General features: G+C 44.0%; 2 protein-coding genes across 7 annotated transcripts; one reads left to right on the top strand and one right to left on the bottom strand.

The window, feature by feature from the left end:
• The first annotated feature begins 39243 nt into the window (after positions 1-39243).
• Positions 39244-166281, top strand: RECK (reversion inducing cysteine rich protein with kazal motifs). Of its 3 annotated transcripts, XM_045003569.1 has the most exons (21): positions 39244-39366; positions 53362-53420; positions 58502-58576; positions 66595-66631; positions 80730-80815; positions 90263-90310; positions 106263-106296; positions 108036-108233; positions 108554-108821; positions 111514-111693; positions 112800-113012; positions 116660-116796; positions 118282-118422; positions 122286-122474; positions 124940-125062; positions 125660-125831; positions 127444-127636; positions 132470-132680; positions 145393-145466; positions 156152-156307; positions 164870-166281. In XM_045003569.1, the coding sequence occupies exons 1-21, from the start codon at positions 39282-39284 to the stop codon at positions 165083-165085; spliced, it is 2895 nt and encodes a 964-aa protein (XP_044859504.1). In that variant the 5' UTR covers positions 39244-39281; the 3' UTR covers positions 165086-166281. The 3 variants fall into 3 exon arrangements, with proteins under 3 accessions (XP_044859504.1, XP_044859505.1, XP_044859506.1); XM_045003570.1 differs by lacking the exons at positions 39244-39366; positions 53362-53420; positions 58502-58576; positions 66595-66631 and adding an exon at positions 93251-93284 and having other exon boundaries at positions 80760-80815; XM_045003571.1 differs by lacking the exons at positions 39244-39366; positions 53362-53420; positions 58502-58576; ... (1 more) ...; positions 80730-80815; positions 90263-90310 and adding an exon at positions 93777-93821.
• On the bottom strand, positions 146550-206992 carry LOC123362969 (zona pellucida-binding protein 1-like). 4 transcript variants are annotated; one of them, XM_045003576.1, is made up of 9 exons: positions 206621-206992; positions 206103-206228; positions 197609-197752; positions 192682-192900; positions 185910-185986; positions 183675-183840; positions 177545-177706; positions 151435-151513; positions 146550-146941 (listed from the first exon to the last, which is right to left on the bottom strand). In XM_045003576.1, the coding sequence occupies exons 1-9, from the start codon at positions 206919-206921 to the stop codon at positions 146902-146904; spliced, it is 1314 nt and encodes a 437-aa protein (XP_044859511.1). In that variant the 5' UTR covers positions 206922-206992; the 3' UTR covers positions 146550-146901. The 4 variants fall into 4 exon arrangements, with proteins under 4 accessions (XP_044859511.1, XP_044859509.1, XP_044859508.1 ...); XM_045003574.1 differs by lacking the exons at positions 146550-146941; positions 151435-151513 and adding exons at positions 169733-170896; positions 176814-176886 and having other exon boundaries at positions 192682-192849; positions 206621-206984; XM_045003573.1 differs by lacking the exons at positions 146550-146941; positions 151435-151513 and adding exons at positions 169733-170896; positions 176814-176886 and having other exon boundaries at positions 206621-206983.
• Between the last annotated feature and the right edge of the window lie 25147 nt (positions 206993-232139).

The raw sequence follows: 232139 nt of genomic DNA, 5'->3' as shown, positions 1-232139 counted from the left end.
GCAGATGAATGGCTGAGTGGAAGGCTGCCACTCTCAACTATGTCCAAGAAATAGTTAGGAAATTGGCCGGGCTGTTAGCTCACTGTAGTAGAAGGTCTACCACACTCAGAAGCAAAATTGACTGTTCCTTCCAATGAATCTGAATTATTTTTCTCCCACCTATCAACTAATTCTCTAGAGGTAGGTGCCATGAACAAACTGGGTAAGCAACGCTATCCAAGTCTACCCCATATGTTCATGACCCAGAAGTGCTCCGACTTCTTTGGACAGAAATCCTGCTCACCCACAACCCTGCAATTCCAGATGGCAAACTATCTTTCAAGCAATCAGAATTACAAACTGTCCAGAGATCTCATCCAGTTCAATTCTATAGTTTTCCTGTATCTCAACTACTGGCTGATCAAGAGACCATGGTACAAAGCAGTACTGTCATCTACTTAGATGGACTTTTTCCCTTTTCCTGCAATTGGATCTTCAGCTCAATGTAAGAAAATCCACATTAACCCTTCTACAGAAAATAGACTTTGTAGGGGCATCCTTGGATTCATTGACAGCCAGGGTCTACCTCCTTGTTCATAACCTTATTAAATCTGGTCAGTACCATTCTATGGAGTTCTCATACCTCAGAAAGGAACTGACTACAGCTCCTGGGTCCTATAGCAGTTTGGCCTTTTATCTAGATAGAACCAAGCAATTTCAGAAGTCACCTAGACTGGTCGTTTCCCTCGCAGATAGATCCAAAAGATCCACAGTCTCCACTCAGAGACTGTTGAGGTGGCTCTCAGGTTGTATTGTTGCTTGTTATGAAGCTGGTCCTCAAACCTTCCCTCCCTCCTTCCCCCGCAGGATGATAGCACATACTACCAGGTCGCAAGCAATGTTCATGGTATTATTCAAAAACATTCCAGTATCTGAGCTATGTAAGGCTGCTACATAGTTTTCAATACATGCATTTTCTAAGCACTATGCCTTGATTCATGCCACTAGATCCAAAGTAGCACTGGGTAACGCAGTTCTGTCTTGAGTTCTAAACTCAGTTCTGATGCTCCCTCCTCCCTGTGGGGATACTGCTTAGGAGTCACCTGAAGTGGAGCATGCACAAAGTCACTACTGGAATAAGAAGAAAATATTACTAATCCAGTGCACTAACTTGGATTTTTCAAGATTTGCCTTCCCCCGGCATGGGTGCTCCACTACCCACTCTTCCCTTCTGTGTCAGGCTGTTTTCTATGGGAAGTTTGGATAGACAAGGAACTGAAGGCGATTCTCCCACACAGCCCTATATAGCTTTGGTGTGTGGACTGAACAGACATGGCTGACAAAAAAAAAAAAAAAAATCTCCAATCCAGAGGTTTGAGAGGCGCATGCGCACCTGAAGTGGAGCAGTTTTTGAATAAATGTTTTCTTCTTGGCCTCAACTTCCTGTGGGAATGTGTTCCACAGCTTAATCACACATTGTGTGAAAAAGTATTTCCTTTGACATTCCCACCTTTTAATTGAATGCCCTTATCTTTTAATAGAAGAAATATGTTCCCCATCTGCTTTCCCTTGACTTTTATATACTTCTATCATGTCCCTATTTGTCTCCTTTCTAAGGTAAATGACTTCAGTCTTCCTTCATGAGTTTTTCCAGGCACTTGATCATTCTCATCACTCTTCTCTGAACCCCATCCCCTCCCATTCTGAAGTATCCTTTTTGACTGAGGGTAACCAATATATCACACAGTATTCTAGACAGGCTACACCATTGGTGGTTGTATGGCATAATATTACAGTATAAAGATTGCCCAACACTTCCCATTGTAAGTTTTAATAACTTTGGTAAACTCCAACCATTTGGGTTGAAGCTTTCTATGCTGGATGTGGCTGCCTCAGGCTTTATTTTTATATTTTAATTTCAGCCAAAATGGTTCAGCAATTGCTGAAAACGAAGCGAGGGGAAAGATCTGGTGCCCTTTACATTGAAGTTCTAGCATCCCCTATTTTGAAGTTTGCACATGGTCAGAGATTTACTAACATTTAACTTAATTTTCTTCAGATTTGGTCCATGCTGGGCATGCTCCTGCCTAGGTCTTGAGGGTGCTGAGCAGGGTGTTCTTCTAGTGACTGCATGTGTCCATTCCACTTCAGGTGTGCACGTGTCCATGGCACCAATGTTGGAGATTTTTCCCTTAGTGATACCCATCAGGGCAGTGCATGTGCCTTCTACTGCCTTGTGCTGCTGCACAATGATATAAAGGATGGAGCTGCCCGCAACCCCCTCGCTTCCTTCTTACCCACTGTCAGTAGTCAGAGCATGTTGGCTTGCTTCTACAAGTGTTTTTCTCCCATTTCAAAGAAATTGTTCATCTTTATATAGTTGGCATTCGGTTTTGTAGTTTTATAGTGTAGTTTAGTGGATCTATTGGTTCCCACTTGTTCTGGGTACTGACACCCTCTCCTGAAGTATGCCTCAGTCTCCAAACTTCAAACCTCCACCCATGCTGGTGAGTGACCCTTATTTTCAGTGTTTAAAGTGCCTCAGTAAAGGTCATGTCTGGGACAGGTGCTAGATCTGCTGGGGTTTGAAGCCCTGAACCAGAAAAGACAGAGACGAGACTTCATCACCATCTCATGGAGGCTGCCCTGTACCTGCCTCTGGAACCTGTCTGCTTGGAGCGGGTACCAAGCATGTCTACATCTGTAAGGAATGCCCGTCCAGACATCGCCAAGTCTTGGCGCTGCTCTCTTCTCCAGTACCAATAAAGAAACACCAGCACGGTGCTTTGAAGGACTCGTACTACAAAAGAGAGAGGTCCCTGGCACCATTGATGAGCAAGCATGCTGGGAAACAAGGTAGTGTCCTCAGAGAGGAGGTACTCTGTGGTGCTGATAGCTGATGCTGTTGAGACTGACTGTTCTGGAGTACAGTCCACAGTACTGACCCCCTTTGATGCAGCAGCAGCAGACACTCTTGGTACCGACAATACTGGAGGCATACACTGCAGTGCAAGATCTATTGTGCCTTTTGGCACCAGATTCTCTGGCAGCACAGGAGTCTACTTGTCCAATACCAGTGGATAAGCAGCTTGTGAGAGTTGTTCATCCCTGGTTACCTGGGTCTACTCCAGTCCATCCAGTATCTTCTTGCCCGGTACCATCAAGAGGCAAGCCCAGCATGCTCTCCCCTGTGCCTACATCTCCAGAAGCACACCACTAGACCTCAGCACCAAGTGGTTTGGCACCTCCCTGGTCAGGAGACACAGGCTGTCCTTCGGAGCCAGAAGTAAGCTCTTCTGCCCCTCACTCTTGGGACTGGAGGCATAGTTCACCTTCAGTAAGAGGACTGCATTTCTGGTACACAACAGAGGGTCCACACTGGTCCAGAGACTCAAATCTCTGGTAGAGGTTGGGGTTCCATCCCCTACCCATGGTCTTACTGAAACCCATAGGGATTTCCTCCTACGTCTAGATCCTCCTCCCTCCAGATCCTCGGCAAGAAACTTGGGACATTGTTCCTGATACCAACATTGGTATCACGCAAGACCAAACTCGCTTGACAGAGCCTCCTGTGGAGAAGGTTCAAGAAGCTATGTCTCAGCCACCTGTGTAAGCCTCCTCAACATCACCAGATGAGGTGGTGGTGTCTGGGGGTGTCTTCTCTGTAGGATGACTACAGGGCATACCAGGACCTGCTAAATAGGGTTGCTTCCTCTTTGGACACACAAGTAAAGGAGGTGCAAGAGTCCTCCCATAGACTGGGTCAGCAGACCTTTCTGTGTGGTTCTGCCTATAAACAAAGTGATACTGGAGCCCACAAAAATAGTGTGGCAGACGCCAACATCTCTGCTGCCAACAGCCAAGAAGACTAAATCGAGATACCATGTTCTTTCTCATAGTCATGAGCATTTTTATCCTCCCCCAGCTCACTGGCTGTCTGAACAATGAAGGAGAGGGAATGCCAGGGTCAACTCTTGTGTACCCTTAAGGTAGACAAGGCAAAAGGATTTGATCTTTTTAGTAGAAAGGTTTATTCTACTGCTGGCCTGCAGTTTCATATCTCGAGCCAGCAAACTTTGTAAAAACCAGTTAGGAGCAACACGTTTACAACATAAATTAGGGCATAACCCCAGATTATGTCCAATTTGCTTCTGAATTGTCTCCCTTCACTTTACTCTCATTTTCCCAAGCCTTGGTTGGCTCTTGTTAAGTCTGTTTTCAGGAAACAGATTTTTGAGCCTACTTACATTTCAGCACATTTCTATATAAACATCATTAAGCATCATCTCTAGGCTACACACAGCAGTAATGTTTTACATGAACAGATGGGAGGGCCAGATCAGGTTTTAGTCCCATTAAACTTTTTGAGTTTGATTTCCACCTTGGATGTGGTAATTTATACCTCCATATCCTCATTGCCATTAACCACTAAAAATCTTCCTTAGCTGCTTTAAAACCTGAGTCAAAGTATTTGTTTAGGTGTTGGGCCATGCCTAGATAATCTTTAATCTCCCTGATGAATGTTTTTCTGACACTTAATAGCTTGTATATTTTCGCTGTAACGATTATTCAGAGGCTCAGCCAAATGGGCCAGCTACCGCTCCCATGTGGTGCCTCACTTTCCCCCTCTCGAAAGTGGGGAGAATCCTGACCCACATTCAGAAAGTGTTTGATCCTCTACTCTTGCTTCCCAAGTCCCTGCCCAGCCCTGGCCTCTGCCCAATTCCCCAAACTTCCATGCCCATGTTAGTACCTGTCTCACCCCACAACTGCCAGATCTCATACACAGTCTCTTGGCAGCAAGCTGAAGATGCCCCTGGGTCTGGAGCTGGAATCGCATGGCCTGAGAGCTTCCTTTTGAATGGTGTATTCACCATGGGTATGAGAAAGGACAATACCCATATGCAGGTAAAACATCAACCTTCTCCTCTGTTAACTCACTTCCCCATTATGAAATCTACCCTAGAGAAGAAGGACATAAGCCCCGACAATCACCTTCACCTGTGGGTGTCTGGCCCAGGGACCCTAAACCAATTGGACTATCTGCCCCATCACCTCAGCTGCCCAGTCTTTCCCTCCTAGGGCCTTGTCCTAAGTGCTCGGCCTGGCCCCTTCCCAGCTTGTCCCTGACCTTTAAAGGACAATCCAAGCCCCTCCCAGGTCTGCTCCCCTTGGGGTCCCTCTCCTGGCTGAGCAGAGGCTGCCCTTATATCTCTCAGCAGACCTGGGTCCCAGTCACATGCTGCTACTTGTCACGTGATCCCTGCACTTATTTCCTTCACCCTAGGGAGCTGCATAACCTGGGCTAGGCGCAGTTGAGCTCCAACCCCTTTCCTGGCCATCTCACCCTGGGACAGGTTGAAACTGGAAACCTGTGGGCTAACTAACTGTTTGCTCTCAAAGGTGCTGAAGACACAACAGAGGAGAAAATCCTTTGGCCTGGATTTAAATTATTCCAAATGAAAGTGAATGAGAGAAAATAGATTGAGAGTTATCTTCCTAGCAGCAGAAAATGGGGAGATTGATAGATGTTAAGGTCAGAAAGGACCATTATGTGCATCTAGTCGCACCTCCTGTATGATTCAGGCCCTAGAATGTCACCGAGTGGCTCCCTCAGCCAACCCTAACATGTGACTGAGCCAGAGCATGTCTTTTGGAACGACATCCACACGCATTAGAGCCAGTTGGCTGACAGAAAATCTTTCTTCTGCAGTGACATGGGGTTAAGGGACATGGAGGAAAAGACATGGAGGCTGTGACTAAAGTTAGAACAGCGAGGCCAGGATAACCAGGGCTAGGTCCCAGGCCTGGCTATCAGAAGACCTGCCGTTTTCTATTCCCGGCTTTGGAACCATGAGCGAGTCTCTTCACCGCTGGGTGCCTCGGTTTCCCCAACTATCAAATAGAGCTAATCAAGGTTTTGTTTGTTCTCCCCATTTTACAGGGTGGGAAACTGAGACACGGATGGGACCTGTCTACACTTCAGGTCTGTAATGCATGTGGAAGCTGCTGACCCCCACATGTTCATATCCTATGGATAACACAGCTCCTAAAGATGTGTTTGTTCTGTGCTTATCCCCTATGTACCAGCAGGGCTGGACAGCCTTTTCTCACTGTGCTGTGGGGAGCAGATCCTGGGTACTAAGGGTCTGAAGAAGCTCTCAAGGACTAATTTTTTAAAATATTTTTTATCAATGAATTGGGAGAAAACATACAATCACTGCTGATAACACTGGTGGGTGACAAAATACTGGCGGAGTAATTACTGACAGGGAGAGGGCAGTGATACAGAGCGATCTGGCTCATTCGGCAAGCTGCCCCATTCAAAGAAAACAAGTTTGACCAAAGCCAAATGCAGGGTCCTATACCTAGCAGCAAGGCATGCCAGCCACACCTACAGAATGGGGAAGTGTATCCAGGAATGCAGTGACTCTGAAGGGGATTTAGGTGCCATACTGAGCAAGACGCTCAACATGAGCTCCCAGTGTGAGGCTGCGATGAACAGGGCTAAAGCCATCATTAGACGTACGAGCAGAGCCGTGAGTAAGATAGGGAGGTAACACAGCATCAGTGAGACTGATATTGGAATACGGCATCCAGTTTTGGTGTCCACCTTTGAAAAAGATGTTGAGAAATAGGAGCTGTGGCAGCAAAGAGCCACTAAATGTTCTGAGGGCTGGAGAAAAATGCCTTCTAGTGAGCTATTAACAGAGCTCAACCTGTTTAGCTTATCAAAAGAAGATTGAAAGGTGACTTCGTTGAAGTACCTTAATGGAGAGAAAATATCAGGTATTAAAGGGCTCTTCAATCTAGCAGAGAAAGGCATAACAAGACCCAATGGCTGGAAGATGAAAAGAGACAAATTCATATTACAAATAAGGCACAACTATTCAACAGCGAGGATGATTCACCACAGGAACAATCTGCCAAGGAAAGTGGTGGATTCTCCATCTCTTGATGTCATTTAATGAAGACTAGATGCCTTTCTGGAATGTGTTTGCCCAAAAAATAGCTATTGTGGTATACAGGAGGCCTGTGATACGCAGGGGTTGAGATTAGATGCTCTAATAATCTCTTCTGGCCATAAAGTCTACTAATTTCTGAAAAACTGAGTGTAGCATTGGGAGCAGCATCTGATGTTTCACTGTCTAGCCAGCTTGCTTCCTAGAATGAACACTCATTGAGTGGGGTGATCCACAGGGAGTAGCTCAAAGTGTCTGGTCAGTGGCAGGAGATCAGCACTGCAGGGGAGGGGTGTGGCTGTGACATCACAAAGGCCTTTTGCAGGACCTCAGCCTATTGGTCAAAGGTGGTGGGGAGGTGGTGACCTCACAGAGAGATGCTGACATCAGCCAGGCAGGACAGGGGCCCGGGGCCAGGGAAACCTTGGAGACCTCTGTGGCTTTGCTTCAGCAAGTCTCCTTCTCGAGGTCTCTCCTTGAGGACTGAGAGAGTATTAAGGTTCATGTACATGAGCATGAGGAGGAACCTTTTTCGAGTTTTCTCCTTTCCTTTTACTAGAAAACAGATGTCCCTGTTTAGAAGGTAAGAGCCTCCGAGAGGTTTGGAACCTGTTCAGTCTGATCCATCTGGTGCCAGCTGAATTCTAGGTGTGGAAAACACTATCTTAAGGTGGCCAAATTTTATTCCCCATTTAGGATTTTGTTCCTTAGGATCGCTGGGGACATTATGGTTTGTCCTTTTGCTTTGACCTTTTCCTTCATCTCTCCCTCATTTCTCTTCTTTTGTCCTTTCCCCTGTTCCCCTCTCAAAACCAGGAAGTAGTCATGTGTGTGGGTAGGTGGGTGGGTGGGAGTGTTGTGGGGGTGCTCTGCAGCTCCCATTGTGGGAGGTCTACCCAAAAATGTGGGGCTGAAAAAGTGCTCAGAACATGATCCCCAATGGTGACCTGGGCCATCCTTTGGGCTCTCTGGTGAGAACCCTCAGCCTCCCACCCCTGAGTTTCTACCCTGATTGGCTGAGCTGGGGGTTATTGACAGGGAGGAGACTCAGATCCTTGTTGTTCTCTTTTAAGACCAAGTAAATAAGTCAAAACCAGTCATATGTTTGACAAATTTTGCTGCTTCTCTGCATTAATTGTCTCTGAGCAGTTCATGATTCTCGCCAACATTCCAGTTCTCCTAAAATACTTGCTGAATAATTACTATGCACTGTGTTGGTCTGGAGTGCATTTGAGAGCACTTTATTCAGGTCATTCAATGTATGAAATTCAAGATCCAATGGTTAGTTTGAAAATCAGAGCTCTTGGGTCCTATTCCCAACTCTGCCACTGACTGGCTGTGTGAGCTAAGACAAGTCCATTCTCCTTTCTCAGCCTTAGCTTCTCCCTCTTTCAAGTGGGGATAACAATCCGCTCCTACCTCCCTCCCGGTGGGTGGAGGATGGGATCCATTGGAGAGTGTCACTAGAAGCAGTGCATAATCCGAGGTGTCCTATCACGTTTACTCACATCAGATTATGACATAATAGAATAGCCGAAATATTCTATTTTATTTGTATTTTATTATTTTGAAGTTGTTAAGAGCAGCAAGTACTTAGCTCAGACAGAAGCATCTTATCTCATTTTTGAGATCTAAGTGTCTCCTCTAAATTGTGCGATGAGACAATTTAACACACTGACAAACAGGAGATGCTTTTGTTTTGCAAAAAAATATTTTTGCAAAGAATTTTCATCCCACTTGTTATGATTTTAAGAACCAAACAGGTTTAGTCTGAATGGGATTTTCTGACAGAAACGGTTTCAATAAAATTTACCCACCATCTTGATTCCTGGGCTCTATCCCTGCCTCTGGGGGGGTTTGTTGTCTGTTAGAACAGGAGTCAGGACTGGTCGCTTCTCCTTCTGGCTCTGCCACTGCCTTGCTGTGTAGGACCTTGGGTAGGTCACTTCCCTTCTCTGTACCTCAGGCTCCCCAGCTGTCCAATGGGAAGAGGGACAATTCTCCAACTCTGGGCAGTCGTGAGCCTGGGTGAGATAAGGGGTGTAAAAGCCCTTTGTGAAGGAGGAAGGGGAGTTTCACGGTGTTTAGCACGAAGGAATTCCAAGCTTTGCTAAAATGTCTAGTCTGCAGAAACAAGAAATGGTTGGGGCCGAATTTTAACCATTGTCTTTTTTAAAGCCCATTCAGGGGTGTGAGTCCCATTCTTGTAGGTACCTGGGGTTCTTTGCCAACAGGAGAGAAGAGGTTCCTGCCTCCACTTTTGTGGCCTTAACAAACCAGGTGCTGTGGCCCAGTTCTCGTCTGAGATCCCCCAAAAGGAACATCTTCCCATCCATTAACAAGACAGGACCTATCTTTAGAAGGGGAACAAAGAGAACCCTGGGACTTACAGACTAGCTAGCCTCACTTCCATACCTGGAAAGATACTGGAACACATTATTAAACCATCAGTTTGTCAGCACCTACAGGATAATTTGGTTCTTAGGACTAGTGAGCATGGATTTGTCAAGAACAAATCATTCCAAACCAATCCTATTTCCTACTTTGACAGGGTTACAGGCCCAGTGGAGGTGGGTAAACAGTAGACGTGATCTATCTTGGTATTAATAAGGCTTTTTTGACACAGTCCTATAGGACATTCTCACAAGCAAACTAGGGAAATGTGGCCTTGATGCAATTAGTATAATGTGGGTACACAGCTGGTTGAAAGCCCGTACTCCAAGAGTCCTTCCTCATGTCTGGCTGTCCAACGGAGAGGGTGTACCTAGTGGGTCCAGCAGGGATCAGTCCGGGGTCTGGTACTATTCAATATTTTCATTAATGATTTGGAAAATGGAGTGGAGAGTATGTTTCTAAAATTTGCAGATGACACCAAGCACTTTGGAGCACAGGCCTGGAATTCAAAACGCCCTTAACAAATTGGAGAATTGGTCTTCTTGAGCCAAACTCCATGGCTGGGCCCCTCTCTATAGACTGGACTGAAGTGAAACCCCAGAGCCAAACACTTCTCCTCCTGGAGAGTGCGCTTGGACCTTTAATGGTCAGATGCTGCTTAGTTCTGTCAGAGCAGCTTTTGCTGGGGGATTCTCCCAGCACTTTCCAATAGTGGGAAAGTATTAAATCCCCATTTGACTGCTGGGGACAGAGCCATAGAGAGGGGGAGCAACTTGCCCAAAGTCCCACAGGAAAAGGAAAACCAGCAATGGAACCAATAGGAAAACCAGCAATGGAACCCAGGAGTCCTGCCTCCCAATGCCCTGGTCCAGTCACTACAGCAGAGCACAGTCCCTCTCAAAGGCCGGGGGACTGGCCATGAGGACCTGGTTGTAATTGCAGCTGTGGGAGGGAGTGTGCAGCAGTGGTTAGTGAAGGGGCCTGGAAATAAGGACTGCTGGGCCCCATCCATGCCTCTGACACTTGGTGTGACCCTGAGCCAGTAGCTTTCCCTCTCCAAGCCCATTTCCCATCAGTAGGGTTGGGGTCCTGTCCCTACAACCCAGGGGGGTTGGGAGGCTCCAGGAAGGTGTGTAAAGTGCCAGGATATCAGGAGCTGAGAAGCGCTGTCACCCCCGCACTAGGGCAATGTTCTGCACCCCCTGTTGCTGGCTGAGTTTCTCTGTCCTTCGGCAATAAGACAGATTATTTTTTTCACAGCCAGTTGATCACCCATTGCCATCACCCTGCCTTCTGGCTAGGCAGGGTAACTCCTCAGGTCACCACCCTCTCCAGCCTGCCTTGGGCTTGGAGAGTGAGGAGGAGGGCGAGGGACAGATGGTGACCCTGAACATCCGCCATCCATCGCTCCATCACCTACAGTAAGTGAGTGGCATTAGGGTTCCTTGGTGGCTTCCCCGACTCTCTGGGGAGAGGCAGAAATGGGGGGAGAGAAGCTCTCCCATAGGAGACTGGATTTGCAAACACCCCCCCAGGAGTCCCCCCGCTCTCAGACCGGGGAGGGGCTTCTCCAGGGCTGTCTCCAGTATGTTTGGAAAGGTCCCAGCAATGGGGCTCCCAGCCCTTTCCTTGTGGGAGACTGTTCCCCAGGCCGAGAGTCTCTGAGCTGGGCTAGACCCTGTGAGCTGCTGAGAATGGGAAAGGAGGGGGCCCTGGGCTTGCTATGCCTAGGGACTTTGACGTGGGGAATAGTTTCCCAGGAGAAGTCTGGACTCCTGGGTTCTGTTCCTTCTCTAGTCTGGGAGGGGGCAGTGTGGCCTGGGATGGCAGGAGGGAGCTGCTTGTCCAAAGTGACTGATGGTCTTTGTGACTGACCCCAGTGCTCGAAAAAAGACGGTTACTCACCTTTGTAACTGTTGTTCTTCGAGATGTGCTGCTCATATCCATTCCAATTAGGTGTGTGTGCGCTGCATGCACGTTCGTCGGAAGATTTTTACCATAGCAACACTCGGTGGGTCGGCTGGGTCGCCCCCTGGAGTGGCGCCGCTATAGCGCCGAATATATATACCCCTGCCGACCAAACGGCCCTTCAGTTCCTTCTTGCCGGCTACTCCGACAGTGGGGAAGGAGGGTGGGTTTGGAATGGATATGAGCAACACATCTCGAAGAACAACAGTTACAAAGGTGAGTAACCGTCTTTTCTTCTTCGAGTGCTTGCTCATATCGATTCCAATTAGGTGATTCCCAAGCCTTACCTAGGCAGTGGGGTCGGAGTGAGATGTTGCAGAATGCAAAACTGCTGAGCCAAAGGCTGCATCATCTCTGGACTGTTGGACCAGTGCATAATGTGAGGCAAAGGTGTGGACCGAGGACCAGGTAGCTGCGCGACATATCTCCTGGATGGGTACGTGAGCCAGGAAGGCAGCAGAAGAAGCCTGAGCCCTGGTGGAATGTGCAGTGAGGTGGCTCGATGGAACATGGGCCAAGTCATAGCAGGTGCGGATGCACGACGTCACCCAAGAAGAAATCCTCTGGGAGGAGACAGGTAGGCCCTTTGTTCAGTCTGCCAGTACGACGAAGAGTTGGGGCATTTTACGAAAGGGCTTTGTCCACTCGATATAAAATGCGAGCGCCCTACGGGCGTCTAGGGAGTGCAATTGTTGCTCCCTTCGCGATGAGTGTGGCTTAGGAAAGAAGACTGGAAGGAAGATATCCTTGTTGATATGAAAGGCCAACACCACCTTAGGGAGGAAGGCCGGATGTGGTCACAGCTGCACCTTGTCCTTGTGAAACACAGTATACGGTGGATCCACCATGAGAGCCCGAAGCTCGGAGACTCGTCTGGCCGATGCAATGGCTACAAGGAAAACTGTCTTCCAGGACAGGTATAGCAGCGAGCAGGTTGCCAGCGGCTCGAATGGGGCAGTCATAAGTATGGTTAGAACCAGGTTGAGGACCCAGGTTTGGGCGGGGTGGGGAAACTTGGGGGTATAAACGCTCCAAGCCCTTGAGGAACCTGGAAACCATAGGGTGCGAGAAAACGGAGCGGCCACTCTCCCCTGGGTGGAAGGTAGAGATGGCGGCCAAGTGCACCCTCAATGATGACACCACCAGGCTCTGCTGTTTGAGAGACCAGAGGTAGTCCAAGATGGAATGGATCGGGACCTCGGGGGAGTAACATTGTGCGTTTTGCACCAGCAGGAGAAACGCTTCCACTTGGCCAGATATGTTAACCGAGTGGAAGGTTTCCTACTACCCAGGAGAACCTGTTGTACCGTGGCAGAGCAACGTAACTCGGATCGGTTTAGCCACGCAGCAGCCATGCGGTGAGGTGCAGGGATTGCAGGTCTGGGTGGTGAAGTCTGCCGTGATCCTGCGTTATGAGGTCTGGGCGAAGAGGCAGGGGAATCGGGTTGGCTATCGACAGGTCTAGCAACATGGTGTACCAGTGCTGCCTGGGCCACGCTGGAGCGATCATGATCAGGTGCGCTCTGTCCCTGCGGAGTTTTAGCAGGACCCTGTGAACCAGTGGGAACGGTGGAAAAGCGTACAGCAGATGTCTCATCCACGGCATCAGAAAAGCATCCAAGATCGAGCTCGGGGAGAGTCCTTGGAATGAGCAGAACGTCTGGCACTTCCTGTTCTTGCAAGAAGCGAAGAGGTCTATGCGGGGAAAGCCCCACTTCCGGAAAACGGAATGGATAACGTCCGGACGAATCGACCACTCGTGAGACAGGAAGGATCTGCTGAGGCGATCTGCCAGAGTGTTCCGGACCCCTGGGAGAAAGGACGCTACCAGGTCTATCAATTGGGCTATGCAGAAGTCCCAGAGTTGGATGGCTTCCAGGCAAAGAGGGGAGGACCGTGCTCCTCCTTGCTTGTTTATGTAATACATGGCCGTTTTGTTGTCTGTGAACACTGAGACACAACGGCCTTGTAGGTGCTGCTGAAACGCCTGGCACACAATGCGGACTACTCTCAGCTCTCTGACATTGATGTGCAAGGCCAGCTCTTGAGCTGACCAAAGGCCCTGAGTGCGAAACTGACCAAGGTGAGCACCCCAGCCGAGAGACGAGGCGTCCGTCGTCAGGGACACCGAGGGGTGAGGTGGATGGAACGGCATCCCTGCACACACCAGGGAGGGCGTCGACCACCGGTCAAGGGAGCCTAGGATGCTCGGGGGGATCATGACGATCATGCCTATGCTGTCTCTGCTCGGGTGGTACACCGAGGTGAGCCATGATTGGAGTGGACGGAGGCGAAGCCTGGCATGTTTGGTTATGAACGTGCAGGCCACCATGTGACCCAGGAGACCTAGGCAAGTGCGAGCAGAAGTTGTCGGGAAGTTCCGTAGACCTTGTATAATTGTTGCCATCGCCTGAAACTGAGGCTAAGGTAAGCAGGCTCTGGCGAGATTGGAGTCCAGGATGGCCCCAATGAATTCTATTGTCTGTGTGGGAATCAGAGTGGATTTCTCTATATTGATCATCATGCCTAGACGCAGGAATAGGTCCTTGACGATGCCCACATGACGGGTAACTTGGGCCTCGGAGGTCCCTCGAATGAGCCAATTGTCTAGATACGGAAAAACGTGTATCCGCCGGCGGCGGAGGGAAGCGGCGACTACAGCCATGCACTTTGTGAATACTCTTGGGGCTGTAGAGAGGCCAAACGGAAGGACCATAAACTGGAAATGTTGATGGTTGGCCACAAACCAGAGGTACCTTCTGTGTGGAGGATAAATGGCGACGTGAAAATACGCGTCCTTCATATCGAGGGCAGCATACCAGTCTCCGGGATCCAAGGATGGGATAATGGTCCCCAGGGATACCATGCAGAACTTCAGCTTTATCATGAACTTGTTGAGTTCCCGCAGGTCTAGGATAGGTCTGAGACCTCCCTTCGCCTTGGGGATTAGGAAATAGCGGGAGTAGAACCCCTTTCCTCTTTCGTCCTTTGGTACCTCCTCTATAGCTCCGAGGGTGAGGAGCGTCTGCACCTCTTGCAAGAAGAATTGCTCGTGAGAGGGGTCCCTAAAGAGGGACAGGGTGGGAGGTGGGGGGCGAAATAAACTGGAGGCGGTACCCAAGTTCCACCGTGCGTAGGACCCAATGATCTGAGGTTAGATGGGACCACGCAGGGAGGAAAAAGGAGAGGCGGTTGTAAAAGAGAGGGAACGGATCCTGTGTAATAACTGGTACGCCGTCCTTGGGTGTGCCTTCAAAAGTTTGGCTTTGACCCTGCTGGTGGTTTAGAGGGACCCTGATTTTGGCCCCCTTGGGGCCCTGACTGACACCTACGACCGCCTCGGCCACGCCTGCTGGCAAAGTCCTGTCTTTGTCTAGGCGCAGGGTAAGGGCGGTGGGGCTGGCGACGGAAAGGCCGGCGCTGAGTCACCGGCGTGTGCATGCCAAGAGAGCGCATAGTGACCCTGCTGTCCTTTAGGCTTTGTAGCCTAGGGTCAGTTTTTTCAGAGAACAGGCCTTTGCCATCGAAGGGCAAGTCCTGTATAGTATGCTGCAGCTCCGGGGGAAGGCCCGACACCTGGAGCCATGAAATGCGCCTCATGGCAACACCCAAGGCCAGAGTCCTGGCAACGGAGTCAGCTGCATCCAACGAGGCCTGGAGGGAAGTTCTCGCCACTTTCTTCCCTTCTTCCAAGAGGGCAGCAAACTCTTGACGGGAGTCCTGAGGAACCAACTCAGTAAATTTGCCCACCGCCACCCAGGTGTTGTAATTGTAGCGGCTAAGCAGGGCTTGCTGGTTTGCTACGCGGAGTTGCAGGGCCTCTGCCGAGTACACTTTATGGCCCAGTAAGTCCATTCGTCTAGCCTCCTTCGATTTAGGGGCTGGTGCCTGCTGGCCACGGCGTTCCCTCTCATTTATGGACTGGACGACAAGGGAGCAAGGGGGAGGATGTACATATAGGTACTCGTACCCCCTGGAGGGTACCATATACTTGCGTTCGACTCCCCTGGCCGCAGGCAGGATAGAGGCTGGAGACTGCCAGATGGTATCCTCATTGGCTTGGATCGTCCGAATGAACGGTAGGGCCACTCTAGTGGGGGCGTCAGCCGACAGAATGTCTACGACCGGATCCTCTATCTCTGAGACTTCCTCCACTTGGATGTTCATATTGAGTGCCACCCGTCTCAGGAGGTCCTGATGGGCCCTCAAGTCGATTGGAGGAGGGCCCGAGGAGGACATTCCTGCCACCGCCTCATCTGGGGAGGAGGAAGAAGAAAGGCCGGGGACAAGCGGGTCCTGCGTGGGCTCGTGCTCCTGGATGACCTCCTGTTCCAGTGGGATCTGGGAGTCCGGTGGCTGAACCGGGGCTTCCTCCGTACCGGTCGGAGGGGGACGGCTAACTGTTGCCTCTGGCACCCGATGCTCTGACGGAACAGAGCGAGATGGGATCACAGGTACGCCTTGGGCCTGGTGGTATGCCCAAGGTGTCCAGAATGACCACTGATGGGGGCCAGGGTCCTGGGCCTGGGGCTCCTGGAAGACTCTGGTGGGCACATCCGAATCACGGTCCTGTGCGTATGAACTGCCCGCATGGGACGACACTGATGCATGTCTGGATGGCCATGGAGGAGCTGAAAAGCCCTAGGCAGAGTCTCCCTCTCTAGCTGGTGTTGCTCTACGCGGCACCGGGGATCGGTACCAGGAGGCATACCGGTACCGGGAGTGAGATCGGGACCTGCGACCGGAGCGGTGCCGGGAGGTCGACCGAGATCTCGAGGCTCGACAACGGGAGTGGCTACGAGAGTCACGGTGCCTGGAGCGGTGCCGGGAGCTGGAGCGGTGCCAAGTGTACCGGGCCAGTGAATGGGACGCTGACCGGTGCCGCGAGTACGACCGGTACCAAAATGGAGAACGGTGCCGGGACTGCGAGCAGCGTCAGGACCTGGATTGGCGACGGGACCGAGAGCATCTGCGGGACCACGATCGTGAACGGTGCCGCGCTGTGGTGCCGACGGAGGATGGTCTGATCAAGACAGGCTTGCCTATCGACTGTATAACCTGCACCGGCGGTGCTGGGGGTTGAGGCAGCGCAGACTCTGTCATTGCAATCAACTCCCTCGCCGTGGAAAATGTCTCCGGCATGGAGGGAATAGTGAGCTCAACCACGGCTTGCACCGGGGAGCTTTCAAGCACCGGACTCAACGGCTCTTGCGTGGCCGGAATCGATGGTGCCGATGTTGTCGGTGCCACGGCAGGTATCAGTGCCGGGCGGTCTGACTTAGTAAAGCGCTCTGGCTGCTGAGCAGGTGGCGCGGACGCAGCAGGAGTTTTGTGCCTCTTCGCCCTCGGGGAGAGGGATCGGTGCCGAGCAGACGTCGGTGCCGGCAACGGCCGGTGCCGAGAGGCCTTGGCGGTAACGGCACGATCCAGTGCCGAGGGAGCGCTTCTTGAAGACTGTCCAGCGCTCGGTGCCAAGGGCGGAGGAGTAAGAGCTGCCTCCATCAGGAGCTGCTTGAGACGAAAGTCCCACTCCTTTTTTGTTCTCGGCTTAAAGGCCTTACAAATGCAGCACTTATCTGTTAGGTGAGATTCCCCGAGGCACTTAAGACAGGAGTCGTGGGGATCTCCTGTTGGCATCGGCTTGTGGCAGGCCGAGCATGGTTTGAAACCTGGTGAACCGGGCATAGGCCCCAGCACCGGGTGCGGGGAAGGGGATAATCCCCGAACCCCTCTGAACTATATACACTAACTATTCTATAAACGAATAAAGTTAACTACAACTATATAAATCTGAACTATATATACAAGTATTAACGAGAGAACTACGAGTAGCTAGGGAAGTGGAGGTCAGCTAAGCCGTGCTCCACTGTTCCAACGACCGACACGGGCGGTAAGAAGGAACTGAAGGGCCATTGGGTCGGCAGGGGTATATATTCGGCACTATAGTGGCGTCACTCCAGGGGGCGACCCAGCTGACCCACCGAGTGTTGCTAGGGTAAAAATCTTCCGACGAACGTGCACGCGGCGCGCACACACCTAATTGGAATCAATATGAGCAAGCACTCGAAGAAGAAAGATGAGACTCCCGGTTATTGCAGCACCAGGTATTACAAGGGGGAATGTTGGGAGCAGATCATGCAATAAACTCTGCCCGTGTGTGTAGCTTGCACTTCCTTCACCCTGTGAAGGGAGGAGGAGCTGCTCTGACTGCAGCAGGGATGGGGAGGGACCGAAAAGGCCCGTTAGTGAGAGGCTGCCGTGACCCCAGACTCACGCCTGCTCCCCGCTCGGTTCCAGGATATCCAGGCTCCTGAGGATGTTCAGGAAGAAGGCTCTGCAGCTGGTCCCAGAGCCTGAGGGAAGCAGCTGCCACCTTCCCCAGGAGCAGAGCAGCCCCTCCGTCCCCGCTGGCGGGGAAGGAGCTCCCGGCCAGGCCAGGAGATGGAAGTGCCCAGCCTTCTGGCAGAGGAAACCCGCTCCCGGTGCAGGCGCCAAGGTGGGAGAGGCACCAGCCAGGCCAAAATAGAGCTGGCTCAGGATGCAACTGGGCAGGTAGTACCCAGCCCAGGAGGGGAGCTGGACAGAGTGGCTCTGGGGCTTGTTGTGTGCATAGCTCTGGTCCCAGGAGCCCAGACCTGATTCCAGCAGGAGGCATCGCCCTGCCCGGTCACTGAGGACCTTCCAGCCTCCCCAGGGCAGGAGGTGGAGGATCCGTATCCCAGCACCAGCAGCTCGGCCCACTCCCCATGGGAGAGCAGCAGTGCCTGGGACTCAGGCAGCAGCGAGGCCGATGGGCGCCGCTACTTTGCTCCAGGTGAGGGGACAGACTGGGCTCAGGGAGGAGTGAGGAGGGGGCTGTGGACACCCTGGCCCAGGCACTCGACCAGTGCTATGGGGGCGGGTCCCCAGCCCAGGTGTCTGGCCTGAGCCTCACTGACCCCCAGGGATCCTCTGAGTCCTGTCACTGCACCAGCAGCAGTCACACAGCTGCCCCTGCAGCAAGGGAAACGGGAGAGTGGGGGCACTTTGGTCTCTGATGCTCCGGGGTAGGGGGCAGACACCTCCTAGGGAGTCCAGGATAGTGCCCTCTGCTATGGGCTCCTGAAGGCACATTGCTGAGAGGAGGGAGTGTGGGGCCCGATGTGCCCTGGGTCCCTGAGCTGGGAAGTGGGGACATTAACCCTGCTCTCCTCACCATGACCCTGTCCTTCCCCTGAGTGGAAGTAGGAATCACCCTGTCCTCTTCTGTCCCTGGTGCAGTGACCCCCAGGGACTCAGAGGACGAGCAGGAGGAGGAATGGGTGGATGTAGCCACAGGGGAGGCTGCTCTCAAGAACATCTGAGAGCAGCTCCAGGGCCGAGAAAAGGTACAAACGTTCCCCAGCTGTGCTGGAACCGAGATTGTCCTGCCCCTTCCCAGCACTCCAACCCCCTGCAGAGGGTCTTGTCCCTAATGATCCACCATCCCTAATGGGGACCTTTCTCCTCCATGATCTGGGACCCCCACACACCAGCCAGGGTCTCTTCCCCCCACAGGCACTGTCCCAGTTCCTGACTCTGCTTGTGTAGGAGTCGTGGGTGATTTGGAGAATGGATGGGTCCCCATTATCCCGCATTGGGGCCTGAGTCCTGCAGCTGATGTGGCTGGAGCAGGGAGGTCCCTGGCTAAATGGCTCTCTCTCCCCTAACCCTACTCCTGGTGGATGCAGGATGAGGCCCAGCAGCTCATGTTCCTGCACGCCATCCACCCCGCGTGTCTCACTGCACAGCAGAGAGGGCAGGACACACTGGAGCCGCACTGCTGCAAGGCGGCTGTGGTGGAGAGGATTGTGGTGAGTGAGACACGGCTCCTGGCAGCTGGAGGGAGGACAGAGACATGGAGGGGCAGGGGTCTCCCCAGGCCAATGGATGGGTCCTGGGTGGAGCTGGAGGGGGCAGCTGAGGGCAGGGATTGCTGGGGCTGAGGACTGGGGAGAAGAGATGGGAGAAATTCTGAGATTTGTCACTAGTCGGCAGTGGGGGAATCGTGGAGCTGGAGGGGCAGCTGAGGCTGGGGGACAAGGAATCAGATGGTCCCAGCTTGGTAGTTGGGATGGTGTTGGATGGGGGAAGTTTTGACAAGCAGAACGGAAGAAGGGGAATGGGACTAAGCTGAGCAGGAATCCTGGGAGCGGGACATGTTTGATGGACAGGAAAATATGGGAGGAGCGGGAGGCAGGTGGGGGGATCCTGCTGTCCATGTGGGGTGCTGGCTGGGTAATCTCCTCACTTGGAAGTGTCAGTGGGGCCTGACTCTCACACGCTCCTTTGTCTCCTTTGGGTCTCACAGGAGCTCACTGAGGAGCTTCCTGATAACTCTCCACCTGGCACTGTCCTAGCCAACTCCCTGATCTCTGTGAGCAACCTCAGGTACCAAGACCACCCGACCCGGCTCCCCTAACCTGCTCAGGCCCAAGGCTGGGAGTCACTGCCCCTCCCAGTCACAGGTCACCTCCCAAGAGTGGCACCTCTGGCAGAGGTGGCAGGAGGGTTCATTCTCTCCTGGCTGGGCTGTTCTTTTCATGCCAGTAACATTACAGAGGCCTTGGGGAGAGTCTTACTTCCGGGATCAGATACAGGAGGGGCAGCAGGGTCCAGGGAACAGGCGCTATTCCTGTCCTGCCACTGTCTGTCTGTGAGGCCTTGGCCTTGTCATTCCCTGGCTCGGTTTCCATTCTCGCCAGCCTCTGCCTAGCTCCCTGCAGTTTCACGTCCGCGTTGGTGCCAGTCCCCATCCCTGCACTTCACAGTCTAATGCCGGCTCCTCTCTCTTGCCAGCACCATGACACCTGTCCTGGAGCCAGAACTGGAGACCCACCTCCTGTGAGCTGCCCTGCATGCCATCTTCACCCTGGGCACGGAGAAGGACACCACCTAAGTCTAGGTAGATCATGCTAAACTCATGGATTGAAGAACCAGCTGTCATCCTGCTATGAATCCTGGCTAATTGCCTGCAGTGGGATGTGAATGAGAGAGGCCAGAATACGTGTCTGGGGGTCTCACCAGTGCTTCCCAGAGGCCCCTCTTCCCATCCTGTGGCAGGTATAGCCCCAGATTCCCTAACTCTGACCCATGGCTCTCCCTTGCTTTGCAGGATCTGAATAGGGTCTTGCCAGACCTCCTGGATGCCATTCTGGGGAACCTGCTGGCAGAGTCCCCAGACACCGACAGGCTCCACTACATCTTGGAGGTGAGCCCCATGAGAGAGGTGGGGGCAATTTAACCTTAACTCTTAGATCCATTTTCCAGTCTGTCCTCCTAGCTGGGTCCCCAGTGGCCCGTCCTGGGTCAGGGCAGTCGGTGCAATGCAGTGTCAGCCCCTTCCTCCTTGAAGGACAGAGGAAGGAGCTGGGACTTCAAGCCAGAGCTCTGCCTGGTTCTGTTGAGCACTAACTACAGGGCCCCTGGCTGGCTTGCGGAGTGAGAGTCTGAACCCCTCCCGTGAGCTCCAAGAGATGGTTCTCACAGACGAGGCACAGGCTCCTTCCTAGAGAAATAGGAGGACCCAAGGAAATCAGCCCTTCTCTCCAACAGGCCCTGAGATTCCTGGGGGGAGTGCTCACAGTCACTACCTTCATCCAGCCAAGGACTTGAGAGCCAGGGAGGGGTCAGAGGTCTGTCTTCTTCCTGGTGAGCTGTTCAGGAATCAGGAGTTCAGGGAGGATGGGACCAGCCCCGACACTGAGCATTGTCCCAATCTAGAGAGACAATGACAAGTTGTGACCTGCAGAATACAGGCATTGTCCTGGGGGCAACAATCCCCTTCTAAAGCTCTGCGATCAATGAATCAGATATTCCACCCCGCTCAGAATGTCTCAGCATCCTGGGGTTGGGGAGGGGTGTATGTCATTTGCACAACACGTGCACCTGCCCATTGATCCTGACCTGCCTCTTTCCCCTACAGCACGTCAACTTCTGGATCGTGTCCAGGGTGTCGCAGGAGAGAGCCAGGGCCATTAGGAGCAGCATGGGCCTGCTCAGATCCACCATCACCCTCCCTGAATTTGACGTAAGTGACCTCTGACCCCAGCTTCCTGACTGCAGGCCTAGGCGGGCTGGCTCCAACTGGCTGTAGGATCTGCTGCTACAGGGGCTGTGGGTTAGGAGTGTTCCTCTTGTGGAGGCAGAGTCAGAGCAGAGAATGAGCTTGGCTTGAGTCAAGTTCTTCTTGTCCTGGTTCAGTGGTGACTCTGGGCTTTTAAGGGGACCATGCTCCAGGTTCATGCCTTCCTGTCATCCTGGAGCAGCTGGGGAAGCAAATCCTCATGGAGGGCCCTGCCCACATCCCTGTGCTCCAGGCTCCCTTGCGGGCCGAGAAAATTAAGGGTTTGGCTCTAGCTCCTCTTCCCCAGCATCTCCTGCAGAGGGGCTGAGGGGAAGGAGACTCCTGGCCCAGGGGGGAACTAGGAGCTGACTGGAAAATGCTGATGGAGTCTTCTCTCCCTCTCCCTTCCATTAGAACTCAGCAGAGTTCCCCAGGCTGGGTCACCATGTGGCACAGCTGGCTTTGTTCATCAGTGACCCAGCCAAGGACCTCAGCCGGCAGGCCAGGGAGGGGGGTTACCGGCTCTACCAGCTGCTGCTGCACCAGAGGGGTAAGGAACCCAGCTGGGAAATGGCAGCCGATAGAAGAGTGAGACTGGGACCCCAGCCAATTTCTCTCAGGCTGACCCCGGCTGGAGGTTGAGTCTCTGTCTGTCTCTTTCTCTGTTCTACACCCTTCCCCTGCAATTCTGTTGGGCCAGGCACGCAGCGAGGACTCTGCCCACTGTGCAGCCACCAATGGGATCGGAAGGACACACGCACTGCAACCAGAATGACAAATGTGTGTGTCTCTTTCCCAGGGCTGACCATCCATGAGGCCAAAGATCTGCGGTGCTGGGACTGGCACCAGGACAGCAGGCTCCTGGGCTACAGGAACACGGCCAGGGTGGGGGAGGTAAGGACATTCTGCCAGGATATGAGACAGCTCAGGGAGTGTGGGTGGCTGGGTCCCCTGCAGTGGCTGCCTCTTGGGGCCACTAGAGGGTGATGCCCTTCTAGACCCAGGATTTGGAGCCTGGCTCTGGGGAATCTGCTAAAGCCTCATGTCCTGTTGGTTTTAGGTCTTCGGCAAGTTCTTCTCGGAGGGGCAGAGAAGATTCTTCCTCTGGACAGCAGTGCTGGCCATCCACGACTCCCTGCTGCGTGTCAGCCAAGCTGGGCTGCTCCTCGCCTGCTCCCTCCTGGGGGAAGCCCAGCAGCTGATGGGGGACAAGGTAAACAGCTGCATTAGACTCAGGAGATTGGGGAGGGGCCCAGGACCTCATTCCCATCCTATGGCCATTCGCTGGCCTGGCAGCAAGAAGCCTGGTGGAGAATGTGAGTCAGAGCAGGTGCTACTGGGAAGAGAGATGAATTCACTTCCATGAGGCAGGAGGGAGACAGTTTGTCCCCTGAGCAGCTCCAACCCAGCTCTTTAGCAAGGCTAATTATAAGTGTTACTTCCTCATGGACTTAGGACATGGTGCTATCGCTCCTGGGACGGGCAGGAGAGTCCCCTAAGTGCCTCTGTGAGCCTTTCTTGCCTGCCCCACAGGGCCGCACCCAGTTCCCAGTGGCCTAGTGGCCATGTCACCCAAATTACCATCCAGAGTTGCTCCCATCACTGGCAGCCTGGGAGGTCAAGGATTGACTGGTGATGGCGACTGACCAGGCAGGAGCTGAGGCACGTGGGCAGGGGAAGCTTGTCCTGCTGCAGGACTGAAGGACGGTCACCTGGCTGAAGGGCTGAGTTCCCAGCCAACAAACTGCCAGAGCGACTATGGGCGGGGGTGCTAGCCCAGCAAGAAAGCTGTGACACCAGGCCTTGACAGGACCTAGCGGTGAGTGAATTCTGGTACAAGCCTGCTTCCATTATGGAAATAGCCTGGTATTGGAGAGTGGTGAGGAGAATAGGGAGATGGGAGGGGTCTGCTGAGGCTGGGGTGGAGAGGAAGCTGTGGGGCTGGGAGGAGATTAGAGAAGGGACCCAGCTTGTGGGTGGAATCCTGCTGGCTGTGGCTGGAGCAATGTGTAGCCTCTTCTATGGGAAGTGCCCATGGGTCAGTGGGGCCTGAATCTCTCATGCTCCTGTGTTTTTTTCCTTTGGGCATCACAGGAGTTGTCTGAGGAGCTGCCCTTGGACTCTGTGCCCAGCGCCAGTGTCTATAGCTCATGATGCCCACGTGCACCCTCAGGTTCCAGAACCCTCCCGCATGGATCCCCTAACCCCAGTGCTGCTCAGGCCCAGAGGCAGGAGTCACTGTCCCTCCCATTCCCAGGTCTCCTCCCACCAGTGGCTGTACCCCTCCTTTGGCAGAGCGGGTGGGAACAGTCCCTCTCTCCTGGCTAGGGGCTTGATTTGACTCCAGCAGTGTCAGGATAGCTATGGTAGAGGAGGGTCATACAGCAGGGTCCAGTGATGAGAACAAGGAATGGGTTGTACTGCAGCCCTGCTGCTGAGTGGTAGCGTGATCTTGGCCAGGTCACTCTCCCAGTTGGTGTCTCACTTTCTCCATCTCTGAAGTGGGGATAATCCTGATGCACATTTAGAAAGTGTTTGATCCTCTGCTCTTGCTTCCCAAATCCCTTCCCTCCTTGCCCCATATTCTTCAAACCTCCATGCCCCGCAACTGAAAGGTCTCACATATAGTCTCCTGCCAGCAAACTGAAGCCACCCCTAGATCCGGAACAGGAATTGCAGTTCCTGTGCGCTCTCCTGCATGGAGTATAGACCATGGGCATGGGGAAGGCCAACACTCACATCTGGGTAGATCATCAACCTACTCCTCTGGTCAGGAGCAGGAGCCTCTGGTCCTTGCTTTCTTCGGTAGCTGGAGCTGCTGACGTGGGGGGTGGGGTGGGCAGAGATGGGAACAGGCCATAGGATTAATAAAGTTTCAGGAGGAGTGTGACAGGGCAGAGCGGCCCCGCACTGGTACAGCAGGGGTTAACCCTTCCTTCCTAGCAGAGGAAGCCATGCCCCAGAAGCTCTGCTGGGCATGCTCCAACTGGAGAACAGATATAAAAGCCTGCAGATCAGCTCAGTCTGGGCTGACTGCTGGAGGAGAAGGATGCACTCTGCTAGCTCCTCCAGAGGGAGGGCCTGTGAGCCAGGATCTGGGAGTCAGCCAAGCTGAGGCACTACCTGAAACCTCGCCTGTGAAGGGGGATCGTATGGACTCTGGCCGCTAGGCTGTGCTTCCCTGCCTGTGAAGGGGGATCGTATGGACTCCGGCCACTAGGCTGTGCTTCCCCGCCTGTGAAGGGGGATTGTATGGACTCCGGCCGCTAGGCCGCGCTACCCCACCAGACAGCGGTGGTAGTGGGGAAGAAGGCCAAGGGGCCACAACCAATCGCCCTTAGAGAGGTGAACGCAAGGACTGGAGAGTGGTGAGGTGCCGACACCCCATACTACCCCTGCCACAAAGAGGCGCTGTGGTGCCAGGCCCACCACAGGGAGACTCCCCCTTTGTGAAAGAGGATGTTACCCCTCTGTGGGGAATCCCTTCCTTGCAGATGCTGTGCTTTGGTTCCTGGACTCTGCCAGGAAGCCCAGCTCCCATCCCTAGCAGCTGTTCCATACCCTGCCTTCTCTCAGGGAATCAGCCTTCTCTCCTGTTACACCCATGACTGGAGGAGTGGGGTTGTATTTAGCCACTTTTTGTCCATTAGGTCCTACACTAAAACCTGGGGAAGAGCTGACAATTTAACTGGGTCCCAGTATAATTCCTTCCCCCTAGGGCTTAGCTTCTCTTTATTCTCCCCTTTCCACTTGTGTCATCTTCTGTGAGGTCCCTGGATGTAAAATGAACAGAAGCTTCCTCCCCATCTGTCTTCCAGGTTCCAGAACCTATCCCAGCCTCACATCCAGATGCAGTCCACAGCCAGTCCAGCTTGGGACCTCATCCTGTCAAACCAGGGAGTGTTGGCTCTTCAGTAGGGCTTAATGGAAGATAACACCTCCCTCATGGAGGCATGAGCCCCAAGTGCCCATAGCAAATGGTTCTAAGGAGAGAGATGGCATCCCTCATCCATAGGCTGGATGAGAGCATTCCCTATTCCTGGATCCCAACAAGCCCTGACATAAAGACATCTCAACATACCCCCAGTCCTGGATCTTCCCCAAGAACTGTATGTACTGTACTGGCCAGCCCTCTCCTAGGCAGTATAAATGTATTGAGTGTTGTTCCTTTAAGGGAACAGTATGCACACAATTTGTTACCCCAAATGATGTTACCCAGACACTTAAGGTTTTTTTATGGTTTTGTTTAATCCAGTGTGTTAAAGTTGATTAGTTACAAAGAGATTTTGAGTACAAGTAATGAAGCATAAAAGTCAGAAATGGTTACAAGAAAAATAGAGATAAAATGCTTACAGATGCCTAACACAAAACTCTATTAGATTCAGAACAAAGTTCTTACCCCATTCTTTCAGCAGTCTTACTGACCAAACTAAGTCAGGACCCCTTCCCCAGAGTTCAATGGGTGCTTTCTTTGTCTACTCAGATGCAGCGAATGTGATGGACAGGAAGAGAGAAAGGGGTGCCTTGGGATGTTTGTCCCTCATTATCATTTCAGTCTCCCTATTGAAAAATCATTTCCAGCAGAGACCCAGGAGCTAGAGTGAGTCTATGTGGAAGGATATTACCTGCCAGTATTCTTCACGTGTTTAAACTGTGTTTTCCTTCTCTGATGACTGTTTACTGCTTAAATACAAATTAAGTCAAGCACCCATTCCTTGGTTTAGGACAGCCCTATTTGCCAGCTTCAGCCTCACCAAGGCTGTGTGGGGTTTGGAAAATGTGTGTTATACAGGGGAAGCTTATAACTTCACGTACAATGTTGCCACACACATTTTATCAGGATAAAATTGTCTAGCAAATTATGAATGTTTAATGCTTCTGTGACATTCTGTACCTTGGGGGAGCATCCTGTAACCCCCATATTCCTCATTTATATATAATTTGATATTGCATATAAAGCAGGCTGCGTGAGGTATCAGGGAAAAGGTTATGATCTGCTGAAAGTCACTGTTCTATCTAAATATGTACAAAATTAATGCATATGAAGTTATGAGAATTGTGTTATATGGTTGTCACTAAAATATACTATGGGTTTGGAAAGCACCCAGATACTAGCTCTCCAGAGACAATAAGGAAAGTAACCAATGCCTGGGCAGGTGTCAAACCACCATCAACAGCCATTGTCCAGCAAGGGAGCTACAATTCAATGATTTACCTGCATAAGGTCACACCAGGGGAATTGTTCAGCCTTGCCTGGGGACTCACATGGGACTGAGGGTATAAAACATAACACAGTAGCCACATGCTTGGCCTTTCTCTTGTCCCCACATATGCTGCAAGCAACAAAATACACTCAGAAGACTCCAACAGAGGAGACTGCCCAGGTTTAAGGAACAAACCTGTATATTAAGAACTACAATATCCAACAGGGTGAGAAAAGCTTATGAGTTTACCCTGTATAGATAGAGAGATGCACAGCTGTTTGCCTCCCCAGGTATTAATACATACTCTGGGTTAAATACTAAGTAAACAGAGATTTTATTAAATACAGAAAGTAGGATTTAAGTGGTTCCAAGTAGTAACAGACAGAACAAAGTGAATTACCCAGCAAAATAAAATATGCAAGTCTATGCCTAATACAGTGAGAAAACTGAATACAGATAAAACCTCACCCTCAGAGGTGTTCCAGTAAGCTTCCTTTTATAGACTAGTCTTCTTCTAGTCTGGGTCCAGTAATCATTCACACCTTCTGTAGTTACTGGTCTTTGTTCCGGTTTCTTTCAGGTATCCTTGTGGGTGGAGAGGCTCTCTCTTGAGCCAGCTGAAGACAAAATGGAGGGATCTCCCACAGGCTTAAATAGACTTTCTCTTGTGAGTGGAGATCCCCTCCTCTCTCCTATGCAAAGTCCAGCTCCAAGATGGAGTTTTGGAGCCACATGGACAAGTTACATGTCCATGCATGACTCAGTTTTTACAGGCAGCAGCCATTGCCCATGTTATCTTGAATGTCTCCAGGAAGACTTCTTATGTGGATTGGAGCCTTCCAGGATCCATTGTTCGTTAAGTGTTTCTTGATTGGGTACTTAATTTGCACATTTCTTTCTCAAGAAACTGAACAAATGCTTTGCTACGGCTACTTAAAAATCAAGCAAGTACACAGCCAATATTCATAACTTCAAATACAAAAATGATACATGCATAGAAATAGGATGAATAGATTCAGTAGATCATAACCTTTACAGAGATGTTACATGGCATATGTAGCATAAAACATATTTCAGTTATGTCAAATATACATTCATAAGCATATTTCCATAAAGCCTTAGGGGGTGCGCCGTCACAGGTACCCTGAGGGAAGAGAGACATTTTAGGGGTCTGGCACATTGAAGGGATTCCTCCAAGAGACTGTTCCAAAGATGGGGTGTAGCACTGATCCTGTGGTTCTGTAACATTAATCTCCACCTGCCAATGTCTTTAATACAAATTTCTCCAATTCCCATTTCTCTTCTCCAGCTCTGCTCCCTCCAGCATGGCAGAAACTTGATTTCCTACCTTTGAAGGGCTGAAGGGTAGTGCTTGCATTGCCGCCACCACCAGCTTTTTTAAAGCAGGAGAGAAATCTTCTGCTCTTTTAGAACCAGCCTCCTCAGTAATTCCACCCACAGTGGTCCCATCTGTGCTGCTTTGTTTACCTAGGATTGGGAGCCTCTTCTGAAGCTTTGAAGAAGATTTGACCAAAGACTAATTTAAAAAATGATACTCCACTTTTTTTGTTCCATTCAGTAACTTAGAATGAGTAGTCCAGTATACTGTACAATAGTCTTATTTTGGAAGACATCCAAGGAAGTTAAGCCAACCTAATTTTTTCCCTTGAGAAGTATTTTATATTTAAGTTGACTTTAGTCTCTCATAAGGTTATATCTTGTGGATACTCAAATTAAGTAACAAATGCATTTTAATCCACTTATGTACAGTTAGACATCGAGGCTATTGTTATGGCATGTTTGCTCATCAATATCAAAGATACACAACTAGTAGTTTCTCTACAGGGTCTTTACTTCATTGTGATCTAGGAAAATTCACAATTCTATTTCATGTATCCCTATAGATTTTCATTCTGTTAATAATTTTGCTGCCTCTTATCAAAGTAAAGATTACCCCAACATACCTTATCAAACAGACTACAGGATATTTTATTAAACATTTTATTATGAGCTAGTGAAATTCCTCTGGAGCCAATGACAAACCCAACACTGCAAGAGTTTTTAAAAAGATCTACAATATAGAACTAGTGTCCTGGGAAAGAAGAACATATTTTTAGATTAAGGGTTAGGATTTGGAAGCTGGAGGCCAGGGTTTTATTCCTTGCCTTACCACAGACTCTCTTAGCAATTGGAATAAATTAATTACTCTTAAGGTAAGAGGAGGGGAAAGGTTCTCCCTTAAAGAAACTTCCTGGAAAAATAATTGTAAAAAAAATAGTATTGGGTGCTCCAAGTATATTGGCTTTCAATGATTTCTACATAGAAGATGACATTTTACAGATGAAATTAGCCCATTACTGCGAGCCTGGCAAACTCCCCTTGGGATCTGAAAATTCAAGGTAGTGTCCTACTTTCTTGGGCACCATGTCTAGTAAATCAGTCCAAATTATTCCTTCTATTACTTTTGTGCAAATCTACTATTCTTATTATTTTGTATTTTTCATGACGAGGTGTCACTGATCAGGACTTTAGTTACAAAGATGGTTTTTCAGACAGAGAAATTAAAAACAATACTTTTCTATTCAGCAAAACTGGGGGTCATTGGTGAGAGCAAACTCTTATTACAGTTGTAAACCTACCCCTTAAAATATATGAAAGCAAGCTGGAAAATCATCAAGACCTGGACTCTGACAAAGAAACCAATCGTTGAGAGTTACACTCTGCATTGTTGTTCTTCTGTATTATTCTTACTTTGATACTTTCAGACTCACATTGCTATTTTAGTGACTATGCTGAAGTTCTATTATGAACTCTCTTATTGAATCCTTTGTGGTTTGCAATTTGAGTCATTTGTGGTATGCTTTGGAGCTATTATTTTGTAACTGGAGTGATTCTGAACAAAGAAGTGGGCTGATGACCCACATTGTAATTAGATGGGCGAGTACGTTAAATAGACCAGATGAAATTTTATCCTGTTCCTATGGAGCATGTGTTGTAGGCCTTGAGAAAAAAGGATTCTCTTCACCCTGTTTTCGGTAGGAAAGTGAATGATAGAGTGCATTATGAACCCTCACACCCCTCCTCCCCCATCACAGCTGAGAGACGCCAGAAAATCCACAAATCACCGCACCATTGATTCTTTCTTTTAAGGCCATCAGGCACAGATATCCTCTTCAAAGATTTACACCAAGACAACAATTTATTCTGATGACCATGATAGTGTATTACAAAATTGGACTCAAGTTGTGGGGCCAAACAGTTCTTGATGCTGTTGCATACAAACAAATCCATAAACAAAGAAAAGCTTTAGAAAAAGAAACGCTATAGATAGAAAAGCTATTCCTGCTTAACTTACCATTGGCAGACAGCAACATCTCTGTAGGATGATACAGGTACTTCAATGGATACTAGGGCTGAATAGGTCCATCAGCAAATGGTGGTGTTGGGTAGAGTAGGAGCAGCTTTAATCCAGTGTCACTTCTTGGGCTGCTGAAGTTGTAAACTACAAATCTTCCTCAAGCTGTTTTCTAAAAGCTGTCAAACTGTCCTCAGAAAGCAGCTCTGCTACTTTGGGTATGGCTGCTAGTTTTCTAATTAAGGAGGTTTGTTGACTTGGATGAGACAAACCAAAGTCTGACAGTGACATTTCTCTCTAAAAGCTAGTTTTCTAGTTAATTTCAATGGCTATTTATAACCATACCCACTGCTGCTTACTGTAAATATTTTTTTCTGAGACCAAATATCATGTTACATGTTAACTTTTGCAGCCCACTATTGTGGTAAATTTCTAAGGAGCTTAGCCTTTTCCACACTTTTTTTTCCCCTGTAAGGTTGGTGTACTGCTCAGTATTAATGAAGCTATGTGCATTCACAAGATTGAATAATGAGGAAATCTCTTCCTACGACTGCCATGTTCTGCTCTCTTGCAAGAAGGGAACATCCCAGATCATGACCCTTTGTGGCACAGCATACTTCTGCAGGCATCACACCCTCAGGGTTCCAAAATAAACTACTTGCATCCAGAGACTTTAAACAATATTCCCTTTCTGGTAAGGTCTAATATAATTTAATCAGCTAAGAGCTCCCTCTGAGGTTCATAAATCTTCCCAGACCTCCTCCTTGGGCCTGAAGAGATTTCAGGCCTGGCCTCTAGATTCTCCCTCAGATTAAGGGGAATTTTCCAGACCTCCTTCTTGGTGCTGGGTTATAATTCAAAGTCTCACTCTCCTTGAACCCGGAGTTCACAACCCCCTCCCATCATTGGTTATTATGCAAATAAACTCATTTTTCAGATAAGGAGGAGCTCTTCATATGGACCCAAGTTATGTTTCAGAACCAGCCTTACCCCTCAATCAGCTTCTCTTCCCCCCAAAGATCGCCCCTTTTTACTCAGTCCTTTTAGCTGTCAGCTTCGAGAGTTTAACAGGCTCTAGCGCATCTTCTCCTGCAGCAGCAAAGAGCTCCTGTCTCCAGGAGCAAGTGCTTGCAATTGAGCCCTGAGGGCCTTTTATCAGGGCCAGGTGCCTGATAGTCAATTAACTGCCTATATGAGCTCTTTCCCTTCAAATTAACTCCTCATGTGTAGCCTGGGCCCAGACTCCCCTTAAAGGGACAAGCAACCCCATGAAACCTCTGCGTTGACATTCATTATTCTACATGGCACAGGGAGTTATTTATCTAGGTTCTTCAGTTGGTGCCCCTCACCATAGTATCTGAGTGCCAAGTATCTGTCATTTTTCCTGTTGGGAGGCAAACTCTCTTCACTGTTGGCAAGAGCCTCACTTTTTTTTCAGTTTAGTTAGTTGTTCTGCTTGAGCTCTATAGTATAGTTAAAGCAGTACAATCCCCCTAGTAGCGACACAATTACATCACTATAAAAGTACATGCCAGTGCAGGGAGGGGAATAGGCTATATTGGTGTAAGGCACTTTTATAAAAATATACTAGTTGTCCTGGTACAACTCCTATTTAGGTAAAAAATAATTAATACACCCCTAACCAAAATAGTTATATAGGTACAAAAAGACTGTGTGTAGAGCAGCTCTTTAAAAAGGAAATGCCAGAATTAAAGTTGCTTTTACAACCTTAGTGCACCTCCATGTGCATATGTATTATGATACAGACTCACAAGTGTGGCCTTGGGGCCAATTCACTTCCCCTTACTGCATCAATCTCCTTCTCCAGAAAACCTACCCCGCGGAAGGAGAACACAAGTCCCCACAATCCTCAGTGGGTATCTGGCCCTGACAGCTTAAACCAATTGGGTTATTTGCCCAGAGCCGGCCCACAACATTTTGGCACCTAAGGCGGGGAGCTCAAATGATGCCCCCATTTCCCCTTGCTTGGGCCAAAACTTTGAAAGGTCTCAATACTCCCTTCTCCCTGTTCTACTCCTCTCATTGTACTGCTTTGCTACCTACCCCAATAAAGGAGAACTAACAACTTAAAATGCCCTTTTCAGAAATTTTAAGTAACACTTAACTTTCAAACACCTGAACAGCAAATGTAACTTTTCTTGTCTGCATAGTAAACACTGGCATTTTTATCTGTTTGAATAATCAAAGAGCTGCTTTCCATACCTTCTTGGTTGCAAAGATTTGAACTGCTTCCTGAAGGTCCACAGTCTGCCCAGCTCATGCTCTATTGAGATGGTTGCAAGGCCAACCAGCCTCTCCTGTGTCATTGTGGAGCGTAGATGTGTTTTTATTAACTTCAGCTTGGAGAAGCTGCGTTCTCCACTGGCAACTGTTACAGGAAGCGTTAGAAGTATGCGCAGAGGAACAAAAGCATTTGGAAAGAGGGTGGTCATCTTATTTGTGCACATATATTCCAGAACAGTCTTTGGAGTTGATTCTGCTGAAATGTATCTTGAAAGGACTTTCAGTTCATCACCTAAATCACTCGCATCAATATTATGCATGTCATCATGTGTCAACACTGTCTCTAGTGCCCTGCATTGCTGGTGTAGGTCTTCTTCAGGTATAGTGAGGAGTTCTGGAATATTATACAATATCCCAAATATACTGCTGTGTTCTTTGAGCAGCATGAAACGTTCTTCAGCTGACTGTATTGCACAATCTAGCACCTGGTTAAAGAATTCAACTTTGAATTTTTCTTTGGGGTCTCTAACGGGATTATCCCGTGCCTCGTAATCAAAATGTTTTCTTCTTCAGTGACTCTTGTATCCTTGAATGGGTGGGAAAATAGCTTCAGTGTGAAGTTCCTTTGCCAACTTCTGTGCACTCTTCAGAATGTTTTGAAATCCCTCATCTGACCGGTAAGACTGTAGGTATGACTTTGCTTTGTCCAGTTGTTCCATTGCTCCAGATATATCAAGGTCAACACCTTGGAGTCTCTTGCTTACAACATTTATTTCAAACAGTATATCATGCCACAACACTAAGCCACACAGAAATTTGAAGTTATGTATGTTCCTGGTGATTTCATTTCCCTCTGCCACTGTTCTCTCATGAACAGTTCCTGTCATAGCATTATCCTCCATAATGGCAACTATGGCATCATCTATTTTCCCAATTTGGTTTTTGATAGGCTTTATCGCTGCCACTCAACTTTCTCATCATGTGGCACTCAGTGGTTTCAGTGTCAGAGAGGATGTTCTCAGATGTTGCTTCAAAATTGGCCATCAATTACTTGATGCAGAGAAAAATACATAGATGCTTTGAATTGCATTAAAAAATTCAGCAGCCTCACTAGAAGCTGATGCTGCATCACTGACCACCAAGTTCAATGAATGAGAACAGCATGGGACAAAAAAAAACTTCAGGGTTTAACTCTCGGACCTGTGTCTGCACTCCTCTGTTCTTTCCTCTCATGTTGGCACCATTATCGTAGCCCTGACCTCTCATGTCAGCTATTGCAATTCCCATATCTTCCAGCTTTTTAAGAAGCACATTTGTCATACCAGCTCCTGTTGTATCATCAATGTCAATACATTCTAGAAATTGCTTTCTGACAGTCACCATTGCAGGGATATTTTCACTCGGCTCTGTTGTTACAAAATGCACCATTAAAGTCATTTGTTCCGTATGGCTGATGTCAGGTGTGCAGTCCAGAAGAACTGAGTAAGATCTTGCTGACTTCAGATCTGCAACAATCTTCTGTTTGACTTTTGTTGCCAGTTTGTTGCTCATTTTGAATTGTTTTTCCAAGGTAGTGGTGTGTGTATGTTTCTTGGGTGGTGACTCTTCTTAGATGCTCCTGGAGTATAGCATCATACTCAGCCATCAGCTCCACAATTTTAAGGAAGTTTCCATTGTTTGGCACATACAGCTGATCTGAAGTGCCACACAGTGCTAAGTTTTGGGTAGCAAGCATTCTCACAATGGCAATGAGCCTTTTCAGAATATTTTGCCAGTAAAGAGACTCTGATGCAATCTTCTCTTGATGCTGATAATCTATGGTGGCCTTTAACTTTAGTCTCATCTCAAGCTCTTCCCACCTATGGAATGCTCTCTGGTGATTTGCTGCCTTCTCATGACATGCCAGATTTCTAGCCAGATTTTTCCAGTCCTTTGTTCCTGTAGAACCCAATGTGGCTGGAACATTAGACTGGAAGAGTTTGCAACAAAAACAGTATGCAACATTCTGGGTTTCTGAGTACATAAGCCATGGCCACTCCACTTTGTCACCATTGGGGATTTTACACCAGTAATGTGTTGGATGGAAACTTCTATTTTCATTGTCTTTGGGGAACATGAAGTTTTTCACTTGCTGTGGCCCATGAAGTACAAGGAAGTGCCTCAAGCTACTGCTTAAGTGGGTCCACAGTCCTGGATCATCTAGACTTAAGGAACTAAACTCAGCAGCAGCTGTTTCTTGCACCTCCACCACACTCTTCTCTGATCTACACTTTTCGTCAGGACTGTGCCTGGTTACATCCATTTGAGATGGAGATATGGATGCTGCAGTAGCTGCCAGGTCACCTGCACTCTGACTAACTGGAAGATCAGGCATCTCTTCACCACTCACATCCTCACTGGGACCGAAAGGGTCACCATGAATATTTTTGTCTATGTATCTCAGGAGAGCTCCTTCCTGCTTAGATAGAAAAGCTTTCTTTGCTTTCTTTCTTTTTCTGAATGCTGCCCCAGAGGGACATTTTCTTTTTTCACTCATGACTGCTCTTCTGTGCCAGCTATAGTGGCTCTCAACACTCAATTGAAGTGGACAAATAAGCAGGCTGGTAGCAGGGCCTGAGTGAGGGAAGATATCAGCGTCTTAAGGGCCTAACTGGCTCCTACAACTTCAGTCGACTGCCTGTTCTCCTCAAGTCGGTTCAGGGAAGCAGCAGGAAACAGGAAGCTCCCTGAGAAGCTGGTGTTAATCAGTCCAGACTCCTGGGGGTGCTAGAGAGGTACATAAGAGGCTCCTCCTCCTCCTCTCTCCCTGCAGCTCCTGCTGCTTTCTGTTATTCCCTCTCACCTTTTCTCCTGCCTGCTTGTTATGTCTCTTGTGCCCTCCTTCCTCCACAACACTCCCCCATCTCTGTGTATCTAGAGCAGAGAGAATACATATGCACCAGCAGCAGCTGCCAGCAGACACAATTTTCTACACTCTGGGTCCTAGTGGCACTCCCCCACAGTCTGGTACCTGAGGCGGCTGCCTCAGTTCGCCTCATGGTAAGGCCAGCCCTGGTCCCTCATGTGACTCTGCTATGCTGCTTAATGATGGGCACTCTCCCTTGATGTGCCTTGGGGAAGGATGCATTCTGGAATGTTGTTCCATGTGTCACGCCTTTGCAAAGCACACCAGAAAGTGAGGGAGGTGAGGCTGCAGCTTTTTTCTGATGGAGAAGTCAATGCAGGTCTCTCAGAATCTGGGATACCTTTGGAGAAGTTTCAGTCCACGGGTTAGTTTGTATCCCTCAGCCCCCCTGTGAGCCATAACTCCACTTGGAGCTTGCAGGCCGCTTCCTGTCAAAGACTCCACTTGTCTACCACTGCATTATGATCAAGATCTGATAGAGGCAGGAAGGAGCACTTCTCTAGATGTTAACCCAGATGCCAGTTGCCTTCTCTGGCAACCTAGCTCTCCCTGGACTCTAATAGTGAAGTGTCATCAATCAGAGAAGACCCTTGCTGGTACCTCAGTACCGAAATGTAAATCAGCATTGATGGTTTCTTCTAAATCCAAGGACCACATCACCTCTGGTATTGGCCCTTTGGCACCAGGTATCTCAATGCCCAGTGCTTCCACACTGACCATACCATCTGGTGGCCATCACTTTATTACTAATCACTATCTTGGTACCCAAGATGTCAGTACTAACCTTTTCAGCAATGAAGCAATTGCCAACTGATCTGTCAATGGGCCTGGAACCAGTGTCAACATTACTAGAAAGGGGAATAAGGCAACGCTTCAAAGGAAAACTTTAGAAATGGTAGGGGAGAAATAGGAAAGGAAAGCCCCTTTTCTCAGATGATACAAACTTGACTCCCTCCTGTATCTATCACCAGTGGATTTAGCCTCCCTCCTTGTGTGGTGTAAATAAAATAAAGAGGAGACACGGTGGTTTGGCACAAACAAAGGTAAGTGTATTCAGGGTAAAGGTACAGAAAACTGGGAGGAATAGGGGAAAAGACAAACTTAATTAATACAATGAAACAGTGACTGGCTTTGGGAGCTTAAAGTTCAGGCCCATAAACCCTCCCTTGGAAACTGGAAAACAATAAATGATGTCCTAATACAGAAACCTTTTTCCTACTGTTCAGGTGCAGTGGATACCACGTACAGGGGTGATGCCCAGGACCTTCCACTCTCTGGATGATTTAGAGCCTTTGAGGAGGAGCACTGGGGAGTCCAGACGACTATTGGATTTCGTCGCTGGCAAGGAGGCCCTCTGGGATGATGGACACCAGGAATGCAGGATGGCAGGAGTGGTGGTGACAGGCCTCCTTTTCCTCAATCTCACTGCGGGACCTATGGTATTTTTCACTCTTCAGCTCTGGAGCACTGTGAAGACCCGACCATGTATGTACTGTCGCTGGGGTGGACAGCCCTGCACAGGCACTGAACAAGTCCTTATATCACTTTTGTGGCGGGAAAAGTTCTGAGGAGATGGAATACTGAGGGCTGGTTTTGGCGGGAAAAACTGGTTTTGACTGGTTTGAGCCTGTGTCTTGATGATAAATAAGTCCACTCTCAGAGATGGAGTCCAAGGGTCAATAGTTCATATACTCCATATTGGATCTTATTTTAAAGCCAGTGATTTACTTCATAAACACCTTATTAAATAACTAATTGAACATATTAAACAGTTTACTTCTTACACCTAACAGGCTCAGGGAGGTCATTACAAAATTCTTATTGAAGAGCCTCCACACCTGGTCAGAGAAATGTTCCCTATGCCAAACGTCCCTGGCAGGGCACTGTTGACAGGTCTTTTCCCTCCTTTGTAGGAGGTATATTTCTTCTCTTCTTGCTCCCCTGAACACAGCAGGGAATCATCCCTTCTTCTGCTCTCTCTCTCCAGCTGTGTCCCTCCCCCCAAACTAGCTCAATGGGATTCAGGAAGGAATCCAGAGATCACTCAGTTAGGATAGCTAGGAAAACCTCAGGTCACTGTAGGGAGCTCTCCTTCTAATATCCCCCTATATGCTTTCTACTGCCTGACCATGCTGGACCCCTTGAAGTGTTCAGCCCTGCCAGAAAGCCGGTGTCTCAACAGTTTCCAGAGCCAAGTCACCTTCTCTGAAGAGGCAAATTCAGGCTCCTCAGATAACTCAGCTCCATCCATATGTGCTGAAAGGCCAAGAAGAAGAAAGAGGATAAGAAAAGCATTCTCCTGAGCAGGAGCAGCAATGCCAGCTCCAATATTCTCTTCTTCCCCAATGAAGTGGTCAACTTACCTTCATGGGCCTTGGCATGAATTCAAAATCTTCCAGGATTTGATTAAATGGATAACTGATACTCTGGATATCCCCCTTGAGATAATACAGGAGAAGCAACATAAACTCCTGGACATTCTCCACTCTACAGCTCCAGGGAGATTAGCCACGCCAATCAGGGATGGGCTGCTGAAAACCAACAAATCAATCTGGCACACACCAGCTTCTGTCTCCGATACCTCCAGGAAAGTGGACAGAAGACAGTAGGTCTCCACAAAGGGAGGTGAATATTTTTACCAGCATCCTACTCCTCACATTGATATTCAATAAGAAAACATCAAAGAGTGCTATCAAGAAAGTGCAAAGGCAGCTCTAATAACAAAATCTAAAAGGGAAGAATGGATTAGCGAAGCTATTTGGGCATCAATGGAAAAGAGAAGTGTAAAGCAGTGATACTCAGACCTCAGAAACCAAATTAGCAATCAACATTACTCAAAAGAGCCACAGTAGTGTGAATTCAGTCTTTCATTTACTATATATATATTATTCTCACAGCAAAATGAATGACCAAGTATTCTATAATTGGTTAGTAACATAGTAAAAGCATCCTGATTGATTAATAACTTAGATTGGTTAATAATTAAATCACAATGTTTTAATATCATGTATTGCAAAGAGCCACAGGAGACACATTAAAGAGCAATTAATGGCTCTCAAGTCTGTCTGAGTTTCACTGGAGTAAAGAAAAAACTCATGAATGCTAATACATATGAGTAGACAAGCAAGTCACAAGAAAAATACAGAGCTTTAGACAGAGAGGTAAAAAAGAGCGGTGGAAAAGACAAAAGGGCATATATTGATAGAAAATGTGAAGAGCCTAAAGCTGCTAGTCAGAGCGGTGACCTGATAGTCTTGTATAAGACAATCAAACTACTAGAACAGAAAACTTGAGCCGTATTAGAGGCCCTATTAAAACACAAATGGAAGCCCCTAAAGTAGACGTGGCAGAATTCAATTTTTATTTTTTTAAATAATTTCATCAGATAATATTACTGTTTATTTTAAAGCATTTAAACAGATTTTTTTTATCAATTTACTTTTTCATAGTGGTGGGACATTATGTGGGGCACTATTAAATGACAATCGACATTGAAGTTCAGAAGTTAACGCTTTTATAAGCCGTTAAAACACAAATCTCAACACCGTAGACAGTGGCATTGGAACAACTTGTGCAGCCGGGGTGCTGAGAGCCATTGAACCAAACTGTAAACCAGTAAATGGAGATGACCACTTCAAGCACCCCTAATTGTAGATGATTTCACTTTCCTTAATACCTCTCGTTCTCTGTCCCAAAAGAGGGAGTCAGTTTCAGCACGACTTATAACTTATTTCTTTTTAAGCGCGCTGGAACAATTTGTGTGTGTGGGGGGGGGGGGGGGGCTGAGAGACACTGAACCAAAGTGTAAACCCCTCTATATGATGGCAACCAGTCCATGCCAGGGGTAGAGCAGCAGCACCGATGTTTCTTTTGCTGGGTACACGTGTAGCTGCTAACTGGGCCAGGTTAAGGTGAGATGAAGGGACGGCTCCATTGAGCGCCTGCTGTTAGCCGGGAGCAGCACTGACAGCGACCAGGTGGGCAGCGGCCCCAGGGCGGAATAACGGCGCCTGCCCTGAGCTGTCTCGGGGCGACTGGTTCTTTCTTTAAAGGGAAGGGGGCGGGACTGACGGGGCCGCCGCAGCCAATGGGGGAGAAGCGGCGGCAGGGGCGGAGGGGCTCGGGTCTCTCTGTGTTGCGGCGGGGGGGGGCGCGAGGCTCAATCTCGGCGCGAGCGGGCGGCGCCATGGAGCTAACGGCCCCTCCGCAGCCCTGGGCCTTCCTCGCGCTGGCGGCCGCGACGCTGCTGCCGCTGCTGCCGGGGGCGGCGGGTGAGTAACGGGCCGGGGAGGCGGCTCCGCGGGTCCCCGTCGGCTCCTTTCAACAACATGGCGCAGGGGCCGGCCGGCCGGGCGGGGCTGGGTCCCAGCGGGGTGACTCCCCGACCCCCCCGCGCCGATGCCGCCGAGGCGGGCGGTGGCGGCTCTGCGACATCCCGAGCCCAGCGGGCCCCAGAGCGGGGAGCGGCCAGTCGGGTCCGGCCCGGCCCGGCCCCCGCGCTGACAGCCCCTGGCGTGAGCAAAACACGTCTCCGGCGCTCTTGGCTGGAGCTGGGTCCGTGTCCTCCCTGCGCAGCCACGGGCCCCTTCGCTGAACTCCGCGCTCCCCCGCCCCGGGCTGCGCTGGTGCGGTGGGAGACGGTAGTAATAGAAACGCTTTATTGGTGGTGGTGATCCATGAGAATGGGGGGAAAACCCAGCTTGACACTCGGATCCCAGCGTGGATTTGTTTGGGTCTTTCAGGGTACGTCTACACTGCAGTAAAAGACCCGGTGGCAGCGTGCAGAGCCCAGGTCAACTGACTGAGGCCCTTGGGTTCATACTGTAGGGCTAGAAATAGCAGTGGGCTGGACCCCAGGCTCTGAGACTCTACTGCCGTCCCAGAGCCTGAACATCTACACTGTTGTTTTTAGCCCGGCAAGCCAGAATCAGTTGAACCAGGCTCAGAGACTTGCTCTGTTCATGCATCCTTTGTTTTGTTTTGTTTTGTTCATGTTTTTCTCTAGAGTTTTCTTGCACTGTGCTAAGCCAGGTCTCAGCAGAACGTTGAGACTGAAGGGAGAGTAACGATCTAAGGACCTATCCTCCGGGCTTTAGTATTGAGCCACTATTATACTTTGACATTTTGAAAATGCAAAATATACAAATGGGTGACAAGATGCTTCATTTTATTGACTTCATTTATACACATTTTTAATAATTGCTAGTCAAAAATCTTTTATTCCCTTCTTTGCATTTCAGAAGACTATTTTTATTTCTACCTACAATTATGAAGTCACATAACTTGGCAACTTGAAATAACTTGTCAATCAGCTTCTTTGAAGACCTAGTTTTCTTAATGAGACAGTAACGCTACAGATGCTAAAGCAGCACAGCTGTAGTGTAGAAGCTTCCTTCATCCACAGAAGGGGTTTTTCTGTTGATGTAGTTAATCCACCTCTCTGAGAGGTGGTAGTTGGGTTGATGGAAGAACTCTTCTGTCAACCTAGCTGCATCTATACTAGTGGTTAGGTTGACCTAACTATGGTGCTCAAGGAGTGAAATTTATCCTAGTCCTCAGTGATGTAGCTAGGTTGACTTAAGGTTTAGGTCTAGGCTAGACTTGATAGTTCTCTAAACTATTCCAATCCTTTCATTTTCTTGAGACCTTGCTAATCATTTGTCTAGTGCTCAAGGTCTTTGCTAGCTCATTAAGCCAGGGTTTGAAAAATTTACCAGACAACTTTTAGTCAAAGCACTACATCCAGTAGCTATATTGGTCAATACTAAATGTTGGGAGGTGGGAGGTGTGCAAGTGATCTTCATGAGCAGGAAATGCTCTGGCTAGAAGTCCAGGTCCTCAGCTATCCCTAGCTTCTGGCAATGGGGAGGGTGCAATAAGTTTTTCAAGAGTACTGACTCTCAATGAATCTAGGTAGGGGTCAGATTTTGGGGGAAAAAAGAAAGTGATGTATTTTTTTACAAGCTTCACTCAATAAGCTCTGTCCTTTGAGACACCACTCACAGTAGATTGTATAATGGTCAAAATATGGTCATGCATGTTCTCTGTTTCAGTAGAGTCTGAATGGGCTTGACTTGGCATTGGTGAAGCTCATATGCCCTGCTTGGCTTTCCTTTGGGGGGAGGGGTGTTAAAATCCCCACTGGGCTTTGCTAGGCAGTTTGGGTTTGGCTCCTTCATGACTGGAGGCAGAAAAAAAGTGGTGGTGTTTGTTACAGTCCCTGGACAAACTGCGCTTCTGACTTCTCTTGGTCTCTCTGAGGCCAGCCCCTTATATCTCAGGCCTCTGGCCATCACTTCTCTCTTAGGATAGAATCACATTCTTCTGCTCTCAGACTGGGTGCTCATAGATTGTAGGGCTGGAAGGGACCTCGAGAGGTCATTGAGTCCAGTCCCCTGCCCTCATGGCAGGACCAAATACTGTCTAGAGCATCCCTGATAGACATTTATCTAACCTACTCTTAAATATCTCCAGAGATGGAGATTCTGCAACCTCCCTAGGCAATTTATTCCAGTGTTTAATCACCCTGACAGTTAGGAACTTTTTCCTAATGTCCAACCTAAACCTCCCTTGCTGCAGTTTAAGCCCATTGCTTCTTGTTCTATCCTTAGAGGCTAAGATGAACAAGTTTTCTCCCTTCTCCTTATGACACCCTTTTAGGTACCTGAAAACTGCTATCATGTCCCCTCTCAGTCTTCTCTTTTCCAAACTAAACAAACCCAATTCTTTCAGCCTTCCTTCATAGGTCATGTTCTCAAGACCTTTAATCGTTCTTGTTGCTCTTCTCTGGACCCTCTCCAATTTCTCCACATCTTTCTTGAAATGCGGTGCCCAGAACCGGACACAGTATTCCAGTTGGGGCCTAACCAGTGCAGAGTAGAGCGGAAGAACGACTTCTTGTGTCTTGCTCACAACACACCTGTTAATGCATCCCAGAATCATGTTTGCTTTTTTTGCAACAGCATCACACTGTTGACTCATATTTAGCTTGTGGTCCACTATAACCCCTAGATCCCTTTCTGCTGTACTCCTTCCTAGGCAGTTTCTTCCCATTCTGTATGTGTGAAATTGATTGTTTCTTCCTAATTGGAGCACTTTGCATTTGTCTTTATTGAGTTTTACTCCCCTGAGTATCAACCTTAAGGTTTGAGTTAAGCTCAGATTTCGACATTCTGTTACCCTCTGGGGCAATGACAGTGGTACAGTGGCCAAACAGTTTCCTTAAAGCAAAATTTTATTTATTTAGAACAAATGTTTTCTCTGTAGTGTGTATCTTAAAATCTATAAGGCAGCGTGTAGTTTATCAGGCATTTAACCATTTTCCACACAGGGACCCTGGTTGGTCTAATTTCCTGAAGACTATTCTGAGACCTCTAGGGTCTGGAGGGCATACTCAGTTCCCTAAACTGCCAAACCATATCTCATCCAGACTCAGGGAGAGACTCCTTGTAAAGTTGTGTATAGTCCTTCTGATCACACTCCTTCTCAAAGGCAATGGCATTCTGCAGAAGGAGAAGGCAGCATGAAGGAGGTGCTGGTACCAGCTGAATCTAAGACCTTCTTTAGTGGGCTAAATCTTTTGTATTTCCCCCAGATCTTTTGTGGGGCATAATCCCTATCTTTGTTATTACTTGACAAAGCAGCAATGTGGAATTTAGGTTATTCTGATAAGTTTCACATTGCCTGTAGAGTTCTAAATAGATGAGTGAAACTGACCAGAATCTTGCTAATTTCAAGCTGCTTGGGAAAATCATGAAGAACAGCAGAGGAGTGGTAACCTGATTTGTAGACTCAAGAAGACAACATTCAATTGACTTTTATTTGGCTTATATTGGGAGCTATCTTTGAAGTCTTAAGGACTAATTTTTTTTTAGAGAGAGAAATTTTTGTAGAAATTGATTCCCTGAGCTTCCTGTTTGAGTGGAATTTTCCTGCTGTTAAGAAAAAATGCAGAGTTTAGCTCCAAATCTAATTTGAGTGCACAGTTAATTTGATAACATCATGTGCTACCAAAAGACAATTTGTCCACCATTGATTTTTGGTAGTCCATATATGTTCAGAGATTAATTTGATTTTCATGTGAGCCACCAATTTTTTTTATTTTTATTTTTATTTATACTGATGTCAAAATACGTAGTCTGCAGACATTAGATCCTTAGTGTTTGATTTGTTATGTCATTTTTGTCTTCTGCGGTCATAGGAATGCCATTGTGTGTTAAACTTGAACTGACATCATTAAATTAATACTTTGACATTATTTCAAAGTCTTTTATTTATCTGAAAGCTATTATTTTTACTGTCTCTTTTTAAATAAGTTCTAAAAACTGATCAATCTAGAGGTTACTATTTGTCTGAAAAGCTACAATGTAAATAAATGAGTGTCCAGCTGAGGGCATTTAGCTGCAGAATAAGACAGTATGTCCAAACAAATGGAATTTGTTCTGAGTGGGAGTTAAGGTGCTAACTGGTGAACTGAGGGATGGCACAGAGACTTCTTTTTTTAATGTTAACCTAGCAGTAATCAGGAGAATGCTAATAGGTGAGTTAAGGTGGTGACAAATCCAACAAGAGGCCAGTTATCTTGAAATGAAAATCAAAACATGATACAAAAAAGGGCTCCTGGAAGATCCCAGGAATTTCATGTGGAATGTGTGTTACCTATTTACACATTATCATGAGAGCTACATGTGTATGAAGTGTCAACGTTTTTCCATTAGGGAGAAAAATATGCAAGAGCTTCAATTGCAGTTAGGAAAAGTATAAACCAGTATGGCAATTCTATCAGTGATTCATCTAATCCAGAAATTGCACCTTTAATAGTAGCCATACCAGCTGCTAGAGAGGAAGGTGAAAGTAACCCTGCATTAGGCAGTTCTGCCAAAGAGAATGCCTTATACTGAGGCTAGCAATATCCAGTCCACCGTCAAGAAAGCAAGCACTTGAATGGGAATCATCAGGAAGAGTGAGAGTGACATATAGTTGTAATGTATGCCATAGATTCGGTTTTTTAGAATTGGCTATTTCTAGACCAGCAGATCTTGGAAACTACTGCCCAATATGATGTTTTCCATTAATTACTCAAGAATCAAGCAAAGAACCATTTGCAAACACAGTTACTCCCTGCCAGTTTCCCAGTCCCCCTCACAAGTGGGATTCAGGGCTGATCACTGTGATTCTGGCCTTCAAGATCTCCAAGTGGGATTATTGCAACTCTTCAAGTATGAACACTCTAGCATGGTGCTCTTCACTATTTTTGAAGTAGGGGCCACTTTGGTAAAAAATCTTAAATGCGAGAGCCACATAGGGTGGGGCCGAGGGGTTCGGAGTGTGAGAGGTGGCCCAGGGTAGGGCGGAGGGTGGGGTGCAGGGGTGAGGGCTCTACAGTAGAGCTGGGGATAAGGGGTTTGCAGTGTGGGAGGGGGCTCAGGGCTGAGGCAGAGGGTTGGGATGCGGGAGTGAGGGCTGTGGGGTGGGTTCAGGGTGCAGGAGGGGGCTCAGGGCTGGAGCAGAGGGTTGGGATGCAGGGTGGGGTGAGGGCTCTGGCTGGGGCGTGGGCTCTGGAGGGAGACTGGGGATAAGGAGTTTGGGATGCAGGAGGGCTGCCCCAGGGCTGGGGCCAGAGGACTCCTCCCAGCCCTCTCCCTGCCGGCAGAGATAGCTCCAGGGGAAGGGGCCCTCTCTCCCCCCTGGCGGCAGCAGGGAGCTCCAGGGCTGTGGGAGAGGCCCACAGTAGTCCTGCAAGCCCCAACTTGCTGCCCTCCCCAGTTCCCACCCACCTCCTACCTCTCGTCTCCAGGTCCCTGCTGCGTGGCCCTTTAGAGCTGCTGCGCAGCTATTTATAGCCTGCCATGCAGCTCAGAGGGAACTTAGGGAGCCACACTCTAGGGTCGATAGGAGCCGCCACTGGCTCGCGGGCCTTGCAATGAAGAACGTTTAGCACAGGGGTCGGCAACCTGCAGCACGCATGCCAAAGGTGGCACATGAGCTGATTTTTAGTGGCACTTTGCTGCCAGCTGGGGTCCTGGCTGCTGGCCTGCTCAGCCTGCTGCCTGCCTGAACGGAACCTGAGGCCGGCAGCAGGCTGAGCAGGGCTGGCGGTTGGGAGCCCACCTGGCAGTGATGGCGAACCAAACCCCAGACCGGCAGCGGGCTGAGCAGCTGCCAGTCTGGGGTTCCATCTGCTGCGCATGCTGCCAGTCTGGGGTTCTGTCCGCCGGCCCCTGCCAGCCGGGGTCCCAGCTGCCAGCCCACTCAGTCTGCTGCCGGCCTGAATCGACGGAACCCTGGGCCAGCAGTGGGCTGAGTGGGGCTGGTGGCTGGGATCCTGCTTGGCAGGGGCTGGCGGATGGAACCTCAGACCAGCAACGGGGTGAGCAGCTCAGCCCACTGCCGGTCTGGGTTTCCATCTGCCGCCTGCACTGCCGGTCGGGGGTTCTGTCTGCCGGCTCCTGTAAATGTAAAATATTTTACTGGCACGCAAAACCTTAAATTAATGAAGACTTGGCACACCACTTCTCAAAGGTTGCTGAGCCCCGGACTAGCATTTTAAAAATTTCAGTTAGTCCACAGTGCAGCAGACCATGTCCATGGTGTTAACTCTTTTCTTTGTTTCTACTTGCTAAATTGCACTGAAAGCCAAAAGTACACTATATACAGTTCTTTCCTAATAACTGATGTAGTTTCTCTAAAATATTATCTGTTTAGGAATTGGTGTGGAATGAGCCATAAGATGATCTCTCTTTTCGGATGTGGGCCACAATTTTTAAGGAGTTTGAGAACCCCTGATTTTAGTTGATATAAACTTAACATGGAAGGATGATTTTCATAATCTGAATATCTGTATAGATAGTCCTTATCAAAGATGTCGGAGAATGAGACAATAAATGGTGTAATGATGAAATTGTGTGAATAGGGTCCAAAGAATTAGAGAGATTGGAAATGATAGTGGGCATCTACCACAGATCTCCTAGACTGAAGAACTACAAAATCATTCTAGCCCAATTATTGAGCTCTTTGAAATGGGATATAGTTTTCATGGGGAATTTTAACTATCCAGATATCAGCTGGACATAATGCTCAAAATTGTTAATAAGTTACATAAGACAATCTTATGATCTGAAGTTGACATCGTGAACCCGTTTCTTACACCTAGAGGAGACCTGATCGAGAGTAAAGTGAAATATTGGTACCTGTGACTGTGGGCTATCTGAATTCATGATTCTAAAGAATTGTTCACAGGATACCCTAGTATTGTGTACTAGAATTGAGTATGGTAAAGTTTAGGAAATTAGGAAATCTATGAGGTATAATTGAAAAGTCTGCATGACGTCTATTGAAGGACCTTTTAGAGTCAGAGGTTAAATGTTTGTAGTGATTATCCCTAAAATTAATCACCCAATTTCAAAAAAACCAAACCAGCCTTAAAAAGTACTAATACTAACTCAAGACTAATAAAACAAACTTTGAGATTCCTTGACATAACTCTTTTTGAAATTGTTAGAATTTCAAGCTAATATTTTTGGTAAATTTTATTATTTTAATGATTGATTATTTTATTATTTTTATTAGCAAATGCACAAGTGGTACAGTAAAGATGTTCAAAATATGAAGTAAGGAGATAAAACAGAGATGTATAAGTGGGGGGGGGAGAAAAATGTCAAAAGGGCTTAGGTTGGCATCACATGTTGTAGCCATTCAGTAGCCTTGGAGTCAGCAGTGTAGATTCTGGAAAGTCATCCTGGTAGACCCGCACGAGATGAGCAGCCATTTAGTAGGTGTGCAACATCCTCCACACTGCTGCTGCACTGAGGGATGTTTCAGTCTCCCAGGTGTGGTCATTTGGCTCATACCTCACCCACTCTTATCTGAAGTGGTTGAGCTTGCAACAGAAATAGCATGGCAGCTCGAAGGGAGGCAGTTGCTTATCAGCTGAGTTATGAGGAGGGAGTTTCTTAAGAGGAAGTAGCTCATTCCCATTCTGCTTGTCACAGAGTGGCAGTGTCTGCTGTAGAGATGGTTGGGAACATAGTAAATGGATAGGTCTTCTGCTGATGAGTCAGTGGTGAGGGGCTTCCCATATATCTTTGAAAAGTGGTAGTTGTGGTACCTTCTGAATTTTGTCAAGTAGGTTCTTTTCTATAATATAAGGCTTGATGTTAGGAGACAGGATATTAAAGAGGACTGGTATCACTTGGTGTGTGTTCGTCTCTCTTGTTGTTATGCTCATTGTGTGATTCAGTTGTACAACAACTAGCTTTGTGTGGGAAGAGTTTAGCCGTACAAGAGCACTGTATTCTCCAGCTGAGTAACAGAGAATTAGTGCCAGGCTGTGCCATGTTCACTCATTAGATCCCCAAGTTGAGCCCACAAGCTTATTTAGGAGACCATTTCTGCTTTTTATCTTCTGAGCTTCCTTGATTAGGTGGTCTTTGTTAGGTAAGTGTGTGAGTTAGAATTACTCTGAGATGTACTGACTTAGTCATGTGCCAGTCATTCTCCATACAAGAAGATGTTGAGTTCATTAGTGTGGTTGAGAAGGAAGCTTGATGATACTGTCATTGACACACTGGGCTTAAATCTCCACTTCTTGCAATAGCCAATGATGGCTTCCATGTCTTAATTTAGGTTGTCCTCAGTTTTCTTGAAGTGTATATCTCTTGAAACAAGGCAGGTGTCCTCTGCATACTTAAGATATTGGAAGCAAGTCCTTTGTAAATATATTGGGGAAAAAAGTTGGAGCAAGAACAGATCCCTGAAATTGGAAGAGGAGGAGGGGGGCCAGAAGAAAAGACAACATGCGGTGGCTTGTCAAAGAGGAGTCTAGGAAGAAGATGTGTGCACCTGTGGGGAAAGTTGGTGTGTGGGGGGGGGGTCTAGAACAGGCCTACTGGTTGTCTTCCCCCTACTGCACATTGGGTTTGGAACTGGGACCATACCAATGTGCTTCATAAAGTAGCGGGCTTCTGTCCTAATGGCTCCACAAATCCATCAATCCATCTTTTCCCCCACTCCTTGATATATATGAGGTTGTAATATGAGTCCAGAGTTCCTGGGAAGAATGGAGCTGCTTGCAAGTATTTAGTGTCTCTTAAGAGAGCCACTGGCAGAGCAGCAGTCCAAGCACTTAAAGGGTCAGTTTCTACTTGCATGCCCAATTTACCCACTTACCTAGGGAAAGTAATTGGAGATTTACAAGGCTATACTAATATGAGTTCAAATAATTTTGCTGTAGATCTTTATACCCTAAAAGGATTTCCTTGTGCATTCTCCTCCTCCACACTCACTTTTTAGCAGAGGATTTCTCTTCATATGCTGCTTCACGCATGGATGGGGTCTCTCTGCCAGATGATTGCAGCTATAGCATTATATTAAACTGTAACATTCATATTCCCTTATTAGTGTTGAAGGTTTACAATCCTGACTTAGTTTCATGTGAAGTTGTGAATGTAATGTCAAATTGGAAGTGTAACTTCAGTCCTTAGTAATATAATGGATAGCATTGAGAGAGAACCTCTTCAGATATTTATAGCATAATTGACCCATGAACAGAAAACAGATTAGACTTATAAAGAACAAATTGTGGTAGACAAACCTGTTGATGGTATTCTTTTTATAGAATTACCAAATTAATGGATAGAGGGAGTATAGTAGGTACATTTTTAGAATTTAATAAAACATTTGATGGACTATCTCTTGGTTTTGAAACGTTCAAAATGGCTTGGAGCACATTCACGGAGATTGAAAAATGTCTGACAGGACTGTAAACACAGAGAAATGATTTAATACACTGCTGGGTGTATAAATAGAGTGAAATATTACAGAGGAGGCAACATTCCTTTAGACCTGTCTGTCTGTTTACTTGATATACAGTCCAGGGGGGTAAGCCTTATTTCCTTTTCCTACTTCAAGGAGTAATTTCCTACCTATCAAACTCTCCCATTATATGAGGCTCATACAGACTGGCCTTGTTTTGGAAAAGGACACTTTCCTTGGTAAATGGCTGTTGCTGAATATTTGTATTACTGTTGTATCTAGGGGCCCTAGTCATAGACCAAGACCCCTCTGCGATAGGTGCTATACAAACATAGAATAAAAGCCGTAGGAGAGACCAAAATGAAATGACTTTCCAGTTTGATTTATATGTTGGATGCCAACAGGGCCAAATAGAAACTTTTTAGGAAATTAAATGCTGATGACTCATATGTATTAAATCTCAGTTGTTATGGAGTATAGTTTATTATGAGAATTCTGTTTGTATTTTGGACTGTATGAAGTTGTTTGTGAATTCTTGAATATTCTAGATGTGGCAATATCCCTTACTGGCTGTGTTTATAATGGAATATTTTATGGTACTTTTGGTTTTTATTTTTTTTAAAGTAGATAATCTATCCAGTAGCCATTAGTGGTTCTACCTATGTTTTTTTGGCAGCTGACCTGTTAGATAATTTTTCCATTACAAAATCTTAAAAAAATCAAAGCCAGTGAACACTTTTGAAATTCTATTGCTTAGCAGCAGAATCTGTTTGTTTCTCTATAAAACATTTTTAAAAAAACAAATATATTTTGCTTAAGGCTAAATTACTGTTTTTTGCCAAATTTCAAACTGAAGTTTAATTTATTTTATAGTTGCAAACTCCTAAAACTGCCTTATAATAGAAATGCTAAAAGACTGTTTAAAGGAAAACTGCTGTTAATTATACCTTAGCTCAATAAAATATTTACTAAACTAAGAACATCATGCAACTTGTTTATGATGAAGCTAGTCTCACTCAAAGCTGCAAAGATTCCTCTTCCTTTGAGACTTCTGTCACTGCAAGGAATTAACAGAAGTGTCAGCAAGGACTTTTTTCCTTTTACACAATGAGAACAAGTATAAATGTGGCATTTGACTAATATCTCATCTGTAGGTTACCCGTGGTATTCCTGGGGTAATTCTGTGCCACTGTGCAATGCAGAATTTTGCAGAAATTTCTTTCCCCCACAGAAATGGGATACAGTGCTGCTAGCTGCCACTAGGGACTGCTGAACCCAGCAGAACCGAGCTCACACATAGAAGACACTGCTGCGGGGAGGGAGCTAGAGGATTCCTGGCAACTGTAGTTCCCAGCATGCCCTGAAGGAAGGAGAGGGCGGTGCACAGGAAACTCCGTGCAAGCCTGGGGCTGAGCATTAGGCTATTTCACCCTCTGGATCCCTGGGCTCTGGTGGGGAGAGAGCAGGTGTCTGGGCAAGGGGAGGGCACGGTTGGGCTCTGGGGGGAGGGAGTGCAGGTATCTGGGCCAGGGGGGCCCCCTGGCTGGTCTCTGGGGGAGTGGAGATGTCATGGATGTATGGCCCTCTGACTGGACTCTGGCAGGGGGGAGGAAGGGAAGGGATCTGAGAAACAGGAACTGGGTTGTCATAGCGGTTTCTTTAACTCTCTACTCCTGGATGAATTTTGTGGTGTCTGTATTGTTACAGACATACTTGCTGACAGGTATTTTGAAATAAATTACCAAAATAATAGAAACTGGTGTGATTATGTAGTGTTATTTTGGCAAATAACATTAGCAGAATTTTGCAGAATTTTTAATTTTTTGGTGCATAATTTTTAATTTTTGGTGCAGAATGCCCCCAGGAGTAACATGCATTTTATTAGTCCAGTGAAATCCATTTAGACCAGTTCACAAGGAATTTAATGCATTGGTATGCATACATGTGCATGGTTTTGTTATACAATAATGGTTTAAAAAAAAAAAAGAGAATCTTGCATGATTATGTTGGCACCTCACGTAGATGCATGTGTAGTTGAGTTGAAATTTCCCTTCATTAAATAATACTCTCTTAATGTTCTGTTGGCACTGTACAAGCATGCTCTATGCAGTGGTCCCCAAACTTTTCAGGGTCGTGCCCCCCTTATCCCTGTCCATGTCCCCCTGCCCTTATCCCGGAGCCAGGGCCAGGAGTGGGGCTGCGGCTGGTATGGTGGGGGACACAGGCAGGGATAAGGGGGCTGAGGCTGGGACAGCAGTTGAGGATGGGGCCAGGGCTGGGGCCAGAGCCAAGGCTGGGGCTGGGGCTGGGGCTGGGGCTGGGGCAGAGCCAAGCCCATGGCCAGGTGTTCTCTGCTCCCGCCCCCATCCTATGCTGGGAATGGAGCAGTGGCTGAGGCTGGGGGCGGGGGCAGGAGTGGAGCCGTGCCGAGGTTGGGAGTGGGCCAGATGCAGGGCTGGGAGCCAGGGATGCAGCTGGGGGCGGGACTGGACAGAGCTGCGGGTAGGGAGGGGTTGAGTGGCACTCCCTCCCTGCCCCTTTGCGGGGGCTGTCCCGGCCTCTGCCGTTCCCTCCCCTCCCCCCCCCCGAACATTCCTCTGCACACTGTCGTTTGGGGACCTCTGCTCTAGAGTGTGTGTGTGTGTGTGTGTGTGTGTGTGTGTGTAGAATTAGGCAGATCACTGAAGGAATGCTGTTTCATTCTTTATAATCTATTAATATGTGCATGAGTTAAGGTTCCACTCATTGAGCAGTGAGGATGAAAATAAATATTGAACAGCTGCTCCATTAATTGCACTGCCCAAACTGTATTCTGCATGAGGGAGAAATTATGCTATAAAAAAGAGCACAGCAAACTGGCAGTTAAAGTTGCAACCTTAACTTTAGCATTTCCTGACTTTTGAGTGCTTCAGCTTGCAACCTCTAAGTTGCTTAGACATATACTTCCATGCACACACTTACTCACTTGTGTATATATATATATATCAGTGGTGGGCAACCTGTGGCCCATAGGCCGCACACAGCCCATCAGGGTAATCCGCTGGCGGGCTGCGAGACTGTTTACATCGACCATCTGCAGGCACAGCCGCCCGCAGCTCCCAGTGGCTGCTCTATCTACCTTGCTAGGCTGACAAGCCTACATAGAATCATCAGATCAGGTTCTCTCTTCCTAGCTAAAAAAGTCTGTTTACAGAATGAGTCTGCTAGCTCTCCCCCTGAGACTACTTCAGAGGCCTGGTCTACACTAAGAATGGGGGTCGAACTAGGGTACGCAAATTCAGCTACGTGAATAGCGTAGCTGAATTCGAACTACCCTAGTTCGAACTACGTACCCGTCCAGACGCCGCGGAACCGAACTCCGCGGCTCCAAGGTCGACTCTGCTAACTCCAGCTGCCGAGGTGGAGTACCGGAGTTCGAACTAGCGCTTCCGGAGTTCGAACTATCGCGTCTAGATCAGACGCGATAGTTCGAACTCCGGAAAGTCGAACTCACCGCGTCGACCCGCGCGGTAAGTGTAGACTAGCCCAGAGAGTATACTCCATTCTTTCTTTGCCTCCTGATATGGATAGTGCTCTGTCCTCAATTCCCTTCCTTCCCACTGCTTCTAGTCATATGTTGGCTCTTGACTGTAGCCCCCAATCTGACCTCTGGTGTTCCTTAGGATTCTATTCTGTTCTGCACTCATCAACATAGTATCTGAGCAACTTGGAGTAGCACATTAAGCAACATGACTAACATCTGTCATGTGTGTTCTCTCATCTCTTTCCAGGGGGAGAAGCGTGTGCAGTGGAGTGTTTTTGTTTTGGAATTCTTAAAATATAATATATATATATATACACACTCTCTGCTAGTTCTGCAGACTCCCATTGACTTCAGTGAGTTTTGGATCAGGACCTTATTATATTTGATAGTATGATCTAAAGTAGGAAGCTAAACCTAGCAGAATAAAATTATAAAGCCAATCAAAGAACTCATATTTGTAAACAGATCCTCTGGCTTTTCGATTTATAGGAGCCATCCTGTATGTATATTAAAATATATCAAATCTGATACATAATGGATGTTAGCATTTATTTTTATGCTAGTTTAATAATAAGCCAAATGGATTTAAGACACAAAATTGTCTACTCAGATGTGATTTTTGCAGTTTTGTAAATTTTTAAAGTATATATCTTAGTGAATTTAGTGCTAGCGAAAGCTGTTGGGTTATCAGCCCTGGGGTCTAAATCCTGTATGTGTACAACAAGCTCTTCAGGAACAGCTTTCCTAAACTGCTTTGGTAGTAGTCTTCAATCCTGTCTTGGATGGACCACCTCAGGCATTGTTCACATTCTGTGCCTGTTCAATATGTCTCTTTAGTTCTGAATTTTAAACATTAAAGAACATGGATGAACTGCAGTATGGAAAAGCATAAATAGTTACTTTTCAAAGGAACATTTAAAAGGTATTTACATTCACTGTATATATTTAAACTATTTTACTGATGCTAAGGAATTCTTCATTTTTCCTGTAGGTATGTCATGTTGTAATCTTGCAAAGGATAACTTAATGTGCCGCGATGTTTGTGAACAGGTAAGCTTGTTTTAAACTTGGGCAGTAGCAAGAAAATTGATTCACTTCTGAATTCGTATATTCAAGATTATAACAGTTACTTGAAAAGTGGACTTGAAATTGATGAGTGTTTTTCACTCCCGTAGGGAGTAGTTATATTCAGTGCATGTAGAGACTGAATGTCACAAGAGACCTTGATAGTCTATGTAATAGTTCTGTTGTTTTAATGAACAGATTTTAACTTTTAAAACCATATTCTTACCTCTGATATATGCATAAACTCACATTGAAGTCAGTGGGAGATGCATGTGCATATTTGAGGTCAGAATTTGGCCAAGAAGTATTAAACTTACAAAGGTGATTGACACTGATTTTTTAGTTTACCCTTTACCTTCTTCTGGATCTTATGTAGTACAGTTTTCCTGTGAATGGTTGTGAATGTAAAATCAGGAGCAATGTTGGATACCATACTTTATTCTTCCTACTTTGTGTCCACCCCTGTGGCCCACAGCCTCTAATCCCCTATGTGTGCAATCTTGGCCCTACCGGGCCCCTTGTGGGAAGCAACAGGCACAGAAACCTACTTTTCCTGCCCCTCTCCCAGAGTTAGATATCCCTCCCCTCGTAAAGTGACTTGAGTCACAGCTGGCACAGACTCAGACTGTACACGAGGAAGAACAGGAAAGTGAGGAAGAGCACTTGAAATGAAGGAACACTTGAAACCAGCAGCAGTCTTCCTCATCTGGTGAAGAAGAAGAATAGTTTTGTCTACTTCCACTCAGTTTGATGATTTCAAAATTGTTCATGGCAGATACGTTAGAAGTCCTGGAGCTAATGTAGGAAATATCACATAAGCTTTTGAACATTCTGCATTCCTTCATACCTAGAAGGCTGGCCATGCCAATTAACATGGGGCTATTGGACGCTTAATTTTTTCCTTAGTGACTTAGGGATGCGAATCACGGGAAATTAATGCTGCTGGCAAGAAGAAAACAGAAGCATTTAGGATGTGGCGCTGCCAAAGACTCATGCATATCTCCTGGATGGAAAAGAAGATTGGAGAGAAGCAGACCATGTTGTCAGAAATTGGTAGGCATGAACTTAGGTCACATCAGGCATACAGATGGAAATACCCTAGAGCAAGTTATCATAGAAGGAATGGTGGTGGGTCATTGTAGTAGGGGATGAGGAGAGAAAGAGAGATGGTATGTGGCAGATCACTGGGATGTCAGCTGCTAAGTGCACAAAGCTAGTGGTAGGTTGATAAGGCTTCTTTCTGCTATGATGTCACCAATATTCAGACATGAATACATTGATTTTACTTAGTCATAGAGTTTAAGTCCAGAAAGGACCACCAGATCATCTAGTCTGAGTCCTGTGGCCATCAACACCACTCAGCACCTTCACACTAAACACAGCAACTGAAATTAGACCAGAGTTTTACAGCTCACTTACTTATTACTGTGGGAATCAGTCCCCCTCCCTCCAAAATAAAATTGTAAAACTCTGGCATCTGGTACATCTACCTCTGAAAATATAGATCAAGTACTTTCAAGTGGGTTTTAATATCTTTACATGCACCCAGTTCCTAGATCTCTGATATCCGTGGCAATGTATCAAAGGTCCAGATAACGGACCCCCAAAATTTACACCAAAAGACAAGGATATAAAAAATTAGATTTATTATTCAGGAAAAATTACTTTTTGTCAAGCCTACAGATGAGCACTACAAATTACCAGGCACTTCTGTGAAAATATGATTATCTTAATTAGGACAGTGTATCACAGTTTGAGAAACTCCCTCAATAACATTAGGAGGAACTGAAGTCTGCTGTAGCTGAGGGACAATTGGTAGTTCAAATATCACTGCAGCATGATCAGTGGCCACCTCCATTGATGTCCTGGGTTTCTTGGTTACAATCTTCAGGAATACCAGAAGAGGTCAAGACAACATTTGAAGACCTCCCATTTGAAGGTTGTGAACTCTTGTATACAAGAACTGATGAAGTCCTCCAGTCTCTGAAAGATTTGAGAGACATTCCCCATCCCTTGAAAGTCTACCCTCTAGCCCATAGGAGAAAGCAAGCCAGGTCACAAAGCTCCTCTAGATAAAGGCCCTCCACCTATTACTGTAACCGATAAATATAATTGGAGCTGCTGAGGAAGAACCACAGAGGATAAATAACCATTCTTTCTTCAAATGATTGTACACATGTATTCTGGTGACTACCAAGCAGTGATCCCAATCAGGAGGTAGGTGCGAGAAGTCCTATTTAAATTATGTTTTCAGGACAGCCTATGCCAAAGCAGGCATCAGATCTTGAGGCCTCAGCTAAGAAACAGCGCTGGGGAAAAGTGTGTACTGATCCCAACTTAGCTGCACTGCAAATTTCTGAAATTGGTATGCTTCTGAGAGAAGCTGCATGAGACTTGGTGGAGTGGGCTCTAAGCCACATGGGTGGATCTAATCTAGCCAACTCCTTGCGTGATATAATACAATTAGATACTCTGTTAAATAGTCTTTGGGTGAATATTGCCTGACCTTTCACTCATTACAAATTCAACAAACAGCCTGGGGTCGTCTTTTCTCAAGGTAATATAGAAAAGCCCTAATCACATCAAGGGTATGGAATTTGGCTTTCCCCTGGTTGGAGTGGGGTTTGTGAAATAAATATTTAAATGAAAATCTGGGAATGAGGTTTAAGGGTCCCTTTTGTCTTTAGGAACACCATATAAGGTGGACCAGTCATGAGGGCCTGAATCTCCACTATCCTTCATGCTGATTTATAGCTACTGAAAAAGTAATTTTCATAGATATAGAGCAGTGGTGGGCAACCTGTGTCCTGCAGGTATAGAGGAAAACATTGCATTAATCACGCTAAAATGATATTTAGGTCCGAGGAAAGAGGGGGGCTCCTAGACTGGGGGAAATGCATATATAAGGCCTGTGAGGAACCTGGCAACTGTAGAGTGGATGTAAGGATGATGAGATGATGTTGCTGCTGAATGGGAGACACAGGGTTTGAGGGTAGGAAGGAAATGAAGCTGAATGTGGTGCCCCACGTTAATAATCTCCAAGACTGAGTGGCCTGAGATAATTTGCTTCCAAGCCTTCCAAAAATAAAAAGGTGATTGCCAAAAGGGATGGCAGGGGAGTGGGAAGGAAGGGTATTCTCCAAGGGCTCAGCGTTCAGTTTTCAACAAGGACAAACTGCTGCCATGAGGTGGATGTGGGGTGTGTAGTAGCGGAGAGCCTTCTATGTTGGAACTTCTGCTTCTTTGATATGTTGTCCACATGGATTCCATAATCCACCTTCCTTCCCTACAATTATGGAGTTCTGTATTACCAGGATTCTGTACTGGCAAAGGAACTGAGACAGTTGAGCCAGCTGCACACTTTATGCCTTAGGGTGAGGAGGCATGAGGGCATCCAGGGTATAGGAATGGCCGTAATGCACACTGCTTGCCAAAAGAATCCAATCACTGGACACGTGCATACAGAGTGGGATCCATGTGGACAACATGTCTTGAAGAACCACAGTCACTGTAAGATAAGTAACTTGTCTGAAGATATCATTTGCCTTGATTCCTTCTCACCTTGCAATTGTCATGGCTGGGGTAAATGGGAGTAATATTTTTAGTGACACCTTCCCTCCTCCCCCAGATGAAACTGTCATATTTTTTGGGCATCGGTTACATATATAATTTCAGGAGCTGTCCACTTTCTGCTCAATAAATTGGGGAGCTCTCTACTTTCCAGTCATCAAGGAACTGAAATTGGTTGTTCTAAAGGGCACTGGCAGTTGGTTTCAGAATGAAACTGGCTTGACTTATGCTGCACAGGGCCAAAAAATCTTTGAAAGCTACGTGAATTTCAGGCACTCCTTACCAAAGGGTAGGAATCCAGTCAAATGATACATTTAGAGAAGTGGAACTGCAGTAAAGTAATTCCTTACTTTCAGTCACAAGTTAGCAGGAGTGTTGTTATAAAATGTATCATGTAGCTAGAGCGCGTGAAACTAGGTCCTAGCAGCTCTGTTTCTCTGAATCCCCAAAGATCTCCATATAATAACTTTTGCTATGGTCTAACTCGGGGGTGGGCAAACTACGGCCTGGGGGCTGCATTCAGTCCTTCAGACATTTTAATGTGGCTCTTGAGCTCCTGCCAGGGAGCAGAGTCCGGGGCCTGCCCCGCTCCACCCGGCTCCTGGAAGCAGGGGCATGTGTGTTCTCCGGCTCCTAAGCGTAGGGACAGCCAGGGGGCTCTGCAAGCTGCCCCCCACCCCAAGTGCTGCCCCCATAGCTCCTATTGGCTGGGTACCATGGCCCCTGGGAGCTGCGGAGGCAGCACCTATGGACAGAACAGCGTGCTGAGCCGCCTGGCTGCGCCTCGGGGGGCGGGGGGGGACATGCCGCTGCTTCCAAGAGCTGCTTGAAGTAAGCGCCACTCGGAGCCTGCACCCCTGACCCCCTTACACGCCCCAAGCCCCTGCCACAGCCCTAATCCCCCTGTTGCCCTCCACACCCCTCGGTCCCAGCCCAGAGCACCCTCCTACAACTCCAACACCTCATCCCCAGCCCCACCCCAGAGCCAACACCCCCAGCCAGAGCCCTCACCCCTCACGCATCCCAACCCCCCATTTTGTGAGCATTTATGGTCCGCCATACAATTTCCATACCCAGATGTGGCCCTCCAGCAAAAAAGTTTGCCCACTCCTGGTCTAACTTGTGCTTTTTACTATCAATCTTGTGCTGTTGAATGGACCAAGAGTTTCTGAGTAAGAGAATATATATTCCATTTTTAGAAACAAGAAGAAAATTTATTTCCCTCTCCAAAAACAAGTGCTGTATGTCTGGAAGATTGTCCAGTAAACTCAAATTACAAGTAAACTTTCTTTATATATGAATGTTATGTACATTTGTCCACGAATTTACTGCTAGTAAAAGTTATCACAAAAACGTACTAATTAAATAAAACCAAACTGTGAATTTAGGAAAGCAAAATTTAAAAAGAAGTCAAACTAGCTCGAATGTATGCTTTTTTTCCTAATTGGTTTTGATATTTTAAAAATGTGTTCTCTTCTGATCTTTTTTTGTAACAGATTTTATCCTCTAAAAGTGATTCCCATTCGAAACATTTGCTGCAGCGGGCACCAGAATATTGCCCAGAGTCAATGGTAAGCCTTGACTGTTTTTGGTAAAACTGCTGAATCAGCATCGACAAACCTACGCATTCAAAAGCCACGAGTGAGGTCTCAAAAATCATGAGATTTGGCTTAAAAAAATTGAAATTTAAATATAATAAATTTTGGGTTCATTTTATTTGGCTTTTGGTTTTGATCCTGTGGGGTTTGTTTTCAAGCTTTTCCTCCTGAAGCGTGAGGACTAGAAAACTTTTTAAATGAAAGCTGAGATTCTCATTTAATCACTTGACTCTAGGAGCTAGGTTTTTAAGAAAAGACCAAATATTGCAAGACTTATGACGCAATCAGAGAGTTGACAATCTTGCTAAATGTCCTGGGTTCATGGAAGTTACAAGAGATAGTGTAGGTTAAGATCTGCCTTATGTTGAGAGTAAATTTGTGTATAGTGGGCCAGATTGCCTGGTGCAATGTGGCTGCTATTACTCTCCTTGGAATTGTTGGCAGCCGGCATCATTAGAGCAGCCTTCAGGTTATTTCAATTTTCACCAGGGGACAAGCCTGGTACGTATCCTGTCCAGCACTGGGGTAGTGCAAAAGAAAACTCTGTAGCCGTTATAACTACTCCTAGGTCATAGCTGAAAAGCTGGAACAATCTTTTTATTGGTTAAGTAAAATTATGTATATCTGAATGAGCTATCTAAAAGTTCTCCAGTTAATTACTAGAAAATTATAGAGTGGATTGTATCTTACTGCTTGTTCAGTTACATTACTATAGAAATAATAAGTAATATTCAGCTAGATTAATCCAAAAGCCTTCTGCCTTGGAAAAACAGCAACAATTTTGCTTGAAAATTCTAATACAAAATTCTAGTTTTCTTACTTTACTGATCAGTTTTTATTACTTTATATAGTGTTAGCAGTTGCTAGGTTCTTGATAGACTAGTAAAGACCAAGTCCTTGCCCAGAAGAGTTTACTGTCTAAATGTACAGTGTATATGCCTAGTTATTGTTTAGTTCTAATGCTCCATGAACCACTTCATTACAGTGCTCCCCCTCATGGACTGCCTCCACTCCCAATCCACAAAGGCATGATTTTAAATGTTTTGTTTCTGTGGATCATCAGTTTAAGTCTTTCGGATCAGTAGTGGTCCACAACCACTGTTTGAAAACTGATGGTGTAAGTCAGAGGTGGGCAGCCTGCGGGCCAAACCCGGCCCATCAGGGTAATCCATTGGCGAGCTAAGAGACAGTTTTACGTTGACCGTCCATAGGCACGGCCGCCCGGAGCTCCCAGAAGCTGCGGTTCGCCGTTACCAGCCAGATTGCAAGTTGGCGATAGCATTTGTGTTGATACTTTGCTTTTTATTTTAAATTTTGTTATGTTACAGAGTTAATGCTTCTCAGAGTTGGCAACTAGGGTTTATTGATGTCATGGAAGAAAATGTTTTCAAGGGTGATATAGAGTCCAGGATGGCGAGTTTCTATGTGTAGGGGAGAACTTAATGAAAAAAGGGATGGTCTAGCAATTTTTGGGGGTGAATGTGGGGGGAAGTACTGAATGGAATATACTTTTATGAACTAGTAATAGTTTAAAAGTGTGATTGCGCTCCCCAATCATGTATTTCATATCTTAATAGTGCTTTGATAAAGAGAAAGCAATCTAGGTATCTTTCTGTTTAAAAAGTCTAACAGTTTTAGTTTAACTCTATGCTTATTATTTTCAGACATTGCCTCCCCCCCACCCCTTTTTTATTTGCTGTCAAATTTGCATGGGTACTCTGTTAATAACATTAGACAAAAAACATACAAAATGTGTTCCAGTATAGCCTTCTGCTTGCTGGAACATGAATATATGAAATTTACTCTCCAAATTTCTCAGAGGGTGGGGTAGAGGAGGCATTCTGGCAACTCATTAGAGATATGGAATGCAGACACTGGCAGACTGGGAGGCCACTTGGAATAACTTAGAGAATTGGGTTCAATGCAGTAGTCACAAAGTGCAGTAATCACAATTAACTCAGTTAACTTTTAGGCAGGGGTGAAAGTAACTTAAAGGACTTGCTGGTACTCCAGAGTCCTGCGGAGGGGGAGGAGCCTCATCTGGAAGAGCCGTGGCCTCTATTGGAAGAGGTGGGGCCTTTAAATCCCAGGGCTTTTAAATCAGAATTTAAAGGGCTCGGGGATTCAGCTGAAGCTAGGGGCTGGGCCCTTTAAATCACCCTCAGAGCTACCAGCTGCAGAGGCAGCTGGGAGCCCTGGGGTTTGAGCAGGGGTAAAAGTAATTTACATTTTTTACCCATATGGTCCAATCGCAAGCAACTCACCTCTCCTACGTACTTCCTGGATCCCTCCCATTGCATGACATAGATAGAGAAAATAAAGCTACTATTACTACTACCAGTACTGTCTGTAATAAAACTTTCTAGAAGTGAAAACTCACTGTCACATTTTTCTCCATGTCTTCCCTCCTCCTCCAGCCAGGCTGTGGACACTAGGCTCCGTGCTTTCTCCCTGCCTGGCACTGAGCAGCTACCCTCTAGCTTGCAGCAGGGAGCGGGGAGACTGGCTGAGGGAGGGAGAAGCCTGCTTCCTGCATAAGAACAGTTTAAACTCAGCTGTTCCCTGCGCGGTTCAGTAACATTTCAAAGAGGATCTGCAAGCAGTTTGGACATCACAACCATGATCCTCTGCTGGGGAGGGAATGGGATAGATTTGAACTTGGAAATGGTTCCTGATTTTTATTGTGTTTTTTGTTTATAGGAGATCCCCTCATCCCGGGGGCAGAAAAGAACTGCCCTTGCCATGGTCACACACACCCTCCCCCCACCCCAACAACAACTGGGAGTAAAATTAACAAGGATGCCAGAAACAGCTTCTAACCCTGGGGGCTGAACTGCGCAGGGAACAGCTGAGTTAAACTGTTCTTATGCAGGCAGCAGCAGCAGGCATCTCAGCCAGTGTCCCTACTGCAAGCTAGAGCCTAGAGGAGAACCCCTGCTGAGGGAGGTGAGGGGGGTGGGAAGGAATGCAGAGCCTTGTCTGCAGCCTGGTTGGAGGAGGGGGAGGGAGGAGACGAGAAACCAATGTGACAGTGAGTTTTCCCCTTCCACCTGCTTTTATTAGCTCTGGATTTAAGATGTGCAGCCAAATGCTTGTATTTGTTTTATATATTAGTATTGGAGACAAGATCTCCTCATCCCGGGGGCAGACAAGGACTGCCCCTGCCATGGTCAAACACACCCTCCCCCCAGCTACTGTGAGTGAAATTAACAAGGATGCCAGAAACCACTCCTAACCAGGAGGGCTGAACCACTCAAGGAACAGCTGAGTTTAAACTATTCTTATGCAGGGGGCAGGCTTCTCCCCCGCCTCAACCAGTCTCCTTTTCTTACCGGTTCTCCATACCGGCTTACTTTCACCTCTGCTTTTAGGGAAAGAAAGGGAAGTACCTTTCATCAGTCCTCTGGTGACTAGTAGCAGTGCCAGAAGCCAGCTTTTTCCTCTAATGGCAGCAGTATCTCCTTTTAATGGCTTCTAGTTTGCTTTGATTTAGAGAGGCAGGCTGATGGAGGAGGAGGGCCAGTAGAGGGAATTGATATTGACTGTTAGCAAGATGATAAGTGTGTTTTATATACCTATGTAAGTATTGTATTAAAAAAGAAATATCACAAGGAGTTTGTTCCTGCCAGGACTGGCTATGTTTCACTGCTGATGAGTAGTACTTTTACATCTCTTTTGAGAGGCACATGTTCAGCATTCCTTCACTTGTAGGCACTTATATTTTTTATCTCTTCATTGTTTATCCCAGCACCCTGACCTGCTAGCATATACACCTCTGCTTCTATGGAATCTTCCTTTGGTGCCATAATACTCAGTTGATATGATATATTATAGAAATGGTCAATTTTTTTTTCTAGTGCCTGCTTAAAAAGCACTAAATGCAGTGACTTTGTGCTAATGCTAATGAAATAATTTAAGGGTAACCAGCTCTTCCTCTGAATGCGATCCAAGCCCAGATCAGACAGTGAAATAACTGGGGATATCACTGAGGTAGATAAAGTTCCCATACCTACCCGCTAGTGGATCTTGAGACAAGAGACCTTTAAAATCTCACATATCCAAGACTGAATATTGCTCATCTTGCATTTTGGACCTCAGCACAGTTTCACTAAGATGGTTATGGCTGCCTGTGGTCGGAGAGAAAACTAAGCTAAAACTTAACCACAATACTTCAGTCTCCACTTTAAGCTGCATAGTATTTCAGAAAGTCAAAAAATTGAAAGCTATGGGAATTTCCACATACTATGTACTACAAGCTCAAGGGCTCAGATTTGGAGTCTTCTGAACAGGGTTTCTTTAAACAAAACATGGTTATATTACAGTTCACTAAATGGGACAATTAAGTACATAATGGATCCAACTGTTTATTTGGACCCTTAACCTCAGTGCCATTCTTTTGGATAAATACATGTATCCCCTAACTATGACTGTACTGGACTAGACAAATTGACAGGAGTGGCAAGTGCCTCCCTGGGTGCTCTGTCCATACCAGTCAACTCCAAGGTTTCCGATTCAGACTCCTTCGAGAGCTACAATCTTGGTTCCACATTAAAGCAGGGATGTTTCCACAGATCCAAGGCATTCAGATCCTTTGCCAATTAATCCAGTACTAAGAGTTAGTCCCTATACTGATCCACGGCATCTTTATATGCCAAGGCAGATAATGCATCTTCACAAATCCATATTTTGGATTTCAGGGCCAGGAACCTACAGGCAACTCCTCTCTAGATGAAAATGGTGGTGTAGCCTCAGCTCCCTCACCATCTGAGGATACTATTCAATTCAGAGAGTTAGCAGAAGGTTTCTACTTCAAAATTACCTTCTGTTTCACTGGAGGAAACTCATCCTCTTTCTGACATCCTGGGGAATACCTCTACAAAGTTTCTCTGCTTCTTCTGAAGGGTTTCTCCCAACCAAATGCTAAAAAAAGCAGGTAAGGTATCAGATCCTGTATGAAGGGTTTTCTTGTTTCCATGTACATCTTTCCCCTGATTCTCTGTTGGTGGCTGCAGTGATGTAGCGATCAGGAATGGAATATTTATATTCGCCTCCCAATGACAGAGATGGGGGGAGGGAAATAGATTGATTCAGGGGGGAAAATAGTCTCTTCATCTTCTTTAAACCAGAGGGTCGCTAACTACCTAGCTGTCATGGCGAGCAGTTTCACCTGTGGGACAAGATTTCAATCTTTACCAAGAATCTTCCTGATGAGTGCTGCAGACTGACTTATGCCCTTATTAAGGAAGGCCAGAATGTTGCTACACATGTGCTGTGTGTCTCCTTTGTCTCTGGTGCATATTCAAGATCAATAGCTGCAGTGATATGCTGCTCCTCTCTTCCTCATGAAACAAAGCTGAAGATTGAAGACCTTCTATTTGAAGTTGATGGACTTTTTAATTGTAAAATGGATCAAGTATTAGAGAAAATGAGACAAGATTAACTGATGCATCTCTGGGTCTATTGCACCTTTCAAGAGAATAATTCCCATGCCTGCCTTTGATCTCTAAAGACAATATTATCCAAATTATGTTAACAGAGGCAGGCAATGCTATCAGCAGCAATAACAATCCTTTGCTTCTCAGCAGCAATATAAAAGATGTCCCTGTAAATCCAAGAAGAGAGAAAAGAATTCATCCTCCACTACTACTTTACCTTCAGTTAATCCTCTTGTGATCAGTGTTGGTTTGCCCACCGAGCTGCTACGGGGCGGTGGGGAGCTACTGCCTCACTGGCTGTCCTGCCACTGGGTCCTGCCACTGGGTCAGCGGGGATCCTTCCGCAACACGCTGACCAAATAGACTTACCGCACTGTGCAGTTCTGTCCCTGGGCTCCTTCCTACCCGGTCCCTTGAGCGAGTCCCTCTGGTCCTTCTAGCTCGTCTGGGTATTCAGCTGCTGGCAGCTCCAGCTCCCCCTCTGCCTCCGGTTTCTCCGGGTACTCGGTGGCAGGCAGCCCCTGTCCTTCCTCCAGGTCAGGTTTCTCCTGGTCCAGGGCCTCCCCTGGCCCTGCAGCAGGGTCTGAGGGGAGCAGCCAGCGGTCTGCGTCTGTCTCCCTCCCTGGTGCTGCCCTGACTGGGCCAAGGGCCCTGCCCTTTGTACTTCCTGTTCATCCCTCCAGTTCCAGGGGGTGGAGTAAGCTTGGTCTGGCGTCGCACCCTTAGGCTGAGAGAGTGGCTCTTTACCCTCAGGTTCGGAGGGAAGCCACCCTGGCCCCCTACACCTCAGGTGTGATATGAAGTTTGAGAGCAGCAAACCATCCTTGAATTCTGTTCCCCTAATATTTGGAGACTGTTTATACCATTTTTTCCTCTCCATGGATCACCACCTTGTAGTGGTGGAGAGGCTTGCATGTTTCAGTGACCCCAAGAGTGATGCTGCCTGGAGTCATGTACTCCCTTAGGGCTACCCATGGCAGAACAGTCCAAGGTGAGGTTCCAGACAAAGTGTGATCCAAGAAGTCCCTAACAGCAGAGCAGATGGAGGATAACTGCACAGTGGAGGTGAAACTGTTGTGTAATGTTACAACGTCTGTGAAGGTGGATGAAGGCTGCAGCAAATAGATGATCTCCAATCGTCATGGTGCCCATGCCATTGGTTTCAAGTTCTCTATCTGCCAAGGATAGTGTGGTGACTGTTGTGCACCAGTCTCCCCACTTTAAAAGAAGTCCCACACAGGCATCTTCCAGTTTTGGGGAAAAATAACATTGTACAAGTCAAAAGTCTGGTGGTGATCGGTGAGTCGTGACGGGAACAGGATAGTGAAATCTGGAAGTTCCTAGTTACAGACTGACACACAGGCAGTGGGTGTGTGATACAGTCGTCTTGCTCGAGGATTGAGGTGGGTCGAGCATCTCGGCAACTGCACTCACGACTGAAACATCTGTCCTCATTACAATAGAACTTGTGGTTCAAGGATTATTAGCCACCTGAGGACCCATAACTCCCATGGAAGATGATCATACTCGGTAACGAGTGATCGCCCATCATCATCATACCATTTTTACAGCAAGTGGCAAAAGATCACCTTGAAGAGATGGGTTTTGGATGGTATAAAAGACAAATATACTTATCCAGTACAAAATAGATTCTTGTAACATACATGGAAAGGATTAAGGGTGAGAGCTTAAAGGATAAAGTAATAGGAATTTTTGGGAAAAGTTTAGAAACCATCTTGAGTTGAGGATATATGTTAGGTTTCAGTCTGGACTTTTAATGCTAGAATCCTTCTCTCTTCCTCACTCACCAAAAAACCCCCAAACAAACCAAAAACAGGCTGGGCAGCCAGGTCTAACAATTCCTAACTTTCAACTACTTGACTTTGCAGCTTAAATATCTTCCTTTTAATGTTACTCTTGACGTAATTCCTTTAGGTGGGGTGTGTGTGTGGGTGTGTTTGTTTTAAAAAAAAAAGGAAAGAAGTAAAACAAATAACTTTATGTACAACTATAACCCCTATGATACATCATCTTGGTTTGAATTCTGAACCTTTTAGCACTATGACCCTTTCAGCCCACTTTTTCCAAGTGGTAGTACTGTTTGCTGTATTTCCACAGCTGGAAATATGCAGAGGGTAACTTGAAGAAGAAAGGGAAGTTACTTACAGTAACTGTTTGACAGAGTTGTCTACTACATGCACACATTTACATCTTCCAGGATATAGAAACACCCATAGCTTTCAGTTTTTGCCATTTTCTAAAGTATGTTCTGCACCTGCAAAAAACAAACAAACCCCAACCCCCCACTTTTAATTAAAATACACTAGAGAAAGGAGTCCTTTTAGGTCACATCATCCTTTTCTTGACAGTAAACACCAGATGACATTTGTCTCTGATTTTTTGTGTTTTTTGAGAAGGAGGCAGAGTTCTTCCATGAGATCAATTATCTTACAGAGGTATTAACACTATTTTGTATTGGTGCTAAATCTATTATATTTAAAAGCTTTTAATCTATCATAAATAAAGACTTCTGTTTAATTGCATTTTATTTTTCAGGGAGAAGTTTGGGGTTGTATAAATTCTTCTTTGCCAGGTAAGAACTATTAGAATATTCTAATTTATATTTTTCCTTTGCTGATAAAAGGCTTAATTCAACAACAAATTGTCTAGTTTCCATATTGTACATGTTTCAAAATAATTTTGCTTTGATAAGGCTTCCACGTAAGCCAGAAATGTTTTTGTTTGCTTGTTTCATTTACCCCAAATCGTGGTGCTTTGACTCTTTATCAAAATTGGAAAGCAAATACATTTTTTTCCTTATCATATTTTCTCATGTAGAAAATACATTAAATGTATAATTTGTATTACATTGATGTTTACTCAAATATCTCTTATCCATTTCTTGCCTACGTGGGAGAAAAAGATCAAGGGTTGGGGATTCGTCCTTAAAAGTATTGAATGCCGTGAGTCAGCACTCCTTTGCCTTTTTAAAAGATTCTAGATGTCCTGTGATTGCCTATTTTCCCCCAAAATACTGTCCCCTTCTAGACCTTAACTTCTAATTTTTTAATTAAAAATGTATACCACTCTTATTCAGTCTAGAATATGGGGGTGGGATTCATGATGTCGTACTGAGATTCAGTAGTAGCTGTTTCATTAAAGATAGTTTGGTGCTGTAAGTCCCATCTTGTCTCTCCTAAATTATCTAATTTTGCTCTGCCTTGTCACAGAATAGTCACAGTAACCCTTTCCTCTTGCTTTTGGACAGAGAAAGTTGGAGTAAAATTAGCATACCGTAGCTGAAAAGGTGGAAAAACAGGAAAAAAGAGACAGTTAATTGTTCTTCTTACAGGCTGCTCAACTTGCCATCAGTGAGCCTACCTGCTTTTCTTGTTCTCAGGAGTCAAACTATCAATTCCAGTAGTTTCATAGGGTCTGAGGAATCTTGTAGGTTCTAGTCCTTGTTCTTCCACTAATTTATTATGTAATCTTGCTTACGCTACTTTGGCCCACATTTTTAATGGTGTTTAAACTTAATGTTGCTCAGCATTGCAATGCCTGTTTCATTTTCAAAAGCGATTTAGGCACTTAGCCTAATTAGTGCCTCTACCACTTTTGAAAATGAGACTTAAGCTCTTAAATCAATTAGGTGTGGCAATGCTCAGTGCTGCAATGCCTAAATCCCTTTAATAATCTGGATGTTCATCTGTGTCAATTTTCTAGTTTGTAAAATGGAGATCTTGTGAGACTATTTTGTAACTAATGCTTGGGAGGCAGTGTTGTCTAGTGGTTAGAACATGAGTAGCTGTCAGGTGATCTGGTTTTAGGCCCAGTACAGCCACTGGCACATTGTAACCCTGTATAAGTAACTTAACTTCTCTGTGCTTCAGTTCATTCCATCTTTGACATGAGGATAACAACACTCACTTTTGCAAAGTGCCTTGAAATCTTTGAATGAAATAGGAATATTTCGTATTTTCTCCAGAGACTGTGGCTAATGTTTCAACTGGGGATAATATCAAATCTCTTTCTAGAAAACCAACTTGTGCAGGGTGGACTGCAGATATTAGTCTCCCTGCTTAAGAGGGCTTGTTTGAATGCATACTGTTAGAACACAGGTTTGTAAAGAAAGTGCTGCTGCTTTTTGGAGACTCTTAGGATGGAAACTGGTGCTGAGCAGCTGCTCTTCAATTGTTTGCCTTGATTTTCTGAAGTAATGTGAGGCCTCTGGGGTGTTTCTGGGGTAGAATTCTAGTCTCCTCTTCTCCTAGGAGCAGAGAAATCTTTCTTTTGAGGCTGAACATATCATAGATGGTCTGTGTCACAGTATAATCTTATCAGGGGAGTGAAGTCTTCTTTCTGTAGTATCCAAAACCTGGTGTCTAGATGGAGGACATCCTGCCACATTAGACAGTTTGGTACTGTTCTCATATGACAGACTTTTTGCAGTTGCTTTTAAGGATGTGCAGGTGACCCAGTTACCGTAGAGAGTCCATGATGCGATGGTTCAACCCCCTCCTCCCCCCAGTTTTCCCTCTCCATAACAAGGTGATGGACAAAATAAATACCATAGTAGTTTCTTCCTGTGGTCTGAGAGGGAGGGCCTAGGTTACAGATGTGATATGCAGTCTATGGTTACTTTCATTTTCCCCACATATCCTTTCCCAATAAGGGTAGGTGGAGAATGTCTTTCAGTCTTATCTTAAAATGCTGGCATTGACAGCATAATAAGAGTTAACCTTGTAAGTTTCTCCTTCTGGGAGTGGCGTGGGGCTGGGGCAGGCAGGGAGCCTGAGCACCCAACCGGGAGCCTCCCGAGGTAAGTGCTGCTCAGCGGGAGCCTGCATCCCAGCCCTGAGCCCCCTCCCGGAGCCAGTGCCCCATGCCCTCTCCTAAACCCTAACACTTTGTCCCAGCCTGGAGCCCCCTCCTGCACCCAAACTCCCTCCCAGAGCTTACACCTTTCATCCCCTCCTGCATCCCACCCCCCTGGCCTAGGCTGAGCTCAGAGCCAGTCCCCTCCCACACTCCAAACCCCTCGTCTCTAGCCCAGAGCCCTCACCCCCTCCCAAACCCCTACCTCCTGCCCCAGCCCGGTGAAAGTGAGTGAGAGTGGGGGAGAGTGAGTGACGGAGAGAGGGGAGGATGGAGTGAGGGGGTGGGGCTTTGAGGAAGGGGCAGGGTAGATCTTGGGTCGCACTTAAATTCAGAAAGTGATCTTGTGCGTAAAAAGGTTGGAGACCACTGCTGTTCAGGCTCCTCTTTTACCAAAAGGTTCCTCAGTTCCTAATAAACCAAAGTCTGTTTTCCCAACACCATTGTTTCATCCATTCATTAAGACCCTGCACCCCTGCTTGTCTAAATGGCCCTGCACATGGAACTGGAAGCATTTCAAAGAATGCTACGATGGAGGTCCTGGACTTCAATCTCTTACCTATCAGCTCTATTTTGGCCTCCAGGACCTGTCTCCTACCTCTCTCTATGTAATTGGTTCCTACATCTACCATGACCACCTGCCCCTCCCCAGCACTGTACAAAAGTCTGTCTATATGTCTTCTGAGGCTCCCAACCTTCCCACCCAGAAAGCAATTCACCATGTGGTTCTCTCAGTCATCACTAACCCAACTATCTATATTTCTAATAATCAAATCCCCCATTACTATTACCTGTCTCTTTCTAGTAACTGGGGTCCCCGCCCCTGGAGGGGTAGCATCAGTGTGAGATGATACCATGACATCATCTGGAAGGATCATTTCCCTCTGCTCCGGCTTTATGTTCTCTTTCCCTGAGACTTTCATTCTCACCAACAGCACAAAGGTTGTCGGACTGGGAGCAGGACTGCTCTACTGTGTCCCTGGAAGTCTTGTCTCTCTTAGCTCCCCCAGTTCAGTCTCAAGAGCCCGTATTCAGTCTCTGAGGGCCATGAGATGTTTGCACCGAATGAACACACATGCCACCTGCCTGCAAGGCAAGTAATCATACATACTGCCTTCAGTGCAATAAACTGGATAGCCCCCAGTTTGCTGCTGGAATGCTGCCTGCATTATTTTTACTCTTCTGGTTTTTTTGGGGGGGGGGGGAGGAAGGGGGTGATTTGTTTGTTAGCTGTATCTCCCTCTCACACACCCTTTCTAAACACCTCTGTTTGCTGCTCCTGTTCGCTAGCTCTTCCGATACTCAAACTCTCATATATATTTTCAAAAGCACCTAAGTCCCATTGACTCTCATCTATATGCTCAATGTTCCTGAGAGCATTCTACATGATCAATGTTCATGAAATCCCTAGGGAAGCCCCTTGAGATAAAATCCTGGATCTATTACTTCAAGTAACAGGGATTCAAGTGGCAGTGAAGTAACTATCTTCATTATCAATGTTTTATCTATCAGAGTAGCCTTTTTAATCGCCATCACTTGTCCAGATGGATTGTCTGAAGTAGTTTCATTGTATGTGTAATCATAATACAGTAATTCCTCTCACTGATAAAAATGGTCCTTTGGTCTTTAGGAAAGTAACTAAAAAGTACAAATGCAAAACAAGATAAAATCAGGTATTTAAATTGCTTTGACTTAAATCAATCCACTCTGCTTGTTAACTGCCTTTTAACGTGTTATAGCAGCAAGAAACAAGAAAGAGAGCGCCCGCACTATCTAACTGGTCAGCTATCTGTGGACCACTGGTCCAGAGACCATAGTTTAGGAACCATTTATGTAATGTGTGTTCTTTTATACTACACCAGGCCTGCACATGTCAGCTCGGGGGAGGGACTGGGCCGACCCCCCCCCCCCTTAAGTCCCCCCTTTGGTTGGGGGCGGGGCGGCTACTGTGCTGGTTGGTCCCAGGGTGGCCTCCGTAGTGATCGGGGCAGGGGTGGGGATTGAACTGTTTGTGGGCAGCCAGGAAATCCACAGAGGAGACGTGTGTGTGTGTATGTGTGTGTGTGTGTGTTGCACCTGCTGTGCCCCGACTGCTGCCCCTTCCCTGGTCCAGGGAACCTCCTTGGCCCCTATCACACTGCCCCCACCCCGGGCTCCCTGCAGCCCCTGTGTTTATGTGTTGGATAGTCACATCCAATCCCTTCACACTGTCCCCCTTTCCCCTCCCCTTAGTTCATAGCCCCAGAAAATCCCTTCAAACTGTTCCCCTTTTCCCCTCCCCTTATTTCATGGGGGGGATGATGAGCCGGGTGGGCAGTAGCGGCGAGGCTTTATACTTGGGGGAGGAGGGGTGAGAGGTGAGCAGCGAGTCGGTGGCTGGAGGGGGGCATCCATTTTCAGTATTTTAATTTTTGGTACTGCTGTGTGCAGTAATATAGTGACCCCTGGGGGGTTGAAGAGGGGTGTGATGGGGCTGAGCGGGGAGGGGGTGGGTCCTATTTTACTGCTGTGATCTGGTCACCCTATGTGCGCCATTTCTTTCCCCCTCTACAGGCTTCCACACACCATCAGTGCCTTGCTAGTGTGCCATGCGCCGTGAGATAGCTCTTCTCTTTGTGTGTGACACTGAGTGTCTCCCTTGTGTGTGAATTTATTCAACAAAATCTTGAGCTTCGTAATGGATACCATGAGTGAAAAGAAAAAGAGAAAAATAGAGCACAGAGTTTTCAACACTGAATGGACGAATAAATACTTGCGTACTGTTTCCAAAAACAAAATACTGTGCCTCGAGTGTCACGAAACGTTAGCCATTCCGAAAGAATACAACCTTCGGCAGCACTTTGAAACTAAACATCCCAATCTCACCAAATTGAACCCAAATGAACAAATAATTAAAGCAGCCAGTTTAGTGAAAAACCTTAGTGGAGAACAGCACATTTTCAAGAAAGTGAGCACTGAGAATGATAGTTACTCAAGTAAGCTTTCAAATTTCTAAGGAAATTGCTGCTGCTGGGAAATTCTTCACAGAAGGTGAGTTTTTAAAAAAGTATATGTTGATTGCTGTATCTGAGTTATGTCCAGAAAAGAGGGGAATATTTGAGAATGTCAGTCTATCACGCATGACTGTACAGAGAAGAACAGCTGACATTTCTACCAATCTAAGTGATCAGTTAAAGCAGAGAGTCAGTGAATTCTGCTTTTACTCCCTAGCTGTGGATGAAAGCACCAATTTTAAAAGACACCACCCAACTTCTTATTTTTATTAGAGGTATTGATAAAAACTTTGAAATTACTGAAGAACTTGTTGGCATGTGCTCCATGACGGGTCGCACAACTGGAAAAGAAATCTCCGGTGAAGTGACAAAGTGCATGAATGATAAGTTGGATAAGATTTCACAAACTTGGTGGCCATTTGTACTGATGGTGCTCCAGCTATGTGTGGAAAAAATGTTGGAGCAGTTACTCTTCTTGAAGAATTTATTAGGAGACAAATAAACAAACATCACTGCATCAGCAGGTTTTGTGTAGCAAAACATTAAAATTTGAGCATGTAATGTCAGTGGTAGTTTCCATTTTAAACTACATCTGTTCTAGAAGACTAAAACATAGGACATTTCGAGCCTTTCTTGAAGGGGTAGATGCTGAATGCAGTGACTTAATCTACCATACGGAAGTGAGGTGGTTGAGTCGAGGAAGAGAGCTCCAGTGTTTCATTGCTTTGAAAGAGGAGGTAGCAAAATTCCTAGAAAATGGGCCAATAAAATTCCCAGAGCTTGAAAATGAGTCCTGGAATCAATATCTTTTTCTTTTGTGATATTACAGCACACCTGAATGATCTCAACATTCAACTTCAGGGAAAAAATCAACATATTTCAAATGTGTGCAGCAGTGAAAGCTTTCAAAATGAAATTGAAACTTTTCAGAAGTCAGATATCAAAAGGTGAAATGTGTCACTTTCCCACTTGTGCACAGCGTATTCCCTCTGCACAAATATACCGAGTTAGGAGAAAAATATGCCAAGCACATCAATCTTTTGATTGAAGAATTTGACAGAAGACTTCCTTTGTCTAAAGAAGATGTCCAGTTGAAGCTGATTGAAGATCCCTTTTCTGTAGATCCAGAGGAAGTGCTACTAAATTTGCAGTTGGAGGTTATTGAACTTCAGTGTTCGGCAGTTTACCGAAATAAGCACAGAGAAAGCAGCCTGCGGGATTTCTATAAAAGTCTGGACGATGAAAAATACAAGAATTGTATCGAAGTTGCACTGAAAACGTTCAGCATTTTTGGAAGCACTTACATATGTGAACAAACATTTTCCATCGTGAACATGAATAAAAACAAGCAACGTTCTTCTCTGACTGACCATTTGGAAGACATTTTGAAAATATCCACTTCAAATATGACCCCCGAGTACGACAAGCTTGTTGCCGAAAAGAGATGTAATATCTCTCATTAAATTTGTAAGGTAATTATGAAAAGTACAAACGTTTTCTTTCAACGGAATAGGTTTTTCATTTTTCCATGATTCATAAAAAATTTAAAAAATTGTTTGCTTTAATTGAAAAATTCTTAAAGTATCACCCCTCCCCCCCAAAACCTTCCTTTTCGGCTCTCAGCTGTTTCGGCGGCTCGGCACTGGGGAAGGAGAGGTTGTTTCCGCAGGGCAGGCGGTGCGGGGGAGGGGTTGTTTCTGTGGGGCCGGGTGGTGCTGGGGCGGGGGATGTGTTTCAGGGGGGCTGGGTGGCGCTGGGGAGGGGCGGTTTGGCAGGGCCGGCGGGTTTCGGCCCTCAGCTGCTTTCTTTGGAGTAATATGGCCCTCGCCGCTTTTATGAGTTGTTCAGGCCTGTAGTACGCTAATCTCTACTACTTGAGCACCTCACAAAAAATATTAGAAGTACATGCTCCAGACTGCTGTGAACAGAAGTTACAACTCCATTAATGTATGTTCAGATTGCCTTAGTCACAAAATCAGTTTGTGTGCTATTGTTAGCATAACTCAGCATAACTTTATTTAGATGTGGCAGCAGATGTTATACACAAGATCACCTGATGGTTTTGCAATACCCCTGAGAGAGGAACACATGCAATAAAACTTACACCATAGCAAGGCTCTTGTGGCATCTTCAACTTGGCATGTATCTGTAGCTGCTTTGTGTGTTCTACCTTGAACTTTAATATAGGATTACTTCATTGTTTCACAATAATGTGATCTACATGGAACTACACCTGAAACACTCAAACTCCTTCTACTGCAAAATATAGTTGCCTAATTACTCAGTTTTTCATGCCAGTAGTATACCGCAGTGGTTGTAAAAGTGGATTGATCTTAGTGTTGTCTGTGTTGCATAGCCAGTTCATTGCAACAGAGATTTCAGTCCTCTGGAAGTTTTGGTCTGATTGATCAGTAGTAAGGCTACATTTTAATCACGGGTATTTTTAGTAAAAGTCATGGACAGGTCACGGGCATGACCTGTCCATGACTTTTACTATATACTCCTGACTGAAACTTGGGGGGCCGGCCTGGGGGATACCATGAGTGCTGGGGGTGGTTGCCCAGGGGATGCTGCGGGTGCTCGGAAGGGGGGGGCGGCCTGAGGGGGCACCATGGGGGGGTGGGAGATGTGGCCTGGGAGGTGCTATGGGTGCTGGGGGGAGTGGGAGGGGTGGCAGGTCTGGAGCAGGCTCCCTACCTGGCTCCTGGGAAGTGGTGACCTCCAGCTCCTAGCTCTATGTTCTGTCTCCACTCCACCCCAAGCCCCAGTTCTGTAGCCCCCATTGGCTGGGAACCACAGTGTCCCACACCCCAGCCCTGAGACCTCCCACACCAAACTCCTGCTGCTGAGAGGTGGCGGGGTGAGACTGCCCCAGCAGTGGCCAGTGTGCTTGGCTTGGGGGCTACCTGAGCTGCTCAGATGGCCCTGGGCCAGGTGTACTGGCTGCTGCAGAAGTCACGGAGGTCACAAAGTCACAGAATCCATGACCTCTGTGACAAACATGGAGCCTTAGCCAGTAGCCATGCATTTTGTCTTACTGTTTAAATCAGGGGTCTCAAACATGCGGCCCACGGGCCGCATGCGGCCCTCGGAGCTCTTCCCTGCGGCCCGCGGAGCTCCCCCAGTTACTTCCTGTCGCCGCCAAACTCCCCCCGCCCCCCTCCCCGAGTTATTTTCTGTGCCTAAGCTCCCCGCGCGCTGCTCCCCAATGTTTGGGGCCGGGTCTCTCCCCTGGCCCCACCTGCCGCCCCCACGCGCCTCCCCCCAGTGTCTCCCGGCCCCCACTTGCTGCCCCCTCACCGCCCGGTAGCCTGCCCGGGAGCTCACGCTGACTCCACTCCTCCTCCGCTATGCCGGCTTCCGGCATCACCTGCTGCCGCAGGGTCCTAGCGCCCCCCTGCACTAGGGCCAGGGCAGGCTGCCCTTCCCCTAGTCCTGAGACTCTCCAATGCCCCGAGCCTCTCCAATGCCTCAAACCCCTCACCCTCAGCCCCACAGCCCTCACCCCTGCACCCCCTCCTATCCCCAAACTCCGTCCCAAAGCCTGCACCCCCACCCCCTGCCGCAGCCTGGAGCCTGCACCGAGCACAGAGCCTGCACTCCAGACCCCCTCCCCCACCCAAACTCCCTCCCAGAGCCTTAGGCAGTAAATCTAAGTGCGTGTTTTGTCCTTTGAGTGAGGTGCATTACTGAGTGTATATATTTATTAAAACTGCTTGGAAATGACTTCGTCAAAAAAAAACAACACTCATGGAAGAAAAGAGAGTTTTCCAAGACAAATGGGAGAATTTATATTTTTTCACAGAGGTAAAAGATAAAATTCAATGCCTTATTTGTCAGCAAACGATTGCTGTTCCCAAGGAGTATAACGTGCGTCGGCACTATGACACGATGCACCGTGAAAAATATGATGCATTCACCGGAAAAATCCGAGAGGAAAAAGTTCAGCAACTTAAAGCAGCATTTGCCAAGCAAAGACATTTATCTTCAGGGATTAACAAGTCTAGCGAAGATTCAGTAAGAGCAAGTTTTGTGATAAGCGAAATGATAGCTAAATCATCGCGACCTTTTACAGAAGGCTTATTCATAAAAGAATGTCTTATGAAGGCCAGTGAAATTTTATGTCCTGATAGGAAGAAAGTTTTTGAAGGCATAAGCTTGTCTGCAAATACAGTTGCCTGCAGGATAACGGATTTAGCTGATAATGTGCAAAAACAATTGATTCAAATGGCAAAAGACTTTGAAGTATTTTCAATTGCTCTTGATGAGAGTACAGATGTATCAGATACCGCACAGTGTGCAGTGTTCATTAGAGGTGTGGACTGCAATTTGAATATAACTGAAGAATTGCTAGACTTAATGCCACTGAAGGGTATCACAACGGGACGTGACATATTTCAAGGATTGGAAGAGTGCATTGAAAAAGCTGTTGGTGGCGCTTAGCACTTTCCAGGAGGGAGGGGGGAGGAGCGGGGAGCCGCGCGCTTAGGGGAGGAGGTGGAGAAGAGACAGGGCAGGGGCGGGGCCTCATGGAAGGGGTGGATTGGGGGTGGGGCCAGGGGCAGCAAGGGGGCGTGTCAGTGATGCGGCCCTCGGGCCAATGCACTAGTCCTCATGCGGCCTTCGGGGTCATTTGAGTTTGAGACCCCTGGTTTAAATCTTACAGATTTCTTTTCTCTAGATCACTTTTTTCAATTGATATTTTTAATGACTTTTTCAGTGAAACTGTCAGTATCATGGATTTAATCTTAAGATGACTCTTTCCATAGCTCCACATTCCTGAAGATTGTTCATGCAAAAGTTCCACAGAAACAACTGCTATATAATTATTAAATACTAAAATAGCATGTAGCAGGCAGCTAACCCTGTGATTAACTGTGGATGGGTGTTTACCCCGTGTGACTTTCCTGTGAACTGGTTGTCTGTCTAAGTGAGAATCCATTTTATTTACTCTTACAATTTTGAATTATGTCACACAATGTATGTCATATTTCCTTGATAAAATAATTGGTATATATTGGTGAAATGTCATTTTAATAGCTCTAGACATTCAGTACAGACTATTCAAGTGTGGCAGGGGCTTCCATGCAGATGGATCTTAAACAACATCCCTACACATCAGGAGTCGGCAGCCTTTCAGAAGTGATGTGCCAAGTCTTCATTTATTCACTCTAATTTAAGGTTTCATATGCCAGGAATATATTTAACATTTTTAGAAGGTCTCTCTCTCTCTCTCTCTCTCTGTGTCATTATTATATAACTAAACTATTGTTGTATGTAAAGCAAATAAGGTTTTTAAAATGTTTAAGAAGCTTCATTTAAAATTAAATTAAAATACAGATCTTAACAGTTTAATGTGATCCTTGCCCTTGCTTTTCCTTGCTGAGTTTTCCAATGTCTGGCACATATTTGGATACTTTAAGCTGCACACAGGCTTCTGAGTGATCAGTTGTTAACTGGCTCTGAGAGGGACAGAGAATAGATTTCATGTGTGAAAATACCTGTACACACAGGTATGTGGATCCAAATGCTGAAAGCATCGCAAATGCAATTTTATTCAAACAGTTAAATTTCACTGACAGGGACATCCAGCAGTTCAGAATAGAGACCCTATGATCTCTCTTGGTAGCTTCAAGTGCACTCCACAGATCTACGAACTTTGATGCCCACAATTCTGAGCTTTTTAACTGAATGAGTTGCATTTCAAAATCTTCAACTCCCATTCACTGAAATACAGACAAATCCAAGTTGCTTTTGTTGAACTTTTCAGGTTTGTTTAGAAAAGAAAGCATTGGGCCAAATCACTGGAAATCTTGAAATCTGTTAGAAAATTCTGATTTCAGTTCTTGCATGTACATTCCAATCTCATCAACACTGACAGTGCAACGTGTCAATAGCTCTTTTATGTGTTGGAAGTAGCGGAAAGTCGAAGTTTGAATACCCCAAGAAAAAACTGCTAGTTTTACAACAAATACCTTCCAGACTTCATAAAGATCCAGAACCATTTGCCCTGCACTCTGAAGACACAGGTTGAGTTCGTTTAGGTGAGTGGTGATGTTGGTTAGAAACATGAGCTTACACAGCCATTTGTCATCATTCAGTTTGGGGTAGTTTTGTCCTTTCTCTGATTAAAAATGTCTTGATTGCATCAAAACAGTTTACAAAGGCACCGAAACCTTGCCACGACTTAGCCACCGAATGTTGCTGTGAAGTTGAATGTCATTATATGCACTGTCCATCTCTTCTAGCAGTGCTTGAAACTGTCTGTGAGTCAAAGCAGATCGAGCAACAAGGAAATTCACAATTTGTACCACTGTATTCACCACATTATTAAGCTCTGAATTAGAAATTTTAGCACACAGATTTTCTTGATGGATCATGCAGTCAAATTTGACTGGCAGGCGGCCAATTTGATCTTCAAGTAACTTTACAGTTCCCTTCTGTTGTCTCACAAAATATTTTTCTGATGTCAACTCCTTGTTCTTCAAAATGGCTTACAAAACTTTCCACTATATCTTCCCCCTTTGTTGTGCCATGCAGGGGTTTTAGGCAACAAAGTTCCTCTTGGATTTCATTGGAAGCACAATATCTTGCAACAACTGCCAAACGTGGAACATCGTTTATATCCACGCTATCATCAACTGCAACGCTAAACAGTGCTGTGTCTTTTAATGCAGTTGTCTGCTTTTTGTTAATGTTTTCTGCCATTTCGCTTACATGTCTCTCAACTGTTTTGGGAGAGACAGGCAGTTCTTTTATTCTAGATATGATCACATTTTTATTTGGCAAATCATTGAACGAAACCTCTGAACTGCTGAGAAACTTTTTATATATTTCCCCACCTGTAAACAGCTTTCCGTTTTTTGCAATGCACTGTGCAATCTTGTAACTTCCTTCTGTAGCTTGATTTTTTACTTGCACTTAAGCATTTAAAAACACTGCTTTGCTTCTCATATCCCGTTACTGCCTTTTTGATCGATTCCGTCTTGTCTGCTTCATCAAGAAAGGTTTTCTCATGCTTTGTTTGAAAATGTCGTTGAACACTTGATGTGTGACAAACTTCCACAACAGAAAGCACTAACAGCACGGTCCTTCTTTTGATAAATCCATGTGTGTCCAAGAAGGCTGAAATGAATGGATATCTAACTTTGCTTTCTTAGGAGCTGACATTTTGTCAACTCACAGTGGAAAAAAGAAATCGCGACAGACGGCATGCACAACGTCAAACGCAGTGCGCTGTTCCATGTGGTATGATAATGATGTAAGCAGCAAAACAGGACTTAAAAATATTCCAGTGGTGCTGGAACAATTTTTAAGGTGGTGATGCTGAGCTACGTCCCCTCTTGCCCCTGTATGTACCTCTCACTGCCCCAGGCTGGGGCCAGTGGGCCACAGCTGGGGGTGGCTGCAGAGTGCCGGGCTGAGGCCAGGGGCAGAGCCCTGGGCTGGCAGCTGGGACCCCAGGCCAGCAGCGGAGCCACCCGAACTGGTGGCTGGGACTGGGGACAGCAGCGGGCTGAGTGGGGCCCGTGGACAGAACCCCGGCTGGCAGGGGGCTGGTGGATGGTACCCCAGGCTGGCAGCGGAGCCTCCAGGGCTGGCGGCTGGTCCCCCGGCTGACAGGGGACTGGCGAATGGAACCCCAGGCTGGCAGCAGAGCCCCTAGGCTGGTGGACAGGACCTGGGCAGTGTGAGTGCCACTGAAAATCAGCTTGTGTGCCATAGGTTGCTGACCCCTACTATACATGTTGTGTGAAAGGGCAAGTGAGGGAACTAAGAGAGGGAGAAAATGAAAAGGCAGCTGAGGGAATGGAGAGGGAAAAGCAACACTTTTTAAAAACTGTTAATCTCTCCCCAAAATGCCAAACTGCCTTTTCTGTCATAGTTTGTGGACATCCAGCCATTTTTAACTCTGTTGTCAATTGAAATGGCAGCCGAGACCATAGCAATGGAAGAAGGTTTCCAAGGAATCTTCTAAAAGATATACATGTGCATATTAGGGCTTTTGATTAGTCTATTTGTTTTCTCTTCTACCTCTACTAACAACTTGTTTCCTAGAGGAAGGCTATAATGCATGAATATCCTGAAACTTGTTTTAATTTTTTTCTAAGAAATTAACAGTAGCACATTTTAGGACCCTGCATCAGGATCCTGGGCTCATATGATCTGTACTGTTACAGGTCCACCATCTCCCCTCCACCCAAAAAGCTGCTGCAGCTGAGGCAGTCCTTTTTTATGATGATTAGCTTTGTTGGACAAAACCATGAATGATAAACTGCATGCAGAGAGACAGGGGAAGAGATAAATTGTGTAAATTAGAAAAGAGAATTGTTGTATTAAGGTATTTTGTGGGGAAAAGTGAGAGAAGAAAGAAACAGGAAAAAGTGGGGTTGGGGAGAAATATAAAGAATATGGTGTGGGAAAAGCAGTTATATAAGGGGTCTGTGGTGGGGCAAAAGAAAAATGAGACTGTTATTGAAAATAATTCAGGAAAAGATGCATCAAAATCTATTGTAGAAAAGGAGAAAAAGAAGAGTGAAGCCAGGAAGGGACTGAAGGTTTAAAAAAGGCAAGAGAAATGTAATAGGTTACATTCCTTTTAATTTAAATAATTGATTGAAAATATACTATTAAATAAAGTCTACAATAAACTGCACATATCTGGTTTCCATAACACGTAGGAGACATGGCACTAAAAGAAAAGAGGAATGTCTATTTTTTAGTTATTTTCCCTCTTAGCTACTTTGGCTGAGTCGTAGAGTTAGGTATTTTTGTTGTAGCCACCTGTATTACTATAATATTTGCTGTCATTTTATTTTAAAGGTGTTTTGAAAAAGTCTGATGGTTGGGTTGGCTTAGGTTGCTGTGAACTAGCTATTGTTGTGGAATGTCGACAAGCATGTAAACAGGTGAGGTTTTCTAATTTTCTTCCATGATCAGTATTAAACATAACAGAACACTGCAGTTTGTGAACAGTAATATGGCAAGTTAAATTCATTTATTACATCTACACCTTTATACTGAATTTAATTTTGGGGGAAATATTCTGCAATTACTTTTAGAACTATGAAATAGGTCAAGAAATCATTTTCTCTGTACACCTATAATGCATACCATCATGTTCTTGGTTAACTTTTTTTTTTTTTTAAAGCCTAAATTGAACCTCACCAAATCTTTTGTGGTATTTTTTGGGGAGGGGGAGGACCTAAACCAGTTTTAGTTCTCTTCTTGGAAATTAACAGGCCAAAATTTAGATTTATAGCTCTTCGATCTAAAAGTGTTTAGGATAACAATAGGGTGACCGTTGGAGGAAAAAGGGAATGCAGGAAGAAAATATTAGTAAAATATTTTTATTTTCTATTTTATAAAATATAAAAATATTTTATGAACCCTAAATATTAGTAAAATAAGTAAAATAAATTAGGAAAGAAAACATTTATATGATCTTGTATCTTTCTAAGTATCTATCTTTTCCTTTTAATTATGTTGGAAAAGTTGTACTGGAGTTGTGGCTGAGGACTTTCAGAGCTGGAATGGGGACTATTAGCAGACTCTGGGGAGAGCATTTGACAGAGAGGTAGTTACCTTGCAGGAGTATGGGTAGTGAGGCATGACTAGGGATCACGGTTGTGGAGGCAGAGAATGGAGTCTGGTAGTGAACATGCAGGAAGTTTATCAGCTAAGGCAATGGTAAATTGTAGCTTATATCTTTTGTTCTGATGCTCTTCAGGAACCCTGAAGCCACTGGAGCTAAATTGGCTTAAAATGGTGCAAATGTGGTTGCAGAGCAAAATTTAGATGGGTAAAGCCATAACTAGTGTGGATGCATGGTATAATTTGTTCTTAAAGCGATTCAGTATAACTGAGTGAAGCACAGATGATTATAGTGTAAACAAGTTCTTTATGATACTGAGAGAGCCTTCTCAGCTTACGATGCTTAATTAGTATGATGTTTATATTACATGATTCTGGAAGCTTCATGGTCACTTTCCCCACATCCTCCCTAAATAATGTGTTATCTCTATGGGGAGCTGAAACCAGCTTAAACAGCAAAAGTCTGTGTGACTGCTGGAAACTCTGTATGACAAAGGAATGCAGCATTTTACTTGAGGTCACCAAGCCTCTCAAATCTTTGTGCTTCTGCTCAAGTTCATCCACAATAGCTTTGGATGAAATGACAGTCACATTTGAGATTTCTGGTCAAAAGTCAAATGTGCAGTCAGTTTGAGACAATTCTTCTATCTTGTGAACTTTGAGCAAGACCATAACTATACAAGTATTTGACACATTGGAGAACAAACCAGCTTGTGTAATGCTTCAGAGCAGTAAATATGGTATGTGTCTATTCTAGGGACTGAAAATAGTAAGAATGAGTTGTAAGAATTTATTAACATACTACGGAATATAAAACCAGGGACTAGATAACTCTTGTTCAGATGTAGTTCAAAGCAAGCACAGATTCGGGCTTTAGAATAAATGGTCTTTTGAGGTCCATTGTCATATAGAAAGGGCAGTCAATGAATATAGGTGGTCCAATGCTCCTGATTGACTGTCCTTTCTATTTCAGGTCTGGTCTCCTACCCTGACACTTTTTCCTTGGATAACCCCCCTTTATGGTTGCTGGGGTTTTGGTAACTCAGTAAGAGACTCTACTTTGAGTTAGTAACAAACTATATTACTCTGAATGATGCTTAGAGAGATCTATAAATCCTCTTTTGGGTGCGTCTCAGAACTAACTCCCTGACTAGGTGCAGTCATGGACGATCCAATTACACTTTTAAAAAAGAATTGCAGTAAACTGGTGCCGTTAACAAAATTTCAACTGAGGTAATTTATTTCTGCCTCCTCTAAGTAAATTAACTGTACAGAAAGTTTACATTGATTGATTTAACCATTTTCTACCCAAAATATCCAATTTTCTTTTTCAGGTAGTGTCCCTATGGGCGTTTCAGTTCAGGTGTGCATGCACCTCTGAAATACTTCATAGGCGATTTCTAGCTAGGAGTGCTCATTAGGCCCACGCATGCATCCTATGCCTCCTTGTGGCAGACACCAAGGCTATATGTATGGGCAAACTGCCTCCATGCCTTCTCTACTGCCTTGGCCCGGGGAAACTACATGATCCAACCTAGAGCATACTCTGCCTTCCTCTTCACTTTTTCTCTGTTAAAGTTAGTTAGTTTAGAAGAATTGTTAGTGTTTGTACAGTTAATTAGTTTTAGGTGAGAGGATTTTTTTTTTTTTTACCATCACTCCCCTCCCCTCCGGGAGACTTGTCTTCTCTTGGTGGGATATGCCTGATTTGCCAGACTTCAAATATTCCCTCTCCTGCTGGGAGGCTGTACTGGTGAGCGACAGACACTGGAAGTGTGTCTGTTGCCTGGGGAGTCCCATATCTCCCAGAGTGCTCCTTTTGTTTAGCCCTTGAGTCCAGAGCTAGGAAGAACAGGGACATAAAGCTCAGGCTGTTGGCGATGGTGTGACAGATTTTTGTTACCTATCTGCCTGATATGTCAGGTGACCAGGCTGAGGCCACAGGACCGTTAGAGGAGGAGATGATGGAGCACACTAAGTAACTGGGTTTTAAAGCTGTATTGATAAAATAATAAAATAACAGCGGAGAGCGCTGGGGGTTCCCCATGTCACTCAAAGGAAGGAAGAAAGCATTAGTGCCCCAAGCCCTAACCCACTTTCATACTCACACCCGCACTACCCGAGGCTGGCCAAGCCTGGGCGTAACGCAAGAATTGGGGGAAAGGTGGACGGGAGTTCTTGTCCTGTGCACGGGTCATCCAGGGTCCGCTGTTGATCCCTGATTTGCCTCAGCTCCTGGGAGGGTTTTTAAGTCCTGGGGTCTCTTGGGGGTGTCTCCTTCAGGGACCTTTGTTCCCCATGCTCTGTGTGCCAGTTCAAACTGGCCTTCCGTGGCTTCTTCAGCTTTTCCAAAACACACCAGCTTCAGGGCTGTGAGACGGTTATTTTTCCCTGGTTGACCTTGTCTCACTCCTTTTCACGGCCCCTGCAATTTTGTTCAGCAACTCTCCTTTCTCATGGCTGGTTGGGGTGGGGTGGACTCCCCCCGATTCTTTCTTGGCAGGTAGCAGAGTGTGTGCAATGTCCTTGGGCTGGAGTTAGCTCCTTATCTTCGGGTTTAGCTGGAATATCAAGTTAACCCGTTTTTTCCTCCTTTCCTCCCCCTCCGGCCTTTCGCGCCTGTAAAGAAACCTTTTGTTCTGCATTCATAACTTTAACCCTTTCCCAAATGCCTTGCAATGCTTGCAACAGCATTAGCAACATACAATGCTAATCTGCCTCCCCATGGAACCCCCTGAGGGAGGGGGCCATTGGGTTGTGACAATGGAACATTCCCTGCAACCTCTCAACCAGGTCAGGAGACCCCTCCTCGCTCCTTTGTACATTTGTCCCCAGACAGATACAGTGTCCTGTCAAGTATGTCCCAAGGTTCTCCTAAGAAAGGGAAGACTTTAGAACACTCTGGGAATAATCCCAAAAAGAGGAGCATAGACTCCATATCTAAGGAACCAGCTCCAAAAAAGACCAGTCCCCATTGAAGTCCTCAGAGGGTACTGTGGAGGCCAAGGACTCTTTCTCCAGTACTGGCAGGCCTGCAAAGCCCCGAAGCTCCAAGTAGAGGAAACACTGCTCAGAGAGGGCTCCTGTACCCTCCACCAGTAAGAAGAAACACACGGTACTATCAAGCTCAGCTCTGCCATTGGCACTGAAGCACTCAGCTCAGACATAGTTGCAGTTGTCGGCCTTAACCCAGTCATCGGTACTGATGCAAGGAACTCAGTGCGGGGTGACTGTACAAGCAATACCCTTGATATCAAACAAGTATCTGCATCTGACAGAGCTTGTGGTATGCTCATTGTTACTGGTACTGTCGGCTCCAACCATGGTGACCTTGACTACAATGTTGGTACTGGTGTCCTTTCTGGTACCACAGGAGTTACAATACTTGAGTGATCTATCGGTGCTGAATGAGCCAGCATCCCTGTTGCTGTCAGGTACTAGCTCAGGTACCAGCTCAGGCCACTCTGTGGCACAGGACTCTCCTCCATTCTCATTGGCTACCCCCCACCCCCACTGGAGGACAGGAAGGAAGAGGAGGACTCCCAGTTGGCCTCTTTGATTTCTGTTAGGGGTTCTCCTATGTACCACTTTGAGAATCTGCTCTCATGCAAGGAGGACTTTGCGGCACATCAATCACGGTGGAACCAACCCTATCTGCCACCCTCCCAATGGCCATATTGGGCCCTATGGGCTGCCTCTCGACAACAATTCAGTAAATCACCAGTACCATCTCTTAGGGAAATTGGGGATCCAAATACTTCCTCTACCCTTCCAAAGCAGGAGGAGACCTTTCAGGGGTGAATTCCTCGTCTGCCCTAGCCTCCTACTCCTCAAAGTGCCATTGACATTGTCATCACTGAATGAGGTGCTCATGCCTCTCTCTCCTTCCATTGCCAATTACTTCAGACAATTCCGGGACCTCATTAGAATGATATTGGACACTCTGCACATCCCTCTGGCAGAGGTCAAAGACCAGCTGCACAGGCTGCTTGATATTTTGCAGTCAGCAGCACCTTTCAGAGTGGCGCTACCTATTAATGAGGCTCTCCTGGATCTGGCTAAGACTGTATGGCAGATGTCAACCACTATTCCAGCAATTTTCGAAAGGACAGACATGAAGTATTATGTACCATTTTAAGGACTTTGACTTTTGTTTTCCCATTCCCCACCTAACTCCCTCAGGATGGATGCTGTGAATAAATGGAGTAGTCAGCATTTTTGGAGGGCTACTCCCTATAATAAGGATCAGAAGTGATTGGACCTCTTTGGGCAAAAGTCTTAGTCCTTTGCAACCTTGCATTTGAAGCTTGTGAACTATCAAGTAATCATTGCCAAATATAACTTTACTAATTACAACATGCTCACAGCCTTTATTGAACATGTGCCGCATGACTGCAAGGAACAATTCCAGTCTGTTGTTGCAAAGGGTCAGCTGTTAGCCAGAACTGCTCTCCAAGTGTCCTTAGATGCCGTGGATACTGCTGCCATGTCTGTCTCTATGGCGATGGTTATGCACAGGGTGTCCTGGCTCCAGCTTTAGGGGGTTTCAAGAGAGGTACAAAACATGGTAGAGGACTTTCCCTTTGATGGTAACAAAACTCTTCTCAGAGACCATGAATGACTCTCTGCATATGCTTAAGGACTCCAGGGCTACCCTACATTCCTTGGGAATTTATACACCTATGAGCAAGAAGTGTTTTAGTATCTCACAGAATGCCCAGAGATCATGCCCTGCTCAGTTCTAGGGGTACCAAAGACCTGCAGAACCCCCCAGAAAGAGAGACGAGTTTCAGAGGAAGAGGGCCACCCATCTGCAACCACTTACGCATCATTTAAACAGCACTTTTGATGTGTTGATTGAAGGTTGGAATCCTCCCATTCCTCTGATTTTACAGTTGCACCCTATAGCTCACTTCCCTCCTTTTGGGGACCTCTTTGTCCATTTCCACCAGGCTTGGGAGTGGATCACCACAGACCAATGGGCCTGGGAGGTCAGAATATCAGGACACACCTTACAGTCATTCTCTTGCTTCCACCCGCTTTCCCCATCCTTCTTCAAGGAACTTTCTCATAGGCTTCTACTAAGGCAAGAAGTGGACTCTCTCCTCTGGATAGGAGCAATAGAGCTGGCCCTTACAAGGGCAGGGATTTCTACTCAAAATACTTGCTAGTACTGAAACAGGATGGGGATTGGAGGCTGATCTTAGATCTAAGACAGCTGAACAAGTTAGACATGCAGTTTACCAAATGAAGGAAGGAAAAACCCCAGGAAAAGATGGACTGACAACTGAAATAAGAGCTGGAGGCCAAGACCTCTGGGAAACCCTTGCTCAGAGGCTTGGCCATTATTTGGAAATGCAGAAGATGCCATTTAGCTGGAAGGAGTCCAACACCATTTTGCTGTACAAGAAGGGCGATCATGAAGATCTAAAGAACTATCATCTAATAGGCCTGCTCTCACATGTCTACAAGCTGTTCACCAAAATAACAACAAACCGACTCTGAGTCTGGGTTAGGAGCAGGCAGGTTTTTGAAGGAATTTCAGCACAATGGACCATATTTTCACTATACACTAGCTATTGGAATGCTCAAGGGAATACAAATTCTCTTTATGCATTGCCGCCTTCGACTATGAAAAAGCATTCTGCAATGTCAAGATCAATGCAGTGTTGAAAGCTCTTGCAGAGAAGGGCGTCAACACAAACTACATCAAACTACTAAAGGAAGCAAATTCTGACTGCACTACACACACAACTCTGTTTGACACTCCCCTTCGCATCCCAGTTAAAAAAGAAGACATGGTTTCACCAAAACTCTTCACAGCTTGCCTCAAAATGGTAATGAGGCGGATGAATGGGAAGTGTGGAATCAACATAAATGGAGAGCAGTTAAGCCGCCTTAGATTCGTGGACGATACTGTGTTAATTGCTGAAAATACTATCAAACTACAGAAAATGCTGCAAGAATTCAACACAAAAAGCAGCCAAGTCACACTGAAAATGAACCCCTCCAAGATGAAATTTTGATTTGATGCCTTGCCAAAAACTCAAATAACAGTCTGGGGAGAACAAATAGAAGAAGTTGAGCAATACGTCTATTTGGGCCAAGAAATTAACATGTGCCATGATCTTTCCCAAAGAAAGAAAGCAGGTTGGCACGCATTCAGTTCTATCAAGGATGTCCTCCAAGTTAAAATCAACAAGGCAACATGCGCCAACCTCTTCAACTCAACAGTACTGCCGGCAACGTTGTACAGCAGCGAAACATGGGCACTGATGAAGATAGAGGGGCAACAACTGTCCGTCACAGGGACGGCAATGAAAAGAAGAATTCTGAGGATTTCAATTTGCAACCGAGTCCCCAGTGAAGTGATCAGACAACAGGGTGGAGTGCAGGACGTCATTGTTGGCAGCAGGTACAGTAAAATGCGATGGGCTGGGCATATAGCGAGACTCACTGACAATCGATGGATTGCAGCTGTCACTGTGTGGTATCCATGGGAACTGAAACAACCACTCGGTTGATCTCCAAAGAGATAGGAAGATTTCATCATGAAAAGACATGGCAGCACATGGAGAAGGAAGGCCAAGATAGGAGAAGAATGGAAGATGTGTTGTGATCTGCGCAATCTGTATGAGGGCTGAATAACCGATCGACCAAGATGATAGACATTTCAACTGGTAGGAACATCAGGGTAGGGGCATTCTCCATTGGCTCTACTAGGCTCTTTGGGCTTGGCTTCTTTTTGACTGGATCGGGGTGGAAAGAAATGTTGGACTCTCCCAAAGGCCACTAACTTGTGTTGCAACCTAAGTGGCTCACAATAAATTGTGTAGATATGTGATGTCTCCCCCCCCCATTTCTTACATGAAGAATTAAGTAACTTAAATGTCACAGTTAGCTATCATTGTTGTGCAGCTTAGTTAATATCTTAATAAAATGAGTTCATAGGTCTAAGAGCTATAGTTCCAGGCTCACTTCAGACTCAGGTAGACATCTGTGTTTGATTACTTGCTTTTTATTTTTTTAATGAATGCTATGATTCTGGAGAGCAATGTAGTAGCTTCAGAGAGGTGTAGGTACAGCGTATTGGCACAAATTGGCTATTTCTGAGTCCTGCTATGGACAGTTAGAATCCTAAAGATGCTGGCATCCCACTGACCTATTGAACTTTTCTTTGGATCCCTTCCAAGATATTGATGAGCCTTTGATCTGAAGTTACCACATCTAAATGTGCCAATGATAACCCTAGAAGCAATAAGTGGAATTAGTCACAGAATGTTTTTCAGCTTTTTAATAGAAAAAAGGCACTAAAATGTATATAAACATCTACAAAGTCCAGAGTACATAGCCATTGGTCATCTTCTGTGAAAGGCGTGATTTTTCCCAGACACTTTTTTTTATTATTATTTTTTTAAATAAAACACAGAACCACCATTTTATGTGACATTCTATTTTTGGTCAGTCACATTTTTTTTTATGTTTCCTTCACTTCTGAAAATAGACGGAAACATCTCTCTAAGTAGAAAGCAGTGACGAGCTCAAGAGGGATCGTGGCTTATGCTTCATTTTCAAAGACTTTGGGATTTTTAGAGGCTCTGGCTGCTGTTTTGCTTCTTTGATCACTGCTTTTTTTCTCTGTTTAGTGAACGATATTGCTTACTATCTGCAGCATCATAGTGTCTTTTATCTATATTCTTTTCCATAACCATAACCACTTTTCCATTTATTTGTTTGAGAGATGCATTTTCCAGAATATGCATTGAATTTGTAGTGCTCATATTTTATCTAACTACCAAGTATTCTGAGAAAATATTTGGCTTTGACTCCAGTACTGCTCGCTTTTAAATTCAGATTTTAAGAGCTGAGATTTTGTTGCCAGCATTCAAAAGAAAATTCTGTGAGGAGGCATAAGACCAACCTCAGCGTTGATACAAGAGAGCACAGCTTCTGTTGACTCCTACAGCATTTTCTGTTGCCTAAGTAAAAGGTCAGGCCAGTAGTAGTACAAAGACTGTAATCACAAGGGCTAATAGCAAAATAAGTGTATTCTTGAATCGTGCAACATAGACTCTCATTTCACAGTCCTTTCCATACTGTATTTCAAAGAGCATTATCACAAGTGCAGAAGTCCTTCCTTTGCTTTAAATTACTGGGGAAAGCAACTGAAGCAAAGATTGTTGAGATTACAAGATTGATATTTGAAATGTTCATCGTTACTGATACAGCAAGAATAGGTATGTGAGATGCTTTGCAGAACAAGTGAAATACAAGGGCACTATCTTCAAGAGAGTAGTTTATCAGTGATATCAATAGTCTTTTGTAGAAAAGGGGTGTAGTGGTGTGATTGGTGGGGAAAGAGGAAAGTGGTGTTCAGAATTTTGTTTTTAGTGCACACATGTTGGTCTGTAGGGGCGTTTCCCTTTGCTAAAAATTGTGGTTCATCTTTTTTAGAAGAAATGGGGAAAAAAACACTTTTGTGATAAATGCAAATTCTGATGCTTTTCATGGTTCGAAAAACAGATACCAATTTGGTGGATAAATACATGGTTTAATTTGAATAAAATGTTAAAGTTGGCCATCACGTTGTCCCAGAACCATAAAACCTTTAATAATAATTTTTTTCTAGAAGAAACTATGCAAGTGAGTGAAGTTCCCAGTTTATCTAAATATACTTTTACTATATTTTGTTCTTTGCTGTATGATTTCATTATTGATTAGTTTGTGCTATACATTAATGAAGAAATCTAATTATCTTTCAGGCTTCTTCAAAAAATGACATTTTGAAAGTTTGCAGAAAAGAATATGAGGTATACATATTTTAAATTACAAAATTAAAGTGTTCTATCTGATTATACTTTGTAGAATGTATACAGCATTTGTGTTCTACAATAACTTGTCTTCACTTTTATTCCAAAATATACTATTTGCCACTTAAAATAAAATCTCTGTTGTATTTATATTTTTACAAACACCACAGAGTTATTGCTCAAGTTTGTAAAAATACATAACTAATTTTTATGGCTCCAAAGAAAACACTTTTCTTAGCAAAAATGAAGGTTCTAAAATAATTCTATAATTCTAATTGCATATGAGGTGTGCTTTTTATTCAGAGTAAGTGAGCATTTCTTTCATAAGAAATATTTTAACTTCAAAAAATAGGCTTTTATTTAAAAAAGGAGATTATAGCAAAATATACCTTTTAGAGGTGTTTATATATAATATGAAGTTTTTCAGTGATTTAAGTAACTGCAATGTTACTGTAGACATCAGCAATCATCTTAGCCTTTTTAATGTTAAAAGTTCTGTCCTTAAGGTAAGAAATGATGATACTTTCAGAATTTCTCTTTAGTATTCATGCCTTTCAAGACCTGAAAATTTGAGAGAGCTATTATTTACCTCTCCTGTTTGGAAGAAAAGTGATCATGCTAGGATTATCTTTCTTTAGCTCTCGTTTCCAAATTAAAATCCAAGTCCAAACACCTCCCCCCTCCAGTTATACAGTTTACATAAATTAGGTTCATATAGTAACCTTTCGTAATCAACAGTGCATAATCTTGTACAATTCTCTTTTCTTTGTTTCTTTTCTAATTAGGGAATAAATGTAATGCTTTGCCCAATCTGCAGAAGAATTTATTAAATTAAACACACTTTGCTTAATTTCTTTTGTCAAAGAAATGTTAGGAAAAAAATCTTTCTCCAGTTCTTTATTACTGGGATTATCATAGCTTGAATTCTCTTGAACAAAAACCTTTATTTTAAGTATCTCGTTCTCCTCTACTGCTGTTTTATACTATGCTCTCCACATCTGCAACCTTTTCCTCTGTTATGCTGGTGTGTTTCCTTCTCTTTTCTGGATTTCTGCATTGCTGTAGGAGGTTGGCCAATATGTGTTGATGGAGAACGGGAGAGGAAATGTAAAAGGTAAGAGAGGCTTAAAAATGACAAAATGGTGACAGAACACCCTCCTTATTACTGAGACTGTTTACTTTGCCCATTTCTTCTTCTTTGCACTGTTTTGGGCTGGAATTGTACAAAGTGGTTTCTCCATTTTATCCTAGATTGATCTCTCTTCAGTTGGACAGAAAATATTCTTTTTGACTATTTGCACAACTTCCAACTGAACAACTTGTAAATAAAGAGGAGAGAAAGGACAAATTCTTAAATGTTGAAAGCGGGGAGATCAATTGGACAGGATGGAAAAAGAGCAAATATGCCTAAGTTAAATAATAGGTGGCAAAAATAATGGGCTAGTGATAATATATTGTGGATTGAAATGAAGAATCTGGCATGATGGATCTTTGGGAATTATTGATTTTGTCACCTTTTGTTGAACAACCTGTAATTATTGATTTATCTCTAAATTCAGACCTACTGGTACTAATAGGTTAGATTTTATTTATTTTATTTTATTTTATTTCTATATTGTGAAAATTGCTTCCTTAGTTGTACCAAATACAGGGGAGCTTTGCAAAAGGTAAGGGCGAGATGTTCCACAAGCTTTTTGATCTTCTGAAAGTAGGTGCACTGTCTCCTATAGTTTTGGAGGCATTTCCCCTTGTATTGGTTTTGGATATGAAATCAGATGGAAGAGCAACAGAATAGTTGATAAGAGTAGCTGGTCAAAACTCAAATCATTGTGTGATCTGGAACAGAATCCATATGGCACATGAGTGTGTGAGACTTGGCATGTATCAGTACATCTCTGAGTCTGTTTTATACATGTGATATGTTGATGGTATTTCTTTAATTCAAAGACAAATTCGAATTAATTTTCTAGCATTGATTTTTTTCATCTCTCCTGCTCTCAGCTTCCTTTCTTGTGGTGTGTTATATATAACACTCTCTCTCTCTCTCTCATATGCGCGCGCACATGCGCGCACACACACGCTATGTACTTAAGTACAAATCATATAAAAGCTAGGTAACTTAAATAAAAGAGCCTGAAATGCAGTTAATTCCTTCTTTTCAAATTTTCGTCGCTTGTTATTACATAATACTGGTATATACGGATCTGCCCAAGAACTTTCATAAGATGCCTCTTAGATACAGTCAGATGAGCTGCACTAGTGTTTTTTAGCAATCGGCAGAGGCTTGAGGCTAAGGGAACAACTGCATCTGAGTTTCCTTTCAGCCTCCCACCAGCCCAATAAGTGTGAAAAGTGAGGTAAGACCACAAAGATGGAGCATAATGTGTAGGGAAGAAATAGGACGGGGGCACATGAAATGAGGTTGCCAAAGAGGCCATTTTCTACAAGTTGGTGTCATAATAGATTCACTTGTCACCACAGTAACAATTTTCTCAGAGCTTAATGGAGAGACTTTTCCCTCAGTAAATGTTGCTGGATTATCGTCACTTTAATTGTGTGTGAATCATATGTAAGTCTTGGTTGGTATATTTGCATCCCAGTTGTGAATTTTGTAATTGGGGGTTTATAAACAATTTTTGTTGACTGCTTTGAAAATGTAAAGCACCTATACTTTAGCTACTAAATATTTATTATTGTGTTCAAGTAGCATTATATCAATACATTTTTAAAAGTTTAACAATGCTATCCAAATATTTATAAAATGCAGCTGAAGTACACGTTCTTTCACTGGGGGGGTTTTCAACTCTATTTTTTTTCTTTTTTTTTCTTTTTTTTGGTCCTTTTTTTCTCTGCTCCTTTTCAGCTGCTGCTGCTTGTTTTCCTTTCATCCTCTTTCTACCAATGCATATCTCTTTTTTTTTCCTTCTTCACTTCTTCCAGCTCTCTACTATCCTGTTCATCTCCTTCCAAAAAGGTAGGTAAAAGACAAGCAAGGGGTGGAGGGCTGGGGAGGGGAACTGCATGTGAGTTTTTATTATTAAGATGTGTGTAGAGTTGAGGTTTACTATGTTGAGAATATGACAAAGTAAGATATAATGCCTGAAATAATAGACTGGGAGGGTGTAATTGCCTACTTGAGGTCACTTTTGGTGTTGAAGGGGCAGTACTGTAACTTTCCTTTATACACTACAAATGTCAGTCCTACACACTGCAGACTATGCTTTTCCCTACATATTAAGAACGCCAGTTTGTTGGTTTTTTCCCCCCTGCTAAATGCAGTGCACTTTTCGTAAGTCTTGGCTGAAGTTTCTCTTAATTTAGTTCACTGTGTCTTGTAGACATCTACCAATAATAATATAACTCTGGTAGCAATAGCAGCAGCCATCTTTGATAAATGTAAGTGGAAATGTTCCTTAGTTTTTAGTTTCTGTTCCTCAATTCACTGTAAAAATTATTTTTTAAACAGAACAATATTGGGCACTCCTCCTGGTGCTCCTGGGACAGTTAAAAGGTATTTTTATTTCCTTTAATTTTTGCAACATTTTATTTCTTTTTGTGTAGCTTTTTCATGTTTTCTACATTAATTAAAACCTTTTAAAAAGCAGCGCAAGAGCATGTGCTTCAAATGCTGTGCTCTGTATGGGGAAAAATATTATGTCTCAAACACACCTTTTTGCACTCAGTGAATAGCAGCTTCAAAGTTACTGAACTGGTACTTTTTGTTCTAGATCATAGGATAATGGAATCCTGCTCTAGTCAATGGCAGAGAAATCCATGAATATTGCTGATAACTTCCTGTAAAGAATGCAGCCTGAAACTTTTGGTTCTCATCTGATCTTCTCTGTATGCTCTTGCTCTTGAGATGTTCATGTCCTCCCTACTGTGAGCATGGAATCATCTAAAAGCGGCAATCATTGGATCTATGCACATGCATTCTCCTGTATCTAAATGTTCAATGTAAGGGCACATATGTCACTATGTCCCCAAATGTCCTCAGTTCCTCTGTCACCACCATAGACTTCGTAAATATCATGATTCTCAACAGAACATTGGCTCAAATTTTCTTGTTTTCACTGCTAGTTTACTTGTCAGAGTAGTGTATTTATTAGATCTAGGATTGTTGAGCAAAAAAAAAGTGTTCGTTAGAATTATTAACAGCTTGTACCATTGCAAGGTGCCATTTGGTACTGGTATCCTCCTCAGCTCCCTACTGGGTCTGAGTTACCAGGACATTAATGGTTAGTTTCTGCCAGTTTTGCTCCTTTGGCCAAATGTAAAAAGGAGTGTTGGCTTAGGCTTTTTCTCATGGAGGTGATGCTAAAGCATGGCTGGTATAGTGAATCCATCTTTTGGATTCAAATCTTGGTCAGTTTGATGTGCCCCAAGAAATCTGCCTGATCTCATGGTTCTTTTAACCCAAGGTGTTCTGTGTCCTAGGGCTTGGTCTGCACATTTACTTTTTGATACGGGAGCATTAGGAACAGGGTCAGAAGTTTTATAAATAGAGATATTCGCCAAACCATTTATCTTGAACACCTCACTTGGACTTCCATCTATGAATCCCATAGGTCCAGGGACAGTATATCATTGGATCTGAGGGTGACTCCCTAATCCTGTGCTAGAGGATCAAACAGTTGCTGTTCTGTTGGCCTTCCTAGTTCTCACTAGACCCCAGTATTGGCAGAGTTGTTTCTTTGGTTTGAGGAGCAACCTTCGCTACCACTTCTTAAAAGATAGTGATGCATCTCTTCTGACTCCAGGTAATCTGGTTTCCCTTATCATTTCACTTCATTCTTCTTCTATAGGGAGAATGTTACCCCCATTTCAGAGGGTTTGGATTTGAGAGCTTTCCTGAGTTGTCTTCTGCTTCATCTGGAATGGAGTCTGATCAGAGAATCCCCAGAGTGAAGATCATGGAGAGATGTTGGATCTCTTTTCTTTTGTTGGTTCCAGATCTTGGTTCCATTCTGAAGTTTCTTGATGAATTCCTCTGTGGCCTTTGCTTATACCCTAAGCCCAGGTGGCTTTTGGCCAAATGGGTAAAGTGACCAGTATGCCAATGGTTTCCTTGCTTTCCTCTGCCCCAAAAAGGCCCTCAGAGAAATTTGAACCCCTTTACTCTCAGCAGGGAAATACAGAATTTGTCCCTGCCTCACCAGCAAAGAGTCGCCACCACCTCTAGCTGGTGTGTTTAGCATATACTGTTAAAGACTGCTATTAATGGTAATGAAGAGCAGGTGTATGATGAGCCTTCAGAGTTTCCTGAAGCTATCCAAACAATTTCTGCATTTACTGATGGTAGTATCCTTGTTGCTTCAGTATCATGCTCAGATTAGCAACAATTCAAAGAGCTTTTGGGTCCTCTATATCTAGAACTTTCATTAGTAGAGGAAAAGGCTCATAAATTGTTTGACATACCCCTAAAACACACGACTGTTCTTGGCCTTTGAATGTTCATACAAACCAGATTGAACATAAATATATTGAAGCTAAGTGGTCAGTATGCTTATCTCTGAGATCCTTTGTTTCTAGAAGTGGGTGAATGATGTTTTAATTCACTGGCTATTGAAGCAGGGACTTGAAGGTGAATCTTCTAACCACCAGGCTATAGAATTATTCTCTTGGTCTCAGGCCCAATAACTGTATTAAATACTTGAATAAAGTGGAACTGCCTCAACAGGAGAGATTGAGATAGACCTTCTCCCAGAATATCCCATAGCACAATGATTGGGGCACTCTTCTGTGAAGTGGGAGACAGCCCTGTTTAAATCCCTTCTCCACATCAGGCAGAGTGGAGAATTGAATCTGGGTCTCCCACATCCCATAGGAGTACCCTAATCCATGGGATGTGGGAGACCCAGGTTCAGTTCCCCACTCTGCCTGATGTGAAAAAGGAACAAGGTAGAGGAAAAGGAGCTTGCATCCAACTGTGATGATGGAAGACTATATGAATCTGAGTGTGAAGGATAAAACATATTTTTCCAGCTGCCATTCATCTTATGGAGAATCATGATTTATTTGCAAATGACTTGAGACATGGTAAGAAGATCAGTAAAGGAAGGAATCTGTAGCCAAAACTCCCACCCCCCCAATGGTGATACCATAATTTCCACAAAGACAGTTCTGTTCTCCGTCCCATTCAAGAGTGGAAAATCATCCACTCAGTGACAGATACTTTTCTGTTAGATTAGAGTTAGCACTTCCTTCAGGCTATTCATTCTCTGTGTTGTCTTCATAATGTAATCAAGAAGATGAGACACATGGTATATGTAAATCTTATATTTCTGAGGCAAGCTACCAATTTTCATGTTCTGCTTTTCTAGCCGTGTCAATGGAACCACAGTTCATTCTGCCTATTTTATTTGGCTCTTATTTCAGATTAAGGATCAGATCCTTAATTAAAATCCCATCCACTGATCCCACTCCTCCTGCCAAAAGCAGCGTGGTTAATTTAAACAATAAATGCTTACCAGAAGTGGAAAAAGTACTATTCAAATTTCAGTAAAAGCTCTACAAAAGACCTGTTTCTTGAAATTGAGACAATCTTTGGTGCAAGCTTAAGACAATTAAAGCCTTCTGTCTACCTTACAGCTTAATATTTTGATATGAAAGGTGACCTAGTTGTTTTAGTAAGCCTGGGCAGGCTTCGGCCACTATCCTGACACATCTACTAGTTTGTGTTGTCATCATTTAACTTTCCAGGGCTCTTTGTCTTCATTCTTTCTTCCATTAAAAGACAGGTGTTGTAAAGAACCTGTGGGGTTGGAAACAAGCCTCCCTTTTATCCTGTCAAAATTGAAGTTCAGATTGTTTGGGTTTCCTATACAGTCTATTTCTGAAAATATTTTTATTATTTTATATCATCTAGGAAAGTGAATAAGCTTTAGTGTCTTACACCCACATCTGAAATTCTTGGTGATGAGTCACTAAATCCTACTAAACCCAGTACTCTTACCTCCTGGCTTTCTTCTTCAACCTCAGAATTTACCAACTAATTTAGAGATTGAGAAGGCTTTGGTTAGTAATTTGATAGAATGAAACCCTACTACAAGTTTTCTAGAGTATTTGTAGTTGTGTATATGCCTAAATGGAAATTATTTAAATTGGTTAGTCTCTACATTCAAACTGGTTATGACCTAACTGGTGTTGCACAGGAAGAGCTCATTTCATCAGCTAACTATGTCCACATATGGTAAACAATACAGATGCCATGATGGTCAATGGGGGATCGAATGCAGGACTGTAAGCACCAAACACCACATGCACTTCCCATTTGCACTGTAAGAATAATTCCATTAGCTGTCATTCTTCATTCAAGATGCAGGTTACTCAACAATTTAAAAAAAAATTGTATTCAGCACTGCAAATGCAGAAGCTTCTCTTCTGTTACTGAAGGTTCCTTATGTAGACCGTGTGTTTGACACCCTAATTAGGCCGTTGCCTGCAGCTGATGAGCTCCAAAAAGAGCAAAACCAGTAGGTCCTGCAGTACTGGACAAAAGAACTTCAAAGATCTTCTGATACCATAGAGAAATCTGAAAAATATCTTTGCAGAATAAGCTCTTTGTCTTTTCCATTATTTGTTTAACTAGCTGCTATTAATTGAGACTTTTTTTTGTTACTAATTTAGCCTAGCTAGCGTAAAGCACATGTATGACAAATGTTATTCCTCCCTGGAAGTCATTATGCTATAGTGGTGATATCATAATTGTTTGTGGAAAATACTGTATTACAAATTGAGGATTGCAACTTCACATACAGAAGAAGCGGCTAGAATAGATTCCTTTAAAACAGAGATCAGACTTCTCTGATGATGTTTTGCAATCTTTGATCATTTTTAATGTAAAATGAGTATTTTGAAAATGGAGCACCATATGTGCTTTTCTTTTTCCTTTCTCTATAAAATTGTTTTTTAGCTTCACTTTCCTATCTGACAGGTGATTTTGCTCTTCATATTCTTTTTTCTGCTCACTTTTTTTGTCTTCTTCTTTCCCTTCCTCCCCCAATATCTCTGTTTTGTCCTTTCCTTTACCTTCTCTTTGCCTTCTTATCAGCTTTCTTCTCTCACAGTGCACTGTTACAAACTTATTATGGTAGGTGTAGATTCAGAAAGATGGTTGTGACAGCAGCTTTTTGATCACTTGATAACTTACTTGTGACTAGTTAAGGTGACTATGCCTCTAGTTATAAAATCATGGTTAATAGCCCCTTTAAGACAAACTACAATTAAAGACATGGTCAGCTTAATTTACAAATAACACAGTTCAATTTATTACCATATAGCAGTTTTTAGAATCATAGCAATGTTAGGGCTTGAAGAGACCTAATGATGTAATCTAGTCAAATCCACAGCACTGAGACAGGATTAAGACTACCTAGACCATCTCTGATTGGTGGTTGTCTAACCTGTTATTAAAAACCTCCAGTAACGCAGATTCCACAACCTCCCTAGGTAACCTGTTCCAGTGCTTAATTATCGTTATAGCTACACACTTTTTCCTACTATCTAACCTAAATCTCCCTAGCTGCAAACTAATTTGATTACCTCTTATCCTACCCTGGATGTACATTGAGAACAGTTGATCACTGTCCTCTTTACATATTTGAAGATTGGTATCATGTTCTCCCCTCAGCCTAGTTTTCTCTAGAATGCCATCCTAATCATGCTTGTATAGCTGCATCCTACCATGTTGCCTAACTGTATCAGTGCGTTCTGGGAAACTGGCTAACCCTCAGTAGCACAGAGCTGCACCATGTGGTTAATGCACTCTGAGATGCTCTACTATCCAGAAAGTGTAAAGGTAGGAGGACTGGCCCATTTGGTACACAGACACGGTTAAGGGGTCCTGTCCGTCTTGCAAAATGGGGCGGGGGGGGAAGGTATGTTGAACCAATTTCATGAAGATAACCATATCCCAGTGCAGGCCTCTTGCTGAGGAGAAACTCTGGTAGTTGTCATGGTTACTCAGAAAAAATTTGGTCGCCTTCTGTGTGATCAGAAGGCACAGTCTGAGCAAACCATTCCATTAACTGAGTACAAATGGTTAAATGTTACAGTGTGGACCAGGCCTAAAAGTTGTAAAGGTCCTGTTCTCACTACAATTTTTAAATGAGTTTGCAACTAAACATGGTTTGTGTCCTCACTCAACATGGTCAATATTCAGTTAGTAACTATGGCTGCTAATAATGTTGCATCCTTGCCAGCAGCCTACTTTGTCGCATGGTTGTCTTACTGTAATCCACTTGTAACACTGTTGCTTTATTATATGGACAGAATCTGCTAACCGTGCCTAAGTGACTGGTTTGTTGATCCTTCTGCCCTCCAGCTCCCTGTACAACCAGACATCACAGAGTTTACTACCTTTGTGTATATTTTCTCGGCACGCTCCCCTTTGGGTACTATTGAATAGCTGCCCAGGTTTTCCCAGTATACATTGATACAAACATGATCAGGCAGCTTATTTGGTGTAGATGCAAAAATGTAGCTGACAGATGGTTGTGTTGTAGGAAAAAGGCTGATGTATGGATAGATTAAAACATTTATTGTAATCAGTTCGGATGATGGACAAAATGGTTACAAAACATAATTATACTTATAGAATGGATGTGCACTAATACAATGGCTTAAATTTTCAAAAATGACTGATTTTGGGTGCCAGTGTTTTTGGGTGCCCAGTTTGAAACATGTTAGTGCCTGATTTTCTATGGACAGGTGCTCAGCACTTCTGAAAATCAGGTCCCCAAGCTGTCCAAAACTTGAGGTGCCCCAAATCGCTAGTCACTCTTAAAAATGTAGACTAATGACTTCATGTTCCTGACTCTTCCAGGACAGGCCTTTCATTTCTAAATGAGACTTTCCTGTCATGGTATTGGGGCTCAGTGGAGATTGGAGGCGTTCACAGATTTGTTAATATTTAAATGAGACCATTATATCTGAGAAGTGCAGGGGTTGTAACCTAGAAGTATATTCATTTTTTTTAATCGAAACAAAGCTGCTGTCTTATAGCGCTAACCAAATGAGAAGAACAGTATCTTTTCCAAACTAACACTAAGTAGACATGTTGGAATGCTTTATCATTTCATGCTTTATTTATTCATATAAAATTATCATCAATGCAACACAGTACTAAAGGGGGGTATTAAGGTTTATTAGGATTCTGAGCTGTTTCTAGAATGCTTCTTTGAAATTATTTTTAAAAAGCACAAGTTGGAGCTAGTCAAAATTTTGTTAATATTTTTGACAGTGTTTTTTGACAGAATCTGTTTTGATTTTTGTCAAGCTTTGACTTTTTTTTTAAATACATATTTTTGGTTGTGGAAGAATCTGTTTAGTTTTTTCAGCCCCACACCCACCTTTTCAGGAGGGGAAAAAAAGAAAGGTTTTTTTAAAAAGTGTGCTTTTCCCTCTCTTTTCCAGTGGTGGGAAAAAGTGAGGAAAGAACAATTAAACTTCTAAATGCTAATCTTTTTGTTTCAATTTAATAAAAAAAATTGAAAATGTTCAGGAATTAAATTTCAAATTACAAAATGTTTAATGAAATATTTTTTAAAATGTTGACTAGCTCTAACTGTAGTTTGAAAAGAGAGCAGTGTTTTCTTTCTTTCTTATGCTATAAAAGCAGCCTAAGTCTCTCAGAGACTGTGATCTTCTACTACCTTAACCCACAAAATTGTGTGTTTTATTTGATAAAGGGACAAACCCTATCCTTTTCATATCTAAAAGTGGCCCATTGTGGTTCCACAGCATAAGGTTGGGGAAATGTTGGGACGCTGTAGGTCCATACCCTACACTTGCTGTGGAGTACAGCTCCTTTGAGGGCTATCTGTGTTCCACCGTGCTGAAGGTGTGAGGCCATTGGATCTGTGGCTATGCAGGGCCAGTGGATTTGTGGCTATGCGGATCAATTTGCTATCACCCTCGCACCCATGGGGATGGGAAAGAGTTCTAAGGACATTATTGCAACCTTGAGGCTTTAGTAGCAATAATAGAATTGCTCTGTTTTTACTTTGCAGCTATAGAATGATGGTTCTGTCTGTAACAAACCCTCTAGCCATGAGTTCTCTGTTTCCTCATCCCAGTGGTTCAAGTATGGTGGTATGGTCCAGTGTGCCATACCAGTAATATATTTATAGCTGGTACTCTGTACTGGAAAGACAAAGGGGGAGCAGAACATGGGGCCGCCGGCAGCTCCTCCGTCCTCCCCCGCCCCAGCCCTTCCACGCAGCTGCGTCTTCTGTCTGGAGTCTGTACAGCCCTGCCGAAGGACAGGGCTGGGGTGGGGTTTGGGGGGGTACAGCTGCGCTAGAGAAGCTGCTGGCAGCCCCACGTTCTGCTCCTTTCGCTGCTGTGGTTCCGGAGAATCCTGTGGTTCAGAAGTCTCCGGTGCAGCAGGAGGAGGACAGAGACCCACCCCCAGGTAACGTGGGATGGATCATGGGGAGGGGCTGGGGAGAATGCGGGGCCCTGGGCTGGGGGCGGGAAGGGGTCTGTGAGTTACTGCTGTGTACTTGGAAGTAAATATTAAAACAGTAATAGTACTAAAGATTTTTAGGGGAATAGTGGAAAAAATGAAGATAAAATTGGATGCCTTTTTGGGGTAATGATACTGACCTTTGTAAAGACCTTTGTAAAGATATCTACTGATGAGAAGCGGTGTAAGAAGAGCTGGGTGGTGGTGATATTAATCATTATTTTTTGTTTGTGGACCATTATGCTGAGCAGATAGTCTTTTGAATTTCTGTGTGGTTAAGATATGTTGTTTTAATGGTTTTTAATAATTGTATACTTTATTGGTGTCGTGAGTTCTTGAGACCTCAATTATCAGCCATTCTATGGATAAGAAGTCATCAATAATGACAACTTGTAGCTAGAATGGCTGATAATTGAGGTCTCAAGAACTCATGAACTTGAATTCATTATAGTAACACTTTCTGGTTTTTTTTCTATACAATAAATACATTTTCTACCACTAACAGAAGAAGTGGTCTGTCTAGTTATAAAATGTAATGTTAGAACTGTCTTCCTTAATTAACAGCCAGAGGCGAGATTCTATCTCCTTGAGGCTGAAAGTTGATTGTCAGATAATTATCAGTTTTATTAGAATGTAGAAAACAGCATTTTGATACCCAGATCAATGTGATGACTGCACCAAGGAGAGAGAAGGTCTAGACTTGCAGTTCAGGCATCAACATAAAATAAACCCTTATGTCAGGCAGGATTCAAACAGAAACAAGAATGCTTGAGCGTCTTGTAACTCATACTCAATAGGGGTAAATTTCCTGCAGCTCTCAGTTCAGTAAGGAACTCATTTATCTTTTTCTGGCTCCCAGTAGAACTATACAGTCCTTTTCCTACTGAGTTTATATCCCTGCTCTCTGATGATAAAACTTCCTGATAGCAATTAGCCTTACATGTCAGTGACAGTTTCTTGAGAAGAGTGCTGATAGGTTTCAGTGGTAGCACCTCTCTCTCCTCTGGTTTCCTGAACCAGGATCTTACTGTTGGTTTGATAGGTCTCATGCAGGGTATAGCTACCTAGTGAGATGCATTCCCTCTTATGTAATCATGGCTGCACTTTGGGGAAGACCAATTTCTCATATTACTGTTGTTGTTTTTATGGCCTCCAAAATATACTAGATGCTGCATAACCATGTAGGAAGACACGACCCCTGCTCTGTAGAGTTTGCAATCTAAATAGACATACAAAGAGAAAACAAAACAACCCTCCCCCCCCAAAGACCAAAAGGTGTGGGATAGCTGTGGGAAAGTATGACAGAATGTGAAGATCATGCGGCTACTAATGAATGTCTTTAGCATGGGTGTGTTTTGGGGTTGAAATGGAAGAGGAGGTGGAACAAGAAAGGGAAAAAGGGAGCAGCATTAATGTTTTTCATTTTTCTTATCTAAAATAGTCTTACATATAGAACATCCATTTTACAATATCTTCCCGAGAAAAGAAAAAAATGGGAACTTTATACTTGATTTCACAGGGAGCAAGATTGGGACATTAATGAAGGAAAATGGTCATCTGTTATGCGCCTGTATTTAATATGTCCACATTTGAATCAGCTGAAGCAAAATGTACAAATTTCATTTCTTAGCAGTTTATTCCTCCTTCCCCAGTTTATTTCTTCTCTTCCAAGTCTTTCATTGGGATCTATGTATTTTAGCCTGATAGCTCTTTATTTCCTATTTAAGAAAGCCGCTATACAGCATCTAGTTTTCATTGAAGGTTCTGCTTTTTAATCAGTTCTCCAAGAATTCAAGATTCTCCCATTCTTGGGATAAGTGCATTTTGTGTATATGAACTCAGAGCCTTCTAGAAAGCAGCATTTGTTGGGTCAGTATCCTTCCCCAACTTCTGGAGGTGTAAAAGGCAGGGTGACCTCAAACAATCTTTCCCTGTACCTTTTAACTGTTGAAGGCCCAAATTCTCTGCAGGTATAACTCCACTGACTTCATAACATCCTTATTTTATAAAACCAAATTCTGGTCCAATTTAGACTTTACAGTGTATCTAGTTTAGTTAATAAAATTTATCATTTAAAGCTCTTCTGATCTTCTCAGTCAAGACTGTTTTGGCCATCAGAAGCCATCAAAGTAACTTAGTTGGTTATAGTGATATTGCAGCAGCAGAGGTTTGCGCACTCACCTAGATACATTCTTTATCACTATTTTTTCCCTTTTTTGCGTGCTTTTTTTCCTTTAAATAGTATAGTAAGTCAGTTCTATAATATGTGTTTGGGTTTTTTGTCTTTTTAATTTCTGGGCCTATGCTATGGCAGTTCCTTCTTAGGCTGCTTCCCTTTTCCCAGAGTCCGTCTTCCTGTTTGGGTGATTTTTTTCCCCCATGGGTATAGATCTAGAGGACATGATCTTGGCGTTGTTTATTTACTATGTTAAATAATCATTTTTTCCTCTCTTAGTTTGCTGAGGCATAAAGAGACAAGGCTTGTCTTAAAGCTTCTGCTGAGCAAAAATCTAGATCAATAAGATCAGGTGAAGAGTTTTAATGAAATTTGTAATTAACCAAATTAGAAACACTGAATTCAGATTTGGTCCAGTATTTAGGTTTTATAAAAATAAGATTCAAAACACCGATAATAAAATTGTTTCCAGTTAAAATATTCTAACAGAAAAAGGGATTTTTAAACAAACATTTTCTTGCAGCATTTTTGTCCATACATTGTTACATTGGTGTTACAGTATGAGAGTCAGAAATGAAAAATGAATAGATTAATTTTGGTTTGACTTTTCACTGAGAGCAGTGCCAAAAGAAAATAAGCTCAATAATGAAAAATAAATAAGATTTGCAAAAAATATTTCATTTCTATTGAGCTAAGGTGGACAAAGGTCACTTTAAAAAATACTTGTTGGCATTAAGCTTTTATTTCAAAGAAAATCTGCTGGCAAAAGCACATGCTTTTATTATTGTGTTGGCATACATGTTCATTAATATACGAGTATAACAAATCAGATACTCAGAACTTTGCCTCCATGTGACAAAAAATTAGCCAAACGTTTTACATTTAGGAGTAAATTCAGTGAGGGTTTTTTTTGTGGGAACATAGGAATATGGGAATTGAAGTCACCTCACAGTTAACTGTGTCTACGTCCTGTTATTGCAGGCAACTCCATTTTATTATCCAGTTCCTAAATTTATCAAGATCAATTTTAAAACTAGGTAATTACACCCTACTGCTTAAGTAATATCAGCATCTAAATGTTCTGTACACACAGACTACTTATTCATGTCCATAAGAGCTGATTACTTATTCATGTCTGTAAACACAGGCTGAGGTGGCCAATATGGCTTACTGCTTTGAAGGCTGGCCTTGCAAATGAGGTCATGTGTTCCCCACTTGCTTATTGGGGATTAGAATACAAAATCTGCCTGCCACCTAGTTACTGGTTTTAACTAGTAAGACTTGTTGTTGTTGTTGTTGTCAAGTTTCTGCATGTCCATTTTGTATTTGCACACAAGACTTATCTTTCTCATTTTAGATGATAAAACACTTTCTTTGTATTCCACTGAACTTTTACAATATTTTCTAAAGTTTTTGGTGACAGTAATATTGTTGTTCTGAACCATAACTGTCATGTCACATTAACTTGTAAATTTTTTAAATTATTTTTCCTGCTCTTTGTACTTTCATTTGCCTCCAAAAGATAGGACTCACTGAGGGCCCTAGCCTTCCATGCATACTGATTCCTTATGCAGGCTAAACTCCCATGGATTTCTGTGGGAATTTAGACTGCAGGATTTGTCCCTAAATTAACAGTCATTAATATTGTGTTTGTATATCCTATTCCTTATCTTTTAGGTAGTTTATGAAGATCTTTCTGTCTAGGTCAGGGGTCGGCAACCTTTCAGAAGTGGTGTGCCAAGTCTTCATTTATTCACTCTGATTTAAGGTTTCGCGTGCCAGTAATACATTTTAACATTTTTAGAAGGTCTCTTTCTATAAGTCTATAATATATAACCAAACTATTGTTGTATGTAAAGTATATAAGGTTTTTAAAATATTTAAGAAGCTTAATTTAAAATTAAATTAAAATGCAGAGCCCCCAGACCGGTGGCCAGGACCTGTGCAGTGTGAGTGCCACTGAAAATCAGCTCGCGTGCCACCTTTGGCATGCGTGCCATAGGTTGCCTATCCCGATCTAGGTGATTAACCTTCCTATATGTTCCATTAAAATATGCAAAAAGAATTTGGAATGATACACGGTCTTTTAAATTATTTTTATTTACCTCATTTTTTAAGCAAATATGCCTGTTATCCATTATACACTTCTACTTGTGCTATTTAGATACACCTTAACAGTATAATGTTTCTTTAATGAATTCCATTTTGTTAAACAAATAATGTGTAATGTTAAGAAATTGCTGAACACTTTTATTTATATGTGAAATTCTTTGTTTTTTGGTAATTGTTTTTTGTTTTGTTTGCAGAATGCTCTTTTTAGTTGCATTAGCAGAAACGAGAGTAAGTATTCTCTATATAGTTAAATTTATTAATATTTATTTTTGTTCTTTTTTATTTTCCCTTTTGTATTCTCAGTATTTACACCCCAGCACCTGCAAGGGAGGGATGTGGGGGGGCGGGGGGTAGGAGGGAGCTCATGAGTGAAATAAATGGGAATATTCACATGAGTAAAGTTATATGCTTAAGTGTTTGCAGGAGCATGTGTGTATTTTTGTATATATAGTTAGTTTAGATGTGAATGTGTATATCTGTTTATCTTTATTTTTTGCTTTGTTTTTATTACTCAGGGCATTTGAACAGTTTCTTAGAAGTTCATCTGTTTCTGCTACTTTACTTCATTTTATGATTTAAAGTGAAAAATAAGTAACAGGCGTAGATGAAACTTTGATCAACAAAGTTACTGTCTTGCCACAAATGGATGGAGGGGAAGAAATGAAAAAAAGTTACACACATGGAATTCTCTCTTGATAAAACATTTTTCAGGAAGTGTCTGTGTGTATTTAATAATGTGGCAACAAATATTTTTATGTGAATGAGCCAGATTTATTCAATCTCTTGTTTTTTGAATTGGGGTGTAACCGTTTGTAACTTATGTTGAAATGTCCCCAATTAATATTAAGTTGTTAAAGATAAGAGTGCAGTAAAACCCAACTTGGAACCTAAAAACTAACATCTAGGTTGGTTACAGAAAAATTTATTTAGATCACTGATTAACACTTTGATCAAACCAACCTTATTTAAAAGGAAAATGATTAGTTAAACAAACAGGCATGCAATTATCTCTTAGACAATAGAACAATTATACTTACACTTTTTCATCTTTGAGTTTATGAATGGGTGATCAGTCCAGTGACTGAAGTACAGTTTTATATTCCTGGAACCTAATGGTATCCTTTTTTATGTTAATTGGAGCGCTCTTGCAATTTAGCAAAACTACTCCTTTTATAATCTGTTATAATACTAATTAACATTAAACTGCCCCGTAGCATAATTATAGTTTTGCCACCTTCTTATTGGCTCTTTACATACACATTATTTAAATTAACATCTGGGCTAAAGTCCTTCCCATACTATCAATACAGATAGCATTTTAATAAAACATCCACAATTCTTAAAAACAATAATTAAAAAGCTTGCTCAAGCTTGTTATAAACAAAGCACAACGGTAACATTACCTTGGGTCATGTTCTTGCAAACTTTTACTTTCCCATAATACTGTCTCTCCAATTTATCTCTAACTTTCTCACAATAACAACTTCCGTTTTCCAGACCCCTGTACGCTTAGGCCCCAAACCTAACTTCTGCTTATATCTTAACCTAAGTTATCCTAGAGGGTACAGGGGTCAGCTGCTCTCTTTTAGTCTTTAGTGTGTATATTCTAATTGTACTATAATACATGTATAGTTGTATTACAAATATGTAAAAGCAAAATAACTGAATCTAAAATCTGATTGTCACCAAAACTCTCTCAAGCCCAAGACTAGCTGTAACGATTTTTCCACCCTTAGTAAACCCAGAAAATATTGGCCCCTTTACCAGCCTGCAGACCCACACAATTTCCATGTGTCTGATAATTATTTTAGTAGAGTTTGCAAAAACGGGGTCCTTCTTTAGAATAGTAAGTAGTATGAATGTCATTCTAAGTCTTTAAGTGAATTTATTGGTGGAGTATGTATGTTCTTTTTCTATGTATTTGTTTCTGTGCACAGGAACACAGTTATTTTTTCTTGTGTTTCCAGTGGGATCAGTTTGTTGCAGTTATGCAGGACATCATACAAACTGCCGGGAATATTGTCAAGCAATTTTTCGGACAGACTCTTCTCCTGGTCCTTCACAAATAAAAGCAGTTGAAAGTTACTGTGCCTCTATTAGCCCTCAGTTAATACACTGCGTGAACAACTACACACAGTCATATCCAATGAGAAACCCTACAGATAGTAAGTAAAACATTATAAAATGTTTTATAACATTAAAAAAAAATTGAAATGAAATATATAATATATTGTTAGATTTTGAGGTGAGTGTTATTAATTGTTATTATCTATTAATGCCATAGATCACTCTCTGCTTTTCTTCAGAGGGCTCAGTCTGCTAGTATTTAAAACTAAAGAAGCATCTGCTTGCCATTGTTGATTTTATTTCAAATGTTTAATCAACACGTCTTAATGTAAAGCACCATGGTGTAGAATACATTTGTTATTGTCATTAGATAGCTGCCAACTGATAGATGACCATTTTTATTCTTTTGAATATTTAGGTTTGTATTGCTGTGACAGAGCAGAAGATTATACCTGCCAAAGTGCTTGTAAAAAGATTCTGATGTCAAAGAAAACAGAACTTGAAATTGTTGATGGACTGATAGAAGGATGTAAAACAATGCCTCTGCCTCAAGATCCACTCTGGCAGTGTTTTCTTGAGAGTTCAAGGTCTGTTCACCCTGGCGTCACTGTGCATCCTCCTCCTTCAACAGGCCTTGATGGGGCTAAATTGCATTGCTGTTCTAAAGCAAACACTTCCACATGTAGGTGAGTAGCCTTTTTTGGTACCCCTCCCTCGTTATAAGCAATTAATAGTGAAAATGCTCCAGAAGCTTCCTAGGTGACAGATATTCTCATTCAAGTTTCAAATTGGGGTGGTTTGTAGAAGTTCAGCAAATTGGCTCCTCCATGATGTCAGTCATTTTGTGCTCCAGTCTTAACTTTCATGAAACAATATCTTTCAGGCTAGAGCTATTCCTTTTATCTCAGGTGAGTACCAAGCAAATTTAGGAGAAACACCCAATAAATATGCTGTATCCATTGTTGCTGAGTGGAGTGGCAGATACTGGGGCAGGATGAAGTGGGGCATTTAGTTGCTGATAAGAATTAATGGGGGAAGAATAGCTTCAACTACATATATTTTTCCAATTTGACCCATCACAAATAATGCTTGAAAAACTTGCCAATATGGCCTTTACCAGCGAAAGCTGTGTAGTGATTCTGAATTAGAACTGAGCGAACAGTTCACAACATATAATTTATTCTAACAGTATGAGTTTTTTTCTGGTCTCATATGTCCATGCACCATTTAATGCTTGAATAATTAATTTGTAATTATTAAAATGATTCGTGAATTGAATCGGTTAAACATAACTGTTGAGTAGTTTGTGACATAAGTTACCTAAATTATTGTACAAATTATGTAGTAATTTATAATAATCCAAGTTTACCCCATGTTGGAGAGCTAAATCATCCAGTGAGATTACAGAAACAATACTATGTAACCTAAGCAACTGTCAGTAGTGTCAGTTGTGAATTTTACAATCATTAACAATTTGAAATTCACTTGTGGCAAATATTCAAGCTAAACAATGTGTTTTGCAAACATTTGCCATAATAAAGTTTAAATGTGTTAATGTCCTCAGAAAGCAGACCCCAAATGGTTGCAGTAAAATGAAAATTCACTTTTGAATTCAATGTATATTTTGAGATTTTTTTTGTCTACTTGCTTGGATCTTCTATAAATGTTCCATTCAGTTTTCCCTTTGTATTTGATTCTCAGCTGTTATTTATTAAATTTGGTTAAAACTGTAGGTATAGCAGGTCAAGGTTTCAATAATAAGCCACTATTTCTTTCAAAATTAAACGTTTGTCTGCAAAGCCACTTAATTTACTGTGTAAAATCTAAGCTCAGCAAGAGATTGGGTTTTTTTGGAATTCATATGATTCAGAAACACCTTCAGTGCTATAAGTGAATTTAGTCTGAATGTTTTCGCTTTATTTTAACATGCGTTTGGGAGAAGACTCAAATACGTGAAAGATACTATGCCAATGGCTAATTTTATGATTTTTCATTAGGCTTTCAGGCTATGATAATGTTAAAAGAACATTATTAAGGTTGCAGAGTCAAGCAGTCAAAAGTTAGGAAATGTCAGAAATAAGGTTGCTTGTACAACCTTAGTTTTGTATGTAAGAGGATGCTCTGTGGGGATGGTGAATGCATAGTCTGTTCCACACTAGAAATGTAAAAAAACTTGAGCATGTTCTGTCAGCAATTTTAGCTGATAAAACTGAAGAAATCTATTGAGCATGTACAAACTGTAATTTTTTTTCAATGGCTTATAACTAGGCAAAATTTGGGTGAATTTTCACAGAGATGGCAAAATAAATAACCCTGATAGAAAGGTCACCTACTTAAATTTGGCTTAGTCCTTGTGCCTGCATGCTTTGGAGCTAGAGCTGTTCACAAAAAAGTCACCAGAGTTTAACATGAGTAAAACAATGTGTTCTCCCCTGCCCCAAATCTCATTCTCTGAACAGCTAAACTGTTTTGACTGAAAATTTTTGAAAAAAATTCTGCCTGAGGGAGACATAAAATATATGTAAAATTTCATCCCAAATGGGTATGTTTGGCAAAGTTTTATAAGCAACTGAAAACAGGATCTTATAATGGGAGGTATGTCCTGGAATTATGCAATGCTGCTTCTCCTCCAAGATAGAACAATACAGTGCAGAACAATCAATATCGTATCCCTTCTGTTGTTTACTTAGTTTGATGTTAAATTCTCAATTTATTTTAGTCTGCCTTCAGTTTTTCAATACGCTGCAGATTTTTATATTTCAATGTGGTCATCTGGGAGGGAAAGCTGGATGTCTTGACAGTTGGATAAGGGACAACTGGAGTGTTTGCCACCCAGGATGTGTGTAAAGTGGTGTGGGTATTTTTGGACCATGAAAACAGCTGAACTCCTCAAGCTTTGGGTACTGGGGGAAGACAGACATCTTCTCTTGCTCCCCATTTTGGACACGAGTGTATATAACCTGAAATTGAGGGATGGGGTTAGAAATTTTCCCCTCCTTATTGCCATCTGAGTTATCACCCACAGAAATGGGTGGAGCGATTCTCACCTCAGAGTTACTGTTTCAGGCTCTCCGCAAACTTCAGTAGGTATCTTTGCATTGGTTGTACCCACTTCACATTTTGACATTTTCTTCACAAGCATCACAGCTAGAGTGTTACTTGGCTTTTTAAATGAAAGCTCCTCACTCTGGAGAACACTTGAATGGTCTGTCTGCAGCCACATATGGGGCCCGATCCTGAAAACTGTCTGGATGTCAAAAACCAAAAACTTCAGTGAGAATTTTGAAGGATGTGGGCTTTCATGATGAGGACCTGTAGTTTCTTTTTGTATGGTACAAGACTTCTGAAAAATTGTTTTTATTTTAATTTGTTTTTCAGGGAGTTGTGCACTAAACTTTATAGCACAAGCTGGGGCAATACACAGAGTTGGCAAGAATTTGATCGCATTTGTGAGTACAGCCCAGTTGAAGTTTCCATGTTGACCTGTTTAGCAGACGTACGAGAACCTTGTCAACTGGGCTGTAGAAATCTCACTTACTGCACTAATTTTAATAACAGGTAGGAGAAATGTATTAAATATTTCATAAAGCAATTCCTGTGTGTTGAGTAAATTTTTTTTCAGATTTATATGCTTCATGTTATAGAGTTTTTCCCCAAAGATTGTTTTGTAATCAGAATGACTTTTTTATTTAATTATTCAAGTAAAATCTTTTTAGAAAGGTTCTTGAGAAACAGTGTTTAATTTTGAAACACAAAGCACACTTCAGAAAGACATATTCATTGCTATCATGATGCGGCTGATTGGAATAAAAGTTTGTGTATAGTAAAATCTTGCTACTTGTTAGTAAAATGTTTCCCCAACTGTTCATTGTACAGACAAATAGACATTGCTTGCTCGTTGTTGTTTTGTTTTAGATATGTATCTAGTTCTAGATACGTATGTTTCTACACATAAGAATACAGTTTCCACAAATGTTCTTAAAATTCATTGCTCTGCCGTTTAGGAAACAAAACCTGGACCTTTTTTAAAAGCAAAAAAAACTGGGTTATCTTAAATACTATATACCATATATTGCAAAATGTAGCCAAAATACATAGTGTTTCATATTACATTTTAAAATTTTCCTGAGAGAGCACTAGAATGTCTCATAACGATCTGTTCTTTTTCAGAATTCTTATTCTTTCAGAAATATAAAAATCAGAGTTGTATTCAGGGAGCTTTTTAAAAAAACTGAATTTTCCCAGCGCATTGTGGTGGTGGTGAATGTGCTCTGAAAGAATACAAATGTATTCATTTTTAACTATCCCCTATTTAGTTATATAATATATGTAAAAATAAGGTACAGGATCACTAATGAATACATCAACAATTTTAAATGTATATATGAAAGTCTGTCACTGAGTTAGATCCCTCCAACTTTGTCTAGGAATTACAGATGATATAGACACAACAGGTGAAATCCTTTGAACACTTTATTTTCTCATTTTTATTACTTTTAAGGTAGCTTCTTGAAATAATTTTTAAAAATCATTTCCTTTCAGATGTTCACAATTGTCTTTTATACCGCTATGACACATAGCATAGGGTTGTAGAATTTGTTGTATAAAGTAAATTTATTTTTTCCCTGCTGTATAAAGATGCTATATTAACTTTTTCCTTTAAGACCAACAGAACTTTTTAGAAGCTGCAATGCTCAGTCAGACCAAGGAGCCATGAATGACATGAAGCTTTGGGAGAAAGGAAGTATTAAGATGCCATTTATAAACATTCCTGTTCTTGACATTAAAAAATGCCAACCAGAAACGTGGAAGGCAATTGCTTGCTCACTGCAGATTAAACCTTGTCATAGTAAATCTAGAGGAAGTATTATCTGCAAGTAAGTACATTCATAAGTCTTTTTAACTTCAGTAGTTTTTCAGTTTACATATAAACCAAAACCACAATCTACTATAGTACTGGGTTTCGCTTGGGTTAGAAAAGGCAAATACAGAAGGAATGTGATATTGAATAGTTGATGTACTTCCAGTAAAGTCAATGGGAGTTGAAAGTCCTAAACTCTTACCTGAATAGAGTGTAGAGAAGAATCTCTCCGTGTTTCTATTATAAAGGTCATTTTTCAGGTTTTTACATCCTGCTTTACATATATAAATATACAGGACAGAGGTCGGAAGGATAAACAGTGGTGCAGAAGAGACTTGTCCGAGGTCACAGCATATCAGTGTAACAGTTGGAGAGGACCCACGTCTTCTGATTCCCAGGAAAGTGTTCTTTCCACTAGACCATTCTTCCTCTCCTAGGCAGACTAAATTATATATATTATATATAAAACCATTTCTCTGCAAGACTACTGCCTGTCTGTTTTTTCTTGATCCCTGCAGTGCTTGAATTGGGGGACAGTGGAAACTCTTCATCTCCTACCTGAGTTGCATTCAGTACAGATGTTCTTTCTTTCTTTTAGTGATGTGATCATCCTCTTTCCCCTTTCCTGGTGTGGGGGTTTGCAGTCAAATGTAGGACAAGTAACAAAACATAATTTACTAACTTTCAAATTGTTTTTTCCCCCATTCTTTCATTTGATTCTCGGTCTCCTTTCATCTCCTACTTCCATTCTTTTAAATACATAACATTTTCTTCCTCTTTTTTTTCCCATTGTTTTCTTTCCCCTTTTATTGTTTTACTGTCCTTTTTATTTTCTGTCCCCATGCTTTCTCTCCACCATAATCTTTTTTCTCTGTCATTAGCTTCCTTATTTCCCCACATGTATTAATAATTTTTAAGTATTCTTAATCGCTCTTGAGGGAGCAGAGTTTGTATTTTCCGGCTGGTATTGGCTTCTGACTGCAGCCAATGCTCTGTGGATGCTTTCTGGGTGGTATCACAATTCCCACACAAATGGTGCTGGATGAGTTGTATTGTCCTAGTTCTCACCCTTTCCAATCATTAGGTGTGAAAGTGAGGTGTGGGCCACATCAATAGTAAAGGGGGGAAAAACCACCGCCTCTGACAGAAACTGCAAAGGAAGACACGGGCATTCTTTTTGAGCTCCACATGCATGCTAAGTATGTTGGGGGTTGTGACACTCTCCGCAGAGCACCCAGAACCATAAGCCATTGTGTTACCTCACTGCAGCAGCAAGAGTGAGTTTAAGACCCAGAAAAAACTATGTGTCAGCTCCTTGCCACACCAGTCTGTCCGCCTCACCAGCAAACCAGTGAACAGGTTCCTGAGTTTCCCAGGACAGCTCTGTGCTGTGTCCAGTCCCTCTTACTGAACACTTACAGAAATTAAGTTTTCTGCCCCCAAGGAGACAGTGCACATGCCCGCCTGTTGGTTTAGCTGAGGACTTGCACTTTACTTCATTATAACAGCACTGAGATGATTTATAGTAAAACTAAGAATAAATGTATTAATAAAGAACGTAGATTTAAGTGATACTAAGCAAGAGAAAAGGAGACAGGTATGGATACAAACAAAACAAAATAAAGCACTTTCTAGTGTTGAAGCTGTAGCTTGCTAAAGTTACAGCTTCAACTTGGATTAAACAGCTTTCTTGCTTACTTCAAGCTACTGGCATCATCAGCCGTTGGGAAGGAGAATCCAGCGGTCATAGAATGAGAGGATGCTGGCTCTTTGTCCTCTAAGTGATGGATAACTAGAACGTCTTTTTCCTCCCCTTGTATTTTCTAAAGTCTATAGTCTTTGTATAAAGAGTCAATACTTCCTGGGTTTCAGAGTCTGGTGTTTCCCCTGGTGTGCTCACCCAGGTGTTTCCTCCAGCTCTTGTTAGCCTGATTGCTTTTTTTCTTGTATGTAAATGTACTTTCTTTGTCCACTGCCTGTAATGAAGCCAGGCAGAAGGTAAATCCACACTCTTCTTCAAGTGATTGCACATGTGCACAGTTGTCAGTTTTTACCCGTAGCAATACCCATTGGTGGCCTGAGTGCCCTCTGCTGTCTCATGCACATTGCACAGACATAGAAGGCCAACGTACCCCAGGCCTGCTTAGCTCCTTCCTACTGCCTGTGATAGTTGTTAGATTTCCCTGTCCTTCTGCAAGTTTTTTCTCAATACCTTTTTATAGTACCCATGTTTAATTTAGTTTAGTTAGTAAAATAAAAATAAAAAAGTTGTTGTGTGGTTCTGGCACCCAGTTTGGATACCAGTCCCAGTACTGGAGATATGCTGCGCTCTCTGAGTTTCAAGGTTTGCTGCTCCTGTGGTAAGGCTATGCCTGATAGTGACCCTCACCCCACTTACCTTATTTGCTTGGGGGAGGCTCATGTAAGGCTAGTGTGGCATTTGTAACAACTTTAAGCCCTGTTGAAAAAAGACAGGGAAGCCAAGCTAAAATATCTGCTGATGGACTTTGTGCTGAGGCCTCCATCTGAGCCCTCTACCTTGTCCAATTATCAAGGATCTCTTCATCTCTCAGTGGCGCATTTCTGGCATTACGAGTTCCAAGAAGCAGATCAGTATCACTGGTTCTGAAGAAGAGGCATTGGAAATCGAACTCAGTATTAGTCATCAAAAGACTCGAAGAGGATGAGCTCTTCTAAAGACTCTAGGGTGCATGCAAAGAGGAGGCACTCCTCAGAGCACACTTCTAAACAACAGAGTTCATTGACTGCAAAGCACAGTGCGGCCCTGTCAAGACCAGCTTCAGAAGCACCTTCATCAGCAGCTTCTCACACACGGTAACCATAGTTACTAACCTTTCCGTAACTGTTGTTGTGCAACACATCTTGAAGATGTCCATTTCATGACCTGCTCTCTTTCCCCTCTCTATTGGATTTGTTCTGGTAGGAAAGAACTGAGGGGGGCCTGAGGTAGCTCAGCCCTTTATGCCTATGTGATGTGTGTGAGACAACAGAGATTGTTTGTTTGGGCGGCCCTGATGGTACTGCTAGGGGTAAAAAGTTTCTGACAACTGTTCACTGGAGCACACAAACACCTAAAGTGGGAGGGCATGTGCAACACATCTCGAAGAACAACAGTTATGGAAAATTAGTAACTGTTTGTTTTTCCTTTGTGTTAAGGCAACCTTGTTTATCCACTGCCTCCAAAACATATTTTAGGAAACATTTCCAGCACATAGACATAACTTTTCATACAGAAACCGTACATACATCACACAATGTTATTCATGACCAGCATGTGACCAGTTCTTATATATCTTACAAGACTGTTTGCCTAAATATCCTGACGGTATGTGCGCCCTTTGCCAGCTGGCATAAAGGGGCTTTTAAGGTCCCAGAGGTTTTTGTTGGTTTTCTTGTTGTCTTTGCTTTGGCACAGTTACAAAACAAACTGTCCAAACCCAGGGTGAAAAAACCTGCAGTTTCAGCAATAAGTTTCTATAATTCCTATCTTCATACCATAAATGTATACCTCTCTGTATGTTTGTGAGCGATGAGTGGTATAAATGATTGGGGGAAAATTATTCTTTTTATTCTTCTTTTTAAAAAAAAAAATTTCCCTCCAGTATTGTGTTCATTGTGTATAATTATTTATTTTCTCTGAAGATCAGATTGTGTGGAAATTCTCAAGAAATGTGGAGACCAAAATAAATTTCCTGAGGGCCACACAGCTGAAAGCATTTGTGAACTTCTATCTCCAACAGATGACTTTGAGAACTGTATCCCTTTGGATACATACCTAAGTAAGTACCAAAATATCTGTACAACAGAGTTGGAATGCAAGATGCTTTTGAATTCTAAAAATTGATATTTCATTTTTAAAATGGAATCACATGAAATTATTCAGCTGAAAGTATTTCATCTAATATATTGGACCAGAACCCCAGCATGGCTTCACTTCTGCAGCTTCAATTGATGTATATTAATTTATATTAGCTGAAAATCTGGCCCATTGAATCTTAACGTTCTTCAAAATAATGCCTTTTTTAATAAGGTTAACTAGCCTGTGTATCAGAAAGAACCCCATCACACCCCAGAGTATTGAGAAACAAGACGACAATCCAACATTACCCCCACATTTCCTTACACAACAAAAGACATCTGTCGCAGTTTTAGGGTAACTGCATCTGCATTTCTCCCTCCTTTCTCCACTGTAGAACTCAGGCCTTCAGCTGTTCCACTACCATCTGAGCAGAGATTTGAGGCTGCACAGCCCCCTGCCATATACTGTGATATCCCCAGCAAGCCAGTCTGCCAAACAGCCAGTACTTCTGCTGTGCTTTCTCTCTCAGGGCTATAGCCAGTGAGTGCCAGCAATTTCAAGTTATTACACAGCTCATTCTCAGCAGAGTATATTTATTGGGGTAAAAGGACAGAGAGAAAGCATACATAAAACTATTCATGGATTTACATGCTTACTAAATATACCAGAAATTGTACACAAGGCCCTGGTAGGCCAAAGTCTTTTTACACACACACACCTGTGAGTACTTTACGGCTCGTACTGTCTGGCCTATCTTAATTACAATGGGTTTTTTTTGTTTTTGTGCTTTAAACATAAAATACAATATGTGCATGTGAATGCAATATCTGTCCCAGCATCCTTCACAACATCCACGTCTCATCATTCCCAGAAGTGGTGTATTAAAGATTTTGAGATGCATGTTTCTGTATTTGAGTTACCTTTCCCATGTCTTTGTCTCTCCTTTCCCCTCACTTTCCTTTTTCTCTTTATGCAAGGAAGTCATTAATACAGAGTTGAGGGAAACTGAGTTGAATCTTAACAGTTCACCAGTGACACCAAATTGTCTTCAAGAAACTATGTATGTTTCCAATTCATCTTAAGGCTGTCCTTTAACAACCCTGCTGTTGCTGTCATAGGGTTTCTCTTGATTAGAGACTGCCAATCAATCCCAATTTTTGTTTTGTGTTGTAAACAAAACTTATTTGGGGAACAAGATTGATCAAACACATGGTTACTTGTGAGCAGAATTTGGGCCAGGGTTTTCAGGAGTGAAGTTCTTAATATGTTAACCCATTATAAGTAACCTCTCATTTCAAGCTTCTACATAAGCGTTCTCAACAGTGGAGAATGAAAGATTTCAAGGAATTGTATGTGGCAGAATAAAATTCAATGTTCAAAATAGGAAATGCCATGCTTTATTAGAAAAAATATCATGGACCTCATTATTTAAATCACGGCAGCTGATCTGTAATTACAATTTCAGGCCCAAGTTCTTTAGGTAACATTGTGGAGGAGGTTACACATCCATGTAATCCAAATCCGTGTGCTGCCAATCAGTTGTGTGAAGTAAATAGAAAAGGATGTCAGTCTGGAGAACCCTGTCTTCCTTATTTTTGTGTTCAAGGTAAGAGGTTTGGACTACTATTTACACTTTAGCTGTTAGTTAAACGTGAATGGTAGAAATTTTGCTAAACATTTTAAAATGTGCTGGTAATATTCCAAAAAAGGAAAAACTGTTTTAAGATTGCCATGGTTACTATTTTTTCCTCAACAAGGAGAGGGTTGTCTTTTCAACTTTTTCTTTTTTAGATCTCCCCAAGAATTTCTCATTTCCCTTTTTCATTTTTCTCCCATCCCTCAAAAGGAATTTTCTGTCCAATAGGAGATCTGAATGTTTATTTTATTTCAATTTAGAATAAATAAAAGTGCCTTTATTCAGCCTCTGAGCATCATGCCAATTATTTAAAATTGCAAAAACATAATGCAATACGAATCAACTCACCCCTTCAGCAAGCAGCAGCATACAATCAAATACTACTTCCCAGCCAGGTGAAACAAATGGACCCTGCAGTGAGTCCTGAAAGTCCTCAGATATCGGCTGTTTCAGACCAGGGTCTCGAGAACGTTCTAAGAGCCCTGGAAGTCCTTATGGCAAATGCCTGAGCAGTTGTCCTCTCTATAATATTGAGAGTGATCTAGCAACAATGCTTCCATTAACCGATCGATACTCTGACCTGTATTAGAGAAAGGTGGTATCTCAAGTAGGTTGGTCCTAGGCCATAGAAAGCTTAATAGGTCAAAAATAGCACCTTAAAGTCTTTCCAGAAACTCGCAGGTAAACAGTGCAGGTCCTAGAGCAGTGTCAGGTGTCATCTATAGAATGCCACCTGAGCTGCCTTTTGCAAATCATGAATTTGAGATGTAGCCTCACATCTAGGGTTCATTGCAATAGTTTAACTTTGAAGTGGCAAGGACATGGATGATAGTAGCAAAATACTCATTTAAAAGATACAGCCGTATCCATATATGGTAAAATGCCTTTTTGACTTCTGCTACCTGATTCTCTAACCAGACTCTCAAGTCATAAGCCCAGTCACACCATCAATCTTATGGACAGATATCCCCACCATTTCTTCCAGTTCCCTTTAAAGAAGCAGGATTCAACCTGTGGCCTGGAGGCCACTTGGACCCCTAAATTTTGTCCCTTGAAGGCAATTGTGTTAGGAAGAAATATTTTTATTTTATTGTGAATTGAAAATATGTGCCCTTGAGAGGAGACTGATTTAATTGAAGTTTTTGAATCAGATCCATTGCTACTGGGAATAAGCAGAGGTTATCACCTCCCCAGCTACATCCCAGCATTTCCCTCTCAGCCTCAGGAGCATCTCTGCTGAGAGTTGGGAGTGCTCTGAACAGCTGCTGTTACTTTACTCCTGCAGCTGCTCAGCAGTTTCCCTCACTGACCATCTGCTATATCACAAAGGAAGGAAGGGTAGCTTGCTGGCTGGCTGTTCCAAGACCTACATCCCTGCTGGGCTGTGGGAGCCCTGGAGAGAAAGAATGGATAGGTGCTCGAGTGGCTCTGCCTGAGCCTAGAGAACTACTTAAAAGTATTGATTGTGTCCCCATGACTTTTATTAAATAGTATGTTTGGCCCTGAGACTAAAAAAGATGGATTGCACTGCACTGGATTGCACTGGCCTGACTTTGTTACAAGAGAGAGAGTCAAAGTGGTTGATCTAGGCACAAACAAACCCATTGCTAATGGAGACAGAAACTGTATTTCAGAAGGTCCTTAGAAGATTGAAATGTGACTCTAACAGCTTCCTTGTGTTTTTAATAATTTTTTAATTAATTGACAATCCATGGGTTTAGTTTAGTAATTAATCAGTTGCTCTTATCTTACTTAAAACAAAAAAAAAACCCAAACCCAACATTAGTTCTTTGAGTTACTGTCCTTAGGGGTGCACCATGTAGATGCCCATACACCTTCCATTGAAGATTTGTTCAACAGGTCTGTGGGTCCATGCTTGCATCTTTCATTTCCATGTGCTCCAGAACAAGGATATATAAGGAGGGTCAGACTTACTGCCACTCACTTCCTTTTCAACCACCTGTGTTTAGAGACAGAGCTTTGCAGTGTCCACTAGCTTATTTTCTAGCTATTGGTACCTTATTTTATTTTAGTATTCCTTATTTTTCCCTGGGCACAAGTTTGCCAACTTTGGACTTGGATGCTGGCACCTATTCTACCACTGGTACCGACTCATCTGCCAGTACCAACTGCTCTGCCTCCTTTATTGGACATGGGATGATACGTCTTCAGAGTTGAATATCTCTATCCAGGATTTGACTACCTTTCCCTTACAGCCTCCGTCCCTTGTTATGTACCCTGACAAGAATACTCTGGGAATTAGTCATCATCCTCCCTGCCAATGTTGGCAGGAACATCCCTGGGGTCCCACCCCGTTTCCATATGCCTCGCCACATTGGCATTCTACCACATGGGCCCCCTTCACTGACCGGTTTTACAGGATGCCTTGATGTAAAAAGGCCTGCCAGAGGAGTCTTCAGGCCCAGAGTACCCCTTCCACAGCAAGCTCCACCTTCTCAGGGAGACTTTTTTTTTTCAGAGGATCAGGAGCCAATGGAGCCTCCTTCCAATAAATGATTGGTGTCCCCAGATGAAGCAATCCTGTCCCCTCCATCATCCTGCACTGATGACTTTAACGTTTTTTGGGATCTGATGAAGAGTGTGGCAGAGACACTACAAATTCCCCTTGAGAAGATTCAAGAGGCCCAGCATTCCCTACTGGATATTTTCCACACTCCATCTCATCTGCTCTATAGCAGACCCCTCAGACCACAGCGAGGTCTTGCTTACAGCTCCTGGGCCATATGGCAGCCTGCACATTTGTTATACCTCACTCCAGAGGCCTCCAAGTCTGGCTTGAACTGTTAACACATGCAACAGACACAGCCTGTCCAAAGGTGTCCATTCTCTAGAGAGTCCTCGACTCTCTCAGTTGCTGGAAGGACCACTGCAGGTTCAACTCTCCCTATATAACCTTGTTCTGGAGCATGAGAATGTATAGGGTACAGGTGTGGACACTACTGACGAAAAAATTCCAGGAAAAGGTGCACATGCATGCCATACACCTAGCATCGAGCACCCACAATGACAAAATATCTTGAACTCTTAACTACTGTAGAGGTAAGTAATCTCTTCTTTCCTGTTCCTTTCACTATCCCTTGTACCTCCTGGCTTTTAGTCCTCCTCCTCCTCCTTTTCCTTTCTCCATCTCACTGCTGCTTTTCTATCTCTTCCTCTTTCTTATTCTTTCTTTCCCTTAAAATAAAAAGGAATAAAAAAGTTAACATTTTCATAATGTGTTCTTGAGTGTTTTCAAAATGCACACAAGAATGGAAGCGAGGAAGAGGAAAGGAGGTCAGGAAAGAGAAACAACAGAGCTTAGCCGCCAGACTTTAGTACAAGTTAGGGGCTGGTGTATCTTGAAGAGTGTGGCATTTGTCATGTCCACTTATTCTGCCGCAGAATGATGGGAAACTGGGAGAGATGATTAGAGTGATGTGAAACTACACATTTTCTTTTTGCATTTGCATGCAAAAAGTAGTATTTCTGCATGTACTTAGGAATTTTATCTTGGGCAAATTCCTCACATTTCTGCCAGTTATCATTGATCCTGAAAATGAAAATGGTGAAATTCTTTCCCTAGAGCAATATTATGGATTGTACCAATGTCATTATTCACAGAGAACCATGTTTGGATGCAAAATGAAACTCCTCTGCCTCCAAAAACTGCTTTCCATTTTTGCAGAAATTTGAAGATGTATATTTTTTTCCACAAATCCCCAGAAGTGATTTTTCACCATCAGAATTTCTTCACACAAGAGTATTTATTATTCCTAAACATTTCTGAAATGTAATTAATTTTTATTGAGCTAATGTTTCTTTTGTGTGCATAGGTTGCAAGTTGGGAGAAGCTTCAGATTTTATTGTCCGCCAAGGTACACTTATTCAGGTTCCATCATCTGCAGGAGATGTTGGTTGCTTCAAAATTTGTACCTGTGGACAGAGTGGACTGTTAGAAAACTGTATGGAGATGCATTGTGTTGACCTCCAAAAGTCATGTATTGTTGGAGGACAAAGGAAAAGTAAGTACAGGATTAGACTCAGTTTCTACGAACTAAGAGCGTATTTTCTGGGAGGGCTTGAAGGCCCTGTCCCGTCAGCACTGGTTCATGTTCTCTGGCCTTTTCAGGTTCCCTGACAGTGTGAGTTATTTAAGGAGCCATGGTGCCAGTGGCTCTCCCTCCAGGGAGTACACTTGGAACTCCTCCGAATTGGGCGTGGCAATAGCGCAGAAGAGCATAAGTGAATTCTGCCTCTGGTGGGTCTTGACTTAGACAGGCTTACTCCACAGAGTTGGTGGGGGAATGCTGTGCAGAGAGAGCTTATTCCCCAGTCCCTACTCCTGCAGTGATACAATATCATGTGTTTGAGCAACATTCTGCATTAGGTGGTTTCATGAGATTTCTATAGAGAAAAATATTCTCTGCACAACATACAGTACATAAATGTTTCTTAAAAAGAGAGAACAAAAACCACACACTGTAGCAAGACATACATATTGATGATTTAATTGTTACCTAAAAGTGTGTAACTGCTTTTATGGAAGTTTTTTCTTTCAGTACTCTACTAGTATACTCTAAATAGTTCCATGGATTTCATTGTTTACAGTTAATGCATATATTAAGTATACCCTTGGTTTATCCATAGTTTACAAGTGCCTCTCTTTGGGTTTGGTTTAGAAACTTCATTAGAACTTAGCTGAATAAAATAATGCTATGGCTCAAGTTAGACTAAAGAAAACCTATTTGTAAAGCATTTGTCGTAGTTTCTCATGGAATGATGAAGATGAAATATTGATTTTGCTTTCATAAAGGCAGGAGTTGCTTATTCTAACATTCATTTTTTTCGGGTCTTTTTATTTAGAGTTTACAATGGGTTACTCACAGTAGTAACCATTATGGTCTGTAATAAATATTTGCAAGATCAGGTCCAATGTAGGAATTGATCTTCAGATAACTTTTACCATATGTGAAAAAATCTATATTAATGCAATGTTAATGTTGCAAATTTAAATAAATAAGTTGTTTTACAATCATTTAGATTCAACAGACTAACCACTCCTTAATCTAGTCTGCTTTCGTACTGTTGCCATTTCTGTAATGAAATATAGATAAATGTATTTACTAATTTTGGCTTATTTATTGTGAAGGGTTGCCATCTAGATTAAGGGATGATTAGTTTATTGAATCTTATGGAATGTCTGCACTGCGGTTGGACACTCACAACTGGCCCATGCTAGCTGACTTGGGCTCACAGAGCTTAGGCTGTGGGGCTGTTTTCTTTCTTTCCTTACTTCACAGGGTCCTAGAGCCCGGGGTCTACACCACAGTTAAACAGCTCCTTAGCCCAAGCCTCACGAGCCTGAGTCAGGTGGCATAGGTCAGCCACAGATTTTTAATTGCAGCATAGACATACCCTAAGTGACTGTGAAAGTAAAATACTGATCACCCTGCCTGAAACCAAATTGGGTCTTGGCAGCTGCAATATTAAGGACTCAGTCCTGAAAACTCTGAGGATAGGCCTTTATGTTTCTGTATATCCCTTTAAAGGGTCTGGCCCTAAGTTTCTCTATCCTGTTTTGCCAGTATGTCTCAGCAGTGATTGTAAACACTCATTGTTCCGTACTGCTACTGAGTAGACACAGCTGTCTGCAGCTAATAATGCCAGATTGTGATGTGTTGGGTTTTTTAAACTAGGACAGATGTACTCTGGGAGCTAGTTTAAGACCATAAATAACATTTGTAAATTATTGACTATGGGTTAGACTGAGATATTATTCTCGGCTCATAAAAAGGGCACACTGGGGAGGGAAGTGAGCAGTGCAAAGGATGCAGGCTCATAAATAAGGATCTAGCTCAGGATGTGATGGTCTGTTACTTCGCATTTTAAACAGACATTTTAATACTATTCAGGAAAAAAAAATCTATAATACAAAAGTTAGCAAACTTGCCTGTAGTTTACCTAAGCACAATTCAACAGAAAAGTATCTTTAAACATATCTTTAAGAAAGTCATACATTAAAAAAGATCACAAGCCAAGGTGTTGTAAACATTTTTAGACCAATCTGGAGAGTGTTAGCATTTTCATTTCCTGCGTATTTTATTTTTGCAACCTTAACATTACAGTTTTTTACATAGGTTTAAGCATTTTATTAAAAAACAAACAAAAAAAAACCCCAGGAACTGCCTTAGTGGTGTTCCCCACTTTCCCATTAGTCAGAAACACGAGTGAGTGGATTTTCCTCAAGTTAAATGCAAAAACATTCTGAACTCTGACCAAGAATAGAAATTTCAGCTAAAAAAAAAAACCAAACAAACCCATTTCTGAAAGTTTCATGAACATGAGAAAATTAGGGAATAGTTTATAATGGAATTCTGTCTGCAGCTTTAACTATATAAAATGTCTTTTAGATCAGTGTCTCTTGGTGGGGGGAATGTCTGTACTCATTTGTAATTATACACATAAAATACTTCTCTTTTATTTTAAGGCCATGGAACATCCTTTAACATAGATTGTAATGTCTGTTCTTGTTTCGCTGGAAACTTGATATGTTCCACTCGTCAGTGTCTTAATGAACATAGCTCAACAGAGGAACATCGTATGTTTACAGGTAACGTTTTCCAAAATCCAGAAACTTTACATGTTCATTTGAGTACCAACAGTAAAATAAAGGCTGACTTAGAACTCTTCTTCCAGTTTGTCCAGAAAATTTCAAAATTTGTGTGGTTCTGTCTTTCTTTTTTTTTTTTTTTTTTAAACTAAAGGCTGGTGTACCCTAGAAGCTTATATTGGTATAGTTACATCTCTCAGAGGTGTGGATTTCACACCCCTGACAGATATAGCTATACCAATGTGACCTCCAGTGTAGACAGTTCTAGGTTGACAGAAGAATTCTTCCATCAACCTAGCTACTGCCTCTCGGGGGAGTGAACTACCTATGCCAATGGCAGAAACCCTCCCACTGGCATAGGTAGTGTCCACATTGAAGTGCTACAGCAGTGCAACCTCAGGTGTAGTGTCTTAAGTATAGACATACTCTAAGATTTTTGCACTGAGTTGAGGCCAAAGAAGGTCAAATGACTTGTCCCAATACAGCTAGCTCAGTTATTTGTTTCACCTGCTGGTCACACATACCCTAATATTTTGTACATTTTCTGCCAATGAAAATATACAAGCCAAATTACTGATCTGTATATTATTTTTTCAGGTCTACCATGTAACTGTGCTGATCAGTTTGTCCCAGTGTGTGGGCAAAATGGACGCACATATCCAAGTGCATGCATAGCACGATGTGTTGGGCTCCAGGACAATCAGTTTGAATTTGGATCGTGTATCTCCAAGGATCCTTGTAACCCTAACCCTTGTACCAAAAATCAGAGGTAAAGATTAAATATGTAAATATATTTGGCATTTTTAATTGATAAATCAGTTTATACTTCTTTCCCTAGCAATTATACTATATACTGTAAATTATAGCAATATTTCACAAATCAAGTAAACAAGTGGGAATTTGTGAGATACCTAATTTCTAATTTTGCAATAATCGGACTGCAATAAGTGTCTGCTTTTTGTTCTGTTGATTATTTCTGGAATGTTAACATTTTCTTTAAAATGCATGCTGCAGATTCTACTTTTAGAAATAAAACAGATTTATTATATAATTGTTATAATGGGGGGACTGGATGGTTTATGGAATTGGAAATAAGATATGGGGCATTTTACCTCCTTGTAACCTTTGTTCAAGATACATCTGATGTCTGTTCAGGCCAATGCTTAAAGAAAGGAACTGAGTCAGGAATGATCTGTGCACTGTTGTAAAGCAATTATAACTTCTCTGGTGAAAGGCATATATAAGTGTTGTTATATTGCTAATTTGAAAAATCTCTCAATAGTCTCTGTCCAGTCCCTGCTGTTTCATTTTAACAGACAGTCAGATAATCTTTAAAAGAACATAAACAAAAATGTGGCGCGATACCACTGACAAGAGAACTAAAGTTGTGTAACAACTAAAATGCACAGCTCCCAATATTAGTGTCTGTCTATTTTCAGTCTATCAGCAAAATCTATAGAACACAGGGTAATAGGCCTCAGCGACAATTAAGGCATGCTCCACAGAATGATTGGCAGTATTATGAGCAGATAAAGGAGATTTGTAGAACAGCCATTTGGCTTTCTATCGGTACATTCGTCAAACACTACAGGTTGGGTTCTCTACCCTTAGCAGAGGGATATCTTGGTAAAAAGGTGCTGCAAACAGTGGTTCCCATATAAAATTCCATATAAAGCACTTTGTATAAAAAAATGTATTTGTGTTAATTTATCTTTGCATCCTTTCCCTCTCTATTTTTGTCCTTTGCTGCTCTGTATTTCCGTTCAGTGACAGATTGGGGGAGATGTCACTGTCAGAAGAGAAGTTTATATTAGGTATTAAATTTTTCAGTTCTTTTTTTTTTTTTCAATCCTAGGCTTCATACAGCATGTTGAACATAAAGGACCAAATTCCATTAACTGATTGTTTTTAATGGTAATTGTATACTATCTCAAGGCAGTGTTGAGCTAGAATTGTGCAACATAGCTGTTTCTGTTCATAAAAATTCAGTCAACCTTTTGCTTTTGTTTGTTTTGGTATTGGTTCAGATGGGTTCATACTCTGAATTTTGCTTGAACCTATATTTGCAAAGTGAAACTCAGAAACCGATAGTTTTAGCAAGGTTTGCCCCAAACCCACCACAGAACACTTGGGGAGAGGAGGATTTGTATTTTGAATCTCATCTCAGGTTCATAGATCTTGATGAAATTTTATGCAGTACTAGGTTTGTAATGAACCCTGAAACTAGATTACCTGAAATATTTTGTTACACATGTTTTCTACAGCTCTACTTAGCCATACCTAGCTCTAAAGCTTGTGAAAGTATGCCAAAAGTTAATGTTCCCCTGGATATTTTGAGTTAATAAACCTACGTAATGTGAAAATGTTATTAATTTATGCAGGTGCATACCAAAGCAGCAGGTTTGCTTAACGAGTTTTGAGAAGTTTGGATGTAGCCAGCATGAATGTGTGCCAAGACAATTTAACTGTGACCAGATACGGGATCCCGTTTGTGACACAGATAATATGGAATATAACAACTTGTGTACTTTGTACCAAAAAGGAAAAAATGTATCATACAAGGGTCCATGCCAGGTATGAAATAGTTTTTGCAATATTTACCAGATGTTCAACAACATGCTTTAATGATCCATTTTCATTTGCTATGTCCAACCAGAATTTATTTCTGGTTCACAAAAAGATTCTCATTAAAGTAATGCTTTCAAAAACATAGTATCTGAATTGGGGCACTCAAAAAAAATAAAATATATATAAAAAACAGGGTGGAAATCAAAGCAATTTAATCCAGATTTAATTAAGCAATCTGGAAACCTTGATTTAACTAATCAATTTTAATGGTGTTTTGCATTTGTACTTCAGTTATTTTCTTAAAGAAATGTTGATTCTCATTGGTTGGTAACCATTAAAATTTATTAATTTGCAACTAAATATAGACTTGGTGCTCTTTTTGCTAACCAGGAAGATACACATCTATACACATTTATTTAGCTTAAATTAAATGTATTCAAATTTTTAATTTTTACTTTTTTATTATTTTAGAAAAAGGTGAATAATGTATTTCTTATTTACTAGATACATTTTTAATTTTTTTTCAAATTCTGGCTAGAAATTTAAATCTAATTAAAATGCACAAAATATTTTAATTTACAAAAAAATAAACTACCTTAAATATGCTGGAGAATAAGAAAAGTTCTTTTTAAAAAAAGTTTGCATTTATTATTTTCTGTAGTTGGTGAATTGAACTGATTGGTTTTGGTCACCATATCAAGATTTTAGATCTAGTAGATCTCATCCTCACACCTATTTTGATTCATAGATTGGAAGAGCAAAACAAGCTTTCCTGGTTTTTCAACTGCCAACTGGTTTCTTAACTTTGAATGATCCAGTCATCGAACTGAACTATTCTCTCTGCACCTGCCGAAGAGGCTACTGCTCTCAAAAGCTGGTGCCAGGTGCTTAGACAATGACTTCCAACAGTTCAGTGATATGCCTTATTTTAAACTTGGCAGAAAATATTTACTACCTAACATTACTTCTGCATTTAATTTAAATGATATTAATAGATTATAATAAGTTTGGCCTTAACATATGTTGTCTATTTCAAACTGAATTTGATTTTTAAAAAAGGATTTTTTTTAAATTAAAATTGGATATTTTTGTTTTGTTTTTTTAAATCATGGATTTTTATCCACCCTGAAGTAAAATAAAAGTAGGATTGAGTGGGCAAAATTTTGATTGCCAAGCCACGTGTAAAACAAGCACTGTATATTATGGCCAGTTCTGTCAATTCAAAGTTTCATAACTGTGTTCACGCCTGGGCTCTGGGAACAAAACAAAAGTTTTAGGCATGATTATTTATGAATATGTTCTGATCATGTTAGCGTCAGGTTTTGTCATATATTTTTCTAGTTAAAGGAAAACTACAGTGATTAGTTACAGTATCTTGGATAGCTAACTAAATATGGTGTTTGCTAGATAGAACAGAGCTGTTTGAATGAAATATATTTTCTCTAAGTATATTTTCATACAGACTAACCACAGATCTTTTTAACTGATACATTTTTTAAAAAGCAATATATTGTATATATATTTTTGCCTTTGCTATCCTCCTGACTCACTCAACCCAGCTGTCTCTTCATTGCTTTCATGTTTTCCATTATTTCCTACTATATTTGTCTTATTCTGATTTATCTGCTTCTTGTGGCTGTCATGACTGGGATGTGGATGATCTGACCTAGTGGTCAGAGCAGGAGTTGGGAGTCAGGCCAGGTCAAATACCAGGAGATCATAGTCTGAGATAGGCCAGAGGGCAAACTGAGAGTTGACTGTCAGGAGACAGGCAGAGTCAGTTACTAGGAGATCAGAAGCAGGAGACAAACTTGAGAGCAGAGCTACAGATCAGTGGTGGTCAGGGTACCAGGAAGGGTAGTCAGGGGAGCAGGAGGCCAAGGAGGAAGCACAAGGCGCACAGTCCAGAGCAAGGTGAATCCCAGTTGCATGGGCAACTTCCTGTTTTTACGCTGTGTATATATAAGAGCTGAGGACCAATTAGGACCCTCAACATTCTGCCAATCAGCTCCTAAGATTGGGGTCCTATGAGTTCAGCTCCTATTCTGTTGGCAGTTAGCAGGTCCCTGGGTGGCAGGTTGGAACCTGCTAGCACCAGAGAGCCCCGGGTAACAGGGTTCGTGACCCACTGTCCCTGACAGTGGCCTTGGAGTTCCTGGTTGGCTAGTTCTGTCAACTCAGTACCAGCCTCTGTTTATCTTACTAGGGAGATCTGCACCTGCCTGGTAAATCAGACATTTGTGTGGCTTGCTTTGTCTTATGTATACAGACCAGTGATGAGCTGCCAAAATCGTAACAACCAGTTCCCTCCTCACCCCACGAGGGGTCATGGCCCACCCCCCGGGACTCCTGCCCCACCCAACCCCCCGCGTTCCTTGATGCCCCCCCACCCCAGGGACCCCTGCCCCCTGTACCCTGACTGCCCCCCACCGCCCCATCCAACCCCTCCTCTCATTCCTGATGGTCCCCCGGAACCTCTGCCCCATCCAACCACCCCTTCTCTCTGTCCCCTGACTGCCCCTGGAACCCCTGCCCCTGACTGCCTCCCACCGCTCCATCCAACCCCTGATCCTTTCTGACTGCCCCAGCGGGACCCTTGCCCCTATTCAATCCCCCTGTTCCCTTCCTTCTGACCCTCCCAACCCCTCTCCATGCCCCCCACCCCCGAACTCCGCTGCCCTCTCTCCAACACCCCCTCCCTGCCCCCTTACCGCGCTGCCGGGACGTGGCTGGCGGCACTACAGTCCGGCCGCGGCCGGAGCCGGGTGCCCAGGGACGTGGGGCCGGGACAGGAGTCGCGCAGCTGGAGCCCAGGGACGCGGGGACGGAGCCGGAGAGCTGTAGCCGGGAGCCCGGGGACACAGGGCCGGGGCAAGAGTCGCGCGGCCGGAGCCCGGAGACGTGGGGCCAGAGGATGTGGCGGGAGCCGGGGAGGGCTGTGGCCAGAGCCGGGCAGCTGGAGCCGGAGCCGGGCAGCTAGGGCCGCTGCCACGTCCAGACCCGGACCCGTGCTGCCAGAGTCCGGCTGCGTGGCACCACAGCAGGAGCCGGGCGGCTGGAGCCACGAGGCCAGGCCGGGCTGGAGTCGGGGGGCCATGTCCGGAGCCGGGCATCCGGTTAGGTGGGGTCGCAGCCGCCACCATGCCCGGACCCGCACTACCGGAGCCGGGCCGCATCGCACCAAACAAGAGCCGGGCGGCCGGGGACGCAGGGCCGGGCAGGGCCGCGGCTGGGGCCGGAGCCGGGCGGGGCTAGGGCCAGAGCTGGACCCGGGCGGTCGGGGACGCGGGGCTGGAGCCGGGTGGCCGGGGTCGGGCAGGTCCGTGGCCGGAGACTGGCCGGGGTGCACGGCCCTCCTCGTTCCCTCTACCCCTACCTCAGCTTCGTCTTTCTGGGCCTGAGTGGGAAGCCTGCTTGCTTCTCAGCCCTCCCAGGCTTCCCGCGCGAACAGCTGATTCGTGGGAAGCAGTGGAGGAGGAGAAGCAGGGCGGAGCATTCATGGGAGGAGGTGGAGGCAGAGCTGAGGTGAGCTGGGGCCGCAGCAGGGAGCGCTTGTTAAATTTAAATGCCCTTTTAGAACTAGTTGTCCCACGCGGGACAACCGGTTCTAAAAGGGCTTCTAAATTTAACAACCGGTTCCCGCTCACCACTGATACAGACCAAGAATTCGCTGTAGATAAGACATAAACCAGCTTTGATTTTTACTACCTTAGAAGTTGTTTCAGCAGAGTTTTAAAAGCTATGTCAAGAAGACACAGTCAGAAAGCAGCAAAGTTCCCTTTTACATTTTCTTATAACACTATTAAATATACAATAGCTATTTTTCTAACATTATTTAATATACATTGATCTAACACAGTTCGTTATACAATTCTTTACAAGGTGCACAAAGATCAAATGTCCATAATGATGTCAGCTACCTTTGATGCTGCTGGCAGAGGTATTATTGTCAGGGCTGTAGTCCCTAGCAAGGGAAGATAGAGTTGGGCTTGTCTCTCTTTTTTTTCCACTTGAGAGGACTCTGAGGATAGTGTGGGGTAACAGCTTATCTGGGAATACTCTGGGGGGGACTTTGAACTCAATTTACTTCTCCCCTTGGTTCAACAATTTAAATTTGTTGGCTTTTCAAGTACACTTTTCCTGAGTGTGTTGGTTTGTTTATGTTGATTTTCTTTTGGGGTGGCATTGGAGAGTTATTGTTAATTGGCACTAGTTCAGTTGGAAAAAAATGTGTTTACTTTTATGGTAGTTTGTATGCCTAGAAGGCATGATGGGGACATTTCTACAAACCGTAAAAAACAAAACAAAAGACAGACAGACAAACAACAACAAAAGCAAGTACCAAACAAATATACATATGTTGGGCTGAAATCTGTAATAACAGTAATACATTTTACTCCTTTGAAGTAACGTCATGTTTATAGTTTTAGATCTTTCTAAATCCTTTATTTTATAAAGTAATTTTAAGAACATGAAAAACACATCCAGAATTTCCTACTCTTCCCCTTTTTTTGTTGTTGTGCCTGTTTGCCAATACCTTATTTTTAACACCCTCATTTCCTGTCCCTTAACAGAAGTAAATCTTAGGTGCCTCTTAAACCTACCATAGTTATGTTCTTCTGTTGTCTTCTCTGGTAACTTTTCCTTTTGTTTATTATACATTGCATAAAATTGCATGGGCTATTTACTCTAGATTTCTATTACTGACTTTTGACACACTTTGCTAGCATGAGCATTGTATCCCTGTCAACTTTAAAACTACTATAAGGTCATCCTGAAGTCTTGTCTCCAATGTAAATAAACCAAGCTTTTTGCACTTTTTTACAAACTCTTTTTCAGCCCTTCTGCAAATCAGTGGAACCAGTATGTGGACATAATGGTGAAACCTACAGTAATGTGTGTGCTGCCTATTCTGACCGTGTGGCTGTGGACTATTATGGACATTGTCAAGCTGTCGGAGTTGTCTCAGACTATAGTTTACAAACAGAATGCACCTCTGTTAAATGTCCTCCTCTTTCTGCAACTGGATGCAAACCAGTTGTTGCACCAGGTATGTTTGTTGCTAATGCTTAATCGAGGTATGAGAGTGTCTGAAGACTACTCATATAAGCAAGTTGGGGGGTGTGTGTGTGTGTGTGAGAGAGAGAGAGAGAGAGAGACACCATTACAAGACTTATTCTGAGGACTTAATTAGGACTTACGTGGTGCATAAGCCTTCTGATAGACCTTTGTGTGGAGAGGATTTCATTAATATTGAAATGTGCCTTCAGAGCTGCCTCCATTTCACTGGACACCTATGGTGCAGATGAGTGACTTTTTCCAGTGTATAGCCAAGAGGGGTTTGAATATGAGCTAGCTGGCTGAGACTGAGCTGACATAAGATATGTTCTGCTTGTGCAGAATCTGCTGCTATACCCATGGTCTGCATTGGTTTTCATTTGGTTTCTGTGAGAAGTTAGCTGGTATTTTTGACATATAATGCCCTAAATGGTTTGAGTCCTACTTCTTTGAAGGTTGCCTCTTTCTTAATGTGATCCCTTGGCAGTTGTAATCATCTGAGGAGCTCAAGTTTATAGACTCTGAGTTAAATAGTAGGGGGCTTGTTGTAGAGCATTTTCAGTGAAAGGTGTTAGACTCTGCAACCTAATGGTCTTGCTTATCCCTTATTTGTTATCATATATTGTATGGTGATGGCCTCCTAAATCGGCAGGCAACCTGCAGTTATTTCTGGGAGATGTGTGAACTCCCCATTCATTCCAGTGGAGGGCTGATTTTGAAACCTAAAAGATGACAGTTCAAATGATAACACTCTTAACTGTGTTTCGCTGCTGATGTTTGATCTCTTAACAGACTTTCATATCTCACATGGAGAATTTAATAGCAAAATAAATAACACATGGGCCATTGTACTGATGGTATTACTCATTTTCATAATTCATGGATTCAGGATCTCCATTTTTATTTATTTATGAGGAAAGCTACCACTGAATTTCCAGTCTGCTGTGGCAAAATTCACAATCCAGACCGATCCAGCTTACTGCAGAATATGCATGGCTGTAATTAGACACTCCAAAAATCATATCATTAAATATAAAATCTATGTCCTCTTCTGCATTAGAGTTCAATTTTAGTCAGAATGTGCTTTGTATTGAACTAGTGCTTCACTTGTATACATAAATATTTAGCTGTTGAAAATACAGTAGTTTTCCACAATCCGTAATGTAGATACTACACGGCAGTGCCAAACTGTATTTAAAATAGCAACAGCAGAAAACTACATTTTTGGGACAAGAAGGGGAATGTGCTTTATTTCAAAGTCAGAGCAGAGGAATGATAAAATGCCTAGTCACAAGGCAAAAATTTCAGCGACCATGCTAAAACCATTTTAGAGATTTGCTGTTTCTTGTGAGATCTGGAGGCTTCCCAAAAAATGTCTGACTTACGTACTAAATTTGAGTGACGTCAACCTGCTGTCCGCAGGACATTTTCATTGAATGTTATTTCTTAAAATCATTCCAGTTATTGTCTTATCCTTGGGTATGTAAATAACTAGTGTTGGACTCAGTTTGAAGACTGAATCTTCCTTCCCATCCTAGACTTGTCACCCTCTTCTCCAAAACACATCAGTACCTCACCCTTGGGGCCCTTTTGTGAGACATACCTTTTAAATTAAATCTCTGTATCCCAATGCCAGCTTCTTCTGCAGTCCACGCTTGTCACTGTTTTGATATTGTGACATGCTCCTGCATTCAACGGTGTGTTTTCACCAGGTGTCTCTGGGTAGTACTGCAGAGAGAAAAGGCTTCATATTAGCAGCTATCAACACTAGAAAATATTGTTGGGACAGCAAGGAAGTGGGGAAGCTTTCATAGACCTGCTGCTTTTACATCTAATAATTTATGGAAAGATAATTTACAATGCCAAAGAAGTCCAGGATCCAAAAACTTTATGCATTTCATTCTCATGCTTCCATTGATCTGCAACATGGTCTGTCTGCTTTTAGTATTGCAGATGTAGACACATGAATTTGACTTATTTGCTAAGAAGTCAGGTGGACACTGGTGAAAGGGTACCATGACTACAGTAAACAAGAAGTTTGAAATAAGGGCTTAATATTTCAAGATTCTAAGAGGAAGCTGAAAATTTAGAGATAATCATTAAGGCCAGTGTTTCCCAAAGGAGGTGCCTAAAATTAGACTCTCAGGCTTAGGCCTGGTCCACACTAGGACTTTAATTCGAATTTTGCAGCGTTAATTCGAATTAACCGTGCACCCGTCCAAACCACGAAGCTATTTAATTCGACATAGAGGGCTATTTAGTTCGACTTCTGTACTCCTCCCCGACGAGGGGAGTAGCGCTAAATTCGACATGGCCATGTCGAATTAGGCTAGGTGTGGACGGAAATCGACCTTAGTAGCTCCGGGAGCTATCCCACACTGCACCACTCTGTTGACGCTCTGGACAGCAGTCCGAGCTTGGATGTTCTGATCAGGCACACAGGAAAAGCCCTGGGAAAATTTGAATTCCTTTTCCTGTCTGGCCAGTTTGAATCTCATTTCCTGGTTGGACATCGGGGCGAGCTCAGCAGCACCGGCAACGATGCAGAGCTCTCCAGCAGAGGAGTTCATGCAATCTCTGAATAGAAAAAGGGCCCCAGCATAGACTGACCGGGAAGTCTTGGATCTGATCGGTGTGTGGGGCGAGGAGTCTGTGCTTTCGGAGCTGCGCTCCAAAAAACAGAATGCAAAGACCAAAAGAAGGTCTCCAGAGCCATGACAGACAGAGGATACAGCCGGGATGCAACGCAGTGCCGCATGAAAATCAAGGACCTGAGACAAGGCTACCAGAAGACCAAAGCGGCAAACGGACGCTCCGGAGCCTGCCACCACTGCCCCACCAGTGACCGTGGACTCTGACGATGGGATAGTGTCGACGGCCAGTTCCTCGGTGATGTTCGCGGACGGGGAAGATGAGGAAGGGTTTGTGGAGGACGAGGCAGGCGACAGCGCTTACAACGCTGGTTTCCCCGACAGCCAGGATCTCTTCATCACCCTCACGGAGATCTCCTACCAATCCTCCCCAGCCGTTAACCCGGACCCTGAATCAGGGGAAGGATCAGTCGGTAAGTGCTTTAAACATGTAAACTTTTATTATTAATGGAACAGGAATCTGAACTATGTGAAAAGGAGGTCTATATATATGGGGATAGAACAGAAATCCTCCTGGGAGATCTCCACGAAGCTCTCCTGGAGGTAATCGAAAAGCCTACGCAGGAGGTTCCTGGGGAGAGCTGCCTTATTGGGTGCTCCGTGGTAGCACACTTTTCCGCGCCAGGCTTTCATGAGGTACTCAGGGAGCATTGCCTCCCCGAGCATGGCCGCATAGGCCCCTGGTTTGTGCTGGCTTTCACGCAGCATGCGCTCTCTATCTCCTTCAGTGACCGTCCTCAGGGTGATCTCGCTCGGAGACTCCTGCAGCATCTAATTAGGGGAATTACTGTAATGTTACGCCTGGTCCAAAGTATTTTTAAAAAATCTCCAGACAGACGGCGTAGCAAAGACTCAGCACGCTGCTGCGTGACAAGCGTAACGGAAAGCCAAAGAATCAAATGGACGCTCATGGAGGGAGGGGGGACTGAGGACGCAAGCTATCCCACAGTTCCTGCAGTCTCCGAAAAGCATTTGCATTCTTGGCTGAGCTCCCAATACCTGTACGGTCAAACACATTGTCCGCGGCGGTTCAGGGCATAGCTCGTCAATGTACCCCCCCTCCCCCACCCCCAGAAGGAAAAGGAAAAAAAATCGTCTCTTGACTCTTTTAAATGTCACCCTATGTGTACTGAATGCTGCTGGTAGACGCGATGCTGCGGCACTGTACTGTAGCATCCTCTTCCCCACACCCCCCCGTCTCATGGGTGGCTGACGGTGCAATAAGACTGATATCCGTCGTCATCATCAGCCTTGCGGTAGATCGTGTAGTGCAGTAGGACTGCTACCCGTCCTCGTCATCAGCCCATAAGTAGATGGCCTGCTAACCGTCTTCATCATAGCAACAGGGGGCTGAGCTCCATCAGCCCCCGCCCTTCATGTGTAAAGAAAAGATTCTGTATTGCCTGGACTATCATAGCAGCAGGATGCTGGTCTCCTCTCCCCCACACTGCTTAATGTCCTGTCTGGACTATCATAGCAGCTGGAGGCTGCCTTCCCCTCATTTCATTTCACTAACAAGTCACTGTTTCTTATTCCTGCATTCTTTATTACTTCAGCATACAAATGGGGGGACACTACAACGGTAGCCCAGGAAGGTTGGGGGAGGAGGGAAGCAACAGGTGGGGTTGTTGCAGGGGCACCCCCTGTGAATGGCATGCAGCTCGTCATTCCTGCAGGATCTGACACGGAGCGGCTGTGCTCTCTAGTTCTCTGATACACTGCAACCCTAGTACAGTTGCCCCATATTCTAGGCAGGACTGATTGTATTTTTAGATACCATAAAGGAGGGATTGACTCGGGGAGTCATTCCCAGTTTTGTCTTTTGCGCCCCCAGCTGATCTCGGCCAGGGGCACCTATGACAGCAGCAGAAGGTATAGTGCTGTAGGACTGTTAACCGTCCTCACCTTGCCAATTTACAATGGCATGGTAGATGGTGCAATATGGCTGATAACCATCTCTGCTGTCATGCAAAAGCAAATGAATGCTGCTGTGTAGCGCTGCTGAATCGCCTCTGTCCACGGTATCTAGTACACATACGGTGACAGTGACAAAAGGCAAAACAGGCTCCATGGCTGCCACGCTATGGCGTCTGCCAGAGTGATCCAGGGAAAACGGGCTCGAAATGATTGTCTGCCGTTGCTTTCCCGGAGGAAGGAATGAGTGACTACATTTACCCAGAACCACCCACGACAATGAAATTTGCCCCATCAGGCACTGGGATCTCAACCCGGAATTCCAAGGGTCGGGGGACACTGCGATGGGGTGGAACAGGGGCAGAGTTTATGCTTTCCGGATTGCCTGCAGCAGGAGTGCGCACGAGATAGGTGCTGTGCATGCTCTTGTTCACAGACACAGACTAGACTGTGTTCATTGTTCGCAAAAATGTATCTTTGCAAGGAATTCACTCCCTTTTTCCCATCACACAGCTTCGACTGTCTCCAGACCTGCCACGGCATCCCCCTCACAGAGGCTGGCAAAGATTAGGAGGCGAAAGAAAAAGACATGGGACGAGATGTTTGCTGAACTTATGGGCTGCTCCCGAGCCGAGGCGGGCCAGCAGAGCCAGTGGAGGGAGACCCTCTCTCTGTACCAGCGCTCACACAGCGAACGGGAGGAGAGGTGGCGTGAGGAAGACAAGCAGGCGACTCAAACGCTGCTTGGACTAATGAGGGAGCAAACGGACACGCTCCGGCGCCTTGTGGATGTTCTGCAGGACCGCAGGAGGACAGAGCCCCCCTGCAGTGTATCTGCAACCGCCCTCCCCCGCCACAAAGTCCCATACCCCCCTCACCCAAAGTAACAAGAAGGAGGGGCGCCAGGGGCCGTGAAAACTGTCACTGCACCCCAGCAGAGTGCTCAAGTACCCAAAAGCTCTCATACCCTCAATTTTGAGAAGTCCTTCCCTTCCTGACTCACCCAAGCCGCAATCCCAGTTTCATCCCCTAACTATCTAGTTAATTATTAAAAATACTTTGCTGTTAATTACTGTTTCCGTCATGTTTTTTTACAGAAGACTGTGTTTGAAGGGGGGGTGGGGAAGGGGGTTGGTAATTGCATAGGACAGTCACCTTTACCAGGGTACAGACACGGGGGCAGGATCAGCAGCAGGTCACACACACAGTGCAGTCAGTAGGCACCCTGGTCGGTATGGCAGGTTGTTTCCAGGTTCTGTGTGGGTGGGGGGGACGTGACTTTGTAGCGGGGGAGGGCGGTTACAGATCTTATGCAGCGGTCCTTGTCCTGGACCGCAGAGTCACGCAGCAGAGGAATCTGTATCCGTCCTCCTCCGCCACAAGGTCACATAGCCCCCGCACACAGAATCCCAAAAAGGAGGGATGGCAGGCTCCGTTGAAACAACCAGTCCGGCACTGCAGACCGCTCTAGGAGCAGGAGCCTGTCATTCCTCGAGTTTAGAGGTGGTGTTTACATCACTGCACACCCTACGCAGCACAGTCTGCGTCCCAGTTTCAACCCTTTAACGCAAAGTCATTAATAAAGAAACCTTTGTTAAGTAACAATGGAACATGTATTTTATTTTTACACGTGTGTTGGAAGTGGGGGAAACGGGGTGAACGGGGTATGTAACTGCAGAGGATAGTCAACAGTAACTGGGTAAAGAAACAGGGGCAGGTTCAGCTTCTCTGTAAAGAAACTGAACAGTCACAGGTCACGCTGCTTGCTGGTACTTGAAGAGTTCCTTGTCGCTGTCCAAGGCGTCTGTATAGGGCTTCATGAGGCAGGGCATTAGCGGGTAGGCTGGGTCCCCGAGGATCACTATAGGCATCTGCACATCCCCAACAGTTATTTTGTGGTCCGGGAAGAAACTACCTTCCTGCAGGTGTCTAAACAGACCACAGTTCCTGAAAACACGCGCGTCATGAACCTTGCCTGGCCACCTGACGTTGATGTTGGTAAAACGTCCCCTATGGTCCACCAGTGCTTGCAGCACCATTGAAAAGTAGCCCGATTTCTCAGCAGCTGACTGTGGAAGAGGTGGACGATAAGGTGCAAGGAGGTGAAAACGGCCATAACTGCAGCGGGCTTCATGCTCGCAGTGCTGTGGTGTTCGCGCTGTCACTGACCAGAAAAGTGCACGAACAGATTGCCCGCAGGCGCTTTCAGGGAGGGAGGGAGGGCGTGATTGATGGTTGAATGATGACAGTTACCCAAAACCACCCTCGACACATTTTTTCCCCCAGCAGGCATTGGGGGCTCTACCCAGCATTCCAATGGGCAGCGGGGACTGCGGGATAGCTTCCCACAGTGCACTGCTTCCAAAGTTGACGCTGGCCCCGTTAGTGTGGACTCACAAAGTCGAATTAGTGTCCTTAGTGTGGATACACAAATTCGACTTTGTAAGGTCGATTCCACAAATTCGACTTAAGTTGAATTGAACTACTCTTGTAGTGTAGACATACCCTTAGTCTACACTAGCAACTTACATTGGTATAACTGTCACTCAGGGGTGTGGAAAATCACTCTTCAAATACAAGCATAGAGCCAACGCCCATAACTTCAGATATAAAAATGATGCGTGCATACAAATAGGAGGAATATATTCAGTAGATCATAATCTTTGCAAAGATATGTCACAGGGCATATCTAGCATAAAGCATATTCCAGTTATGTTATGCTTATGTGTCTATGGAAATATGCTTATACGTGTAGAGCAGGGGTCTCAAACATGCGGCCCGCGGAGCTCTTCCCTGCGGCCTGCGGAGCTCCCCAGGGCCGCCCAGAGGGGGGGGCAAAGGGGGCAATTTGCCCCGGGCTCCGCAGGGGCCCCCAAGAGAAAAGCGGAGGCTCCCGCCTCCGCCCCTCTCCTGGAGCCTCGGCGCATAGAGCGCCGAGTCTCCGTCCGAGCGCCTGAGCCCCGCCCCGATCCGAGCCGCGTGGGGAGGGGGCGGGGCTGGGAGCTCTGGGCTGAGCGCTGCGCTCGGCGTGGAGCTCACAGCCCCGCCCCCTCACCACGCGGCTCTGAGCGGGACGAAGCTCAGGCCTCGCCGGAGACGCGCTCGGGTAAGGGGGGGGGGGAAGCGGGAGCCGCCGGGGCCGGGCCGGGGCCTGGGTGGGAAGCGGGACCCGCCGGGGCCGGGCCCCGGCCCTGGCGGGGGGGGGACGGGAAGCGAGACCCGCCGGGCTGGGCCGGGGGGTGGGGGAGGGAAGCGAGACCCGCAGGGGCCGGGCCGGGCCGGGGGGGTGGGGGGAAGGGAAGCGAGACCCACCGGGGCCGGGCCGGGGGTGGCGAAGGGAAGCGAGACCCACCGGGGCCGGGCCGGGGGGTGGGGGAGGGAAGCGGGACCGGCCGGGGCCGGGGTGGGAAGCGGGACCGGCCGGGGTGGGGAAAAGAGGGACCCGCCGCCGCCGAAGCGCAGCCCGGTCTTCGGCGGTGGGGGGCCCCTTCTGTTCCGGGACCCGCCGCCTAAGTGCCCCGCCGCCAAGCCACCAAACAGCTGTTGGTGGCGCTTAGCACTTTCCAGGAGGGAGGGGGGAGGAGCGGGGAGCCGCGCGCTTAGGGGAGGAGGTGGAGAAGAGACAGGGCAGGGGCGGGGCCTCATGGAAGGGGTGGATTGGGGGTGGGGCCAGGGGCAGCAAGGGGGCGTGTCAGTGATGCGGCCCTCGGGCCAATGCACTAGTCCTCATGCGGCCCTCGGGGTCATTTGAGTTTGAGATCCCTGGTGTAGAGTGCAACATCAATTATATAATAGGATTCTTACTATCCCTTCAGGCAGGTTTGTAGTCAAGCAAATTGAAATGTTTGTGTCTCATATGTGTGTGTGTTTACATTCACTGTTAAATTTAATATGTGCGAGTATGGCTACATAATAGATATCCATATTTATTTTATTGCATGGAGAGCTTCAGCAGAAGGAGCCATCTGAAAAATATGAGTATTCTTCTTTAACTGCCAAACAACTTTATAGAGATTTTGGTGGTGCGTGATGCATATTTGTCCCCATTTGTTGCCAGAGTGTCTTGGAAATAACTCGTATGTCTAAGAATAATCTTTGTTTCCATTTACATCAATAAGAAAGTATTGCTAAATATTTTGCTTATGGAAATTTGTGTGGAACTGCCATAAGTTGTATCCTAGAAATCTGAGCTTTAGCAAACAGTCCCCTCTAAGAGTTACTTTAGGAAAGCTCACATACTCAGCTATTCTTCTCTAGCAAGATTAGTGATGAAAAGCAAGCCTGCCACCTGTTAACAGTCACACTAGGTTGCTATCAGCCTTTTCACAGAAACACAGGAGCTAACAGATCATACATATTTTCATGCTACAGAAACCAAATAATTTAAATATGCAGAAGTAAAATGTTCTCAAAGTGTATGGATTGTAAGGAAGGATGGTCCAGTGGTTGCAGTGCTAGTCGGAGATTCTAGAGACCCAGATTCAGATCCCCCCCTCTGCTGGACTTCTTATGTGATATTGGGCAAGTCACTTAGGGCCAAGTTTTTAAAGCTATTTAGGTGTAGGTGCCTTAATACCTTTAAAAATCTTGCCTTAGTCTCTTGGCATGCCTGTGCTTTTGAGCTGGGGGTGATTCCCATCTCCAGGAGACATGGGAGCTAGCTTTCATTGAACGTGCCAGCTAAAAATAGACAGTAGCTGCAACAGTGCAAGCAGTAGGAGGGGCTAGCCACCCTGATTACGTGCCCATTGGAGATGCTACGTGCACACTCGGGGTGGCTAGCCCCTCCCACTGCTTGCGCTGCCATGGCAACATTTTCTTTTTGGTGTGCTAGCTCAATGAGAGCATGCACGAGAGTATGTCTCTTTGAGTTGGGAATCACACCCCCAACTCAAACTGTAGACATACCCTCTTGGTGCCTCAGTTCCCCATCTGTAAGCTGGGGATAATAAGATGTGTACAATCTCACAGGGGTTTTATGAGGATAAATGCATGTAAGATTGTGTGATGTGCTCAGGTGTTCATGTAGTTGAGGCTGTTTAAATGCCTAAGATAAATATATTGTGATTTTTTTTTCCTGAGTGGGGCAGAACCAGAAGTGGGGAAGAGGCTTTGACTTTTATCTCAAGACTGTCTTTAGTCACCCTTCTGGCTCTCGAATTCTTCTTCGGAGTGTTCAGTGGTAATGGGGCAATTGGGTGGGGCTGCAGAGGTGGTGCGGAGAATGAAGAAAGCTAGTTCAGGGAATGAAGTAACAGCAGCTCTGGAAGACAGACACCTGAAGAGAGAGGGGAGAGTAATAGAGCCACAATCAGAGGTAGGTGGTAAACCAGGAGCCCCAGGGAAGAGGTGGCTAACAAGGAAAACAAGTATAGGTGAATATAGATAATGTGAAATCTGAGGGTACGTCTACACTACGGGATTATTCCGAATTTACATAAACCGGTTTAACAAAACAGATTGTATAAAATCGAGTGTGCCCGGCCACACTAAACACATTAAATCGGTGGTGTGCGTCCACGGTCCGAGGCTAGCGTCGATTTCTGGAGCATTGCACTGTCGGTAGCTATTCCGTAGCTATCCCATAGTTCCCGCAGCCTCCCCCGCCCCTTAGAATTTCCGGGTTGAGATCCCAGTGCCTGATGCGGCAAAATCATTGTCGCGGGTGGTTCTGGGTAAATGTTGTCAGTCACTCCTTCCGCTGGGAAAGCAACGGCAGACAAGCATTTCGTGCCTTTTTTCCCTGGATTGCCCTGGCAGATGCCATAGCCTGGCAATCATGGAGCCTGTTTAGCCTTTTGTGACTGTCACCGTATGTGTACTAGATGCCGCTCACAGAGGCGATTCAGCAGTGCTACACAGCAGCATGCTTTTGCTTTTGCATGATAGCATAGATGGTTACCAGCCATATTGTACCATCTACCATGCCATAAATTGATAATAAGATGATCGTGGCTACCAGTCCTTTTGCACTGCACCATCTGTTGCTGTCATAAGTGCCCCTGGCTGCTCTTAGCCAGGGGCGCAAACGCCAAAATTGGGAATGACTCCCTGAGTCAATCCCTCCTTTTTGGTATCTAAAAATAGAATCAGTCCTGCCTAGAATATGGGCAAGTGTACTAGAGAACCACTGTATCATAGAACCAGAGAGCACAGCTGCTCTGTGTCAGATCCTGCAGAAATTATGAGCTGTATGCTATTCACAGGGGGTGCTCCTGCAACAACCCCACCTGTTGATTCCGTTCTTCCCTCAGCCTTCCTGGGCTACCGTAGCATTGTCCCCCCACTTGTGTGATGAAGTAATAAAGAATGCAGGAATAAGACACAGTGACTTGTTAGTGAGATATGAGTGGAAGGCAGCCTCCAGCTGCTATGATAGTCCAGACAGGACAGTAAGGAGTGTGTAGGAGAGGAGCCCAGCATCCCTCTGCTAGTCCAGGGGCAATTGAATCTTTTCTTTACACATGAAGGGTGGGGGCTGATGGAGCTCAGCCCCCTGTTGCTATGATGACGATGGTTATCAGCCATACTGTACCATCTACCAGGAAAAATTAGGGCCAGGCGCCCTTGATTGACCTTACCGATGCTCGTCAGCATGGTTACCAGTCCTTTTGCACTGCCCCATGTGCCAATAGGCTGCTGATGAGGACGGATACCAGCCATATTGCACCATCAGCCATCCATAGCGTGGGGGGAGCAAGGATGTTGGTGTTGAGTGCTGCACCATCGCGTCTATCTGCAGCATTCAGTAAAGATAGGGTGACATGTAAAAGAGTCAAGAGAGGATTGTTTTCCCTTTCACTTCTGGGGGTGGGTGGGGGGGTGCGTAAATTCCCTAGCTATGCCCTGACCCACCGCGGACACTGTTTTTGACCCTAGAAGCATTTGGAGCTCAGCCAAGAATGCAAATGCTTTTCAAAGACTGCAGGAACTGTGGGATAGCTTGAGTCCTCCAGTCCATAAACGTCCATTTGATTCTTTGGCTTTCCGTTATGCTTGTCACGCAGCAGTGCGCTGAGTCCCTGCTATGGCATCTGTCTGGAGATTTTTTAAAAATGATTTTGAATTTCGTCTTCTGTAACGGAGCGCTGATAGAACAGATTTGCCTGCCCTTACAGCGATCACGTCCGCATCGTCCATGCGGGAGCTCTTTCTTTATTTTGATTTTTAACTGCATCACCACACGTGCTGATCGGAGCTCCACGCTGGGCAAACAGGAAATATTCAAAAGTTCGCGGGGCTTTTCCTGTCTACCTGGCCACTGCATCCGAGTTCAGATTGCTGTCCAGAGCGGTCAGTGGTGCACTGTGGGATACCGCCCGGAGGCCAATACCGTCGATCTGCGGCCACACTAACCCCAATCCGATATGGTAATACCGATATTAGCGCTACTCCTCTCGTTAGGGAGGAGTACAGAAACCGGTTTAAAGAGCCCTTTATACCGATATAAAGGGCCTCTTAATGTGGACGGGTGTGGCGTTAAATCGGTTTTACGCTCCTAAAACAGGTTTAAACGCCTAGTGTAGACCAGGCCTTAGAAGAAATCTGCCTGACAAGCCAAGAACCTAAATCCCAACATGCCATAACTGTGTAAACAAGTTAAAATTGTGCATTTACACTGCAGTCTTTTGATTACACTAATTCTTTATGCAATCAAGCTCTTTCCACCTGCATCTATAATAGTTACAATAATCTGGTATCTTTCTTGCTGCTCTAGTTCCCCCATCGCCTCCATCCCAGTAGTTATCACAGACTTTTGGATACGCCCTTTCCCGAGCTGTGCACATGTAGTGTATCTTGCCTTGTGACTTAGCATGTACTTGCATATTTTTGTAGCTTCATAGCAATGTGATACCATATTGAAGCGATTAGAAGTTGATCCTATGACTTGGCATTGAAATAGCATTTGATGCATGTGGGATTGGATGGTTTTTGAATTGCAGCTGTTAAACATCAAAATTGCACAGAAATTTCACAACCCAACCACTGACTGGAAAGGTCTGTTTTCATAAAGGAAACTTTGGGTTTGGGAGTTTTGTTACTGTGTATATCATTTACCATTTAATTTTGACCTTCACTTGCTTTGAAGGATCTGATTAAAACTGTGAAGTGCAACCTGCTTTTGTTTGTGTCATGTAGGAGCCTGCTGCCCATTGTGTGCTGGAATGCTGAGAGTCTTATATGATAAAGACAAGCTGGACACTTTTGCCAAGGTAAAGAACTATAGCCATTTCCCATGTAAAATGGCTGAAAATTTTGAAGGGCAGTTTGTGACAGTTGATTGTTTTAAAAAATTGGAGTATTAACCACCAAAAAACTGTAATAAACCAGAAAGTTAAAAATACTCCGTAACTGTTCCTTTTTCATAATTAGGAAGCATTTGTTTTGCTTTTCATCGTCTTAATAATTTTTCAGTATGTTTTAGTCATTGGTTTTAAGGTGTAAGAATTGAACTGTAATCAAATACTATCATGTGCTCCATACAATTTTACAATAGTTTTGTGATATAAGATTGCAGCAGCTTAAATCATTTAAATTGGAGAAGAAAAATACCTGTAAGAACATCCTGTCCATTCTGTACTAGTGATGGGATTGTTCCTTTATAGCTTTCAGAATTTGATGTAGTATTACTTAATATTTTCCTACTACTGCCCTGGGAAGTAGTAGGAAAATATATTCTGTTAATGTATCTCTCTCTAAGTACCTTTACTCTGATATTTTCCTCTGCTTAATTTAACCTCTTTCCTCCTGATACACCTCCTGAAAAAAATTCTTTAACTTTGATTGTTTACACTCTTCTGATACTTTAAAACTATGATAATTATCTAAGTAATTGTTTAGCCAAACTATTCCTAGTTAACTCTTTTTAACTTCCACATAAGTAAGACTTCCTTCCCCTCCCTGTGTTCCTTTCTCTAAACCTCCAGTTTGGTGGTAATTTTTTCTGCCGTTGAGTGTCCGGAACTCAAGACAGCATTTGAGATGCTGCCTCCCTAATGCAGTGTATAAAGGAGCTACATTCCCTACTGGCCCATGGTGTGATGCTAAAAATAACATTTGGTACCACCTCACGTTGCTATATCTTGTGATAATGAGGTCTGGTATGAAAAAAGAGAACATTTTTTTTCCCCTTTCAACACAGTGTTTCTCATGTCAAAAAAGACAACCAACAGATGAAACAGAGTAACTCCCCAACAACAATTGAAACATATCAATATTTAGACAATTATGTGGAAGCTATGCTAATTATTTACAAGCATGCAATTTCTTCCTGTGATGAGTGTTCATATCCAGGATACAGTTTCTCAGTACTTTTCCGGAGTGTCTGCAATATGCAAACAACCTCTTCTAAACAGTTTGCTTCTATATGTTGTACTCTCTGAGTTAAAGAATAATAATTACAAAATGGCTTAATGAAACTGTCAAATAACGTAAATCCCAAATTTGACCCTGTAATTGTCCTCACTCGAGGTCTGGTTGGGAAGTGTGGTCTAGTGGTCACAGCCACAATCCCGGACTGCCAAGGAGGTTGTGGGGAGGGGAGCCTGGACCCTCCCACTCCACCGGGCTCTGACTCAAGGCCCTTCGGGCTACCAGTAATCTGGAAACCAAGGCTGCTTAAGGCTGTCCTCCCTGGGCCTCTTCCTCTCATCTCCCGCCTGGGGTCAGCTCAGTCCAAGGCCTGCACCTGGTGGGGAAATCCAAACCAAAAGAAATAAGAGGGTGTTACCAATGTCCAAGGTCATAGGATACTTCCCTCTCTGGTTGTTTCTGCTGTGGGTTCTCCCTTCCCTCAAGGATGGTCCCTTTGGGCAGCGGTGTCAGAGCCTTTAGCTTTCCCTCTGCCCTGCTGGAGCTGTGTGCTGCAGGTCTGCTCACCTCCAGCTCTGCCACCCAAATGAGCTAATTCCCTGCCTTTTAATTCCTCTAGCATATGGAGCATTTGCTGCAGGTGTGGCGGGGCAGGGCTGGCTGAGCCCAAAATAATCCCTTAACCTCTTGGTGCTCAATGTGGGGTGTGTACACCACATCACAGACCCTAAAGGGAATCATGAAATACTAGTAGTTCTTTGAGGAATGTCCCTGTGGGTGTTCCACTTTTTTGGGCGTTTGAGCGCCCCTGCACTTCTAGTCATAGATTTAAGGTAGCAGTGCCCTGGTTGGCCACGCACACGCTGCTGCCAGCTTGTGCTACTCTGAGAGGGTACTGCGTGCGCACAGCCAACTGTCCCCCAGTTCCTTCTTTGCCGCCGTTGGCTTCGGTCGGAACAACCGCAGTGCCTCAGAATAATCTTCCTCAGAATACTTTTTCCTTTCCTTTTTGCCCAAAATTACCCCTTCCTGTTAGCTGCAGGGTTCCTGTCTCTTCCCTTTCCTTTTAAGAAACAAAACAACCAGAGACGCTCTTCAAACGGCTATGCCTGGCTCCCCAGGCTTTAAACGTTGCCTCACCTGTAGACTGTCAATATCAGTCTCTGACGGTCACTCCCAGTGTGTTCGCTGCCTGGGAGACTCGCATTACGCAGAAGTGCCACCACAGCGAAAAGTTAACGGCAAGGACCAGAAAGGCTAGGGAACTCCAGCTCAAACTGATGCTTATGGAGAACTCCTTGCGTCCTGCATCTGACCCTGAGCAGGGGACCTCTCCCCACCAGCTCGCTCACTCACCAACTGCTGTGTCAGACATGGGATCCTCCTCGAAGATGACCACAAAGGATCCAGCCCCCATGAAAACGAAGCGGTCACACTCCTTCCCCCAGGGAGAATCGCCATGCAAAAAGCGATCTCTGACCGCTAAATCTGCCCCGGTACCGTCGCCATGCAGAGCCTTGGACCGCGTGACACCGGGTTCTTCCAGTGCAGAGGCAACCCGAGGAGCGAAAAACCCAGTGCGATCTAGCTCTAAGACAGGCAGCCAGGGCAAAACTAATCCCTCAGAGCCTAGAGAGCTGAAGCTCTCGGCACCGAGTAGTGCTATGGCACCACCTTCTATTCCTATATATTATAGCAAGCCCACAGCACTGGCAGCACAGACACTGACTAACCTCTGTGTGCCTCCTATGCCTGCACCTAACTTCCCGGTGCTGCAGCATTTCATTAGCGAGGCTGCCCTTTTAATTGCCTCCACCCTGGGCACGCCTCTCTTAGGCACAGACAGCAGACCAGCCATGAGTCTCATGGCTACATCTGCTGGCTCAGCCCCTCCTCTCTCAAGCGATAAGGAGGATGAAGTGGCTGTAGGGATGGTCACCCCATGCCATTCATCGCCCAAACCTGGAACCTCAGGGCTACAATCCACAGTGTGGCAACCCCAGGGCCTCAATGGGTACCCCCCCAATGGCCCTCCCACCAAACTGGGGCCCATGGGTTCTATACAGGACTCACAATGTTCAGCCCTCTAACCAGTCCAGATCCAGAACACCAAGATCAGCTAGATCTATTTCACTGGTTGCCCCAGCTACCCCTGAAGTTGCCGGGGAGGAACAAGAGGGCAATGAGGACTTAATAGAGGGTGACAGCCTACCTCCTACCCATATTTCTTCATCGTCCCTGGAGGATACAGTCATGCTTCCCTCCACACCGGGGGATGACTTTAAATCTTTCCAAGATCTATCCAAGCATGTGGCCAATTCCCTAGGCATCTGCTTAGAAGAGCTGCTAGAGACACAGCATGAGCTCACTGACATTCTCTGTGCCTCTTCTATGGCCAAGATTGCATTGCCTATTAATTCTGCCATTATGGACCCAGCAAAAACAGTCTGGCAGACACCGGCCATGGCCCCACCTTCTTGTAAACATTCAGACAAGAAGTATTACGTTCTGGGTTCTGGAAATTATATGCAAAGGCTAGTCCATCCCGTTCACCTCTATTCCACCAACCCACCGCCCTTCCCTGTCCCTCTTCAGGGAACCTTCTCACGAGCACTTTCTACAGCAGGAAATAAATCACCTCCTGCAACTCGGTGCTGTAGAACCTCTAGCTCCCAAACACAGGAGGACCAGGTTTTATTCACACTATTTCCTCACCCAAAAGAAAATGGGCAGCTGAAGGCCCATATTGGACTTGCACAAGCTAAACAAGTTTATCAGAACTCAGCATTTCAAGATGGTTACCATTGCAACTGTAATCCCAGCATTGGAGAAGGGAGATTGGCTCTCAACTCTCGACCTCCAGGGTGCTTATTTCCATCTTACCATACATCCTGCACACAGAAGGTTCTTTCATTTCACAGTAGGCAACCTACATTTCCAGTACAAAGTGCTCCCATTTGGACTTTCCACAGCCCTGTGAGTTTTCTCCAAAGTCCTTGCTGTGGTTGCAGCCCATCTTCACAGACAGGGGGTAATTGTATTCCCCTACCTAAATGATTACCTGTAGATGGTGGACGCTTTGTCATTCACTGCAACTCTGTTCAGAAGACTAGGCCTACAAATCAATGGCCTAATTCCGACCCAACAGTTGCAATTCAAAGGTGCCCACCTAGACTGCACCATTGCATTGGCAGGTCTACCCCAAACAACACTTCCTGACATTAACAAACCTCATAGCAGCCATAAAAACAGCCTGCAGACATCCACCAGGTTATGCCTCCAACTTCTAGGACACATGTCAGCAACCATGTTTGTCTTTAAACATGCACAATGTCATATGAGGCATCTTCAGGCATGGCTCCGTACAGTATACATTCCTCACAGACATTCCATTCACAAGCGACTGACCGTGCCCACCACGATAAAGAACTCGTTATCCTGGTGGACAAACCATTCCAACATCTTCAGGGGTATCCCTTTCCAATGACACACCCCATTAGTAACGATAATCACGGATGCGTCTCTCCTGGGGGGCACACTTATCCGAACATACCATCCAAGGCAGATGGTCCTCCATGGAGTCGATGCTCTACATAAATCTATTGGAGCTCCGGGTGGTCTGCAATGCATGCCACCATTTTCTGCCCCTCATTCACAACAACACAGTGCAGATCCTTACAGACAATTTGGCCACCATGTTTTATATCAGTCGCCAAGGTGGGGCTCGATCTTACCCGCTCTGCACAGAGGTGGTTCACCTTTGGGAGTGGTGCATCTCCCACAACATAGACTTCAAAGCAGCCTACCTTCCGGGAAGCCAAAACAGCATAGCGGACGAGCTAAGCAGAAACTTCTCCCAGACACACAAATGGGAAATGGACCCAGAAATCCTCAGCACTATCTTCCAACACTGGGGTTTTTGCAACACCCCACAATACCAAGTGCCCTCAATACTGCTTCCAGGCAGGACTTGGAGAAATCTCCCTTGAGGACGCATTCCTCATAAAATGAGAAGCGTCTCTAATGTACGCTTTTCCCCCCGATTCCTCTGATCTTTCGTGCCCTTTACAAGATAAAACGGGACAGATCCTGAGTAATCCTGATCGCACCAACGTGGCCCAGACAAACCTGGTTTCCCTACCTCAACTAGATCACAACACCACCGTGGCCCCTCCCACTCACACCTCACCTACTCACACCGGACTCAGGTCATCTCCATCACCCCAAAATCCCAATCCTCCATCTCAAGGCATGGCTAATCTGTGGCTGACACCTCTGGAGGCAGGCTGTTCCACAGAGGTCCGGGATGTTTTGATGAACAGCAGATGATTAACCAAATGAAAAACATACTCAAAAGTGTTGTCATTTCTCTATATGGTGTGGAGACAAACAACTCTCCCTTTGAACGGCTCCATTACCCACAATATTGAATATATGCTGACCCTAAAAAAATCAGGTCTTTCTATCAGTTCACTCTGGAACACTTATCTGCAATCACAGCTTTCCATTCCAAAGTAGATGGCCTCACTATATTCGCGCATCCTCTCTCTAAACCCTTTCTCAAGGGTATACAGAATGCTTACCCTACAGTCAGAGACCCTACCCCTATGTGGGACCTTAATTTAGTCCTCCGTACCCTCATGGACAAACCTTTTGAGCCTCTGGCTACCTGCTCACTATTATACTTGTCCATGAAAGTCGCCTTCCTAGTCACAATTACGTCAGCACGACAGGTTGGAGAGCTTAGTGCCCTGATGGTAACTTCACCTTACACCATATTCCTCAAAAACAAGATAATCCTCTGCCCACATCCGAAATTCATACCTAAAGTGGCCTCATCCTTCCATCTCAACCAGCCCATCTACTTACCTGTATTCTTCCTGAAGCTGCATGCTGTCAGCAGGGAAGCATCTCTTCACATCTTGGACATTCATAGAGCACTCGTGTTCTATATAGATAGAACAAAGACATTCAGAAAATCCACCAGACTGCTCGTTTCCACAACGGAATGATCTCAAGGACTAACCATTTCCAAACAACAACTTTCAAAATGGATATCGGAGTGCATTCTACCACTGGATATCGGAGTGCATTTGCTACCGTGAATGTGACTTAGAACCCCCCTCTAGTCTTCACACGCAGTCCACCAGGGCTATATCCACATCAATAGCCTTTCTTAAAGATATACCCATCATTCATATATGTAAAGCAGCTACCTGGGCATCAGCCCACACCTTCACCAGACATTACGCCATAGAGAAACAATCAGTTGCTGACGCTCATTTCAGAGAATTGGTGTTATCCACTGCTCAGTAAACCTCTCCAAAGCCCCTTCGACCACTGAAGGGTACTGCCAGGGCTGATTCCCCCAAATCTGGCCCCACACCTAAGAGGGCCCCACGCCCTAAAGAAGAGCGCCTAACTTAGGCACATTTTTAATTTTTACTCATCCAGCGGCGCTCTGGGTCTTGGGTGGCACTTCGGCGGCGGGTCCTTCACTTGCTCCGGGTCTTCAGTAGCATTTTGGCGGCGGGTCCTTCAGTGCCATGGAAGACCCGGAGCGAAGACGCAGCGCGCCGCCGGGTGAGTCATCCCTGCTGGGGCCCCATCGAAACTATTCAAATCGGGCCCCGCATTTCCTAAAGCCGGCCCTGGGTACTGCTGCATAGTCACTTAAAAGTGGAGCCACCCACAGGGACATTCCTCGAAGAAGAACACAAGAACGTAACATAAGAACATAAAAACGGCCGTACTGGGTCAGACCAAAGGTCCATCTAGCCCAGTATCTGTCTACCAACAGTGGCCAATGCCAGGTGCCCCAGAGGGAGTGGACCTAACAGGCAATGTTCAAGTGATCTCTCTCCTGCCATCCATCTCCACCCTCTGACAAACAGAGGCCAGGGACACCATTCCTTACCCATCCTGGCTAATAGCCATTAATGGACTTAACCACCATGAATTTATCCAGTTCTCTTTTAAACGCTGTTATAGTCCTAGCCTTCACAACCTCCTCAGGCAAGGAGTTCCACAAGTTGACTGTGCGCTGCGTGAAGAAGAACTTCCTTTTATTTGTGTTAAACCTGCTGCCCATTAATTTCATTTGGTGGCCCCTAGTTCTTGTATTATGGGAATAAGTAAATAACTTTTCCTTATCTACTTTCTCCACATCACTCATGATTGTATATACCTCTATCATATCCCCCCCCTTAGTCTCCTCTTTTCCGAGCTGAAGAGTCCTAGCCTCTTTAATCTCTCCTCATATGAGACCCGTTCCAAACCCCTAATCATTTTAGTTGCCCTTCTCTGAACCATTTTTAGTGCCAGTATATCTTTTTTGAGACGAGGAGACCTCATCTGTACGCAGTATTCAAGATGTGGGCGTACCATTGATTTATATAATGGCAATAATATAGTCTCAGTCTTATTCCCTATCCCCTTTTTAATTATTCCTAAAATCCTGTTTGCTTTTTTGACTGCCTCTGCACACTGCGTGGAGAGAACTATCCATGACGACTCCAAGATCTTTTTCCTGATTTGTTGTAGCTAAATTAGCCCCCATCATATTATAGTTGGGGTTATTTTTTCCAATGTGCATTACTTTACATTTAGCCACATTAAATTTCATTTGCCATTTTGTTGCCTAATCACTTAGTTTTGTGAGATCTTTTTTATGTTCTTCACAGTCTACTTTGGTCTTAACTATCTTCAACAGTTTAGTATCATCTGCAAACTTTGCCACCTCGCTTTTTACCTCTTTCTCCAGATCATTTATGAATAAGTTGAATAGGATTGGTCCTAGGACTGACCCTTGGGGAACACCACTAATTACCCCTCTCCATTCTGAGAATTTAACATTTATTCCTACCCTTTGTTCCCTGTCTTTTAACCAGTTCTCAATCCATGAAAGGACCTTCCCTTTTATCTCATGACAACTTAATTTACGTAAGAGCCTTTGGTGAGGGACTTTGTCAAAGGCTTTCTGGAAATCTAAGTATACTATGTCCACTGGATCCCCCTTGTCCACATCTTTGTTGACCCCTTCAAAGAACTCTAATAGATTAGTAAGTCACGATTTCCCTTTAGAGAAACCATGTGGACTTTTGCCCAACAATTTATGTTCTTCTATGTGTCTGACAATTTTATTCTTTACTATTGTTTCAACTAATTTGCCCGGTACTGATGTTAGACTTACCAGTCTGTAATTACTGGGATCACCTCTAGAGCACTTTTTAAATATTGGTGTTACATTAGCTATCTTCCAGTCATTGGGTACAGAAGCTGATTTAAAGGACAGGTTACAAACAATAGTTAATAGTTCCGCAACTTCACATTTGAGTTCTTTCAGAACTCTTGAGTGAGTGCTATCTGGTCCTGGTGACTTGTACATGTTAAGTTTATCAATTAATTCCAAAACCTCCTCTAGTGACACTTCAGTCTGTGACAGTTCTCAGATTTGTCACCTACAAAAGCTGGCTCAGATCTGGGAATCTCCCTAACATCCTCAGCCATGAAGACTAAAGCAAAGAATCCATTTAGTTTCTCCCCAATGACTTTATTGTCTTTAAGCGCTCCTTTTGTATCTCGATCATCCAGGGGCCCCACTGGTTGTTTAGCAGGCTTTCTGCTTCTGATGTACTTAAAAGGTAATAACAAAACGTTTTTTGAGTTTTTGGCTAGATGTTCTTCAAACTCCTCTTTGGCTTTTCTTATTACATTTTTACACTTTATTTGGCAGTGTTTACGCTCCTTTCTATTTACCTCACTAGGATTTGACTTCCATTTTTTAAAAGATGCCTTTTTATCTCTCACTGCTTCTTTTACATGGTTGTTAAGCCACTGTGGCACTTTTATAGTTCTTTTACTGTGTTTCTTAATTTGGGGTATACATTTAAGTTGGGCCTCTATTATGGTGTCTTTAAAAAGCATCCATGCAGCTTGCAGGGATTTCACTTTAGTCACTGTACCTTTTAATTTCTGTTTAACCCCCTCATTTTTGCATAGTTCTCTTTTTTGAAATTAAATGCCACAGTGTTGGGCTGTTGAGATGTTCTTCCCACCACAGGTATGTTAAATGTTATTATATTATGGTCACTATTTCCAAGCGGTCCTGTTATAGTTCCCTCTTGGATCAGCTCCTGCTCTCCACTCAGGACTAAATCGAGAATTGCCTCTCCCCTTGTGGGTTCCCGTACCAGCTGCTCCAAGAAGCAGTCAATTAAGGTATTGAGAAAATGTTGTCTCTGCATTTCGTCCTGAGGTGACATGTTACCAGTCAATATGGGGATAATTGAAATCCCCCACTATTATTGAGTTCTTAATTTTGATAGCCTCTCTAATTTTTCCCTTAGCATTTCATCATCACTATCACTGTCCTGGTCAGGTGGTCGATAATAGATCCCTAATGTTATATTCTTATTAGAGCATGAAATTACTATCCATAGAGATTCTGTGGAACATGTGGATTCACTTAAGATTTTTACTTCATTTGATTCTACATTTTCTTTCACATATAGTGCCACTCCCTCCTCTTCCCCCCCCCCCCCCCGGCATGACGTTCTGTCCTTCCAATATATTTTGTACCCCGGAATGTTTGTGTCCCATTGATTGTCCTCAGTCCACCAGGTTTTTGTGATGCCTGTTATATCAATATCCTCCTTTAACATGAGGCACTGTAGTTCACCCATCATATTATTTAGACTTCTAGCATTTGTGTACAAGCACTTTAAAAACTTGTCATTGTTTATTTGTCTGTCCTTTTCTGATGTGTCTGATTCTTTATGTGAACGTTTCTTATCTGATCTGGCTTTTACATTATCCTCTTCCATCCTCTGCTCCTGACTATAACCAAACGAATCTCTATCAATAGACTCTCCTCTAAGAGAAGTCTCTGTCTGATCCACGTGCTCCTCTGCAGCAGTCGGCTTTCACCCATCTCCTAATTTAAAAACTGCTCTGCAACCTTTTTAATGTTAAGTGCCAGCAGTCTGGTTCCACTTTGGTTTAGGTGGAGCCCATCTCTCCTGTATAGGCTCCCCCCATCCCAAAGGTTTCCCCAGTTCCTAATGAATCTAAACCCCTCCTCTCTACACCATCGTCTCATTCACGCATTGAGACTCTGAAGCTCTGCCTGCGTACCTGGCCCTGCATGTGGAACTGGTAGCATTTCTGAGAATGCCACCATAGAGATCCTGGATTTCAGTCTCTTCAGACCTAAATTTGGCCTCCAGGACATCTCTCCTATCCTTCCCTATGTCATTGGTACCTACATGTACCACGACCACCAGCTTCTCCCCAGCACTACACATAAGTCTATCCAGATGTGCCCCAATAGCAAAATATATATGGACACCACATCTTGAAGAACCACAGTTAGTGGAAGATAAGTAAGTGTTCTCTTTCCCTTCACTTAAAGCTTATTCGTTGCTTATATAGACTTGGTTTATATATAGGGTTTGATAATTTGGTTTAAAATGGAGTATGTTCAAACAACTTTTCTAGTATGACATAACCTTATTATTTACATCTCTGAAGAGGACAAATGTAATTTCATTTTGCATGCATAATAAAGTACTCAGTCTTTTTCCAGGTAACCAATAAAAAGCCAATAACTGTACTTGAAGTACTTCAAAAAATCCGTCTACATGTTTCAGTGCCACAATGCGATGTGTTCGGATATTTAAGCATAGAATCTGAAATTGTGATTCTCATCATACCCGTTGATCAAAACCCCAAACCGTTGCAGGTAGAATTTATTATTATTTTCTTTAGTCAATACAGTTCCATTTTATTTCAATACAGGTTGTCATATTTGCAGTCTGTGCTATGTCCCATTTATTTTTACATTCAACTTACACTTGAAAAGCTACAGTTTTGTTTCAGGTCAAGCAAAATGTTTTTTTGTTTTTATTTTCTTTTTTTTTTAAATAAAATTGAAGCAAAATTTTTTAAACAGTCATTTTGAATTAAAAAATCAAAATGTTTCATTTTGACTTTTGGAACTTTTTTTCTTTTATGGCTGAAACAATTTGGCAAATTTGACATGAATTCATGCAGTGTTTTGGTTGACCCAAGTGTGAATTTTTCAGCAAAAAGAGTTTTTGAAAAATTTCACCCAGCTCTAGCTGTGGATGCTAGCAGAGTATGCTGGAGCACACAGCAGACTACAGCACATGGAAAAGAAAATACTACAAACTTTACACTGCTCCATTTTGCTGGCGTTTGTGGTATTTTGTAATTTTAAATACAATAAAATGCAATAAAATAATATAAAATTCAATACTTTAGCCTTCTGTGAATTATATCGCATAGCAGGTAGATCAATTGAGTAAAATACAAAAGAGTTTTCATTTAAAATTTCACAAAGAAAAAATATATTTAGAAGAGTGACTGTCATGCATTTAATAAATGTGCTTTGGAGTATATGTTTTTAATATCGAGCCATTGGTCTGTTACTTAAAAAATGCACCTGGGTGTGTATGAATGGATTATACCATGGTCTGTCTTGATGCTACATATAGATATGGATTAGGCTGCCACCTCAGCTGCTGGAAATTGTCATAGCTCCACTGACTTCAGTGGAACCATACCAGCTAAATATCTGCTCCTATATTTCTGGGACCATCACAGTTTTGATAGGGGGATCCTCTCTCTCACAAAACTAGCTATCAGTGTGCTACAAAGTCCCCAAATACTTTTCAGAATATGTTAAAGGACATCAAGTCAGTGTGTTGCCCCAGCATAATGTGTGACACACCTACTTTGTGCTAACAAAGATATTCACACACAGCTGGGAACACTAAACTTTATATGTGGATTAGTAAACCCACACAAAAGCCATTATACTATTTTGCTTGGAGCAACTCGGATCTACTACAATAAAAACAAGCTTCAAATATATATTACATTTCTTTTTCCTAGAACTCTTGCTTTATTCTGACATTCTTTTGGTTAGGTTTCTGCAAGTCCAAAAAACCCCTGTACTTTTGTTAAGCGCCTTTCCCTGCCCTAGTGACAGCACATTTTTATAATGAAGTTCCCTCAGGGTTTAGGATTCACACTGACCAATTTGATGCTCTTAACTTGTGCGTTAACATGCATTATTTTAAAATGAAGGTTAATCTTTAAAATAAAAAGGGAGAGTGGGTAAGAAGCAGCAGACTGGAATCCACATTTTCTGCTCGTTCTACAACACAAATATTATTTGGGCAATTTCATTTCCTCAAATTGTTTGGTTTAGGAAAATCTGCCTCCAATTTCCTTTTTATTTTCCCAAACTCATTTTGTGTATTCAGTTTTGCTTCCTGTATGGGCCAGAGTTAAGTCTGTTCTAAGTGGACAGAATTTGATCAGTTGCATTGAAGTTACACCAGTTTACACTGTGACTGAATATGGCTTTACGTCAAAGTCGTGTTGTCTAGCCTCATCTATCAAGATACCTAGAATTGCTAGCATTCTGTTGAATTTATCTACTTTTACTGACCATGGAGTGTTTTTCTACATTCTGTAGTTAATGCTGCAGCTAAATTTCCATTATAATCCCAATTTTTTCTTTGAGGAGTGTCCCTGTGGTGCTCCACTTTAGGTGTTCTTGCGCCCCTGTGCTTGTAATAGGAGATTTGTGGTAGCAGTGCATGGTTGGGTTGCACATGCATGGTCCCCGTCTCGCACCGCTTCAGGTGGTTATTTAGCGCCGTGTGGCAAACCCCCCTCAGTTCCTTCTCTACCGCCTTTTGCTTGAGTCAGAGCACTTAGCAATGCCTCTATGGCTACTTTTATTAGAATATGTTTTTAGTATCTTGATGCTACATATAGGTTTTTTTTCCACAATTTAGACTTTGTTCTTGTTGGATTATAGCTAACTTTCCTTTCCTGTTTAATTTTTTTTCTTCCTTTAAAAAAATGTTTTTTTCTCTCAGGGCTAGTCTACACTTACCAGCCGGGTCGACGCGGTGAGTTCGACTTCTCGGAGTTCGAACTATCGTGTCTAATCTGGACGCGATAGTTCGAACTCCGGAAGCGCCGCGGTCGACTCCGGTACTCCACCACTGCAAACGGCGGTGGCGGAGTCGACCTTGGAGCCGCAGACTTCGATTCCGCGGCGTCTGGACGGGTGAGTAGTTCGAACTAGGGTACTTCGAATTCAGCTACACTATTCACGTAGCTGAATTTGCGTACCCTAGTTCGACCCCGCTTCTTAGTGTGGACCAGCCCTCAGACTAGAAGATTAAGTTTCTGTTGTTAGCCATTAGTAGGTTAGAATAATTGGTTTTCCCCTTTGGAGGGGGAAACACTTTTATGAGGTGCATGCCCAGTTCCCCAGGTTTTAAATGCTGCCTCACGTGCAGCCTTTCTGTCCTGGTGTCAGACGGGCACTCGCAGTGTGTTCGCTCCCTCAGCAAGACACACATCCTTCACAAGTGCTTGCATTGTCACAATCTAAAAGTCCAAACCAGGACGGCGAGAGACTTACAGTTCAAATTCCTCATGGTGGAGAGGTCTCTCCAGACAGCATTTGAGCCCAAATCACAGACCCCCCTGAACATAGGTCCCCGACTGCTGACAGAGGCTCTTCCTTATCGGCTCACATGAAAGACCACTCCACCAAGAAGGTGGCCAAAAACTGGGCTCCAACTTCTGCGGCTCGGAAATCTGCCAAGAAATCGTGTTCCCCAAACCAGCAAACTCCACTGGTACTCTCCACTGCCGAAGTAGTGGGACCCTCCAGTACTGTGGGTACCATAAGAGCAAAAGAACCTAAGCAGGCTAGCTCAGACAAGGGCAGCAAGGGGAAATTGAAACCCTCTGCCTCGGCACCATTAGAGCCGACGAAACATTTGGCATTGAACAGCTCGGCACCACTGCAGACCTCATGGCTCCATCTGCTGCCAGCATAACACACTCAGTGCACGCACTAACACTCACAGCTTCACCAAAGCAATCTGTATCAACCACTCCATCTTCAATGGTACCAATATTACTAGCACTGCAGCAATTCCTATGCTAGAAGGACCTAATTGGTCACCTCAATGCCGGAAACTCCTAGCCTCGGTACGACATCACCCATCTCACTACTCTATCTAGATCTGCTCCTCCATTATCAAGCGACGAGGAGGACAAGGATGAAGGAGAAATGTACTCCTCTCACCATTCCTCTCCCATCTGTGTACCTACCAGATCAGATCCACCACAGAACAGGGGCTATTATACTGGGCCCAAAGATCAAAAGTGGTATTGACACCCATGGGATGCCACCAATGCCTTTTCAACCTCAGTGGCCTTATTGCATCCCATGGGTGGCATACCCCCCACAACACCACAATCCTTCCAGTCCATCCAGGGTGAGCGCACGTCATTCACCCTCACCTTCGGTACCGGCGACTCTCTGAGATCCCAGAAGATGTGGCCAAAGAGGAGGAGGAGATTTTGGACCAGGAAGTGATACCAGGAGCCAGTTTTTCATCATCTTCCCCTGATGACACCATCATGCCCCCACCTCCCAACATGGGGGATGACTTGAAACAATTTCAGGACCTTTTTAAAAGAATGGCGGGCTCATTGGATAGCTCACTGGAAGAAGTCCAGGAATAACAACATAAACTATTAGATATCCTACAGACCTCAACCTCTTCCAAAATCACTCTACCGATGAATGACGCGATTATGGAACCCGCAAAATTGATTTGGCAGACCCCAACAACAATCCCATCTACATGCAAGAGGTCTGATGACAAACATTATGTGCCAGTGAAAGAAACGGAGTTCCTCTTCTCACACCCCACACCAAACTCTTTGGTGGTGGATGCAGTAAATGAACAGGGCAGAGAATAACACCCCCCAAAACACACCGTATGACAGAGATTGGAAGAGACTAGATCTCTTCAACTGTAAGACCTACTCCTTGGCAACATTACACCTCAGGATTGCCAATTATGAGGCATTACTTGCCAAATATGACCACTCAAACTACTCAAAGTTGTCAGAATGTATTGAATTCATTCCAGAAGAGAAAAGAGAACAGTGCAGGACCATAATCTCTGAAAGACCTCTTCTTGCCACAACAGCATTGCAGGCTGCATTGCAATCTGCAGACTCCACTATGTAGTTGGTAGCCACAGAAATAGTGATGAGGCGAGCATCTTGGTTGCATCTCTCTGGGTTTCCCAGAGAGGTACAATTGATGGTCAAGGATCTCCCATTTGAAGGTCCTAAATTGTTTGCAACCAAAGCAGATGAATCTCTCCACACACTCAAAGACTCAAGGGTGATGTTAAAGTCCCTGGGCATCTACATGCCTAGAAACAAGGAAAAAGAGGGCAAGTATTATGCCTCACAAAGATTCCGGTCTACATCTTATGCGCAATCACACAGACAATATGTGCAACAAGGGCAGAAACAGAGATCCACGAGGAGGCAACAGCCTTCTATGTCTCAACCACCATCAAGACAGCAGTGTTGAGACTTTGGTCAAAGGTCCAAGACCCCCACAACTTCAAGTGCTGGAAACACCTGTCATCTCCCAGCCATTCAGAGATTGTCTCACCCCTTTCTACCCAATCTGGCAGACTCTCACATCCAACAGATGCTTACTAGATATAATCAAGTCTGGGTATTCCATCCCATTTATCTCCATCCCCCATACCCATCTTTGTTCCCCATCCCTCTTCAGGGACCCTCTCATGAAGATCTACTGTGACAGGAGGAACCCACCTCATACATCTAGGTGCTGTAAAACTGGTACCAACAAAACACAGAGGGAAGGGTTTCTATTAACATTATTTCTTCACCCAGAAAAAAACTGGATAGTGGAGACTCATTCTCAATTTACGAAGACCCAACAAATTCGTGAAGACCCAACACTTCAAGATGGTCACGTTGGCAACCATAACTCCAGCACTAGAAAGGAGGGCCTGATTCTTGGCCCTCGACCTCCAGGACGCACACTTTCATTTAACAGTACATCCATCACATCAGAGGTTCTATAGATTTGCTCCAGGAGCAGATCACTTTCCCTAGCAAATTCTGCCTTTCGGCCTATCCACTGTCCCATGAGTATTGTCCAAGATTCTTGCAGCGGTCGTGGCTTACCTCTGCAGACAGAGAATTATGATATTCCCATAATTCGATGACTGCTTACTGAAAGCATCAACATGACAAGGAGCGCTAGAAGCAAGGTAACTCTCTTCACATGCCTAGGCCTACAAATGCACAAAAATCAACACTAACTTTAGTGCAAAAACTAGAATTCATCGGAGCCTACCTCAGTTCTCCAGAGGCTATGACCTCTCTACCATGACAGCAATCCATTACTCTAACCAATCTGATCTCCCCAACACTAAACAGCCCTCAGATAATGGCCAGGACTTGCCTACAACTGCTGAGCCACCTGGCTGCAACTACATTCATCATTAAACATGTGAGGTTACACATGCAGTGTCTGCAAGCCTGACTCCAGACAACCTACACTCCATTCAAATACAGCATGAACAAACACCTCACAATACCAAACAAAGTAAAAGACTCCCTACCAAGGGCAACACGACCAGACAATGTTTGGACCAGGGCCTTTGTCCTGAACCCTCCAACAGTGATGATCATGAAGGATGCCTCACAACTAGGTTGGGGAGCACATCTGAACACTCATATTATCCAGGGCCATTGGTCCCCATCTCAGAATCCCTCCTGTGTATAAAGCTACTGGAACTACAAGCCATTCGCAACGTGTGCTCCCATTTCCTGCCCATGATCAAAAACAAGACCATAAAAATCCTCACAGACAGTGTTGCATGCATATTCTATATAAATCAGCAAGGGAGGAATGCTCACACTCCCTGTGCATGGAAGCCATGCTACTCTGGAACTCTTGTACCTTGTCTCCTCTCTCAAGATGCAGGCCAACTCCTTCATCTGAATCCAGAAAGACTCCACCTTAAAATGTGGCTACTCTATCGCTCCAAGGACCTGAAATGACCTCCTCAGAGGCAGTAAAGGACATTCTACTAAATAGTCGCAGACCAGCTACCCATCATACATATTTACACAAATTGATACAATTCTCTACATGGTGCCAAAATAAACCAATCACAGCAGTCTCCTTCCCTCTACCTTTTAATTCTAGACTACATACTAGAACTAAAGAAATAGGGCCTCTCCATGAGCTCAGTCAGAGTACACTTCTCAGCCATCACAGCGTTCCACCAAAACATGCAACATTTACTGATTTTTTTTTCTGTTCACCCAGTCACCAAGCACTCTCTCAAAGGACTCATCAACATTTACCCTGAAATATGAACCCTATCTCCGCCAGGGGATCTTAACCTAGAATGCTGGGGCCTCACCAGAACCCCATTTGAACTGCTAACGATGTGCTCACTTCACCGCTCAGTGAAGGTAGCCTTCCTCATCGCCATTACGTCCACCTGATGGATGGGAGAGCTAGGGGCCCTCATGGCACATCCGTTATATATGATATTCTTAAAAAATAAAGTTGCCCTATTATCTCATCCCAGGTTCTTACCTAAGATTGCCTCCTCTTTCCATCTCAACCAACGCATTCACCTCCCATCCTTCTATCCAACCCCCCCATGGCAATAGACAAGAGTCCTCATTTCACACCCTAGACATCCGAAGGGCACTAGCCTTTTATATAGACAGAACGCAGACTTTTCGAAAGTCACCAGAATTATTCATCTCCATCCCAAAATGATCAAAAGGAAACACCGTATTTAAATAGAGACTGTCCAAACAGATTTCTGGGTGCATCAACTTGTGCTATTGTCAAAAGCATCTTCAACCCCCAGTGGGCACCCACACACATTTCACCAGAGCTTTATTGGCTTCGATAGCATTTCTTAACAGTGTCCCCATTATGGACATCTATAAAGTGGGAACTTGGTCCTCAGCCCATACATTTACACAACACTGCATTAGAACAACTTTCAGCATCTGATGCGCTATTTGGACTTACTGTATTATCATCTACCATGACTTCAACTCTGAAGCCCCTTCCTTCCACTGAAGAGCACTGCTCTGAAGTCACCTGAAGTGGCGCACCCAGAGGGACACTCCTCAAAGAAGAGGAGAAGATTACTCACCCTGTGCAGTAACTGAAGTTCTTCGAGATGGTTGTCCCTGTGGGTGCTCCACTACCTTCTCACCTCCCCTCTACTTCACATTACATACTCTGCAGCAGAGAAAGAACGGGGGCAGGGGCGGGGGTTGGTGACATGGTGCTAGATAACTGAAGCAGCGCAAAACTGGGACACTGCATGTCTGACCCAATCAAGCACTGCTGCCACAAATCTCCGATTACAAGTGCAGGGGTGCAAGAACATCTAAAGTGGAGCACCCACCGGGATGACCATCTCAAAGAACTTCAGTTACTACACAGGGTGAGTAACCATCTCTTCCATCCCCACCTTTAAAATCTCAAAAATTAAATAAATTGGCTGTAAAAGTGTCAGGCTGAGGACTAGGATTGAAACTACACTATTGCAAATTTTTCTATAAAATTTGAATTGAATCAGACAAGTGGTTTCTAAGTTAACACCTTAAAATTGGAGGTGTTTACCAGTAATCAAAAATCTATTTTTTTCTACTTTGTAGAAAATAAAACTTAGTTTGCCCTGTAGATATCCCCTTGCCAAAACCCCAAGATAGTCTATTTTCAAGAGTTACTAACTTCTGAACTTGGAATGTTATCATCTGTGGTGAGTTCATGAAAAGGATTTCTGAAAAACAAAGGTTGGTTGGTTTGTTTCCTTTATTAAGAAAAGTAAGTCTCTCGCCCACGTCCTTGTGCAAAGGGCCTCAGAATGTAACCTGAACATTATAAATACTTGTCAAGAGAAAAAGGAAAATTTCCTTGAGAGGGTTATTGAGTCTCCTAAGGTTCCCAGGCCTGGGGGCACCAACCCTCCTAAGGTTCTCTGTGGGTTCTCTACTCCCATAGACCTCAGTGCAGTACCTTGTGAACCAGGAGAGAAATCCCATGATTTCCAGTGGTGTGAGGCCCTGCTTTCTAATTCTGGTCTATGATGAGATTTTGGGCCTTAAAAATCACAAAATTCTGATGAACCATTTTTGAGGTTTATAATTTTCTCCCCATGAAGCTGCCATGGTAGGATTCATAAGTAACTAAGGCACCTGACAGACATAAAATACAATTTTTAAAAACTCAAAAGCTGACCTGTATGATTCACTTGTGGCTTTGCCATCCTAAACTTTATACACCATTCTAAATGTTTATACTAACCTTCTAGATAAAGAGAAGAGATTTTAATAACTAACTGTTGGAATTTTTTTCTAGATTGAAGCCTGCAATAAAGAAGCAGAAAAGATAGAGTCGCTGATAAATTCTGACAGCCCAACTTTAGCATCCCATGTGCCGTTATCAGCACTTATCACATCCCAGGTGCAAGTTTCCTGTAGTATATCTTCTTCCTCTGTTAAAGCTGTGCCTGTATTGCAGACCCTGCTCTTGAGCCTTATATTGACCTTGCAAGCAGCAATCTATAATATATAACTGCTTAGAAAATGTGCAAAATAAATATCCTATTGTATTTTTTCTATATTGCGAAGGACATTCAGAACTGCTGATCTATTAATAGAGCAAAATATATATTTTAACCAGAAAGAAAAATATATATCAGTTTGGTTCAACAAAATTCCAGAAAAAGGTTTTAATATACTACATTTTTCATTAAAAATGAATTTTAAAATATTTGAAATAATCCAAAAGAAAACTCTCCTATTGATCACTAAAATCACTAGTCAAAAGATTTTTCACACACACACATCATTTTCTTTATGCACACATACCTTAAACATGTTGTACAAATCTTTAAACTTGTGATTCTGTGAAAAGGAAGTTGTTACACAAAAATTTTCAGCAGTGAGCAAACGTATTGTGATTTTTGAAAAGTATTTTTTTTATTATTCAGATGTATATCATTGAGAATTATGACAAGTATGCACCTATTTTAAACATCAATTTTAGGAAGAAACAAAAATTGCTGCTACTTAAATAATTTACCAAAAAACGAACTGAGTAATTTTTTGTATGAATATATTATCTTATATTTTATTATGAAGAAAGCTAAATAGCCATGGGCCTATCCCAGCAAACTTACATATTTGAGTACCTTTACTCACCTGCGCTTAAGTGCTTGCAGGATATTGGGCCCCATGTTTGTAAAATGACAATCATTTTCTAAGCCAGAACCTTATTTACATTAAGAAATGGAGAAATGTATTCATTTCTACAGTTCTGTATATTGCAAATACCATGTATTCTGATTTTCTTATTGGATGCAAAATTATAAAACCTCTATTTATAAGTGCCATTTTAAATATTGCAGTATTTGCATGTTATCTAATGAAATTTACACTTTAAATATGTTGATTTTATACAAACAATACATTAAAAGTTATTGTGTTTTATGCACATGAACTTAATCTACATGAAGTGTTTTGTATCAGTATTATAATAGCCAACTTTTGAAGTTTATACAGAAAAAACTTTTTTGCCAAAATGTTGAACTTTAAAAGAAGGCACTGAAAACTTTTTGAACCTTTTGTATGTTACTGTAGCATGTCTGTAGCAATTATTTTCTGTTAAATATTTTCAGTGCAAATGTATCAAAGCTTTTTTTATTTTAATAAAAAGAACTTTTATTTTCTCATGTATACTTAAAAATATATATGCAATTTTATAAAATCCTCCACATATTTCAGTGTTTTTGTTTCCTTTCAGATATAACACCTAGAAAAAATTAAATGCAAAAATATACATTTATGCTATGTTTAGATTTTAAAACTTACCAAAGTAAGTAAATTCTAAGTTACGATTCTTACAGTAGTTTTGTATAGTCTCTCTACTGGTGTCTAAACATTTTGTATTCCCCTTATAGCAGGAGTGTCAAACTCATTTCGTGGGGAGAGCTGAATTACATTTGTTGTTTTGTTGTTGTGTTCCAGGTCTGCAAAATTACAGTCAGATATAATCCTCAGTCCACAGATGATCTTCCAGTTATCAGCTGGAGATTTGCACAAAGATCAAGGATAGAATTAAGATCCAACTAGTAACTAAAATTTTGGGGTGCAGTTCTGCAAAGCAGATTGACAGTCAGGCTCTTACATCTGCAGAGTCCCATTGACTTAATTTTATAATCTGACATGTCCCTCTGAAACCTCCTCCAAGTGCTTTTATAAGTGTATGTCTTCTTTGTACAGTATGTTGTGAAAAGAGCATGCTATATTTTGATTAAATTACTCTCTTGCTCAGTGCAGATTTCAGCATACTTCTGGCAATTGGATGCACGTGTAGGCAATCTGCTTGAGTGTCCACCAAATGTCACTGGAAAGACTCGTATATAGATATAGATAAGTATACTCCTGATACAAACAACTGTTGCAGTTATTCTTTTGTAGAACATGCTCTTAATCTATTTGGTTCTGGGAGTCTTCCAGTGTGTTAATAACAGCATAGTACACTTGACAAGATTTTGAACTAAAAAGGCTTCGGACTTTAGACTTCTCACCAAAAGCTGCAAACAATTGGGAAGGTTTCTTTGAATGCCTTAGTTGTTAACAAATGAATAAGCAAACAACCTTTCAACATCTAGCCTATATAATCTTGCTTCAGCACACCGATGATGAGGTCTACAGAAAAATGGGGAGTTATATAATATATATGAAAAGCTATTTACCACTTTTTAAATAAATAATTTGGATGAGGCCTTAAAACCATCTTTTCCTTGTGGAATAGCATGTGTGGTACTTGTATGATTTTATAGCCATGAAGAAAACAGTCTTCAATGAGATAGAGAGTGCAGAAAACATACTCCCAGAGATTCAATCTGGTAAGAGCTGAATTCAAGTCGCAAGGATTTGTAGGTTCACAAACCATGGTTTGTATAATGCACCTTTTTAAGTGTGTGTTGGATGAGCAAATACTGAAGGTCTTTGAATAGATAGTAAATAGCTCAGCATATCATCTCAGTATATCTTCACTGAGGCTGAAGATGATTCTGAAATCTTGAAAAACAATAGATTGTCAGACTCCTCAGAAACTACAAGGGATTAGGCTATTCCCCCACATTGTTGGGTCAAAACAAGGAAATAATTATTTTAAAAGCATATTACTACTTTGTGGAAGATTTTCTAGATTCTTACAAGACTTTTGACTCCTTCAGAGAAAGAAAAAAGTGCATTATGTGGAGACTGTAAATATGGGTTTTGGGTGAGCTTGACAAGTTACAGGTTGATGACACTTTTTTATCACAAAGTCAGTGGAAATCTGATTTGGTCAAATAAAGAACTGGAACCACAAAAGGCAAAATTGAAAAACACGAGAAACTGTGGTACCTTCCCATTGTTGGGCCGACACAACTCAATTGACGCATTCACAAAACATTATTTTCTTATGTCTGGTGCTAGGTCCATGGCTCAAAGTTGGAGTTAGTGCCAATGCTTGGTTCAGGAGAATGGTGCTTCAATTATTTTTTTAACTGAGTACTCTTCAGTCAGATTCCTGACTTACTGTATTGTCATTCTCCTACACTGGGGATCTGCATAGACATTCCTTGATGAGAAAAGGAAGGTTAACTAGCAAATGGAGTTCTCCAAATGTATTACCTATGCATGCCCACTGATCCTTTTGACTTTTATGCAGGCCTTGCTTTTGCAGCTGTATATCAAGTTGTAACTTTCATGAGGACGGATTCTCCTTGGAATTTTTCTTAATTTCATATTTTTGTTAACGCTTACAAACTGCTATTTGAGGGGTTTCAACAAGCCTGTTGGCCACTGTTTAAGAATGGACTGGAACAGGTTACATGAGCAAAGTCATGTGTGGTTAAGTTCTTTGCAAAATTGGGGCCTAAGTGCTTCCTACTTGAAGATTAGACTGCAAATCTGTTTCTTCCATCTGGATCGGGTAAAGCATTGTTTCAACTACGTATTTTTCATTTTTAGGTAATCTAGTCTGCCGTACTTGTGGGATTCAATAATCTGCTGGATTTGACTTTATCCAAACCTATTTTCTTTGAAAAGTTTATTTGTACCCCTAAAAGGTAGCTCTGTGCACTTCACCTATTCCCTCACTGGGCTGAATGAATACAAGCTACATCTGTAGAACAGGTTTAACAACAATCCTCTAACAGTGGACCCACCAACCACCTCTGAGGCATTATACCTGCTCATCCACTGCACAGATATGTCTCCAGGATCCACTGTTTGTTTCATGCTTCTTCCATCTCTCCAAGGGTAGGTCTGGCTATGAGTCATTGCAGAGCCCAGTGTGTGACTCACCCCTGATTTTAAAACTGTTTGGAAAAAGGGGTTCCAATATTTGTCTGCTCCTTATGCTTGGCTAACACATTGAAGTCTACTGCTGCTATTATAATGCATGGAGGCAGTTTACTTTCCGTGATCACTGTTTTGAAATTATGGGCATCCAAATACACCTCTACCCCGATAGAACACGACCCGATATAACACAAATTCAGATATAACACGGCAAAGCAGCAGGGAGCCCCGGGCCCTTTAAAGTGCCACCTGAGCCCCGCTGCTTTACCGCATTATATCCGAATTCATGTGGAGCCCTGGGCCCTTTAAATCCCCACCCGAGCCCCGCTGCCAGAGCTCCGGTGGTGATTTAAAGGGCCCGGGGCTCCCCACAGCGGCTGGAGCACCGGGCCCTTTATATCACTGCCAGGGAAGCCGGTCCAGTCCGGCACGGCGTACCAGACCAAACCCGATATAATGTGGACTCACCTATAAGGCACTGAGATTTTTTGGCTCCTGAGGACCACGTTATATTGGGGTAGAGGTGTACATTTGAAACTGGACATTCATATGCAAATTAGGGAACCAATTTAGAAGTTGAATGAGCATATTTTTTTATATTTAACTGCATACCTGATGTGTTAGTTATATGTCATTAGTTTGACTGTTGATGAAATGGTAAGTAAATAAAAGGTTCTTAATTTTATTTTATTTTTTGGCATAGAGAGCATGTTTAAGGGGAAATTCTAGGTTTCCATGGATTAAAAACTGATTTTAGCTGCACAACAGTTATGCAGTGTTTTGAATATTTAGCTCATTGTGAAAAGGTTCAAATGATATTAAATGAATACTAAGAACTATCTGATAGGATGTCTGTCCCAATTTGTTTTCAAATTCTTGTTTATTTATTATATAAATTAACAGACCAAAACATTTCCCACCTTCATAATACTGAAACCGTCCAGTGGATTTGCTACTGGCTAAAGTCCCAATACCATTTTTGTTCACATGAACTTCAGTTTTGAACAGGCATAACATATGAGTTTAAAATTTTTCTAAATTTATTCTGAACATAATACACACTGCAAAGCATGTAGCACATTAAAATTACTGTACACATAGTTTGCATTGGGGTTATGAAAAATGTAACATGACAGTATTGTATCATAATATCAAATTATATCAGTTAATGTTTAACTTCTATTTTGGTTCTGTAGAGTTCTTAGAAAATAAGAAATTTTAATTAGTTTGGAGCCATTATCAAACGGTTGAATAGCTTGCATATGAAAAAATAAAATATATGTTAACACACATCTGTAGAAAGTATTTAATGCGTCTGCAGAGGACAAAAGGTTCAGTATGCTTCTGCAGAATGGAGCTCCGAAAACTAAGTGCTACACATTTTTAAGGAGAATTGTCTGCTTGAAGGAGAATGCTGATCTTTTAAACAGTTTTTGCTTTTCCAGCTGCCAGAATACACCACTATAAAGTATACACCCTTATTGTAGATAAAAAATAACTCTTAAGATAATATCCTTGTGGACATGAATATTTTTTGAAGGATCCTTAACCCCACATTTTACAACAGATGATCAGTACTTTGCTTTACAATTCACCCTACATCACACAGAGAAGTTAAGACAATTTGTGGTTTGTGTTAAACTTTTGCGGATTAGAAACTAGTCCTTTTGAAACACAGTGGATTTCTTCTTCCAAAGTACCCTGTGATCTGCCTTCCTCAAAGCTTGTTTCTACTTCACTTGGCCATGTACGGTCAGGAGATGGATTTGAGCCGACAGGTGTTGATGTCTCTGTTATGCCATCATTGCTTAATAATCCTATGGACTCTTCCTCTATAAACCCAACTTTATATTTTGGCAGATTCTTTCTCTCATATCTGTCTGGGTTTCTTAGTTTACTTCTTTGCTCTTCAATCTCTGCATCACTTGCAATATTGGCAAATGTTTTCAGTCTGGTTTTAAGTTCAGATTCGGCTTCCTCTATGTATCTGGCTGCTAATGTTCTTCTACAACATTTATGTATTATTCTGGGGATTTAAAAAAATGTTGAGTCAGGCAGTAATGTCCACGGTGTGAATAGCAGAACAGATTTCTGCTGCACAAGTTCCCTCTTTATTCATAATGACTGGGTAATCTCTCACCTGTGGAATTTGGAGGTGGTCCCAGTGTTGTTGCCAGAGGGCAGAGGACTAAGCCCTGCCCTTCAGCTCAGACCACCAGAATTTCTGCCTCTGGCAGCGGAACAGATTCATGGTTGGTTCAATTTCTCCTGACCATTTTGTCTAATTTTTATTCATTTGTGTAGAAGAGAGACTTCATTTCAACTCTTCTAAGGTGAGCAATCACTGGAGTATTAAGGCTCTAATCCTCTGGTACAGCGCCTGTCTAGGGGCTGGTCTACACTAAGGGGGAAAATCGATATAAGATACGCAACTTCAGCTACGTGAATAACGTAGCTGAAGTCGAAGTATCTTATATCGATCACTTACCCGTCCTCACGGCGCGGGATCGATGTCCGGGGCTCCCCATGTCGACTCCACCACCGCTGTTCGCGGTGGTCGAGTTCCGGAGTCGACAGGAGCGCGTTCGGGGATCGATATATCGCGTCTAGATGAGACGCGATATATCGATCCCTGAAAAATCGATCGCTACCCGCCGATACGGCGGGTAGTGAAGATGTAGCCTAGTAGGCTTCCTCCACTATGTTGCTGTAAACTGCCAACCCTCGCTCTGATAGGGCAGAAGTCTTGGAGTCAGATCACTATGCTAGGACCCTGCCAAATCCCCTACTCCAAAGCTGCAACTCCACCATAGGAAGAATTAACCATGGGCATGAAGATTCCCAGGGAAGGGAGATCTCACAGCCTGCTTGGAGCTTAAGTCCAGCAAACTCCAGAGACTCCAAAAAGACCAAAGTAGACATCCCCTTTGGGAGGCAGCAGTTTGTAATGTTAATGAACAAGTAGGGTAAAAATCAGGGTTAAACCCTTTCTTGGTGTTTGCTGGGGCTTTTCTCCTTCCAGAAGCTGTCACAGTGCACCATGCAGCATGTCTGGGTATGCGAGAAGCCTATTCCTCAAGTGCAGCCCTGTCTCAGGCTGCAGCCTACTGGGAATTGTGCCTGGCTGGCTCTCAGCTCAGGGACCCTTGCTCTACCAGAGGAGGGTGCTAAGAGTCAGGCAGCAGTGGAATGATCATCAGCCAGCCCTCGCTTTGCCAGGGAAAGGGGCTCAGAGGCTAAACAGTGGGAAGGAGTCAGTCTCTATGGCTGGCACCCAATGAAAGGATAAGAAGCACTAGCGGCAGCCTGTGCCCAGAAGCTGAGGCACATGAGGACTTTATTCCCATGCAGCTGCACCATCATGGGATTACAGGGGCATAAGTGAGAAATCCCTTCCCATGGTCAAGAGCTCCTGATTTACTGAGTATAAAGCCCTGAGAGGTACTAGGTCCCTCTTACAGAACTTACTAGGGTCCTAGGCAGCCTGCAGGAGCTTCATGTCAGGCTACCAGGCCACCTAGGGGACTATTCTCCTTGGTTGGGGCATCCCAAGCCCAGGATGAATAGCGTGCAACTGCCCTCCAGTCAAGGGAAGCACTGCATACACATACCCTCACAAAAAGAAAAATCTCACATGGTTCTCCCAGGATAGGAAGCCAGTGACTCACAACGAGCTCATTATTAATAATAAATACCTTCCTTTCAAGCAATAATGAGAGACAGGGTTTCCTGTACTCTCCATTGTAAAGACATCATACAATTAGAATGTGGACATCTAGTTAAAACTAAATGTTAAACTAAAATGTTGCATAAACACGCCAGGACACTTCATAAGTTTTGGGAACCTAAGGTTGGGTAAAGCAATAGCCACACCACTGACCTAGTCAGACCTTGTTCCAAAAGATGCTTTACACCATAAGAGTGAGGACACTCTACTGAGAAATGTAAAATCCTTGGCTATAACCATTCAGACAAAATATTCTTAATTAAGAGCTGAGAACATAAGAAAGGCCGTACCGGGTCAGACCAAAGGTCCATCTAGCCCAGTATCTGTCTACCGACAGTGGCCAATGCCAGGTGCCCCTGAGGGAGTGAACCTAACAGGCAATGATCAAGTGATCTCTCTCCTGCCATCCATCTCCATCCTCTGACGAACAGAGGCTAGGGACACCATTCTTACCCATCCTGGCTAATAGCCATTTATGGACTTAGCCACCATGAATACCTACTTGGTGGCAAGCAACTGGATTGTTGTCTAGGGCTATGGTCTGTGCTTGGAGTGCAAGATATCTTGAGTTCATATTGTCAAATCCTTACAGTGGTGTGTAAAATATTCTTTCTTGTTAACCTTTCCTGGCTCTAAGTGATTTGTGATAAGAGCAATAGCTCCTAACTTAAAAAAAGTAGTGCTTAAACACTTGAGTAGTAAACAATCATATCCAGATTCCCCAAACAAGGACCCTGTGTATCCAAAGTCACAGGTTTGAGAATGTTTGGGGAAACATTAGTGAAATTAGTAGCTGAGAATGCAGAGAAGCCTGAGTCCTCACTAACAAAGCCAGCAGAGCAATCCTCTGTTGGTCACTACCAGTACCACTGGTGCTAAAAGAAGGACTGTTCTCTATGAGAGGGAAAAATCTGAAGCAGGGAAACTTCTCTTTCCAAACCAGTAAAATCCTCAGCATGACAAACAAAAAATTAACATTTTAGTTTGAGAGTTTACAATGCCTATACAAGACTCTTTTTTTGATCTACTCTCTGCACCTCCACTCCTAAGGAATGGCTGGTAATAGTAACAGTAATTGTCAAGTGTTGAGCTCTACCCAGTCAGGGGCCTGGCCAGAGAAACAGAGCTACTCCTAACTTGCCAGCTGCTAGAAACTACTCAAACCCACCAGTTTAAAATCAAGACTAGCTTGAGCCTAACAGAAAATTATTCACCCAGAGGTCAAAATAGGCCTAGGGTCTGACCACAATTTTACCACCATGGTAAAGATTTACGAAGATCCAAATTTTCATTGCACTAGTCATTTCTTGGTAGTGGTCATCTACAGGCAATTGTCTCCAGCAACTAGGTTTGCTGGTGCTACACACGGCTTTAACCCCTGGCTGGGATTTCATAAAATCTGTCATGCAGAACAGCTACAATGCAAAATTAGGCATTTCCAAATCATGTCTGAATTTCCATTTATGGACAGATACACTAATTCAATCCAATATTCATTCTAGATTCTTGCATACAAACTATGGAAGATGCCTTGCAGGGTGGGGAGACAATCTGGAAGACCAGACAATTTGGGTTATGGGTCCTCACAGAAAAGCAGGCTCCAGCTCACACCTTGTGTTGTACAATTTTCCAAAATCTCAGCACATGCATCCTTTTAGTTCAACAGATGATGTGTGAGAACAAAACATAGGAATAACCATATGGGATCAGACTTGTGGCCCATTAAATCAGTACCTTATCTCTAACAGTTGCAAGTACCAGCTGCCTCAGAGAAAGGTGCAAGCAATGTATTATCTGGCAGTTATGTAATAACAGTAATAATGATGATACTGATTATCATCACCACACCATTCTGGAGCTCTTAGTTGCTTGAGAGTTTCTTGGGTGGTTGGCAGAGTCCTACAGCTAAGCACTAAAAAAAAGTAGGAACCAGTCCTCACTGTGTTCTTTAAATTGGCACAATGGAGTCCCTATGTAAAGATCAGCAGGTGTCAAAATTAATCAAAAGGCCAGATTAGACACATTTGGGATCATAATTCCTCTCTATACAAGAACCACACTGCTGCTGTTGTGAGGAAAGGGTAATGCTCATAGCTCCAGAAATCTTTCTGCCTATGTCTATTTCCATAACGCCTGGAAGATACTTCTCCCATCATTTTGTTCCAATCTTTAAAACTGCTTTAGAATGTGGGGCATAAATGGGTATTGCTACAGCTTTACAGATACACATCAAGCATTGTATATATGCCAGGTGTATCCTGTGCATCTCATTCTATCCAAAATACCAAGGCCTTCGGACCTCAAAGTTGCTGCAAGCAACATGTTAAAATCTTGTACCAACTGGCATCTGGGAGACCATTCATGAAAGGAATCAAGGCTACTTCTGTAAGGTCCCTAATGCATTGTGGGAACAGTGTCTGAGCCACATCTGAGGAACATTTTCCTATTAGGGTGTCATTCCTCTGAGAAAAGAACAGGAGTACTTGTGGCACCTGAGAGACTAACAAATTTATTTGAGCATAAGCTTTCATGGGCTACAGCCCATTTCAACATATGCATGCAGTAGAAAATACAGTAGGAAGATATATATATACACACAGCAGCATACTCTGTGATATGTAGAGTGTAATGGATTTTTTACCATCAGTCCTTTTGCTATGCTACTCTGATTCCTCTTAGAGGCATCCTTTGGTAAAGAGATGCCAGGGGGCTGTATCTCAAATAATTCCTTACATTACAAAGCTTTTGCTTTATATGGGGGAAACTCTATTTCTACCTATTACCCTACTCTAATAATTATGTTAAAATTCTGCTTTAGCACCCCCCCCCTCCACTTTTGTGAATGTCTGCTCACTGCTTTCCCATTAGTAGTGAAGGAGGAGAGAAACTACAGCGGAATGAGAAATTCACCTAATAATTTTCTTCCTTCTAGCAGCTTCTCTCCTCATTCAATCTAACCTGGTAGTCTGCTAAATAACTGGAATACAGTTTGTAACAAATTGAACTTTTTACTCCTCTTTGAAGCCCTACCTATATAATTGCCTAAAGGGTTAGTTAATGTAATTTCTAGTTATTGTCTTAATGCTAATAACTGGCTGCTGAAGGGTTTCTACAACCGTGGACGAACTCTTCTGGGGGCCTGCGTGGAAGGGTGGGACTTAATCCTTGTGCCTCCAGCAACAGCAACTTTGGCCAGCCTCTGAATTGCACAGTGAGGTGCATTACTCTTTTGTGGTGAATGAAGAGAGCAACTGAAAATTATCAGGTAAGAAATTCTTCGCTGTGAGTGAAGCAAGTTACCCCCTGCATCATGGCAGCAGAGAACTACTTAATATAATGAAATAAATGTTAGAAAACAAATTAATGTCAAACTAGGGACACCCAGGGCACCCTGAGGGCTAAATGCAGCCTCCCTCATCCTGAGCAAGATTGTTGGTGACCTTGAATCAGTATGGGCCTGATCTAACTCCTGTAGAAGCCAATAACCAGCATCGAGCTTAATCCATCAAAGAAAATACTGGTACAAACTAAATATGGGCCTCTGCCTTTATTTTTATACAAAATGTATATAAATGTGTATCCTGATACAATGGGGACCTCCGTCTCTTGGCAAGCTGTGCGTGTGGGCCCCACTTTCATAGTTTGGTTACCCTGACACAAACTCTCCACAGTTTCCATGGCATTTTTCCATTCACTGCACCAAAGGATGGAGGTTGTACTCTGCAACCCACAGATATCCAAGGTCCACCAAATGCAAGGACATTTGCAAAGGTTTCTGGCCTGTGCACAGCTTCCCAACTATTGGCTTATTATAGCCCGAAGATATGCGTCCAGCAACATTTGTGGTTGCCAGCTGCTCCAGAAGGCCCTTTAAGGAGTTTAGGGAGGGAAGGGTTCGCTAGTACAGAGGAGAAAGTAGGATAACTTAGTGCTGACTGTCTGCAGCAGCTTAGATCAGCACAGGCAGAGAGTGAGTGGGTGAGAATCAAGTGGAGATCTACCGTCTCCTATGCATCTAGCACCCAATGCTTAGAGACAAGAGAAGAGGGGGAGAGTGTCCTATGGAAACAGCACTTCCCTCATTTGTACTCCAAGATCAGATCCAATGTCACAGGCTCCCTTCACTTTCTGTAAGTGAAGGGATGTACAGGGGTCCTACCTGACAAATAGTATTAAAGCATAATAGAAATAGATACAATGCTATAAAGGTTCTTACGCCCAAGCTGTCACTAGGATAAGGCTTGTTCCTAAGGAGGAAATTAAGAAAACAATCCAGATTTGCAGAGTTCCTGAAAAAGATGAACAAAAACAAAACAAAACCAATAGAAAAGAGCACTTCACATATTTATTTTGTCTCCCCTTGTCTAACTGTAGCATATGGACAGTCTGAATGGGGAGCCTGAACGATAAAACTGAAACTCAATATTTGTGTGGGAGCCCAAAAGAAATCATCATAAAGGTTAATTTGGAAGCATTTCAACAACTAGCCATAGGGGTTCATTCTTATGCTGTATTTTCTTTCTGTCAATGACAGCACATTGACCAGGTAATCAAGAAACAAGGGGCTTGATTCTCGGTGACTCTCCCATCTTGCATTGTCCTGCACACTAGTGCAAAGTGAGTGCAAATCATTACCATTCTGATTCAGTAAAATTTTACACCCTCTCTGCACTCACTTGACCTGGTGTAAATGACCAGACAAGGCACAGAGCAAGAGAGGATTTGGGTCCAAGGACTGGGAAATGGACTTGGGTCTTCTGTATGGATCTGCAGAGCATGATACTAGATGAGGCCATTGAATAAGTCTGGTAGGGGAGATTTCTAAGAAGTTTGTTAGCTTGTGATAGAAAACACATACATTTGCGATAAGAATAATTAAAAACCAGCAATTCCACACCACTTCTATCATTGTCAATTCAGTGTACTTCTTTACTGACAATAACTTACCGTGACACTCCCTTTCAGTTTTGGCTCCTCTTCTATCACTAGTTTGTGCTTTTGGACAGTTTTTGCATGCAGTCTGCCCGTACTTTTTATTATAGGACCCCGATGCACAGAGAATACATGTGGTATCATATCTTGCACTGAATCGACCAGGTGGGCAGGTTACTAGTTAAAAAAAAATGTACAATAGAGTAAAAATGGATTTTAATAAACATACGTTAGATTGCTTTATTTGAATGATTTTAATTATTGGCCTGTATAAGAGGAAATAATGTTTGTGCTTTGCTGACCAAAGGCCTGATGAACATGGGGTTTTAAGGCGAAGTTGGTTATCAGTGATCTGAAAATAAAAAGTCATCTAGAGCTCAAATTTAGTTTAGATAGAAGGAAAAAAAGAAAGAAATTACTGAGATTGAAGCTAAGTGTGGAAGGTTTCCACCTTAAAGGAGACCTGCAAAGAGGGGGGAAAAAACAGGTTTGGTCCTTTTTTCCCTTGGTTTGATGTCTAAACAAGACCTAAACAGATTTTTTGTTGTTTAATAACTGGAAAAGCGAGGAGGGAAAGAGAGGAGATTGGGAATGGCTCTCAGTCAGTAGTTGAAGACATGGGGCTGAGAAATTTTAGCAGCCTTTCTTTCAACTTTTTTTAGGTATTTGAGTTAGGTTTAATAGGATTTTCAAAAAACAAACCCCACTGGCTTTTAAATCAGTTCCCCTTCCAATTAATCAGATTACAATGTCATAATAATACTAGCTCACTGGTTATTAATAGTGTGTTCTTGAGAAAACAGGGTAGGCAAGACAGTTTCCTCTGGGTTTTTTGTTTTTTTTTTAAAGCAAAACTCAATTCTAGCCTTCTTTATACACTATAAAAATAGGAAAAACTAAAAAACATACTCACCACCTTTACATGTCACCTTTAAAGAATGATCACTGCCAAATGTATGTTTTGACAAATTTAACCTAAGGTGCCTCCCTCCTAGTTGCTGAAACCCAGTGACAAGCCCCAAAGGCCCAAATTCTCTCAGATCCCTCCAGTGCTGAGGAAATTAGTGAGAATGATGTGAAATACTTGACGAGAGTGCTGGGTAGATGCTGGGGGAAAGTATTTGTGAACACTTTTGCAAAATCTGAATCACACATCTATTTTCCCATGTTCACATCCTTTCCTGTCTGATTTTTATGAGCAAAGTTTTGTTCATACAAGCGTTCATGGAAAACATATTTCAGACCTGTACCTGAGACTTACTTAAGTAAAATACTAAAGCTATTGTGTGATGGAATGAAATTGTTAAGGATTAGATTATCCACTCAGGAAATATAAAAAATACCATGTGATTTAGGGACCAGTTGCAACACTGGAATAGCAAAGTTTAGATATCTAAGAATAGAATGCCATGAACAATTTGTGAGCAATCCATAGATTGAAATTTTGTTACCTAAACTATTGAACAATTGTAAATAACATATTGTAAAAATCTTGATTTGTTCAGTGGATACACAAACAAAAAAGGACTAAATTAATCAAGAACTGCAACCCGTTTGGCCACTTGCAATGTGGCTGACCCACATCACAAAGAATTTATAAGAACACTTTTCTAGTACTGAATATTTTTCAAAAAGACGTGGAAGCTTAGGCTCTCTTTGTGTGGAAGAACATATATTTTATCCTGTCTGTTTGTCTGTTCAGCTCCTCTATGGAAGTTGCAGCATGGAGTATGCTACCTCAAGAATTCCAGAAAAGTGTGGTGTCACAGACTTAATGTTTTTTATTAGTTCCGTCTCTTCTTTTTCCAGAGAGGTCTCCATTGGATTCATGTCTCCACTCCCCCTTAAGTGTTCCAATATTTTTAACATAGTTGAAAATGTTACACTACCTACATATGCATCTTCCAACCATAAAAGTTCTTTAGTTTTCCTGTCCAGATGAGGCTGTTAACACTCCACACTGCAGTCCACATTAACGTCTTGTTAGCCTTCTCTGCTTCCCAAATGGAGAATTGTGTTCCACTTTACACAGTCCCCTCCTTTCTGTCTCGCGACCATTTAGGGCTTGTCTTCTCTGCAGTGTTACCTTGGGCTTTTAACCTGCGTGTTACCCCTTATCTGGCTCCCATCCACACAGAACAAACCTCCTCACTCACTTTACATCTGGGCCAGCTAGCCCAGTCTGAGTGCTGCTTACACTTGAGCTGGAAATCTGCCCACTTTGCAGTGTAGACCCAGGATAAACAGCAGTGCGTGGTGATAGTCCTTCAGTGCCTTTGCACAATTCCCTGTGTCCCCAGAAGGACAGACAAGTTCTCCCACAATTTTCTGGGAAAGAACCAAAGCTGCCCACCTTACTGCAGTGCTAAGAACCATGGAATATGCCCCCCAGAAATCCTAGCACCTCACAAAATGAGTACAGCACCAGTCAAGTGGATGCACTAGAATATAGCTTTGCAGCGTGGCTGCCCCACACCCAAGCTAGGGCAAACTGAGTGCTCACGCATGAGTACCAATAACTGAGTTAACTTGAAAGTGAAGACATACACTTAAAGCAGTGGTTCTCAAATTTTCTGTATTGGTGACCTCTTTTGAACACCAAGCCTCTGATGTGACCCCCCCCCCTTAGAAATTAAAAACACATTTTTTATATTTAACACTGTTAAATACTAATTTTAAACTCTGTTGCTTAAAATGAATTTACCTTTTCTCACTGCTTTTAAATTAAGACTTAAAACACATTTTTATCGAATTAAATATAAGTGGGAAAGTTATTTTTAAGTAGAATTTTATTTTAATACTTGACAGCAATTAATGACCTGAAGCAGCCAAAAATCAGTGTGATGGATGATGCTATTTATTTGACACAAGAAGTTTTATTCTTGGTGGTGTCTTAGAAAGGGCACATCTGATGTCGTCCTTCACATCAAGCCGGTTTCGAGATTTCGTCTTTATTGTGAGAAGGCTGGAGAATCCACTCTCGCATTCGTAGGTAGTGGGAAATGGCAGAAGGACTCTCAGCGCCATTTCAGACACCAGTGGGTATTCACTTGCAACTGAGCACCAGAACTGGTTTGGAGGCAGCTGTGTGAATTCTTCTTTCACTTCATCATCATTGATCATGTCGACAAACTGTTCCTGTGTGTGAATATCGTCAGTAGGTAACTGCTCAGCTGTCACACTGAAAGGGTTCTTCACCAGGGAATGAAGTGTTTCTGGTAGTGCTGGGAAGTAATGTGAGAACTCTTCATGAAGGGCTCTCAAATGTTCACTGAGCGTTGATTTGAGAGCACTATTAATGTTAACTTCCTCCTCCTCGCTGAACGAGGAAAGTGTCGGAAACATGCCATATCTGTCTGTGTCCAGCTTCCTGCACCACAGATCCAACTTCATCTGGAAGGCTTTTATTTTATTAATCAGGTCTATTAATGTTGAACATTTTCCCTGAAGTGACAGATTGAGATCATTAAGGCTACCAAAGATATCAACTAGGTATGCCAAGTAGAGAAGCCATTTCTTGTCACTGAACATTTTGTTCAACTCTTGTTTCTCTTTTCGCAAGAAAAACTCTGCCATCTCTTCATGAAGTATAAAAATGCGCTTTAATGCACGTCCTCTAGAAAGCCATCAGACTTGAGTGTGGAAAAGCAGAACTTCATATTCACCACCTTTTCATTGCAGAGCTCTCAAAAGAGACAACTATTCAGAGCATGAGCTTTAATGTAGTTCGCTGCTCGTATAACAACATCCACCACAGCATTAAGGCATATTGGCAATATCTTTGCAGCTAGGACTTGACGATGGATTCCACAATGAGTGACAATCACATTAGGTGAGACACACTTTACCTTCTGCTGAAAGTCAGACCATGCACCCATCATTGCTGGAGCACCATCGGTACAGATACCACAAAGATTTTTCCATTCAGTGCCATTGCTTTCGAAAAAGGCATTCACCTTACTGAAAATGTCCTGTGCAGTTGTGGTTGTTTCAAGTTGTTCACAGAATAAGAACTCATCCTTAACAGCCCTGGCATTAACATACCATATGAATGCTATCAGCTGTGCGTAGCGAGTAACATCAGTAGTTTCATCAAGTTGCAGGCTGAACATACTGAAAGCAAAATGTTTAATTTCATGCACAACTTGTTTTTTATATCTTCAGACATCTCACATATTCTGCATTTCACAGTATCATTAAACATGGAAAGCATATTCAGTTTTTTGGCAGTATCATTGCCAACCATAAGTGCAACAATATCTTTGCAGGCTGGCAGAATAAGCTCCTCACCTACAGTATGTGGCGTTTTGGTATGGGCAATTCATAGTGACACAACATAAGAGGCCTCCACAGCTGAGGACGTTTGCTGTTGGAAATTTCCATCAGCATCAAGCCTGGCCTTCTTTGTTGTGTCTTCTCTGCATTTGAAAAAATCCATGCTTCGATTTTTCTGCTCAGGATGTTTAGTTTCAAGATGTTGCTGCAGTTTGCATGGACAATGCGCCAGATTGATTCAGCAGATAAAACTTCACAGCAAATGACACGTTGTAGTTTTTCAATACCAGAGGTGAGGATACTGGTAAAACCAAATTTAATGTAAGACTCGAGATACTTTTGGGTTTTAGCAGTAAAAGAGGCCATTATTTTCAGGAGCAAGTTTGCACTTGTGTGTCTGACTGTTAATTAATAAAGTATTTGTTCAGCTGCGAATCAAGCCCTCTAATGTTGTCTCAGTACCAGGGCCAGCCAGAGGAAAAATGGCACCCTCGGCAAACTTCCATTTGGCGCCCTTTCTTTGGAGGTGGAGTGGACTTGGGGGTGGAGCTGAGCTGGAGGAACTTGGGGCTCTGAGGTCGGCAAATGGTGGCTCACAACCAAGTGCCTGGCCAGGCTCACAGCGGGTGGCGGGGCTCGGGCCTGACAACCCTGTGTGTGGCAGGGGTGCGGGTTAACAACCTTGTGTCTGGCGGAGCTCCGGGCTGATAACCTGCATGGCCGGGCTCCCCCTGACAACCTCAATACAGGGGTTAGGGCTCACAGTTTGGCACTGGGGTCAGGGTTTGCAGCCACATGTCCTTGTGGGGGCTCACAGCCATGTGCCAGGGTCAGGGCTCACAGCCACATGCCAGGGTTGGATCGGGGCTCACAGCCCAGGGTCAGAGCTCGCAACTGCACACCGGAGTCAGGGCTCGCAGCCCGGCGCAGGGGTCAGGGTCGGGGCTTGCAGCCTGGCGCAGGGGTCGGGGCTTGCAGCCCTGGTGGGGTCAGGGCTCGCAGCCCAGTGCAGGGGTCGGGGCTCGCATTCATGCGTCCCTGTCGGGGTCAGAACTTGCAGCCTGGCGCAGGGGTCGAGGTCAGGGCTCGCAGCTGCGCATCCCTGTCGGGGTCAGGGCTCGCAGTCATGCATCTCAGTTGGGGTTCACAGCCCAGCGCAGGGGTCAGGTCTCGCAACTTGCAGCTGCACGCTGGGGTCAGGGCTTGTGACCCCCCAACACAACCGGGTTGCAACCCCCAGTTTAAGAACCAATAACTTAAAGGCTTTTCAAAATATGCCCCATTAAAGGTTTCTTTCTAGTTTTGAGCATATGGAGTCTGTTCTGTGTCCTGGTCAGCCTGCCTTAGAATAAAAGTCAAAGCCTCTCCTTTTTCATTTTTTTTAAAAATGAGTTTGGTGCACGTGGACAATGCCAGATTTATAGTCCCAGGGCCCAGGGCTTGTCCACCTGGGGATAAAAAGTGTATTTTCAAAACTCATTAGTTAACACATGTTAAAACCCCAGTGTAGAGATGGGCAATCTGTGTTTTAACACATTAGCTGATTCTGTTGTAAGCTAGGCTTTCTATAGGGCTCACCTGGACCAACTAACATGGGCCACACCAAAACTTTCTCTGCCTACACTAGAGTCTTAAAACATTATAGGTAATGCGATTGCAAAAAAACAAGAAAAAAAACCTTTTATCCAAGGGTGGACAAGGCCTAGAGACTGAAGATCTCTGTTTATACCACAGCCTTGAACCCTGGTACATGTAAACATACGGCTTATTATTAGGATGTCTTCCGTTTGCAGGATGGGAATGACAACACCATATTTTTCTTGAGGCAAGTAATTAGATATTAATTTCCAAACAAGCCTCGGACACTCACCACAGCATCCTGGACACAGCGTACTGTTGTTTATATTTTTACCAAATCCTGGTTTGCAGTGATCCACTTTCTTACCAGTAAGAGAGCCAGAAATATAATGTATCTGGCGAATGTGATCTGATTCAGTATTTTGGACTTCAAAGAATTGTTTAATCTTAGTGTATGCCTAGAAATAATAATAATAAAAAAAGAAGAAATAAGTTATTCAGATTCAAATCGTGAGACATCTAGCGTGGCAGCACGGGAACATATGAGAGAGCAAAATGCCTCCTTCCACCTGCACTGGATACTAGCATCATGGATATTGGAGTGGGAGAAGAAACAAGCTCTGCAGAAGTGCTGAGCCCTGCCTCCTTTGCATAGGTGGGTTGGAGGGGGCAGAATAGGACCAGGACTGAGCAGAGCCATGGCTCCGTACACCTGCAGCCCCAGTGCACCAGCCAGCAAATCTCCAATCACTCAATGGGGAACATGTGCTGTACCAGATACAGCGCGACACAGTTTTGTCCTCCCTTGGAGCAGAAGAGGAAGCAGGAGGGAAGATACTTTGGATCAGCACAACACCAAATTGCCTCTTATTCTGGGCTCACGGCAAAGCCATAATTGAACCCAACATTATCACATGGCACAAACACAAGGTTTGCACAGTCTTTAAAAAAGTATAAGAGAGTCTTAAAGATTATCACAGGAGTAACATCAGACAGTCCAGAGGACAAGGCTTCTGAGAAACATGAGGAAATAAGTCATTTCTGAAATAACTGTTCTCCCCCCCCCCAAATAAATAAATAAATAAATAAATTAAATAAAAGGCTTTTGGACTAAGCAGAAGAAAAATTCTTTGAGCTAGTGGCAGGCTATTGTCTGTCTTTTCTTCATGGCATCAATTCTATTCTTCCTGCACCCTGGAATTCAATTTCCTAGTATTCTCATTTGCTATGTGTATGTGAAGTCGGAACAGTTATGTCGACCAGCTGTCAGACTCCTGACCCACTGGGTCAGCTTAAGGGGAAACGTGGGCAGGGAGGAAGGGGTCGTTACTAGTAGCAGCAGCAGACTGCACATCACATCACACATACAGTTTTGAAAATCTGTCCAGTCAGCTGCGAAAGAAAAAAAGATGACTAGCAGATCATATCCTCTAACTATACACTTCATGAATGTAATTGTGTGTCAGTTCCTAGAAGGAAAAAATTAATGGGTACACACACAATGTTGATTACAGTGCACAAGATCAGGCTGACTAACTCTGGTTAATCGGCATACCACATTCTGAAGGCGCTACAGCTGTACCTGACAGTGAATTTCTCCTAGACCAGTGCATGGCCATCCAAGAATTCAACACACAGTACCAGGTGTATATGGACATCATCCTGCACTTGTCGCATACTCAGTGGCCCAGTTGTTGAAGTCCAATTTCAGAGATACCATGTCTACTGTCTTGGCCAGGAGAGGTGGACAAGGCCATTCAATACAAGAAATTGATGACTGGTTTCACCTTTACCGGCATGTAGAAAGATGAGAAAAGTATAATGGCGATGCCAAAGCTCCAGAGAAGAACAAATTATGATGTTCAGAAATATAATGGGACAGGAGATGATAAAGAGCAGGATTAGTCAGCTAGGGCAGTAGTGAATCAATCAGTTTATACTGTAAAGGTATATTTAAAAAAATTAATAGAACACTTGGAAAAGGTGCCAAAATGACAGCCCTGGAGACTGAAGGCCTCTGATTATCCAAAAAATGGGCATCAGCAGTGCTTCAAGCTTGTTTCTGAGGCGCCAGTTCTAGGGTGAGAAGACAGTTCGATCTCCAGGCCTAACTGATTCTTGGCTTTCCTGTTGATTTTAACAACAGAGGTGCCAATTAATGCCAACTGTGACTTTAGTTGCCACCAAGTATTTTGGTTTGTCAACAAAAAAGTGAGAACAATTTCCCTGCATGTGGGCTGTGTATTTCCCCAGCAATACAGCACCTAGCAAAATGTTTAGGAGGGTTATTTTTGGATGTGATGTTAGAATGAATCAGTCTATAAAAAAGCACCAAACTATAAAGTGCCATTGTTTCAAACTCTCAAGGAAGTACCTCAGATTCCATATTAAATGCAATACTAATGCAGCAAGAGTCCTTTTCTATCTATCGTGACTTTTAATATAACCACAGTGTGAGAAAAATTTGATCAAGAATCAATGCTTGAAAATATTGCATTTTTTTATTTTCTTAATAAAATAGTTGTACCTTTTTGATGTAATTGGTGGAGTTTTCACATTTTGAACTTTTACAGGATTCTGCAAATGCCAATGCAAAAGGAAAAACTGGAAATTAACAGAGAAAGAAGGATATTTAATATTTTAATTTGAATGTTTTATATTAATATGTGAGGGGTCTAAAAAGTTTTGTCTATTTGAAAATTCCGAGAGCTTATAGGGCTGGTAGAAAGTGAGAGTGGGGTGAGGTGTAATTAAAATGTCTGAAAAAAAAGTCTGGTTTTTTTTCATTTTTATATGCATTCTAGTGGCTTGGTAATGGTCGTCAAGCATGGAATCCAAGAGTAGATGCCAAAATTAATTTTAACAGATAAGGTAGCTAAAGAGACTAGACATACAGAAGTATAACAGAAGGAGTTACTCTAAGCTGGTAGTTTCCATTTTAAAATTGATTTAGGATGAAAAAAATAGATTGGTAGGTGTGGAAGCCAGTAAATAATTAACAAGGTTTTAAAGAGATCTTAATGAATGTTAGTTAGCATGAGTTAGGTTAACTGTGACCCTGGTAACGTGAGGAAGCAAGATAATGTAAGACAGAGGGAATTGTGTGAAAGTTATTACGACCTTGCAATATGCAGTCTTGCAGTCTTGTTTTTCTAGTGAGATAGCAGAGAAGCTTATGTATAAACAAAATGTATTTGTTGCTTTTTACTGTCTGTATTATTGTTAGAAATTGTCTGTAAAAGGTATAAAGGCTTGCTGTGATTGTTTACCAGTTGAGAGACCTGTCCAGGACCCTGTGTCCTATGGCACTCTCTCCCTCCATGGTAATTACTGGAGAAATAATAAAGTATTTGGTTTTGCTGTACCCAAACAAAAAGCGAGAACTGAGTTTTTCTTCGACAATTTGGGGGCTCGTCCGGGATGGCAACGCCCACGGACCCACAGACGGCTACTACGGATCATTCCCCTTCGAACCCCATGGCGCCACATGAGAGGTATGAGACCTTTTGAAATCTCTATTGGGGTATCGGAGGAGGACTTTCCGTGAGGACGTCTGTCTCTGTTGGGCTCACGCCATCTGAACTTATTGACTGTGCAGCAGGATCAGATGCAAGTGGTATTGGGGAGAGGCCCCAATAAGGTTAGTTTATAGCAGTACTGGGAACTGCTGAGTTGGCCAAGGAAATGCATAAGGTAATGCATAAGGTAAATGCATAGGTAAATGCATTAGAATGCACCGGTGCTGAGGGGTTTTTACCGCCTCAAGAGGGGTTGTCATACCGCCTCATGGTATTGGTCCGGACCAGGTAAAGATGCATCGTGGTTAAAGAGATAAAAAGGAAAAAAAATTTAAAAAGAGATAAAAAGGAAGAAAAAGAGGCCTTGGTGTGTGTGTGTGTACACCAGTGTGAGTGGCTGTTACCGGGCTAGCCCGGTAACTAGTGGATCTTTAGGAGATCCGACCCACAGTGGGCTGACTCGGCCAGGCATTGTCCGGCGAGGAAGCTGCCTGGGTCTAGGAGTGTGTGAACCCATCTTCCCTCCCCTTTCCTTGTGAGTCTCTCCTGTGTGAGTGGAAAATGGGTAAGGGACTGTCTAAATATTCCACCTCACCCCCTAAGGGTACCCCAGCATATTACATGTACGTACATTATGGTTCTAAAATCTGCAGGTATTTAAATGATTGGAATCTGTACATGCGTGAAAAATTCATTTAAACAATGCCCATTAGAAGGTACCTTCAATCTAGATAAGATCATATATCTCAGTGGAGCTTTAATCACAGAGAAAAGCCTCTGACACAGTGTGAGCAATTTGTCTAGGAACGGGTTAATTTGAAATTCGGCTTAGCCCTGAGATAAAGGAGAAGTTGTTTTGTCTTCAAGGTCATGAATCAGTGCGGACTATGCTAAGTGCAAAGGCTGTACAAGTTACAGAATTGGAATTATATTTGCAAAGCTTAACTTCCCAGTGAGACATGTGTGAGTATTGAAGTGGTTTAAGGCTTGGGGCATTCATGTTTTCCTGTGTGAGGTGGGAGCATTCCCAATACTCTCCACTGTTGTTTTATTATTTTAATGAAGCTTTAAAATTTGATTGTATGCTCTGTCAGTCTGATCACCTGACATGAGGGATAAATTAGTAACAGGAATTTGTCACAGTTTGGTGTGCAATTAATAATGGGGGGGCCCTGCAGAATTTACACCATCTCTCTGTTTACCCTTGTTATTTTGTGTTTGCTTTGTTTGGTATTGTTGGTTGCATGATTAAAGGTGAGCTCTAATAGAATAAGGAAACACTATTTAGCTTTGGCTCTGTTTTGTTTAACCGGTTACTGATGTTTTTCTGCTCTGTTCATTTGGGCGTTAGGTGTGTGAGCGGAACTGAACTTCTCGTTCGTAATTCCTCAGGGTGGAAGCCATGTGTGCGATGAAGCTCTGAGGTTGTCCTGAGATTTTTACAGTCCCGCCCCCCTGTAGCGGACAATATAATAGAAGTAGAAAAATTTGGCTTAGACTGTAATTTTTTGCTTTTTGTGTAATTTTCTTTTCTGTTTAAGTGTCAGCAGACAAATGGGTGGGTCTCTGGGTAGACCCCCAAAGGGGTCTGGATTATGTGTTAAGTGAATGGCCATGTATTTTTGCCCAGGTGGCAAGCCTTACTAGGGAGGACTCAGGTAGTCTTGTGAGTAGAAATGTTTTGGGGAAAAGACCAGTAGGGTGGGGATAGTTGAGAAGCTCACCATCCTAGCTAAACTGGTTGTGGAACAAGCTAGTGTCCATGGACGGGACGATTCAGCGAGAAAAAAGGATCGGGCCCAGGCGACCAGGCAACAGACAGAGTGATTGGAAAACAGGTTGGAAACTTTTGAGGGTGTAGTGGAAAGAAGGAGTAAGTGAATATAAGCATGAGGATTTCAAATACTCAAGAGGATATTTGGAATGGTGATTTGAATTGGTAAAGTGGCTGTTGGAAGGGAAAAGCGAGTGATTTTTAAGAGAACAGTTTTGGTGTCTTTGAACTGTTTGTAAATAACTTCAGGCAAATAAATTTATTAGATTGTAATAATTTGGCTGTGACTAATTTTGTTAAATCAGTTGAAGACTGTATACAGTGCTATGTAATGAAAATTTTATTAGGCTCTACAGGCACTATAAGTGGTGATGTTTTCTTTCAGTGTTTAAAAGCAGGAGTTAGAAGAAATACAAAGCAAGCCAGAAATAATCTGTGTTACTGCAAATTAACTAACTGATAAGGTAAAGGCCTCTGAAACCAAGGCTGTCTACGAAACACATACGAGAAAATATGGGGTAATTCCTCTGTTTTGCCTAGAATCAACAAGAGTATTTGTATATTTTAAGTATTTAATTGCCCAGACGGGGTGGACCTCTGTTTTTGTCTTTCAGATAATCAAAGAAAACTAATGCCAGCAGCACAGCATTCAACGTACCTTGATTTACTGGCACAGTAAAAAATTATGTTGTGTGTTCTATGTTCTGTCTTGTTGTGTTTTTTTTTGTGTGGCCAGAATTGTTGTGTTTAATATTTTCATGAGATGGTCTGATTTGATATCAAGTGGAAATGTTGGATTGAGATGCAGATACTTGTTTTGTTCAATTTAGAATACAAAGTGTTTGGTTACATCAGAAAATGTGATATACTAAAGTCTAATACATTTTCTTCAGTAAGAGAAAGAAACTATATTGGCCAAATCTTTTAATTGAGAATTGTTGTTAAAATTTGCATACTGACAGTCTTTGGAAGCGAGGACATGAAAAGTTAACCCACTCCCCATATTGTACAAGGGATCCTTCTGGCTACCTCAGACTTTTAGCCAGCGGGCTGGGGATGGTGGATAGCTATTGGACTAGAAGTTATATTAAGTGAACTTCTCAAAGTGGGTGTGCTTGTCCTGGCTTGTTCTTCCAAAGTTCTGTAATAAGGTTATTTTAGTGAAAGGGTATATGTGGCATACATTGAATGATAATACTTCTGTACTGTATAACAGTACTGTTTATGTGTTCATGGTATGAAAAAGGTGTATAATTGAAGAGTAAAAGTTTCCTTTGTAGGTTAAATGAAAAAAAAAAAAAAAAAAAAGCCAAGAAGAGAATGGCTAAAATGCGCTGGCCCCAGGCAAGGACCCCGCTTGGCTGCCTACCAAGAGAAGGGGGGGGGGGAATGCTTGCTGCAGTTACACGAGATTGGTGTGCACCGGCTAGCCCACTCTCCTCCTTGGGACCTTTTGTAAATATTCAGATTGATTTTATTTAAATGTCTAAATGTTGTGGTTATGAATATGTATTAGTTTTAATTGATGTATTTACCACTTGGGTTGAAGCTTTTCCCTGCAGGACAGTAGATGTCTTTGCTTACAGATTTTGTACCACGTTTTGGCATCCCTGTGACTATCAACAGTGGTCGTGGAACTCATTTTACTGGACAGATTGTAAAGGGGTTATGTGCAACTCACTGCCCTCACCACCCACAGTCTGCTGGGACAGTGGAACGCCGGAACGGGACTTACAAAAATGAACTGGCCAAGATTTGTGCTGAGACACACTTAAAGTGGCCAGATGCCTTTCCTTTGGCACTGATGTGTATGAGAGCCATTCCCAATCGAAAGACTGGACTCAGCCCTCATGCAGTTTTGACAGGACGCCCAATGTGACTACCAACTGCATCCCCACTAACCCCAGCTCAGATGGACATTCATTTGCTGGATAACATAATGCTTAAATATTGTCAGGCACTAATGAAATGTGTTAAGTCTTTTTATACACAGGTGATGGAAGCACTACCAAAGGATCCTGTGCTACCTTGCCACTCGTTGGAACCAGGAGCCTGGGTCTACATAAAGATCCATCAGCGAAAGACTGCCTTGGCTCCATGCTGGAAAGGCCCTTTCCAAGTCCTGCTGACTACCGACACCGCTGTGCAGTGCCACAGACTGACTGCTTGGACCCAGGATTCTCACTGCAAAAACACCCCTCCACATCAGGGGGGAGTGTGGAAGCCAGTAAATAATTAACAAGGTTTTAAAGAGATCTTAATGAATGTTAGTTAGCATGAGTTAGGTTAACTGTGACCCTGGTAACGTGAGGAAGCAAGATAATGTAAGACAGAGGGAATTGTGTGAAAGTTATTACGACCTTGCAATATGCAGTCTTGCAGTCTTGTTTTTCTAGTGAGATAGCAGAGAAGCTTATGTATAAACAAAATGTATTTGTTGCTTTTTACTGTCTGTATTATTGTTAGAAATTGTCTGTAAAAGGTATAAAGGCTTGCTGTGATTGTTTACCAGTTGAGAGACCTGTCCAGGACCCTGTGTCCTATGGCACTCTCTCCCTCCATGGTAATTACTGGAGAAATAATAAAGTATTTGGTTTTGCTGTACCCAAACAAAAAGCGAGAACTGAGTTTTTCTTCGACATAGGAGAAACCATTATGATTTTGGTCTAAAATTAACTGCCTGCAGGACTGAAAAAACAATCCTCGCCCCCACCCCACACCTACATGATGAAGCATTGCATAAGTGACTCACTGCAAGTACAAATGTTTTCACTTTATTCTGAATCACCATTCCCAATGGCAGGATACCGGACAGATCACTGTATGGTCTGCTGTAGTATGGAAACTTTTGGAGCAATGTAAATCTGTAATTTTGAAATCCCTCATTTAACTTACAGAATGTGAACAGACTGTGACAGCAGATCTGAATCCCTTATCTCTATTTCATCATGTTGATCTTTTCCCCTGATGAGTGGATCAGTAACCTAATACAGTTGAGTTCATCCAACATTTCTTATTTAATCTATCCATTCTATGTATTTATAATATGGTCATCACCACTGTATAGCCTCTAGGTGCAGACAGATAATCATATCATCAACTGGAAATTGCAGATACGAGCTTTCTTGACCTGTGTCCCAATTGCTTTAACCTATTTAATGAAGAATCAATCAAAATCTCTATTTAATTTAGAATTGTTATTTGAATATGCATGAGAGATCTCTCACACAAAAAAATTAACAAATTAAAAAACAACAAACCATCCATATGTTGATTGATTCTTTGTTTACATGATGCTTGAAATAATGGCGGGGGGGGGTTTATCCCTCCCTTGTAAAGTAAATACAAATTATTGTAGGTGAATAATTCAAGTAGAAGTTTTTAATGTTGATATATATTACACTGGAACTAATATTTCCAATATAAAAAAAGTTTTCTGAATCTAGCTTATTTTGGATATCCAGCTTCTGTGGGTTAGGTTTACTTCTTTTTATGCTCAGCGATTTTTTATTTTTTGTACATAACATTTCCAAAAATCAAGATAGATAGCTCCTGTCATCTTAGTTTATTGTGTAAAAGTTGATCCTTATACATTGAGAATTAATTATCTAACCCTCTATCTAAATTAATCTAAGGTATTTCTGGAGAATCTATTACCACAGCATCTGGGCTAAACCCCAAACTAGACTCTAGCGACTGAAGTGAAAGTATTTATGACCTGATGTACTTTGAAATCACTGGGGAATCTTGACATTGATTTAAATGGGAGCAGAATCAGAATCAAAAGAACTAACTGTTGAGTTGTGAAAATTGAGGGCAAACAAGATACTTCTCATAGTATATGTTCTATAGTTTTTGACATGGGAACACAGATGCAAAAACATATTTTACCACAAATATCATGTATCATTTTTCTTTCTTTGCTATATGTAAATCATGCAACATTCCTCATGTATGTCATTTGTAAGTAACACAATATTTAATTAATAGAAAAATATATATCTTACCCACAAACTGAAATGTAAGTTTGTGTGTTAGCATCGCCATTGTATCTGTAGCTGCATGGCATTGTGTATTCCACTGCCGGATCTCACATTGAAGATCACGGATTAAGTTCTCCATATTTTCTAATAGTTGTTTTTCAAATGAAGCAACTGCATTGGTTTCACAGGTTTCTGTTTTGAATTCAGATGACAGATGTATACTTTTCCCTGGCTTATGATATACTATAAAAATGAAAATTCTCTCTCAATTATATAAACTTTCTATTGTGTGTCTCATCTACATATCTCCTTCTAATTAGCTATATATATATCCATGTATTAAGATACAAGATTGTCATTGTGCGTGCCACTCTGATGCCCAGAATGTCTTTGAGTCACTGTCAAACGATAGAAACAGCTACAAACATGGCTGAGAGCACTTTTTATTCAAAATACCACCAAGTTCAATTATCATGGGAATTTGTGTTCCATTAGGATCCAACTGTTAAATTCTCAGCCATTCTGACTTTGAGTTACACCTGTGTGACAGCAACGCCTGTATCTCTGCCTTGTCAAGAGTTCTAGACTATTGTTATAGCAGAGGTAACTCAACCAATCATGTATCAGAGGGGTAGCTGTGTTAGTCTGGATCTGTAAAAGCAGCAAAGAGTCCTGTGGCACCTTATAGACTAACAGATGTATTGGAGCATGAGCTTTCATGGGTGAATACCCACTTTGTCGGATGCATCAACCAATCACCATCCTTTCTCTACAGCTAATTTGCATGCAACAATTTCATTGGTTGTATGAAAAACTGCACAGATGGTGGATTGCTTGGCCCAGCTGCCACACCCATGGGACAGCATGGGCTTTCAGCTACTAGTAATATATAGTGCTTGACACTATAGTAGCTAAGCTTTGGTATATATTTTCTTGTTATGTATAATTCCTGATAATTTGTTTGATAATAGTCAAAAAGGTATTCAAAGGGGAAAAACACCCTAGAATTAATGCAATGAAATGTTACTGCTGCAAAAACCAAACACAAAAAGTCTGGAAATCTTAGAAACTAAGGTTGCTCTAGTAATGTAAGGACAATCAAATTGTATCTATTTCATGGTCTACAATGAGAAGAAAGTAATAATTTAAAGTTGTATATTCAGCAAGTGAATCAGGAATAGAAAGCAGCAGAGAGTCCTGTGGCACCTTATAGACTAACAGATGTATTGGAGCATGAGCTTTCATGGGTGAATACTCACTTCGTCGGATGCATGTATTCACCCACGAAAGCTCATGCTCCAATAATCTGTTAGTCTATAAGGTGCCACAGGACTCTTCGCTGCTTTTACAGATCCAGACTAACACGGCTACCCCTCTGATACTTGACAGGAATAGAAAATAACCATATGAGTAACACAGCTATGTTAACATTGCCTGAGCAGCTTAAATGTTTAGAATGTCCTAACTTTTGAGCACTTGCTCTCACAGTGTTAATGCTCAGTATCCACTCCAGTTGGTGAGCAATAGGCTTGGTTCACTTCCTACAATATTGCTGTCTGCAGACACAGACTCTCCCAGGTGAGATGGAGCAAGGCAACAACAGCATGTGTGTAGCAACTGGAGTATTAAAAAAATTCTAGCATTTAATTTTATGCAGTAGTTAAGAAGTAATGTGTGAATAGTGAATCGGTCTAAACCAGACCCTAACAGAAACAGCTTTGGCTAGCGCACACATATTCACCCATGAAAGCTCATGCTCCAAAACTTCTGCCGTGGGGCGACAGCGGCAAGCCGGAGTGGAAGTGATGCCTGCGGGCTGGCACTGCCATCAGCACGGCCGGAGGAGCCATGCAGGGGCGGCAGACGCGGTCGGAGGAGCGAGGGGGCTGGCTCAGGGCTTGGCGGCCAAGCGCTCCCCGGCCCCCACTCCTTGCTAATGCGGGTGGGGGGAGGCGAAAGGGGCCCTGTGCCTTTAAGGCGGCCTGGCTGCTGAGCCCCGCATGGAGCGCGCTCAGCGCTGGGAGCAGGCCGGGGACAGGCGGTGGCGCAGGACAGAAGGTGAGCGGGGGGCGGGGTGCCTCTGGTCCGGGGGCGTGGCCAAAGGAGGCGCCAAGGGGGCGTGGCCAGAGGAGGCGCCAAGGGAGGGCGCCTTTTTTATGTTTGCTCCCCCTACACTGAAAACCTGGCTACGCCGGTGAAAAGTAAGTTACATTTCTTACTGGTACAGTCCAAACGCAAGCAACCCACCTCTCCTACATACTTCATACCTCCCATTGCATGACTTCGATATACAAAATAAAGCTACTACTACTACCAGTACTATCTGTAATAAAACTTTAATATTGGAATAAGCCTGAAAAAGTGAAAACTCACTGTCACATTTTTCTCCTTGTCCTCCCCTCCACACTCAGCAGGGGCTGCAGCAGCTCCCCTCTAGCTTGCAGCAGGGAGCAGTGGGACTGGTTGAGGGAGAAGCCTACCCAGGACACCTGCTGCCTGCATAAGAACAGTTTACATTTAGCTGTTCACTCCGCGGGATTAGGGGCCATTTATGACACCCTTGTTAATTTCACTCACAGTTGTTGGGGTGGGGGAAGTGAGACCAAGGCAGGGGCAGAATAGATAGGAGGAGAGAAACCAATGTGACAGTGAGTTTTCCCTTTTCAAGCTTTTATTAGCTTTGAGTTTAAACTGTTTTTATGCAGCCAAAAGAGGTGAAAGTAAGCTAGTACTGAATGCTCCACTTATTTGTTGGTACGCTGCTGCACCTTTTTTTTACCGGTACTCCATACCGGCCTACTTTCACCGCTGGTCTTGATCCTGTGAAGTAGTAAGTGCCTCTTAAGAGGTGATTAGCACCTTCAGCTCTCACTAACTGCAATGGGCCTTGAGACACTCAGCACCTCGCACAAGGTGTTCAGCTCAGATGTTTGTGTTCCCTCAGAGCTGTTGTATTAAATTTCCATTTGAAGGCAGTGCAAGTTTTCCTGCAATTAAATGCAAACATACACAGGGACTGCTTGGAAAAAGGTTTATCCTGGCAGGTTTGTGAACAAATTATTCTGTATGTTTTCAAATAAAACTGGAATCCAAATGTACAAGTCAGTCATGGATCAAGATAGTATGCATGGCTCTGTTCCCTTCATATGTCCACCAGGTGGCAGTGCAGCATTAATTTAGTTACCTCTTGAGATGCTTTGAATTTGGAAGCAAAGAGATTTTACATTCCAACTTTTTCATTCCGTAGATACACGCTAGGAAACACTCAACATCAGCATAATTTAGGATGAAATAATTTAATATGCTAACATATTTAAAATACCAATCAATATTATGTACCTCCCTTGCAGTTTTGTCATCTTGGACATGAAACTTCAGATTTCAACCCAGAAGTCCCAGTAGCTCATTACCTCCCTTGACCCATATGTTCCATAAAAACAATTAAATGGTCAACACAAAGGGTCAAACTTGGAGGAGAGAGGGAAGAAGTGAGCTTTTACAGAAGCTGATCTGAGCTTGTGGAATGCCCTTCTAGAATAAGTGAGAATGATCATAGACCTCCTTGCCCTTGGAACAAAAGCACAAAAACACTTCTTTAGCCTTGCTTTCCTACAACAATAGCTAAGAAAAGACAGAAGGAGGAAGAGAAACTCACACACTTCTTAAAAAATTCTAGAAACCTCCTGTACGTAGGGAGAAATCTAGTGCACTTATTAGACTCTAAGGGCATCACCATACTTTTCTTACCAGTTCAGTTGAATCATAATGAGTTCAGATATTTCAAATCAAGCACATTTTGAATACAAATAAAATAACTGAGACTCCATCTCCAACTCTCTAGGAAGTTTCCCTTGAATTCTCTTGCTCTCCATGACATCAGTCTAATATCTCTCAACTTCTACCCTGTGAACAATCACTCCTCCCATACATTTAATCAAATCTCTGAGGCCTGGTCTACACTAAGGGGGGGGGGGTCGAACTAGGGTACGCAAGTACAGCTACGCGAATAGCGTAGCTGAACTCGAAGTACCCTAGTTCAACTGACTTACCCGTCCAGACGCGGCAGGGTCGAACTCCGCGGCTCCAAGGTCGACTCCGCCACCGCCGTTCGCGGTGGTGGAGTTCCGGAGTCGACCGGAGCGCGTGGGGAGTTCGAACTATCGTGTCTTGATTAGACGCGATAGTTCGAACTCCGAGAAGTCGAACTCATCGCGTCGACCCGGACGGTGAGTATAGACCTACCCTGAGTCACTGTGTCCTTCAGAGGCACGTGGCTCTGGGGATTTCAGGAGCCATAGCAGTTACTCTATACCTCAATAGCACTACAGTCCAATCTCACTCTGGTATAAACCTTTTATTCTCCAGCATGTATCGTGTACCTCTTCAGCTCCAAAGTGCACAAGATTTGAATGGCTCTGGATCTTCACAAGTCAGAAAAAAATGTGCCCAGACAGGAAGTGTGAAAAATCGGGACAGAGGGTTGGGGGGTAATAGGTACCCATATCACACAAAGCCCAAAATATTGGGACTGTCCCTATAAAATCAGGACATCTGGTCACCCTAATTATGAGGTTCATGCAACCAAGAGGGAGTTTCCAGTGGTGGATTTATCTGTGACAAGTTTGCTTCGCCAGTGTTGGTAATGTCACTTCACAATTCCTTTTCTGTAAGCATTTCCTTTTTAAGGTGTACTAGAAATAATTGGCCACATGTATACCATGGAAGCAGAGAAATAACTAACTCTGTACATAATTTTATGGTTTTTTTCCTCTAAATAGTCTCCTTAAAGGGTACTTGCCTACAATTTAAATATTTATGTACTTCTATGACATTATGCTTCCAGATCATTTGAATATTCATGTATTTTAATAACAAACCTGAAATGAATGTTGAAAAAAACAGCATTTGAGTAAAAGCATTTCAGAAACAAAAACAATAAAGCTTCACTTACCATAGACCATGAAACGGATTTCTGTTGTCACATATTTATTGTTATGTACATAGATGACATTGCAGATGTAACTTCCAGAGTCACTTCCATGAATATTATAAATTTCCAGGCTACCATCATCAGTTAAAACAAACCTTTGTGATTCTAGAAATAAAAATTTACAATAAAATATTTTAAAATTAATGATATAAAGTAACTAATGGTGTTAGCATAGTTGAAGCCTCCTGTATGGTTGGATTCTTCCATAAATCCATACTACCGTTCTTTTCATCAGCCACCTCTAATATACAGGGCACATAGGAAAGTTAAACAGTTATGCTTGCTCCGTGGGTTCCAGTGTATCACACTGACGATTTGTGAAAATGGTCCAATCCCCACAGTCCATTTTTCTCAAAACATAAATGACGTTAATAAATATCTAAGGAGGAAAGGATAAGCCGATGGTGGGATATGTGAAAAAATTATTTGGAGAACTCTAAATATGATAGCATTTTTCTTTACATTGGGGTCTACTACACAGATTCCACTATTTAGTGAATACAAATCAATAAAATAATGAAATGAAGGTAGGCTATTATGTTAGATACAAAATAATAAACAATTATTAATATTCAGCTTTTAGGCCCAGGATATGTCTATACAGCAGTCATGGGGTATAGTCACAGCTTGCGTAGACATACCCAAGCTAGCTTCAGTTTAGCTATCTTGTGTACTGGAGCAGTGAAATTGCGGCAGCGCACGCTTCAACATGGGTGAGCCCTGTTGGGTGAACCCAGGGTTCCAGCCAGGCTTGTGCAGCCCTCACTGAAAGGCATGCTGCTAGTTAGATTAAAGCTAGGTATGTATGTCTACTTGAGCTGCAATCGCTCCTTGTGATTGCAATATAGACATATCCTTAGGGAGACTTCCACGGACTTCAGTGGGTTTTGGATCAGGCCCGTATTTCAATTTCATCTGTAGATCTCAAAGACACACAGCAAGTCAGTGTTAGAGCAGGGCATATAACCCAGATCTCCTGACTCTCAGTCCACTGCTCCTCCACTGGACTTCAGACATGGCAGAACTTACCGGCTAAGTAAGCTCTTAACAGAAGAGCTCTGAAGTCTCACAAGTCTAGTATAGCTTCAAGTATTGCAAAAGTTATTTAACACATTAAGAAGTTCTAGCTAGTAGAGATTAAAAAGAAAATGAAAAAGCACTTTGAAGGGTTTTTTCAGACTTTTCCTTCACACAGGGATTTTTCATGGGGAAGTGATAAGTACTCGAGGCCTTATTAAAACGAAAGCCCCGCTCCCCTTTGTTCACGGATTAAGGGCCTCACAAATGTGGCACTTATCTGTGAAGTAAGATCCCTCGAGGCACTTAGGAGAAGATCTCTTGTCGGCAGCGGCTTGTGGCCGGCCGAGCATTAGAAAACCCTGTGGACCGAGCATCGGACCCGGCCCCGGGTGAGGGGAAGGGGATAAACCCCAACCCCTGTAAAATAAATACACTATACTATTCTACAAACAAACAGAGTTAACTACAACCATAGGCGGCAGGTTTGTATAATTTTTGGTGGGGCCCAAAATGGTGGTGCCCCCCCGCTCCCGCCCTGTAAGCCGATATAAAATGAAGCTACAACGCGTCAGCGCCACAAGATTACAAGGGTCAATTAAAAGTGGAAAGTCAGAAGCAGCACTTGCCTACTTCAATATACAGTATTATATTTTGTTGCACCTGTTGTGATGAAGTGGGAATGTTCTTAATATTTTCTCTGAATACTGTGTGGGTGCCTCAGTTTCCCCTGCAAGATGCCAACTGAAGGTGTTGGGGACAAAGAGATCAGGTGGCCTCCTTGTCCGGAAGAGACACAGAGGCCAGAGGAGGTGTTGCGTCTCGGTGCCTCTCAAGCGGGCATGAACAAAGCTCTTCAGTCAGTTTGATTGGCAGCTAAGTCCTTTATTTCTCTCCAGCATATTTCATTTATACAATTAATGCAGGCAATCAAGCAATTGCTAATTGGTTAATAAGGTGCAGACAGGCACAGCTGTAACTTCATTGGCTATTTAACATCCTGGCCAACCCTCTAATTTATTATCCTGTTATTGCCTCCCAGCAGATAAGAACTAGCTTCATCCTTGAAACTTGCATGTCAGTTTCTCACACTCTTATGCAAAACAATCCGACAAGGAGGGATTGTCAGTTTGGAGCTGGCTGGGGAAATGGGGAGAGACCCAGAACTTGGTTCTGGGCTCCCCACCCCGCAAGATGGACCTGACAGAGGGGTTCTGTTTTCTGTACCAATAAGCTCTGTTTAAACTGTGTTCCCGTCATCTAATAAACCTTGTTTTACAGTCTGGCTGAGAGTCACATCTGACTGCGGAGTTGGGGTGCAGGGACCTCTGGCTGCCCCAGAACCCCGCCTGGGCGGACTCACTGCGGAAAGTGCATGGTGTGGAAGGGCATGCTGAATGCTCTGAGGTCAGACCCAGGAAGGTGTAAGCTTCTTGCCCTGGAGACAGTCTGCTCAGAGAGGAGGCTCCCCCAGAGTCCTGACTGGCTTTGAAGGAGTGGTTCCAGAGCATCCCAGCATCCCCTTCCACCCCATGCACTTCCCAGAAGTCCGCACAGGCACTAACACTCCCTCCTCTGGCCTTTGTCAAGAAGGCTAACAGCATTTTGGGCTGTATAAGTAGGGGCATTGCCAGCAGATCGAGGGACAGGATCATTCTCCTCTATTCAACATTGGTGAGGCCTCATCTAGAGTACTATGTGCAGTTTTGGGCCCCACATTGCAAGAAGGATGTGGAAAAATTGGAAAATCCAGTGGAGGGCAACAAAAATGATTAGGGGGCTGGAGCACATGACTTCTGAGGAGAGGCTGAGGGAACTGGGATGGTTTAGTCTGCAGAAGAGAAGAATGAGGGAGGATTTGATAGCTGCTTTCAACTACCTGATAGGGGGTTACAAAGAGGATGGATCTAGACTGTTCTCAGTGGTAGCAGAGGACAGAACAAGGAGTAATGGTCTCAAGTTGCAGTGGGGGAGGTTGGATATTAAGAAAAACTTTTTCACTAGGAGGGTGGTGAAACACTGGAATGGGTTACCTAGGGAGGTGGTGGAATCTCCTTCCTTAGAGGTTTTTAAGGCCCGGCTTGACAAAGCCCTGGCTGGGATGATTTAGTTGGGAATTGGTCCTGCTTTGAGCATGAGGTTGGACTAGATGACCTCCTGAGGCTCCTTCCAACCCTGATATTCTATGATACTCTAAACTGACCACCAAATTTAAGTTGCGTGTTTTTCCCGTCAGGTGAGGACTCTGGGGCAGGGCTGGGGATAAGGAACTTGGGGTGCAGACAGGCTGCCCCAGGGCTAGGGCCAAAGAGGACTCCCCTCCACCCTCCCTGGCAGCAGCAAGCTCCAGGGGAGGGACCCCTCCTCTCCCCCGCAGTTCACTGCACATGCTCCTAGGTCCCTCTCAGGTCCAGAAAGCCCACTCACCTCCCCTATGGTGGGTACCGAGGGGGGAGGTTGCCATCACGTGTGGCCTCCCCTGCTGCCACCCCTCACCATAGCCTCACTGGGGATGGGGCTGCCCCTTGCCCAGCATGGTGCAGGAGTGGGGACTGCAGGGTGGTAGCTGGGGAGGGGCACAGTACCACAAAATTCACCTAAGCCCCAGCTGCACAGGTCTAGGAAGCTCCCCTCCCCAGTGGTATAGCCAGGTTCTAACATCAGGGGGAGCGAACACGTAAAAAAAGATGCCAGCCAACATATCCAATTACTAATCAGGTAGTTCTATAACAGGCTATAACAGGCTGCCCTGGACCCCATCACCCCCTGAAGCACAAGGTAGGGGTAGGCACCACCATGTTGTGCAACAAACACTTGACAAAATTACTGGACTTAGTGATGAACAATGCGGGCAGGTGGGTATTATGTCATTCAATCATTCAACCCATAAAATTGCACACATTTTGCCTCAGTGAAATTAAATATCCAGAGAATTACTGGGCCTGTGATGATGACCAGGGCTTGCTCACCTGTGGCTCGGGCTCCCCCTCCCTGTGCTGTGGAGGCACAGCCAGGCAGGTCTGCATCTGCAGGCAGGCATCCTGCCTCATGTGCAGCTCCCGTGGGCCCTGATAGCCACTAGACTGGGAGCCTCCCGGCCAATGGAATGGGCTGGGCTGGGGGGCAGAAGGCAAAGGGGGAGATTGTAGGGAGCTTTGGAGGAGGGGAGGCAGTGGGGGAGGGGAGTGGGCTGGCACAAAGGGGAGGGCTCTCTGGAGAGGAGTGACAGGGGCACAGGGGTCATTGGGAGTCTCTCGAGGGGGCAGAGGGTTGTGTGGGTCTCTGTGGGGCAGGGGGCTGTGATGGGCGGAGCCAGCTGCAACCTGGGTCTGCTCTGCGGGGGGTGTTGCTATAGTCCCCTCAGGAAGCTCCCCCCATCCTGTGTATTTTATACCAGCCCCGGGGTGCCCATTGCTGCTCCTTTCCCCGCCCACGGCTCCATCTGTCTGTCCCCACAACTCCCCTGGCTGTGTCCTGGTGTGTGTCTGTCCCACAACCCCCAGCTGTGTCTGGCTGGCTGCCCCCACCACCCCCGGCTGTGTCTGTCTGTCCCACAACCCCCTAGCTGTGTCTGTTTGTCCCCCCCCCAACACCCCCTCCAACTGTGTCTTTGTGTCTGTCTGTCCCCACCACCCCCGGCTGTGTGTGTCTGTGCCACAACCCCCCTGGCTGTGTCCTTATGTCTGTCTGTCCCACAACCCCCGGCTGTGTCTGTCTGGCTGCCCCCACCACCCCCGGCTGTGTCTGTCCCACAACCCCCTGGCTGTGTCCTTGTGTCTGTCTGTCCCACAACCCCCCGGCTGTGTCTGGCTGGCTGCCCCCACCACCCCCAGCTGTGTCTGTCTGTCCCCACCCCCTCGCTGTGTGTGTCTGTCCCACAACCCCCTGGCTGTGTCTGGCTGGCTGCCCCCACCACCCCCGGCTGTGTCTGTCTGTCCCACAACCCCCCAGCTGTGTCTGTTTGTCCCCACCAAACCCCCCTCTCCGGCTGTGTCTCTGTGTCTGGCTGCCCCCACAGCTCACCAGCTGAGTCTGTCTGATAGGGACAGACCCTGCTGCTGCTCTGCTCAGGGCTCAGCCGCTGCCGGTGGCTCGCTTCCCCTCCCTGCTGTGGAGGCGCGGCCAGGCAGCTCCGGCACCGCCCCCGGCAGCTCCCATTGGCTGGGGTTCCCGGCCAATGGGCTGTGAGCCCAGTCGCTGCTGGAGCCTCTGCCGGGAGCTGCCGCTGCGGTGAGAGCGCCCGGCATTGCAACGCGGGGACCACCCAAAGCACAGGGCCTGGGGCCCAAACATTGGTGGAGCTGGGCCCACCTTCTGGATTATTGGTGGGGCCTGGGCTCCACGGGCCCATAGAACTCGCCGCCTATGACTACAACTATAAACAGAACGAGAGAAAACTACGAGTAGCTAGGGAAGTGGAGGTCAGCTGAGCTGTGCTCCACTGTTCCAATGACCGTCACGGGCGGAAAGAAGGAACTGAGGAGCGGACGGGCCGGCTGGGGTATATATCCTGCGCTATAGCGGCGCCACTCCAGGGGGCGCCCAGCCGGCCCGCTGGAGTTGCTAGGGTAAAAATCTTCCGAAGAGCCGTGCACGCGCGGCGCGCACACCTAACTGGAATGGATAGGAGCAACACATCTCGAAGAACAACAGTTACTACGGTGAATAACCGTCTTTTTTGGATCAGGCCCGTATTTCAATTTCATCTGTAGATCTCAAAGTGCCTTACACAGAGGATATTATTCCCACTTTACCATGAATAGAAATTGAGGTACATACAGGGGAAGTGACTTATCCAAAGACACACAGCAAGTCAGTGTTAGAGCAGGGCATATAACCCAGATCTCCTGACTCTCAGTCCACTGCTCCTCCACTGGACTTCAGACATGGCAGAACTTACCGGCTAAGTAAGCTCTTAACAGAAGAGCTCTGAAGTCTCACAAGTCTAGTATAGCTTCAAGTATTGCAAAGGTTATTTAACACATTAAGAAGTTCTAGCTAGTAGAGATTAAAAAGAAAATGAAAAAGCACTTTGAAGGGTTTTTTCAGACTTTTCCTTCACACAGGGATTTTTCATGGGGAAGTGATAAGTACTCGAGGCCTTATTATACCTGAGGAATATATTGAACTTTTTTTAAAACTCCCATTGAAATTAATGAAAGCGTTTATTTGGATAGGTGGTTATATGACCCTAATTTTGTATACCAATCATAATTACAAATTACAATTACCCCTTCACTCTGCATGACTAATAATCTTCCTTAGATTTTTTTAAGCTTGTACATATGAACAGCAAATGCTACAAACAGCAGACATACTAAATCAAAATCGTCATTCCAATATACTCCTAGATCCAAACTCTGTACAGGTATCTCTAGGCTTTATTGAAAAAGATCATACATACACTGCTGTTCACTTATTGGGCTCTGGGTGAAAAGCAAGCCTGAAGCTCCCAATATTGACGTCTTCTTATATTTGAAAATATATATATAGTTCATCAAAACAGTGAGCCCAGTCAGGATAGATGGGGAAGAGGTTTTGGGAGCTCAATAGAAAAAATAAAGCCTTCCTTTTATCTCCTCACATCATCTCTTCATCATCTCATTTTGGTCCCTATTTGGCTGCTCTCTTTTTTCCTTTCTTTTCCCATTTTTCCTGTTACCATCAGATTTCTCTCTGTTCTTTTCTTCTTTGCTCTCTTTTTCTTTTTTTGCACTGTTTCTAGCACTTCCTCTTTCATATTTTATGTCTTTCTCCCACATTTAGAACACCTTTTCTCCTTTACTTCCTCCCTCCAAATCAGACCGACATTCTAGATAGTTCTGTAAGAACTTCTATATACAGAGCACTGCAAACACAAGTACACTATTTACAAACAGTCAACTTCCTTCTATGTCAAGTTGTCTAAACTTTACTCCTGGTGGAATTCTGCGCTACTGCTTGCATGCATAATTAATGAGCTATGCATATCTTTAATTTGTTGTGCAGAAAGAAGCTTCTGCTGAAATGTTGCTGCAGTTCTGCCTTTTTCCCACCAGATGGCCCTGTGGCACTAGAACAAAGCAGCAGCTCCCAGCAGCTAGGGAAGAGAAAGAGCCTGCCTTCTTTGCAGTACCTGTCAGGCCAGGTCAGGAGACAGGGCTATGGGAAGACAGACAATGTGGCGTGCTGGGGGGGTCAGACAGGGGCTCATAAGGACTAGTGGGGGAGGACAGACTGGGGCAGGGGCTGAATGGGAGTGGAGGCTCAGGGCCATGGACGGAGGGAGGTGCAGGGCCACATGATGATTGGGGAAGGGGCACAGAGCTACACAGAGACAGAGCAGGCGGGGTGAAGGCACATAGGGACAGGGGGAGGAGGTGCAGGGCCACATGGCGATGGGGGGAGTGGGTGTCTGAGTGGGAGTGGGGGGACACATGTGGACAAGGGGTGCAAGGACACATGGGGTTGCAGGAACACATGGGGACAGGGGTAGATGTGCCTGACTGAATAGGAGAGGCTAGGGGTCAGCCAGGATCTGCATGGGGGAAGCTCCCTAACAATCCCTCCCCGCCTCCCAAAAAAGCCTGTTCCATACTTTTCCCATCCACACCCAACAACCCTCCAAGTTCCCAGCAATTTATTTCCCTCTCTCTCAGCTCCTCCATTACCCCAGACTCCCCCAAGCCTTTGCACTGCTTCTGAGGGGTGCATGAAATATGGTTTTGTCTTGTCGTTTAAATTAATTATTATTCAGAGTTCTGTACTAATATGCCTACTAAGGAAACTATTTGTCAGAAGTGTTTCCTGAATCTTTTTTGTTGTCTGTATTGTTACAGACATATTTGCTGACATGTATTTTGAAATAAATGACCACAAATAAATGACCAAATATAATTGAAACTGGTGTGATTATATTGTGTTTTGACAAATAAAATCAAATTTTGCAGAATTTTAAAATATTGTGCACTAATTTTTTTATTTTTTGGCACAGAATTCCCCCAGGAGTAAAACATGGAGCCTAACTGCAATGGGAAGATGACCAGAATCATATTGTTTTAAGCAGTTTCTTTTTTCAGCTAGTTATGTACCCATAACTTTAGAGGGCTATTTTATCTGCATTGCTGGCAGCAGCTCAAACTGTACAATCTTAAATAGATATGGATCCACGTTTGCCCCCATAGATGAATATTTCCTTAAAATAAAACTTTTTCTTCTTTTTATATCACTAATTTCAGCCTTACAATTTTACCAAATATACTCTTCAAACTGTTTATATTGCTCTGTACTTATATTACTCCTGATTGGTTATTTTTCCTCAGAATTCATTTATGATTCCTATCAAATGCAATACATTTATCCAAACTACTCTTGTTTGCATATTCTATTACAGTTCAGCTCAGTGCAAAAGTAAAATTAGAAGGTGTAAATTGGCTGCAAATATTAAAAATATAATTACCTTTGGTTATCAATCCTATAGGACCAATCCACTGATATTTTGGATCAATGATTCTCTGCTTTAACAGCTTTTGAGTCAAACACTTAAGAATTAAATCTTTGGAATTAATGAGAACATACACTGGAACTAAAACAGAAAAAAAAGTTAGAATATAATTAGACACAAGAGTTGACTGACTGACATCAAAATGAATATAGACAAAGATTGGCCCTGTGGCTGAGTGGCAAAGGAATCACTACTTCATAAAGGCTCTGACTGTGAAATACTGAAGACAATGCCAAAATTCCCATTCTTGTTTTGTGTAGGCACAAAAAGAGTTTTGATTTCTAATGCTGTCCGTCCAGCCTATTTGAGAGAGGTGAATTTAGGACTAGAATTATCACCCAGTGTTAGGGAATAAGCAATGTGAGGGGAAGAGATCAAAACAAAAACACCCTAGATTAACAATTTCTATGAAGTGTTGGAACACTGATTAGCATAAATGAATAATCAGGTTTCTCACAGTATTATTGGCTTACCAGTTGATCCTTCTATTCCAAGTATTTGATCAGAAATTTGTGGAGCATCTGGAACAGATGCAACTCCACCAGTTTCATAAAAGGCCACTGAGTCATGAGTTCTATCTATATTGTCTCGCTTCAAGCGTGCAGCTCCTTTCTTTATAAGATGAGTCTTATCCAAAAAGCAAGGACTTCCAGCTAGATCAATAGAAAGAAAAAAAACAGTATTACAAAACAAACAAAAATGTAAACAATTACAAATAAAGTAAAGGCAGTTGTGCTCTAAAATACCCAGGGATCTGTAACACCGAAATAGCATAATTTTGCATTTGTACTCTACTGTATGTTACATAAGATGAAGTTTCATGTTTTTACATTTTTAATTGCTTTCTAGTACTCTGAAACAAAAATTTAGTCCACCTTGGAGCTTGAAGCCAGGAGGTAAGCTAGCAGCATTAGAAAATGGATATGTCACTTACTCTTTGTAGAGCTAAAATAAGAAGTGAAACTATGGTAGTAAATGTTATTGGGTTGTACATAAATATATGAAAAGTTGCCCATCTCTGATCAGAATATGTATGTGAATGAAGCTTGGAGTATGTGATAACTTTGGTTCTTTAGGTACAAGAGACTGAACAAAAGGGACTCTCTGGGCTAAATTTAAAAAAGAAAGCATTTAAAAATGTTTCCTCTGCTAAAGTTAATTTTTTTAGAAAAATAATTATAGAAAATGCAATATTAGAGGAAAATGCAAATAGAAAGAGTTAGAATGTAAACTATGGAGACTAAATTCAATCATTTATGTGTGTGCAATCCAGGGATTGCTATCCTACATTTAGTGCAAATACATCCTCAGCTCTGGAGTCACTGCTAACTGAACAGAATTGTTTACTAGAGAAGCAATACATACCCTTCTTAAGTCTTATACCCTATAATGGCACTACCGTTCAATTCTGCCAATGAACAACACTCTTTTATTTAGCTGGTGCTAATCCTTGCTAAAACCATAGTAGAGCTATTATATGGTCTCAGTAAAAATCAATTCAGCCTCACTTCTTATTTGTATTAAAAGCTCAATCTACTACACTGGTACAATTGAAAAATCTATTACTATGAATTAATTCTTCTACATTACTTTGACTAGTATAGTGGCCCTTTAAAAAGTTTGCCAGTTTTCTTAGATAATTAACAAAAAAAGTTCAGTATTCAAGATATTTCTTAGAATAAGTATTGAGAAGTAAAAGGGAATACTGCAGATACTGAGATAACCTAGATAGATAATGACGGTTACCCTAGTCCTTAAGGACCAGCATTGTGAGCTCAGGTCTTTGCAAAGACAAAGCCATGCTGGGAAGGAGGAGGAGGAGGCACTCTCCTGAAGAGGCAATGCTTGGAGGCATTAGACCTGTGTAAATTACAATGGACTCATTTCTTGACTGTGTCAAAGGTATTCTTGGTGTCGTCGTGCCAGGATGTGGGGAGACAAAGGTGGCTCTAAGCTACTTTTCTACCTCCACTGATCTTCATGTTTGCAATTCCTTTGTATTTAGTACTTTCTGTGAATTTCATTAATATGCCATTTCTCCTAAATCTCTCGTTGACTTCAATGGGAGTAGACTTGGGCCCTTAATGAAGCTTTAGAGATTTTTTCCCCAATTCAGTATGTTGCTTTTTATCATTATCCTTCATTTATAGTCTTTCAGTCATTTTTAATCCATACAACATTGACTGTATCCTCATTGGTTTGAATTAATATTGAGTATAAGATTTCTTAAGACTCTCTGCCAGGGGACGTTCTTAAAACACCTGATACATTTATAAAAAACATTCTTAAGTTGCTGAACATATGCGCTGTGGTAACTTACTCTGGTTTTTTGCTGCCCCTTTCTTATCCCTCCCATATTCATATTTAGTTATCTTTCTTCTTTTCTAAATACAGCACAAGTTTGTTTTTAACCTCAAATCTTTGAGTACCCTCGAAGTCACATTGGCCACTTCTTATTTGTTGTGCAATTTTTCAGTTATTGTGTTTTGCCTAATAGCATCACAAATTGCCTAGCCTTCTTCCACATTGTTGGGTTTTCATACTTCATCTTATCACACCTAAAAGGAGACCAAATAATTCAAGTCCAGGAAATTGTCAAATGTGCTCTCCTATGCAATTAGTTCTCTGTAGCAGATGCTCATCATCATTTTCTTTCATTTTCCATTCTTTGTATTTCTTTAGCCAATGTATTTCACCATCAATATCTTCATTGTCTAACTGTAGTTTGCTGTAATAATATTTAAGATACTAAAATTTCAGAGACAAATAGAATGCATTAGCTGGACACTTTGAAACATTTCAACCTCCAAGACATAATTGTGTGGCAGGCATAAGAAAGGCAGGTAGTTGAACTATGCGGACTACATATTAAACAATATAGCATTGAAAACCATATAGTCTTTTATCTGTCAGCACCACCTGGCACTGGGGTTGTAAACAGTATATCTGAGCCAACATCTGGCAGGAAAAGGAAAAGTAGTCATCATGATCCATATTAGTATGATAAAGAATGTGCAGAATGCTAAGTCTAGAATTAATATCCTTCTAAAATATAGTTATAAAGTAAATTTTTGTGTCACTTTTCCGAGAGGTGGTCTGGAAAATACAATTCCATATAAGTACACATTACAACTCTGGAAAAAAAGGAGCAGATCACCTAGGCTAACTAAAAATTAGCCAGGTAATCAGCTGTGTAAATCAGCTACAGTACTTAAAGCAATTAAATGTTTACAGTTACTTAAGAGAACAAAGAAATCCTAACGTTTCAGCTCCTCTTGATTTCATCAAGTCAATATTTCAGCACTTAAAAGTTCAATTCTAGGAACAGCAGCATGTTAATCAAATACACTACCATCCAGTTTGTGCATGAGGAATCTTTGAAGTTATGTTGGGTCCTTTTGAATTAAATAAGAGACTGATGACTTAATAATGCAATAGCCTAATAAAGTTAAACACACTAACATCCACAATACTGAACAAGTTAAATTCATGACTTAAATTAGATGTAGTTTTAAAATAGTTTTTTGGTTACAAGAATTGATTCCTGACAGAGCAATTTCCCATACAACCAGATGTTCCAGTTCCTTACAATAGAGAACAGTGTGCATTCACAGTTAAAATGATATCTTAATACTTTAGATGTTAAATTAAGTTAATAAGGAACTGAAAAAACTTGTACTTTCAAACATCCTGGCAATTCCAGTTATAAAAATGTTGTATATATCAGTGAGAACTTATATGAAAAGGAAAACTCCAACAAATAAAAGGGCTGAGGTCTGGAAGCGGCGCGGGCTGAGGGACATACTGGCCGCCGCTTCCAGCAGCCCCCTTTGGCCTGGAGGAGCGAACCGCGGCCAGTAGGAGCCGTGATCGGCCGGACCTGTGGATGCAGTAGGTAAACAAACTGGCCCAGCCCGCCAGGGGCTTTCCCTACACAAGTGGCGTCCCAAGTTTGGGAAACACTGCTGTAAAGGGTTAAGAAGCTCAAATAACCTGGTTGGCACCTGACCAAAAAGATCAATAAGGGGAGAAGATACTTTCAAATCTGTGGGGGGGAGGTTTCTGCTTTGTGCTCTGTGTGTGTGTGTTGTTCTCTCCGAGACAAAGAGAGAGACCAAACAAGTAATCCAGTCCCTAGTGAAATGATACATCTAATTTTACAGAAACAGTAAGTAATAGCAAGGAAATGCGTTAGATTATCTTTTATTTCAGCTTGTGAATTTTCCCTATGCTAAGAGGGAGGTTTATTCCTGCTTTTTTGTAACTTTAAAGTTTTGCCTAGAGGGGAATCCTCCGTGTTTTAAATCTTATTACCCTGTAAAATTACCTTCTAATCTGATTTTACAGAGGTGTTTCTTTTACTTTTTTCTTTATAATAAAGTTCTGTTTTTTAAGATTCTGATTGGGTTTTTAGTGTCCTAAAAACCCAAGGGTCTGCTCTGTGCTTACCTTGGTTACTTATTTGGTTGCTATATTATTCTCAAGCCACCCCAGGAAAGGGGGTGATGGGGCTTGGGGGGATATTTTAGGGAAACAGGAACTCCATGTCATCCTTTTCCTGAATATTTGTCTAACTCACTTCATGGTGGCAGCGATACCATCCCAGGGCAAGGAATTTGTGCCTTGGGGAAGTTTTAACCTAAGCTGGTGGAATATAAGCTTAGGGGGTCTTTCATGTGGGTCTCCACATCTGTACCCCAGCATTCAGAGTGGGGAGGGAACCCTGACACAGACCCTAAGTCTAAGAATTTATGAAAATTAAGCTCTCTCATACATACCAACAAGGACTCTAGGTTCAATCTAATGATGAATGCAGTCATGATATGTATCTCCACCCCTTCCTCATGATACACCCAAAAGTAAGTCATTCTTGGTTAGCCTCAGTAAGCAGGAATGCAACCAAAAAGAGAGAGAGAGAGAGCTCAAACCAATGAAGAAGCCCTAATTCTCCAATAACATTGCTTTTTTTGTTTGTTTGGTTTTGTTTTTGTTTTGCTGCCAGTTTAATTTACATTAATGTAAAAATAGTATAACAGAGTGGAGAATTGGGCCCTATATTTTATATTTTTACTAGCCTGAAATTAGTAACGTCCAAATCTTAAAAGCCGCCTATCTCTAGATTTGTAAATGTTCAGTTTCATGTCGTTCCAACATCTATAGCATGTGCCTTTTCTCTGAGTATCGTTGCCCACTCAGCCCTCTTAAATGGAGTTGTAACTGAATTGCAGTGGTACAGCACCTAGCTCTATGGGTCCTGGTCTATGACTAGGAATCCTAGTTGTTACATTAATACATAATAATAATGGAACATTTACAGTGTTCCACTGTAGCTGATTCTGATGCCACTTGAAACCTGATTCTGATTTCATTTGCTCCAATATACACTAACAGTAGCTCTACTGAAGTCAATAGTACTACTTCATTATAAACAGGATTTCTGTTTTGGAGGGCTTATTTATTTCATTTTTTCAGTGTTTATGTTTTGCAATTTGAAGGTTTTTTTAAGATGTCAAAAATAAGTTTTTTTCAGGGCTTTCTTCTTTATATATACTATAATGAGTAGTCTCTTTGTAATGTTCTCTAGTGTGCATTAACATAGTGCTGCTTCAAACAGCACTACATTAAAATGCACTAGGGAATCTTTGGTAAGCATCAGCAGGTCTACATGGACCAATTAATGCACAACAGGTTAGTGCACTTTAGAAATCACATCCCTGTAGTCTGCATTATTGATCCATGTAGACAGGCCCTTAGATGCAAGTAACCATTTTTCCAGTGTTTAGTGGATAAACACCAATTTTATTTTTTTGTTATCAGGGGTGTTTTATCAGTGCTTATTGGATAAAACTGAAAAACAGAAGCCCTGCTTTTAAGTGAGATCAGAACCAGGTGCCTCATGTTAGTTTTATATTTAACTACTTTTACAATAAGAGCTCTTCAGATAGAATCTATGTAAGAGAGGGTTACTCACCTTGTGCAGTAACTGAGGTACTTCGCGATGTGTCCCCCCGTGGGTGCGCCACTTCAGGTGATGGTGCATCCAGGTGCCGTTGATCTGAGATTTTCAGTAGCATTGCCTGGTCAGGCCGTGTGTGCGCAGCAAGTGTCTCGTGGCACCATTGGAGTCTCTTCAGTGCACGCACGGCCAGTTCCTCAGTTCCTTCTCTATCATCGAGTCCACATGTTGAACTCCAAAGCAGAAGGGAGGAGGGTGAGTAGTGGAGCACCCACGGAGGGACACATCTCGAAGAACCTCAGTTACTGCATAAGATGAGTAACCCTCTCTTCTTCTTAGAGTGCTGTCCCTGTGGTGCTCCACTTCAGGTGAATGTAGAGCAGTACCCACTATGGTTGTGGGGAGACTTTGGAGTTAGGTGCATAATAGCAGCAGAAAGGACAGTGAGGTCTAATGTGGCATCCACCCTGGAGTTTTGTCCCACCGGATTAGGAAAGCATCCCCCAGGGATAGGGGACCAAGTCTCGCCCTGGATCAAAATAGCAGGCATTTGTGGTTCTGTGCTGTGGCGCATAAGTTGATAGATGGGAACCCCCACTGATAGAATATCTGTTGTAAGACAGTAGGGTTCAGTTCCCATTCTTGCTCTTGTGAGAGCCATCTGCTTAATGTGTCAGCGGTGGTGTTTTGGCATCCTGGTAGATAAGAAGCTGAGATGTCGATGTGGTGCTGGATACACCAGTTCCATAGTCTCATGGCTTTGGTGCATAGGGAGTGGGATTGTGCCCTCCCTTGTCTGTTGATGTAGAAGATACATTGTCTGTCATCACTCAAATTGATTCATTTCTTATAAGTGGTAGGAAGTGAAGACAGGTGTATCTTACTGCTCTGAGTTCTAGCAGGTTTATGTGAAGGTGTGCTTCCAATGGCGACCACCTGCCTTGTGTCATGTGGTGGTCCAGGTGTGCCCCCCCGCCCAGTAGGGAGGCATCTGTTGTGATCATGACTGAAGGAGGTCTGTGGTGAAAGGGAACCCCTATGCAGATGTTCTCTGGTCTTGTCCACCATTGCTAAAACCTTGGTCAATGGTGTTACCACCATGTTGGGGCTGTGTTTGGTGGGTTTGTATACTGAACGCAGCCAGCCCTGAAGACACTGCATATGTAATCTGACGTGTTTTACCACGAATATGGTGGTGGCCATGTGTCCTAGGAATTGTAGGCACGTCCGTGCGTCGATTCGTGGACAAATGTATCTGATGTCTATGAGATATTTGATGGCTAGGGCTCTGGCTTGAGTTGAGTCCTGATGTGCTCTGATGAATTCTAGTTGTGTGGGTATCAATGTGGACTTCTGAAAGTTTATTTGCAACCCCAGTCTTTGGAAGAGGTTGATGGTCTATCGTGTAATTGTTTCTGTCTCTTGTGTTCAAGTGTTCTTTGATAAGGCAATCATCTAGGTTAGACTAGAGAGAGACAGAGTATTCACAGTATAAGTTTTAAACAAACAATTGAATACTGTACACAGCAATGATGATTGTGAAGCTTGGTTGAGGTAAGGGAGTCAGAGGGTGGAAGAGGGTGGGATATATCCCAGGGAATGCCTTGCTGCTAAATGATGAACTAACACTCAGCTGAGCCCTCAAGGGTTAACACGTTGTTAATGTAGCCTCACACTCCACAAAGCAGCACAAATGGAGGGAGGAGACACAATAGACGCATGGCAGTGGCTGCAAACATTCCCTGCGGAAACTGAACGTGATGATGAACCCACACTATCCCACTGGACTCATCACTCCCTCCACTTTCCAAAGTGCTGGGGGGGTGCATGTATGTGAGAGAGAGTGTGTGTGAGAGTGAGTGAGTGACACCGCATGTGTGAGAGACAGAGAAACGCACTGTGTGCGTGTGTGTGTGAGAGACACACATTGCCCCTTTAAGTATGCTGAGCTTACTCTAAGTACACTGTCTTTTTAAGTATATTAGCAAGTTGAGACAGCAGCTGCTGCCAGCAAACTCCCTCCATCCTGAGCCCTGATGTGTGTCCCCCCACCCTGTGGAGATGGGGTACAGGAGTGGAGGGAGACACCCTGACATCAGCACCCCTTTTTCCCCACCCTCCTGCACAGCAGGCAGGAGGCTCCTGGGAGCAGCTCTAAGGCAGAGGGCAGGAGCAGCACACGGCAGTGGGGGGAAGGACATCTGAAATGCCCCGCACTTGATAGCCTGCTGGGCGGCTGCCGCACATGGAATTTAGGGGGACCTGATAGGGGGGCTGCCAGCCCACCCTGGTTTCAAGCCACCACCAGCTAGCTCAAACGAGCTGCTCTTCCTGCAACAGTGGACAAAGCAGGCAGCTGCCAAACAACATTATAAGGGAGCATTGCACAACTTTGAATGAGCATGTTCTTGAATAGCTCAGCGATGTAACAACGAAACAATGTTAACCAGGGCGACATTGAGTGAGGAGTTACTGTACTTGGGGGTGGATCTTTTACTCATGGTTTGTTTATGAACCGTTTGCAGTGTTTTCCTAAATTAATGACAAGTTACTGCCCTCCTTTTATTAAAAGTTTCTTTTCTATAATCAGACTCTGTGCTTACGAGTAGGGAAGCATTGCCTCTCAGAGGTGCCCAGGGTGGTGTGTAAATTTCCCAGGCTACTGGTTGGGGGCTCGAGCAGGTTCTGTGTTGTACCAATGGAAAGGAACCCCTAGATATTGAACCCTGTCCTGGTTGCTACTGGCAGCACCTGGCAGAAGGGCTACATAGCACAATATATGTACATTTCATTGTCTGACAAGTAAAATGGGTTGCAAATTAATAGCTTTCCTGACAAAGAGAATTTTGAGTCAAAAGATGTGTTGACAGATTACAGAATCACACAAACATTTGACAAAAAACAACAAAGAAAGGAAGATATGTGTCCAACTCAAATGCTTCCCAAAGTAAGTGACCTACTTCCCAATCCCAGTTGTGCAATAGTCATGAGTGGTTTAAAATCATGAGATATTCCAAATACACATTTTGGGTCCTTCCTGTTTGCTATCTGGTTTTGAATCTTTATTGTACATTTTGAACACATTTTCATGCTTTTCTCGAGAACCAGGAAGGCTAAAAATTTACCTTGAAAAAGAAGAAAGAAAGAAAGAAAGAAAGAAAGAAAGAAAGAAAGAAAGAAAGAAAGCACACTGAGAGCTTCAGACAACAACTCAAGAAGCTGAGCCTTTAAGAACACAAATAGTGTGAGATTCTTAATAAAATTGAGTTGGCAGCACCGCAGGTGGGTCTCCACTAGTTTTTTGACCATGAGCAAGTAAAGCAGTCTGGCAAAAGAAAAGTTGCGGAGGGGGAAGACTAATCAAAAATGGATCAGAGCCAAAGAAAAGAGTAATGAGAGAAAAAGGCCAAAGTTTTGGGCCTGTTAAGGGCAGTGGTGCTGGAACAATCTTCATCGTGGGGGCGCTGAAGGCGGAAACCATGTATTTGGGTTGTTAGAACTACTTCAAGGCAGGGGGTGCGCCTGCACCCCGCGGTCAGCTCAGGAATCCCTGATAAGAGTGTGACAAAGGAGGGATGCAACAAAAGTGAGGCCAACTAGCGGCTTGAGCGCGATGCAGAAGCCGGAACGGTCAGGAGCCGGTCACCGGCCCGTCTGACCAGCATTTGAGGGTCGTGTGAGGGAAAATGCGCCAAGCTTTCCAGCCGGCAGCCAAGGGACCTTATGCAACTCGGCGGTTTTAAAATGCACCGATCACGACGCTGCTCCTCGGAGCTCCCGTACCAGAGAAGCGCCGCAGAGGGAGGCGAGGCGAAGGAGCCGGCGCCGCCGGGCCCAGCGGGCTCCGTCAGCAGGTGCCCCCTGCTCCCCGCACCGCTGGGATGACTGACACGCGGGTGACAGGCAGGCGCGCGCGCCCCGGGCCCCGCTGGCGCGCGGGACGTTCCTCGAGGGGCGAGGGAAGCGCGCGCCCGGTTGAGCCATCGGCGTGCGGAGCGCAGGCGCAGCCCGGACTCCCCCCGCCTGCGGAGACGCCGCTGTGAATTGGCCGCTAGGCGGCGCCGCCGGCTGGAGCCGGGGAAGCGCGGCCCGAGGCTCTCCCGCGGGGGGGGCGCTCACGTCACTCGGGAGAGGCCCCGCCTCGCTCCCTGCCGCTTCCCCGGCCCGTTACTCACCCGCCGGCCCCGGCAGCAGCAGCAGCAGCAGCAGCGCCGCGGCCGGCAGCGCGAGGAAGGCCCAGGGCCGCGGAGGGGCCGTTAGCTCCATGGCGCCGCCCGCTCGCGCCGAGATTGAGCCTCGCGCCTCCCCCCCCCCCCCAGTAATGCAATAGAACGCCCGGCGGGGGAGCGCGGCACGCGCGCGGGGCGGGGGGAGCCGGGAGCGCGAGCTGAGGTGGAACAGGGGAGGGGGGGGCTCCCCTCTCTGGGGGCGCGGCCAAGCCACTAGCCTGTGTAAATGGAGCAAGTTGCAGCCGCCTTAACCCAGGCGTTGCTCATACTGGGGCTGTTGGTAGCGTGGGGAAGCTGCACCAGTGCAAATCCTGCTTTATGGTGGCGCAGCACAAACTGCAGTGAAATGTAGGGCTGGAGTGGCCCTCCAGAAGTCATGGGAGGCCAGGCCCCCTGTGCTATGGCAGGCCCAAGTAATGCCTGCTAGAGTAGTAGTGCTCAGCTTTTCCAGCTTACTGTACCCCTTTCAGGAGTCGGATTTGTCTTGCGTACCCCCTAGTTTCACCTCACTTAAAAACTACTTACTTAAAATCAGACATAAAAATAAAAAAAGTGTCATAGCACATTAGTTCTGAAAAATTGCATACGGTCTCATTTTTCCATATAATTGTAAGATAAATCAATTGGAATATAAATATTGTACTGACATTTCACTATATAGTACATAGCGCAGTAGAAACAAGTCATTGTCTGAATGAAAATTTGTACTGACTTCGCTAGTGCTTTTTATGTAGCCTGTTGTAAAAGTAGGCAAATATCTAGATGAGTTGATGTACCCCCCTTGCTCCTGGGGGAATTGGAGCAAATGTGGTTGTATCTTAGAGCTTGGCTGTAGACAATGGATCGTGTGGTGTGTCCTGGATGGAAGCTGGAGGCATGTAGGTAAGTATAGCGGTCAGTAGGTTTCCGATATAGGGTGGTGGTTGTGTGACCATTGACATGAAGATGTCATCAATGTACTCTACTTGCGCTACATTGATGACATCATCATCTGGACCCATGGAAAAGAAGCCCTTGAAGAATTCCACCATGATTTTAACAATTTTCATCCCACCATCAACCTCAGGCTAGACCAATCCACACAAGTGGTCCATTTCCTAGACACTACTGTGCTAATAAGCGATGGTCACATAAACACCACCCTATATTGGAAACCTACTGACAGCTATACTTACCTACATGCCTCCAGCTTCCATCCAGGACACACCACATGATCCATTGTCTACAGCCAAGCTCTAAGATACAACTACATTTGTGTCAATCCCTCAGACAGAACAAACACCTACAAGATCTCTATCAAGCATTCTTAAAACTACAGTACCCACCTGCTGAAGTGAAAAAACAGATTGACAGAGCCAGAAGAGTACCCAGAAGTCACCTACTGCAGGACAGGTCCAACAAAGAAAATAACAGAATGCCACTAGCCGTCACCTTCAGCCCCCAACTAAAACCTCTCCAGCACATCATCAGAGATCTACAACCTATCCTGAAAAATGATCCCTCACTCTCACAGATCTTGGGAGACAGACCAGTCCTCACTTACAGACAGCCCCCCAACCTGAAGCAAATACCAGCAACTGCACACCATACAACATAAACACTAACCCAGGAACCTATCCTTGCAACAAAGCCCGATGCCAACTCTGTCCACATATCTATTCAAGTGACACCATCATAGGACCTAATCACATCAGCCATGCCATCAGGGGCTCGTTCACCTGCACATCTACCAACGTGATATATGCCATCATATGCCAGCAATGCCCCTCTGCCATATACATTGGCCAAACCAGACAGTCTCTATGTAAAAGAATAAATGGACATAAATCTGACATCAGGAATCATAACATTCAAACACCAGTAGGTGTTCAGCCTCTCTAACCACGCAGTGACAGACTTGAAGGTGGCAATTTTACAACAAAAAAACTTCAAAAACAGACTCCAAACAGAGACTACTGAACTTGAATTAATATGCAAATTAGATACAATTAACTTAGGTTTGAACAGAGACTAGGAATGGTTGGGCCATTATACTAATTGAATCTATTTCCCCATGTTAAGTATCCTCACACCTTCTAGGGGTCATCTTGATTATCACTTCAAAAGTTTTTTTTTTCTCCTGATGACAGCTCATCTCAGTTGATTGGCCTTTTACAGTTGGTATGGCTACTTCCACCTTTTCATGTTCTCTGTATGTATAAATATCTTCTGTCTGTGTTCCAGTCTATGCATCCGATGAAGTGGGCTGTAGCCCACGAAAGCTTATGCTCAAATAAATTTGTTAGTCTCTAAGGTGCCACAAGTACTCCTGTTCTTTTCACTCCCTAGCTGTGCAGATACATCTTTTCAGGCACCTGGAGCAGGTGGCAGAGAGGTAAATTACCGCAGAGCTGGGGACACCCCAGCCTGTGGCTGCTACCCTGAGCTGGGATTAGCTGCTAATCCTGGCTGGGCTGGAGGCAGGAGAGGATGGGACTTCCTCTTCCCCTGCAAGGGGTGGCTGAGGCTGTGTCAGACCCACCCCAGAAACCTCTCCCAGCTGCAGGAAGCTCAGCATCCTCCCCTGCTTCCTGCCCCCAGCGCTCCTCAGCTATGTGGGGGAGGGGGTCACTGTACAGGGAGCTGCTCCCCCATCTACCCAACCCCCATGCATACCCATACCCAGACACCCCCACCAAGCCTCACCCCGTACACCCAGGATCCCCTAGCCCTGCATACCCAAACCCCACTCCATTGAACCTCAACCCCTGCATTTGGAGCCCCCTGCACCCTGACCCTCTGCCTCCGGACCCCCACCCCTGCACCCAGAGCACCGCCACTGAGCTCCATGCACTCAACCCCCCACTCTGATGATCCCCACACCCCTGTGCCCCCTTACAACCCCCACACCGAGAACTCTCCACTGAGCCCCAAACACTTTCACCTGGAAGCCCTGGCAGAGTCCCATTGCCTCTACACCTGGAAACCTCTCCTCCCACCCCCAAATGAGCCTCTCTGCATCCTGATCCACTGCCATCTAGACCCCCCGACTGAGCTGCTTGCACCCAGATTGTTCCACACAGAATCCTCTCACCTCACATCTGGATCCCCCACACTGAGCCCCTCCACACTTAGATCCTGCCTGGTTGAGCCTGCCGGCCCCGTACCTGGCTCAGAGCGGCAGGATTCCAGGGGTTTCTGGGGTGGGCCCAGGCTTTGTGCTGTGTCAGGGTCAGGTGCAGCCTCACCACTGAGTCTGTGTCCCCAGGATTGGGGGTGGAGAGGCTGCAGGGTTATCTCCCACCTTCCTGAAGTGCCATGCTGGAGCCTCTGCATTTACTTATTGACAAAACTTGCAGAATTTTTCAGAATTTTAAAATATTGTGTGCAGAATTTTTAATTTTTTTGTGCAGAATGCCCTCAGGAGTAACACCCTGGAAAACCTCTGTGGTACATGTACTCCTGGTTGAGCACCTCTGCGCTAAACTACGCCAGATGGATTTGTCTAATTTGTTCTTTAAAAATTCCAGTGACAGAATTCTCCAGCTTCCCTTGCATGCTTATTCCAGAGCTTAACTATCCTTATTTTTAGCAAGATTTTCCTAATAGCTAACCTAAATCGCCCTTACTGCAGACTAAGCCTATTACTTCTTGCCTTACCTCAGTGGACCTGGAGAGCAAATGAGTATGATCTTCCTTTTAACAACCCGTAATTTATTCGATGAGCATCAGGTCCCCTCCCCCATCTTCTTTTCTCAAATATAAACAGCACAGTGTTTTTAAACTTGTCTCAGAGGTCAGGTTTTGTAAACCTTTTATCATTTTTGTTGCTGTCCTCTGGACTCTCCACTTTATCCACATTTTCCCTAAAGTGGGATGCTTAGAATTGGACACAGAACTACAGCTGAGGCCTCACCAGGACAGGACAATTACCTCCTGTAGAACAGGACAGTTACCTCCTCTGTTTTACATACCAAGTTCATCGGCATTGTTGACTCATTCAATTTGTGATCCCCTAGGACTACTAGATCCTTTTCACCGGTACTACCACCTAGCCATTTCATAGTTATGCATTTGATTTTTCCTTCCTAAATGAAGCACTTTGCACTTATTTTCATTGAATTTTCATTGTTGAATTCAGAGCAATTCTCCAGTTTGTCAAGGTCATTTTGAATTCTAATCCTGTCCTGCAAAGTGCTTGCATCTGCTCTCAGCTTGGTGTCATCTGCAAATTTTATAAGCATATTCTCCATTGCATTATCCAAATCATGAATGAAAATATTGAATAGTACTAGACAGGGCCACCCAGAGGATTCAGGGGGCTGGGGCAAAGCGTGGGAGCGGACATAAAAAAAGGTGTCACCCTCTGCGGCGCTTGTACTCACCGGGCTGCACTCCAAGTTTGCAGCGGCGGTGGCGGCAGGTCCTTCACTCGCTCTGTGTCTTCAGCAGCATGGAAGGACCCGCCACCGAAGTGCTGCCAAAGACCCAGAGCTACTGAAGGGCCCGCTGCCAAAGTGCCGCTGAAGACCCGGACCGCCGCCAGGTGAGTAAAAATTTAAAAGGCGCCTCTAGCCAGGGAAGGAATTCTCGGCAATGTACTAAAATGAGAAATATTTAACTGAGAAACAAGAAATAATACCAAATGAAATAAAGAGCATAATCAGGAAATTGCACAAATGGGATTACATTTAGAAAAATGCAAACTAATGCAGCAGGGAGGAACATATGAAACATAGATATTCAGTGGGAGGAAGACAATAGGAAAGCAGCAATGTTGAAAGAGACCTGGGTAGCCTTATAGAACATTGCAAACTAGTTTATGAGTTTACAATGGAACTGGGCAGAAAAGAGTTCAGTGCAATTATGGACTCCCTGCATAGACCAGGAAGGTGAATCATGAATCTGGTGAGCCTGCACCTGGAATTCTGCATACTTAGTTCTGGGCAGCTAAACAAATAGTTATAGATCATTTGGAATTCAGGAAAGAGCAAAAACGGTTAGCAATATGGAGGGACTGATTTATGAAGAAATATTAACAATAGTTTAAGATTCTCTGATCAGGTCAAGTGTCAGAGAGGTAGCCCGTGTTAGTCTGGATCTGTAAAAGCAGCAAAGAGTCCTGTGGCACCTTATAGAGCAGGGGCTGGCAACCTTTCAGAAGTGCTGTGCCGAGTCTTCATTTAGTCACTCTAATTTAAGGTTTCAAGTGCCAGTAATACATTTTAACGTTTTTAGAAGGTCTCTTTCTATAAGTCTATAATATATAACTAAACTATTGTTGTATGTAAAGTAAATAAGGTTTTTAAAATGTTTAAGAAGCTTCATTTAAAATTAAATTAAAATGCACAGCCCCCTGGACCAGTGGCCAGGACCCGGGCAGTCTGAGTGCCACTGAAAATCAGCTTGTGTGCTGCCTTCGGCACGTGTGCCATAGGTTGCCTATCCCTGTTATCGACTAACAGATGTATTGGAGCATGAGCTTTCGTGGGTGAATACCCACTTCGTCGGATGCATGTCATAGATTCTAAGGACAGGAGGGACCTTTGTGAAAATCTAGTCTGACCTCCTGTATAACACAGGCCATACAACTTCCCCAAAATAATTCCTAGGGTATATGTCTTAGAAAAAAATCCAAACTTGATTTAAAAATTGTCAGTGATGGAGAATCCACCACATGGTTTATTCCAATGGTTTATTACTCCCACTATTAAAAACTTATCCCTTGTCTCTAGTCTGAATTTTTCTAGTCAATTTATTCCAGCCATTGGATTGTGTTACATCTTTCTCTGTTAGATTGAAGAGCCTATTATCAAATATGTGTTTCCTGTGTAGGTACTGACAGACTGTAATCAAGTCACCCCTTAACCTTCTCTTTGTTAAAATAAATAGATTGAGCATTGCTCCTAGAGTCTAAGGCATGTTTTGAATCCTTTAATTATTCTCATGGCTCGTCTCTTAACCCTTTCCAATTAATCAATGTCATTTTTGAATTGTGGACTCAGGAATTGGACACAGTGTTCCAGCAGCAGTTGCACCAGTGGCATATACAGAGGCAAAATAACCTCTACTCCTACTGGAGATTCCCCTGTTTATGAATCCAAGGATCGCATTACCCCTTTTGACCACAGCATCACATTGGGAGCTCATGTTCAACAGATTATCCACCCTGTCCCCCAAATCTTTTTCAGAGTCTCTGCTTTCCAGGAGAAAGCCCCTCACCCCCATCCTCTAAGTATGACCTATGTTCTTTGTTTCCAGATGATCTAGATTATCCAATAAATGTGCAAAACAGACATTTAATGCCTGACAATAACCTTGTGGCAATAAGTATTTATCCCCATTTAATTCATGAGGAAACTATGGGTATGATAGAGGTATATAAAATCATGAGTGATGTGGAGAAAGTGGATAAGGAAAAGTTATTTACTTATTCCCATAATACAAGAACTAGGGGTCACCAAATGAAATTAATAGGCAGCAGGTTTAAAACAAATAAAAGGAAGTTCTTCTTCACGCTGCGCACAGTCAACTTGTGGAACTCCTTACCTGAGGAGGTTGTGAAGGCTAGGACTATAACAGCGTTTAAAAGAGAACTGGATAAATTCATGGTGGTTAAGTCCATAAATGGCTATTAGCCACGATGGGTAAGGAATGGTGTCCCTAGCCTCTGTTTGTCAGAGGATGGAGATGGATGGCAGGAGAGAGATCACTTGATCATTGCCTGTTAGGTTCACTCCCTCTGGGGCACCTGGCATTGGTCACTGTCAGTAGACAGATACTGGGCTAGATGGACCTTTGGTCTGACCCGGTACGGCCGTTCTTATGGGTATGCCTACAATGCAAAAAAAAACAACCTGCATCAGCAAGTCTGAGACCCTGGGTCAACTGAAGCCCAGAATCTGAGCCTGGATTCTAGTTCAAGCAGGAACAGCTACACTGCTATTTTTAGCCCTGCAGTATGATCCCACCAAGCACAAGTAGCTGGGAGAGGCAAAGCCTCCCCAAACAGCCCTGCATGTCCCTGCCCTCGCTCCCCTTCGAGGCCCACTCCTGCTTGCTGCTTCTCCCTTGTCCCCAGCCCAGGGAGGCTGCTCCTCTTCCTGGAAGCAGGCTGGTGCTGGGGCTAGGGCAGCTGGCTTGCGGCCGTGACTTGGGACGGTTAGTTCCCCTGGGTACTGGGGCCACAGCACCTGGCACTCCAGGGCTGGGGGGGCTGGGAGCACTGGGGCCGCAGTGCCCAGTGCTCTGGGGCCACAGTGCCCAGTGCTCCAGGGTGCTCAGGCAGTGCAGCCCGGGCCTGGGGCAGTGGAGCTGGCAGCTGTGAGGAGGAAGGAGGGGCTCGGAGCTCCAGCAGGGGAATGGGGGTGGAAGGGGCAGGGGCAGAGGAGGTGGGGCTGGGGGCTAGACTCCCCCAACAGGTGGCTCATGTGCCACCCATGCCAGGTCAGTTGACCCAGGCTCTGAGACTTCCTGCCGCAGATCTTTTTTTTTTTTTTTTGCAGTGAAGATGAACCCTACGGCACAGAGGTTCAATGACTTGTCCAGTAACACAGCAGGTAAATAGAACCCATGCTCCTGATTCTCAGTCCTGTGGTCTAGACACTAGACTAGACTAGACTATGCTTATCTCATACAACTGTGTATAGTTTGACTAAGCTAAGCCAAAGGTCAGAACATAAGTCCACCAACAACTGAAGGATGTAAAAACCAAGGAAAGAGAAGAATTTAGGGTGATAGAGATTGGCTCAAATAGGAATAAATGAATATTAAAGTGAAAACAGCCTGAATAATAACAACAACAAATAACTACTTGACAGTAAGACTGCAGTAAACTAGATCTTGCTAGAGAAATGGCAAAAAATCATTAGAGACCTTAAACCGTATGCGACAAAGCCCTAGCAAATACACTACATTGGCTCCGGGGGTGAGGTAGATGACCTCAAAGGTCTTTTCATTGCTAATTTTCATAACCTTGTGAATGTATTTCAAGGCAAAAGAAAATTTGTTTTTGTTCATGAGGACATCCCTTTTCAACATCAAAGGAGTTGAAGATAAGTATCAATATACTGCACAATATAAGGCAAACTCTTGTTGGATCTGTAAAGATAGGTACACTATCTAGATAATGCCAGAGATGTGTAGAATGCTTTACAAACATAGGAAAGAAAGGTCCTTAGTGCTAAACATTCATAATTGAATGTCTATGTACCAAAAAGAAAAAAAACAACAACAAAAAACAACTGGTCGTTTGAGGGGATAGTGTAACAAACCAGTAGGAGACATGAAAACTTTAATATGGGGGATGTGATAGGAGGACTCCCCAGTTCAAAATCCATTTATATAATTGTTATATCCTTGGGGCAGCCGGTGTAGGAAACAATCACTTGAGGCCAGAGAGCAGGCAGCTAACCAAAACCTCCATTTTATTTACATATCTACAGAGAGCTCCTCAGCCGGTTGAAACCGGTTGAGCTAACCCATAATAATCTAACTCAGTTGCCATAGCAACAAAACCATGACAACCAAATACACAACATATTCCTCCCCCCCTAATAAGAACATCCCCTAAATAAAACACACACTAGACTAGAGAAGGAGGGTAGACTGCCTCCATTCCCGGCTAAACCCTGGGGATTATTTTGCCCCATAACCGTGGGTTCGCCCTAGCTAAAGATCCAGCCGATGAGGAGGCCTTCTGTCTCTAGGTGGATTACGGCGAACTACTGGTGTTATTGCACCCGAAAGCACTAGGGGCTCAGGGTCCGCAGCACGAACAGGTGAGGAGGTGGTATCAGCTCGTGATGGGCAAAGGGGTATCTCAGCCGCCGGCAGTAATGGAGGAGAACAGTCAGAAACAGGTGACTCGTGATTCGATCCCTCACTAGAAGAGGTGAAGTCAGACCCCTCAACTGCAGATGGGTCCTGAGGACTGGCATGACCTGGCAACAACTGATCTACATGTCGCCGCCAGGTAAGATTCTCTGCAGTCCGGACTGTGTAGGAAACAGGTCCTGTTTGAGTGATGACTGTGGCCGGAACCCAAAACTGGCTGTCCCGGGCTAAAGGTTCGGTCTTTTGCTCTGGGTGCCCGTCTGATGACTTGATATTGCTGCTGATGTTGCACAATTTGTCGGGGTTCAGAAGGTTTCAGCAGATCAAAGCAAGTGCGCAGCTGTCGTCCCATCATTAGAAAGGCCGGAGATGCGTGGGTCGTAGCATGAGGTGTGTTTCTGTAGGAAAGTAAAAAGGTATCCAGACGCTTTTGAATGGAGTGTTGTCCCCTTGCTGATTTCAAAGCGTTTTTCATTGTCTGCACAAATCTTTCAGCTAATCCGTTGGTGGACGGATGATATGGTGCTGACGTGATGTGGTGTATCCCATTTGCTTTCATAAAATTTTGAAACTCCTGAGAAACGAACTGCGGTCCGTTGTCGCTCACAAGTTGTTCTGGCAGACCAAAACGACTAAAGAGTCCTCGTAGTTTTTGGATAGTACTCTCTGCAGAAGTGGACTGCATTATAGAGACTTCTGGCCATTTAGAATGGGCATCTATTGCCACCAAGAACATGCTTCCTTCAAGGGGGCCAGCAAAGTCAACGTGAATACGTTGCCACGGGTTTTCAGGCCAGTCCCATGGGTGTAGGGGTGCCCACTGGGGTGCATTCCTCACACCCTGACATGACATACAAGCTTTTGCCTTCTCTTCAATAGCGCTGTCCAGTCCAGGCCACCAAAAATAGCTTCGTGCAATTTCCTTCATGCGCACTATTCCACAGTGACCGGAATGTAGCTGTTCTAACATCTGTGATCTCAGTGGTGGTGGAATAATGACACGTCTCCCCCACAACAAACAACCAGATTGGACCGATAACTCCGTCCGCTTGGACATGTAGGGAACAAGGTCGGATGAGACCGGAGAGGTTTGTCGAGATGTTCCATGCATCACCAGGTCCATAACGTGGGACAATACTGGGTCAACGCGAGTTGCCTTCTTTATCTGAGTAGCAGTGATGGGTGTATTCTCTACCTGTTCAAAGTAGAAGATTTCCTTGTGGGCACTATCTTGGTGTTTGACCGGCAAAGGCAACCTTGAGAGGCCATCTGCATTGCCGTGTAGAGTGGATTTCCGATATTTGATTTCATATGTGTGTGCTGAAAGTAACAATGCCCAACGTTGCATACGACTAGCAGCTAATGGGGGAATGCCTGTGTAAGGTCCAAAAATTGATGTCAGAGGTCGATGGTCTGTGAGAAGAGTAAATTTTCGCCCAAACAGGTACTGATGAAACTTCCTAATTCCAAAAACAATTCCTAATGCCTCACGTTCGATTTGGGCGTAGTTAGTTTCTGCTTTGCTTAGAGTGCGTGAAGCAAAAGCAATAGGTCTCTCTTCTCCTGAAGGCATAATATGTGACACGACTGCTCCCACTCCATAAGGGGAGGCATCGCAGGCCAATTACAGTGGTAAGGATGGATCAAAGTGCGTTAGAACTTCAGAATTTAGCAATGCATCCTTAGCTTTGTTAAACGCAACATCACAGGCTTCAGTCCACTTCCAGGCCTTGTTCTGCCCAAGGAGCTCATGAAGTGGTTTTATCAGTGTGGCTAACTGTGAGATGAACTTTCCATAATAGTTCAGGAGTCCTAGAAACGAGCGCAGCTGGCTTACATTTCGAGGTGGGGGAGCCTCCACAATAGCTTTAACTTTTGCAGGGGCCTTATGAAGACCTGCAGAATCAATGATGTGTCCCAAATATTCAACAGAGGGCTTGAAGAATTCACACTTGTCTTTGCGAACTCGTAGGCCATACTCTTCCAGTCTTTGTAGGGTAGCCTCTAAATTCTTTAAGTGATCCTCTTCATTTCTTCCAGTGACCAGGATATCATCCAGATAGCACTGAACTCCTGACAAGCCACACAAGATCTGGTCCATAGCCCTCTGGAACAGGGCGGGAGCAGATGTTATTCCGAAGGGTAGACGACAGTATCGATAAAGCCCCTTATGAGTCACAATAGTCAACAGGTCTTGGGACTTTTCATCGACGTGCATCTGTAAATATGCTTGACTCAGATCAATCTTACTGAACTTTTGTCCCCCAGCCAGGCCTGCGAAGAGGTCATCGATGCGGGGAAGCGGGTATTGCTCTGCACACAACACTGGGTTGACAGTGACTTTAAAATCACCGCAAATCCGGAGAGAGCCATCTTTCTTCACGATTGGAACGATAGGAGTGGCCCATGAGCTATGGGTAACTGGTATTAGGACTCCATTGGTGACCAGGCGCTCCAGGTCTGCTTCAACTTTTGGCCTGATGGCATATGGCACAGTTCGGGCTTTCAGATATTTTGGTGGACTGCCAGGTTTAATGTTCAATGTCACAGTGATTCCCTTCATACTTCCCAAATCATCTCCAAAAACAGCAGCATGTTTCCTTAGTATAGGGGTTAGACTGGTTTCTTCTTTAGTCATCCGGTGCACTTCTGCCCAGTTCAGTTGAATCTTCCCAAGCCAAGACCTACCCATTAAGGCTGGGTAGTTACCTCTCACCACAAACAGTGGCAATTTAGCCACCTGTCCATTGAGCTCCACCTTAACATCAATAGTGCCCAGCATAGGCACAGCTTCTCCCGTATACGTCTTCAGAACAGTTTTTGTTGCCTTAAGCGGAAGATGCTGTAGCTTTTCTTTATACACAGTCTCGGAGATCAGTGAGACGGCTGCACCGGTGTCCAGTTCCATGCGTATACGTTTGCCATCCAATAACGGGGTTACCCAGTATTCATGTGAGCCCATTGCCAAAGACAAAACATGCAGTGGCACTTCCTCTTGCGATGAGGTGTCACCTTGATCATCCTGGGTCTGCTCTAGGGTATGCAGGGTTCCTCTTTTTGTTGGCCAGACCACAGGCCTCTTTTTCTTTTGTTTACAGGCACACTCAATGTGTCCCTTTTTGCCACAGTGTCGACACACCAGGTCCTTACACCAGCATTCTGATGCCTGGTGACCCGGCTTACCACAGCGGTAACATTCTTGACTCTGCACAGTTTTGTGGGTCGGTTCTTGTGACACTTTTTGCACCCTAGGGGGTGCACCGATGTATTGTGCCTCCCTTGTAGCCAGTTCCATGGAGACAGCAATATCAACAGCCTTCTGTAAGGTAAGCTGAGCCTCTGTCAGTAGGCGCTTCCGTATAGCTTCACTGTACAGGCCACACACTAACCTGTCACGCAGGGCATCCTGTAACATTTCTTTAAATTCACAGTGTTCTGCTAGCTTTTTTAAAATGGCTACAAATTGTACAACTGTTTCATCTTCCTTTTGGTCTCTTTTGTGGAACCTATATCTTTCAGCAATTACCAGTGGTTTTGGGGAGAAATGAGACCCCAGGATTTCCACAATGTCACTGTAAGATTTAGTCTCAGGCTTAACAGGGTGTAGTAAGCTGCGTAGCAGAGAGTAGGTTTTAGCCCCTACAACAGTTAAGAATATTGGCACCTTCTTCGCTTCTGTAATGTCATTTGCAATACCAAAAAGCTCAAAACGCTCAGTATACACATGCCACTGCTCTGTATTCTCATCAAAAGGCTCCAGGGGCCTGGTCAGAGTAGCCATGATTTTTAGTTTCACTTTCACAGTCAGTGCAAACAAGCAGCTTTTTTTCTTTGTTTGGTCTTTACCTTGACTTCTACTTCCTTCTGTTACTGGAGCAGCACCGGAGTCTCACCCTCGTCGCCAGTGTTATATCCTTGGGGCAGCCGGTGTAGGAAACAATCACTTGAGGCCAGAGAGCAGGCAGCTAACCAAAACCTCCATTTTATTTACATATCTACAGAGAGCTCCTCAGCCGGTTGAAACCGGTTGAGCTAACCCATAATAATCTAACTCAGTTGCCATAGCAAAAAAACCATGACAACCAAATACACAACAATAATGACTTGGCAATTTTGCTAGATTTACATTCCTATTTCTTCTGTTTATACAGGCTCCGGGTGGCCAGGCAGTGTGGCTGCGGTGCCCCCAGCCTCATGAGCCGGGCGGCCAGCCCCAGAGTGCCAGCTGGCATGGGCGCCAACTTATATGGGCTCTTGGAGCTAAAGCCCCAGGAATATTCATAATCAGGGGCTCTGCTCCACCAATATTTGGAAATATTAGATTTTTCCCCCTCCCCGGAGTTTCCCTGCTTGAATGTAAAGAGAGCACACAGCATGTCTCTCTCTCTCTCTCTCTCTCTCTCCTTTGCTGCTGCTGCCGGTAGCCTAAGGGCTGCAGCATTAACATAAGAGGAATGTGCTAAGCATTACCATAAGAGGAATGTGCTAACGATTGCTGAAGCACTCAGGAGGGGGAGGGGAGCGGAGGGGGCCTCCCCTCCCCTCCCGCCCTTACCTGGAGGTGACACAAACGGGCCAGGAGACAGACATCATTCACCTTAGCAGCACTTGGGACTTCCGTGAGTGTTTGACCCTATGATTTTTTATTATGTTTGAGTGTTTGACCCTATGATTCCCCCCCTGCCCCAGCCCCAGTCCCAGCCCCCCAGTGAGGCACAGCAGGCTGCACAGGAGAGGCAGGAAGCCACATGTGAAGGCAATGCCCCCTCCCCCAGCACCCACCAACCCACCCGCCACAGGAGGGATGGGAGAGGGAGGCTTCCTAGACCTGAGCAGCTGGGGCTTGGGTGAATTTTATGACACCCTGCTCCCCCACCCCATAGCCAGCCACCACCCTGCCTACCCCACTTCTGCCCCATGCTGGGCAAGGGGCAGCCCCATCCCCCATCCACAGTGAAGTTATGGTGAGGGGCAACATGGAAGGCCACCTGTGCCCCCCCCAGTACCCGTCATAGGGGAGGGGAGTGAGCTTTCTGGACCTGAGAGGGGCTCTAGGAGCATGTGCAGAGTGTGTGTGCCATGGGGGGCAGGAGGGGTCCCTCCCCTGGAGCTTGCTGCTGCCAGTGGTGGTGATGGGGAGTCCTCTCTGGCCCTAGCCCTGGGGCAGCCTGTCTGCACCCCAAGTTCCTCATCCTCAGCTCTGCCTCACTCCAAAGCCTGCACCCCCAGCACCGAGCACGCTCCTGCACTGTGAACCCCTTATCCCCAGCCCCACCCCAGAACCCTCACCTGAGGGGAAAAACATGCAATTTAAATTTGGTGGTCAGTTTGGAGTATCATTGTATTTAGCACAATATTTGATTATTTTACACCCTTCAAAGTATGTAACTGGTCGTATACAGGTGTTTTCTCTGAATACTGTCTGTGTGCCTCAGTTTCCCCAATGCATTTCTTAAGGCTCTAGATGGTGGGATAAGGGGGTGTGATTGTTGTAAAGCCCTAGAGGGCCAGTGTGATGCTGTCTGCACAGAGAATGGCTGACAACCTGTCTCCAGGCAACTGATGGCCTGGGCCACTCTCCTGCAAGGTGCCAACTGAAGGTGTTTGGAGTATCATTGTATTTGGCACAATATTTGATTATTTTACACCCTTCAAAGTATGTAACTGGTCGTATACAGGTGTTTTCTCTGAATACTGTCTGTGTGCCTCAGTTTCCCCAATGCATTTCTTAAGGCTCTAGATGGTGGGATAAGGGGGTGTGATTGTTGTAAAGCCCTAGAGGGCCAGTGTGATGCTGTCTGCACAGAGAATGGCTGACACCCTGTCTCCAGGCAACTGATGGCCTGGGCCACTCTCCTGCAAGGTGCCAACTGAAGGTGTTGGAGAACAAAGAGATCAGGTGGCCTCCTAATGCTTGGAAAAGAGACAAAGGCCAGAGGAGGGAGTGTCAGTGCCTGTGCAGACTTCCGGGAAGCGCATGGTGTGGAAGGGGATGCTGGGATGCTTTGGAACAACTCCATACAAAGCCAGTCAGGACTCTGGGGGAGCCTCCTCTCTGAGCATACTGTCTCCAGGGCAAGAAGCTTACACCTTCCTGGGTCTGACCTCGGAGCATTCAGCATGCCCTTCCACACTGTGCACTTTCCGCAGCGAGTCTGCCCAGGCAGGTCCTGGGGCAACCAGAGGTCCCTGCACCCCAACTCCGCAGTCAGATGTGACTCTCAGCCAGACAGTAAAACAGAAGGTTTATTAGATGACAGGGATACAGTCTAAAACAGAGCTTGTAAGTACAGAAAACAGGACCCCTCAGTCAGGTCCATCTTGGGGGGTGGGGAGCCCAGACCCAAGTTATGGGCCTCTCCCGATTTCCCCAGCCAGCTCCAAACTGACACTCCCTCATCTGGCCTTTGTGTCTCTTCCGGACAAGGAGGCCACCTGATCTCTTTGTCCCCAACACCGTCAGTTGGCACTTTGCAGGGGAAACTGAGGCACCCACACAGTATTCAGAGAAAACATTAAGAACATTCCCACTTTGTCACAACAGGTGCAACAAAATTTAATACCGTGTATTAGGTATTAATAGGCAAGTGCTGCTTCTGACTTTCCACTTTTAATTGACCCTTGTAATCTTGTGGTGCTGACGCATTGTAGCTTCATTTTATATCAGCTTACAGGGTGAGAGGGGAGGGGGGGACACCACCATTTTGGGCCCCACCAAAAATTATATGAACCTGCCGCCTATGCCAGCTGGCACAGCTGCAGTGCCCCCAACCCTGGTGCTCCACGCGGTGTGGCCTCAGCACCAGCCACCCTGAGCCCTGAGTGTGGGAGGCAGGCCAACCAGCCAGCCAGGGGAGAGCACGGGGAACCACATGGGGGACCTGGCCTGGAGGTGGAGCATGGGCGGGGCTACTCTAGGTTGTTTGAGGAGGCCTCCCCCTGCCTATCATGCCCCCAGGACACCAGTCACACTCTAAAATACCTAGTTATTTT

The sequence above is a fragment of the Mauremys mutica genome, chromosome 2 (assembly GCF_020497125.1).
Source record: "Mauremys mutica isolate MM-2020 ecotype Southern chromosome 2, ASM2049712v1, whole genome shotgun sequence".
In the NCBI taxonomy this organism is placed as follows: Eukaryota; Metazoa; Chordata; order Testudines; family Geoemydidae; genus Mauremys; species Mauremys mutica.
Note: the sequence above shows the minus strand (reverse complement) of the source record. Positions and strands in the feature narration are given on the sequence as shown.

What these genes read in the sequence shown, in the direction of transcription:
- RECK (XM_045003569.1), top strand. Translation starts at nt 39,282, where the DNA reads ATGGAGCTAACGGCCCCTCCGCAGCCCTGGGCCTTCCTCGCGCTGGCG. An exon ending in CCTTGTACCAAAAATCAGAG is followed by an intron (nt 125,832 to 127,443) that starts GTAAAGATTAAA and finishes TAATTTATGCAG; the next exon opens with GTGCATACCAAAGCAGCAGG. An exon ending in AGCTGGACACTTTTGCCAAG is followed by an intron (nt 145,467 to 156,151) that starts GTAAAGAACTAT and finishes GTCTTTTTCCAG; the next exon opens with GTAACCAATAAAAAGCCAAT.
- LOC123362969 (XM_045003573.1), bottom strand. Translation starts at nt 206,921, where the DNA reads ATGCTATTTCGGTGTTACAGATCCCTGGGTATTTTAGAGCACAACTGC. An exon ending in AACTGAAAGGGAGTGTCACG is followed by an intron (nt 176,887 to 177,544) that starts GTAAGTTATTGT and finishes CATCTTTTTCAG; the next exon opens with GAACTCTGCAAATCTGGATT. An exon ending in ATCCTAGTGACAGCTTGGGC is followed by an intron (nt 170,897 to 176,813) that starts GTAAGAACCTTT and finishes TTAAATCCCCAG; the next exon opens with AATAATACATAAATGTTGTA.